The following is a 288,358-nucleotide window of genomic DNA, read 5'->3' as shown; positions in this document are numbered from 1 at the left end:
AGGAAAATACTAGCTACATCAAGGTAATCAGAGAACTGAAAGCTGGAATAGCTGAACTAAAAGGTCAATTAGCAAAACAAGCAAATAAATTGAACTGAAGAAAGAAGCTGAGGGAAGGGAAAGCAGACTAACAGAAGCAGAAAACAGAATTAGTCAGACCAAGTATAAGATACAGAAATCTAAGAAAGAGAAAAAAGAGTCCAAAAAGAGATTGATAAACACTGAAAACAACAACAGAGACATATGGGATGATCTCAAAAGAAGTAACATATCATTGGCCTACCAGTGGAAGAAAGAGAGGAAGGGGAAGTAAACATTCTAGAGGAAATAATAAAAGAAAACTTCCCAGACCTAAACAACAGAAAGGACATAAAGATTGAGAGGCCCAGAGAGTCCCAAACAGAATCAACCCAAACATGAAGACACCAAGAAACATCATAGTTATAATGAAAAGAAGTTAAGGATAAAGAAAGGATCCTATAGGCTGCAAGAGAAAAACAAAAGTCACATACAAGGGAAAACCCATAAGACTGTAAGCAGACTTCTCCACTCAGACTCTAAAAGCCAGAAGAGAATGGCAAGATATCTATCAAGCCCTGAATGAAAAAGAGTTTCGACCAAGCATAATATATCCTGCTAGACTTTCATCCAAAATAGATGGAGTCATCAAAACTTTCTCAGAGAAACAAAAGTTAAAGGATGAAATCATCACCAAACCTGCCCTGAAAGAGCTTCTAAAAGACTTCTTATAAACAAAAACATCACTGTAATACTTAGCATATATCAGAGCAAATTAAAAAATTGTTGAATAATAGCACTACAATACATTAAATCCATAATATCAACAAATGTCAATGGCTTAAACTCACCCATTAAAACACAGAGAGTGGGAGGATGGATCTGTAAACACAACCTAACCATATGCTGCTTGCAGGAATCCCACTTGACCCAACAAGACAAACACAGACTTAAAGTGAAAGGATGAAAAACTATCATACAGGCTAATGGACCACAAAAAAAGTCAGAAACAGCCATTCTCATCCCTGACACAATAGATTTTAAATTAAATAAAGTAATAAAAGATAGGCAAGGCCATTACATAATGATTAGAGGATAAATCAACCAAGAAGATTTAAAAAGTATTAACATGCACCCAATGAGGGACCACCTAAATACCTCAAACACCTACTGAAAGAACTTCAAAAATACATCAATAGTAATACAATAATAGTGGGAGATTATAACACCCCACTCTGACACTTAGACAGATCAACAAATCAGAGAATCAACAAAGAAACAAGAGAAATATATGAAGAGATGGACAGACTAGACCTCCTGGACATTTTCAGAGGTCTGCACCCCCCAAAACTCGAACACACATTCTTTTCAAATCCACACAACACAAACTCTAGACCACATGTTAGGCCACAAAGACAGCATCAACAAATTCAGGAGCATTGATATCATCCCAAGTACCTTCTCAGACCACAGTGGAGTAAAGCTAACATTTGACAACAAACAGAAAATTACTGAAGGACACATAATTTGGAAACTAAACAACATACTGCTTAAGAGCCACTGAGTAAGACAGACACTCAAGAAAGAAATTCAAACATACAGGAAATAAAATGAATATGAAGACACAAGCTATCAAAATATATGGGACACAGCTAAAGAAGTACTAAGAGGGAAACTCATAGCCATAGAGTCACATATTAAAACACAAGAAAAACCCAAAAAAATGACCTTACTGCATACCTCAAGGACTTAGAGGAAGAGGAACAAAGGAACCCTAAAGCAACCAGAAGGACAGAAATCACTAAAATTAGAGCAGAAATAAACAACATCGAAAATAGAATCATACGAAAGATCAATGAAGCCAAATGTTGGTTCTTTGAAAAATGAAACAAGATTGACAAACCCCTAGCCAGACTCACTAAACAAAAATTTCAGATTAATAGAATTGCAAATGATAGAGGAGATATCACAACTGACACCACAGTAATCTATAAAAGCATGAAAAACTTCTATGTAGAACTATACTCCACCAAGCTAGAGAGTCTGGAAGAAATGGAAGAATTTCTAGATACATGCACCTTTCCAAAACTGAATCAGGAAGAACACAGACAAATAATCAGTTATTAAGAATCTCCCCAACAACAGAAGTCCTGGACCAGATGGATTCACAAATTCTACAAAACTTTAAGGAAGTAGTTAATACCTATACTTCTGAAGCTCTTCCACAAGAGTGAAGAAACAGGAATACTCCATTCCACCTTCTATGAAGCCAACATCACCCTGATACCAAAAGCACATAGAGACACAACAAAAAAAGAAGGAAAACTACAAACCAATATCTCTGATGAACATAGATGCCAAAATATTAAACAAGATTCTGGCAAACCAGATACAGCAGTATATCAAAAAGATTGTTCATCACAACTAAGTGGTATTTATTCCAGGAATGCAAGGCTGGTTTAACATACTTAAGTCAATCAATGTCAATCACCACATCAAAAAAGCAAAACCAAAAACCACATGATTATCTCAATAGATGCAGAGAAAGCCTTTGACAAAATCCAACACCCATTCATGCTCAAAACACTACAAAAAATGGGAATAGGTGGGAAATAACTCAAGATAGTGGAGTCCATATATAGCAAAGCTACAGCCAACATCATACTCAATGGACAGAAGCTGAAAGCATTCCCCCTCAGATCGGGGACTAGACAGGGCTGTCCACTGTCACCATTACTTTTCAACATAGTATTGGAAGTTCTTGCCATAGCAAGAGAATAAAATCAAAGGAATACAGATTGTAAGGGAATAACTCAAGTTCTCACTATTTGCAGATGATAGGATAATATACATGCATAAACCTAAAGAATCCAGCAGAAAACTACTGGAAGTTATCAGGCAATATAGCAAGGTGTCATTCTACAAAATCAATGTAAAAAAATGTGTGGCTATGAACATAGGAGTACACACCTCTTTTTGGTTGGGTGTTATGGAGTCCTTGGGGTATAACCCCAGGAGAAGAATTACTGGATCATATGGAAGGTCCATGTCTAGCCTTTTGAGAGTTTTCTAGACTGCTCTCCACAGAGGCTGTACCAATTTACATTCCCACCAGCAATGTAAAAGGGTTCCTCTGTCCCCACATCCTTTCCAGCATTTGTTGCTGCTATCCTTTTTGATGTATGCCATTCTTACAGGAGTGAGGTGGTATCTTAGTGTTGTCTTGGCAAACGCTAGAAGAAGAAGTGTTGTCTTAATTTGCATTTCTCTGACAGTCAGTGACCTAGAGCAGTTTTTCATATGTTTGTTAGCCTTTTGGATCTCCTCTGAAGTGAATGTGGGGAGAGGGTGGGAAATGGAGATTGGGTGGTAGGAATTGTGTGGAATTGTACCCCTCCTACCCTATGGTTTTGTTAAATAATCCTTACTTAAATAAAAAATAAAATTAAAAAAAAATTGTGGCATTTCTCTATGCAAACACTAAATCTGAAGAAGAAGATATCCAGAAATCATTCTCATTCACTGTTGCAGCAAAATCAATAAGATATCTAGGAATAAAGCTGACTAAAGAAGTGAAAGACTTGTATATGGAAGACTGTGAGTCACTATTTAAGGAAATAGAAACTGATACTAAGAAATGGAAAGACATACCATGCTCATGGATTGGAAGAATAAATATCATCAAAATGAATATTCTCCCCAGTGCTATATATAAATTTAATGTGATACAAATCAAAGTTCCACCAATTAAGAGAATAGAACAAAAACTACAGTCATTTATCTAGAACCAGAAAACACCTAGAATTGCCAAAACTATCTTGAAGAAAAGAAACAGAAATGAAGGCATCACACTCCCAGATCTCAAACTATATTATAAGGCCATTATCAACAAAACAGCCTGGTACTGGAACAAAAATTGACACAAAGACCACGGGAACAGAATTGAAAGCCCAGAACTAAACCCCCACACCTATGGACATCTAATCTTTGATAATGGGGCTCAAAGTATTCAGTGGAGGAAAAAGGCTCTCTTCAATGGTGCTGGGAAATCTGGGTTGAAACATGCAGAAGAATGAAACTGAACCACCTTATCTCACTAGAAACAAAAATTAACTCCAAATGGATGAAGGACCTGGATGTTAGACTAGAAAAATAAAATACTTAGAGGAAAACATTGGTGGAATATTTTCCCACCTAAACCTCAAGGAAATCTTTGATGAAATAAACCCAACTGCAATGAAGAATAAAGCAGAAACACACTAGTGGGACTATCTCTTCCTGCAGTTGGCATGAGGGTTTGAACCTAGGACTTAGTCCATGGTAACTTGTGCACTCAACCAAGTATGCCATAGCCAGGCCCATAAACCACATTTCTCTTTAAAAATATTTATGTACATGCATATGCATGTGTTAATATGTACATGTTTGTATGCACTATGGAAATAGAGGTGACAGATCTGGAGTAAGGTGGTATTGGGTAATGAACTAGAAACCTTTGAGACTTCTGTCAGGCAAATTCTGTACACGAATAAGTTGAGCTGTCTTCCCTTCCCTAAAATACCTTTCTGAGGCAAATTTTGGGGTGAAGTGGGGAAGGTATATAAAATTACAACCAGACTTTGTTCTATCTAGTTCTAATTTCTCTTTCAGGCACTGATGCTTTTTTTTTTTTTTTCTCCCGTCAGGTTAGATTGTGGTGACTCAATTCACTTTCCTGTTATTTACACATTAATATCAGCACTTTACCTCTTTGGGTCTTCCACCAAACCATTTGGATTCCAAGATGTGGGACAGGAATGTAGTGAGCCACTTCTTTGCCGCGGGGCCCAAGTTAAGAATGAGTTCTGGGGTGATGTTATCATAGCCAGCAGCCATTCCTGGTTTGACCCTCTTCAAAGCGTCTTCCAGTTCAGACAGTGTAAAGGGGGAGAGTCTGGGAGACTTTTTCCCTCTTGGTTCACCTCTATGATGAGAGAGACTAAGAAGCAGGGTGTCTTTCCAGACCTCCATCCAAGGATGGGAGAGCTCCCTTAAGCTCTACCAAGCTTACACATAGTACCACAATTTGTACGATAGATATAGTCATATATCAAGAGGTAAGGGGGAGATTGAAAGGACTAGAGACAGAGAGACACCTGTATACCTGTTATACCAACTGTGAAGCTTTCTCTCTGCAAGTGGGGACTGGGGGCTTAAACCCACATCCTTACATATTTTAACATGTGTACAACTATGTACACCACTGTCTGGCCCCTAAGATACTGAGTTTGTTCCAGTTATCTCATGCACAATCTCGAGACCTTTAGGGAAGTAGCCAGACATTCAGATTTATGAGTGATCACAGTAGCAATCCAACCCTGTACTTAATGCCTGTGGACAGGAGTCTCTGAAATATCTAGATTTTGCCTTAGAGCAAGATTTTGTCATAATGGGACAGAGCCTGAAATACAGGCCTCATAGTTTATATTAGACAAAAGAATATAACTTGTGGACAGATAACAAGGTAAACATCTATTTTGCAAACATGGTTTCAAAGGCAACAATCAGTAAGTTTTCCAAAAACAAGTATCAGGAAGTCTAAGATCAGAAAACTTTTACAGCAAAGGACAGTTGGAAGCAGTAATAGGTGTAGATGAAACTTGGAAAGGAAATGAAAGCATGATGGTGGAAAAAAATGGGCAAAAAGTATAGGTAGATGATGATTATCTTTAGATATATAAATAGATAGATAATAGGTAGACAGGTAGATATAGACAGACAGATATAGATCTAGTCAATCCATATCTGTGATATTGGGAAAACTATTGCATTTTCTTCTGGAGGGGGATGGGGATACAAAACTCTGTTGGTGGGAATAGTGTGGAAGTATACTTCTATTATTCTATAATTTTGCAATTCACTATTAACTCAATAATACTTTTTTGAAAATTTATGCCTCTGTAGCAATCAAATTTGGTGCTAGTCACAGCCCAGCATAAGGATGATTGCTTAGGATATTCTTATACAAAGACTCTAGGCTTACATGATTGAATCAGTAAAAGGAAATCTAGGAAGTAAGTTTCAGATTCAGAGTCCTATCAACTGAGTTTCCAGAGGTTAAGAAAGTAGAGACTAACTCTTAGAGTTTCCCAAGTTACTGAATACATTTTTAAGACTTTTCCGTTTCTGGAGAGTCAGAGGTCAAGAACTGGTGAGGAGATGGGGTTTAGCCAAAAGAGCTAAATGTCCAGGAATGCAATGTCCTACATAGCAGATGACAGTTAAAAACACAGGAGACTCAAACTGGGTAGAGCATGAACAGAGACAAAAGCATTTGGTGTCAATATAACTGTAAAGAGTAGCATCAACAAACAGGTGCAGCCTCTTTGGAAGACAGCATGGAAAGTCCTTAAAGAAATAAAAATAGAATTAACTTATGACCCAGCAATATCAGTCATGGGCATTTATCCAGTAGACACTCAAGCACTAATTAAAAGGGACATACATATGTACCTTTATGTTCACAGCTGCATTATTCATAATAGGCAAAAGAGTAGAAGCAGCCTAAATGCCCATCAACAGATGACTGGCTAAAGACGTTATGGAATATATATTCCGTGGAATACTACTCTGTACTAAATATATATATATATATATTATGGTGTCCTTTGGGACAAAATGGATGGAACTGGAGGTGACTATGCTTAGTGTAATAAGTAAAGAGAAGACAAATACCAGATGGTTTCACTCATATGTGGAAATGCAGTTGCCACAAGTAAAATATTTTTTTATACTTCATCATTTATTTACTTAAAATTTTATTTTTAATTTTACCTTTGCAAGACCTAAAATCTTTGTATAGAAACCATTAATGCAGGTTATGACTGGTATTCTTTTATTTTTCCAGTTTTTAAAAACTTATTTATTTAAGAAAGGAGACATTAACAAAACCATAGGATAGGAGGGGTACAACTCCACACAATTCCCACCACCTGGTCTCCATATCCCATCTCCTCCCCTGATAGCTTTCCCATTCTCTATCCCTCTGGGAGCATGGACCCAGGGTCATTGTGGGTTGCAGAAGGTGGAAGGTCTGGCTTCTGTAACTGCTTCCCCGCTGAACATGGTGTGGACTGGTTGATCCATACTCCCAGTCTGCCTCTCTCTTTCCCCAGTAGGGTGGGGCTTTGGGGAAGCAGAGCTCCAGGACACATTGGTGGGGTCCTCAGTCCAGGGAATTCTGGTTGATATCATGCTGGCATCTGGAACCTGGTGGCTGAAAAGAGAGTAAACATACAAAGCCAAACAAATTGTTGAACAATCATGGACCTAAAGGCTGTAATAGTGAACATGAAATGTTGGGGTGTACTCTCTGAATTGTCTTGTGTACTTATGCTTTCAGGTATATATTTTTCCCTGGTTTATGGGCAGTGTGTACATATGGACACGTGTGAACATACCAAATAATGTGATGATAACAATAACTATCCATTGTCTTCTTGAATCCTAAGAGAGCAGGAACCTCACATTCCCACTATGAGCTATATTTCTCCCAGTTCTGGAACCTTAGGGTGGGTCCCACTTTCCTGTATGTTTCTCTCAATTCTTATCAAATAATATTGCACCCGCCAATCACAACCTAATCAAAGCAACGAGTGCCACCCAGCATGCTTCACTTCAGACTGTGTCCAGAAACTTCAGGAGTGAAATGACAACCCTTCAGCTTCATCACTCGGGTGAGACCTTTCCTTTCATAGTATTCTCTAATTCCATTCCAGGTGGTCCACTCCCAATAAAGTCCCCAAATGTAGATATAGACCAGGTACCCTGACATAGAGCAAAAGTAACATTTTTTAAAAAACTAAAACATAGTATCAATGAGTATCCTTGAAGACTGTTGATATCTATCTGTGTTTTTTATTACATCACACCAGGGCCCACTTTTTATTGACCCAATGGAGTAAACTCCTGCCCCTCACCAACTGAATCTCTGTTCCATGTGAAGAAACCTAAAACAAAATGTACTCTCCAAAACCCTCTGTGTCATGAATTTCCCCTCAACAATCTGACTTAAAGAGAGCTTTGTTTATAGCCTTATAAGATCTCTGCCCATTTGAACTTGTGTGAGTTTATATATTGTCAGAAGTGGACAAAACATAGAATGAGCAACTAGATCAACTGCCTTATTTAACACATAATGAAAAACAACAAGTTTGTGAAACTGTAAGAAAGATGTGATGTTGTGATCATCCAGGAGGTATGGGGAAATGCATCTAACCTGTTGTCAAAATACTTTCAGGGGATTCCTACCCACATCCTTCCTACATTATGGACTAATCTTTTTTCACATTCTTTCCATGTGGAATTGTGTAGCTGGAAGATCAAAGGAGATGATTATTGTGAAAGTTCTTTGCATGTTGTGAGTACAGTAGAAAACTACAGGGAGCGGGGCAGGCAGTGGCACACCAGATTAAGCACACAGTTTATAGTGCACAAGGACCCAGGTTCAGTCCTCTCATATCCACCTGCATGGATATGAGAGGACTTCATGAAAGTGAAGATATGAGGGAAAACTTCATGAGTGGTAAAGCAGGACTGTAGACATATCTCTGTCTCTCTTCTCCTTTTCCCCCTTTCCTCTCAATTTCTCTGCCTCTATTCAATAATAAATAATAATAAAAAGTAATAAAAGAAAGAAAATCACAGTTCAACATTTTGAGCAACAATACATATGTATTTAAAGGCACAGACTAGGAAGCCCCAGGAACCAGAAATGATAGACACTATAGGTACACATGAGCAAAAAGATATGACTGACAAGTAGTCATAATCTGGGGGGATAAAAATACAGACACCCAGCAATAATGGTAATATGTTTAATAAGCATCATGTCCTTCACTCTCAGCATAGCCTTTATATGATAATTTGTATAAATGAGGTAATGGAATCTAAGAAATTGGGCAAATTCTCCACAGCCAACAGGTGTATGGCACTGATACTGAGGTGTGGTTTCTTTCTTTCTTTCTTTTTTTGAGAGGTGGTTAAAGGGTCTCTCATATCTCTCATATACTTGATTCTATCACTCCTAACTTGATTTTTATCACTTTTCATTTAAGAAAGAGAGAAACTAGAGAAAGAGAGAGAGAGAGAGAGACCACAGCACTGTTCCATACTCAGTGGAGTGGAGTGCCTTCCTCTTTTGTACATGGTGCCCCGTAAGGTACTATCTCCCAAACCCCAAGGCTGGGTTGGAACACATCGGTTTGTCTGTCATCCTATGTATTTAACTGACCATAATGCCCTACCTCCCTACATATAAACATTATTTAAGTGTATTTGGACATAACTACGATCTTGGTGTTCAGCCTACTGCTCCTGAGTTGGCAACAGGGATGATTTGTAAGTCACCAAAGTATTTCTGAGAGGTGGGTTGGTACTTACCAAGGTGATGTCCTCAGTGAAAGGGAGTCTTTCAAAGAACAAAGAATGCTCTTTAGGGTAGATCTCAGTCCTGGAATTAAATAGGTCTCAAATTAATTACCTGCCATCCATACATTTAAGAGGAGAGAAAAAAGAAAGACTTCTTTTGACCTGCTATTGGAAAATAGGGTCTAAAGTTGCCTCATTAGAAAGGGACAGTGGAGTCTTCTATTTTACTAAAGGTGCTTTAATGAGGGCTGCAGAGGCACTGGCCCCAGAGTCAGCCAAGATAATTAATTAAGCCTGAAAATAACCTTTTTGGAATAGGAAAAAAAAAAAAAATCTCTTCTCCTTCCCAAACTCCTAACTCCTATGTAAGAATGTCTCCTTAGCATTAGCATTCTGGTTATGTAAGAATCAAGAATTTGCTGTCCAAGGAAATGGAGCTGCTATTTTGAAATGCCAGTGAGAATAGAAATAAGAAGAATAAAATTAAAAAAAAAAAGAAGAAAAAGGAATCTGTTTTTATGAACAAGTAGGTTTCAGCTCACTAAAAGCAATAACGAAAACCAACTGACTGACAAAAATTGTTTTTGGCCCTGCTGCCAGATTTACTAAAAAGAGTTTTAACTGAATCTTTTGGAGGCTAGGTTACTGCAGACACCTTGGGGGAGCTGTGAATATTCAGTAACTGAATACACTGAGGGCTATTTTGACCACCCCCAAGAGGATTATGGAAATGCTAGGAGAAATTATTTTATTTTCATATTTTTATTTCCAACTGGGCATGACTGGTATTAGAGCAAAGAAATTAGAGATACTGGGGCCAAGTGGTGGCACATCTGGTTGAGTACACACATTTTACAGTGCTCAAGGATCAGGGTTCAAGCCCTCAGCCCCCACCTGAAGAGGGAAAGCTTTGAGAGTGGTGAAGCAGAACTGCAGGGTGTCTATCTATCTATCATCTATCTATAATCTCCCCATCCTCTCAGTTTCTGGCTTTATTCAATAAAGAAAGATAATAAAAATAAAGCATACAATTCTAATAATAAAAAGAAATTAGAGATGTTGCAAAACACCTTATAAGACACAGGACAGAGTCCCTCTTAATATTCCATTACACATGCACAGAGCAAAAAATTGCTCAGTTTCAAGTCACCAGTGTTGAGACAGAATAACACAGATGCAGAGAGAAACTCTCAGGGCAGTGCCCGACACATAGTTAGCTCTCAGGAATAGAGAGTTATTTTATTACTATAGAGTCAGTCTATCACAGAACTGCTTTGGGGAGGAAACAACTCCCTAACAAGCTGTTGGCAACAAGCTGTGGAGGGTTCAGAAGTTCCAGGTATTTTACTAGGGACTCAAGTTGTCTGAAACTATTCCTGCTTCCAGATTTCTCCAAACTTCCTGATTTTCTAGAAGCATCAGCTCCTGAGTCAAAATCTTGTGTTGGGTGTATCTGATCAGAAACATGAACCACTGATTATGGCTGAGCTGCAAAGAAGAATGGAAAGGGAGATAAACTGTTTTTTTTTTTTTTTAATGTTTGTTTCTGTTTCTTTACCTGTAAACAGGACCTGCTTCCCACAAGCTTCTTAAAGTGAAGATTTTCCAAAGATAGGAGACATTCTATTAGAAACAAAAAAAAAAAAAACAAGCAATATCAATCACAGAGACATTGTAGTGGCGGCATTACAAGGAAATGGTCCTTATTATAAGAATTACAGAGAGGGGACAGCGAGCGCTCTGACCGCATCGTCGGCAACGGTAGGATTTTCTGCCTTTAGCAGGCCAGTTAATAAGGGATGACACCAAAAAGTGAGTACAATTTAATTTGGGTTAAGAATTAGAGTAAAGGTGACACGGACTAGCGGGGCTCCAGAATTCCCAGGGCGCCGGGCAAGGCGAGTGCGCCGGGCATTGTCCTCCGCCCGCCCAGGAAGGCGGCTCCTCCTCCGGCTGCAGAGCGCGGCAGGCAGAGGAACCGGAGAAAGCACTTTAGCTCGGGGGCTTTCTCTTGGGAGTCTGCAGGGTCCACCGCGGCCCTGAGAACAGATCCAAAGACTTCTTGAGTATAGCTCTCATTGGATCAAAGGATTTGGAGCTAGTTTTCATTTTTGAGAAATCCTTTTAAAAAGTCTGGAGGGAGGGGTTTCCCGGAAGATGGCGGACTGAGAAGTGGCTAGCCTTGGAGCTCCGGACACATCTCGTGTAAACAATAGGATTTTCTGCCTTTAGCAGGCCAGCCAATAAGGGGCCATAGCGGTCATACCAAGGATGTGTCTATAACTTAATTTGGGTTAAGAATTAGAATAGGGGAAAAAAATTCTTTTTTCTTCCTTTTAATTTTCAAGCATACATCCTTCTCGCCGCCCCCCCCCCCCACCCCCCCATAAGCAGTGCCTGGGACCAGCTACTAGCAGGATACCCCATACCACCAAACAGGGTTTTTTTTTTTTTTTTAAACTCACTGATACACATTTGGGAAGTTCCTCGCACTGCTCTTTAATTACAACCCTTCTTATCTTCTCCCTTTTCTCTCTCTTATCTCTCTCTATCTCTTTTTTTTATTATTATTATTATTTTTTATCTTGTCATACACTTCTTTCTTCTTTGCCTTTCTGAATTTGTGAATTACTTTGGGGAAGAAATCTGACCCAGAGTGGACTCTCTATGTGTGTATATCTTCTCTAGTTCCCTTTACACTCTTGTTACCCCTAGAATATACACTGGATAGTAGATTTGCATAACTGTCTATTCTTGCTATCCTCTCTTTCTTTTCTCTTTCTTCACTGGGATTTGGTTACTATTTTTTCACGGACTGGAGAAATTTTTTGGCTAACTGGTAACGATTAAACTCCTTCAATACTTACTTCAGTTGCTACTGTAATTTCGGAGGTTGGTGAGTACAATTGTCATAAAGGTATTTAGTACAGTGTTACTTGTGCTCAAATCACAACAACTGAGGAACAACAGAGCATTAAAAAAAAAGAGACAGAGAAACACATAAATAAAAAAAATGGGTAGATTAAAAACAAATAAAACTGCTACCCCAATGAATGAAGACAAGAGCCCAGAAGAAACCACAAATCAGTCAGAAGTAACCATAGATAAGAAAAGTATGCAAGCAATAATAAACTTATTAATCACAGAAATGAAAACAACATTGGAGGAAAGGAATGGCAGTATTAGGGAAACAACAGTTGAGACCCCCAAGGAAAATACTGATTATCTTGAGACAATTAGAGAACTGAAAGCTGAAATAGCTGTAATGAAGAAAGAAGCTGAGGCAAGGGAAAGCAGACTAAAAGAAGCAGAAAACAGAATTAGTCAGACAGAGGATGAGTTAGAGAAAACTAAGAAAGAGGTGAAAGAGCTTAAAAAGAGATTGAGAGACACTGAAAACAACAACAGAGACATATGGGATGATCTCAAAAGAAGTAACATTCGTATAATTGGCCTGCCAGAGGAAGAAAGAGAGGAAGGGGAAGCAAACATTCTAGAGGAAATAATACAAGAAAATTTCCCAGACCTGAATAACAGAAAGGATATCAAGGTGCAAGAGGCCCAGAGAGTACCAAACAGAATCAACCCAGACCTGAAAACACCAAGACACATCATAGTCACAATGAGAAGAAGTAAGGATAAAGAAAGGATCCTAAAGGCTGCAAGAGAGAAACAAAAAGTCACATACAGGGGAAAACCCATAAGACTTTCTGCAGATTTCTCAACTCAAACTCTAAAAGCCAGAAGGGAGTGGCAAGATATCTATCGAGCCCTGAATGAAAAAGGGTTTCAACCAAGGATAATATATCCTGCTAGACTTTCATTCAAGCTAGATGGAGGGATCAAAACCTTCTTAGACAAACAACAGTTAAAGGAGGCAACTATCACCAAGCCGGCCCTGAAAGAGGTACTAAAAGACCTCTTATAAACAAGAACATCACTATAATACTTGTAATATATCAGAGTAAACAAATCGTTTTTTAGAACAATGGCACTACAATACATTAAATCCATAATATCAATAAATGTCAATGGCTTAAACTCACCCATCAAAAGTCACAGGGTGGGGGGATAGATCAGAAAACATAACCCAACCATATGCTGCTTGCAAGAATCCCATCTGTCACAACAAGATAAACACAGACTTAAAGTGAAAGGATGGAAAACTAGCATACAGGCTAACGGTCCACAAAAAAGGGCAGGAACAGCCATTCTCATCTCAGACACGATAGATTTTAAATTAAATAAAGTAATAAAAGATAGGCAAGGACATTACGTAATCATTAGAGGATCAATCAGCCAAGAAGACTTAACAATTATTAACATCTATGCACCCAACGAGGGACCATCTAAATACATTAAACACCTATTGAAAGAATTTCAAAAATACATCAATAGTAATACAATAATAGTGGGAGACTTCAATACCCCACTCTCACACTTAGACAGATCAACAAAGCAGAGAACCAATAAAGATACAAGAGAATTGAATGAAGAGATTGACAGACTAGACCTCTTGGACATTTTCAGACTCCTCCACCCCAAAAAACTGGAATACACCTTCTTTTCAAATCCACACAACACATACTCAAGGATAGACCACATGTTAGGCCACAAAGACAGCGTCAATAAATTCAAGAGCATTGAAATCATCCCAAGTATCTTCTCAGACCACAGTGGAGTAAAACTAACTTTTAACAACAAACGGAAAATTATTAAAAGACATAGAATTTGGAAACTAAACAACATGCTCCTTAAGAACACTGGGTCAGAGACTCACTCAAACAGGAAATTCAAATGTTCCTGGAAACTAATGAAAATGAAGACACAACCTATCAAAATATTTGGGACACAACGAAAGCAGTACTGAGAGGGAAACTTATAGCTATACAATCACATATTAAACACCAAGAAGAAGCCCAAATGAACGACCTTACTACACACCTCAAGGACTTAGAGGAAGAGGAACAAAGGAACCCTAAAGCAACCAGAAGGACAGAAATCACTAAAGATAGAGCAGAAATAAACAACATCGAAAATAAAAGAACCATACAAAAGATCAATGAAGCCAAATGTTGGTTCTTTGAAAGATTAAACAAAATTGACAAACGCCTAGCCAGACTCACCAAACAAAAAAGAGAGAAGACTCAAATTAATAGAATTGTAAACGATGCAGGAGATATCACAACTGACACCAAAGAAATCCAGAGAATCCTGCGAAACTTCTATAAAGAACTATATGCCACCAAGCTAGAGAATCTGGAAGAAATGGAACAATTCCTAGAAACCTATGCACTTCCAAAACTGAACCAAGAAGAACTACAAAATCTAAATGCACCAATCACAGACAAAGAAATTGAAACCGTTATTAAGAATCTCCCCAACAAAAAAAGTCCTGGACCAGATGGCTTCACAAATGAATTCTACAAAACTTTCAGGAAACAGTTAATACCCATACTTCTTAAGCTATTCCATAAGATTGAAGAAACAGGAATACTCCCTTCCACCTTTTATGAAGCCAACATCACCCTGATACCAAAAGCTGATAGGGACAGAACAAAAAAGGAAAACTACAGACCAATATCTCTGATGAACATAGATGCCAAAATATTAAACAAGATCTTGGCCAACCGGATACAGCAACAAATCAAAAAGATTGTTCATCATGACCAAGTGGGATTCATACCAGGAATGCAAGGCTGGTTCAACATCCGTAAATCAATCAATGTCATTCATCACATCAATAAAAGCAAAGCCAAAAACCACATGATTATCTCAATAGATGCAGAGAAAGCCTTTGACAAAATCCAACACCCATTCATGCTCAAAACTCTACAGAAAATGGGAATAGATGGGACATTCCTCAAGATAGTGGAGTCTATATATAGCAAACCTACAGCCAACATCATACTCAATGGAGAGAAGCTGAAAGCATTCCCCCTCAGATCGGGGACTAGACAGGGCTATCCACTGTCACCGTTACTCTTCAACATAGTATTGGAAGTTCTTGCCATAGCAATCAGGCAAGAGAAAGAAATCAATGGGATACAGATTGGAAGGGAAGAAGTCAAGCTCTCACTATTTGCAGATGATATGATAGTATACATAGAAAGACCTAAAGAACCCAGTAGAAAATTACTGGAAGTTGTTAGGCAATATAGCAAGGTATCAGGCTACAAAATCAATGTACAAAAATCAGTGACATTTCTTTATGCAAACACTAAATCTGAAGAAGAAGACATCCAGAAATCACTCCCATTTACTGTTTCAGCAAAATCAATCAAATACCTAGGAATAAAGTTGACCAAAGAAGTGAAAGACTGTATACTGAAAACTATGAGTCGCTACTCAAGGAGATAGAAACTGATACCAAGAAATGGAAAGATATCCCATGTTCATGGATTGGAAAAATAAATATCATCAAAATGAATATTCTCCCCAGAGCCATATACAAATTTAATGCAATACCCATCAAAGTTCCACCAGGCTTTTTTAAGAGAATAGAACAAACACTACAATCATTTATCTGGAACCTGAAAACACCTAGAATTGCCAAAACCATCTTAAGGAATAGAAACAGAAATGGAGGCATCACACTCCCAGACCTTAAACTATATTATAAAGCCATCATCATCAAAACAGCATGGTACTGGAACAAAAATAGGCGTACAGACCAGTGGAACAGAATTGAAATCCCAGAAGTAAATCCCAACACCTATGGGCATCTAATCTTTGATAAGGGGGCCCAAAGGATTAAATGGAAAAAGGAGGCTCTCTTTAATAAATTGTGCTGGGAAAACTGGGTTGAAACATGCAGAAGAATGAAATTGAACCACTTTATCTCACCAGAAACAAAAATCAACTCCAAATGGATCAAAGACCTAGATGTCTGACCAGAAACAATCAAATACTTAGAGGAAAACATTGGTAAAACACTTTCCCACATACACACCAAGGACATCTTTGATGAATCAAACCCAATTGCAAGGAAGACCAAAGCAGAAACAAACCAATGGGACTACATCAAATTGAAAAGCTTCTGCACATCCAAAGAAACTATTAAACAAAGAGAGAGACCCCTCACAATGGGAGAAGATCTTCACATGCCAGACATCAGACAAGAAACTAATCACCAAAATATATAAAGAGCGCAGCAAACTTAGCCGCAAAAAAGCAAATGACCCCATCCAAAAATGGGCAGAGGAAATGAACAAAACATTCACCACAGAGGAGATCCAAAAGGCTAACAAACATATGAAAAACTGCTCTAGGTCACTGATTGTCAGAGAAATGCAAATTAAGACAACACTAAGATACCACCTCACTCCTGTAAGAATGGCATACATCAAAAAGCACAGCAGCAACAAATGCTGGAGAGGATGTGGGGACAGAGGAACCCTTTTACATTGCTGTGGGAATGTAAATTGGTCCAGCCTCTGTGGAGAGCAGTCTGGAAAACTCTCAGAAGGCTAGACATGGACCTTCCATATGACCCAATAATTCCTCTCCTGGGGTTATACCCCAAGGACTCCATAACACCCAACCAAAAAGAGGTGTGTACTCCTATGTTCATAGCAGCACAATTCATAATAGCTAAAACCTGGAAGCAACCCAGGTGCCCAACACCAGATGAGTGGCTGAGAAAGCAGTGGTATATATACACAATGGAATACTATGCAGCTATCAAGAACAATGAACCCACCTTCTCTGACCCATCTTGGACAGAGCTAGAAGGAATTATGTTAAGTGAACTAAGTCAGAAAGATAAAGATGAGTATGGGATGATCCCACTCATCAACAGAAGCTGACTAAGAAGATCTGAAAGGGAAACTAAAAGCAGGACCTGATCAAATTGTAAGTAGGGCACCAAAGTAAAAACCCAGTGGTGAGGGGTAGGCATGTAGCTTCCTGGGCCAGTGGGTGGTGGGAGTGGGCGGGAGGGATGGGTCACAGTCCTTTGGTGGTGGGAATGGTGTTTATGTACACTCCTAGCAAAATGTAGACATATAAATCAGGAGCTAATTAATATGAGAGGGGGAAATCAATTGTATGTCTCAAAGTTTCTCAAAAGACAAACTGAATCTTTTAAATATATAGGCTATGTATTTGATATGCAGACTCTCTCAAAAGCCTAGACCAAGTATATTAGAAGCTTCCAATAGCACAGCTATATAGAAGATACTGGGTACTGTCCAGCAAACCATAACAAAGGGACTTTTCAAAGTTAACCCAATTAACAAATAATGTGATGATAATATTAACTATTGATTGTCTTTTTGAACCCTAAGACAGCAGGAACCTCACATCTTCACTATAGAGCCCCTACTTCCCCCAGTCCTGGAACCCTTGTATAGGGTCCACTTTCCTGTATGCATCTCCCAATCCAAACCAAATAACATTGCATCTGCCGATCACAACCTAACCAAAGCAACGATTGCTACCTCAACATGCTTCACCTCAGAATGTATCCAGAGACTTCACTTGTGGAATGACAACCCTTCAGCTTCATTACTCGGGTGAGACCTTTCCTTTAATAGTACACTCTAATTTCATCTCAGGTAGTTCACTTTCTAACAAAGTCCCATAACCTAGATATACACCAATTTCTGTGAGAGAGAGCTTATGTGCACACGTATCCATAAACTACTGCAAAATATATACCTGAAAGCAGTAGTACACTAGAGTTTGCAGTGAGTACCTCCCTAACACTTCCTCTCCACTATTCCAAGCTTGGGATCCATGATTGCTCAACAAATTGTTTGGCTTCATATGTTAACTCTCTTTTCAATCACCAGGTTCCAGATGCCACCAGGATGCTGGCTAGGCTTCCCTGGATTGAAGACCCCACCAATGTGTCCTGGACCTCAGCTTCCCCAGAGTCACACCCTACTAGGGAAAGAGAGAGGCAGACTGGGGGTATGGACCGACCAGTCAACACCCATGTTCAGCGGGGAAGCAATTACAGAAGCCAGACCTTCTACCTTCTGCAACCCTCAACGACCCTGGGTCCATGCTCCCAGAGGGATAGAGAATGGGAAAGCTACCATGGGAGGGGGTGGGTTATGGGGAATGGGTGTTGGGAATTGTGTGGAGTTGTACCCCTCCTACCTTATGCTTTTGTTCACTAATCCTTTCTTAAATAAAAAATTAAAAAAATAAAATAAAATAAAATAAAATAAAAAGGGAAACTTTCATACCAAAAAAAAAAAAAAAGAATTACAGAGAGGGGCAGGGCAGTGATGCACCTACTTAAATACATAGGTTACCATGTGCATACACCTGGGTTCAAGTCCCTGGTCCCTACTTGTAGAGGGAAAGTGTCACAAGCAGTTAAACAGTGCTGCAGGTGTCTCTCTGTCTTTCTCCCTTTCTCCTCTAACCTCAATGTTACAATGCACAAGAACCCAGGTTCCAGCCTCCAGTCCCCACCTGCATGGGGAAAGCTTTAGAAGTGATGAAGCAATGCTGTGGGTGTCTCTCAGTCTCTCTCTTTTTCCGTTCTTTTCATTTCTGGCTGTCTCTATCCAATAAATAAGGATAATAAAATTGTTTTAAACATTATAAAAAAAACAACTAAATGTTTACTTCTAGCCTATGTCTTAGTAACTTCACCTTTGATGCTCTATTGTAAAAAACTCTTCAATGCTTTTATTTATACAAAACTATGAACTCTAGCTGGGTTCTTTTCTACTGCCTATTTCTTAAATTCTGAAGTTATCTAGGGCTTAATATGTGTCTTTTCTTCTTCCTCTGCAGTTTCTCTATGCTGTTTTTATCTCTACCTATGGTCTACGGATTCTACTGCTAGGTAAACCTGCATATTTACACTCAGTGTCTAGCTGCTGGCTTCTCTTCCAAACTCTAACATGTACAGGCAACTACCTACCAGTTAACCAGCTCCTTTTCTCTGTGCCAAAGTATGTAACATTCAATCTGTTTAGACTAGAGATTATTCTCTTTTGCATGTGTTCCATTCATTTTCTGCCATTTAATAATGTCATTAGCTCCTAAAATATTTAAGAATGAGTGAAGCATTCTGAATTTCTCCTTATTATCCATATCCATTCAACAACCATGTCCTTTAAATGTCAGGTCTGTAATATGTCATATCTACCCTTCCTCTCCAACCAAAATTACTTGTTTACATTTCTGGTTTCCCAATATTAGAGAGTAAATTCACTGAGATAAAGAAGATGCCTTTACCAGTTTTATCTCCACAGAACTGAGCATTGAGACCACCTGTATCAATAAGACTTAGCTGTGAAAGATGGAATTCTGAATGAACTAAAAAAAAAAAAAAAATCACTGCTTACTCTAGACAGTTCTGGCAAACCATGTTTAGTTTGTCCATTGGGGTAAATCTGTTATTAGACAACAACATCCTTCTCAATTAAGTAAACAGCTCATTTATCAAATAACTTTTTTTCATGATTATCCTTAAATGTATATGTTTGCCAACCTTAGACTATCATGTATTGAATTTTTCCCATTTCCAACAGTCTCCCTAACTTGAAAGACCTTCAAAGTACAGTCTCCAAAACTATACATGTCCTTCTGTAGCCTTTCCTTTGAGACAGTCTCAAGTTCATCAATGTAGGTTTTCCCCCCCTATATTGTAGTACTTACAATAAGTATAGCTTTGTCTGATCGACTGGTTTCTTTGGTGGGTATTCTAATATACTCACTTTTATATGAGAAGTATATTAAAGATTTTTTAAAATGAAGTGACCAGGCAAATATTTGTATAAGGTATTGTATAAGGAAATACACACAACATACACACACACACACACATACACACATTATAGATCTATTTGGTCTGGCAGAAATGCTTCATAATTCTCTTGTAATAAGGGAATAAAGGAAGGTTGATCTCATAATAACAACAATAATGAACTAAGGCACTTAAGGTGTCTAGTATTTCCTGTTCCTTGTTCAGAAATAATTCTAGGCATGTATACTCAGTTTTCCTTATTTTCATCATACCTATGCCAAGTAGGTAAAAGTAAAATGAGTCTTTGTGATTCTCTAAATTTGATTTTCTACTTAAAAAAAAAACTCTCTTCCTTCAATACCTCTACTTCTAAGAATCTAACATCTTAATCTAGAAATTGTTCAGGTATGATAATCTATATCTTTAATAGAAAATATTTGAACACTAAATAACCTTTATATTTGGAATGAATGTCTCAATCAGTAAACTTTATTGAATGAGCCAACAATGAGCTTTACAGAGTGTCAGGGAAAGGAAGAGGTTAAATTTTACTTAGCTGATCCTTGATATTCTGGATGGAACTGTGATGAGAACTTCAGTCTCTGAATTCATAAATGCTAACAGACCTCACTATTACCCTTATGGATTTTTTACAAGGTTTAAAAACTAATAATGGCAATGACTAAAGCATTAACCCCCAAAATAATAAAAATATTTAAATAGACAAAAAAATAGAGGATAAAGAAAATCCTCATTGAACTGCAGATGCTAAGATACTAAAAAGTCTGCCTAATTTACTAGCCAAATATTCCCTTTCCTATCCACTTTCCAGAGAGATCCAGAAATAATATGTGTCATAATATAAATCATTATCTCTTCAGAACTACAAATTATTCTGCTATAAATGTCTAACACATAGTGATTTAAAATTAGAATATTAAACTCAGAAATGACTAGGCTCTACTATGTAGGACATGCTATTCATTCAATTACTTAATGGTAATAATTTTCAAATGAAAAAATTTTAACTTAAAATACTTTTCTTTTCCCCTTGACAGGGGGCATGATGCTGAATAGAGTAGGAAATAAAGTGTTCACTGAATATAAATAATTTTCCTTTGGTTCATTGAAATAAGTTACTATAGGTGACACCAGTCAAAGTAAATGTAACTAACACAGTACCCACACCTGGAGTTCACTCAGAAGTGTATAAATTATCAACATATTTTTTATTTTGGCATAGGGGCTTTTTATATATTTCTAATTTATACTGAGATTATGGTTTAACCACATGGGTTAATAGATAATAAAAACTTATCCAATCATATATTCAGTAAGTATTTGATATTTTTTTGTATAAACTTGCACCAGTATCTTGTATATAGTTTTTATATACTTGCACCAGTATCTATCAGACACCGAGGTGCATAAAACAGAGTTGATTTTAAGCATCATTTGATATATGGTTGGGGCTGAAAAGGCAGGGTATTGTTTTCTTAAAGAAAAACAAATGTAATGAAATAATACCTTAGAACTATATAATTTTAAATGAGCTCATATTCATAATCTTTCAGATAATCCATGTTCACCCTTAAATGTACCTACAAAAGTGTGGGGGGAAAAAGCTGTTCCAGAAAGGATGTTCTTGTCTTTCTCTTTTCTCTTTTATTTTTTCTTTTTTATTGAGGGGCTTAATGCCATAGAGTGGGTTCACTGATTTATGCATACAATTTCTTTTTAAAAAATGTTTATTTCCTTTTTGTTGCCCTTTTTTATTGTAGTTATTATTATTGTTATTGTTCTTATTGATATTGTTGTTGTTGGATAGGACAGAGAAATGGAGACAGTAGGGGAAGACAGAGAGGGGGAGAGAAAGATAGACACCTGCAGGCCTGCTTCACTGCCTGTGAAGCGAGTCCCCTGCAGATGAGGAGTCGGGGGCTTGAACCAGGATCCTTATACCTGTCCTTGCACTTGTGGCACCTGTGCTTAACCCACTGTGCTACTGCCCAACTCCCTATGCATACAATTTCATTAAGTACCAGGCCCCCTAAGTTTTCTCCTTCTCCTCCCCCCACTTACTTTCCCAGAGTCTTGCTTTGGTGGAATACACCATGTCAAATCCATGTTTCATTTTATGTTCTCTTTCTCCATTTCTACTTTAAGTCTCCTAATAAGAGATCATTTGATATTCATATTTCTGTTTTTGGCTTATCTCACTCAACATGATGTCCTCAAGTTTTATCTAGGAGGATGGAAAGGATTATTTACCAAAGGAGAGATACAAAAGGTCAATCAATAGTCATATTAAAAAATTCTCCAAGTCACTGATGGCTAGAGAAATGCAAATAAAGACAACAATGAGATACCACTTTAATCTCATGAGAATGTCATAAATTAGAAAATGTAGAATCAAAAAATGCTGGAGATTATTGTGGGGACAAAGAAACCTTCCTGCACTGCTAGTAGGAATGTAAATTATTCCAACATCTGTGGAGAGCAGTCTATAGAACTCTCAGAAGGCTAGAAGTGGACCTACCCTATGACCCTGCAATTCCTCTCCTGGGGCTATATCCTTAGGAATTAAACACACCCCCACCCAAAAAGATTTCTGTTTACTATGTTCATTGCAGGACAATTTGTAATAACCACAAACTTGGAAGCAACTCAGGTATCCCTCAACAGATGTGTGGCTATTAAACATGGTGAATTACTTTCTTCACCTTATCTTGGATGGAGTTTGAAAGAATCATGTTAAGTGAGATAATACAGAAAAAGAAGGATAAATGTGGAATGACTTCACTTATGGGTAGCAGCTGAGAATAAGAACAGAAAGGGGAAACAAAGCAGAACTTGGACTGGGTTTGGTGTATTGAACCAAAGTAAAAGACTGGAGTTAAGAGTTAGAGGGGAGTATTCAGATCCTGGAACATGATGGCAGAGGAGCATGGGGTGGGCATGTGTACAAACTACTGTATTTTACTATTGACTGCAAACTGTTAATTCCAATTAAAGAAAAAAGAAAGGGAAGAGAAAGTGGTATAATTTCAAGTTATTGCTTTAGGTAAGGAACATACAATAAGTAAAAGGAGGGGTCAGGATTCAAAATAATGGAAAGAATGAAGCAGAGGAAGAAGTTGTGCAAAAAGCAAGGCCATGCAGGAAAGAAAAGAATTATAGGCAAAGCTTCATAAGAGGATGATTTTGGAAAGATTTTACTTCATCTGTTTCCACCAGAAGAGATGTCATGCTATCTAGAGGCATTTATTAAATAATTATTATAAAGTAGAAAATAGAAATGCATTGAAGATATACAGCCCAGTGAAATTAACTCTGTTATCATTTCCTTCTACTCACTAGTGATGCTGCAGCTGAGATGATTCCAGATCTATGTTGTTCAGTGTAATTTTTAGATGATTCCCATTTATCAGTGAAAGATCAGAGAACTGCTGTGACACATGTAGTGTCAAGGAAAAAAGACAGGGGCTCACACATGCAAGGTCTGTGCTCTACCTTCTAAACCCATCCCTTGACTGAAATTTTGGTAATTTTTAAAGTTTAGCTTCAATAGCATCTATATTATATGAATTTTAGAATTTAAAATAATAATCATTCTCTAAGTTAATCATAAAGATTTTAGTCCATCAACTACATTTTCCTTAGCTTTGTAAATCTAACAACACATATGTAGTTATATCCTTTAATAATTTCTAATCACTATTGTATATTATTGTTTATTGCTTTTCACATAATGATACTTTTCAACCATGTGCTTACTTAGTGGGGGACTACTGGGGAATGAACAAAACACACTTTATGATTAATAGACCTGAGTATTGGCTTTATTTCTGCCACCTACAGCCTGCAAACTTAGGCAATATATTTAACTTCTCTTAAGTCTTGGTTAAAAAAACACAAAGTGAATTATCTCTATGGTAATTTTGTAGCATGATTTTCATAATTAGAATTAATCATTATGAAGTGCCTGGAAAAGTTTATGGCATGTAGATGCTCAATAAATGATACTATTTATTGTTCCTATTAATCTTATCATTATTCAGCACTCCTTAGTGATAATGAGGAGTAAAGAGATCACTTTGCAGATAGGAAAGGGAAGCTTGTAAGAAAACATGAGAAATAAAATGAAATGGATGCTTATGGCGAAATATATTAGGATTTGAGTATGTAATACATAGTCTCTGGAAATGCCTCCTAATCATGAGCAACATAACAATAACAACAACAACAACAATAATAATAATAATAGATTTCCAGAGGCAGGACTATGGAGCAGCAGCAGCAGCAGCATGTTTCTCTTCTCTCCCAGGTCAACTAGGAATACCAAAGAAGATCACCTGGGACAACAAGACAGGACTAGAACAACTTTGGAAACCTACAAAATCACTGGTGACTACAAACACATGTGGCTCTGGACAAAAAGAAGCCTAAGGAGAGATTCCCTAGTGGTTGGTAACAGTCTGGCAGTTTACCAGCTGAGATACCACTTCCAGCCTATTTTAGGAACAGAAAGACTGCTGAAGGGAGGACACCCCTACCCCTAAACTCACCAGATGCAACTGCGAGTCTCCATTTCCCTCAGAGACTGGTGCAGCAGGGGGGAGGTCCTGTGCTGATATCAGGGGACAGAAAACTGACTAGGAAACTGTGAGCAAGAGCTCCCCATTTTGAGAGTTCCTCCATTTTAGAGACTTGCTTTACAAGTAAAAGACAGTAAAAATTGAGAAGCAAGCTGACCTCTCCTCCAGGAACACCTGAATCATCTGGGCAGGCACAGATGAGTCCTTTGAACTTACAAGAATGATGTTAAAAAGTGTTTTTGTGCCAGTTTGAATTTTTTAAATACCCTCTCAACTTTATCAGCTCATTTTCTTATGTATACCTGATCTGCTGAGATAAAAGACTGATGCCATAGATAGAGCTCAGAGTGTACTGTTTAGATAAAGATGTAATGTGTAATTTGTGCCCTTTGCTTTGCTCAAGGTATTGCTCAAAATGTAATACCACCCCCACCCCTGAACATTATAAAAATCTGCAGAGAACTCAGGGCTCTCAAGCTAAGGGCAATTTTGACATGACAGCTTGGGGGCCACTCAGCTGAGATGTGTGTGTCTTTGTCCGTGTAAGTCTTAAGTTTTGACCACTGGATTTGTGTGTGTGTGTGTGTGTGTGTGTGTGTGTGTTTCTTTCTGCCTAAATAAAACTCCCATCTCCACCAGTTCTCCATGTCAGAATCAGTTTGTAACAGGGCTCAGCCAGCAGCAATTTAACAGAAACTCAGAAGAAGATCTATACCCTGATGGTCTAGCAGTGGGGCTGTATAGTGAGAGCCTTTCCACACTGTTCTCCTGATGAGAACATGGTTAATAATTCCCTCAGAATCCACAGACTATAAATGGGAATTGTTTAGAAACTCACAGGGCCCAGCAGTGCTTCCTTGCTTGGCAGAGAAGCTGAACTGAGCCTGGGGTTTTGAGTGCTTGTAGTGTGAGAGTCTCTTTGAATAACCTCTGTATTATTTCTCCACCACCCTGATTTATTTCTTGTTCAGGAGTGAGTGATTAAGCTAAGAAGCCTACTTATAGTTAAAAAGCCCCCAAGCTCCCATAACCTATAGGGAAGAAAAAAAATGAGGTCAACATCCAAATAGTAGTTAAGGAAATAGTCACAGGCAGGAGTAACATGAAAGACATAGAGGTTCAAGAAGCCCAAAGGGTCCCAAACAGAATTAACACAGACTTAAAGACTACAAGAACATCATATTTAGAATGAAAAGAAACAAGGATAAAGAAAGCATCCTGAAGGCTGAAAGAGAAAAAACAGAGAGTCACCTACAGAGGAAAACCCTTAAGATTAGCAGCAGACTTCTCCACACAAACACTACAAGCCAGAAGGGAATGGCAAGATATCTATCTAGTGCTTAATAAGAAAGGCTTTCAACCAAGACTACTGTATCCTGCTAGACTGTCATTCAGACTAGATGGAGGCATAAAATCCATCTCAGACAAGCAACAGTTGAAAGAATCAACTATCACCAAGACTACCTTGAAAGAAGTTCTGGAAGATCTCCAATAAACAGTCAGACCACCATAAATATATCATATATCATAACACTCAAAATCTATTGTAATGATATTAAAATATCTTCAATTTTGATATCAATAAATGCCTATGGCCTGAATTCACCTATTAAAAGGCACAGAGTAGGAAGATGGATCAGAAAACAGAACCAAGCATATGCTGTCTACAGGAAATCCACCTAACTCAAAGACAATAACAGACTTTGTCAGTCAAAGTTCAGGATGCCAGTATGCCAGGCTAGCTTTGCAGGTGGGAGACAGAGACTGCCAGAAACTCATGGCTGAGCTGAGAATGCAGTTTAATCTTTATTCATGAGCAGGCAAGCAGTCCAACAACCTAATCATAACACAATCCTGTCTTGCCTTTTTCCCCTCCGGCTGAAGAGTCAGGAACCAAGGAAGTACGTAGGATAGGGGGCAGGGAGAAAGAAGCAGCACGAAAAGGCAAGGACTAAACCAAAATCTCCCGGAGGCAGGGGGAGTGAGACCAAACCAATGTAACAGAATGACCATATAAATAGACCACAACATCAAGCAATGTAACAGAAGGGATCCCAGAAGCAGAACTAGAAGCATACCAACAATTCCCCCTTTTCTTTTTAACTAATTGACCATACTACCAGGTGTGTGGGGTGAACAGAAACCTATATCATACAGGAATTTTCAAAGAAGAAATTGGCACAAACATGGAGGAACAAGTAAGTGAGCAACAAGAACCAGTGTGATGCCAAGAGAAGGTCTGAGGGGCCTGAGGAGTTTCTTGCCTCTGTGGGCAAGGCTTGTCAAGCTACAGGACATTTCCTTCCTCTGTGGGCTTCTCTTGCCTCTGGGGCATTTCTTGCATAGACGGGTGTTTCCTACCTCTGTGGGAATTACCTAGCAAGGAGGGGGGTATGGCCTATAGAGTCCCAAGGCAGCTGGCTGCAGTCAGTCTTTGAGAAACCCAGCAGCACAAAGGGAAGCTGCTGCAGAGTTGTGCAAAGTTTCCAAGAGGTGTACCAGTGAGTCTGATAGAAGTGCCAGTCCAAAGCAGATGTCCACGGAAAAATTGCCAGTGAGTTAAATGTTGCATGAGGAAGGTCAGCCACTGGAATTCCATTTTTCTGTAGAGAACTTGACAGCTAAAATTCACTTACTTGTGAAACAAAACTTGTAGCAGGTTAGAAGTTTATCACAATTAATAACTCTATTATAAATGGAAGTCCTTTCTAGTATGATTTAAAGGTTGCTTAAAAAGTTTAAACAAGGGAGCCAGGCTGTAGTGCAGCGGGTTAAGCGCAGGTGGCGCTAAGTGCAAGGACCAGCATGAGGATCCCAGTTCGAGCCACCGGCTCCCCACCTGCAGGGGAGTTGCTTCACAGGCAGTGAAGCAGATCTGCAGGTGTCTGTCTTTCCTCCTCTCTGTCTTCCCCTCCTCTCTCCATTTCTCTCTGTCCTATCCAACAACAACGACATCGACTACAACAACAATAAAAAAAAGACAACAAGGGCAACAAAAGGGAAGATAAATAAATAAAAAATTACAAAAAAAAAAAAGAAATTCAAAAAAAAAGTTTAAACAATAAAATGTGGAAAGGTAAACAGAAGAACCATGGTTAAGAGCCTCAAGCATAAGAATCATTAGTATGACCATTGTGCAATCTATCGTTCCTAATAGAGAAGGTATTTGAGAGCTATACATATCAATAATGTCTTTTTTAACCTTTTGTTACACCCATATAAGATGGAGACACATCCTAGGTGTGCACAGTTTTTTTAGACCAAATTAGTTAAAATATATTGATTTTTAACTAATTTTTACCTCAGACTTTAAATGTAAGTTAATTTTACCTTTATGAGAATTATGTTGAAAACCTTTTTCATTTAACTTTGCCTGGTAAGAATGTAGCCTTAAAGTTACATTTCTAACCTTAAAGTTGTTTACCAAACTTCAAACACACATAAACATGGTCTTTAATACACAAGGAGAAAAACTTTTGTTACAAAGACATGTCATTTTAAACACGAATTTAGATCTGTACTGTGTTCGGGGTGTGCATTGTCCAGCAGTGGCCTCTTGCCCAACTTCACCTCCAGGAAGTGCAGGGTGCTATAACTGCATGGATGTCTGCGTATTCTAGCTCCTCTGCTGTCAGAGCCGAGCTGGGGATCCTGGCCAGGGGGCCCAATCCCAGCAGGGAGCCTGAGGTCTCCGGATGGTCTGGGATCTGCCCAGACTTCATAGCAGGAAGGCAGGTGGGCCGGCTGTGCAGAAGGCACAGGCTGAGGTGCCCCAGGGTGGGGGCCAGAATGGGCTGCATCCCTGCCCGCCTTGCCTCCCTCGCCCGCCTTCCTGACCCCAGTGGCTGAGCAGCATGGAGGGAGCCCCCACCCAATGCCCTGTGTCCTGCAGCTGCGAGCAGGCTCTTGTGGGTGGACAGCAGGCGGAAACCAGAGTGTGGCTCAGAGCAAAATGTTCCAGAGACAGAGAAACAGTCTCATGAAGAAAGGGCAGAGGCCTTTGGAAACCTCTTCATAAGTAGAAGAAGCAGCCCATAGTGGATAGGTAAGCATCTTTACTTATCTGGGGGATGGGCAGGTTAGATTCCATGTTGTTGCACCATATGTCAGTCAATGTTCAGGGCACCAGTATGCCAGGCTAGCTTCGCACTCGGGAGACAGAGATGGCCAGAAACTCATGGCTGAGCTGAGAATGCAGTTTAATCTTTATTCACGAGCGGGCAAGCAGTCCAACAACCTAATCATAACACACTCCTGTCCTGCCTTTTTCTCCTCCAGCCAAAGAGTCAGGAACCAAGGATAGGGGGCGGGGAGAAGGAAGAAGCATGAAAAGGCAAGGACTAAACCAAAATCTCCCAGAGGCAGGGGGAGTGAGACCAAACCAATGTACCAGAATGACCATGTAAATAGACCACAACGTCAAGCAATGTAACAGAAGGGATCCTAGAAGCAGAACTAGAAGCATACCGACAAGACTCAAAGTGAAAAAATGGAAAAATATCATACAAGCCAATGGCCCACAAAAGGGGCAGAAATAGCTATTCTCATTTATGACATGCTAGACTTTAAAATAAATACAGTTTAAAATACAATTTAAATACAATTTAAAAATATAGGGATGGACATTATTTATTGCTCAGAGGATTTGTCAATCAAGAGGACTTCACAATTATTATCATCTATGTACCCAATAAGAAGCTATCTAAATACATCAAACGTCTATTGAAAGAGCTACAGAAATATATTAACAGCAACACAGTAAGAGTAGGGGCCTTCAAAACCCCACACTCTCAATGTAACAGATAATACAGGTAGAAAATCAATAAAGAAATGAGGGTGCTAAATGAACAGATAGATAAACTAGAACTATTGGACATTTTCAGAATCATTCATTTCAATAAACTAGAATACACATTCCATTCAAGTCCACATAGGTCATTCTCAAGGATATACCATATGTAAGGCTACAAAGACAGCATCAGCAAAATCAAGAGCATTGAAATCATCCCAAGCATCTTTTCAGACCAAAATGGAATTAAACTAATACTTAACAATCAACAAAAGATTAGTACTAGTCAGAAAAATGGAAGTTCAACAGTATAGTACTTAACAAATACTGGGTCAAAGAGGAAATAAAGGAGTAAATCAAAATGTTCCGAGAGTTCAATGAAAATGAAGACACAAGATATGAAAATATTGGGGACACAGTTAAGGCAGTACTGAGAGGGAAGTTCATAGCCATACAAGCACTCATTAGGAAACAAGATAAAGCACAAGCAAACAATCTTATTGCACATCTTAAATACCTAGAAGAAGAAGAACAAAGGAATCCTAAAGCAATCCAAAGGACAGAAATACTTAAAGTCAGGGCAGAAATAAATAACACTGAAAATAAGAAAACCATGGGAAAAAAAAATCAATGAAAGTAAATGTTGATTCTTTGAAAGAGTGAACAAAATTGACAAACCTTTAGCCAGATTCAAAAAACAAAAAAGGGAGATGACCCAAATAAATCAGATTATAAATGAATGAGGAGATATCACAACAGACACCACAGAAATTCAACATATTATGCAAAGCAGAAGCAACTATATGACATGAAGCTAGAGAACCTGGAAGAAATGCACAATTTCCTAGATACCTACAAACTTCCAAAATTAAATAAAGAGGAACTAGACAATAGGAACAGGCCAATCACACCCAACAATTATCAAAAACCTTCCCAAGAATAAAAGTCCTGGACCAGGTGGCTTTACAAATGAATTATAAATAGCCTTCAAGGAGGAACTAATAGCTCTACATTTAAAAACCTTCCAGAAGATTGAAGACACTGGAATACTCCCTTCCAGCTTCTTTGAAGCCAACATCACTCTGATACCAAAATCAGACAGGAACACAACCAAAAAGGAAAACTACACACCAATACCTCTGATGAACATAGATACTAAAATATTGAACAAAATTCTAGCCAACCTGATACAGCAATATATTAAAATGATATACTCAACTATTAAAAATAGTGATTTCACCATTTTCAGCCCATCTTGGATGGGGCTTGAAGAAGTCATGTTAAGTGAAACAAGACAGAAACAGAATAATTCTTTTATAGGCTTTTATTTTAAATGGACATTTTATCAATATCTTTCATGTGAATTTTCTTATGAGTAGACACAGATCAAAACAGTTTTCTCTCTCTTCATCATTATTTTTAATTTTTCTTATTTATTTATTTATTTATTCCCTTTTGTTGCCCTTGTTGTTTTATTGTTGTTTTTGATATTGTCATTGTTGGATAGAACAGAGAGGAGTGGAGAGAGGAGGAGAAGACAGAGAGGGAGAAAGATAGACATCTGTAGACCTGCTTCATCGCCTGTGAAGCAACTCCCCTACAAGTGGGTAGCCGGGGGCTCAAACTGGGATCCTTATGCTGGTCCTTGTGCTTTGCTCCACATGCGCTTTACCCACTGAACTACTGCCCGACTCCCCATAATTATTATTATTATTATTTGTATGGTTATCTCTGGGGCAGTGTTCCAGCACTATGAACCCACTGCTCCTAGAGGCCATTTCCCCCCCATTTTACTGGGTAGGACAGAGAGATCTTGAGAGAAAAGGAGGAGATAGAGAAGAAGAGAGAAAGATAGATAGCTGCAGACCTGCTTCACCACTTGTGAAGTGACCCCCGCTGCAGGTGGGGAGATTGGAACTGGATCTTTGCACGGGTCCTTGCACTTCATACTATGTGCGCTTAACTTGGTGCGTCACTGCTTGCCCTGCTCTTCTTCATTATTTGTATGCTTGTTCTACCAAATTAGGACTACACCTTTATGACATCATTTAGCTGGAGTAACCTTCTTATAGGACCAATCTCAAAATACAGTTTCATTGCCTACGATTGTTTTACCATATGAATTTGAAATGGTGGGGAGGTATCAAAATTCACTCTGTAACAGAAACAAAGACAGATATCCATAAAAAGAAGATAAAAAGAAGAGAACTTGTTGTAGGCACAAGAAGATTACCATCTGCAAGTCAAGGCAAATGCCTGGGAAATGTCAATTCCACACAATTCTAGGAAGTAACCAACTCTTCTAATACCTCAAATTCAGACTCCCAACCTCAAGAACTGAATTGTGAAACTAAGCATTTCTGAGTTTCTGGTACTTGGTTTATGGTTGCCATAGTAGACAAGCCTCTTATAGCCTCAAGGTTGACAGTCTATGTTAGCCTTGTGGTCACTACATTAGGGTCTAGCTCGGAGGAGTCAAAGAAAACAAAATTTTGAAACGTCTGAAAACTTCCAACATAATTCTCTGTCCATCACCCTGTATAAGGAAACATCACATTCAGACTTTGATGTTCCTGGGAGTTGTTATCCACCCTCAAGCTATTGGATAAATTTCTGGGAGAAGGCGGGAAGACTGTGCAACTTATACAGAAATGGTGTGTTAGTGTCCATGTAGGTAAAGAAGAAAAGATGGCACCAAGGATGAGAGATTAGAAACAAGGTAAATGGGGGTCTGGTGGTAGTGCAGCAGGTTAAGCGCACATGATGTCAAGCTCAAGGGCCCGAGTAAGGATCCTGGTTCCTTCCAGCTTCCCACCTTCAGGGGAGTCACCTCACAGGCAGTGAAGCAGGTCTGCAGGTGTACGTCTTACTCTCACCCTCTCTGTCTTCCCCTCCTCTCTCCATTTCTCTCTGTCCTATCCAACAACGACGTGAATAAGAACAACAACAATAATAACCACAACAATGATAAAACAACAAGGGCAACAAAAGGGAAAAAAAATAACCTCCAGGAATAGTGGATCCATGCGTGGCGCAGACATGGAGCCCAGCAATAACCCTGGAGGGGAAGAAGGAAGGAAAGAAAGAAAAAAAGAAAGAAAGAAAGACTAAAATATGGCAGTGAATATAAAGAATTGTAAGAGAGAAGAAATAAATAAGGGTCCTGAACAGTCATGAATAATCTGAAAGAGAGAAATAATAGGAAAATATACTAATATAGACTTTCCATAGAGCATAAGGATCTGATACTAAGGATTGGTCAGAGAATGGGAAATGAGACCAGCATGTGAAAGACACATAGAATGATCCTAGTAAAGAATGTTTACCTCATTCAAGAACAAAAGTCCCCAGGTGCTGAGGAGAACAACTGACTACATTTCTTGGTCTTGTTACAATAAAGTATGTTCTTTCTCAATTCAGAATACACTTTGCTTAAGAGATAAATTTTCTAATCAATCCTAAATCATGAAGTGAACAGTTTGTGTTAGTATAGAGACAATGGAAACTAATATAACATGGATGAGATGTGCTCAAATATTTGAAGATATAGTGAAATAACTTTACTTTTTTAATGCAAATTGGCATATACATATACATAGGTAGGGAGGTCAGATTTTAGAGATTTTATTTTAGAGAAACTCAAAGTCTGTTTTCCTATGGTAGAAACTTGTTTCCACATTATCGGAAAACTCACATTTTTGTCAAAAATCCAGATGTATCAGTTTGATTGTGTTGGACAGAATGCTTTATTTTTCTCACTGTTTTCACATGTTGATTTTTTAAAAATTATCTTTATTTATTGGATAGAGACAGCCAGAAATGGAGAGGGAAGGGGAAAGAGACACATACGGCACTGCTTCACCACTTGCAAAGCTTTCTGCCTTAAGGCAAATTCTCACCTTGTAGTCTCAATATTTCTTGTTCAAATTGACATGGATGTCAAAGAAGCTGAGAGCAAATTCAAGAGATGTGCATGCATCAGTAAAATAAAAAAACAAACAAAAAATCCTATGTATTTATTACATCATAATTATTTTCCAATTTTACGTTTTATTTCTTTTTGTAATTTACAAAAATACTACTAATAAATGAAATCAAGGAATACGTCTTCAAATTTATGTTCATATGAAACACCGATCTGCAGTAGAAAGGAACCTGATGAGTAGAAAATTTCAAAGTAAACATATACATTAATTTTTTTAATTTCTTTATTGGGAGATTAATGTTTTATATTTGACAGTAAAATACAATAGTTTGTACATGTATAACATTTCTCAGTTTTTCACATAACAATTCAACCTGATGTCAGAGAAGGACCTAGTGGGGGTTGAATTGTTTTGTGGAAAACTAGGAAATGTTGTACATTCATATTCTTGATATGTTTACTTGTTTCTTTTTTAGAACTAAAAGGAACATACAATAATTTGTATTTTCAATGACAGCAAATGCATTTTAGATAGAGCTGTTAATTTGACGAACCTTCAAAATATTGATTTTAGCAAAATATGAACAAGGAAATAAAATTAAAATAACCATTATAGTGGTACCCCAAAAGGGAATATGAAAATCAGCCAATGATAAACTTAATGATAAATTTATCTTAGTGTTGTGACTTAGACACCCCAAAATAAAGTTAGTCTTAAAAATAAAGTCATGGGCCCCTTGGAACATACATAAAGTAGACTTCTTACCCCACACAAATACCTCTAATTTTGTTTGTTCTAATTTTATTTTTACCTTTGGGTTCATGTTTATTAAACAATTTATCCTGCTTTATATCTTACCACTTTTCAGCCACCAAGTTGCAGATGTTACTATGATTCCATCCTGACTTCCCTGGGCAGACAGCCTCACAATGTTTTCCGAAGTCTCACTTATCCCAGAGAGCACTAGAAAAAAAACAGAAACAGGCTGGGAGTATAGATGACCTGCCAATGTCCATATCCAGCAGAGAAGCAAATTACAGAAACAGAGTTACCACTTTCTGCACCCCATAAAGAACTGGGGGGATGGGTAGCAGTAGAGTTAGAGCATCAGGTTAAATGCACATAGTACAAATATAAGAAAAAGAACAGTCATAAAAGAGCAGTGAAAGGAAAGAGTTATTTATTTATTTATTTTTAATTATTTAATTAGCTATGCGGGGTGAGGTAGGGGGGGTTGGCTACTTAGAAAGAAAAAAGGCCAGAGGTTTCAGAAGGCTATAGACTTAGAATGAGTCTGGTGGGACAGGAATTTGGTAAAGACAGAAGCTCAGCAGGGGATTCTGCTAGGAGCTGGTCCCCAGGGACTGGTTAGGGGAGTGCGGGGGGGTGGGGGGGGGAGGCGGTGTGCTTAATAATTAAAAGGAAAAAAAATTTTTGTTCCATTTTTTTCTACTCTAATTCTTAACCCAAATTAAGTTATAGTCACCTCCTTGGTGTCACCGCTAGGACCCCTTATTGACTGGCTTACTAAAGGCAAAAAATCCTACCATTTCCAGAAGATGTGATCAGAGCTCAAGCCACTAGCAGCTTCTCAGTCCGCCATCTTCCCTATTGATCGAATACAATTTTAATACAGCATACATTTCAATAAGATATTTTTAATGTCTGCAGTGTCCATTTTTTTAAAGATCTTAGTACCACACAGGTTATCAAATACTGGTTGAGTATACCATATTCTTCACATTTACAGTTATTAAGTGGAAAATTCTAAGGATAAATGTTTTATACAATTTATTTAAATACTTTCTTTGATGCCATCCATTGTCTTATTCATTTAATTATTTCTCAACTTTCAGTTTCTTTGTTCTCCAATTTTCCATCTGGGGTAAAGCTATTTTTTTCTTTATTCAAGTTCTCAGGTGGTTTTCTGGTATTTCTCACCTTCTATCTAGAGGAATTCAACAGATGAACAACAAAACTGTTAGGAGTGATTGAGTGATACTGGCACTCAGTTCCAAGGACAATCCTACTGGCAAAAAAAGTGTTTTCAATAAGTTACATGTGATCCAAGTCTTGTGGTTTGCCTTGTTCACTGTATACATTAAAATATTAACTAATTTGAGAGTGTTTAGTAATCTATCCTTCACTTGTAGTATCTTTTAATCCAGACTCACTCCATCTTGTCAGATGCTGTGTCTCAAACTTAGTACTCTCAGAAAGAATATTGTCAGTTATCTTTATCATGTGGTTTTGTCACACTACTGACATTCTATCTTTCTAAGTTATCAGATAAATGTTTGCCAGTGGCAGTGAATGATGTTGTTCCAATAAGAGAAATGTTTTGACAGCAACATCTAAAGTTGAGAAAAGATGAAAAATAACTGAACAGTTCAAAATATTGTTGATACAACACTGGATTGTAATATGTGGGATGCATTGGATCGATCTTCCCGTGGTGTATCTTGTGAGTACCCATTCATTGGGGAAACTGACGATCCTTCCTAGCCGACTGAATCCACATGGATCCCAGTCACTTTCAAAGCCAGCAACAAGCAGCTCCTGACAGCTTTCAAGCTGTTGGTCCTGCTCTTCGAGTCCTCCAACTTAATGATGAGGGGCTGTCCTTTGCCAAACGAGTTCTTATTGGTCAATTGGCGATACAGCACCAGGCAGATGTTATTTGCATACAAGAAACACATATAGCAGTTGATGAAGCTGCTCAATTCACATCAGTGGATTTGATTTAATATGCTATAATCTCCATCCTAAACATGGCCGAGCCATCTACGCTAAATCGTATCTTGCGGACGTTTACCATACGGGCTCTTTGACCTTCTATGACTCCATTACTATTGGAACTATTCAGCTCGTCAACGTATATAAGCCTCCCAGTGCCTCATGGGATAATAAGGTCCTGCCTAGCCCGAATCACCCAGCCATTTACATTGGAGACTTTAATAGTCATCACCAAGACTGGGGATATTCCTCCACTCATGCTGACAGCTCTATCTTAGCCGACTGGGCTTCAGCGAATTACCTCTCCCTATTATATGATCCCAAACAGCCAGGCTCTTTTCAGTGCTAGATGGAATAAAGACTCGTCACCCGACCTGTGCTGGATTAACACAGTCAACGGCCAAGCCTTTCCCGCTACGAGACAAGTTCTCAAGATCTTGCCGCAAAGTCATCACCACCCAGCTATCATTCACATTGGTCTCCAGCTCCCATTGATTCTGTGCTCGGAGAAACTAACATGGAACTTTCAGAAAGCAAACTGGCGTCTGTTCAGTGATCTTACCAACAAATCTATTCCTGCAATTCCAATTAACTCTATCCCCTCTGAAGATTCCTACAGGCGCTTCTGCCAAGCCATCTTCAAAGCAGCTTCCCAAGCTATTCCTCCTGGGAGACGTGCTAACTATATGCCTTGTCTTGATGCTGAATGCAAGCACCTACTAAAGCAGTATGATCAGTCAGGCGACCCAGATGTGGCCGACCATCTCATTGCCTCCCTGGATGCAGCACACCAAGCCCGCTGGCAAGAACTCACCCACTTCACCCACTTCATCCACTCAAGTAAGAAGGCCTGGAAGCTTCTTCATAGTCTGGGTGCCAGTAGCCAACCCTCTCCCATCTCCGATCCTCCTGTATCTCCAAACTCAGTGGCCAGTCACCTAACTTAAGTTGGACGTGCTAAGATCGACCTAGTCTGGAAAAGAGAAATTTCCCATGAGTGCTCATCCTACTTCCTTTTATCTTGTCCATCTCCAAAACTCTCTTCCTTTACACTGTCTGAACTGTAAGACGCTTTGAAGAGGGTCAAACCGGGAATGGCTGCTGGCCAGGATAACATCACCTCAGAACTCATTCTTAACTTGTGCCCCGTGGCAAAGAAGTGGCTCACTACATTCCTGTCCCACATCTTGGAATCCAAATCTATGCCCAAAATTTGGTGTCGTGCGAAGATAATAGCAGTTTTGAAACCAAAGAAAGACCCAACACTGGCCACCAGCTATAGACCAATTTCTCTCCTCTCCATGTGTTACAAACTCCTTGAGAGGCTGCTTCTGTCACATATTTCTCCTCTTACAGAGAAATTCCTATCACCTGCCCAAGCTGGTTTCCGCCCAGGAAGATCTACCTGCGAACAAGACCTGGCCCTCTCTACTTACATTAAAAATGGATTCCAGAAGACTTTAAAGATGGGTGCTGTCTTTGTTGATCTCACAGCAGCCTATGACATGGTCTGGCACCGTGGTCTCCTAGTCAAGATCTCAAGATGCCTGCCTCCATGGGTGGCCAACACTATATCATTTCTTCTCCAAAACAGAAGATTCCAGGTGCATCTGGGTGACAAGTCTAGCACATGGAGACTTGTCTCAAGTGGCCTCCCCCAGGGCTCTGTTCTGGCTCCTACGCTATTTAATATTTACATCAATGACCTTCCAGAAACTTCTTCAAGGAAGTTCATCTATGCCGATGACATCTGCTGTGCAACTCAGGCATCCAAGTTTGACGTCCTCGAGGAAACACTCACGAAAGACATGTCTCTGATATCTGATTACTGTAAAAAATGGCGACTAATCCCTAGCACTGCAAAAATGGTATCATCTGTTTTCCATCTACACCATGCCTCGGCCTCATGTGAGCTTAATGTGCAGCTTGACGATACAAGAATCCGACATGAAGCCCAGCCAGCCTATCTTGGCATTACTCTCGATTGCACCCTGTCATTTCACGAACATCTCATAAAAACTGCAGCAAATGTGGGCGCAAAGAATAACATCATTGCAAGACTGGCCAACTCCTCATGGGGCGTGAGCACTTCCATACTACAATCATCATCTCTGGCATTATGCTATTCCACTGCAGAATACTGTGCCCCAGTATGGTTCCATAGCCCCCATGTCCACTTGGTCGATTCCAAATTATACTCCTCCATGAGGATAATTTCTGGAACCATCTGTCCCACCCTGGTTCCATGGCTTCCAGTTCTTAGCAACAGCGCCCCGCCAGATATTCGTTGGGATGCGGCATCATCTAAGTTCATTTCCCACATCTACGCTCGACCGGACCTGCCAATATACGCGGATATCTTCACCCACCCTGTTCAGTGCTTGACGTCTTGTCATCCTATCTGGTCTCCTACGCCTATACTGTTCCAGACTCTTGGAAACAGAGTTGGCAGTCAGCTGAGGTCAAGAACAAACACCTCATCACAGACCCCTGCAAGCATCAACCTGGCTTTGACCTAGCACGTTATGATTGGGCCCTCCTCAATCGCTATTGAACAGGCCATGGCCAGTGTGCCGCTATGTTCCATCACTGGGGAGCCAGAGATGACCCAAACTGCCCCTGTGGCTACAGACAGACTATGACCCACATAGTCAATGACTGCCGACTCTCCAGATTCAAAGGAGGTCTCAAAACTTTACATCAGGCTCAACCTGACGCTTTTGACTGGCTACAGAAGAAGGGCAAATGCTAGAAGAAGTGACCTGGAGCACTTTTTCATGTGGTTGTTAGCCTTTTGGATCTCTTCTGTAGTGAATGTTCTGTTCACAACCTCTGCCCATTTTTGATGGGGTCATTTGCTTTTTTCTTGCTAAGTTTGCTGAGCTCTTTGTATATTTTTGTGATTAGTCACTTGTCTGATGTATGGCATGTGAAGATCTTATCCCATTCTGTGAGGGGTCTCTTTGTGTGATGGTTTCTTTGTCTGTGCAGAAGCTTTTCAATTTGATGTAGTCACACTTGTTTGTTTCTGCTTTAGTTTTTCTTTCAGTTGGATTTGAATCATCAATGGTGTCTTTGAGGTTTAGGTGGGGTTGTGTTTCACCACTGTTTTCCTTTAAGTATTTCATAGTTTTTGGTCTAACATCCAGGTCCTTGATCCATATGGACCTGACTTTTGTTTCTGGTGAGATAAGGTGGTTCAGTTTCATTCTTCTGCATGTTCAACCCAGTTTTCCCAGCACCATTTATTGAAGAGAGCTTCCTTTCTCCATTTAACACATTGGGCCCTGTTATCAAAGATTAGATGTCCATAGTTGTGGGACTTTTTTTTGTCTCCAAGTTTATCGCTGGGACTCATTGCCTGCACTACAAATCTGTTGCTACTGGAGGCCAGTTTTCCTATTTTTATTGCTCTGGTTGTTAGATAGAATAGAGAAAAATTGATACAAAAGGGGAAGGCAAAGAAGGATATAGAAAGACAGACACCTGCATACCTGTTTTATGGCTTGTGAAGCCACCATGCTGCAGTTGTAGAGCCAGGGGCTCAAATTGTGATCTTTATGCTGGTCCTTGCACTTGTGCCTTGCCTTGTGTACTTAATCTGCTTCTATACCACCTAGAACCCTGCTTTGAAAAACTTAAGCTGGGATAGAAATCCTGTAGGCTTTTATGTTTTTAAAATTGTTTTGAATGTTTAGCATTTCATGAAAAAGAAGCAAACAATGGAGATACTCCATTCAAGAAGACAAATCTAGTATACTCAGAAAAAAAGCTTTGTAATTCAGATTTAGCATCTTGTTAATTGTGCCTGCATTGCTGAATGGACTTCTTAGCTTATTCTAAAAACACTTCCCTGCAGACATTACAGACCACTTTACTTCTGGGCTGGAACCACTTTCAAGGCTATCTGACTTTATGGTGTTTAAACTAACTGAAATATTTGTGTATTATATTATTTCTTTAATTTTTGCCTTTTGTTGAATATAGAAAAATCATACATTTTGTGATTAAACTTTTCTTGAATATAGTGGTAAGTTAACTGTTTGGATTTCTCAATTTTTTTTCATTCAAAAAGAAATAATTAATGTTTAAAATCTAACATTTTAAGATTACATGTTAGATTATTAAAATATAACATGTTAAGATTACTGGGCAGGGCAGTGGTGCACTTAGTTAAGTGGACATGAGCATGAAGTGCAATGACCCATGCAAGGGTCTCAGTTCTAGTCCCTGGCTCCCCACCTGCAGGTTGAATGCTTCACAAGTGGTGAAGCATGTCTGCTGGTGTCTAACTTTCTTTCTTCTTCTCTATCACTCTCTCCCCTCTCAATTTTTCCCTGTCTTACCCAATAAAATGGAAAAAAAATGACTGCAACAAGCAGTGTATTTGTAGTACTGGCACTGAACCCCAGCAGTAACGCTGAAGTCAAAGAAAGAAGAAAAAAGAAAGAAAGAATGGAAGAAATAAAAGAAGGAAGGAAGGAAGGAAGGAAGGAAGGAAGGAAGGAAGGAAGGAAGGAAGAGAAAGGACAAAAGCAAGCTAAGATGTCTCAGTGAGTGCAATATCATAACAATCTTCCCAAACCAGCTCTCTAATGTTATCTAAATACCATTTCTGGAATTAAGAAAGATATGGTGTTATAACTTCGGTTGTTTACTTCTGTTACAGACGTAGTTACTGACTTGTCCATTTTTATTTTTCCACATAAAAGGTATACTTTGAAAAATATTTATAAAAGATTCTTATATTGCCACTGTCTGGAATATTCTCATCATGACATTAAATTTATCGGTAGCCTAAACTTCAACAGAGAATTATGTCAATTTGTACTTTGTTAAGTCACAATCACAAATTGTGATTTATTTTACATATTTCCCACCACCTTAGCCTGAAAATGACTTGCCGGAACTGAATGGACTCCAACCAGAACTGGTCAGGAAACAGTCTCTGCCTTGCTCAGATCCCTGAGAAGAAAACTAGAACATTTTAACTCCACTAGGGGTCAGCATAAGGTGAACTGTTAGCCCTCTTCCAGGGTTGTGTGTCCCCCATCTTGCACGAATCTCACAGCTACTGGAAGTTAAAGTCTAAGTTTGTTGTTGTCTAGGTTAGTTCAGTAATCTAGACCCCACTAATATGAGAGCAGTCATTCCCTTCTTTTAGACCTTCCAATTATTTCCTTTCTTATAGTGTCATCAAGTTCTCACCTGGAGAAGCAGGCTTACTTTCTATATCACTAATTTATTTCACATCTTCCCTCCTCCATATTGATCTCCCACCACAGTCAATAAGAATTACCTATCCCTAAAACTGATCTAAGTACAGAAATCTATTACTTTATTCTTGCATTTCTTCTGTAAGAAATTTTCTACTCACCTCTGACAGATCTTATTCATTCTCAAAACCCAATTTTAAATTATAAATTCAATATGAAACTATTTCTCATTGATTCCTGACAGAAGCTAATAATTCACTCCTGTTTACTGGATACAAGCTGATATTATTTCTTCTGTGTCATATTCATCTTCATATCCCAAATATCTGGTAAAGATTAGTTGCTTAATAAATATCGGCTAAATTAAACCAAATTGATTAACTGTGATTTTTCTCATAATTTATCTCATCTCTCTATTTACACACAAATTTATTGGAGTAAAATATTAGACATTAAAGTTTAGATAGAGGCTCTGGTTAAAAAATAAACATAAAGCAGCAGCTTTAAATCTCTCCTCTCCTATCCTGGGTCAACTAGGAATACCAAAGGAGATCATCTGGAACCACAACTAGACAAAACTAGAGCAACTTCAGAAACCCATCAAATCACCAGAGAGGAGCCTAGGGAGAGATTAAGTGGCTGGTAACAGTCCGGCAGTTTACCATTTGAGACACTGCCTCCAGTCTGTTTCAACAAAAAGGAGATGGCTGAAGGGAGGAAAGGACTCCCTTAAGACTTGCCAAATGCAACTGTGAGTCTGAATTGCTACTGCCCTCAGAACTGGAGCAGCAGCAGTGAGGCCCTGTGCTGACACCAGGGGCAGAAAACTAACCAGGAAACTCAAGAGAATATCTATACCTCTGTGGCCAAGCTTTGGGGATGTGAAAGTCTCTTTGCATAACCACTGTATTATCTCTGCCCCTCCATGCTTTATCTCTTAGAAGTGAGGGATTAAGCTAAGAAGCCTACTTACAATTTAAAAGCCCTCAGGCTCTCATAGCCTACAGGGAAGAAAAAGAATAAAAGAAGCTTTTAAAGCCACTGTGGTCCAACTCAAGGATAAAAATAATAATGAAACAATTGTCAATTTCCACAACTGTGAACCCTTTAAGTACCTTACTCAGACACAAGTCAATCCAGGGAAAGGGGATCAGTAATTTGAAAAGTACTGAGAGAGGGACCTCATAATATACTATTTTAAATGGTTAAACCAACAAGTAGAAATACTGGAGAAATGAACCAGTACAAGAGTACAGCTAAAAGCCCCCAAAGGTTGAAGCCCAAAATAATGATGTCAACATCCAAACATTAGTTAAGTAAATAATCACAGGAGTGAGTGAAGAGTTTGAAAGAATTATCATCAGAAATGCAGAAACAACAAATGAGATTCTGGAAGAAAACACGAATTATCTCAAGGTTATTAGAGAGCTGAAAGCTGAAATAACTGAGCTAAGAACTCAAATACCTGAAGGAGCTAAAAGAGTTTCAGAACAGGGTCACAAAGTAGATGAACTCCAGAAAACAGTAGAGGGGAGAGAGAATAGAATAAATGAGGCTGAAGACAGAATTAGCAGGGTAGGGAATGAATTAGAGACAACTAAAAATGAAGAGATCTCAAAAAGAGATTAACAGATACTGAAAACAAGAGACCTATGGGATGACTTCAAAACAAGTAATATACGTATCATTGGCTTACCAGAAGAAAAAAGAGAGGGAGGGGAAGAAAGTATTATTCAGGACATAATAGCTGAGAAGTTCTCTAGTGTAGACAACATAAAAGAAGCCCAGAGGGTGCCAAACAGAATTAACCCAGCTTTAAAGGCACCAAGACACATCCTATTTAGAATGAAAAGGAATAAGGATAAAGGATCCTGGAGGGATTCCAGAAGATGGCGGACTGAGAAGCTGCTAGTGGCTTGAATTCCGACAACATCTGCTGGAAACGGTAGGATTTTTTGCCTTTAGCAGGACAGTCAACAAGGGATCCTAGCGGTGACATCAAGGAGGTTACTATAACTCAATTTGGATTAGAAAATAGAGTAAAAAGAAAGAAAAAATTTAATTATTATTCCCAAAGCGCACCCCTGACACCCCCCCCCCCCATAACCAGTCCCTGGGGGCCAGAGAGCTGCTCCTAGCAGGCTCCCCTGCTGAGCTTCTTTCTTTACCAAGATTCCTTGGCCCACCAGGGGGTGTCATTCCAATTCCAATTCTGTTCCTTTCTGAAACCCTTGGTCCTTTTTCTTTCTTCTTCTTCTAGTGTTTGCCCTTCTTCTGTAGCCAGTTAACAGCATGTTGCTGGCTTTGAAAGTGACTGGGATCCATGTGGATTCAGGCGGCTAGCAAGTGGCCAATTCAAGCTACAAATATTCAACCAAGAAGAGCCTTACTCAGACAGGGAAAGACTGTCAGAGGAGGTTTTTTTCTTTCTTTGTTTGCTTTATTTTCTCAACAATCAGCTGCCTCTGCTCAGGGGGCCTGAGGCAATCCAAGCTGAGGAAAGGACAGGTTTTTTACTCTGTTCTATTTTATTATCAATACTAGATATACGCATATCCCCTTCCTCCCCTCCTTCAGGTTGACCAGAATTAACTCTTAGTGTATTTACCATTGCTAGGGGGACTTGGTGTCTTATCCATGGCTAGAGTAACTTGTTTAATTCTTCCTCCTTCCCCTACAGACTCTCCTCCTCTCCCCTCCACCTAACTAATTAAATAATAAATAAATAACTCATTTCACTGCTCTTTTATTACTGTTTTTTCTTGTCTTTTTTCTTTTCTCTCTCTCTCTATTATTTTTTTTTCTCATTATTGTCATACTTTCTTCCTTCCTCCATTGGCTTTCTGAATTCACTGTTACATGTTAGTGAATTATTTTGGGGAAGAAATATGACCAGAGTGGATTCTCACTGCGTGTATCTCTGCTCTACTTCCCTTTCTCCTCTAGCTACTCCTAGAATATACAGTGGATAGTAGATTTGCATAACTGTCTATTCTTGATATCCCTTTTTTCCTTTCTCTTTCTTCTTCACATGGATTTTGTTGCCAGTTTTTTTAAAATTTTTTTAAATTTAATTTTATTTTTATTTTATTTATTTATTCACTTTTGTTGCCCTTGTTGTTTATTGTTGTAGTTATTATTGATGTTGTTGTTGTGGGATAGGACAGAGAGAAATGGAGAGAGGAGGGGAAGACAGAGAGGGGGAGAGAAAGACAGAGCCCTGCAGACCTGCTTCACCACCTGTGAAGGGACCTGCCTGCAGGTGGGGAGCCGGGGGCTCGAACTGGGATCCTGACGCCGGTCCTTGAGCTTAGCGCCACCTGCGGTTAACCTGCTGCGCTACAGCCCAACTCCCTTGTTACCAGTTTTTATCGGCCTGGAGACATTGTTTGTCTAACTGATATCTATTAAACTGATTAAATCCTTGCTTCAGTTGCTATTCTAATTTCTGAGGTTGGTGATTGCATTTGTCATAAAGGTATCTAATATAGCATGGATTAAACTCAAAAACAACAACTGAGGAACAACAGAACATAAAAATAAAAAACACATTAATACAAAAAAATGGTTAGATCAAAAGCAAATAGAACTTCTACTACAAGGAATGAAGACAAAAGTCCAGAAGAAACTACAAATAAGCCAGAAGTAATCATAGATAAGAAAAGTATACAAGCAATAATGAACTTATAATCACAGAAATGAAAACGACTTTGGGTGAAAGAGCTAGCGATAGTAGGGAAACAACAGATGAGACCCTCAAGGAAAATACAAATTACCTTGAGGCAATTAGAGAACTGAAAGCTGAAATACCTGAACTAAAGAAAGCAGCTGAAGGAAGGGAAAGCAGACTAACAGAAGCAGAAAACAGAATTAGCCACACAGAGGATGAGCTAGAGAAAACTAAGAAAGAGGTGAAAGAGCTCAAAAGAGATTGAGAGACACTGAAAACAACAACAGAGACATATGGGATGATCTCAAAAGAAGTAACATTCATATAATTGGCCTGCCAGAGGAAGAAAGAGAGGAAGGGGAAGGAAACATTTTAGAGGAAACTATAGAAGAAAACTTCCCAGACCTGAACAACAGAAAGGACATCAAGATCCAAGAGGCCCAGAGAGTTCCAATCAGAATCAACCCAGACCTGAAGACACCAAGACACATCATAGTCACAATGAAGAGAAGTAAGGATAAATAAAGGATCCTAAAAGCTGCAAGAGATAAAACAAAAAGTCACATACAGGGGGAAATCCATAAGACTATCAGCAGACTTCTCCACTCAAACTCTAAAAGCCAGAAGAGAATGGCAAGATATCTATAGAGCCCTGAATGAAAATGGGTTTCAACCAACTATAATATAGCCTGCTAGACTTTCATTCAAACTAGATGGAGGGATCAAAACCTTCTTAGACAAACAACAGATAAAGGAGGCAAACTGGCCCTAAAAGAGGTTCTAAGAGACCTCTTATAAACAAGAACACCACTATAATACTTGCCATATATCAGATCAAATAAAAATTTTTGAACAATGGCACTACAATACATTAAATCCATAATATCAGTAAATGTCAATGGCTTAAACTCACCCATCAAAAGGCACAGAGTTGAAGAATGGATCAGAAAACATAACCCAACCATATGCTGTTTGCAAGAATCCCATCTGACACAACAAGATAAACACAGACTTAAAGTGAAAGGATGGAAAACTATCCTACAGGCTAATGGACCACAAAAAAGGGCAGGAACAGCCATTCTCATCTCTGACACAATAGATTTTAAATTAAATAAAGTAATAAAAGATAGGCAAGGACATTACATAATGATTAGAGGATCAATCAGCCAAGAAGACTTAACACTTATTAACATCTATGCACCCAATGAGGGACCATCTAAATACACCAAGCACCTACTGTAAGAACTTCAAAAATACATCAATAGTAATAAAATAATAGTGGGAGACTTTAACACCCCACTTTCACACTGAGACAGATCAACAAAGCAGAGAATCAACAAAGAAACAAGAGAATTAAATGAACAGATAGACAGACTAGACCTCCTGGATATTTTCAGAGACCTTCACCCCCAAAAACTGGAATATACATTCTTTCAAATCCACATAACACATACTCAAGGATATACCACATGTTAGGCCACAAAGGCAGAATCAGTAAATTCAAGAGCATTGAAATCATCCCAAGTATCTTCCCAGACCACAGTGGAGTAAAGCTAACATTTAACAACAAACAGAAAGTTATTAATTTGGAATTTGGAGACAAATTTGAATTTGGAAACAAAACAATATATTGATTAAGAACCACTGGGTCAGAGATATACTCATGCAAGAAATTCAAATGTTCCTGGAAACAAATGAAAATGAAGACACAACCTATCAAAATATTTGAGATACAGCTAAAGCAGTATTGAGATGGAAACTTATAGCCATACAGTCACATATTAAACAACAAGAAAAAGCTCAAATAAATGACCTTACTGCACAACTCAAGGACTTAGAGGAAGAGGAACAAAGGAACCCTAAAGCAACCAGAAGGACAGAAATCACTAAAATTAGAGCAGAAATAAACAGCATTCAAAAAAAGAGAACCATACAGAAGATCAATGAAGCCAAATGTTGGTTCTTTGAAAGATTAAACAAAATTGACAACCCCCTAGCCAGACTCACCAAAAAAAAAAAAAAAAAAAAAGAGAGAGAGAGAACACTCAAATTAATATTATTGTAAATGATAGAGGAGTTATCACAACTGAAACCACAGAAATCCAGAATATCATGCAAAACTTCTATGAAGAACTATACGCCACCAAGCTAGATAATCTGGAAGAAATGGAAGAATTCCTAGAAACATATGTCCTTGCAAAACTGGACCAAGAAGAACTACAAAACCTAAATGCACCAATGAGAGACAAAGAAATTGAAACTGTTATTAAGAATCTCCCCAACAACAAAAGTCCTGGGTCAGACGGCTTCACAAACGAATTCTACAAAACTTTCAGGAAACAGTACCCATACTTCTTAAGCTTTTCCATAAGATTGAAGAAACAAGAATACTCCCTTCCACCTTCTATGAAGTCAACATCACCTTGATACCAAAAGCAGATAGGGACACAACAAAAAAGGAAAACTAAAGACCAATATCTGATGAACATAAATGCCAAAATATTAAACAAGGTCTTGTCCAACCGGATACAGCAGCACATCAAAAAAATTGTTCATCTCAGCCAAGTGGGATTAATCCCAGGGATTCAAGGCTTGTTCAACCTACATAAGTCAAGCAATATCATTCACCACATCAATAAAAGCAAAGCCAAAAACCACATGATTATCAATAGATGCAGAGAAATCCTTTGACAAAATCCAACACCCATTCATGCTCAAAACTCTACGAAAAATGGGAATAGATGGGAAATTGCTCAGATAGTGGAATCCATATATAGCAATCCTACAGCCAACATCATACTCAATGGACAGAAGCTGAAAGCATTCCCCCTCAGATCGGGGACCAGACAGGGCTGTCCACTGTCACCATTACTCTTCAACATAGTATTGGAAGTTCTTGCTATAGCAATCAGGCAAGAGAAAGAAATCAAAGGAATGCAGATTGGAAGGGAAGAAGTCAAGCTCTCACTATTCGCAGATGATATGATCGTATACATAGAAAAACTTAAGAATCCAGGAGAAAACTACTGGAAGTTATTAGGCAATATAGCAAGGTATCAGGCTACAAAATCAATGTACAAAAATCAGTCGCATTTCTTTATGCAAACACTAAATCTGAAGAAGACATCCAGAAATCACTCCCATTCACTGTTGCAACAAAATCAATAAAATACCTACGAGTAAAGCTGACCAAAGAAGTGAGAGACTTGTAACTGAAAACGATGAGTCACTACTCAAAGAAAAAGAAAATGATACCAAGAAATTGAAAGACATTTCATGCTCATGGATTGGAAGAATAAATACTATCAAAATGAGTATTCTCCCCAGAGCAATATACAAATTTAATGTGATACCTATCAAAGTTCCAACAACCTTATTTAAGAGAATAGAATAAAAACTACAATCATTTATCTGGAACCAGAAAACACCTAGAATTGCCAAAAGCATCTTGAGGAAAAGAAACAGAAATGGAGGCATCACACTCCCAGATCTTAAACTATAAGGCCATCATCATCAAAACAGCCTGCTACTGGAACAAAAATGGGCACACAGACCAGTGGAACAGAACTGAAAGCCCAGATCTAAACCCCCACACCTATGGACATCTAATCTTTTGTAAGGGGGCCCAAAGTATTAAATAGAAGAAGGAGGCTCTCTTCAATAAATGGTGCTGGGGAAACTGGGTTGTCACATGCAGAAGAATGAAATTGAACCACCTTATCTCACCAGAAACAAAAATCAACTCCAAATGGATCAAGGACCTGGATGTTAGACCGGAAACTATCAAATACCTAGAGGAAAACTTTGGTGGAACACTTTCCCACCTAAACCTTAAGGGCATTTTTGATGAAACAAACCCAATTGCAAGGAAGACTAAAGCAGAAACAAACCAATGGGACTACGTCAAATTGATAAGCTTCTGCACAAGGAAACTATCACACAAACAAAGAGATCCCTCAAAGAATGGGAGATCTTTACATTCCATATATCAGACAAGGAAAAGATTTTTGTTGAGATAATAGAAAGACCATTACTTTTTCCCCAACTTCTATCTTTGTAACTGGCACAACAAAAATAAATAGCAGTAAACAAAGCAAACATAAAGCTCTCAAATGCAAAAGAAGAACAGGTTCAATTGAAGAGTCAAGGTGTGTGTGTGTGTGTGTGTGTGTGTGTGTGTGCGTGTGTGTGTGTGTTTGTGTGTATACTTTTATTCTAAAGCTTATCAAGAAATATACCTCTCCCCAAATTATCTATCTCCTACTTATAATGTGTCAGGTTTTTTTTTTTATTTTTGCAGTGAGAGATGCAGAGAAAATTGAAAATTAGAACTACAAAAAGCTAAAAAGCTGGGAAGGGAAATTAATATTTTCCCTTAAGGGTCATTCATAAACTCTGCTTCTTAGCAGAGTGATGAAACAATAAATAGAGCTTTATCTCAAGGAAAAGGGATCTAATATCAGCTTTTACTTAATGCTTTAGAAATAGCAAGAACAGCAAAAGGCATCCATCACATCCAACCCACAATAAAACATCTTGAAATAATAGGAAGGTTTTTTGCTCAACCAGTTATTAGTGAAACCTGGAAAGTGAATTTCTTTGAATTGACTGCTAAATAAATAAAACTCTTGGACATAAACTTTTTAAACAACCAAAATGTCATAAAAATCAAGTATCTGGAAAATTACTTGAGAATTAAAAACTGTTTATTCAACCAAAGAGGAAACCAGTTAGTGGAAAACCCAGACAAAGTGAAAATGGTTCAATCTTGACACAACAATAATGAAAAAAAAATCCAGAAAGTTGCACAAGAGGATGCCTAAGTCCGTTTATAACATCCCATTGTCTACCATGCAGTGTGCATCATACTGTGTTAACAATGCTTTTGGCAACACAATACTTCAATTTTTCTTATAGGAAATATGATAATACATAAAAGAAATAAAGACTTTGTGGCTTATCAAACAGCTTATAAATGACTCAGAAACCTATGAAATCACTCTTTCTTTACTCAGGTGTCATTCATAAAAGTGGTAAATTGGAAACAATCAAAATGTGCATGAAATATGAGGCTAAAAATTTACTGTATATCAACACACTGAAAGACTACAGCTGTGGATGCACATACAAATGAAGGTTGCTGTGTACAGGCAATGAAAGACCTCCACCCTATATTGTTAGAAGACAGAAAACAAGTAGAATTATATATGACATTTTATTTTTGTGAAAAAACATAGAAATGAAGTTTTACAGAAAGAAAAACTGAAAGTACAAAACCTAAATTAGTAGAAATGTTTACATATATGGAATAGGAATAAGTGCTGAGGTAATAAGAGACATTTATTTAAAATATATTTGTTTCAGGGTGAAGGTAGATAATGCAAAAAGACTGTCATGCCTGAGACTCCAAAGTCCCAGGTTGAATCCCCCATACCACAATAAACTAGAGCTAAGTAGTTCTCTGGTAAAACAAAACAAAATAAAACAAAACAAAAACTTATTTATTTCATGAAAGAGAAAGATTAAAGTACAACTCTAGTATGTATGTTACAATGAATTAAACCAATGACCATACTGAATAGGGAATGCCACACTGAATAGAGAAACTGCTTTAGTTTTATTGTAGTCATAATGTGAAGAAAAAAGATTACGAAGTCTTGAAGTATGACACACAAAAGTATATGTGTTATTTTCATCCTGAGTAAAACAAACTAATGATACACCTGACTCACCTGACAAAACAGCTCACCTGGATAATGAATCTGTTTGCTATGCACTATCCAGTTTAACTTTTGGTGCTTTGATCTCTCTCTCGCTCTCTCATCAACCTGGACCAAAATCACTGATGATGACCAAAAATACACAAAAGAGATTTCAAGTGTGTTAAAGAAATATGATTATGACATTGCTATAAAAAATTAACTTTTTTGTTTGACAATGGTAGGTCATGTTAAAAAATGTCCTGATAGACTCGGAAGTGTATATGGCTAAAACGTCATGAAATTTGTAATTTAAGTGAAACACTTTAACAAAGTAAAAAAAAGGGGGGGAGTGAGAAGGAAATAGATGAAGCAAATAGAGACAAATCTTTTTTTTAGTTTTGATTTAATAATAATAACAAGATTATCGGATAAGATGGGTACAATTCTATACAGCTTCCATCACCTGAGTTCTGTATTCCATCTCTTTCATTGGAAGTTTCCCTATTCTTTAGCCATCTAGGAGCAGGGACCCAGAATCATTATGAGGTGCAGAAAGTGGGAGGTCTGGCTTTTGTAAATTCTTCTCCACTGGACATGGACGTTGGCAGGTGGATCCATACTCCCAGCATGTTTCTGCCTTTCTCTAGTGGGGCACAGCTCTGGAGAGGTGAGGTTCCAGGATACCTTGGTGAGGTCCTCTGCCCAGGGAAGTCAGGTTGGTGTCATTGTAGCATCTGAAAAATTGGTGGCAGAGTAATGGAGCTGAAGGATTGACATTACAGGCCTGGTGTCTCTGGACACATTCTGAAGTGGAACATGTCTAGGTGGTACTGGTTGTATTGATTTGGTTGAGAGTAGTATCAAATGATATGGATCCAGAGAAGCATGAAGGAAAATGAGGCAAGCCCCAGAGGTTCCAGGACTGGAAGAAATGTGGGTTTTATTGAGAATGAGGAAAGTTCCCTGCTATCTTACAGTTTAAGAACACAATATATAATTATTATTATAAAGAAGTTATTTGGGAAATTGGTTTACTTTGAAAATCCTATCATTAGAATTTACTGTACCATATAAAACTTTACCATGATTTATGTCATTTAATGCTATTTACAAATAATTGTATCTTATATACCGGCAAAACCAGTTGCTTCTGTTCTCCCTGGTCTAAGACTATAGGTGATTTAATATTTCAAAGAAAAAGTCATTATTAGAAATGAATTAAAAATTTAAGCGCTGCTCTAAAATTCAGTCAGGCTACTAAGGTGAAACCTTAACTGCCTAGATTAAAGTAATATATACTCAGAACTGTCTACACATTAAAAGTTTCAAAACATTCAATTTTACCCCTCTCATATTAGTGATTTATAAGACTATAAGCTAATAGGAGTGCAATTAGCACCATTCTTGAAACCAAGGGTCTATGCCCTTACCCCATCCCTCTACAGTGGAGCTGAAAATCTACCCACACCCACCACCCAGATAATTTTATAATTTGCAATACTCCAATTTTAATTTCTGCTTTGCATTTCTTTTTCTGCCCTTCTTTCTCAATATCTGTTTATGAATGGGATCATCATCATTTACTAACTCCATGCAGTATGGGTTGCAGAAGGTGGGTTGATTTTTAATAGTTGAGTAGTATCCTATTGTGTATATATACCACAATTTTCTCCACCACTCATCTGTTGTTGGACATCTGGAGTGTTTCCAGGTTTTGGTTATTACAAATTGTTCTGCTATGAACAGAGGTGTACACATATCTATTTTTATGGGTGTGATTGACTCCATAGTGCATAGCCCTAGGAGAGAAATTATTGAGTCATAAGGAAGGTCCTTTTCAAGCCTTGTGAGATTTCTCCAGACTGCTCTCCACAGAGGTTGAACCTATTTACATCCCCACCAGTGTAGGAGAGTTCCTTTGTCCCCACAACCTTTCCAGCATTTGTTGTTGCTGGAGATAAATTTTTATAGTCATTGAATATGAGTGATTAATATACAAAAGACATAAGGAATATCAACTGTGCTCAGTTACTGAATCATTTATGTTTTTAGATACAATTAAAATAAAAGTGAGGTCTTATCTGTTGAGCAGATAAATCAGAGGGTGTTCTTTGAATTTCTAAGAAGCTACTAGAATATCAATCAAATATGTCAGTTCATCTGATATGTTAAATATTTACAAGAATAAATATGTAACAATGAACCACCTAAAAATTACATAAATGAAAATGTTTTCAAAAGCTTCACTTTTGAATAGCTTGCCTGATACCTATCTGAGAGAGGAGATACCAAGATAACACAAGTAGTTTGCCTTGTGGGCCAGGCAGTAGTGCACATGGTTAAGGACACACACTACAGTGTGCAAGAATCTGGATTCAAGCCCCTGGTCCTCACCTGCAGGGGGGATCTTCACAAGTGGTGAAACAGGGCTGCAGGTGTCTGTCTGTCTCTCTCCTTGTCTAGCTCCCCCTCTCTTTTCAATTTCTCTCTGTCTCTATTCAGTAATAAAGTAAAATAAAAAGTAATTTGCCTTTATTAATTGTAATCATTTAAATTTTTAATGTAGGAAATATGGATGCTGATACAATGTCAGCTACAGGAAGAGGATCATGGATTTCAGTAAAATATTTATTGGTATCTTCTGTGTTTTAGGTACTATTCTATTCTCGGTGTTAGAAATGTCTGCTGTAATAGTGCCTTCATAAAAACAGAAAGATGTCTTAATGTCTCCTTCTACTCCTCCTTCTTTCTCTCTTATCCTTTAACTGAAAGAAAAATAATGTCACCAAGAGCCATAGAGTCTTGCAGGTACAGAGTCCCAATATGATTTTCCAATGGCAACATCAAACAAAATTATACTATGCAACAGTGATAAGAAACACTCTGAATTCCTTGACCAAAAAAGTAAAATTGCAAAACACAACCTATATATTGGGGCAACAGCAATTTACTACTAAAGAAAACTAAAGGCAAGCTTAAGTTGAATTGCTTTTTACATTTTTCAATTTAAGTTCATGTATTATGTATGTAATGGTTTGTGTAGTTTTTTGGTATTAAAATATGTTTTATATAATACAATATGGAAAATAAGTACTCAGGAAAGGATAATGCCTAAGGGTTCACATGATGGAGGGAAAAATATTTTGATGTTAATTTAGTATTCCCTGAGCACCCATTTAATTAGTAATTTAACACCCTGTTTTGAAAAGCATGCTTTGGCTAGGGGGCAGAGCCAAGATGGCGACTTGGAGGCAGCTGCTGTGAGCTCCCACAACAGCTGCCAGATAGGTAGGATATTGCACTGTCAGCAGGATGGTGAAAAAGGGGTCCTAAGTGTGACACCAAGGAGGTGACTCTCAATCTTGGGTTAGAAAATGGAGGAAAAATAAAGGAAATCTTCTAATTTTTCCTGGAGCATATCCCTCCCAACCACCCCAAAACCAGACCCCAGGGGCTAGAGAGCTGCTACTAGCCGTCTCCCTGCTGAGCTTTTTTCATTACCAAGATTCCTGGCAGAACAGGGGGGCCATTCCTATTCTTTTCCTATTTGATTTCCTTCTCTCTCTCTCTCTCTCTCTTTTCTAAGTGGAAGGAGCTCTAGTTGAGTAACAAAATATCTGACCAATCAGAGCCTCACCCCTGCCTGGGAAAGACTACTTGGAGGCTTTTTTTTTTTTTTTTAATAATTGGTGGTCTTTGCTCAGGCTGCCTGAGCTAATCTTGAGCCTGCCAAATTGCAGACTGACTGTTAGGGTTTTTTTTACTCTATTTTATTTATTATTGCTATTATATATATGCGTGTCCCTCACCCCCCTCCTTCTTTAGGTTGACCATAATTAACTGTTATTGTTTTTTCCATTGCTAGGTGACTGGCTGTCCTGCCCATTGTGAGAGGAACTTGTCTCATTCTACCTCTTCCATCCACTCTCCCCTTTTTTCTTCCTCCTAGCTAATTAAACAAACAAACAAAATACTCTCCTTTCACTGCTCTTTTTTTTTCTTGTTTTTCTCTTCTTCCTTCCACCTGGTTCTGCTTTCTGAATTCACTGATACTTGCTTGTGAATTATTTTGGGGAAGAAATCTGACTCAAGGTGGACTCTCTGTATCTCTCTTCTCTACTTCCCTTTCTCCTCTTGCTATCCATGGAATTTATAATGGATTATTAATTTGCATAATTGTCTATTCTTGTTTTCCCTTTTTTCCTTTCTCTTCCTTATTCATTCAGATTTGGTTGCTATTTTTCTTGGACCTGAGGTATTATTTGGCTAACTGGTATGGGTTAAACTGCATCAATCCTTGCTTCAGTTACTATTGTTGTAATTTCTGAGGTTGGTGACTGCATTTGTCATAAAGGTGTTTAGCACAGTGTGGCTTGTATGCAAAAAAAAAAAAAAAAGCTGAAGAACGACAGAACAGAAAATTAAAAACACATCAATAAAAAAATGGTTAGATCAAGAGTAAATAAAACTGCAACCACAATGAATCAAGATAGGAGCCCAGAAAAAACTCCAAATCAGTCAGAAGTGACCATAGATAAGAAAACTAGTAAACTTAATAATCACAGAAATTAAGATAACTATGGAGGAAAGGGCTATCAGAATTAAGGAAACAACAGATGAGACCCTCAAGAAAAACACTAGCTACCTCAAGGTAATCAGACAACTGAAAGCTGAAATAGCTGAACTAAAAAGGTCAATTAGCAGAATAAGCTAATACTATAAGTGAACTGAAGAAAGAAGCTGAGGAGAAATACTATATCCTGCTAGACTGTCATTCAGACTAGATGAAAGCATCAAAACCTTCTCAGACAAGCAACAGTTGAAGGAAGCAACCATCACCAAGCCTGCCCTGAAAGAAGTTCTGAAAGGTCTCCTATAAACAACCAGACCACCACAAATAGGACATATATCAAAACACTCTAAAACTCTACAAGAATGGCATTAAAATATCTTCAATCTTTGATATCAATAAATGTCCATAGCCTGAATTCACCTATTAAAAGACACAGAGTAGGAAGATGGATCAGAAAACACAACCCAACAATATGTTGTCTACAGGAAACTCACCAAACTCAACAAGACAAACACAGACTTAAAGTGAAAGGATGGAAAACTATCATACAAGCCAAGGGCCCACAAAAAAGGGCAGGAACAGCTGTTCTCATATCTGACATGATAGACTTTAAAATAGATAAGATTTAAAAAGATAGGAATGGACACAACTTAATGCTCAGAGGATCAGTCAATCAAGAGGACTTAACAATTATTAATATCTATGCACACAATGAGAAGCCATCTAAATACATCAAACTTCTACTGAAAGAGCTACAGCAATATATTAACAGTAACACAATCATAGTAGGGGACTTCAACACCCAACTCTCTCAACTTGACAGATCATCCAGGAAGAAAATCAGTAAAGACATAAGGGAGCTAAATGAAGAGATAGATAAACTAAAACTATTGGACATTTTCAGAGTGATTCATCCCAAGAAACTGGAATACACATTTTACTCAAATCCACATGGCTCATTCTCAAGGATAGACCATATGTTAGGCCACAAAGACAGCATCAGCCAATTCAAGAGCACTGAAATCATCCCAAGCATCTTCTCAGACCACAGTGGAATTAAACTAACACTTAACAATCTACAAAAGATTAGTAACAGTCCCAAAATGTGGAAGCTCAACAGTACACTTCTTAACACCTTCTGGGTCAAAGAGGAAATCAAGGAAGAAATCAAAATGTTTTGAGAGTTCAATGAAAATGAAGACACAAAAATTGACTGAGTTTGGAGTATGGCACCAAAGTAAGAAAGCAGAAGTACACTAGAGTTTGCAGTGAGTACCTCCCTAATACTTCCTCTCCACTTTTCCAAGCTTTGGGTCCATGATTGCTCAACAAATTTGTTTGGCTTTGTATGTTAACTCTCTTTTCAGTCACCAGGTTCCATGTGTCATCAGGATGCCGGCCAGACTTCCCTGGATTGAAGACCCCACCAATATGTCCTGGAGCTCAGCTTCCCCAGAGACCCACCCTACTAGGGAAAGAGAGAGGCAGACTGGGAGTATGGACCGACCAGTCAACGCCCATGTTCAGCGGGGAAGCAATTACAGAAGCCAGACCTTCTACCTTCTGCAACCCTCAATGACCCTGGGTCCATGCTCCCAGAGGAATAGAGAATGGGAAAGCTATCAGGGGAGGGGGTGGGATATGGAGATTGGGTGGTGGGAATTGTGTGGAGTTGTACCCCTCCTACCCTATGGTTTTGTTAATTAATCCTTTCTTAAATAAAAAAAAAAATTAAAAAAAAAAAAAAGAAAATGAAGACACAAGCTATCAAAATATTTGGGACACAGCTAAAGCAGTCCTAAGAGGGAAGTTCATAGCTATACAAGCACACATTAGGAAACAAGAAAAGGCACAAATAAACAGCCTGATTGCACATCTTAAAGACCTAGAAGAACAACGACAAAGGAATCCTATAGCAACCAGAAGGACAGAAATCACTAAAGTTAGGGCAGAAATAAATAACATTGAGAATAGGAAAACCATACAAAAGATCAATGAAAGTAAATGTTGGTTCTTCGAAAGAGTAAACAAAATCGACAAACCTTTAGCCAGACTCACAAAACAAAAAAGGGAGAAGACCCAAATAAATCAGATAGTAAATGAAAGAGGAGATATCACAACAGACACTGCAGAAATTCAACATATCATGTGAGGCTTCTATGAACAACTATATGCCACCAAGCTAGAGAACCTGGAAGAAATGAATGATTTCCTAGATATCTACCAACTTCCAAAACTAAGTAAAGAGGAAGTGGATAACATGAACAGGCCCATCACAGCTAATGAAATTGAAACAGTTATCAAAAATCTTCCCAAAAATAAAAGTCCTGGACCAGATGGTTTTACAAATGAATTCTACAAAACTTTCAAAGAAGAACGAATACCTCTACTTTTAAAAGTCTTCCAGAAGATTGAAGACACTGTAATACTCCCTGCCAGCTTCTATGTGAAGCCAACATCACCCTGATACCAAAAGCAGACAGGAACACAACCAAAAAAGAAAATTACAGACCAATATCTCTGATGAACATAGATGCAAAAATATTGAACAAAATTGTAGCCAACCGGATACAGCAGTATATCAAAAAGATTGTTCATCATGACCAAGTGGGGTTTATCCCAGGCATGCAAGGTTGGTTTAATATATGTAAATCAATCAATGTGATCCACCACATCAACAAAAGCAAGACCAAAAACCACATGGTCATATCAATAGATGCAGAGAAAGCCTTTGACATAATACAACATCCCTTTATGTCAAAACACTACAAAAAATGGGAATAGATGGAAAATTCCTGAAGATAGTGGAGTCTATATATAGCAAACCTACAGCCAACATCATACTCAATGGTGAAAAACTGGAAGCATTTCCCCTCAGATCAGGTACTAGACAGGGCTGCCCACTATCACCATTACTATTCAACATAGTATTGGAAGTTCTTGCCATAGCAATCAGGCAGGAGCAAGGAATTAAAGGCATACATATTGGAAGAGAAGAAGTCAAACTCTCCTTATTTGCAGATGACATAATAGTATACATGGAAAAACATAAGGAATCCAGCAAGAAGCTTTTGGAACTCATGAGGCAATACAGTAAGGTGTCAGGCTATAAAATTAACCTTCAAAAGTCAGTGGCATTCCTCTATGCAAACACTAAGTTAGAAGAAATTGAAATCCAGAAATCAGTTCCTTTTTCTACAGCAACAAAAGCAATAAAATATCTAGGAGTAAACCTAACCAAAGAAGTGAAAGACTTGTATACTGAAAATTATGAGTCACTACTCAAAGAAATTGAAAAAGACACAAAGAAGTGGAAAGACATTCCAAGTTCATGGGTTGGAAGAATTAACATCATCAAAATGAATATATTACCCAGAGCCATCTACAAATTTAATGCTATCCCCATCAAGATCCCAAGCACATTTTTTAGGAGAATAGAAAAAATGCTACAAATGTTTATCTGGAACCAGAAAAGACCTAGAATTGCCAAAATAATCTTGAGAAAAAAGAACAGAACCAGAGGCATCACACTCCCAGATCTCAAACTGTATTATAGGGCCATTGTCATCAGAACTGCTTGGTACTGGAACATGAAAGACACACTGACCAGTGGAATAGAATTGAGAGCCCAGAAATGAGGCCCCACACATATGGACATCTAATCTTTGACAAGGGGGCCCAGACTATTACATGGGGAAAGCAGAGTCTCTTCAACAAATGGTGTTGGAAACAATGGGTTGAAACATGCAGAAGAATGAAACTGAATCACTGTATTTCACCAAATACAAAAGTAAATTCCAAGTGGATCAAGGACTTGGATGTTAGACCAGAAACTATCAGATACTTAGAGGAAAATATTGGCAGAACTTTTTTACGTATAATTTTTAAAGACATTTTCAATGAAACGAATCCAATTACAAGGAAGACTAAGGCAAGTATAAACCTATGGGACTACATCAAATTAAAAAGCTTCTTCACAGCAAAAGAAACCACTACCCAAATCAAGATACCCCTCACAGAATGGGAGAAGATCTTTACATGCCATACATCAGATAAGAGTTTAATAACCAATATATATAAAGAGCTTGCCAGACTCAACAACAAGACAACAAATAACCCCATCCAAAAATGGGGGGAGGACTTGGACAGAATATTCACCACAGAAGAGATCCAAAAGGCCGAGAAACACATGAAAAAATGCTCCAAGTATCTTATTGTCAGAGAAATGCAAGTCAAGACAACAATGAGATATCACTTCACTCCTGTGAGAATGTCATACATCAGAAAAGGTAACAGCAGCAAATGCTGGAGAGGGTGTGGGGTCAAAGGAACCCTCCTACACTGCTGGTGGGAATGTAAATTGGTCCAACCTCTGTGAAGAACAGTCTGCAGAACTCTCAGAAGGCTAGAAATGGACCTACCATATGACCCTGCCATTCCACTCCTGGAGATATATCCTAAGGAACCCAACACATCCATCCAAAAAGATCTGTATACACATATGTTCTTGGCAGCACAATTTGTAATAGCCAAAACCTGGAAACAACCCTGGTGTCCAACAACAGATGAGTGGCTGAGCAAGTTGTGGTATATATACACAATGGAATACTACTCAGCTGTAAAAAATGGTGACTTCACCGTTTTCAGCCGATCTTGGATGGACCTTGAAAAAATAATGTTGAGTGAAATAAGTCAGAAACAGAAAGATTAATATGGGATGATCTCACCCTCAGGCCGAAGTTGAAAAACAAGATTAGAAAAGAAAACACAAGTCGAACCTGAAATGGAATTGGAGTATTACACCAAAGTAAAAGACTCTGGGTTGGGTGGGTGGAGAGAATACAGGTCCATGAAAGATGATGAATGACATAGTGGGGGTTGTATTGTTAAATGGGAATCTGGGGAATGTTATGCATGTACAAACTATTGTATTTACTGTTGAATGTAAAGCATTAATTCCCCAATAAAGAAATAAATTATATATAAAACAAAAAAGAAGCTGAGAAAACTAACAGAAGCAGAAAACAGAATCAGCCAGACTGAGGATAAGCTACATAAAACTAAGAAAGAAGTCAAAGAGTTGAAAAAGAAATTGAGAGACACCGAAAAAAACAACAGATACATATGGGATTATCTCAAAAGAAGTAACATTCATATCATTGGCCTACCAGTGGAAGAAAGAGAGGAAGGGGAAATAAACATTGTAGAGGAAATTATAGAAGAAAATGTCCCAGACCTAAACAACAGAAAAAACATTAAGATTCAAGAGGCCCAGAGAGTGCCAAACAGATTCAACCCAGACCTGAAGACACCAAGACACATCATAGTTACAACAAAAAGAAGTAAGGATTAAGAAAGATACTACAGGCTGCAAAAAAAAAAAATCACATACAGGGGAAAACCCAGACTGTCAGCAGACTTCTCCACTCAAACTCTGAAAGCCAGAAAAGAATGTCAAGATATCTATAGAGCCCTGAATGCAAAAGATTTCAACCAAGGATAATATATCCTTCTAGACTTTCATTCAAACTAGATGGAGTCATCAAAATCTTCACAAAAAAAAGTTAAAGGAGGTAATCATCACCAAACCTGCCCTGTAAGAGCTTCTAAAAGACCTCTTATAAACAAAAACATCACTATAGTACTTAGCATATATCACAGCAAATAAAAATTATTGAATAATGGCACTATAATACATTAAATGCATAATATCAATAAATGTCAGTGGCTTAAACTTACCCATCAAAAGGGACAGAGTTGGAGGATGGATCAGAAAACACAACCCAAGCATATGCTGCTTACATGAATCCCATCTGACCCAACAAGACAAACACAGACTTAAAGTGAAAGAATGGAAAACTATAATACAGGCTAGTGGACCACAAATAAAGGCAGAAACAGCCATTCTCATCTCTGACACAATAGATTTTAAATTAAATGAAGTAATAAAAGATAGGCAAGGACATTACATAATGAATAGAGGATCAATAAACCAAGAAGATTTAACAAATATTAAATATTGAATATTAACACCCAAAGAGGGACCACCTAAATACATCAAACATCTACAGAAAGAACTACAAAAAGACATCAATATTAATACAATAATAGTGGGAGACTTTAACATCCCACTCTCACACTTAGACAGGTCAACAAATCAGAGAACAGACAAACAAATAGGAGAATTAAATGAAGATATGGACAGACTAGACCTCCTGGACATTTTTAGTTTTCACCCCAAAAAACTGGGATATACATTTTCAAATCCACACAATACATACTCAAGAACAGACCCCATATTAGGCCACAAAGACAGTATCAAAAAATTAAAGAGCATTGAAAATATCCCTAGTACCTTCTCCGACCACAGTCTGAACATAAAATTACTGAAAGACACAGAATCTGGAAACTAAACAACATACTGCTTAAGAACCACTGGGTCAGAAAGACACTCAAGCAAGAAATTCAAATATCCTGGAAACTAACGAATATGAAGACACAAGCTGTCAAAAATTTGGGACACAGCTAAAGCAGTACTGAGAGGGAAACTTATAGCCATAGAGTCACATATTAAAAAACAAAGCAAACAAACAAAAAGCCCAAATAAACGAATTTACTGCACACCTTAAGGACTTAGAGGACGAGGAACAAAGGAACCCTAAAGCAACCAGAAGGATATAAATCACTAAAATTTGAGCAGAAATAAACAAAATCGAAAATAAGAGAACCATGCAAAAGAACAATGAAGCCAAATGTTGTTTCTTTGAAAAATTAAACAAAATTGACAAACCCCTAACCAAAATCATGTGAAGCTTCTATGAAGAACGGTATGCCATGAAGCTAGAGAATCTGGTGAAATGGAAGAGTTCCTAGAAACATATGCCATTCCAAAACTGAACCAAGAAGAACTATAAAACCTAAATACACAAATCACAAACAAATAAATCAAACAGTTATTAAGAATCTCCCCAACAACAAAAGTCCTGGAACGGATGGCTTCACAAATGAATTCAACAAAACTTTCAGAGAGCAGTTAATACCTATACTTCTAAAGCTCTTCCACAAGATTGAAGAAACAGGAATACTCCCTTCCACCTTCTAAGAAGCAAACATCACCCTGATACCAAAAGCACATAGAGACACAACAAAAAAGGAAGGAAAACTATAAACCAATATATATGATGAACATAGAGGCCAAAATATTAAACAAGATCCTGGCCAACCAGATATAGCAGTATATCAAAATAATTATTTATCACGACCAAGTGGTATTTATCACAAGAATGCAAGGCTGGTTCAACCTCCATAAGTCAAGCAATGTCATTCACCATATCAGTAAAAGCAAAGCCAAAAACCACATGATTATCTCAATAGATGTAGAGAAAGCCTTTTGCAAGATCCAAAGCATGCTCAAAACACTACAAAAAATTGGAATAGATGGGAAATCCCTCAAGATAGTGGAGTCCATATAGAGCAAACCTACAGCCAACATCATACTCAATGGACAGAAGCTAAAAGCACTTCCCCTCAGATCAGGGACTAGACAGGGCTGTCTACTATCACCATTACTCTTCAACATAGTATTGGAAGTCCTTGCCACAGCAATCAGGCAAGAGAAAGAAATCAAAGGAATACAGATTGGAAAGGAAGAAGTCAAGCTCTCACTATTTTCAGGTGATATGATAGTATACATAGAAAAACCTAAAGAATCCAGTAGAAAACTACTAGGACGTTATTAGGCAATATAGCAAGGTGTCAGGCTACAAATCAATGTACAAAAATCAGTTGCATTTCTTTATGCAAACACCAAATCTAAAGAAGAAGACATCCAGAAATCACTCCCATTCAGTGCTGAAGCATAATCAATAAAATACCTAGGAATAAAGCTGACCAAAGAAGTGAAAGACATGTATACTGAAAACTATGAATCACTATTCAAGGAAATAGAAACTGATACCAAGAAATGGAAAGACATCCCATGCTCATGGATCAGAAGAATAAATATAATCAAAATGAATATTCTCCCCAGATCCATATACAAATTTAATGTGATACCTATCAAAGTACTCCTAAAGTTTCTTTAAGAGAATAGAACAAAAACTGCAATCATTTATCTGGAACCAGAAAACACGTTCAATTGCCAAAAGAATCGAGGAAAAGAAACAGAAATGGAGGCATCACACTCCCAGATTTCAAACTATATTATAAGACCATCATCATCAAAACATCCTGGTACTATAACAAAAATAGGCACAGAGAACACTGGAACAGAATTGAAAGCCCAGAACTAAACTTCCACACCTATGAACATCTAATCTTTGATAAGGAGGCCCAAAGTATTAAATGGAGGAAGGAGGCTCACTTCAATAAATGGTGATGGGGAAACTGGGTTGAAACATGCAAAAGAATGAAACTGAACCACCTTATCTCACCAGAAACAAAAATGAACTCCAAATGGATCAAGGACCTGGATGTTAGACCAGAAACTATCAAATACTTAGAGGATAACATTGGTGGAATACTTTCCCACCTAAGCCTTAAGGACATCTTTGATGAAACTAACCCAATTGCAAGGAAGACTAAAGCAGAAACAAACCAGTGGAACTATATCAATTTGAAAAGCTTCTGCACAGCCAAAGAAACTATCACACAAAGAGACCTCTCACAGAATGTGAGAAGATCTTCACATGTCATACATCAGACAGGAGACTAATATCCAAAATATACAAAGAGCTCAGCAAACTTAGCAACAAAAAAAAAATTGGCAGAGTATATGAACAAAACATTCACTTCAGAGGAGATCCAAAAGGCTGACAAACATACGAAAAATTGCTCCAGGTTCCTGACTTTCAGAGAAATGCAAATCCTGTGAGAATGGCATACATCCAAAAGGACAGCAGCAACAAATGCTGGAGAGACTGTGGGGACAGAGGAAACCTTCTGCACTGCTGTTGGGTATTTTAACTGGTCCAGCCTCTGTGGAGAGCAGTTGGAGAACTCTCAGAAGGCTAGACATGGACCTTCCATATGACCCAGTAATTCCTCTCCTGGGGGTATACCCCGAAGACTCCCTAACACCCAACCGAAAAGATATGTGCACACCTATGTTCATAGCAGCACAATTCATAATAGCTAAAACCTGGAAACAACCCAGATGCCCAACAACAGATGAGTGGCTGAGAAAGCTGTTGTATATATACACAATAGAATACTATGCAGCTACTAAGAACAATGAACCCACCTTCTCTGATCCATCGTGGATGGAGCTAGAAGAAATTATGTTAAGTGAGCTAAGTCAGAAAGGGAAAGATGAGTATGGGATGATCCCGCTCATAAACAGAAGTTGAGAAAGAAGAACAGAAAGGGAAATTCAAGGCAGGAGCTGACTGAATTTGGAGTAGGGCACTAAAGAAAAAACCATGGGTGGAAGGTAAGGGTGAATGTTCAGCTTCATGGGACAGACGGTGGGGGTGTGGGGGTTGGACACAGTCTTTTGGTGGTGGGAATGGTGTTTATGTACACTCCTATCAATTTTCAGTCATATAAATCACTATTTAATTAATATGAGAGGGGAAAATCCATTGATTATCTCATACTTTTTAAAGCACAGACTGAGTCAGTATAAAATTCCTAATGAAATAGTGTCTACTTATTCAACTTAGATACCCTCCTCACCTCCTTCCTATTAGAATTCTATCATTCACTCCAGGGTAACCTTAGCAAAGCACAGACTGCAAAAGCTGAATAAGGACAAGAGACTGGCATACTTTAATGATGACTCTTTAATCACTATCAGGCCATTCCACCAGCTGGGGCCCTAATAGGGGAGTCCTGAGTCTCCCAGACTTAAGGGGCCATACCTCAAATAAATCCATTGTTTCCAGTCATCTCTATCAGGAACAACAAAATAGACCCCTTTGTGGTACCCCATAGGACCTTGCCCTCAACCTGGATCAACAATGGTAGAGAATGTTCCATCCTCTTAAGGAAGGATGGACAACATACTCTATTATTACCTGAGGAAGATGGGTCGATACTGTGGGGCAGCATGGAATGTTCCTACTCATGACTATAGAATGTGAGCTCAGATCTAGAGGGATGTAGAGGTCACACAGGCTCCTAAGCTAATTATGGACCCCAGATCACATCAAATTGATGGGGTTTACAGTAATATTTATACTCCTGTCCCATATTAGGGAGCTACTCTCTTCCTTGATTTAGCTTTCTGGTCCTATCCCCCGCCAAGACATCATCTCCCCAGACAATAATTAGGATTCACCTGCATATCAGATTTCAGGCTCAGGCAAAACAAAAAAAAACAAAACAAACAAACAAAATCCACTAGTATAGCTACAATATAACTAAAATATGCCAATTATCTATCTACAAAATGGAGGAACCCCCCCACCCAATGCTTCACCTGCACTATTCCAGCCTTTAGGTCCATAATTGCCCAACAGTTTGTTTGGCTTTGTATATTAACTCTCTTTTCAGCCACCAGGTTCCATATGCTAGCAGGATGCCGACCAGACTTCCCTGGACAGACAACCCCACCAATGCGCCTTGGAGCTCCGCTTCCCCAGAGGCCTTCCCAACTAGGGAAAGAGAGACAGGATGGGAGTGTGGATTGACCTGTCAGTGCCCATATTCAGTGGGGAAATAATTACAGAAGCCATACTTTCAACCTTTTGTATCCCACAACGACCTTGGGTCCATACTCTCAGAGGATTAAAGAGTAGGAAAGCTATTGGGGAGGGGTTGTTATATGGAGTTCTGGTGGTGAGAATTGTGTGAAGCTGAACCCCTCTTATTCCATGGTTTTGTTATGGTTTTCCTTTTTACAAATTAGAAAAAAAGGAAAGAAAAAACATGCTTGGATTTACTGATATGGCTATAAAATTGATGGATAGATGTAACTTTTAAGTCATTATTAATAAAATATTTCTTTTCTTATGAAAGAGTAAGACCAGGGTTAAGTTTAGTTCTGGTATATGATGATGTGTGAAACTGAAGCTGAGTATTCAAGCACACATTCAAATCCTAATGAGTAATTTTAAAAAAAAATACCACAAATTGATTCATCTTCCCAACACACTAATAATCTATCATATTACTTATAATTTTTCTGCCACCATGGTTATCACCAGGATTCAATCCCAGGCTCCTGGTGACCTTTATTTTTAAAAAAAAATTATTTAGTATTTATTTATTTATTTATTACCTCCAGTTGTGGTGGTTCCATGCTGGTACTATGAGTCTCATTGGATTGGCATCAAACGCTGATAACAGCAATAAACAGAAAAAGATTTGGCTGAATATCTACAGAAAGATGTGGGGTAGGAAGATGAAGAAGCAAAATAATTGTACTAACATTGAGACACCAAGGATAAAATAAGTCTTATGTTTTCTTTGTCTCTGGTGAGAATATGTAGATTTGCCTTTAAACTTTGTAAACATTTTCAGTAAGGTTTTAGTGATTCAATATGGAAAGCCTATCATCAGGAGAAACCATGGTTTAATAATAAAACAGTGGGTTAATTTCCAGCTGACCCTCATCTTGAGTCTGAGAGAAGGCTTTGTTATATGTAGAGGCAACTGTAGGTAGCTGATACTGAACAACAGCTATGTGAAACATTGTTAATTGTATCATAAACTCACCTATAGCTTAATGGAAAAATTTCAAGTGAAATGGAGCAAGCTCACCAGGTGCAACAAAGTAATCTATGGATTGATGTTATTGTTGCTAAAAGGTATTATCAAATACTATATTTAAAGATGTCCAAAAAGAAAAATCAATATTCATTACACTCAGATATCAATGTCTGACAAAAGTACCTAATATACTCCTAATGATCAGTTAGTAAACTGATTTGTTAGTAAGTGACATGTCAAATTCTGCTAGTTTTGGTTGCCCTTATTGTAATACAGTGTCTTTTAACAAGTCGTATTTTCTTCAGTGTCAGTTTCTGCAATGTCACTGCAATTTTGATAGACATGTGATTAATATTTTCTCCCCTTCCCCCCTATGAAAATGATAAAATATGTAGCATTTCTAGTTTGCATCTGTAGAATTCCCATATTTTTTTAGAGGGAGGAGAATATACCTGTCTATGTGGTACTCTTTGGTGGTATATATGCAGTTCTTGCATTTCTAGGAAAAGCATTTTTAAAACTTGCACAAAAAGGAGGAAAGTAGATTCTTCTTAAAAGGACTTAATTTTTTTAAATGTAAAAGTTCTTTTAGGAGAACCTGGACTCTTTTTCCCACCTCTCTGGCCCAGACATCAGTGTCTTCTAACTTTCATTTTCTTCTTAAGCACTTCAAAATCATGTTTACTTTGCAGTCAGAGTTCTGAAAATACGTAATTTCTATCATGCACAGTTTGTTTATGTAAATGTAAATTTCGTATTTAAAATTAACAGAGGGAGATAATGCAGCTTACTGGAGCACCAACTAGTATGTCTAAGAGTTCATGGGCTGCAGGTTCAATCTTGAGTATGAACTTATTATGCTAGAATTGTCCAGTGTTCTTATCCTTTTTCTTTTACCATTCTCTCTCATTCTCCCTCTTACAAAAGGTAAGTAGTTTATTTTTTAATACTTTTTATTAGTGACTTACTATTGATTTAGAAAATTATAAGATAATGGGGATAAAATACCATTACCACCACCAGAGTTCTGTGTCCCCATCCCCTCCATTGGAAACTGCAATAGTTCTGCCAAGGTCACAGATATGGGTTGACTTTATATCTATATGTCTATACCTATGTATAGTTTTACCACAAAAAGTGGATTGTAAGTAAATCTTAAAAAAAAAAATGAGTAAATAAATGTTCCAGGGTATAGAGAGGTGGTTCTATGGTAAAACAAACATATGACATGCATATGTAAGGCTTTGGGTACTATTCACAGTATGACATATGACAGAGCAGTGCTCTACTCTCTACCTATCATTGAAACTAAACTAAAATTCATAATTATATTACTGAGAATAATATTTGTATAGTGTGTCTATATACTTATATATCAAAGCAACATGATGGAAACTTGAATATTACCATAAGTAATCCCATAATAAAGTTGAAAGAACATCTTAAAATTATATTTGATTATTTAAAAATTTAGAGAGTTTTCCATATGCCTTTCCCTATACATATTGATAAACTATACATTATATAGATATAGAAATGTTTATGTACCAACTACTACTTTAGTAAATATTGATGTTAAGTGAATTGTTTTTGGTACTTTTCCATAGAAATCCTTAAAAAGCATTTGATTGGGGACATAGTTGTTTATAGTACAGTTGTTGATACATGGGAACAATGTCTTATCTCATGACAGATATCTGTAACAAATTCTTAATTTAGGCCTTTTTCCATCATTGTGTACCAGGACCCGATACCCTCTCCAACCCCTTCCTGCCCTTCCAGAGTCCTTTGCTTTTTAGCAATACACCATACCCAGTCCAAGTTTCAATTTTAATTTTCCCCTTCTGTTTTTGTTTCTTATATTCTTAATCAAATCATAGTGACATCAACAAAAATCTACAAAACAACAAAAGCAACTTTTCAGGTGTTGTAAGGAGTAGGTAGGAGTTGAACCTCCTTATTACTGAGTTTTGTTTTGTTTTAAACAGCTTTCAGTTTAAAAGAATAACAATGGCAGAAGCACACATATATCTATGCATTCAGTGCAAATAAGAAGTATAGTGTCAGATTTCAAATTTACATTTAATCAGCAACCTCAGAAAATAAAATACTAAACATGACTTTGCTTCACAACATTTAATAATATAAATACCCACATAGAATCACAACAAAATGACAATGAAAGACATCTTCACTGATGAACATGCAGTGATCCTGTTTCATTCTCAAGCACTGTCTCCCCATTTGGATTTTATTTGGAGCTGGCATATGTGTAAGTCCTTGCCAGTCTTTCCTGGCTGAGATCATGCTCCTCTGACTTCAAATGGTCATCTAAAATGATTATATAATGAGCAGGCCGAATGACTTCAGGTATGAAAACTCAGTCAATTATAACCTAATTTTTGTTAATGGACTTTTCTGTCACTCAGTAGAAGCTGTATCTTCCTCCCACCCACCATTTTACACAGCGCTCTGCCCATCTCTGGCTCCTGACTCCTTGTCTTCAACACCAAATACATAAAGCAGTTATGATCCTGCTTGTAAGTACTTGTATTTAAATTTTGAGTAACACTCATATGGGCTATCTAGCAGCCTAACTTGGCTCTAGATAGTATCATACAATACAGCTAATAAGGAATTCCAATTTATTTTTTTCTAATTTGCTTTCATAGAAAAATGAGGAAAGGCTTTCAGCTTCTTAAATTATTCAGTGGTAGGATGAAATATCTAAATGGATTCCTCTTGGCCAACATAATTTTAAACAAAAAACAAATAAAGAATCCAAATGATATGTAATACTTAGGACTGTTTTATCCATAGTTGTTATGAAGAAGCTTCCACCTTCATAATTCACTGGCAGAGACTATCATCAAATCTATTTTGACAAAAATTTTTAACAAATAAAATAGGAAAAATGAAAATAGTGAAAATGGCATCCAGTACACTAATTTCAGGACTGTGTGGGGGCAAGCCATCACATATTTTTGGTTAATTGCTTCACACATATTTCTGTTTTTAACACTTCTGTAGTAAATTAGACAAGACTACTAAATGTGTTATGGGAGTTATGTCAAAGGTCACATATTAATCTACTTGGTTTCTGTACCATTATAGTTCATTAAAAAAAAAAAAAAAAGAAAAGCAAAAGTCATGAGAGTAGAATCCCATGTAAAATATCCCTTGATGAAGTTTAAAAAAAAAAAGAAAAAGAAAAATTGTTATTTGGCCATTGCCCTTACTCAGTTTTGAAATTATTATTTCAACAGCTAGAGAACACTTTCTGTTATATAATCTAACAGTTTCTTAACTTTCCAAATATTTTAAATCACTGTGTTTTCTGACAGCTGTCTCTCCATCTTGACGATTTCATTATGGATCACAGTACTAATGATAATGATGCAACAATAGTTATAACAAAATTACCAGCACCTGTTGAGAATTCACTAAGTATTAGACACTGTACTTAGAGTTGCACCTGAGTTACCTTTAATAAAATTTCTATAGCATCCTAAGATCCCTTTTGCCCCTTTATTGGGGGCTGGGAGATTAATGGTTTATAGTCAACATTTATTTATAAACATTTATTTATTTATAGTAAAATGCAGTAGTTGGTACATGTATAACATTTCTGTTTTCCACATAACACTCTAACCCCCCCCCCCAAGTCTTCCTCTACAGTCATGTGCCAGGACTTCAACACCACCCCCCACCCTAGATTCCTTTACTTTGGTGCAATACACCAAATCCAGTCCAAGTTCTGCCTGATAGTATCTCATAATTAGCTCTCTTCTATATATGATGAAGAAACTGAAGTATATAGTAGTTATGTAACCTGGCACATACACTTGTCATCCTAAGTTAAGAAAAAAGAAAAATATTAATAATGGAGGGGGGTGTTAGTACAATGGTTATGCAAAGAGACTCATGCCTGAGTCTCAGAAGACCCAAACTCAGTGCCCTGCTCTAACATAAGCCAGAGCTGAGCAGTGCTCTGTTAAAAAAAAGGGGGGGGGGAGTACCAATAATGATTTGGGGAAATTTTTTTCCTCAAAACACATAATGATTATGATAACTTGCACGTATATAATATATAATACCACATATGGTAAAAGTACAAAATACAAGCATTCTTGAGAATTGTTATTTATATAATTTCTTCTCCTTTGAATTTGATTGTGATTCTCTTCTAGGGTCATATATGTGCTAAGCTAGACATTTACTTGGAATTCATGGTACACAATCACTATTCGGTTGATTTTTAAGTGGTGCCCCAGATGGTTCACAGTGTGTCTTAAGATTCAGTTTGGCAAATTTTCAGAATTTTTATTAACCTAAACCGTCTGTCTAATACATAAAGCCAAATGGGAATAAATGATACTGTTTGTATTTTTCCATATTATCTTCTGTCTTTTTTTTCTTTTCTGTTCCCAGAATCCTTCAAGTTTACTCAAACTGTATTTGTTATGCCATAATAATTCTCTCAACTCCATCAACTGTCACTCCTAATCAATTACACAAATTGGCACCAAGTGGAAAATATACTTTCTCTGTTTACAAAACCTGAACTCTCCACTGCTTTCAGAATAAATCCACACTTATTTACTTTTTTTTTTTTTCAAGAGCACTGCTCAACTTTGGCTTATGGTGGTGAGGAGGACTGAACCCAGGATGTCAGGAGCCTCAGGCATGAGAGTCTGTTTGCATAACCATTATGCTATCTACCCCCATCCTCAATCCACACTTATGTAAGTTGCATTTAAAGTCTCTTAGTAGTCATATACCAGTAAACCTACTGAATGCATTTTCTTAATTTTATCAAAGAATAAGCAACTATCATCACTGCTTAGTATAACCTTCCAGAGAAATAAACACTTAGGTTATTCCTATGTAGCAAAGGTTGCCTCTTTCCCTCCCCCTACCCCTATTCCTTAGTGTGTTAACAAAAAATTTCAATTCATTTTTCATTTAGGTTATAGAGCCATCTTTCCATTACGAGTACACTCCATCATCTTCGCTCTGCAACACAGCTTTTTTGAAGTGTCTGAAAGATTTCAGAATGGGATGAGTCAAATGTATCTATCCTCAGTGGCAAGGGGAAGTATCAACCACCTTAGGAAAAAGCTATGAATGATTTGAAAAATAATAATACAATCTAGCCAAAGATAATGTTTTCTTTTAAAAGAAGAATATAAATGTGGTCAAAGAAAATTTGAACTTCTCAGATATATTGATATTGTACCTAAAAATTTTAAAACAAGAATTCTCAAAGAAGTCAAATCTTAGTATTTTCTCTAGCACACTGACTGTTCTTTCTACATCAACCCTATAGCATCAGTCTCAGTAATTTCTATATAGCACACATACTAAGGCGATGTCTTAACTGGAGTGACATTACATAATAATAAACAGTAAATTACTGCATTTGAAAATCTTTTGGTGGTGGTGGGGAGCAGGCAGTGGCTCACCTGGTTAAGCACACACATTGCAGTGCTCAAAGTTGCAAGTTCAAGCCTGTGGTCCCCACCTGCAGGGGGAAAGTTTCTCAAGCAGTAAAGTAGAGCTGCAGGTGTTTCTCTGTCTCTCTCTCTCTCTATCTCCCTTCCCCTCTCAACTCCTCTCTGTTTCTATCCAATAATAAATAAAAAAAATAAAATCTTTTTTTTAATGAGATCATTATTTTATTCTCATTTTTCTTTCTGCCTATGCCTATTTCTCTATCTTTATTATATATTTATTTCACCAGGAAAATAAAGCATTCTAAATAGCAATAAAGATTAAAAGGTACAAATAGTAAATTAAAAACAAACTAACAAACAAAAAACATGACTACTGAGTTAACTTTAAAACAAAGGGCCAGTAAGTTTATAAACTTGCACTAACTTCAATTCTTTATGAACAAATTAGAAACATTTTCTAACTTTAAAATTGCGCAATTAAAATAAGGGCTTATAAGCATGTGATAGGCACATATTAGGCAGGGATACCTTATAGAAGTGTATGATACTGGTGAAGAAATAAATTGCTACAGCAGTTTGCCAATAGGTACAAAACAATACATAGTCATGGTTAGTGACATAACTATAAAACGTAGTTGATATGTTATCCCAAAATGAGCATATATTCACTTTATAATTATGTGCAGCAAAAAAGAACCAAAGCAACTTAAATGTTATAAAACAGAAATCAGGAATTATCTAAATGACCGGCATTGGAGACATATCATATAATGGCAGGTTACACATTTGAACAATGCATAACATTATGTGCACATAGGTAAAAATTTCTATGGTATATTGAACTGAAAAATACACAAACATACACATATATGGTAACATATTTAATAATATTCTCAATGTACCATATATATATATATATTAATGACCAGTGGTTCATAATTAGTGAAGGATTATAGAGTAATTTGTGAAAAGGCTTTATTTATTTGATGAGACAAAGAGACTGAGAGGCTAGAGCAAGCATATATAATGCTGGGAATTAAGCTTATGACCTCACACAAGTATGCCCTGTACTCAGCCACCTTGACCTTCACATAATTTACTTTTTATTTGTATATTTCTGGCTTAAGGTGGTGCCAGGGACTGAACCTAGTATCTCAGAGCCTCAGGCATGAAGGTCGTTTTTCACAAATTGTTTGAATTGCAAATGCATTGATTTGGTCTAAAAATATGAGGGGCAAGTAGTGGCTAGTCCAGTGAAGTACATATTACCATGCACAAGGACCCAAGTTAAAGCCCCAGGTCCCCTCTGCAGGGAGAAAAGTTTATCAGCAAAGTAGCAATGAAGAAGTGATACAAATGTTTCTCTTATATTTCTCCCTCTCTTCTTTTCTCTTTCTCCTGCTTTTTATTTACAAAAAAAAGAAAGAAAAAAGGTAAGGTAAAATTAAAAAAGAAATGTATAGAAGAGAAGAGGAGAGGAGAGGAAAGAAGAGAAGAGAAGAGAAGAGAAGAGAAGAGAAGAGAAGAGAAGAGAAGAGAAGAGAAGAGAAGAGAAGAAGGATGGAAGGTCAGAAAGAAAGAAGGAAGGAAGGAAGAAATGATCACTGTGAGTAGTGGTGATGTGCAGGCACTCAGTCCCAGTGACAAAATTGGTAGCAAAAATAAATAACTAAGTAAATAAAATGAATAAGGATTAATTGTGGAATATTTACAGGATATTACAAAATTATTGTTGTTTTTTCTTGTATTTGAAATTTCAGTGCTATAAATAAAATTAAGCTTTCTCTGAAAAATATATTCTCCTATTTAATATTAAACAAGGCAACAGAATGAAAAGCTATGAACAAGGAAATAAAATTACCATAGAATCCTGATACTAAAACTAAAGCATTTTAAAATCAAACATGGACTGGCAAAAACATTCCCTGCTTTGCCACACACAAGACCCAGGTTGAGTCTGGATTCTTCCATATTCCAGGAAGATTTATTATTTTGGTGACTTGTCTTCTCTGTCTGAGAAAGTCCTGTGTGGGGAAGCACCAATAATCGCGCGCGCGCGCACACACACACACACACACACACACACACACACACACACACACACACACCTTCAATTGTAGTCCAATCCTCCAGTCCCCTAGTCCTGTTAAGTATAATGATCAGAAGTGATAATATTCATATTGGACTTCTGGTTTAGAAAGGTCCACAGGTGTCTTTCTCTCCCCCTCTCTGTCTTCCCCTCCTCTCTCCATTTCTCTCCGTCCTGTCAAACAACAACAATAATAACTACAACAATTAAACAACAAGAGCAACAAAAGAGAATAAATAAATATTAAAAAAAATAAATTTGATATGAGGTAGTGGCAAGGAATACAAGGCACTGATTTTATTTGTTTTTACATTATAATGCTTTCTGGGAATGTCAGGAAAAGGATCACAGCATTTCGTAATGAGACTTTTCTATGACTCATGTATGTACAAATCATCTCTTGATGTAACTGCAAATAAGCTTTGAAGGTTTGTTTTGCTCCAACATTTCCATTTATGAACAATCAATTCAGAAATTATTCACAGTTAATCTGAAGTTCCTCCAATTTAGTGTCGCATCCTGTGATTAACACCAATGATTCTGCTAAACTTCATATAGCTTCTAATGGGGAAGTATAGTCAACAGCTATCTGTTACTGGTGCCTAAGTGTAGATTTTATTTAAAAAGAAAACATTAAATAATAAATTTTAAAAACATGATGGTTATGCAAAAAAAAAAAAAGGTAAAGTTAAGGGCAGTGGTACATGCTCATGCAGAGAATAATTTGGGTACACTTTGGGTCACATTACTTTCATTTTTTGTTTTATTTTTCTTTGTATTTATTTATTAGGGGATTAATGTTTTACAGTTGACATTAAATACAATAGTGTGTACATGCATAACATTTCTCATTTTTCCACACAACAATACAACCCCCACTAGGTCCTCTGCCATCCTGTTTCAGGACAGGAGCTCTTCCCCCAATACACACACCCCAGAGTCCTTTACTTTGGTGCAATATAGGAAGTCAAGTCCAAGTTCTGCTTAGTGTTTTCTCTTCTGATCCTGTTTTTCAACTTCTTCCTGTGAATGAGATCATTCCATATTTATCCTTCTGATTCTGACTTAGTTCACTTAATATGACTTCTTCAATTCCATCCAAGATGGGCTGAAAATAGTGAAATCACCATTTTCACTCTGAAAATGTCCAATAGTTCTAGTTTATTTATCTCCTCACTTAACTCCTTTATTTCTTTATTGATTTTCTGCCTGGATGATCTGTCAAGTTGAGAGAGTGGTGGTGTTGAAGTTCCCTACTATTACTGAGTTACTGTTAATATATTGCTTTATCTCTTTTCAGTAGATGTTTGATGTTTTTAGATAGCACTACTATTACTGTGTTACTGTTAATATATTGCTTTAGCTCTTTCAGTAGATGTTTGATGTATTTAGATGGCCTCTTATTGGATGAATAGATGTTGATAATCATTAGGTCCTCTTGAATGATAGATCCTCTGAGCACTAAGTAATGTCTATCTTTGTATTTTTAAATTTTATTTATTTATGGTCTATCTTGTCTGATATGGGAATAGCTGGTCCTGCCCCCCCTTTTTTGTGGTCCATTGGATTGTATGGTAATTTTCCATCTGTTCCCTTTGAGTCTGTGTTTATATTGTTGAATTAGGTTGGATTCCTGCAGACAACATATGATTGAGATGTGTTGTCTGATCCATCTTCCTACTCTGTGCCTTTTAATAGGTGAATTAAGACCATGGAAATTTATTGATAATATAGATTGAAGATATTTTAATGTCATTATTGTAGATTTTTTAGAGTGTTCTGATATATAGAACATTTATGGTGATCTGGTTATTTATAGGAGATCTTTCAGAACTTCTTTGAGGGCAGGCTTGGTAATAGTTGATTCTTTCAACTATCGCTTGTCTGAGAAGGTTTTTATGCCTCCATCTAGTCTGAATGACAGCCCACCAGTATACCAGTCTTGAAAAGCCTTTCCAATATATCAGTAGAAAAGCCTACCAGTATACCAGTCTTGAAAAGCCTTTCCAGTCTTGAAAGCCTTTCTAATTGAACACTCGATAGATATCTTGCCATTCCCTTCTGGCCTTTAGTGTTTGTATAGAGAAATTTGCTGCTGATCCTATGTATTTTCCTCTGTAGGTGACTCTGTTTTTTCTCTTGCAGCCTTCAGGATGCATTCTTTATCCTTATTCCTTTTCATTCTCAATATGTTGTGTCTTTGTGTTTATAAGTCTGGGTTAATTCTGTTTGGGACCCTCTGAGCTTCTGTATGATCCTTTATGTATTTTTTGTTTTCTAGACTATGAAAGTTCTGATCTATTATGTTCTGTAGAATGCTTTCTTCCCCTCCCTCTCTTTCTTCCTCTGGTAGGCCTATAATGTGTATATTATTTCTTTTGAAGGTATCCCATATGTCTCTGTTGTTGTTTTCAGTATCTCTTAATCTCTTTTTGAGAAATATTACTTCTTAGTTTTTGCTACTTTATCCCCAATTGTGCCAGTCCCTGTTCAGGGCACCATTTGCTGGTCCCAGTTTGGGGCACCAGTTGCTGGTCTAGCTTCGCGGGTGGGAGACAGATGACCAGGGACTCATGGCTGAGCTGGGAACACAGTTCAATTTTTATTGACAAGCAGGGATGCAGTTCAACAATATAATCTCTTCTAATCTCTCTTCATTAGAAAGCCCTGTATTTTATAGCTCCTGAGGTGGAAGTATCAGGAAGATGAAGTACGTAGGCTAGGGGGTGGGGAGAAGGAAAATAGCGTGAACCAGTGGGGATTAAACCAATGAAAACAATGATTATTTAAATAGACCACAAAGTCAAGCAATGCAACAGAAGGGGTCTTAGAAGCAGAATTTAGAAGCATACCAACACAATTGTGCTAATTCTGTTTTCTGCCTCATTTATTCTATTCTATCTCTCCTCTGTCCTTTTCTGTAGCTCAGTTATTTTGTTACCCTGTTCTGATACTGTACTAGCTTTTTCAGCTAGTTGTGCTCTTAGCTCAGCTATTTCAGCTTTCAGCACTCTTTTCAGTTACCTCTAGATAGTGTTGTCTTGAAGAGTATCACTTGTTGTTTCCTCATTTATGATGAATTTGTTTGCAAACTCTTTCCTCACTCCTGTGACTAATTCCTCAATTAGTGTTTGGATTCTCAGTCTTCTGTGCTTCTATTTTTTGGGCCTTTTATCTGGGCTTTTGTCCTGGTTCACTTCTCCAATGTTTCTCCCTGGTTTAACCATTATATATACTATGTTATATGGTCCCTCTCTCTGTACTTTTCATTCTACTGATCACTCTTGCTTAGATTGACTTGTGTCTAAAGTTTAGAGTTGTGGAAGTTAACAGTTGTTTCAATGTTATCTCAGTCTCTGAGTTGAAGCACAGTAGCTGTTAAAGCCTCTTTTGTTCTTTTCCTTCCTTGTAGGTTATGGGCTTCTGAGGGCATGTTAACTATAAGTAGGCTTCTTAGCTTAATCACTCACTCTTGACTAAGAAATAAATCAGCGTGGGGGAGAGATATCATAGTGGTTATGCAAAGAGATTCCCATACCCCAAGGATTTAAAGCTCCAGGTTCAATTCAGCTTCTCTGCCAAGATGGGCAGCACTGCTGGGCCCTGTGAGTTTCTAAATAAGTCCTGTTTATAGTCTGTGGATTCTGAGGCAATTATTCACCATGTTTTCATCATGAGAAAGGCTCCTACTATACAGCCCCACTGCTACACCACTGGGGTGTAGATCTTCTCCTGAATTTTCTGTTAAGTTCTTAACCTCCCCCCCGCCCACATCAGCAGAAGACTTCCCCACTGCTGCACCAGTTCTTAAGAACAGTAGCAAATGGAGACTCACAGTTGCATTTAGTGAGTCTTAGGGGTGTCCTCTCCTCCCTTTGGCAGTATTTTTGTTGGTAAAACAGACTGGAGGTCACTCGTCAACTGGCACACTGCCAGACTGTTACCAGCCACTTGGAAGTAGATATGGGCTTTAGCCCCAGTAATCACTCTTTAGGCTCCTCTCTGTCCAGGAGCCACACATGTTTGCACTCATCCGTGATTTGATGGGTTCCCAAAGTAGTCCCAGTCTTGTCTTGTTGCAGTCTGATGTGATCTTTGATATTGTTTGTTATTCAGAGAAGTTTTCTCAACTGGGTAGATCTGAAAGTCTGTGCAGAGTTGTGGTCTCTGGATACTCTGGTGATTTGGTGGGTTCCCAAAGTAGTTCTAGTCCTGTATTGTTCCAGTCCCAGGTGGTCTCCTTTGATATTCCTAGCTGACCAGGGGGAGGGGAGAGGAGAGAAATGCAGCTGCTACTACTCTATAGCCCCACCTCTGGAAATCCTTACATTGCTTTCAGTTTTTTGCACTATTACAGATTATTTTTTCTTTCTGGCAAATTAACTCACCTTATTGTCCCTATGAATCATCTTTTTTGTTTCCCTTTATCACTTCCCTATTTTCATTAAGGTCCTTTTGTCTGAGCAACTAGAAGAGTAACTAGTACAATTGACTTTCATTTTAAAATGCTATATTATGCTGACAGTGAAGCCACTGAACAAGTCACTGTGCCAAGTAGAACTGATGGTTAAGAGAAACATACTGAATTAAGATTTGTGGGACTGAAGCCAGACCCACCTACCAAGTAAATGTGACCACCACCTGTAATCCAGAGACTTTCAATGAATAAAGATAATTGTGAATAATACTCCTCACCTTGGCAGGGTAGGAGCATATGGCTGTGGTTTCACATTGCTAAGAAGATAATGTTTCTGTCTGCACTTAGTCTGATGTTTCACTCAGAAGATTTACTACATGCCAAGCAAAGAAATCCAAGAAGTGCTTTTGCTGCACCATACTGACAGAATTCACTACAAAAGCTTATATGCTAAATGAAATCATCAGGAGTTGCAGAGAACTACATGCAAATCCAATGACAGCATTATAGAAGCAGTTCAATTACATACAGCTTTTCTAAAGACCTTGCTTGGTGTAGTCATAAATATGAAATGTTAGCACACAGCATGATTTAATTGGTTGAATGTTTTCCATGAAATAATGTGAGGTTTCTTCAAAAGTGTAAGAAAAACCTGCATTTATTTCTGATTATTATTAGTCAAGAATATGCTTTAGTTGTAGGCATGGATGTCTCTAGACTATTAAGAAGTGCATGTTTGGAGAATAAAATTAACTCTTTAATTTTTCCTATTCAAAAATAATGAAGTAGAATATGTACCTCTTCCTACCCCTTGAGGGGCTGTGCCCAAATAGCCTGCAATAAACTCCTTACTTGAGGGGCCAAATGGCCTTGAATTTCTCAACCCCTTAGGATCTTCAATTGGAAAAATAACACTGTAGTAGTGCCTCATGAACCCTAACCTTCCAAATCATTTTGATTATCAAAACATTAGTATTTTTTAAAAATTTTATTTATAAAAAGGAAACACTGACAAGACCATATGATAAGAGGGGTACAATTCCACACAATTCCCACCTCCAGAACTCCATATCCCATCCCCTCCCCTGATAGCTTTCCTATTCTTTATCCCTCTGGGAGTATGGACCCAGGGTCATTATGGGGTGCAGAAAGTGGAAGGTCTGGCTTCTGTAATTGTTTCCTGCTGACCATGGGTGTTGACAGGTTGATCCATACTCCCAGCCTGTCTCTCTCTTCTCCTAGTGGGGAAGAGATCTGGGGAAGGAGGGCTCAAGGACACATTTGTGGGGTCATCTGTTCAGGGAGGTCTGGTTGGCATCATGGTAGCATCTGGAACCTGGTGGCAGAAAAAATAGTTAAGATATAAAGCTGAAAAAATTGTTGACTAACCATGAACCTAAAGGCTGGAATATTGCAGATGAAGACTTGGTGTCTCCATTTTGGAAATAGCTAGTAGGTCTATTTTAGGTATATTCCAAGGGGCCCATGACTATACTACTTTTTGCCTGAGCCTGACATCTGATATGCAGGTAGACCCAAGTTAGTATTTTTTGTTGTTATTTGTTTAATTTTTTTAGTTATATTTATTTATTTATTTATTGGGTAGAAACAGTCAGAATGGAAAGGGAAGGAGGAGATAGAGAGCAAGAGAAATAGGAAGACACCTGCAGCACTGCTTCATCACTCACAAAGCTTTTACCCTGCAGGTGGGGACCAGGGGCTCAACCCTGGGTCCTTATGCCTTGTAACATGTGCACTCAACCAGGAACACCACCACCCACCTCCAAAACATTACTATTTTGTACCTCAACTACTTCAAACCCTCATAAAATAAACAGTTCATTTTTTACTCAGTACTAACAAAAGAACAAATAAAATATTTAGCTTAGTATTCCCCTACATCAGCTTGTTACTGTTGTCATAATGATGCAGTAGCAAACGGCTCCCTGGACCTATTTTATTATTTTTTTGACGAGCATACAAATAAACAAACAAACAAAAAAAGGTATTCTTCTGACAGAGCCTGTTATATGCTTTACATTGGGTTGTTCTAGTTCTCCCCCTCCAAGAAAATTGGATCAGTCCAGTTAGTTTCGCGGGCCTGCTTGGCCCCACCCCTAGGAACCCCAGGAGGGTTCCTGAGTTCCAGAGGAAGAGAGAGTGCTTGCGCTGCCGCAAAGAGACAGCAGAGTTCTGTTTAGTGATTAGTTTGTCTTAGTTTATGAATCGTTGTTCTTGAATAAAGAAATACAGCTTCCCTGCCCAACCGTATGTCTCTGGTTGTCTCTGTTACCTGCTCGTGAAGCTATCCCGGCCAGCTGGAGCCTCCAAATTTTAACAACAAATGGCGCCCACGTGGACCTGACCTGCGCATCTCTCAGATAAGTAAAAACAATTTGGCTACCTATGCACTATGGCCTTCTCTTCTGCTTGTGAAGAGATCTCCAAAGGCCTCTGCTCTTTCTTCACGAGACTGTTTTGCTGTTTCTGGAACATTTATCTCTGGAACACTCTGTGGTTTCCACTCGCTCGGGCGAACTCAGAACAGCCAGCGGGAATAGCCAGCGGGGGAGAGGCGAGGCGCGGAGCTGCTGTTTCCACCTGGTTAAACAGCCAGCCAGCCGGCTGCGCCCAGACAACCCCGCGCACCACGCCCGCAGCCCCGCAGCCCCACAGCCCGCAGGAGACTGAAGCCAGCACGCAGGAGCCCGATGCCACCACAAAGGAGCCCAATGCCAGCATGCAGGGCAGCCCACAGAAGCCGGCTCTCCACCGCGTGGCGCAGGGCACTGGACGTGTGATCCCTCCACACTGCTCGGCCGCTGCGAACAGGGCAGCAGACATGGCAGGACCATGGAACAGGGCCGCGGTGGCCTATTATGGCCGCCACCCCTGGGCACCTAGGCCCACGCCTTCTACAAGGCTGGCCTGCCCGCTCTCTTGCTATGAATTCTGGAATGATCCCAGACCTCCCGGACCCCCGGGCTCCCCGCCAAAACTGGGCACACAAGATCTCCAGCTGCCGGTCCGGTCTGAAGGCAGACAAGCTGGAGTACGCAGAGATTTGTGCAGAGATCGCAACCTGCAATTCCTTGAAGTGGAGCTGCACGGGAAGCCACCTCCGGATGGTGAACCCCCCCCCCCAACAACTAAGACAGTACATATCTAAATTCATGTTTGAAATGACATGTCTTCGTAACAAAGGTTTCTCTCCTTGTATATTAATGACCATGTTTATGTGTATGTTTAAAGTTTGGTAAACAGTAACTTTAAGGCTAAATTCTTACTAGTCAAAGTTAAATGAAAAAGGTTTTCAACGTAATTCTCATAAAGATAAAATTAACTTACATTTAAAGTCTGAGGTAAAAATTATTTAACAATCAATATATTTTAACTAAGTTGGTCTAAACAAAAGGTTAAATAGACTTGTTGATATGTAAAACTCTTCATTACCTTCTCTATTAGAAATGGTAGATCGCACAATGGCTATGCTAATTATTCTTATGCCTGAGGTTTCCTTTCCTGAGCACAACTAGGGTGTGTCTCCATCTTGATTGGGTGTAACAAAAGGTTAAAAAGACGTTGTTACTATGTAAAAGTCTCAAATTCCTTCTCTATTAGAACATTAGATTGTGCTGTAGATATGCTAATAACAAGTTTTGTTTCACAGTAAGTAAATTGCAGCCAGCTGCCTTTGGGACTCTAGGCCATTCCCCACCCCCATGCAAATGCCTGTCGAGACAAGTACGCCCCCCAGAGGAAAGAAATGTTTTTTTTAAGCTGATAAGTTTTGCCCACAGAGGCAAAAAAGGCCCCTTCAGGCCTTCCCTTGGCAGCACACTGGTTCTTGTTACTTGCTTACATGTTTCTCCATGTTTGTGCCAGTTTCTTTTTTTAAAAATGCCTGTACGATATAGGTTTCTGTTCACCTCATACCCTTGATACTGTAGTCATTTAGTTAAAAAGAAAAGGGGGAATTGTTGTATGCTTTACATTGGGTTGTTCTAGTTCTCCCCCGCCAAGAAAATTGGATCAGTCCAGTTAGTTTTGCGGGCCTGCTTGGCCCCGCCCCTAGGAACTCCAGGAGGGTTCCTGAGTTCCAGAGGAAGAGAGAGTGCTTGCGCTTCTGCAAAGAGACAGCAGAGTTCTGTTTGGTGATTAGTTTGTCTTAGTTTTTGAATCGTTGTTCTTGAATAAAGAAATACAGCTTCCCTGCCCAACCGTATGTCTCTGGTCATCTCTGTTACCCGCCCGTGAAGCTAGCCCGGCCAGCTGGAGCCTCCGAATTTTAACAACAGAGCCAATGGAGATATTCTGCCTTGGAGCTTCAAGTTCAGACTGGGTTGAGATCTGACCAAGTTCAGTCTGAATAAGAGAGTGAAATATACTCCTCCAAAAGGGAGTTCATTGAGAGGTCACATGGTAGAAAAGTGGTGGAGAAGTGAGATTCTGCATAGCATCCAAGGAAATGTATGAGTTCTTTAATGGAAAATCTCTAGGGATCATATAACTTAGATGGAAATGGAATTTGTATTAGTGCAAAAGGCTGGAAACTTTTTAAATTAGAGAGGCAGTTGAGAAAATGTAGAATCCTGTCTGGTGTTCTTCCTTTCTATCACATGAGGTAGAGACTAATATTTAATATGCACCAGAAACTTAAGTGCTTCACATAAGTCAGGCTGCTGTCTGTGAATAGCAATCAAAGATGTTGAAGAGTTTTGCCCTGCACTAGACTAAAGTTCAGGTCTGGTCCCCATTGCATTAGCAGCTGTAGATGGACAGGCATAGGGGCATGCTATAATAGTACTGGAACTTGGTACTCATTGTACACATATGTAGGTATGAAAATATATCCATAATATTTCATAATATTGGAAACCCATGTTAAAAGGGAAAAAAATGCCATCATGGTTTACACTGGGGTTTGCACAAGTAATCTGTATTTTACTTGACGCAGAGCTGCAGGTGTGTCTCTGCCTCCCTTTTCCTCTTGATTCCTGGCTGTCTCTATCCAATAAACAAAGATTTAAAAATTTAAAAAAAAGTATAACATAAAATAGTGATAGGAGCCAGGTGGTGGCACACCTGGTTGAGTGCTGGTCCCCACTTGCAGAGGGGAAGCTTCATGAGTGTTGAAGCAGGGCTTCAGGTGTCTCCTCCATCTCCTCTTCCTCTCAATTTCTCTCTATATTTATCCAATATAAAAATAAATAAATAAAATACTAAAAAATAAAATAAAAACAGTCGTAAATAAGTAAACTAATGAAAAAATCTGCATAAAAGATGAGGAGGAGTTATTATAAATGACTAGTTAATAAAGGAAAGGAGAAAATTTCAGTTATGGGACAATATAGCCTAATGCATAATTGCAGGAAGAGGGGGAGATGTGAACAGCAGCTCAGGCTAGTACCAAAAGATGGGTTTTTACACATAAAGAGTTCACGGGGAAATAGAGGCATTGATTTCTGTTATGCTTTCAGTATATATGAAGAATGTCTGACCTTTAGTGGAAGATCAAAGAGTAATGGAAAATAACACAAGTCTTTATTTTGAAACCCAAACTTCCAAATGACAATTCTACCATTTCCACTTTTAGGGGATGAGTTATCACAGCTAAATGCCATTTTTCTTCATATGTGATAATGCCTGTCCTTGTGACAACACGACATTTTATGAACAACATATTGTACCATTCTACAGGAAATATGCTTTCTGTCCATCCCATCTTTCTCAATACCTCATTGCCTTCCTCTTTCCATAAAGTAATGATGATTCTAGGAAATTACACTTGTAACTCTTTTTTTTTCTTTTCCAAAAATCAAATGCCATGAAATGGTAAGATCTGTCTAGTACTCCCTTAAGTTCCCAGTTATTTTTCCTGAAAAATCACGAGTTATTTCACAGCTCTTCCAACATTAAATGCCAGAATTTTTTTATGTCCCTGACATTTGTCTATACACTATCTATACCCTAGAATTATTACTTTTTGTCTTCCCTCCCAATCTTTATTTCTACTTTGGTTATGATATTTCTCATATTATGCATCTCTCAATCACTAATTCTAATACCTTTGTACATATTTATACTTAGTTCCTGTAGTTAATCTATTTCAGAAATGTAAATATCTATAAGTATTTTCATAGATATGACATATGACTATTAAAATGCTTCCAGGGGAAAAGTATGACAGAGGACTTAGTGGGGGTTGTAGTGTTATGTGGAAAACTGAAAAATGTTATGTATGTACACTGTTGTATTCACTGTCAAATGTAAAACATTAATCCCCCGATAAAAGGGAAAAATAAAATAATAAAATAAAAAGACACCAAAAATATGTTTCCAGGAAACAGAAAGAATACAGACATTCTGGTGGTTGGGCGGTAGTGCAGCGGGTTTAAGCTCACGTGAAGCAACGCACAAGGACTGGGGTAAGATCCCAGTTCAAGCCCCCGGCTCCCCATCTGCAGTGGGGTCCCTTCACAAGTGGTGAAGCAGGTTTGCAGATGTCAATCTTTCTCTCCCCCTCTCTATCTCCCCTCCTCTATCTATTTCTTTCTGTCCTATCCAACAACAACATCAATGGCAACAATAACAATAAGAAGGGCAACAAAATGAGGAAAAATGGCCTCCAGGAGCAGTGGATTTATAGTGCAGGCATCAAGCCCCAGCAATAACCCTGAAGATAAAAAAAAAAAGAAGAAGAATACAGACATTGGAGAATTAAATCTGAAAATGTTTTCTTCCTTTCCTATAACCAGTGGGACAGATTAGACTAAAGACATAATCTGAGTCTTGTTTGTTATAGTTTACTAAAAAAAAACAACAAACAAAACAAAACAAAAAAACAAAAGCCTCTCAGGCCTGTGCTGAATATATATTGTGAGGATGTGAAGGTTCAAAGTTAAAAAGGGTATTACTCATCTTTTAATGATTATTTATTTATGTGGTGGCAGAGAGACTAGATCACCACTCCTGACTCATAGAACTGTTAGGAATTGAATCTCAGTCCTTACAGCAGTACATTCAAACCAGGTATCTATTAACTTAACACTTAAGGCATACTTAATTCATAACTAAGTACCTAGAGAACCCTGTATTCACTGAGTTGCTTATAAGTTTCTCAAATATGGAAGGGCTCAAACAGAAATTGCTCTTGTGAACAACAGTTCCTGAACATAAAGTTTTGGCCCCTGGTATGAGAAAAGGAAACAGTAGCTTATTGAAGCACAGTGATCATTTAGATACTGGGATTAGATCTAGAATGTTTAGGACTCAATTCCTGCACACTTCTAGCCTAAGTTGCTTATTTATATCCCTGTTGTTTGTCTTCCTGCATGAAACTGCTTTGAAATTGGCAATTTTGATGTACTGTAAAACATGAATAAAAGGACTGAAGCCTTAAATTCAGAGCTTCACTAGCTGTTCTCACTCCTATAGGGATGCATGTTTAGTGTAGTCACCTTGGATCTCTCCTAGACAATTAAATTTAGTCTCTGAAAACATACTGTAATGATGGCTCTCTTGGTCATTACTAGGCCACCCCATCATCTGGGACCCAAGCCAGGGAATCCTGGGATTCCCACATAAGTATGAAGGATATAGACCTCTGGGAGATCCCTCTCTCTACCATTGTTGGTCATCTCCATCACAAACAGTATTTTGGACCCACTTGTGGTCCTCTCCAGGACCTTACCCTCAATGTGGAACAACAATGGTAGGGAATACTCACTCTGTGAAGGGTGACTGGGACAACATACTCTGCCACTTGAAGAAGACTGGTCCTGAAACAAGTGCAGCCTAGAATTTTCCTAGATATGACCATGGACTATGAGCTCAGACCTTCAGGGTAGCAGAAGTTACACAGGATCCTGCACTGAATATGGGTCCCAGATCAGATTGATGAGGATTATAGTTAATGGTATTAAAACACGTTTCCCATATTTGGGAGCTCCTCTCTTCTCTGATCCATCTCTTTAGTCCTATTTCCAGCTCTGACACCATCTTCCCAGACAATACTCCTAGCCCACCTGCATGTTAGCTGTTGGGCTCAGTCAAAAATTAGTAATGTCATGGGCCCCTGGGAATATCCCTAAAATAGACTTCCTAGCTTCTTCCAAAATGGAAACCCCAAATTTCATCTGCTCTATTCTTACCTTTAGGTCTCTTATTATTAAACAACTTGTTATGCTTCATATCTTAATGCTTTTCAGTCACCAAGTTGCAGATGCTGCCATAACACTAATGTGAATTCCCTGGGCAGATGACCTCACCAATGTGTCCTGGAATCTTACCTCTCCAGAGCCCTGCCCCACAAAGGAAAGATAGAAGCAGGCTGGGAGTACTGATCAACCTGCCAGTGCTCATGTCCAGGAGAGGCAATTAGAAAAGCCAAACATTTCACTTTCTGCACCCTATAACAATCCTGGGTCCATACTCCTAGAAGAATAAAGAATGCTTTAAAGAAAGCTTCCAATGGTGGGGATGGGATGCAGAACTCTGATGGTGGGAATTGTATGAAATCGTACCCCTCTTATCCAATAGACTTGTTGATCATAATTAAATCAATTAATTTTTTAGTATCTGGAGTCACTTGCCAACAACACAATACATTATCTGTCCATGCCTTTTACAACCAGAAACGTACAATCTAACAGAAATGATACACAATACACAAGAAAGTGATGGGTAGTATGAGAAAATCAGAGATAAAGGGCTGGGGAACTCAAAGAGAATAATTATTTCTCAGTAGTTAGTAATCAATAATGGTTTTTAGAAGAAAATGTAATATTTCATCACTGTATTAATGGTTGGGTAGAAAGCATGGTATAGTAAAATACAAATCAGCAGTACAAAATGATCTGCTTGATTAAATTAATTTCAAGATTTCATTTCTGCTCATTTTTCCCATAACCATTTCATTTGCTTGGAGAGCTATGGAAAAAATAACCTAAAATAACTAAATTCATAATTTCGTCAAAGTCCCTCTCCACTAAGACATTTTAGTTCTCTTGTTTTATTATAAATCTTAATTTTGCCTTACAAGTAGCAATATTTTAGTAAGAATGATACACAATTATAACTGTGGAGGTAACTGGAAAAGGAAACACCTGTTTATTAGATGTTACTCTAACATAGCAATACATAGTAAGGATGGGCAAAATCTTGTAAAATTCATCATCTATATGCCCAATCTTTCTTTTCTTTCATTACTTCTATGTATCACATTATATATCTATGTTAGAAAATATCCTGTATTTTTCTTACTTCAATTTTTTTTCTGATACAGGAATAGTGACACTGTAGTAGTTTCAGCTCTACATACTTAAACTATTATTTTTATTAACTATTTTAATTGGCTAGTATGCATTGGGATACTGACAATAAGAGACACAAGTTTAATTAAAATAGAATAATCTGCTTGGGGAGTGAGAACTGTCCAAGTCTGCAATGATTTTCTGTGTATGTACTGCTGATTGATTGTTACCTCTAGTCCACTTATTATGAATGCTTTCAACAAAAACATGTATATATATGTATATACAATAAAATAATTACCTAGTAGAAAAATTATTTTCTAGCTTTCTTCCATAGACAAATATATTGGGGTAGGAAGGTCGTGCACCTGGTAAAGCTCACACATTGCCATTGCAGGGCAAAAGGATCCAGGGTCAACTCCCCAGTTCCCATGTACAGTGCAGAAGTTTCACAAAGGAGGAAGATGTGCTGTAGTCATCTCTCTCTCACATACATGCCCTCCCTATCTTTCCCTCTCCTTTCAATTTCTCTTTATCCAATAAATAAATGAAATATTAAAAATATAAATTAAAAATACTTCATGGATTCTCTGGCATATCAATATATGTACAATTGACAAGTTATGAATATTTAAGATAAATAAAATGAATACCTTATTGCAAAACAGTGACCTCTATAATATTGTTAATACCTGTATGAAGTCATAGTTTTCATTTCTTTCTAGGGATAAAAAAATTTCAGATCCCATTTTGCAACTTTTCATTCTTCTTTGCTTCAAAATATTTTCAGTTGAATATTGAATTTATAATAATCACATTCTAATTTTATATCTCTTTTTGTTAAAGATTTTATGTTTTTTGATTTATTATTATTTTATTGGGGGATTAATAGTTTACAGTAAATACAGTTGTTGGTACTTGTGTAAAATTTCTCAACTTTTTGCAAAATACTTTCACCCTTAGGTTAGGTCCTCCTCTGCCATCATGTTTCAGGACCTGAAAAAATCTTCCCATTCTTCCACCCATCAGAATCCTTTACTTTGGTGCAATACATCAAACCCAACCAAAGTTCTGCATTTTGTTTTCCCTTTTGTTTTTAATTTCTCAATTTCTGCCCATGAGTGAGATAATCCCTTATTCATCCTTCTCTTTCTGGCTGATGTCTTTAAGCTCTATCCAAGATGAAGTGAAGAAGGTGAATTTATCATTCTTAATAGCTTAATAGCAGTGCTCAGCTCTGGTTTCTGGTGCTACTGGGGATTGAACTCAGTATCTCAGTATCTCAGAGTCAAGTCTTAGGCATGAATGTTATGCACAGAGAACCAGGGGAGGAATTAACAAATTAACAGAATTAACACACACACACACACACACACACACACACACACATACACACACACATATATGCTCATAGTTGAGGAGAGTGTTGGTTTGATGATTGTTTCAGTAGACAGATGTATCAGCATGTAAAATTGCTTGGGACTATCTGTAGCTCAGATACAGCCAGGCTAAGTCACACATATTCCCCTCCTCCCCCATTTTGACAAAAAGTCCAGTCCTTGACTCTTGCCTGAGGTGTTAAGTCCTTGGGGGGCTTCTTTCTTTCTGGTTACTCCAGCTTCTCAAGTAAGCTACCTCTGGTCTGGTGGATGGGGTTGGAGGTACAATGGGAGACTCGCTGTTCTGCTTTCCTTTGTCCTTATCAGCACTCTTTGCCAATTAATAAATGGGTTACAATATTCCATTATGTTTTCTCTTTGTCCTCTCCTCTATAGTTTCTCCTCAGGCTTGGAAATCTCATTTTCACTCAGTGATACTAGGATCTTATGAAGCAATCTTACCACTGCCCCCACTGCAGTAGTTATTTTAAATTTTTCCATTCTATTTGGTATCTTTTAAAATTGTGCCCTTGGTCTTGCTGTTTAGGTATGGTGTGGGGTAGCCTCTGGCCTCTTGGTTCCTGGGACTCTGAAACCAGTCACCTTGTGACCTGTCTCTGGAGTGGATGGAACTGCTGTTCTAGTGGTGACATCACTGCCTTTGGAAGATGAGAGATAGCATCTCTTGTGTTCCAATTGAAGAGAGAAACAGATTACTGGAACAGAAAAATGGTGCCCTCAGATGTTGAGCACAGCTTCTTAAGTCTTGGAAAGTCTCTCGTCACGCCTTTTCAATCCACTGACCATGCTTGTCTTTGCTATAATTTCAAAAACTCAACTTTATCATTTAGAGATCTTTTCAATTGTTCATAGCATGTTATCAGGAGATATTTTTCCATTGCTTGCTTTTTTATATAAATATCCAAAAAGCCAATATAAATATGAAAAAAATGCTCCAAGTCATCGGTGGTCAGAGAAATGCAAATAAAAACAATAATGAGATACTATTTCACTCCTGTGAGAATATTATACATCAGAAACGATAGCAACAACAAATGCTGGAGAGGATGTGGGGTCAAAAGAACCTTCCTGCACTGCTGGGAATGTAAATTAGCCCATTGACCCCCTGTGAAGAGCAAGCTGGAGAACTCTCAGAAGGCTAGAAGTAGGCCTACCTTATGACTCTGCAACTCCTCTCCTGGGGATATGTCTTAAAGAACCAAACACATATACCCAAAAAGAACTGTATATACCTATGTTGGAAGCACATTTATAATAGCCCAAATTTGTTAGTGATTAAGGTGTCCAACAGCAGATGAGTGGTTGAGAAATATGTGATATATAAGTGTGTGTGTGTGTGTGTGTGTGTGTGTGTGTGTGTGTGTGCGCGCGCGTGTCTGCGTAAGTGACTTAGGCCCAATTGGAGTGACAAATATCTGACCAAGCAAAGCCTCACCCCGCCAGGGAAAGACTGCCTGGAAGCTTTTTTTACAATCAGTTGTCTCGGCTCACAGTGCCTGAGCTAATTGGGAGCCATCCAAGCTGAAGACCCACAGTTAGGGCTTTTTACTCTGTTCTATTTTATTATTATTACTATATATACACATGGCCCTTTGCCCAACCTCCCTCAGGTTGAAAAAAATTAACTCTTATTGTATTTTCCATTGCTAGGCAACTGGGTGACTTATCTATTGTGAGAGGAACTTGTTTCACTCTTCCTATCTCCTCTATCCACTCTCCCTTCTCCCTCCTCCTAGATAATTAAAATAAATAAATAAATAAATAAACTCTACTCTCTTTTTAATTTTTTTTTTACTTTTTTCTCTTTTTTTCCCCTGTCTTCCTTTCTTCCTTCCTCCTTCCTCTGCTTTCTGAATTCACTGATACTCGTTTGTGAATTATTTTGGGGAAGAAATCTAACTCAGAGTGGACTCTCTTTGTGTGTGTCTCTGCTCTACTTCACTTTTCCCTCTGCTACCCCTAGAATTTACACTGTACAGTAGATTTGCATAATTGTCTGTTCTTGCTTTATCTTTTTTCGTTTCTCTTTCTTTTTCATTTGGATTTGGTTGCTATTTTGTCTTGGACTAGAGACATTGTTGGGATAACTGGTATTGGTTAAACTTCTTCTATCCTTGCTTAAGTTACTATTGTAATTTCTGAGGGTGGTAATTGCATTTGTCATAACGGTATTAAGTATAATGTGGCTTGTACTAAAAACACAACAACTGAGGAACAACAGAACATAAAAATAAAAATAAACATTAATAAAAAATGGTTGGATCAAGAGCAAATAAAACTATAAAACTGCTATTACAACAAATGAAGGCAAGAGCCCAGAAGAAACTACAAATCAGCCAGAAGTAACCATAGATAAAAAAGTATGCAAGCAATAATAAAATTATTAATCACATAAATGAAAACAACTTTGGAGGAAAAGGCTAGCAGTATTAGGGAAACAACAGATGAGACCCTCAAGGAAAATACTAACTACCTCAAGGTAGAGAACTGAAAGCTGAAATAGCTGAACTAAAGAAAGCAGCTGAGAGAAGGGAAAACAGGCTAACAGAAACAGAAAACAGAATATTAGCTAGACATAGGATGAGCTAGAGAAAACTAATAAAGAGGAAAAAGAGTTCAAAAAGAGATTGAGAGACACTGAAAACAACAACATAGACATATAGGATGATCTCAAAAGAAGTAACATTCATATAGTTGACCTGCCAGAGGAAGAAAGAGAGGAAGGGGAAGCAAGCATTCTAGAGGAAATTATATAATAAAACTTCCAGACCTGAACAACAGAAAGGACATTAAGATTCAAGAGGCCCAGAGAGTCCCAAACAGAATCAACCCAGACCTGAAGACACCAAGACACATCATAGTTACAATGAAAAGAAATAAGGATAAATAAAGGATCCTAAAGGCTGCAAGAGAAAAACAAAAAGTCACATACAGGGGAAAACCCATAAGAATATCTGAAAACTTCTTCACTCAAACTCAAAAGCCAGAAGAGAATGAAAAATGGTTTAAACCAAGGATAATATATCCTGCTATACATTCATTCAACTAGATGGAGGGATCCAAACCTACTTAGATAGATAACAGTTAAAGGAGACAACTATCACCAGCCTGCCTTGAAAGAGCTTCTAAAAGACCTCTTATAAAGAAGAATATCACCATAATATGTGGCATATATCAGAGAAATTAAAAAAATGTTGAATAATGGAACTACATTACATTAAATCCATAATATCAGTAAATATCAATGGCTTAAACCCACCCATCAAAAGGCACAGAGTGGGAGGATGACTCAGAAAACGTAACACAACCATATGCTGCTTGCAAGAATCCCAACAAGAATCCCAACTTGACCCAACAAGATAAACATAGACTTAAAATGAAAGAATGGAAAAATATCCTACAGGCTAATGGACCACAAAAAAAAGGCAGGAACAGCCATTCTCATCTCTGACACAATAGATTTTAAATTAAATAAAGTAATAAAAGATAGGCAAAGCCATTACAAAATGATTAGAGGATCAATCAGCCAACAAGATTTAACAATTATTAACATCTATGCACACAATGAGGGACCATCTAAATACATCAAACACCTACTGAAAGAACTACAAAAATACATCAATAGTAATACAATAATAGTGGGAAAGTTTAACACCTCATTCTCACACTTAGATCAACAAATCAGAGAATCAACAAAGACACAAGAAAATTAAATGAAGAGATGAACAGACTAGATCTCCTGGACACCTTCAGAGTTCTTCACCCTCAAAAAACTGGAATACACATTCTTTTCAAATCCACACAACACATACTCAAGGATAGACCAAATGTTAGGACACAAAGAGAGCATCAACAAATTCAAGAGCATTGAAAATATCCCTAGTATCTTCTCATACCACAGTGGAGTAAAGCTAACATTTAACAACAAACAGAAAAATTTTAAAAGACACAGAATTAGAAAACTAAAAAACATACTGGTTAAGAACCACTGTGTCAGAGACACACTCAAGCAAGAAATTCAAATGTTCCTGGAAACAAATGAAAATGAAGACACAACCTATCAAAATATTTGGGACACAGCTAAAGCAATATTGAAAGGGAAACACATAGCCATACAATGACATATTAAAGAACAAGAAAAAGCTCAAATAAACAACCTTACTGCACACCTCAAGGACTTAGAGGAATAGGAACAAAGGAACCCTAAAGCAACCAGAAGGACAGAAACCACTAAAATTAGAGCAGAAATAAACAACATGGAAAATAAGAGAACCATACAAAAGATCAATGAAGCCAAATGTCTGTTCTTTGAAAAATGAAACAAGACTGAAAAACCCCTAGCCAGACTCACTAAACAAAAAATGGAGAAGACTCAAATAAATAGAATTGTAAACGATAGAGGCGATATCACAACTGACACCACAGAAATCCAGAAAATCATGCAAAACTTCTGTGAAGAACTATATGCCACCAAGCAAGAAAATCTGGAAAAGGAGTCTGGCAGTGGTGGTACAGCAGGTTAAGTGCATTTGGTGCAAAGCACAAGGGCTGGCATAAGGATCCCAGTTCAAGTCTCCGGCTCCCCACCTGAAGGGGAGATGCTTCACAGGCAGTGAAGCAGGTCTGCAGGTGTATGTTTTTCTCTCCCCCTCTCTGTCTTCCCCTCCGCTCTCAATTTCTCTCTCTCCTATCCATCAATAATGACATCAATAACCATAACAATGTTAAACAACAAGGGCAATAAAAGGGAAAATAAATAAATATTAAAAAATTTTAAAAAAGAAAATCTGGAAGAAATGGAAGAATTCCTAGATATATATGCTCTTCCAAAACTGAACCAAGAAAAACTACAAAACATAAATACACCAATAACAGACAAAGAAATCAAAACAGTTATTAAGAATATCCCCAAAAACAAAAGTCTTGGACCAGATGGCTTCACAAACGAATTCTACAAAACCTTCAGGATACAGTTAATACCAATACTTCTAAAGCTTTTCCATAAGATCGAAGAAACAGGAACACTCCCTTCCACCTTCTATCAAGCCGACATCACCCTGATACCAAAAGCAGAGAGGGACACAACAAAAAAGGAAAACTACAGACTAATATCTCTGATGAACATAGATGCCAAAATATTAAACAAGATCCTGGCCACCTGGATACAGCAGTATATCAAAAAGATTATTCGTCATGACCAAGTGGGATTTATCCCAGGAATGCATGGCTGGTTCAACATACATAAGTCAAGCAATGTCATTCACCACATCAATAAAAGCAAAGCCAAAAACCACATGATTATCTGAATAGATGCTGAGAAAGCCTTTGACAAAATCCAACACCCATTCATGCTCAAAACTCTACGAAAAATGGGAATAGATGGGAAACTCCTCCAGATAGTGGAGTCTATATATAGCAAAGCTACAGCCAACATCATACTCAATGGACAGAAGCTGAAAGCATTCCCCCTCAGATTGGGGACTAGACAGGGCTGTCCACTGTCACCATTACTCTTCAACATAGTACTGGAAGTTCTTGCCATAGCAATCAGGCAAGAGAAAGAAATCAAAGGAATACAGATTGGAAGGGAAAAAGTCAAGCTCACACTAAAATATACAAAGAGCTCAGCAAACTTAGCACCAAAAAAGCAAATGAACCCATCCCAAAATGCGCAGAGGATATGAACAAAACATTCACCTCAGAGGAGATCCAAAAGGCTAACAAACATATGAAAAACTGCTCCAGGTCGCTGATTGTCAGAGAAATGGAAATAAAGATAACATTCAGATACCAACTCACTCCTGTGATAATGGCAAACATCAAAAAGGACAGCATTAAGAAATGTTGGAGAGGCTGTGGGGACAGAGGAACCTTTCTGCACTGCTGTTGGGAATTTTAACTGGTCCAGCCTCTGTGGAGAGCAGTCTGGAAAACTCTCAGAAGGCTAGATAAAGATCTTCCATATGACCCAGTAATTCCTCTCCTGGGGATATTCTCTAAGGATTCCATAATGCCCAATAAAAAAGATATGTGTACATCTATGTTCATAGCAGCACAATTCATAATAGCTAAAACTGGGAAGCAACCCAGGTACCCAACAACAGATGAGTGGCTGAGAAAGCTGTGGTATATATATACACAATGGTATAGTATGCAGCTACCAATAACAATGAACCTATCTTCTCTGACTCATCTTGGATGGAGCTAGAAGGAATTATGTTAAGTGAGCTAAGTCAGAAAGATAAAGATGATTATGGGATGATCCCACTCACCAACAGAAGTTGAGAAAGAAGAACAGAAAGGGAAACTAAAAGCAGAATTTGATTAAATCGAGAGCAGAGTACCAAAGAAAAAACCCTGTAGTGAGGGAGAGGGTGGACATGGACTTCCCCGGTTGGTGGGGGTGTGTGGAGGGGTTGGGGGGTGGGACACAATTTTTTTTGTTGGGAATGTTGTTTATGTACACTCCTATTAAAGTGTATAAACCACTATTTAATTAATATGGGAGAGGAAAAATTGATCATATGTCTCAAACTTTTTAAAACACAAACTGAGTCTTTTTAATACATAGTCTTTGATATCCTGACTCTCTCAAAAGTATAGACCAGGTAGAACAGAAGCAAACGGTGGCACAGTTATATACAAGATGCTGGGTATTATACAGCAAACCCTGACAAAGGGACTTTTCAAAGTTAACCCAATTACCAAATAATGTGATGATAACAATAACTATCCATTGTCTTCTTGTACCCCAAGACAGTAGGAACCTCACATTTCCACTATAGAGCCTATATTTTCCCCAGTCCTGGAACCTTAGGGTGGGGCTCACTTTCCATGCTTCTCTCAATTCATATCAAATAATATTGCAAGCGCCGATTGCAACCTAACCAACAAAACAAGTGCCACCCCAGCATGCTTCACTTCAGACTGTGTCCAGAGACTTCTGGTGTGGAATGACAACCCTTCAGCTTCATCACTCGGGTGAGACCTTTCCTTTCATAGTATTCTCTAATTCCACTCCAGGTGGTCCTCTCCCCAATAAAGTCCTCAAACTTACATATAGACCAAGTCCCCTGAGATAGATCTTATATTCACACGTGTCCATAAACCAGGGCAAAATATATACCTGAAAGCAGAAGTACACAAGAGTCTGCAGTGAGTATCCCCCAACACTTCATCTGCACTATTCCAGCCTTTAGGTCCATGATTGTTCAACAATTTGTTTGCCTTTGTATGTTAACTATCTTTTCAGCTACCAGGTTCCAGATGCCAGCAGGATGCCAACCAGACTTCCCTGGACTGACAACCCTACCAATGTGTCCTTGAGCCCTACTTCCCCAGAGACCCACCCTACTAGGGAAAGAGAGAGGCAGACTGGTAGTATAGATCGACCAGTCAATGTCCATGTTCCCATGTTCAGTGGGGAAGCAATTACAGAAGCCAGCCCTTCTACCTTCTGCAACCCACAAGGACCCTGGGTCCATACTCCCAGAGGGATAGAGAATGGAAATGTTATAAGGGGAGGCGATGGGATATGGAGATCTGTTGGTGGGAATTGTGTGAAGTTGTAAGCCTCCTATCCTACGGTTTTGTTAAAGTCTCCTTTCTTAAATAAATAAAATAAAGAAAAATAAAGAAAAATGCCTGACCTTCTTATTTTTTCACTTTATTTATCTACCTTGTATCTTTTATGCTTAGGATTCCCTTATATATCCTCTAATTGTTGAATGTCCTTCACAACTAGAATGGCACCAAAGCACTAAAACTTTGATTGGAAAGTATATGACAAGTATAAAAGAAATTTAGTGGCTAAGGATCAGTCAGAATCCTGGCATTTTACGGAGTAATCTCATGCATCAGAATGTATAATAAATCTCTCTGAAGTAACTATATTTGTTAAAATATGAATCTTTTCTTCTGTCTGTGCATGGGGCTGATTGTATTACTATAATTAAAAGAGAAATGGACATTACCACATCACTCATTGTAAATGACACAAGTATGTAGAGATCAGAAATCAACAGGAATTGTCATAAGGTGACTTGATAGAGCATGTTTCAGGTTTGTCAGTAGAGAGGTTGTAAATAAATCTGTAAAACTGCTAGAAAAGTGAGGAAACATCTCTAATGAACATATTCTTATAAAGGCAGGTGCTAGATTTTAGATGTGACCAGTGGCCTTATTTTATACATTTAAGAAGAGATGAGCAAGTTAGACTTGTGTTCTCTGCTTTGATTAAATTATGAAGAATATTGACATTATGATCATCTTTCAAGCTGTTTGATGTCAACAGACTAAAGAAAATATGTTAAATTGAGTTACTTATGTATTTATTATCAAACTAACATATACTAATTCTTATTTTTCCTTGGCTTGATTGAATATTGTGACAATCAATGCTAAAACTTATAAAATTCTTCTCTTCAGTTATCATTAGAGAAATGCAAGTTAAGACCACAATGAGATTCCACTTCACACCTGTGAGAATGTGCTATATCAACAAAACAGAATATGATAAGGGTTGGTGAGTATGTGGGAGAAAAGGAACACTGTTATAGTGTTGGTAGGAATGCAAACTGTTGCAGCACCTTAAAGAAACACTATTATAGTCATTAAACAAGCAAAAATGGTGGGGCTGGGTGGTGGTGCATGTGGTTATGCACACAGCTGCAATGTGCAAGGACCTGGGTTTATGCCCCAGTAACCCTTCTCCTGCTGCATCACAAGTACTGAGGCAGGTGTGCAGGTATTTCTGTCTCTCTCTCTCTCCCTCCCTATTCCTCCTTTTCTCTCAAATTGTTACTATCCAGAATAATAAATAGGGCATATGTACACATATATCCATAAATTAGAGGAAAATATATACCTCAAGGCAAAAGCGCACAAGTTTGCAGTGAGTCAATAATGCAGCAAGAAAGTAGAAAGACCTAAAAAAAGACACCATAAAGTACCTTATCAGATAGTTTCTACTTAGACCTAAATACCCTCCTCACCTGCTTCCTATTACACTTCCCTCAGTCATTCCAAAGCTAACCTTGTCAAACTACAAAAGCTGAATAAGGAAAGAGAGCAGCATTAACGACAACACTTTGGTCACTACAAGGCCACTAACCTGGGGCCCTAGTCAGGGAGCCCTGCAATTCCCACACAGACATGATGGGCCTAGACCTCTAACAGATCCCTCTCACCACTGTCACTGTTCATCTCCCATAAGGAACAACATAATGAGCCCCTTTTGTGGGCCCCTATAGGGCCTTCCCCTCAATGTGGATCCACAATGTTAGGAAATATTCCATTCTCTGAAGGTTGGGCAACATACTCTACCAATCAGGGAAGATGGGTCCTGAAATTAGTGCAGCCAGGAATGTTCCTAGCTGTGACCACAGAATGCAAACTCAGACCTACAGGGATGCAGAGGTTCCCGTGCTGAATTTGTGTCCCAGATCGAATTGATGGGGTTTACAGTTAACCAAGTTTTATATAATTTTCCCGTATTTGGAAGAAACTCTCTTCCCTTATCCAGCTTTCTAGTCCTTCCAACTATAACACTATCTCCCCAGACAATAACCTGGGTCCACCTTCATATTAAATGTCAAGCTCAGGCAAAAACTAGTGAAATCATGGACCCCTTGGAATATACCTAAAATAGACCTAATAGCTTTTTCCAAAATGGAGACACCAGTCTTCATCTACAATATTCTTGCCTTTAGGTTCATGACTAGTCAACAGTTTGTTCTGCTTTGTATCTTAACTCTTTTTCAGCCACCAGATACCAGATTCTACCATGATGTCAACCTGACTTCCCTGGGCAGATGACTTCACCAATATATCCTGGAGCCCTGCTTCCCCAGACCCTGCCCCACTAGGGAAAGAGAGGCTGAGAGTATGGATCAACCTGCCAATGCCCATGTTCAATGGGGAAGCAACTATAGAAGCCAGACCTTCCTTCTTCTTCACTCCATAATGACCCTGGTTCCATAGTCCCAGAGGAATAAAGAATAGAAAACCTTTCAAGGGAGGGGATGGGATATGGAGTTCTGTTGGTGGGAATTGTATGGAAATGAATTCCTCTTATCCTATGGCCTTGTCAATATTTCCATTTTGTAAATAAAAAATTTAAAAAATTGAAACACCTTATGATTCTGCAATAGCATCCCTAGTCATATATCCAAAAGGCATGCAAGCATATATCCAAAAAACTGCAGTCCTGTTTTCATCTATCCTTATTCACAGTTGTCAAGGAATGGAAACAACACAAATGTCCTTCAACAGAAGACAGGAAGAAGATATTATCAAATATATAGTCAATGGAATACTACTCTGCAATTAAAAAATATCATATTATGTGGAGGTTGTACAGTTATGTGGAGAACTGAGATATATTATGCATATGTACAAACTATCGTATTTAATGTCAAATGTAAAACATTAATATCCCAATAATTTTAAAAGTAGCATATTGTATCTTTTATGACAAATGAATGAAACTTATTATATTTAGTGAAGTATAAAGTGGAAGATAAATACAATATGGTTTTTCTCAGATGGGAAATATAGGCAACTGAAACACATGAATATATATATATATCCAAACCTTCTCTGAGAGTTTGTGAATACTGTGGTGGCTCTGGGGGAAGGTAATAATGTTACTTTGGTGGTGAGTATATTATGAAAATATAACCCTGTAATCATGTAGTCTTGTTAAATAATTATTTAATCATTATTAAGTCAATAATAAAAATAAATAAAGTGTTTTATTATTCATTAATATAAATACATTTTATAACCTGAATGATTTTACTGTTCATCAGTTCTTAAATAGCACAAAAACATATACACTAGTATTAAATAAGCATTCTGTTTTTATTTAAACCTCTGTCTTCATGCCAATAAAATTTTTGGCCATGGAAACTCTGATCCTTTTTGAAATACGGTCAGGTACAATAAAGGATAATTTACTAGGTTTACTTCCCATAAATAACTTTCCCAGATATGAGTGAACTAACTATGAGAAACTAAGTTGACATCCACTTTTTTGCTTTATTTATTTATTTACCAGAATAATAAGAAACATCTAATGGACATTTTGATAACTTTAATTAGATGGTGAATCTAAACTGTCCACATGATAATAATGCAGCCTAAAAATATACCTGGAATTTAATTTGTTAAATAATAAAAAAAATGTGTGTGTGTGTAAAGATACAAATTCACAGACAAAACTATCCCCAAGATGAGGTTGAAGCCTACGGTTATAAAATCAAAAGAAAAAGGAATTATTTCAACGAAGTTATTCATCCAGTGCAAGATAGAGCTGCTATAATTGCCGGTCCATTCATTATGAATAATCACTCAACAGTTATCTTTTTATTACTATCTTAAAATTTTATAGCACTTATACTTCCTACTATTATTGTTGCTATATTAAATAATCTAACTCACTTTTAAAGGATAGAATATCCTTTAGGTCAAAAGCAAAATTAAATTTCTAAATAAAAAGTATATATTACATTCAATTTAGTAATTATGAACAGTAGCAGGTTAACACCATGATATATTGCATTCATGTCATGCTTTAAATGTTCAAACAAATCTCTCTGATCTGTCAAAATTGTATAATATTAGAAGATAAAGGCTCTGTTACTATGGCAATTATCCCATCACCTAGGTGACAGTATCCAAATGACGTCACTGTTAAAGTAATCTAACTCAAGAAATACTTCTAGTTTTAGTATGGTTAGAGAGAAAAACTTAACTAGTGACACCAAATCAAGAGGGCCAGAAAAATGCTGATCTTCTCATAAGCCAGGTTCTCATAAATGGGAATTAGCAGCTGAATGCTGAACTGAAAGACTAATTTTCTGCTTTTAGTTGGGTCAATATCCTCAGCAACATTTTTCAAAGCTGACTGAAGAAAAATAATTATACGTGTAGGGAAACATTAAAAGAAAACAAGTTAGGGGCCAGGCAGTGGTGCACCTGATTAAGCTCTCACATCACAGTGGGCAATGACTCAGGTTCAAGCCCTTGGTCCCCACCAATGGAGGGAAAGCTTAATGAGTGTTGAAGCAGAGCTGCAGATGTCTCTCTGCCCTCTCCCTCTCTACCTACTCCTCCTCTCAATTTCTCTATCTCTATTCAATAATTAAATAATAAATAGTTTTTAAAGGAAAGCAAATTGTTGCAAGGGAAGAATGGAAAAATGACATCTATTTAAAAGATATTTCAGGGGGGGTCAGGCGCTAGCACAACGGGTTAAGGACACATGGTGCAATGTGCAAGGGCAGGCTAAGGATCCTGGTTAGAGCCCTAGCTCTCCAACTGCAGAGGAGTCGCTTCACAGGTGGTGAAGCAGGTCTGCAGGTGTCTATCTGTCTCTCTCCCCTCTGTCTTTCCATCCTCTCTCCATTTCTCTCTGTCCTATCCAATAACAACAATAATAACCACAACAACAAAACAAGGGCAACAAAAGGGAATAAATAAGTAAATATTTAAATAAAAGACATTTCTCCTTAACTATCTCTTCAGGAGAACTTCATGTCTGATATTTCTGCCACAGACTTTTATGGAAGTATCTTTTTTTAAATTTCTTTATTGGGGAATTAATGTATTACATTCAACAGTAAATACAATAGTTTGTACATGCGTAACATTCCCCAGTTTACCATATAACAATACAAGCCCCACTGTGTCCTCTATCATCCTTCATGGACCTGTATTCTCCCCACCCACAACCCCAGAGTCTTTTACATTGGGATATGCCAATTCCAATTCCATTTCAGGTTCTACTTGTATTTTCTTTTCTAATCTTGTTTTTCAACTTTGGCCTGAGAGTCAGATCATCCCATATTCATCCTTCTGTTTCTGACTTATTTCACTTAACATGAATTTTTCAAGGTGCATCCAAGATCAGCTGAAAATGGTGAAGTCAACATTTTTTACAGCTGAGTAGTATTCCATTGTGTATATATACCACAACTTGCTCAGCCACTCGTCTGTTGGACACCTGGGTTGCTTCCAGGTTTAGGCTTTTACAAATTGTGCTGCCAAGAACATATGTGTACACAGATCTTTTTGGATGGATGTGTTGGGTTCCTTAGGATATATCCCCAGAAGAGGAATTGCAGAATCATAGGGCAGGTCATTTCTAGCCTTCTGAGAGTTCTCCAGACTGTTCTCCACAAAGGTTGGACCAATTTACATTCCCACCAGCAGTGTAGGAGGGTTCCTTTGACCCCCACACCCTCCCCAGAATTTTCTGCTGTTACTTTTTATGATGTATGACATTCTCACAGGAGTGAAGTGGCATCTCATTGTTGTCTTGATTTGCATTTCTCTGACAATCAGAGACTTGGAGCATTTTTTCATGTGTTTCTCGCCCTTTTGGATCTCTTCTGTGGTGAATATTCTGTCCAAGTCCTCCCCCCATTTTTGGATGGGGCTATTTGTTATCTTGTTGTTGAGTCTGGCAAGCTCTTTATATATGTTGGTTATTAAACTCTTATCTGATGTATGGCATGTAAAGATCTTCTCCCATTCTGTGAGGGGTCTCTTGGTTTGGGTAGTGGTTTATTTTACTGTACAGAAGCTTTTTAATTTGATGTAGTCCCATAGGTTTATACTTGCCTTAGTCTTCTTTGTAATTGGATTCATTTCATTGAAAATGTCTTAAAAATTTATGCGGAAAAGAGTTCAGCCAATATTTTCCTCTAAGTACTTGATAGTTTCTGGTCTAACATCCAAGTCCTCGATCCACTTGGAATTTACTTTTGTATTTGGTGAAATACAGTGAGTCAGTTTCATTCTTTTGCATGTTTCAACCCACTGTTTCCAACACCATTTGTTGAAGAGATTCTGCTTTCCCCACTTAATAGTCTGGGCCCCTTTGTCAAAGATTAGATGTCCATAAGTGTGGGGGATCACTTCTGGGCTCTCAATTCTATTCCACTGGTCAGTGTGTCTATTCATGTTCCAATACCAAGCAGTTTTAATGACAATGGCCCTATAATACAGTTTGAAATCTGGGAGTGTGATGCCTCTGGTTCTGTTCTTTTTTCTCAAGATTGTTTTGGCAATTCTAGGTCTTTTCTGGTTCCAGACAAACATTTGTAGCATTTGTTCTATTTTCCTAAAAAATGCGCTTGTAACCTTGATGGGGATAGCATTAACTTTGTAGATGGCTCTGGGTAGTATATTCATTTTGATGATGTTAATTCTTCCAACCCGTGAACATGGAACATGGAATATCTTTCCACTTCTTTGTGTCTTTTTCAATTTATTTGAAAAAATAATTTCAATTTCTTTGAATCAATTTATTTGAAAATTTCTTTTTCAATTTCTTTGAATCAGTTTCTTTGAAAAATCTTTGAAAAATCATAATTTTAAGTATACAAGTCTTTCACTTCTTTGGTTAGATTTACTGTTAGATATTTTATTGTTTTTGTTGCTATAGTAATAGGAATTGATTTCTGGATTTCAATTTCTTCTAACTTAGTGTTTGCATAGAGGAATGCCACTGACTTTTGAATGTTAATTTTATAGCCTGACACCTTACTGTATTGCCTGATGAGTTCCAAAAGCTTCTTGCTGTATTCCTTAGGTTTTTCCATGTATGCTATCATGTCATCTGCAAATAGGGACAGTTTGACTTCTTCTCTTCCAATCTGTATCCCTTTAATTCCTTTCTCCTGCCTGATTGCTATGGCAAGAACTTCCAACACTATGTTGAATAGTAATGGTGATAGTGGGCATCCCTGTCTAGTACCTGATCTGAGTGGAAATGCTTCCAGTTTTTCACCATTCAGTATGATGTTGGCTGTAGTTTTGCTATATATAGACTCCACTATCTTCAGGAATTTTCCATCTATTCCCATTTTTTGTAGTGTTTTGATCATAAAGGGATATTGTATTTTGTCAAAGGCTTTCTCTGCATCTATTGATATGACCATGTGGTTTTTGGTCTTGCTTTTGTTGATGTGGTGGATCACATTGATTGATTTATGTATATTAAACCAACCTTGCATGCCTGGGATAAACCCTTCTTGGTCATGATGAGCAATCTTTTTGATATACTGCTGTATCTGGTTGGCTAGAATTTTGTTCAATATTTTCACATATATGTTCATCAGAGATATTGGTCTGTAGTTTTCTTTTTTGGTTGTATCCCTGTCTGCTTTTGGTATCAGAGTGATGTTGGCTTCATAGAAGCTGGCAGGGAGTATTCTAGTGTCTTTGATCTTCTGGAAGACTTTTAAAAGTAGAGGTATTCGTTCTTCTTTGAAAGTTTTGTAGAATTCATTTGTAAAACCATCTGGTCCAGGACTTTTATTTTTGGGGAGATTTTTGATAACTGTTTCAATTTTATTAGCTGTGATGGGCCTGTTCGTGTTATTTACTTCCTATTTATTTAGTTTTGGAAGTTGGTAGGTATCTAGGAAATTGTCCATTTCTTCCAGGTTCTTAGCTTGGTGGCATATAGTTGTTCATAGAAGTTTCGCATGATATGCTAAATTTCTGCAGTGTCTGTTGTGATAACTCCTTTTCCATTTAGTATCCAAGTATTTGGGGTCTTCTCCCCCTTTTTTTTTGGGAGTCTGGCTAAAGATTTGTCAATTTATTCACTCTTTCAAAGAACCAACATTTACTTTCACTGATCTTTTGTATGCTTTTCTTATTCTCAATGTTATTTATTTCTGCCCTAACTTTAGTGATTTCCGTCCTTCTGGTTGCTTTACTTTAGGGTTCCTTTGTTCTTCTTCTTCTAGGTCTTTAAGATGTGCAATCAGGCTGTTTATTTGTGCTTTTTCTTGTTTCCTAATGTGTGCTTGTATAGCTATGAACTTCCCTCTTAGTACTTCCTTAGCTGTGTCCCAAATATTTTGATAGCTTGTGTCTTCATTTTCATTGAATTCTCGAAACATTTTGATTTCTTCCTTTATTTTCTCTTTGACCCAGAAGTTTTTAAGAAGTGTACTGTTGAGCTTCCACATGTTGGGACTGTTACTAATCTTTTGTTGATTGTTAAGTGTTAGTTTAATTCCACTGTGGTCTGAGAAGATGCTTGGGATGATTTCAATGCTCTTGAATTTGCTGATGCTGTCTTTGTGACCTAACATATGGTCTATCCTTGAGAATGATCCATGTGGATTTGAGTAAAATGTGTATTCCAGTTTCTTGGGATGAATGACTCTGAAAATGTCCAATAGTTCTAGTTTATCTATCTCTTCATTTAGCTCCCTTATGTCTTTACTGATTTTCTCCCTGGATGATCTGTCAAGTTGGGATAGTGGGGTGTTGAAGTCCCCTACTATGATTGTGTTGCTGTTAATATATTGCTGTAGCTCTTTCAGTGGTAGTTTGATGTATTTAGATGGCTTTTGGTTGTGTGCATAGATGTTATTAATTGTTAAGTCCTCTTGATTGACTGATCCTCTGAGCATTAAGTAGTGTCCATTCCTATCTTTTTAAATCTTATCTATTTTAAAGTCTATTGTGTCAGATATGAGAATAACTGTTCCTGCCCTTTTTTATGGGCCATTGGCTTGTATGATAGTTTTCCATCCTTTCACTTTAAGTCTGTGTTTGTCGTGTTGAGTTAGGTGGGTTTCCTGTAGACAGCATATTGTTGGGTTGTATTTTCTGATCCATCTTCCTATTCTGTGTCTTTTAATAGGTGAATTCACGCCATTGACACTTATTGATATCAAAGACTGAAGATATTTTAACGCCATTCTTGTAGAGTTTTAGAGTGTTCTGATAGATGTCCTATTTGTGGTGGTCTGATTGTTTATAGGAGACCTTTCAGAACTTCTTTCAGGGCAGACTTGGTAATAGTTGATTCCTTCAACTGTTGCTTGTCTGAGAAGGTTTTGATGCCTCCATGTAGTCTGAATGACAGTCTAGCAGGATATAATATTCTTGGTTGAAAGCCTTTCTCATTGAGCACTCGATAGATATCTTGCCATTCTCTTCTGGCCTGTAGTGTTTGTATGGAGAAGTCTGCTGCTAATCTTATGGGTTTTCCTCTGTAGGTGACTCTTTGTTTTTCTCTTGCAGCCTTCAGGATCCTTTCTTTATCCTTATTCCTTTCCATTCTAAGTATGATATGTGTTTAGATCTGGGTTAATTCTGTTTGGGACCCTCTGGGCTTCTTGAATCTTTATGTCTTTGATATTGTATAGACTAGAGAAGTTTTCAGCTATTATGGCCTGGAAAATGCTTTCTTCTTCTCCTCTTTCTTTCTTTGGTATGCCAACAATGCATATAATGTTTCTTTGAAGTCATCCCATAGGACTCTGGTGTTGTTTTCAGCATCTCTTAATCTCTTTTTGAGATCTCTTACTTCTTTTTTAGTTGTCTCTAATTTGTCGTCGATCTTGCAAATTCTGTCTTCAGCCTCATTGGTTCTATTCTCTCTGCCTTCTGGAGTTCATCTATTTTGTTGCCCTGTTCTGATACTGTTTTAGCTCATTCTTAGCTCAGCAATTTCAGCTTTCAGCTCTCTAATAACCATGAGATAATTAGTATTTTCTTCCATAGTCTCATTTGTTGTTCCTGTATTTCTGATTACAATTATTTCAAATTCTTTACTCACTCTTGTGATTATTTCCTTAGATGTTGAACTCGTTATTTTGTGCTTCACCCTCTGGGGGACTTTTAGCTGGACTCTTGTCCTGTTTTGTTTCTCCAATATTTCTTCTTCTTGTTTTAACCATTTTATATATTATGTTATGAGTGCCCTCTCTCAGTACTTTTCAAATTACTGATAGTTATTGCCTGGATTGACTTGTGTCTAAGTAAGTTAATTAAAGGGTTCACAGTGGTGGAAGTTAACAGTTGTTTCAATAGTATTTTAATCCCTGAGTTGGAGCTCAGTGGTGTAAAAGCCTCTTTTTTTTTCTTCCCTTTAGGAGCCTGAGGGCTTTTAAACTATCAATAAGCTTCTTAGCTTAATCACTGACTCCTGACCAAGAGATAAAGCAGGGTGTGGCAGAGATAATCCAGTGGTTATGCAAAGAGACTTTCACAGCCCCTCAGCTATGCCACTGAGGTATAGGTCTTCTCCTGAGTTTCCTGGTTAGATCTCTGTCCCCTGGTGGCTCCCTGTAGCTGTTCCAGATTCTGAGGACAGTAGCAATGGAGACTCAGAGTTGCACTTGGTGAGTCTCTGGGCAGTCCTCCCTTCCCTTCAGCAGTCCCTTTGTTGGTGGAGCAGACTGATAAACTGATAAACTGCTGGACTGTTAAGCAGTCACTTAATCTCTCCCTATGCTCCTCTCTGTCACCAGCCACATGTGTTTGTACTCACCGGTGATTTAGTGGGTCATTCTAGCTCTGTGGTCATTCTAGCTCTGTCTTGTTTAGGTACCAGTGGTCTCCTTTGGTATTCCTAGTTGATTTCTTATTGAAGTATCTTAATCTACTGCTTAATCACATAGTTGTACACAAAGAGATCTGGGAAAGGCAGTTAAGATAAAAGTCATTCTGTGCAGAAAGTGGTAGGAAACATCAGGACACTGTCTCAGACAACTTTTAAGAATGTGATGAAAGATGAATGAGGTGAGAGCGAAAAAAGAAAGGATAAGTGTTAATCAAATTTCAGTATTGTGTAATATTGAAAAAAATTTGGGGCTTGGTGTTGGCACTACAAATCTACTGCTCCTGGCTGCCATTTTTTCCAGTTTACAGAATAGGACAGAGAGGCGTTGAGGAGGGGAAGATAGACAGGAAGAGAGAAAGAAAAAAATAAACACCTGCATACTTTTTTCACTGCTATGAAATCTCCTCCTTACAGGTGGGGAGCCTGGAACTCCTACCCTTTTGCTTCATGCCATGGCCTGGTCCCCCTTGTTCTTATGCTGCTGTGCATGATTTATCAAAAGGAATTTTAGAAGTTGGCAGATACATACAACATGCTCCCTTTCAACCTTACCAAAGGAAAGAACACATGTCTTAAGCTCAGGCTATTATAACAAATCATGGCAAAATAAAAGAAAAAAAATATGTGAACAACTATTGTAACCATAACTTGTATTATTGGGATTTCAATCTCTTGTCTGATACTTGATGTGTCAATACCTTCCCTTGCGTGGTGATTTATTTTGCTGTGTAAGGTCCCCCCCCAACCAGGTCTGATATTATGTGATCTGTTAGTTTTTGCTTTTATCTTTTTTTGCTTTTGGAACTGAGTACCTCAGCACTCTTCTGTGGCTGATGTCTGGGAGCATGTTTTCTTCTATGTATATCCTTCTAGATATTGATCAGTTTAGGCCTTATACTCACAACTTTATTCTGTCCTTAGATAATTTTTAATATGAAGTTTGTGTGTGGCAACTGCCATGATAAGAAACTGAAAGTGTTGGGAAGTAAAGAAGAACTCAAATATTTAGTTATTGAAAATCAACCAAGAGCATGAAATCCGCCAAGGTTTCTGGAACAAAGAATTTCTAGTAGGCATATGGCCTGGACTCTCTTTTTAGTCAAGTGACCAGTAAAGTGTTTATTCTAGGTAGCCCTCTTTGAAATCAAAAACTCAGTAATCAAAGCTTAAGTAGACGCTTGCATTACAGAGAAGGAAAACACCTGTCAGGGCTTATATTACATTTGAACAAAGTGGAATAAACTGCCTTGAGCTGTACTGAATTTCTCTCCACTGAAGTGTCAAATTAAGAGCTAGGAGGTATTAACTAAACTCCAGGATTTGAGCTGATATTAGATCAGTGAGTGGTGCACATTTTTTCTTCCAATTCTGAGTTTTTGACATTTCAGGTAACCAGGGACCACTTAGGATCATTTGCCTTATCTATAAAATAGATCTCAGAGCCAGATCATGGCACATCTTGTTGAGCGCACATGTTATAGTGAGCAAGGGCCCAAGTTTGCACCCCCAGTCCCCATCAGCAGGGGAAAAGCTTAGTGAGTGGTGAAGTAAGGCTGCAGGTGTCTCTCCGTCTCTTTCCCTCTATCTTCCCCTTGCCTCTAGATTTCTGGTTGTCTCTGTCAAATTAATAAAAAAATAAAAATCTCTAAGATTTTTTAATTTCCTTTGCTGCTTTCTTGTTGTGACTGGAACTTCACTGCCTTGAACAAAAAATTCAGATAGGAAGAGAGAAACAGAAAAACACAAGGATACCACAGCACCAATGCTTCCTGAAGTGATGTGGGATCTAGACTTGAACACCTGGGTTTTCTGCATGTTCAGAAGAGGTAACTTTTCAGATATTTTGTAATTTTCTTCAAGTCTTACTGTAGGAGAGAATAGGGAGGATATAAATTGGCGAAGCCTCTATGGTATTCCTTAGGGAAAAAAAGATACAGGAAAATATGAACCATTGATATCACTCTAAATGATTAGGTAAAGGGCCAAGTGGTGGCACACCTGGTTGAGCACACATGTTACAGTGTGGAAGGACCTAGGTTCAAGCCCCTAGTCCCTACCTGCAGGTGGGGGTAGCTTTGTGAGTGGTGAAGCAATGATGCAGATTGTCTCTCTCCCTCTCTCCCTCTCTATTACCCCCTTCCCTCTCAATTTCTGGATGCCTATACTCAATAAATACAATAAATTAAAAAAATAGGTGAAGAAAATGAGAATACTGGCTTGAAAGTCTCTCTGTATTTCTAGGCTCATAGTAAGATTATTCACCATAGCCAAGACAGGGAAGGAGCCAAATGTCCCTATAAAAAAAGAAGTAATGGTTGTGTCTTCAATACTATTTAAATACTATTCAGTTAGGAAAAAAAGGACATTTTGCCATCTGCAACAGATAGATGGAATCTAGAGTTATGCTAACCAAAATAAGTCAGAAAAAACATTAGGCTTCATTGAACAACCAATGCAACTACACTACAGCAAAGCAAAGCACAGCAAACCACCTCAAAGACTGAGAAAAAAACTGATAGTTATAAGAGATGGAGGGGAAATGAATAGAAAAGGAGGTGGTAGAATCAATCCATAATGGGAGTTGTACTAGAACTGCAGTGATGAGTACAGAGAGAGGTGTATAAATGTTAGGGTAAAGCCGCATTCTCATAGTAGTGCACTGTAAAGGTAAGCCAATGAAGTAGTAATAATAAATACATTTTAGCTTCATGTTTTAGATTCACCAGTAGTGAGCCCTTTGAAACACACTACCTTCATATTCAAGTTCCAATAAAAACAAGTTTCTTCCTCATTTGTTCTCCCCTACTTACCCCTTCTCATGACCTCATGTATGCCATGCAATTTCTAAGCCTTGTAAATAATAAACCTCTGCTTTTTGAAAGTTTCCTGATAATTGTTGCCTAAAGGAATACTCTCAATCATAACAAAACTATAGGTTCAACTCCATTACAACACTGGTAATTGATAGGCTACAACTGGTTCAAAACTCCAAGTTGACATAATTCACTCAGGACAGTAGAATCACATAAAACACTGAGAATTCAATATGTCAGTCTCTCCCACACTATTGAAAATTTTAATAGTAGCATAAAGGAGCAAATTTATGTTCAAAGTGTGAATAGCACAACTCCAGGCACCTGGGTACTTGGACTGGTGTTTATAGAGTAAATATTAAGTGAGGAACTACTTTTCAATACCTCAAAAATCACATCACCATTAGACCCCTCCTCTACTCTTGTGTAATGATAATCTAAGTTATTTAATTTTACTTGCATTATTCTTAGACAGTATGGACATAGAGACTGTCTGGCAACAGCATGAATTAAGAATAGGAACTAGTTTGTTTCTCTCCCTCTCTCTCTCTCTCTCTCTCTCTCTCTATATATATATATATATATATATATATATATATATATATTGTATGTATAATTTTTCTGTAATTTTATTTATTTATTTTCCCCTTTTGTTGCCCTTGTTTTTTATTGTCATTGCTATCATTGTTGGATAGGACAGAGAGAATATGAAAGAGGAGGGGAAGACAGAGGGAGAGAGAAAGATAGACCCCTTCAGGCCTGCTTCATTGCCTGTAAAACAAACCCCCTGCCAGTACGTAGTCCAGGGCTTGAATGGGATTCTTATGCTGGTCCTTGCACTTTGAGCCATGTGCACTTAACTCAATGTGCTACCACCCAGCTCTGTCTCTCTCTCTCTCTCTCTCTATCTCTATCTCTCATTGGAGCATACTTTCTGGTTTATGGTGGTGTCAGGAATTAAGCCTGGGACCTAGGACCTCAGGCAAAAAAGTCCTTTGTAGAACTATTATGCTATATTCTCAGCCCTAGAGAATAGAAACTGATGAATGGTCAAGAACTCACACAGGGAAGCAATACCTGCTGGGACAAAATCTCCTTTGTGAAAACTGCTTGTGGACCCATTAATTGTGGTATCTTAGGCTCTGGTGTACCCTGAGTTAACATGGAAAACATTCCCTGATGAAAAACAAATCCTTATTCATTGAAGACTTTTGTGTGTCTTGTTTTATTATTACTGATATTTATTTAATGTGTTGTTTTCACTGGGCCAGCTTCACGGGTGGGTAACAGATGACCAGAAACACACGGCTGAGCTGAGAACACAGTTTAATCTTTATTCATGAGCGGGCAAACAGTCCAACACCTAATCACCACACAATGTGCTCCTCCATTGTTGGTATGCATGAGACCCCTTCTGTTTCATTTGGTTTAAATCCCCCCTGCTTAACACTATTCTATTTACATAACCACTGTTAACAAGTACCACCTTCCCTCCAGGGCATTGGTGGTTCAGTGATAGGATTCTCGCCTGCTCTGCCCCCTCCTTGACACACTCTGATTTTCACCAGTCACATTCTCTCCACCCTCTCTATGTCACATCCTGTTTCCATCCTACTTGGCAAGTATATATAAAGACAGCATTGTGAGTTTTAGAGTACCTTTAGTTTAGCTTCGCTTGGTATAGATTGTGCTGCATCCTGCATGAATAAAGAGATATTGCCTACAGCTCAACCATGAGTCCCCGATCGTCTGTTACCCGCCTGTGAAGCTAGCCCGGTGAAAACAACATATGGCGCTACAACGTGGGACCAGACCTGTGCAACTCCCAGATAAGTGAAGACTTTGCCTACCTATGCACTATGGTCTTCTCTTCTACTTATGAAGAGGTTTGCCAAAGCCTCTACTGTTTCATTATGAGACAGTTTCTCTGTCTCTGGAACATTTTACTCTGGGCCACACTTCAGTTCCCTGACCAGGAACTTTGGTTTCTTATGACCAGGATCATAGAGCTTGGGAGATGCACAGAGATTTCTCCTTGGACTTTCTGGATTCCCTCTCCCATGTTTCCTGAGGAAAAGGACTACATTTTGCTCCGGGCCACAATTTGGTTCTTTATGACTGTGATCGTAGACCTTGGGATATGCATGGGGATTTCCACTGGGACTTTCTGGACTTCTTCTAGCATGTTTCCCATGGAGAAGGACTACTCTAATTTGAAGAACATTCTCGAGTACCCTGGCAGTTCCCAAGTATGGAGACACATGGTTAGTTCTACTCTCCTGATTGGATTCTTTCTTCGATGGGAAGACACTTTTAAAAATGGGTGCCTGAAGCAATCCAGCAGGAACAGTCAGAAGCACCCTAAATGGAATTTTGAGGAGCTTTTTGGACTAGGACGCCCTCTGGGGACTCTTAATCCTACATGGTGAGATCTTGATAATCTGGTTCAAGTTGCGTTTCATAAGAGAATGATTTGAATGACTGAATTTTTGCTTGACATTGACTTAAAAAAAAAAAGCTGGACACAGCCATGATTTCTAGAGACATCCAGAAACAATCCAAAAAATTGTTTTTTTCCTCCTTTGATTTCTCTTTTATGTCTTAACATGAATCTGAAACGTTTAATCCTGAAAACTGTATGAGTTATGAGTGGGGCAGATAGTGCAAAGATTATGTTAATTATTCTCATGCCTGAGGCTTTTAACCGTTCTTCTGTTTACCTTTCCACATGTTATTGAGTTTAAACTGTTTAAACAATCTTAAAATCATACTAGAAAGGACTTCTAATTATAATGGAGTTATCAATTATAGTAAATTTCTAATCTGCTACAAGTTTTGTTTGACAAGTGAATTTCAGCTGTCAAGTCTTCACATGAAAAAGCATCTACTCAAATGAAAATTTCTGGAAATCAATTTGGACCCCTGTTCTCTGACATTGCCCACAAGATGGAATGACTACAACACACCCCCGGAAACCAATGATGAGACCTGGCATGACCTGAAGAAACAGATTCACAGACTCCAAAGCTCACTCTCTACAGAAAAGCAGAATTCTGGTGGCCGACATTCCCCATCGAGACAGACATGCAGCGTTTTATCCCTTGGCATTTTCTTCTGTGGTCAGCTACTTTGGACTGACACCTCCATCGGACTTACTGGTACATGCTGCTGTGTTTCTCAAAGACTAACTTCAGCCAATTGCCTTGAGACTTTATAGACCATGTCCCCTTGCCTGCAGGCTCTTCCCCAGAGGCAGAAAAACTCCCCCTCCTTATTAGGTTATGCCCACAGAGGCATGAAGCGCCCCAAGAGGCAAGAGATGCCCACAGAGGCAAGAAACGTCCTTTGAGGCAAGAGATGCCCCCAGAGGCATGAAGCGTTCCCAGAGGCAAGAAATGCCCTTTCGCCTGCTAGGCCTTGCCCTTTGAGGCAAGAAATGTTCCCCTTGGCATCACACTGGTTATTGCTGCTCGCCTATTTTGTTTTCCATGTCTTATGCAGTTCTTTTGAAAACACCTGTACGATATAGGTTTCTGTTCACCCCACAATGGCCATTAGTTAAAAAGAAAGGGGGAATTGTTGGTATGCATGAGACCCCTTCTTTTTCATTTGGTTTAAATCCCCCCTGCTTAACACTATTCTATTTACATAACCACTTCATTCTATTTACATAACCACTGTTAACAAGTACCACCCTCCCTCCAGGGCATTGGTGGTTCAGTGATAGGATTCTCGCCTGCTCTGCCCCCTCTTTGTCACACTCTGATTTTCACCAGTCACTTTTCTCTCCACCCTCTCTATGTCACATCCTGTTTCCACCCTACTTGGCAAGTATATATAAAGACAACATTGTGAGTTTTAGGGTACTTTAACTTGAGTTTAGCTTAGCTCATCTTAGATTGTGCTGCGTCCTGCATGAATAAAGAGATACTGCGTACAACCCAGCCATGAATCCCTGGTCGTCTGTTACCCACCCGTGAAGCCAGCCCGGCGAAAACAACATAGCCCGTCAAAACCAACACTCCATCTTTCTCCTCCAGTGGCAGAGAGGAACTCAGGAAGTACGTAGGATAGGGGGCGGGGAGAAGGGAGAAGCGCAAAACTAGCAAGGGCTAAACCAAATCTCCCAGAGGTGGGGGGAGTGAGACCAAACCAATGTAACAGAAAAGACCATGTGAATAGACCACAATGTCAAGCAATGTAACAGAAGCAGAACTAGATCCCAGAAACAGAACTAGAAGCATACCAACATTAATGCATGAGTTGACATTATACTTTGAAGGTCATTTTTACAAGAAAAGTAGGAATGTGAAAAGTAGAAATATCCAATGCCTGTTGGTTTCAAATTCTATCAGGTTTCCTTTCTTCTCCCAAGGGAATCCAAGCATACCAAAAGCTGGAATCTCAATGCTTAAGACCCAACATAACTTGTCAGATTGAACCACCAGCATCATACATTAAGCTCATTAACAGCATTTGATAAAGGCTATGTGACTCATATCACCAGGGAGGCAATTGCTAGCAGGGCTTTTGCAGACAGACTTTTCAGAAGAAAGCATCGTTAGAATACAGTAAAATAGCCATCCACAGGAACAGCTTGCAGCAGACATTTCTGGATCATAATTACAGAAATAATTATAGCAGCAAATATTAAAAACAGCACAGTTATGCATAATTTCTACAACATGCAATCTAATTTACCAGTGGTAAAAACAGTAATAAAAGCATTGCCCAGTGATGAGACAAAGAAATTTTCAGTGAAGATGCCTAAAAATTACAGAAGTTTGCTTACTGCTGGATTCACTGTTAACATGGTTTGCTTAGTATTCTGCTTTAGGGAGTTTCATCAAGACCTGAGTTATAACCATCTATCCAATCCATGATACTAATGGACTTTTCATACAGAATAATATAACTTCTGATTTCCCTGACAAGCTACATCACTGGCAAAGGCTATCCATGGAGGATAATAATGTTTCAGAAGAAATAATCTACTTGTTTCTTCCAAAAACAGAAATATCCACTGTGTCAATGTGATCTAACTCCCACTCCTCTGAAGCCTGGCTCCTCAGCCCTGTATTTTACCTCCAATTTGGCTCTGAGCTCATCTCCACTTGCTATTCTACATAATTGCATAAATACAATACTCCCCAACCCATTCAAGTGTCAACTGGGATAAAAGAGACTATAACTGATTTGTATCCCTAGTCTCTCCCTCACCAGAGAACTAATCACTGTGTGCTAAGTGCAAAGTAAGTGCTATGAATGTTTGTCAAATTCAACTCATGAACCTGGGATGCAAGTTATACATTGTAAAACAAGCAGCACTTAGTAATGTCACGAGAGGGAGTTGGGCTTTAGTGCAGTGGGTTAAGCACAGGTGGCACAAAGCACAAGGACCAGCATAAGGATCCTGGTTCAAGCCCCCAACTCCCCACCTGTGGGGGTTTGCTTCACAGGCAGTGAAGCAGGTGTGCAGGTATCTATCTTTCTCTCCCCCTCTCTGTCTTCCCTTCCTCTCTCCATTTCTCTGTCCTACCCAACAATGACAACAATAATAGCTACAACAATAAAACAACAAGGACAACAAAAGGGAATAAATAAATAAATAAATATTTAAAGAAAAAAAAAGAAATGTCACAATAATGAAAACATAATCTGTAATATCTGAACCTTGATGGGATTGAGCTTGTTCACTGAAAGTAAAGATTCACAACCTTGGCTGTTCATTATAACACCTGGAAGGCTTTTAAAAAATTCTAGTTACACATATACCACTCTAAATTAAACTATTTAAGTATGAATTATAACAAGGAGAAAAGGAATTGGGTTTAAGAGATCTACAAAAGAATAAGGCTACATGAGTCACTGATTTTAAGGGGGTAAGTAGGAATAGGAAGACACCCCACCCTGTTAGAGCACAAACATGTAAGCCTAAGGCCCCAGAAATGGCAGGGTCAATCGAAAGTAGCAGTTTATTCCAGAGTTAAGCAGTATTCTGGTCTTTAGCTCTGTCTCTGTCTTCTCTCATACTCTTTATCCCCCTAAAAATAAATAAATATTTTAAAGCAGTTTTGTTGTTTATTATTTATTGGCTAAAAGCATAGAGGTACTAAGATGGAGGGGAGAGCGAGAGAGGGAGAGATAAAAACAGATGTCTGCAGTGCTATTTCACCATTGGTGAACTCCCTCCCACCTACCCTCACCTCCTCCTGGGCTAGGAACCAGGGAATTGAAGCCAGAGCCCTGCACATAGCAGCATGTGCATATATCTCTGTGTGCCACTGGCAGGAACCACTAATAAAACTTTTGAAAAGGGTGTGAACAGACACACATTCAAATCTAAACCTTGACAATATCTTATTTACTATTGGTAAGGAACAGTTTCCATTACTGTGTGTCTATGAGCATGGACTTAATTCTTTCAGCTTCATCTGGTTTCATTGGGAAATAAAGAGAATGCATACTCTCTATACTAATCCCTGAACTACTTTTCATAACAAAATTAGCACATTACATAACCATTCCAACCCCACAGTTATCAGGCAAAGAATAGGGAGCAAAGTCTATATAGTTTTTTAAAGCATTTACTCATAGGACTGGCCTTGGAACAAGAAGGATATGACTGGATGGCCTCAGTGATGTTATCTTAAGATATAAAAAATAGGCAAATATATACAAATGTAGAAAGATAGTTTTATAAATAATAGTTAATGCCTATCTTCAATTTTGAGAGAACTGCTGTAGAAGGTCAGGGGGTGGTGCACCAGGTTAAGCACACATAGTACAAAGTGCAAGGACCCAAGCAAGGATCTCCATTCCAGCCCCTGGTTCCCCACATTCAGGGGGTCCCTTCAGAGTGGCAAAGCTGGTGTCTCTCTGTCTTTCTGTCTCCCTCTTTTTGACTCCTCATACCCTCTCAATTTCTCTCTGTCCTATCAAAAAATGAAAAGAAGAAGAAGGAGGAAGAGGAGGAGGAGGAGAAGGAGAAGGAGGAGGAGAAGGGGAAGGAGGAGGAGGAGGAGGAGGAGGAGGAGGAGGAGAAGAAGAAGAAGGAGGAGGAGGAGGAGGAGGAGAAGAATGATCACAGGAGCAGTGGATTCATGGTGCAGGCACTGAGCCATAGCAATAAACCTTGAGGCAAAATAAACAAATAAATAAATAAATAAAAGATAGAACTTCTGTTGCTTACAATGGAGGGGTAAGAGATACAGAACTCTGCTAGTAGGAATGGTGCAGAGTTACAACCCTATTATCTTGTAATTTTGTGAGTCAATATTAAATAATTAATAGAAAAATAACATAAATAAAAATACACAATGAGAAGAAAAGTATTTTCAAAAGTGGTATAGTCCAGACATTGATTGATAAATATCTTTCCCTGATAAAAAAAGAATAAATGTACACTTAATTCTAGGTCAGGAGAAGAGATCATAAAAGATGAACTTAGAACAGCTTGTGGGACCAGAAAGTAAGGAGTTGTTCAGAAATCAAAACTATGCGGGCATTCCACATTGAAAAAGACTCAGGCTAAAAAAAAATCCCCAGTGACCATAGGTGGAACCATAGGCTTTGCAACATAATAACAGATTCATGAACTATCCCATGAAGTATAAAATAAATACTCCTAATTCCATCCTAATAAAATAGTTTGGATAAATGAATAGGGGACAAGGGACTTTCTCCTTTAGAGAATCCTTCTTAATAATGTATGTTGGGACACCCTCTTCTAGAAGGAAGAATTATATCTCCCTTCTTCTTGAGTGTGGGTTGCACTTAATGACACCCACCACAGAGCAGACTATGGAAAGGAAGAATCATCATTTCACAGAGATAATCAAGGCAGGGAATCCCTTAGTCAAGTAATTCCAGTTAACATTGTCCTAGATGAATCACATTGTACTATCCCTTGATAAGATGCCATGAGTAGGGCACTTAATAGTTTTGGTTTTTCTCCTCAGACCCACACTTTCAGCCTGATCACAAAAGAAATATTAGATAAATTTAAGTTGAATAAACTCCTTTTTTAATTTGTAAAAAAGGAAATACTGACCAAAACCATAGAAGAAACTTCTAAAGGGCCAGATAGTGCACCTGGTTGAGTGCACATGTTAAGATGTGCAATGACCCAGGTTTGAGCCCCCGTCCCCACATTCAGGGGGGAAGCTTTGCAAGTGGTGAAGCAGGTTTCCAGGAGTCTCTCTCCCTCTCTATTTCCCCATTCCCATCTCAATTTCTGGCTGTTTCTATACAACAAATAAAGATAGTAATAAAGACAAACAATATAAAAAAGAAAATTATAAAAATTCCTGACTAGCAATATTTTTGTTGTTGAGGTCATTAAAAATATGAGATATTAAGAAAAGATGATGATTACATACAACACAATATCCAGTACAATGTTCAGTATCAGAAAAAGGATATTTGTGAATAAATTGGTGAGACATGAATAAAATCTGGAAGCCAGATGATGACAGCGCACCTGGTTGAACACACATTACAATGTGCAAGGACCCAGGTTTGAATCCCTGGTCCCCACCTGCAGGGGGAAAGCTTTGGAAGTAGTGAAGCAGTGTTTCAGATGTCTTTCTGTCTCTCTCCCTCTTTATCACCCACATACCTCTTAATTTCTGGCTGTCTCGATCTAATAAATAAAGATTTCCACCCCCAGGAACATGCCCAAAAAGGATTTCCTAGCTTTCTTCTACCCTAAAATCCCTAATCTCATCTGCTCTAATCCTACTTTTTGGTTCCTGTTCATTAACCACTTTATTTAAACTTAGGTCATGTCACCTTCCAGACATCAAGTTACAGATCCTACCATGACTCCATCCTTGTCACTTGCAGTGGCAGCAGGAAACAGAAAAAGGAGGCTTGGAGCAGAAAGGGAACACAATCCTTTATTTTCACTGGCACCTCAGAGTTGGGTGAGAGAGCAACAGATTGGGCCACTTGGAGGTAGCAAAAATGGCCGCCTCATGCAGCAACCTTCCCTGCATCTAATCACCGAAATGAAGGGCTGGCAAGAGAGTGAGGTGCGGAAGAAGAAGGGATTTTATGGGAATAGCTCTTGTGATAATGAGAATGGGGAGGAGTAACCATAGCACTCCAGAGTAGGATAATAACTCTTGCAGGAATGGGAAGGGGGAGGAGTAACCAAAGCACTCCAACTATCACAGCTCTCCAAGAATGTCCCAACTCTCATGGGAACTAGCAATAGCCTGAGGGGGCAAAATGGCAGATGTGACTGCATCTGCACAATTTACCAGCACATCCTAACTTCTCTGGGCAGACAATCTCACCAATGTGTCCTGGACCCTCACATCTCTGGAGCTCTGGTCCACTAGGGAAAGATAGAAACAGTTCAGGGGAGTGGATTACCCTGTCAATGCCCATGCTTAGTGGAGAAGCAATTACAGAAGCCACAACTCCTACCTTCTGCTCCCTCAAAATAAGCTTGATCCATACTCCCAGGGCTGAACTCCCATTTCCATCAGCACCCAGAGAGAGAGAGAGAGAAAGAGAGAGATAAGGGAAAGGAGAGGGACATATAAAGGTAGTTATGCTGTCATAAGTGATTTGGAGAGAAAGAGGACAATCAGAAAAAAAGGGGGTAACTACATATAAATGTAGGCAGATAATTGTAGAGATGCTAATTGGCCATGTCTACAACCTTAGGGGAACTGTGGTTGATTGCTGTAGGGAGAATGAAGAATCAGAACTCCGGTATTGGGAATGGTATGGATTCAAAACCCTGTGAACATGTAATTCTGTAATATAAAAATTGAAAAAAGAGAAAGGTAGGTGGTAGTGCAGCAGGTTAAGCACAGATGGTGCAAAGCACAAGGACCAGCTTTGGGATCCTGGTTCCAGCCCTTGTATCCCCACCTGTAGGGAGGTCATTTTGCAAGTGGTGAAGCAGGTCTGCAGGTGTTTATCCTTCTCTCTGCCTCTCTGTCTTCCCCTCCTCTCTCCATTTCTCTCTGTCCTATCCAACAATGATGACATCAATAATAACAACAACAATAATAACTACAACAACAATAAAAAACAACAAGGGCAACAAAAGGGAATGAATAAATAAATATTAAAAATTAAAAAGAGAAATATTCAAGGCAAAAAAAAAAGATCATTTTGTATAAGGTCTGTATGTCACGTGTTGCATCCTGGTGGTGATATGTTCTGAGAAAAGCATTGTTAAATTATTTCACCACTAGGAGCATGAGAGGGATTTATGCTCTTATCCAAACAGTACTTCCCCATTTTACTGGCACACTGAGTCAGGAGGACTTTTTGGCATAGGCTTTGGTTCATGCCTAACTTTGTACTGCTCTGGCAGTGCACTGGCAGTGTCTTTACTCATTTTTGAAGTCCTTCAGGCTCTCACCACAGTAGTTCACAAGGATCTTTAACATGTTGAAAATTTTGAAACCTGCCATCACTCTGCATCTTTCTGAATGGAAGGTCTCCCAGGCATCCATTCTAGATTAAAGGACTTGTTTTTGACAAGTAATGCCCCCTGACCCACAGTCAACTTATCTAACATTTCCAAAAGGGTTTCTGCTGCTTTTACATCATTACTTGCACACATACAACTCACTTTCATGTTATATGTGAAAATTAATTCTGTTAATAATTTATTTATTAATGGGGGTAGAGACTATCAGAAATTGGGGGTCTGGCAGTAGCACAGCTGATTAAGCGCACATAACCTCAAGCACAAGGACCAGCATAAGGATCCTGGTTTGAGCCCCCTGGCTCCCCACCTGCAGGGGGGTAGCTTTACAAGCGATGAAGAAAGTCTGCAGGTGTCTATATCTTTATTTCCCCACTGTCTTTCCCTCCTCTCTCGATTTCTCTCTGTCCTATCCAACAACAAAGACATCAATAACAATGATAATAATAACCACAAAAATGATAAAACGACAAGGGCAACAAAAGGGGAAAAATAGCTTTCAAGAGAAGTCGGTTCATAGTGCAGGCACTGAGCCCCAGAAATAACCCTGGAGGCAAAAAAAAATCAGAAATCCAGAGGAGGAGAGATAGAAAAAGAAAGACACCATGGTCTGGGAGGTGGCACAGTGGATAAAGTATTGGACTCTCAAGCGTGAGTTCCTGATTTAGATGCCCAGCAACATATGTACCAGAGTGATGTTTGGTTCTTTCTGTCTTTCCTCCTATCTTTCTCATGAATAAGTAAATAAAATATTAGAGAGAGAGAGAGAAAGAGAGAGACCTGCAGCACTGTTTCACCACTGCTGAAGCTTTACCCTTATACTGAGGCCTAGAGCCTTGAACCTAGGTCCCTATGCATTGCAGCATGTGTGCTGTACCAGGTGAGCCACTACTTGGCCCCTGAATAATTACTGAATCATTGCGTTGCATTAACCTAAAGTTTGCTATGTGTGTGTGTGTGTGTGTGTGTGTGTGTGTGTGTGTGTGTGTGTGTGTGTGTGTGTGTGTATCCTCCAGCACTAAGTCCTATGCTTGTATTGGGGAAATAGAATGGTTATGCAAAAAGAACTTTTGTGCCTGAGGCACCAAAGTCTCAGGTTCATCTTTCAATCTCCAGCACTGCCATAAACCAGAGCTGAGCAGTGCTCTGGAAAACAAAAACAAACAGACACATAGTGGAGCTTGTGGAAAGGAAAGACAGAATGGTTATACAAAGAACTTTGTCTGCAGCTCCAAGATTCCAAGTTCAATTCCTAGCCCCATCAAATGCCAGAACTGAGCAGTGTTCTGTTCTTTCTGTCATTCTCTCAGTACTTCTCTCTCTAAAGACTTAATTAATTACTGGATAGAGTCAAAGAGAAATTGAAAGGCAAGGAAGAAGAGGTTGGGAAAGAAAGAGACATAGAGACACTCGCAGACCTGCTTCACCATTGGTAAAGCTTTCCCCTTGAAGACGGGGTCCTTGATCTCTGTAGTGGGTGTGCATGAAACCTGCCCCCCATTGGCATTTTCCTTTCTCTTTCTTCCTCATTGCAATAAAGTAAGTGAAGTATTTGAAATCCCTGTGTTCTAATACTGAGTTGCTTTCACTTCCCATTTTCTTTTTTTTTTTTTTTCTTTTTTAAATTTTTTATTTAAGAAAGGATTAGTGAACAAAAGCATAAGGTAGGAGGGGTACAACTCCACACAATTCCCACCACCCAATCCCCATAACCCACTCCCTCCCATGGTAGCTTTCCCATTCTCTATCCCTCTGGGAGCATGGACCCAGGGTCGTTGAGGGTTGCAGAAGGTAGAAGGTCTGGCTTCTGTAGTTGCTTCCCCGCTGAACATGGGCGTTGACTGGTCGGTCCATACCCCCAGTCTGCCTCTCTCTTTCCCTAGTAGGGTGTGTCTCTGGGGAAGCTGAGCTCCAGGACACATTGGTGGGGTCTTCAATCCAGGGAAGCCTAACCAGCATCCTGGTGGCATCTGGAACCTGGTGATTGAAAAGAGAGTTAACATATGAAGCCAAGCAATTTGTTGAGCAATCATGGATCCCAAGCTTGGAATAGTGGAGAGGAAGTGTTATGGAGGTACTCACTGCAAACTCTAGTGTACTTCTGCTTTCAGGTATATATTTTGCAGTAGTTTATGGATACGTGTGCACATAAGCTCTCTCTCACAGAAACTGGTGTATATATAGATTATGGGACTTTGTTAGAAAGTGAACTACCTGAGATGAAATTAGAGTGTACTATAAAAGGAAAGGTCTCACCTGAGTAATGAAGCTGAAGGGTTGTCATTCCACACGTGAAGTCTCTGGACACAGTCTGAGGTGAAGCATGTTGAGGTGGCAATCGTTGCGTTGGTTAGATTGTGATCAGCGGATGCAATATTATTTGGTTTGGATTGGGAGATGCATTCGGGAAAGTGGGCCCTATCCAAGGGTTCCAGGAATGGGGGAAGTAGAGGCTCTATAGTGGAGATGTGAGGTTCCTGCTGTCTTAGGGTTCAAAAAGACAATCAATAGTTAATATTATCATCACATTATTTGTTAATTGGGTTAACATTGAAAAGTCCCTTTGTTATGGTTTGCTGTATAGTACCCAGTATCTTGTATATAGCTGTGCTATTGGAAGCTTCTAATCTACTTGGTCTAGGCTTTTGAGAGAGTCCGTATATCAAATACATAGCCTATATATTAAAAAGATTCAGTTTGTGTTTTGAGAAACTTTGAGACATACAATTGATTTCCCCCTCTCATATTAATTAACTACTGATTTATATGTCTACATTTTGTTAGGAGTGTACATAAACACCATTCCCACCACCAAAGGACTGTGACCCATCCCTCCCACCCACTCCCACCCCCCACTGGCCCAGGAAGCTACATGTCTACCCCTCACCACTGGGTTTTTACTTTGGTGCCCTACTTACAATTTGATCAGGTCCTGCTTTTAGTTTCCCTTTCAGATCTTCTAAGTCAACTTCTGTTGATGAGTGGGATCATCCCATACTCATCTTTATCTTTCTGACTTAGTTCACTTAACATAATTCCTTCTAGCTCTGTCCAAGATGGGTCAGAGAAGGTGGGTTCATTGTTCTTGATAGCTGCATAGTATTCCATTGTGTATATATACCACAGCTTTCTCAGCCACTCATCTGTTGTTGGGCACTTGGGTTGCTTCCAGGTTTTAGCTATTATGAATTGTGCTGCTATGAACACAGGAGTACACACCTCTTTTTGGTTGGGTGTTATGGAGTCCTTGGGGTATAACCCCAGGAGAGGAATTATTGGGTCATATGGAAGGTCCATGTCTAGCCTTCTGAGAGTTTTCCAGACTGCTCTCCACAGAGGCTGTACCAATTTACATTCCCACCAGCAATGTAAAAGGGTTCCTCTGTCCCCACATCCTCTCCAGCATTTGTTGCTGCTGTCCTTTTTGATGTATGCCATTCTTACAGGAGTGAGGTGGTATCTTAGTGTTGTCTTAATTTGCATTTCTCTGACAATCAGTAACCTAGAGCAGTTTTTCATATGTTTGTTAGCCTTTTGGATCTCCTCTGTGGTGAATGTTTTGTTCATTTCCTCTGCCCATTTTTGGATGGGGTCATTTGCTTTGTTGTGGCTAAGTTTGCTGAGCTCTTTATATATTTTGGTTATTAGTTTCTTGTCTGATGTCTGGCATGTGAAGATCTTCTCCCATTCTGTGAGGGGTCTCTCTGTTTGTTTAATAGTTTCTTTGGATGTGCAGAAGCTTTTCAATTTGATGTAGTCCCATTGGTTTGTTTCTGCTTTGGTCTTCCTTGCAATTGGGTTTGATTCATCAAAGATGTCCTTGAGGTGTAGGTGGGAAAGTGTTTTACCAATGTTTTCCTCTAAGTATTTGATTGTTTCTGGTCTGACATCTAGGTCTTTGATCCATCTGGAGTTGATTTTTGTTTCTGGTGAGATAAAGTGGTTCAATTTCATTCTTCTGCATGTTTCAACCCAGTTTTCCCAGCAACATTTATTGAAGAGAGCCTCCTTTTTCCATTTAATACTTTGGGCCCACTTATCAAAGATTAGATGCCCATAGGTGTTGGGATTTACTTCTGGGCTTTCAATTCTGTTCCACTGGTCTGTGTGCCTATTTTTGTTCCAGTACCATGCTGTTTTGATGATGATGGCTTTATAATATAGTTTAAGGTCTGGGAGTGTGATGCCTCCATTTCTGTTTCTTTTCCTTAAGATGGTTTTGGCAATTCTAGGTGTTTTCAGGTTCCAGATAAATGATTGTAGTGTTTGTTCTATTCTCTTAAAGTAGCCTGGTGGAACTTTGATGGGTATTGCATTAAATTTGTATATGGCTCTGGGGAGAATATTCATTTTGATGATATTTATTCTTCCAATCCATGAGCATGGGATATCTTTCCATTTCTTGGTATCAGTTTCTATCTCCTTGAGTAGCGACTCATAGTTTTCAGTATACAAGTCTTTCACTTCTTTGGTCAACTTTATTCCTAGGTATTTGATTGATTTTGCTGAAACAGTAAATGGGAGTGATTTCTGGATGTCTTCTTCTTCAGATTTAGTGTTTGCATAAAGAAATGCCACTGATTTTTGTACATTAATTTTGTAGCCTGATACCTTGCTATATTGCCTAACAACTTCCAGTAATTTTCTACTGGATTCTTTAGGTCTTTCTATGTATACTATCATATCATCTGCAAATAGTGAGAGCTTGACTTCTTCCCTTCCAATCTGTATCCCTTTGATTTCTTTCTCTTGCCTGATTGCTATGGCAAGAACTTCCAATACTATGTTGAAGAGTAACGGAGACAGTGGACAGCCCTGTCTAGTCCCCGATATGAGGGGGAATGCTTTCAGCTTCTGTCCATTGAGTATGATGTTGGCTGTAGGTTTGCTATATATAGACTCCACTATCTTGAGGAATTTCCCATCTATTCCCATTTTTTGTAGAGTTTTGAGCATGAATGGGTGTTGGATTTTGTCAAAGGCTTTCTCTGCATCTATTGAGATAATCATGTGGTTTTTGGCTTTGCTTTTATTGATGTGATGAATGACATTGATTGATTTACGGATGTTGAACCAGCCTTGCATTCCTGGGATGAATCCCACTTGGTCATGATGAACAATCTTTTTGATGTGTTGCTGTATCCGGTTGGCCAAGATCTTGTTTAATATTTTGGCATCTATGTTCATCAGAGATATTGGTCTGTAGTTTTCCTTTTTTGTTCTGTCCCTATCAGCTTTTGGTATCAGGGTGATGTTGGCTTCATAAAAGGTGGTAGGGAGTATTCCTGTTTCTTCAATCTTATGGAATAGCTTAACAAGTATGGGTATTAACTGTTTCCTGAAAGTTTTGTAGAATTCGTTTGTGTAGCCATCTGGTCCAGGACTTTTGTTGTTGGGGAGATTCTTAATAACGGTTTCAATTTCTTTGTCTGTGATTGGTGCATTTAGATTATGTAGTTCTTCTTGGTTCAGTTTTGGAAGTGCATAGGTTTCTAGGAATTGTTCCATTTCTTCCAGATTCTCTAGCTTGGTGGCATATAGTTCTTTATAGAAGTTTCGCAGAATTCTCTGGATTTCTGTGGTGTCAGTTGTGATATCTCCTTTTGTTTACAATTCTACTAATTTGAGTCTTCTCTCTTTTTTGTTTGGTGAGTCTGGCTAGGGGCTTGTCAATTTTGTTTAATCTTTCAAAGAACCAACATTTGGCTTCATTGATCTTTTGTATGGTTCTTTTATTTTCGATGTTGTTTATTTCTGCTCTAACTTTAGTGATTTCTGTCCTTCTGGTTGCTTTAGGGTTCCTTTGTTCCTTTTCCTCTAAGTCCTTGACGTGTGTAGTAAGGTCGTTCATTTGGGCTTCTTCTTGGTGTTTAATATGTGATTGTATGGCTATAAGTTTCCCTCTCAGTACTGCTTTCGCTGTGTCCCAAATATTTTGATAGGTTGTGTCTTCATTTTCCTTAGTTTCCAGGAACATTTGAATTTCCTGTTTGAGTGAGTCTCTGACCCAGTGGTTCTTAAGGAGCATGTTGTTTAGTTTCCAAATTCTATGTCTTTTAATAATTTTCTGTTTGTTGTTAAAAGTTAGTTTTACTCCACTGTGGTCTGAGAAGGTACTTGGGATGATTTCAAAGCTCTTGAATTTATTGATGCTGTCTTTGTGGCCTAACATTTGGTCTATCCTTGAGTATGTGTTATGTGGATTTGAAAAGAAGGTGTATTCCAGTTTTTTGGGGTGGAGGAGTCTGAAAATGTCCAAGAGGTCTAGTCTGTCAATCTCTTCATTCAATTCTCTTGTATCTTTATTGGTTCTCTGCTTTGTTGTTCTGTCTAAGTGTGAGAGTGGGGTATTGAAGTCTCCCACTATTATTGTATTACTATTGATGTATTTTTGAAATTCTTTCAGTAGATGCTTAATGTATTTAGATGGTCCCTCGTTGGGTGCATAGATGTTAATAATTGTTAAGTCTTCTTGGTTGATTGATCCTCTAATCATTATGTAATGTCCTTGCCTATCTTTTATTACTTTATTTAATTTAAAATCTATCGTGTCTGAGATGAGAATGGCTGTTCCTGCCCTTTTTTGTGGACCGTTAGCCTGTATGATAGTTTTCCATCCTTTCACTTTAAGTCTGTGTTTATCTTGTTGTGACAGATGGGATTCTTGCAAGCAGCAAATGGTTGGGTTATGTTTTCTGATCCATCCCCCCACCCTGTGCCTTTTGATGGGTGAGTTTAAGCCATTGACATTTATTGATATTATGGATTTAATGTATTGTAGTGCCATTGTTCTAAAAAACAATTTGTTTACTCTGACATATTGCAAGTATTATAGTGGTGTTCTTGTTTATAAGAGGTCTTTTAGTACCTCTTTCAGGGCCGGCTTGGTTATAGTTGCCTCCGTTAACTGTTGTTTGTCTAAGAAGGTTTTGATCCCTCCATCTAGCTTGAATGAAAGTCTAGCAGGATATATTATCCTTGGTTGAAACCCTTTTTCATTCAGGGCTCGATAGATATCTTGCCACTCCCTTCTGGCTTTTAGAGTTTGAGTTGAGAAATCTGCAGATAGTCTTATGGGTTTTCCCCTGTATGTGACTTTTTGTTTCTCTCTTGCAGCCTTTAGGATCCTTTCTTTATCCTTACTTCTTCTCATTGTGACTATGATGTGTCTTGGTGTTTTCAGGTCTGGGTTGATTCTGTTTGGTACTCTCTGGGCCTCTTGCACCTTGATATCCTTTCTGTTATTCAGGTCTGGGAAGTTTTCTTCTATTATTTCCTCTAGAATGTTTGCTTCCCCTTCCTCTCTTTCTTCCTCTGGCAGGCCAATTATACGAATGTTACTTCTTTTGAGATCATCCCATATGTCTCTGTTGTTGTTTTCAGTGTCTCTCAATCTCTTTTTAAGCTCTTTCACCTCTTTCTTAGTTTTCTCTAACTCATCCTCTGTCTGACTAATTCTGTTTTCTGCTTCTGTTAGTCTGCTTTCCCTTGCCTCAGCTTCTTTCTTCATTACAGCTATTTCAGCTTTCAGTTCTCTAATTGTCTCAAGATAATCAGTATTTTCCTTGGGGGTCTCAACTGTTGTTTCCCTAATACTGCCATTCCTTTCCTCCAATGTTGTTTTCATTTCTGTGATTAATAAGTTTATTATTGCTTGCATACTTTTCTTATCTATGGTTACTTCTGACTGATTTGTGGTTTCTTCTGGGCTCTTGTCTTCATTCATTGGGGTAGCAGTTTTATTTGTTTTTAATCTACCCATTTTTTTTTATTTATGTGTTTCTCTCTCCTTTTTTTTATGCTCTGTTGTTCCTCAGTTGTTGTGTTTTGAGCTCAAGTAACACTGTACTAAATACCTTTATGACAATTGCACTCACCAACCTCCGGAATTACAGTAGCAACTGAAGTAAGTATTGAAGGAGTTTAATCGTTACCAGTTAGCCAAACAATTTCTCCAGTCCGTGAAAAATAGTAACCAAATCCCAGTGAAGAAAGAGAAAAGAAAGAGAGGATAGCAAGAATAGACAGTTATGCAAATCTACTATCCATTGTATATTCTAGGGGTAACAAGAGTGTAAAGGGAACTAGAGCAGAGATACACACATAGAGAGTCCATTCTGGGTCAGATTTCTTCCCCAAGGTAATTCACAAATTCAGAAAGGCAAAGAAGAAAGAAGTGTATGACAAGATAAAAAAAAAATAGAGATAGAGAGACATAAGAGAGAGAAAAGGGAGAAGATAAGAAGAAGGGTTGTAATTAAAGAGCAGTGCGAGGAACTTCCCAAATGTGTATCAGTGAATTAAAAAAAACAAAACAAACAAAAAAAAAAAACCCTGTTTGGTGGTATGGGGTATCCTGCTAGTAGCTGGTCCCAGGCACTGCTTAGGGGGGGGGGGGCGGCAGGAAGGATGTATGCTTGAAAATTAAAAGGAAGAAAAAATAATTTTTTTCCCCTATTCTAATTCTTAACCCACATTAAGTTATAGACACCTCCTTGGTATGACCGCTATGGCCCCTTATTGGCTGGCCTGCTAAAGGCAGAAAATCCTATTGTTTACACGAGATGTGTCCGGAGCTCAAAGGCTAGCCGCTTCTCCGTCCGCCATCTTCCGGGAGACCCCCCCCCCTCCAGACTTTTTAAGAGGATTTCTCAAAAATGAAAACTAGCTCCAAGTCCTTTGATCCAATGAGAGCTATACTCAAGAAGTCTTTGGATCCACCCACAGGATCGTGGTGGACCCTGGATTCTCCCAAGAGGAAGCCCCCGAGCTAAAGTGCTCTCTCCGGGTCCTCTGCCTGCTGAGCTCTGCAACCCGCGGAGGAGCCGCCTTCTTGGGCGGGCGGAGGACAATGCCCGGCGCACTCACCTTACTCGGCGCCACTGGGGAATTCTGGAGCCCCGCTAGTCCGTGTCACCTTTACTCTAATTCTTAACCCAAATTAAACTGTAATCACTTCTTTGGTGCCCCCCCCCCTTATTGACTGGCCTGCTAAAGGCAGAAAATCCTACCGTTGCCGATGATGCGATCAGAGCACTCGCTGTCAGCGACTTCTCAGGCCGCCATCTTCCTAACTCCCCCTCACTTCCCATTTTCTATTTCATTTCCAGATCAATCACTAGATAGGATGATTCACTAGCGATATCAGTGGTGAATTTTGTACAAATATGGGAACCATGATAAACAAAACAGCATGAGAGTAAATAAAATACTAGGGAAATGGCATTATCAAAAGACTTGACGATACAAAATGTATGCAACTCCTACTAGAGTAAACACTGGGGCATTAAGATGACCATGATGCCGGTGGAATCACAGTCAGACCATATGTTGTTGGCCAACATGCACTTATGTGGTTCGTGAATATAGTTTAGTGCATGGTAAGAAATCAGAACTCATTTCATTTGCACAACTGTATCACAGTTAACATAAGATTCACCATTGGGAAATTGAGTGATTAGAAATATAGGAACATTGTACTGTTGCTGGTTTTTTTTAATGGAAGAGTATTCCAAACAAATTTATCAAAACTTTACACAACTGTTTAATAAGAGTGCATCAACTTTTATTATAAAAATTTATTTAATATGTGGGGGCCAGGCTCTGGTGTATCTGGTAAAACATAGGCATTACCATGTGTGAACAATCAAGTTCAAGTCCCTAGTCCTCAACTGTAGGTGAAGTAGGGTTTTGTGTGTCTCCCTCCTCTCTCTCTCTCTCTCTCCTTTCTAGGTCTCTATAAAAATACCTACAGGGAGTGGTGGTAGAGTCATGCAGATAGCCTCAGTTATAACTCTGGTGGCAAATAATGTAATAAAATAAAATATTGGTGTCTGGGCAGTGGCATATTGGGTTAAGCACACATAGTACAAAGAACAAAGACTGGCATATGGATTACTGTTCAATTCCCAGCTCCCCACTTTCAGAGGGTCACTTCACAAGTGGTGAAGCAGATCTGCAGGTGTCTCTATGTCTTTCTCCCTCTCTATCTTCTGTTCCTCTCAATTTCTCTCTGTCCTATGCAATGGCCACAGAAGCACCAAGCCCCAGCAATAACCCTGGAGGCAAATAATAATAATAAAAAAAATAAAAAATAAAGAAAAGAAAAAGAAAAAATATTTTGGACATAAAGACTATACAATTGTTTGTTTGCTTGATGTATAATTAAATACATGTTGTATAACCATATATTACTATCTGCAAGCTGAATATCTTACTATTCATTCACTCTTTAATAGCATGCCCCTTTCATTAAATCTGTCTGGATTTATAATTGCGAAGCTGATATAGCAGAGTGTATGCTTTAAATGATGGGACACTAGCAATTTCCTGCAATGTATCCCAGCAGTGCACGTTTCCTCATTTTAAAAAATGCCAGGCTTATATAGTTAAAGACTTGCAGGAGGGTCAATTATGAATGAATTCACCCACTGCCTGATGGAAATGGTTATGAATGTTTGCAAAGATTTACAGGGTGTACTGTACATGAAGCCTAAATCCTATCCATGAGCAGTAGAGTGCCAGTGATTAATAACAAACGCATAGCTTCATTTTATTATGTTATTTAATTAAAAATTTTTTTCAAATGAAAAAGGAATGCTGTTAGCTAAAGATACAAGGCAGATATAAATTTAGAGATTACAGTTGTTGGCATTTGTTATTCTTACTTTTTTCATCATTTTTGGAAAAAGATACTAATCTCCCTTTGTATACATTTCTTTAAACTGCCCCCATCCTGTTCTGCTTTTTTTCCCCAGTCTCTGTCACTTACCCAGACTGGTTCCTCTAGAAGTTGTAACTATGCCATTTTCTTGCTTCAAGCTACTCCTGACCATATACCAACTGTTATGTTAAGTCCAAAGTTTTCATGAAGGACATTAATTTTCAATAATTTAAGCTCACTTAATCCTTTTAATGCCTATGAAATGAAAGGAGTGGTCACTTTCATCTCAAGTCATGCTTGAATGTCACTAAACACAATTACTTCCTACATAATCGATATGACCATAGTGTTTATATCATCCTTCATTCAGTTTTGTTTGCTTCAACTTTCTCTGTTGTATGTTTCATCTTGGTTTGGTCTCCTTCCCCCCACCTCTGGGAGAATTGGTTTGGCCCTTGCTAGTTTCACGCCTCAATTTCTCCCCGCCCCCTATGCTACATAGTGCGGGGGGGTTCTTGGCAGAGTGGCCAGGGGAGAAGGATGCAGGACAGATCTGTGTGGTGATTAGTTTGGGTTAGTTTATGAATTGCTGTTCGTGAATAAAGGAATACAGCTTCCCTGCCCAGCTGTGTGTCCACGAGTCTCTGTCTGCTGCCGCGAAGCTAGCCCAGCCTGCTGGATCCCCAAACATTAACGACACTTCTGTAGACAGTAAACTTGTAGTTCTATCTCAACAAAGATTGGAAATATCTACTGTCTACTTTTCCTCCTATTTCCTATCCTGCATTGTGCACAAACAAGCATTGCTTCTGTTTAGCTCTCTCTGTTATCATGCTTGGCTCTATCATTCCTGCAATGCCCCTGGTCCCCTTGCTTTTTACTCTAAAGTGTATATCATTCTTTCCACCAAACAACAAGTATCTTATTCATGTTTGTGTCCGCTTAGAAGAGCACAAGACCTGATACATAGATGTCAGACATTTTCGTAAAGAGCTACCCTAAACAGTAATTCCTAACTTAAATTAAAATAGATATTACATATCTTATCTCTCAAGAAATTCTCTAATTGTCAAGAGTTGTACTGTATCAGTAGTGCTAACTTTAAGCATTATGCCTCATTCATATCCTATCTGTAATCAACAATTGTTCAGATCTATATTACCGGTCAAGTTTTTCCACTTAACGCCAATCTCATATGATTTCTATCTGACTATCCAACAGGCATCTTAGAAAGAACCCATTTTTAGAATTTATTTATTTGTGATCATATGAGATCTTTATAGGTCCATAATTCAGACTCTATACTATGACTTGAGCCCCCCCCCCAAAAAAATATGTGAGGGCAACTCTTGATCTTAGCAGTAAGGGAGTTTATCATCTTATAGAGGGAGTGACATTTACTGTGGTGGAATTAAGTGCCACATGCTGCTGAGAAACAGGAGCAGAACTGAAAAATCACAGAAATTTTCCTGTGATGATATTCTGACACCTGAGCCAAAATAGCAAAGATTAATGAGCACTGCCTAGCTGAGAAAGAGGTGGCAGGCACTGTAGGGGAGGGAAAAACACCTGAGAAGAGACTGCAAGGGAAAGTGGTGGTGGCAGGGGGTAGTTTATATGTGTAGAGATCACAAAAGTATGGATATGGTTGGGATGAAGGATCCAGGTAAAATGGTGCAGGGAGATTAGGTAATATATAAGCCTGGTGACCCTTAGGAAAAGCTTTAGCATTTTGAATTTTAAGCTGAAAGCAATCAGGGTACTGAAGAATTTTCACTATATTTATGTATCAGAGGTTTTTATAAATTTTGAGACGAGGATGAAGAGCAAAGGAAGGAAACAGAGGTAAGAAAGACAGCCTATGTTGCATTTACAATTGTTCAGGCAAGAAGAGATTAGAGGGTGAGTAAGGAAGTAGCAATGAAGGGCCAGGTGATGGCACCTTTGGTTGAACCCACATGTTACAATGCAATGCGGAAGGACTAGGATTTGAGCCCCTGGTCCCCACCTGCTGGGAAAAAGCTTCACAAGAAGTGAAGCAGGTTCTCAGGAGTCTCTCCATTTTTCCCTTTTTATCACCCCTTCCCCTCTCAATGTCTGGCTGTCTCTATCAAATAAATAAAGATAATACAATTATTTTAAAAGGAAGTAGCAATGAGAAGAACTTATCTGAACTTTTTAGGCAAACTTTATCTATAATATGTTGGTTTGTAATGATACAAATATTAAAATGGTGTAATAATGTTATAAAGCAATGACGCTGCAATAAAAAATGAAGATAGAAATCAAAAGTGTGCAATGGACATCAAAAGTAGGGAAATCGGGCAACGGTTGAATTTGGAGCTTGTAGTATCTGGAGGTGAGTCCATGAATAATCTCAAGGTTGACTTCTAAGTTTCTGGTGGGCAGAAGGGACAATAGTAGTCCTATTTTAAAAGTCAGATAATTCATAATAAACAACTAGTTTGGGAAAAAGAAAGAGTTTGGTTTCTACATTTTGAATTTAGATCTCTCTAGGAATACAAGTGCAAAAGGTAATTAGATAGTTTTGAATGCTGGCTAAGTGGACTTTTTTGGAACTGTCTTGAGGAGCTATTCATATGAGTAAGAACATCAAAGGTGTAAGACATGCACATTTCATGAGATGATTCCCATGCTCTCATTTCAAATACCACATTTTGGGTTGAGTCAAGATGGCAACTTGAAAGCAGCAGTTGGCATGAGCTCCAACAAGCAGAAGCTTGTGACCTGGGATTCTCTGAATACGGTAGGATACTGGGCCATCAGCAGGAGGATAAATAAGGGGTCCTCAGGGTGACACCAAGGAGAGTCCTATAATTCACTCTTGAGTTGGAAAATGGAGGCCAGGTGGACAAAGACAGGTGAATTTTTTTATTATTACTAAGCTAATCCCTCCCCCCACCCCAGAACTAGCCCCCAGGAGCTGAACAGCCACTCATAGCAGGCTTCCTGTTGAGCTATTTTCTTTACTAAGATGCCTGGTAAACCTAACCAAAGAAGTGAAAGACTTGTACACTGAAAATTATGAGTCACTACTCAAAGAAATTGAAAAAGACACAAAGAAGTGGAAAGATATTCCATGTTCATGGGTTGGAAGAATTAACATCATCAAAATGAATATATTACCCAGAACCATCTACAAATTTAATGCTATCCCCATCAAGATCCCAAGCACATTTTTTAGGAGAATAGAAAAAATGCTACAAATGTTTATCTGGAACCAGAAAAGACCTAGAATTGCCAAAACAATCTTGAGAAAAAAGAACAGAACCGGAGGCATCACACTCCCAGATCTCAAACTGTATTATAGGGCCATTGTCATCAAAACTGCTTGGTACTGGAACATGAATAAACACACTGACCAGTGGAATAGAATTGAGAGCCCAGAAATGAGGCCCCACATGTATGGACATCTTATCTTTGACAAAGGGGCCCAGACTATTACATGGGGAAAGCAGAGTCTCTTCAACAAATGGTGTCGGAAACAATGGGTTGAAACATGCAGAAGAATGAAACTGAATCACTGTATTTCACCAAATACAAAAGTAAATTCCAAGTGGATCAAGGACTTGGATGTTAGACCAGAAACTATCAGATACTTAGAGGAAAATATTGGCAGAACTTTTTTCCGCATAAATTTTAAAGACATTTTCAATGAAACGAATCCAATTCAAGGAAGACTAAGGCAAGTATAAACCTATCGGACTACATCAAATTAAAAAGCTTCTACACAGCAAAAGAAACCACTACCCAAACCAAGAGACCCCTCACAGAATGGGAGAAGATCTTTACATGCCATACATCAGATAAGAGTTTAATAACCAACATATATAAAGAGCTTTCCAGACTCAACAATAAGACAACAACTAACCCCATCCAAAAATGGGGGGAGGACTTGGACAGAGTATTCACCACAGAAGAGATCCAAAAGGCGGAGAAACACATGAAAAAATGCTCCAAGTCTCAGATTGTCAGAGAAATGCAAATCAAGACAACAATGAGATATCACTTCACTCCTGTGAGAATGTCATACATCAGAAAAGGTAACAGCAGCAAATGCTGGAGAGGGTGTGGGGTCAATGGAACCCTCCTGCACTGCTGGTGAGAATGTCAATTGGTCTAACCTCTGTGGAGAACAGTCTGGAGAACTCTCCGAAGGCTAGAAATGGACCTACCCTATGACCCTGCAATTCCTCTCCTGGAGATATATCCTAAGGAACCCAACACATCCATCCAAAAAGATCTGTGTACAAATATGTTCTTGGCAGCACAATTTGTAATAGCCAAAACCTGGAAGCAACCCAGGTGTCCAACAACAGATGAGTGGCTGAGCAAGTTGTGGTATATATACATGATGGAATACTACTCAGCTGTAAAAAATAGTGACTTCACCGTTTTCAGCCGATCTTGGATAGACCTTGAAAAAATCATGTTGAGTGAAATAAGTCAGAAACAGAAGGATGAATATGGGATGATCTCACTCTCAGGCCAAAGTTGAAAAACAAGATTAGAAAAGAAAACCAAGTCGAACCTGAAATGGAATTGGAGTATTACACCAAAGTAAAAGACTCTGGGGTGGGTGGGTGGGTGGGGAGAAAGATGATGAAAGATGATGAAAGATGAAATATCATGAAAGATCATGAACGATCATGAAAGATGATGAATGACATAGTGGGGGTTGTATTGTTAAATGGGAATCTGGGGAATGTTATGCATGTACAAACTATTGTATTTACTGTTGAATGTAAAGCATTAGTTCCCCAATAAAGAAATAAATTATTAAAAGAAAAAAAGAAAAAAAAAAGAAAAGAAAAGATCCTAAAGGCTGCAAGAGAAAACAAAACTCACATACAGGGGAACACCTATAAGAATATCAGCAGACTTCTCTACTCAGACTCTAAAAGCCAGAAGAGAATGGCAAGACATCTGTTGAGCCCGGAACAAAAAAAAGGGTTTAAACCAGAAGTAATATGTCCTGCTAGACTTTAATTCAAACTAGATGGAGGGATCAAAACCTTCTCAGACAGACAACTGTTAAAGGAGGCAACCATCACCAAGCCTGCCCTGAAAGATGTTGTAGAAGACCTCTTATAAGTAAGAACATCACCATAATACTTGCCATATATCAGAAAAAAATTTAAAAATGTTGAATAATGGCACTATAATAGATAAAATACATAATATCAATAAAGTAAAAGGCTTAAAATTACCCATTTAAGGCACAGAGTGGGAGGATGGATCAGAAAACACATCACAACTATATGCTGCTTGCAAGATTTCCATCTGACCCAATAAGACAACACAGGCTTAAAGTGAAAGGATGGATCACAGAAAAGAAAAAAAAAAAAGGCAGAGACAGACATTCTCATCTCTGACACAATAGACTTTAAAATAAATAAAGTAACAAAAGATAGGCAAGGCCATTACATAATGATTAGAGGATCAACCAGCCAAGAAGACTTAATTATTAACATCTATGCACCCAATGAGGGACCATCTAAATACATCAAGCACCTACTGAAAAAAATACAAAAATACATCAATAGTGGGAGATTTTAACACCCCACTTTCACTCTTAGATGAACAAAGCAGAGAATCAACAAAGAAACAAGAGAATTAAATGAAGAGATGGACAGACTTGATATCCTGGGCATTTTCAGAGTTCTTCACCCTAATAAAATAGAATACACAATCTTCTCAAATCCACACAGCAATTCCTCAAGGATAGAACACATGTTAGGCCACAAAGACAGTATCAACAAATAAAAGAGCATTGCAATCATGCCAAGTATCTTCTCAGACCACAGTGGAGTAAAGCTAACATTTAACAACAAACAGAAACTTACTAAAAGTCACGGAATTTGGAAACTCAACAACACACTGTTTAAGAACCGCTGTGTCAGAGAGACATTCAAGCAAGTAATGCAAATGTCACTGGAAACAAATTAAAATGAAGACACGAGCTATCAAAATATTTGGGACACAACTAAAGAAGTACTGATAAGGAAACTCATACCAATACAATCACATATTAGAGAACAATAAAAAGCTCAAATTAATGACCCCACTGTACTCCTTAAGGACTTAGAGTAAGAGGAACAAAGGAACCCTAAAGCAACCAGAAGGATAGAAATCACTAAAATTAGAGCAGAAATAAACAACATAGAAAATAAGAAAACCATACAAAAGGTCAATGAAGCCAAATTTTGGTTCTTGAAATATTAAACAAGATTGAGAAATCCCTAGCCAGACTCACTAAAAAAAAAAATGGAGAAGACTCAATTAAGTAGAATTGTAAATGATAGAGGAGATATCTCAACTGACACCACAGAAATCCAGAAAATCCTATGAAACTTCTACAAGAACTATATGCAACCAAGCTAAAGAATCTGGAAGAAAAGGAAGAATTCCTAGAAATATATTCCCTTCCAAAACTGAACCAAGAAGAACTACAAAACCTAAATGCACTAATCAGAGACAAAGAAATCAAAACAGTTATTAAGAATCTTCCCAACAACAAAAGTTCTGGACCAGATGGCTTTACAAACGAATTCAAAAGTCTCAGGAAACAATTAATACACATATTTCTAAAGATTTATCACAAGATTGAAGAAACAGGAACACTCCCTTTCATCTATTACGAAACCAACATTACCCTGATACCAAAAGCAGATAGAGACACACCAAAAAAGGAAAACTACAGACCATTATCTATGATGAACATAGATGCCAAATTATTAAACAAGATTTTGGCCAAACTTATACATAAGTATATCAAAAAGATTGTTCATCAAGACCTAGTGGGATCCATCCCAGGAATGCAAGGATGGTTTGACATACTTAAGTGGATCAATGCCATTCACCACATCAATAAAAGCAAAACCGAAAACCACACAATTATCTCCATAGATGCAGAGAAAGCCTATGACAAAATCCAACATCCATTCATTTTCAAAACACTACAAAAATGGGAATAGATGGGAAACTCTCAATATAGGGGAGTCCATATATAGCAAATCTACAGGTGACATCATACTCAGTGGACAGAAGCTGAAAGCACTTCCCCTCAGATCAGGGACTAGACAGGGCTGTCTACTATCACCATTACTGTTCAACATAGTATTGGAATTTCTTGCCATAGCAATAAGGCAAGAGAAATAAATCAAAGGAATACAGATTGGAAAGGAAGAAGTCAAGCTCTCACTATTTGCAGGTGATATGATAGTATACATAGAAAAACCTAAAGAATCCAGTAGAAAACTACTAGGATGTTATTAGGCAATATAGCAAGGTGTCAGGCTACAAATCAATGTGCTACAAATTTCTTTATGCAAACACCAAATCTGAAGAAGACATCCAGAAATAACTCCCATTCACTGCTGAAGCATAATCAATAAAATACCTAGGAGTAATGCTGACCAAAGAAGTGAAAGACTTGACTACTGAAAACTAAGAGTCACTATTCAAGGAGATAAGAACTGATACCAAGAAATGGAAGGACATCCCATGCTCATGGATTGGAAGAATAAATATAATCAAAATGAATATTTTCCCAAGAGCCATATAAAATTTAAAGCAATCCATATCAATGTTCCACCAAGCTTCTTTAAGATAATAGAACAAAAGCTACAATTATTATCTGGAACCAGATAAGCCTAGAAATGTCAAAACAATCTTGAGGAAAATAAACAGAAATGGAGGCGTCACACTCCCAAATCTCAAACTATATTATAAGGTTATTATTATCAGAACACCCTGGTACTGGAAAAAATAGGCACACAGACCAGTGGAACAGAATTGAAAGCCCATAACTTACCCCCCACACCTATGGACATCTAATCTTTGATAAAGGGACCCAAAGTATTAAATAAAGAAAGGGAGCTCACTTTAATAAATGGTGATGGGAAAACTGGGTTGAAAAATTCACAAGAATGAAACTTAACCCTTTATACCACCAGAAACAAAAATCAACTGCAGATGGATCAAGGACATGGATGTTAGACCAGAAACTATCAAGTACTTAGAGGAAAACATTGGTGGAACACTTTCCCACCTAAACCTCAAGGACATCTTTGATGATACAAAAACCAATTGCAAGGAACACTAAAGCAGAAACAAACCAATGCCATTACATCAAACTGAAAATCATCTGCACAGCCAAATAAACCATCACACAAACAAAGAGACCCCTCACATAATGGGAGAATATTTTCACATTCCAGGCATCAGACACGAGACTAATCACGAAAATATAGAAAGAACTCAGCAAACTTAGCAACAAAAAAGCAAATGACCCCATGCAAAAATGGGCAGAGGATATGAACAGAACATTCACTACAGAAAAGATCCAAAAGGCTAACAAACATAAGAAAAACTGCTCCAGGTCCCTGATTGTCGGAGAAATGCAAATAAAGACAACACTGAGATACCACCTCACCCCTGTGAGAATGGAATACATCAAAAAGGACAGCAGCAACAAATACTGGAGAGGTTGTGCGTACAGAGGAACCCTTTTGCATTGTTGGTGGGAATGTAAATTGGCCCAGTCTCTGTGGAGAGCATTCTGGAGAACTCTCACAAGGCTAGACATGGACCTTCCATATGACCCAGTAATTCTTCTCCTAGTGATATACCCCAAGGACTATCTAACACCCAACCAAAAAGATATGTGTACACCTATGTTCATAGCAGCACAATTTGTGATACTTAACCTAGGTGCCCAACAACAGATGAGTGACTGAGAAAGTTGTAGTATATATACACAATGGAGTACTATGTACCTATAAAGAACAATAAACCCACCTTCTCTGACCCATCTTGGATGGAGCTAGAAGGAATTATGTTAAGTGAGCTAAATCAGAAATATAAAGATAAGTATAGGATGATCCCACTCATAAACAGAAGTTGAGAAAGGATAACTGAAACGAAAACTAAAAGCAGGATTTCACTAAATTAGGAGTAATGGCACCAAAGTAAAAACAGTGGGTTGAGAATGAGGGTGGAAATTCAGTTTCACTGGCTGGGAAGGGGGAAGTGGGATGAGATGAGACACAGTCTTTTGGTGTTGGAATGGTGTTTATGTACACTCTATTAATTTGTAGTCATATAAATCACTCTTTATTTAAAATGAGAGGGGGGAAATTGAATGTCTCAAACTTTTTAAAGCACAGACTGAATCTTTTTAATCCTTCAGCTGAATCTTTGATGTATTCTCTCTCTTAAAAGCTTAGACCAGGGAGAACAGAAGCAACTTGTGGCACAGTTATATACAAGTAATATCAAAGGACATAAATTGTGGTGAGGTTGTATATGAGACAGCAAATCCTAACAAAGGGATTTCCAAAGTTAACCCAATTGCCAAGTAATATGATTATACCAATAACTAACTCTTGCCTTCTTAAACCCTCAGACAACAGGAACCTCTCTAACTTCCTCTATAGATCCTATATTTTCCCAGTCCTGGAACCTCTAGGGTGGAGTTTACTTTCCTGCATGCTTCTCTCAATTCATACCAAATGATATTGAACCTGTTGATCCCAACCTAATCAACGCAATGAGAACCATCTCAGCCTGCTTCACTTTTAGGGGGTTCCCTTCCTAACAAAGTCCCAAAACCTAGATATAGACCAGGTCCCATGAGATAGAGTATATGTTCACATGTATCCCTTACTTAGAGAACAATATATATCTGTAAGCAAAAATATGCAATAGTCTGTGGTAAGTCAATATAAAGTTCATAATGAAATAGTGTCTATTTAGACATAGTTGCCCTCCTCACCTACTTCTTTTACAGTTCTCTCACTCACACCAAATCTAACCTCATCAAAGCAAGGACTAAAATATGAATAAGGGCAAGAGACTGGCATACTTTAACGATTACTCTTTAGTCACTAGCAGGTCACCCATTCAGCTGGGGCCCTAATCAGGAGTTCCGAGATTCCCAGACATGATGTGCCTAGACCTCGAATAGATTTCTCTCTCCATTATTACTGGTCAACACAATAGACCCCTTTGTAGGCCCCCATAGGACCTTTCCCTCAACTTGGATCAACCACAGTAGAGAGTTTTCATCCTCTGAAGGAAGGATGGACAACATACTCTATGCTACACCTGAGAAGAATGGATCCTGATATTGGAGAAGCCTGGTGTTCCTACTCATGACCACAGAATGTGAGCTCAGATCTACGGTGATGCAGAGGCCACATAGGTTCCTAAGTTGAATATTGGCCCTGGACAATATCAAATTTATGGGGTTTGCACTCAACAATATTTATACCCCTTTCCCATATTAGCGAGCTACTCTTTTCCTGATCCAACTTTCTGGTCCTCTTTTCCAGCCATGACATCATCTCCCAAGACAATAACTTGGTTCCACCTGCATATCAGATTTCAGGCTCAGGGAAAAAAAAAAAAAACTAGTATAGCCTTGGGCCCTTTGGAATATAACTAAAATATGCCTACTAACTATCTACAAAATAGAGGACCTTGCAACTCTTCTTCTGCACTATTCCAGCCTTTAGGTCCATGATTGGTCAACAATTGGTTAACTCTCTTTTCAACCACCAGGTTCCAGATTCTAGCATGAGGACAACCAGACTTCCCTGGACAGACAACCCCAACAATGTGTCCTAGATCTCTGCTTTCCCAGAGCCCTGCTCCACTAGGGAAAGAGGGAGCAGGTGGGAGTATGGATCAACCTGTCAGTGCCCATATTCAGCAAGGAAGCAATTACAGAAGGCAGACCTTCAACCTTCTGCATCCCACAATGACTCTGGGTCCATAATCCCAGATGGTTAGAGTAAGAAAGCTATCAGGGGAGGGAATGGGATACAGAGTTCTGGCAGTAGGAATTGTGTAGAGTTTGTACCCCTCTTATCCTACAGTTTAGTCAATGTTTCCTTTTATAAATAAAGTTAAAAAACAATAAAAAAACAACATACTAAGTGAAAGTATATTGTATGTATTTTCTTTTTTTAAAATTCTTTATTGGGGAATTAATGTTTTACATTCAACAGTAAATACAATAATTTATACATGCATAAAATTTCCCAATTTTCTGTTTAGCAATATAAACTCCACTAGGTCCTCTGTAATCTCTTTGTAATCTTTTTGTATTTGTATTCTACCCCCACCCACCCCAGAGTCTTTTACTTTCGTGCAATACACCAATTCCACTTCAGGTTCTATTTTTGTTTTCTCTTCTGATCTTCTTTTTCAACTTCTGCCCAGGAGTGAGATCATCCTATATTTATCCTTCTGTTTCTGACTTATTTCTCTCTTAACATGATTTTTTTCAAGGTCCATCCAAGATCGGCTGAAAATGGTGACGTCACCATTTTTTATAGCTGAGTAGTATTCCATTGTTTATATACACCACAACTTGAACAGTCACTCACTTGGGTTGCTTCCAGGTTTCAGCTATTACATATTGTGCTGCTAAAAACATATGTGTACACAGATCTTTTTGGAAGGATGTGTTGGGTTCCTTAGGATATATCCCCAGGAGAGGAATTGCAGGATCATAGGGTAGGTCCATTACTAGCCTTCTGAGAATTCTCCAGAATGTTCTCCACAGAGGTTGGACCAATCCACATTCCCAACAGCAGTGCAGGAAGGTTCCTTTGACCCCAAAACAGCTCTAGCAATTGTTGCTGCTACCTTTCCTGATGTATGACATTCTCACAGGAGTGAAGTGGTATCTCATTGTTGTCTTTATTTGCATTTCTCTGACAATCAAAGACTTGGAGCATTTTTTCATGTGTTTCTCAGGCTACTGGATATCTTCTGTGGTGAATATTGTGTCCATGACCTCCCCCCATTTTTGTATGTTGTTATTTGTCTTCTTGTTGTTGAGTTTTGCAAGATCTTTATATATATTGGTTATTAGTCTCTTATCTGATGTATGGCATGTAAAGATCTTCTCCCATTCTGTGAGGGGTCTCTGTTTGGGTAGTGGTTACTTTTGCTGTGCAGAAGCTTTTTAGTTTTATGTAGTCCCATAGGTTTATTGTAATTGAATTCATTTCATTGAAGATGTCTTTAAAATTTATGCGGTGGGAGTCAGGCGGTAGAGCAGCGGGTTAAGCGCAGGTGGCGCAAAGCACAAGGACCAGCATAAGGATCCCGGTTCAAACCCTGGCTCCCCACCTGCAGGGGAGTCGCTTCACAGGCGGTGAAGCGGGTCTGCAGGTGTCTGTCTTTCTCTCCCCCTCTCTGTCTTCCCCTCCTCTCTCCATTTCTCTCTGTCCTATCCAACAATGACAACAATAATAACTACAACAATAAAAAAACAACAAGGGCAACAAAAGGGAATAAATAAATAAAAATAAATATTAAAAAAAGGAAAATGTATGCGGAAAAGAGTTCTGCCAATATTTTCCTCTAAGTATCTGATAGTCTCTTATAAAACATCCAAGTCCTTGAAAGGCTTGGAATTTCTGGACTCTCAATTATATTCCACTGATTAGTGTGTCTATTCATGTTCTAGTACCAAGCAGTTTTGATGACAGCGGCTCTATAATACAATTTGAGATACGGGAGTGTGATACCTCCAGTTCTATTCTTTCTTCTCAAGATTGTTTTGGAAATTCTAGGTCTTTTGTGGTTCCAGTAAAACATTTGTAGCATTTGTTTTATTCTCCTAAAAAATTGTGGTTGGGATTTTGATGAGGATAGCATTAAATATGTATATGGCTCTGGGTAGTATATTCATTTTGATGATGATAATTCTTCCAACCCATGAACATGGAATATCTTTCCACTTCTTTATGTCTTTTTCAATTTACTTGAGTAGACACTCATAATTTTCAATATACAAGTCTTATACTTCTTTGGTTAGGTTTACTTCTAGATATTTTATTTATTTATTTATTTTTTTGCTATACTAAAAGGATTTTATTTCTGTATTTAAACTTCTATATTAGAGTTTGTATAGAAGAATGTCACTGACTTTTAATGTTAATTTTGTAGCCTGAAACTTTAGTTATTGTCTGATGACTTACAAAATTTTGTGCTGGATTCCTTAGGTTTTTCTATGTATACTATCATGTCATCTGCAATTAGGGAGGGTTTGACTTCTTCACTTCCAATCTGTATGCCTTCAATTCCTTGCTCCTTCCTGATTGCTATGGCAAGAAATTCCAAAACTATGTTGAATTATAATGGTGATAGTGGGTAGCCCTGTCTAGTACCCTATAGGTCATCCCATAGGTCTCTGTTGTTGTTTTCAGTATCTCTTAATCTCTTTTGAGATCTCTTAATTCTTTTTTAGTTGTCTCTAATTCATCCTCGATCTTGCTAATTCTGTCTTCAGCCTTACTGATTCTATTCTCTCTCCCCTCTAATTTTTTCTGGAGTTTATCTATTTTGTTACCCTGTTCTGATACTGTTTGGTCTTGTTCAGCTAGTTGTGTTCTTAGCTCAGCTATTTCAGCTTTCAGCTCTCTAATAACCTTGAGGTAAATGGTGTTTTCTTCCAGAGTCTCATTGGCTGTTTCTGCATTTATGATGACAATTCTTTCAAACACTTTACTCACTCCTGTGACTATTTCCTTAACTAGTGTTTGGATGTTGACCTCATTATTTTGTTCTTCAGCCTTTGGGGGCTTTTAGCTGGACTTTTTTTTTTTTAAGAAATCTTTTTTTAAATATTTATTTTATTTATTTATTCCCTTTTGTTGCCCTTGTTGTTTTATTGTTGTAGTTATTATTGTTGTCATTGTTGGATAGGACAGAGAGAAATGGAGAGAGGAGGGGAAAACAGAGAGGAGGAGAGAAAGATAGACACCTGCAGACCTGCTTCACCACCTGTGAAGCAACTCCCCTGCAGGTGGGGAGCCAGGGTTCGAACCGAGATCCTTATGCCAGTCCTTGTGCTTTGCGCCACCTGCACTTAACCCGTTAGCTGGACTCTTGTCCTGGTTCATTTCTCCAATATTTCTTCTTGTTGGTTTAAGCATTTTATATAGTATGTTATGAGGTCTCTCTCTTAGTACTTTTCAAATTACTGATGACTCTTGCCTGGATTGACTTGTGTCTAAGTAAATTAAAGGGTTCACTGTAATGGAAATTGATAGTTGTTTTAATATTATTTTAATCCCTGATTTGGAGCACAGTGGCTTAAAAGCTTCTTTTGTTCTTTTTCTTCCCTATAGGGTATGGGTGACTGAGGGTTTGAACTATAAGTAGGCTTCTTATTCTTATCTATGAAACAAAACTTGTAGCAGGTTAGAAATTTATCACAATTGATAACTCTATTACAATTGGAAGTCTTTCTTTTTTAGTATGATTTTAAGGTTGTTTAAAGTTTAAACAATAGAATGTAGAAGGGTAAACAGAAGAATCATGGAAAAAAAAGCCTCATGCATGAGGATCATTAGCATAACCATAGCGCAATTTAATGTTTCTAATTGAGAAGGAATTTGAGAGTTTTTACATATCAACAGCATCTTTTTAACCTTTTATTACACCCATTCAAGATGGAGACACACCCTAGGTGTGCACAGTTTTTTTTTTTTTTTTTTAGACTAACTTAGTTAAAATATATTGCTTTTCGCTAAGGATTCATCAGTGCCTTGGCAAAGAGAGTTAATGGGGACTGATGACTCTACTGTGGTTGGGGTTACCTTTCCCATGCTTGTGTTGCACAGATGCGTACCTGTTTAAAATAACCGGTTGGAAACTTGGCTTCTGCCTGCTGAGTTCCACATTCAAACTCTCCTGCTCCAAACAAAGCATCAAAATTCCATTCTATCTGTTTGTTACTATTTTCCTGCAATTGTCTAGAGCATGCCTTCCATTGCAGATAGAGGGGGTCTGGGAGTGCAGCACAAGCCAGGTCTTTCCAGTCCTGGGGGGTGTTAAGGTGCTGGTAAAAACTCCTTAAAATGGACTTGGTCCATGGAGCATGAATTCCATCATCCTCCATGGCTTCACCTCCTTCTGAGCTCTTTAGAGGAGTATGGATGCCACACCTGAGGGTTTTGTCTATTGGGGGCCACATTTACCGGGAAGGTGTGGACTTGGTTTGATGATGCGGGGGAGAGAGTCATAGAAGTGGAAGCTGCTGTAGTGGCCGTAGGGGAAACTGAACATGTATCTACAGGGATGGAGCTCTCAGGGTGGAGTGCAAATGGTTTAAGGTCTCTAAATGCTGAAAAGATATCCTTTAACTCTAGTATCTCAGCCACAAGGTTTCTTAATGATGAGGTATCAGCAGGGGGAGGAGTCGAAGAAGCGGAAGCCTCAGGGGAAGCCGAAACAGGGGCAGTGGGAGGAGGAGTCAGAGAAGCGGCCAAACACGTGTCTGCGGGGACAGCTGGGGGAGGGGTCAACGGAGTGGCCAAACACATGTCTGCAGGGACAGAAGTTTTGGGGCTAACTGCGGATCGCTTAGGGTGTTTAAGCTTTGAGCACATAATGCTTTAACTCTCGTATCTCAGCCTCAAGGTCACTTAACCTTTTGGCAGGAGGCCTTGAACATATCATGAAAGTTGCAAACATAGCCAAGAGAGCCCACGGTGTAGCAAAAATTAAAGTGTCTCTGTGATCGAGAAATTGTTCCAGGAGAGAAGGATATAATGTCTGGGACACCTCCTCATAAAACGGAAAAAATCCAATGGTGGGGGGAAACACGGGGCCACAGAGGTGGGCGGATGCCACTTACCTGTGTCTGGGCAACTTTTGGGGACCTCAGGCCAGGCCAGCCAGCGGGGCATGAGTGTGGGACACGTTGGGCGCGAGGTGTCGGGCTGCGCCAAGGAGAAGAAAGAGAGGAGGTCCGGAGCAAGTGGGGTACACAAATATTTATTATTGGATCAGGAGGGGGTGGCCCAGGCCATGTGGAGTCAGCTGAAAATGGCCATCCCCACTACCTCACCACCAGGCAAGGAGCAAGAGAGAGAGAGCAAGAGAGAGAGCATAGAGAGAGAGAGAGAGAGAGAGAGAGAGAGAGAACCCAGAGGGGGGTGGGAGAGCTTTTATTGGGCAACAACCAAGGGTGACATGTGGGGACAGGATTGGTTGAAAGGGGCACTGCTAGGATTTCACGGGGCATGGTAAAACCTGTGGGTGGAGACTGCATCAGAATAATTCCTCAGCATCAGGTGAGGAAGGTATCTAAGTCTAAGTAGACACTATTTCATTATGAATTTTATATTTATTCACTGCAGGCTATTGTGTACTTTTGCTTTCAGGTATTTATTTTGCTCTAATTTGTGGATACATGTGAACCTATGCTTTATCTCACAGGACCTGGTCTACATCTAGGCTTTCAGACTTTGTTAGGAATTAAACCTCCTGGAACAGAATTATAGAATTATATGAAAGGAAAGGTCTCAACCCAATAATGAGGCTGAATGGTGGGCATTCCACACCTGCCGTATCTGAATATAGTTTTAAGTGAAGCATGCTGAGGTGGTACTAGTTGTGTTGATTAGGTTGGGATCAGAAGATGCAATATCATTTGGTATGAATTGAGAGAGGCATGCAAGAAAGTGAGCCACACCCTATAGGTTCCAGGACTGGGTGAAAATATACACTCTACAGAGGAAGGGGGAGGTTCCTACTGTCTTAGAGTTTAAGAAAGCAATAGATAGTTATTGCTATAATCACCATAATTTGAAATTGGGTTAACCTTAATACTTACAGGAAAACATTGGTGGAACACTTTACCACCTAAACCTCAAAGGCATCATTGATGAAACAAACCCAATTGCAAGGAAGACTAAAGCAGAAAAAAAACCAATGGGACTACATCAAATTGAAAAGCTTCTACACAGCCGAAGAAATTATCACACAGACAGACCCCTCACAGAATGGGAGAAGATCTTCACATGCCTTACATCAGAAAATAAACTAACTACAAAAATATACAAAGAGCTCAGCCACTTAGCAACAAATAGACAAATGACCCCATGCAAAAATGGGCAGAGGATATGAACAGAACATTCACTACAGAAGAGACCCAAATTGCTAACAAACACATGAAAAGTTGCTCCAAGTCACTGACTGTCAGAGAAACGCAAATAAAGACAACATTGAGATACCACCTCACCCCTTTGATAATTGTATACTTCAAAAAGGACAGCAGCAACAAATGCTGGAGTGGCTGTGGGGACAGAGGAACCATTCTGCCCTGCTGGTGGGAAAGTAAATTGGTCCAGTCTCTGTGGATAGCAGTCTGGAGAACTCTCACTAGGCTATACATGGACCTTCCATATGACCCACCAAGTAATTCCTCTTCTGGGGATATAGCCTAAGGATTCCATAATGTCCAACCAAAAAGCTATATGTATACTTATGTTCATAGCAGCACAATTCATAATAGTTAAAACCTGGAGGAACCCAGGTGCCCAACAATAGATGAACGGCTGAGAAAGCTGTTGTATATATACACAATGGAATACAACTCAGCTATTAAGAACAATGAACTCACCTTCTCTGACCCATCTAGGATGGAGTTAAAAGAAATTATGTTGTGAGGTAAGTCAGAAAGACAAAGATGAGTATGGGATGATTCCACTCATAAACAAAAGTTGAGAAAGAAGAACATAAAGGTAAACTCAAACAGGATTTGACTTAATTTAGAGTAGGGCACCTAAGTAAAATCCCTAATGGGTTGAGGGTTGAGGGTGAGGGTGGATGTTTGGCTTCATTGGGCTGGGGGGTGGGGGGTGGGGAATGATAGGATGGGACACATTCTTTTGGTGGTGGGAATGGTGTTTATGTACACTACTATTAATTTGTAGTCATATAAGTCACTATTTAATAATAAAGGGGAAATTTATTGAATGTCTCAAACTTTTTAAAGATTTTTTATTTATAAAAAGGAAACATTGACTAAACCATAGGTTAAGAGGGGTACAACTCCCTCAACCAGAACTCTATATCCCATCCCCTCCCCTGATAGCTTTCCTATTCTTTAACCCTCTGGAAGTATGGACCCAAGGTCATTGTCGGATGCAGAAAGTGGAAGGTCTGGCTTCTGTAATTTCATCCCTGCTGAACATGAGTGTTGACAGGTCAATCCACACTCTCAGCCTGTCTCTCTCTTTCCCTAGTGTGGAACTCTGGGAAAGTGGGGCTCCAGGACACATTGGTGTGATTGTCTGTCCAGGGAAGTCTGACTGTCATCATGTTAGCATCTGGAACCTGGTAGTTGAAAAGAGAGTTAACATATAAAGCCAAACAAACTGTTGACCAATCATGGACCTAAAGGCTGGAATAGTGCAGATGAAGAGTTGGGGGGGGGGGTCCTCCATTTGAAGGTAGCTAGTAGACATATTTTAGTTATATTCCAAAGGGCCTGTGGCTATACTAGTTTTGTTTCTTTTTCTTTTTCTCCTGAGCCTGAAATCTGATATGCAGGTGGATCCAAGTTATTCTATGGGGAGATGATGTCATGGCTGGAAAAGGACCAGAAAACTGGATCAGGGAAGAGAGTAGCTCCCCATGGAAAGGGTTATAAATACTGTTGACTGCAAACCCCATCAATTTGATGTGATCTGGGGCCCATATGCAGCTTTGGAGCCTATGTGACCTCTGCATCCCTATAGATCTGAGCTCAGATTCTGTGGTCATGAGTAGGAACATTCCATTCTGCCCCGGTATCGACCCACCTTCTCCAGGTGTAGCACAGAGTATGTTATCCATGCTTCCTTTGGAGGATGGGACTGAATGTCTCAAACATTTTAATGCACAGACCATAGGCTGAGTCTTTGATATGTTGGCTCTCTTAAAATCTTAGACCAGGGAGAACAGAAGCAACCAGTGGCACAGCTATATACAATGTCACAAGATACAGATTATGGTGATGTTGTGTATGATACATCCATTCTTGAACCACTAATTCCTCAAAGAGGCAACTGACTATTGTCTGATAGGGATTTTATCATTTTGAAGAATATGTGCATCATTGTATAGTGAAACTTAGGAATTTCAAATTAAGAGATCAGGAGGTAGCACAGTGGGTTCATCACACGTGGCGTGAAGTTCAAAGACCATGGTAAGGAATGGGTTCTGTCCCCAGGATTCTCACCTGCAGGGAAGTCGCTTCACAAGTGGTGAAGCAGGTCTGCAGGTGTCTATTTTTCTTTCACCCTCAGTCTTCCCCTCCTCTATCTATTTCTCTCTGTCCTATTCAACAACAATGACATTTATAACAACAAAAACAATAACTACAACAACAATAAAAACATAGACAACAAAAGTGAAAATAAATAATAAAAAAATTAAAAAGAAAAAAGAATTTCAAATTATCCCGAAGTAAATTTCCATCTTTATAATCTGAAAGACAGATGAGCAATATCATCTGAGAAAAACAACTTCCAGAGGATGGGAAGTCAATGGTGGCCAGTACTCATTAACTCTTCTTTGAATTTAAGATCTAAAATATGGTGCATGACTAATACATTCAGGTGAAATTATAATAACCAGAGGATGGAACCTGGTGGTGGTACACCTGGTTGAACACATATATTACAATGTACAAAGACCTGGGTTCAAATCCCCATCCCTCATCTATGGGAAAAACTTTGCAAGTGGTGAATCAGTGCTGCAGGTATTTCTCTGCTGCTCTGTCCATATATATCTTCTTACTTCTCAGTTTCTGGCTGCATCTACCAATAAATAAAGATGAAAACAACAACAAAAATATTAACCCTTTAAAAATAATAACAATTATCAAAAGAAATAAAGCTAGAGAAATAGTTCACTTAGCTAGTGTACTGTTTTGCCATATGTGAGACTCAGGTTTGAGCTAAGTTCTCATGGTACTGAAGGAAGATTCAGTACTATCTCTGTGCCTCTTTGTCTCTACAGAAGGAAAAACATTATTTAAAAGTATCAGAACTTGCATATACATAGATCTGTTTGTCAATGAAGTGTTTAAAGAAAGAAAGAAGCATGTGAAAGATTTGTAATAAAAAATAAGGTAGTTTATATAGGATAAGTATTCTGGAGAAATTGGGTCTAACACAATAAATAAAAGATACCTTTAGATTGTACACGCTTTGTGTTTTCAGTGAAATATAGGTACAGTACAGCCTAATAAGATACAACGCAGATTAAGATACAGTTTTTAGATAAGAAAATAATATAACAAAATCAAAATTGTAAAAGGAGAATGTGCCTCCCCCCATACACATACACAATAAAACTTTCAAAAATGAAATTACCTTATGACTCAGTAATACCACTCCAAGGCATTCACCTGTATGTAGGACACACAAATAGTTATCCAAAAAGATATATGTATCCCCATATTCATAAATACATTATTTTTTATTGCCTCCAGGGTTATCACTTAGACTCAGTGCCTGCAAAATGAATCCACTGCTCCTGGTGGCCATTTTTTCTTCCTTTCTCCCTCCCATCCTCTCACCCTTCTTTCTTTCCTTCCTTAATTCTTTTTTCCCTCTCTTTTTCCCTCCTTCCCTCATTCCTTCTTCCTTCTTTCCTTCCTTTCTTCCTTTTTCTTTCTTTCAGGACAGATAGAAGTTGAGAGGAGGAGCAGGGATAGGGATATAGACAGACACCTACAGTACTTGCTTCACCACTCGAAAGCTCTCCCCGCTTCAGGTGGAAAAAGGGGCTCGAACATGTATCTTTTCTCATGACAAATTATGTGTTTAACACTGTGTGCCTCCCGACCCCTTTCATAGCTGCATTATTCACAATAGCCAAAGTTTGTGAGTAGTCTAAATATTCATCAACAGTTGATTGACAAGAGGAATTATTGGTTATATTCTCCATAGTATACTACTCTACAGTCATAAAAGATGCTATTGTGTCCTTTGGGACAAAATGGATAGAATTGAAGGTGATTATGCTTAGAAAATAAAGAGTTAAAAGACAACTACTAGGTGGTTTCACTCATGTGGAATCTAGATAGCTGATACATATAAATGTGCAGGCAAGCAGGTCAAGCAAACTGTAAGACTTGTGAGAACTCTGGTGGTTATCTCTGGGAGGTCGAAAGGTGGAAATACAGAAATCTGAAGGTGAGTGTGGTGTGGAACTATACACTTATAACCCACTAGAATGGGATATATAAAATTAAAAAATGAAATTAAAAATAATCTTAAAGTGAAGGCTGTTAAACTCAATATACTACTTAAACCAATCTATAGAGAATTAATGAAATATTTACCAAACCCCACTGGAATTTTTGCAGATGTATAAGAAATAGCTCTAAAACTGGCTAAGTAGCACAGAGTCTAGGGGGAAGTTAAAATAATCTTGAGAAAATATTAACACACTTTCAGGCCTCATACTTCCTTTTTTTGAATATTTATTTTATTTATTTATTCCCTTTTGTTGCCCTTGTTGTTTTATTGTTGTAGTTATTATTGTTGTTGTCGTTGTTGTTGGATAGGACAGAGAGAAATGGAGAGAGGAGGGGAAGACAGAGAGGAGGAGAGAAAGATAGACACCTGCAGACCTGCTTCACCGCCTGTGAAGCGACTCCCCTGCAGGTGGGGAGCCGGGGTTTGAACCGGGATCCTTATGCCGGTCCTTGTGCTTTGCGCCACCTGCGCTTAACCCGCTGCACTACAGCCCGACTCCCCAGGCCTCATACTTCTTGCTGCAAAACACAATGTAAATGTATAATAATTAAGACAACATGGTACAACCATAAAACACAAAAGAAAAGATAGTTCAGAAACAAATATATTCATCCATGTCAGTCAAATGCTTTCTGATTAGACTACACAAGGGAGAAAAAAATAGTCTCTTGGGGTCTCTCAGGTGGTGCTGCATCTGATTGAATATTCATGTTACTTCATGCAAGAACCCTGGTTCAAGCCCTTGGTCCCCTTCTACAGCAGGAAAGTTTTGCAAATGGTAAACATGGCTACAGGTGTCTCTCTGTCACTTTTCCTCTCTGTCTCCCCTTTCTGCCTCAATTTCTCACTGTATCTATCCAATAAATAAATAAAGATAATTTTAAAAAAAAATAGCAAAAGATAGTCATTTTAATCTATGGTATTAGATAAACTTGATACTACAAAGAAAAGAGAGAAAATGACCTATCTCATACTACATACACACACACACACACACAAAAAAAAAAAAAAAAAAAAAAACAACAACCACAAAGGGTGAGGGTAAATAGCACAATGTTTATGCAAAAAGACACTCATGCCTGATGCTCTAAAGTCCCAGGTTCAATCCTTTCATGCCACCATAAGCCAGAGTTGATCAGTGTTCTGGTAAAAAATAAAATAAAGTAAATCTCAAGATGAATCAAAGGTGGAGCTGGGTGATGGTCACCTGGTTGTAACATATGTTACAATGCACAATGACCCAGGTTAAGTCCCCTGGTTCCCACCTGCAGGGGGAAAGCTTCACAAGTGGTGAAGCAAGGCTACAGGTGTCTCTATCTCTCACTGTCTCTATTACCTCTTCCCTCTCAATTTCTTGCTATTTCTATCTAATAAATAAATAAAGATAATAATAATAAAAGAAAGTTAAAATGATGAATCAAAGGTTTACACTTTTTAACCCTAAAAATGTTATGATGAAAATATTATTGGTATAGACAAGGTTTCCTAGATATAAAGTACAAGTCCCAGGCAATGAAAATAACCAAATAGACTATACAAAACAAAAAAAAAAAACAAAAACAAAAAAAAACTTCTGCTAAGATAAAGAAAATAATAAAGACAATGAAAAGGGAAGCTAAAGAAAAGTAGAAAGTAACCATAAATCATACATCTCAATGTACTAACCTAAAAACATACATAATAAATCCCTCTCTCTATGATTACTGGTCATCTATACCAAGAATAATACAATAGACCCGTCTGGGGCCCCCATCGGACCTTGCCCTCAACTTGGATCAACAATGGTAAAGAATGTCCCATCCTTCGAAGGGAGTCTAGACAAGGAAGTCTATGTTACACCTGAGGAAGATGGGTCCTGAGATGGGGCAGCTTGGAATGTTCCTACTTATGACCATAGAATGTGAGCTCAGATCTACATATATATATATAGCAAACCTACAGCCATCATTAAACTCAATGGACAGAAACTGAAAGCATTCCCCCTCAGATCAAATACTAGACAGGTCTGTATATTATCACCATTACTTTTCAACATAGGCTCCTAAGTTGAATATGGTCCCCTGAGCACATCAATTGATGGGGTTTACAATCAACAATATTTATACATTTTTCCCATATTGGAAGCTACTCTCTTCCCTGATCCAGCTTTCTGGTCCTTCTGCGAGCCATGACATCATCTCCCCAAACAATAATTAGGATACACTTGCATATCAGATTTCAACCTCTGGCAAACAAACAAACAAAACCACTACTATAACCACAGACCCTTTGGAATATAACTAAAATATGCCTACTAGCTATCTACAAAACAGAGGACCCCGCCCCCTACCCCAACTCTTCACCTTTGCTATTTCAGCCTTTAGGTCCCTGATTAGTGAACAATCTGTTTGGCTTTGTATGTTACCTCTCTTTTCAACCACCAGGTTCCAGATGCTAGCAGGATGCTGACCAGACTTCCCTGGACAGACACCCCCACCAGTGTATCCTGGAGCTTTGCTTCCCCAGAGCCCTTCCTCAATAGGGAAAGAGAAAGACAGGCAGGGAGTATGGATCGACCTGTCAATGCCCATGTTCAGCTGGGAAGCAATTACAGAAGCCAGACCTTCCACCTTCTACATCCCACAAGGACCTTGGGTTCATACTCCCAGAGGGTTCAAGAATAGGAAAGCTATCAGGGGAGGGGATGGGATACAGAGCTCTAGTGGTGGAAATTGTGTGAAGTTGTACCCCTTCTTATCCTATCATTTAGTCAATGTTTCCTTTTTATAAATAAAAAATAAATATAAACAAACTAACAAATAAACGAGTAGGAAAGTTTCCAATGGAGGGAATGAGACAGGGAAGTCTGGTGGTGCAAAATGTGTGGAATTATACACCTGTTATCTTACAAGCATGTGTATCATTATTAAGTTGCTAATACATTATTTAAATAAAAAGACATGAAATTGCTACAACTGAAAATAATAAACAACTTGGATTCAGAAATGAGAAAAGATTAAAATAGACATGTCACCAAAGAAATGAAATAAAATTTTCCCTGTTAAATGAAAGTGATACTGTCACTAATCATGAAGGGAATGTAAATCAAAACTAAATTAAGATAATACTTTAGACATGTTAGGATAATTATTATTAAGACAAACATTATAAAAATTAGTTGTTGAGAAGGTATAGAAATCACAATTCTTGTGAACTATGGCAGTGATATAAAATGATGTAGTCACTATGAAGATAATCTGGCTATTCAAGTATGCAATTAAGAAAAATATAAAATATTAAAATTAAATTACTATGTGATCTGCAATCCTACTACCTGGTATTTATCAAAGATAGCTGTAATCAGGATCTTGAAAAGATAAGCATACATTTATTATTACAGAATTTTTTATAATAGCCTAGAAATGGAAACAACATTACTTGTCTGTCAAAGAATGAACAGATAAAGAAATGTGCTATATACATACCCAAAATAGACCTCCTAGCTTCCTTCCACTCTAAAGTCCCCACTTTCATCTGCTCTATTCCTACTTCTTGGTTTCTGTTTAACATTTTATCCTACTTTCCATCTGACTGCATTTCAACCACCAAGTTGCAGATGCTGCTATGATTCCATCCTGATCTCCCTGGACAGACAGCCTCACAAATGCTTCCTGGAGCCTCACCTCTCCAGAGCTCTACCCCACTAGTGAAAGACAGAAACAGGCTGGGGTTTGGATCCATCTTCCAATGTCCATGTCAGCTATAAATAATATGTAAATGAAACAACATGGTCATAGTTTTTATTTTATGGGTAATTTCCAGAATATATTATATGAGATTTTTGTTTGTTATTTGTTTCTTCTTTCAACGCAGGAACATTTCATCTTTAGATAAGTGAGACAAAGTCAGAGTACTCATCAATGAGCATGTTTTAGATGCACTCAGGAATGAATTGTAAGGTGTTTTTGCAGATTCACTGAGTAATGAATTTAGTCAATTCTGCTTAAATCCTGAACTTAAGTGCTGCCTCAGATGAGCAAACACAGAATTATCTCAATTTACCAAAGATCTCAATTCAGGATCAACAGCACGTCTTAGAAAAGTCCATTTCCATTTTCTTGGACACAGTCAGCAGGGCAAACTCCACATCCCTTAGCAGAGGGACAGAAAAACAATTACTGAGTGGATCTGTGACACCAAGGTCTGGCCTCCTCGTGGTCCACAGCATTCCAGGTAAATTAATTGACTCAAGTCATAGAATTGGACAAGGGAATAATGATTCTCTATAGTAGATGAAAACTGTTTTCCTTCATTGAGATTTTTGTAATTTTTGTTTATACAGATAACAAAAGCTGATATTTGTTAATGCTATGTCATTTGTCACTTATTATATAAACTTAATCTGATAAGTTATAATTTTCATATCTTGCTAATAGCTTTTTTTTTTCTTTTGCCTCCAAGTGCCAGCACTAAGAATCCATTGCTCCTGGCAGCCATTTTCTTTATTTGTTGGATAGGACAGAGAGAAAATGAGAAAGGAGGAAGAGATAGAGAGGCAGAGAAAAAGATACCTGCAGATCTGCTTCATAAAAGCTTGTGAAAAGTCCCCCCTGCAGGTGAGAAGCACAGGGGATAGTCTCAAACCTGGATCCTTGTGCTTGTCTTTCCACTTAGTACTATGTGTGCTTAGCCAGGTGTGCCACCACCTAGCCCTGTCAAGTGCTTTTTAAACTGAGTACTATGATAGAGAGAATAAGAATTAAAGGAGTGGTCTGGACAGAAAGAAAAAGATGAGAGGACTATTCATCTCTGGCATAAGCTGGTCCCAGAATGGACCAGAGCCCTCTGGGGCATCAGAAAAGTAGGTTGATGCTTTAAGAGACTGACTTAGTTTCTTGTCTCTTTGCAAACATCTTTAGAGTTGTTGCCATTTATATTCACAAGTGAAATTCACATTTCATTTTTATTTAGAAAATGTTATCAATTTTGGATAGAGACAGCCAGAAACTAAAAGGGAAGGGGGAGATGGAGAGGGAGAGACACCTGCACCACTGTTTCACCACTTGCAAAACTTTCCCCATGCAGGCAAGGACCAGGGGCTTGAACCTGAGCCCTGAGTGCATTGTAATATGTGTGCTGAACCAAGTGTGCATGCAGGCAGGGACCAGGGGCTTGAACCTGAGCCCTGAGTGCATTGTAACATGTGTGCTGAAACAAGTGTGCCACCACCCAGCCCCAACTTAATTTTTCTGCATAGCATTTTTTTCATAATGCATTATTACCTTTTTATTTTTTTTAATTTTTGTTTGTAAAAAAGAAACACTGACAAAAACCATAGGATAAGAGGGGTAGAGGTCCACACAATTCCCACCACCAGAACTCCATATCCTATCCCCTCCCCTGTTATTCTTTCTTATTCCCTTATTTTAAAAGGGGCATTATGCAGTGCAGAAGGTGGAAGGTCTGGCTTCTGTAATTGCTTGCCTGCTGAACATGGGCATTGCCAGGTCGACCCATACTCTCAGCATGTGTATCTTTTTCCCTAGTGGGGCAGGGCTGTGGGGAAGAGGGGTTCCAGGACACATTGATGTGGGGTCGTCAGTCCAGGGAAGTCCGCTTGGCATCATGTTAACATCTGGAACCTGGTGGCTGAAAAGCGAGTTGACAAATAGAGCAAAAAATATCATTGACTAATCATGAACTGAAAGGCTGGAAAAGTTCAATGAAGAGCTGGGCGGTCTCCATTTTATAGATAATTAGTAGGCCTGTTTTAATTATATTCCAAAAAGCCCATGACTATACTATATTTTTAATCATGAGCATGACATCTTATTACCTTTTAATCTAATATGCCTACATTTGAAATTCTGTCACTTAGTCATTTTGTCTTCTCTGTTGTATTTAATTTTACCACAGCTATTTTAATCAGAAACAACTTTTTACATTGCTGATCTGTTAGTGTTGCTTATATTTAATTTAATGCACACTTCTTTTTTTATTTATTTGGGAATTAATGTTTTATATTCAACAAATACAATAAATACAATAGTCTGTACATGCATAATATTTTCCAGTTTTTCATATAACAATACAAAATCCACTAGATGTTGGACCTGTATTCTCCCCCACACACACCCCAGAGTCTTTTACTTTGGTGCAATATGCCAATTCCAGTTCAGGTTCTACTTGTGTTTTCTCTTCTGATTTTCTTTTTCAACTTCTGCCAGAGAGTGAGATTATCCTATATTCATCCTTCTATTTCTGACTTACTTCACTTAACATGGATTTTTCAAGGTCCATCCAAGATCAGCTGAAAAATGGTGAAGTCACCATTTTTTTTAAAGCTGAGTAGTATTCCATTGTGTGTATATATACCACAACTTGCACAGCCACTCACCTGTTGTTGGACACCTGGGTTGCTTACAGGTTTTGGCTATTACAAATTGTGCTGCTAAGAACATGTGTACACAGATCTTTTTGGATGGGTGTGTTGGGTTCCTTAGGATATATCCCCAGGAGAGGAATTGCAGGATTATAGGGTAGGTTCATTTCTAGCCTTCAGAGAGTTCTCCAGACTGTTCTCCACAGAGGTTGGACCAATTTACATTCCCACCAGCAGTGCAGGTGGGATCCTTTGATCCCACAACCTCCCCAGCATTTGCTGCTGCTACCTTTTCTGATGTATGACATTCTCACTTTGTAAAGTGGTATCTCATTGTTGTCTTTATTTGCATTTCTCTGACAATCAAAGACTTGGAGCATTTTTTCTTGTGTTTCTCAGCCTTTTGGATCTCTTCTGTGGTGAATATTGTGTCCATGTCCTCTCCCAATTTTTGTATGGGATTATTTGTTTTCTTACTGTTGAGTTTGGCAAGCTTTCTATATATTCTGGTTATTAGCCTCTTGTCTGATATATGGCATATAAAGATCTTTTCCCATACTGTGAGGGGTCTCTTTGTTTGGGTAATAGTTACTCTTGCTGTGCAGAAGCTTTTTAATTTGATGTAGTACCATAGGTTTATTCTTGCCTTTATTCTAGTCTTCTTTATAATTGGATTTGTTTCACTGAAGATGTCTTTAAAATTTATGCGAAAAAGAGTTCTCCCAATATTTTCCTCTAAGTATCTAATAGTTTCTGGTCTGATATCCATGTCCTTGATCCACTTGGAGTTTATGTCCTTGATCCACTTGGAATTTACTTTTGTATTTGTTGAATTATAGTGGCTCAGTTTCACTATTCTGCATGTTTCAACCCATTTTTTTCCAACACCATTTGTTGAAGAGACTCTGTTTTCTTCCTTGAATAGTCTGGGCACCTTTGCCAAAGATTAGATGTCCATAGGTGTGGGAGCTTATTTCTGCTTCTCAATTATATTCCACTGGTCAGTGTGTCTATTCATGTTATACTACCAAGAAGTTTTGATGATAATGGCCCTATAATACAATTTGAGATATGGGAGTGTGATGCCTCCAGTTCTGTTCTTTCTTCTCAAGATTGCTTTGGCAATTCCAAGTCTTTACTGGTTCCAGATTAACATCTGTAGTATTTGTTCTATTCTCCTAAAAAATGTGCTTGAGATCTTGATGGGGATAGCATTAAGTTTGTAGATGGCTTACTCTGGGTACTATATTCATTTTGATGATGTTAATTCTTCCAATCCATGTCATGGATATCTTTCCACTTCTTTGTGTCTTTTTCAATTTCCTTCAGTAGTGACTCATACTTTTCAGTATACAAGTATTTCACAGACAGGCTGGGAGTATGGATCAACCTATCAATGTCCATGTTCAATAGGGAAGCAATTACAGAAGCCAGACCTTCAACCTTCTGCGTCTCACAAAGACCTTGGGTCCATACTCCCAGAGGTTAAGTTAAAGAATAGAAAAGCTATCAGGGGAGGTGATGGGATACAGAATTCTGGTGGTGGGAATTGTGTGAAGTTGTACCCCTCTTATCCTATCCTTTAGTCAATGTTTCCTTTTTATAAATAAAGAAATAAAAAAACAAATAAAAAACAAATATTTCACTTCTTTCGTTTGGTTTACTCCTTGATATTTTATTGTTTTTGTTGCTATAGTAAAAGGAATTGATTTCTGGATTTCAACTTCTAGCTTAGTGTTTGCATAGAGGAATGCCACTGACTTTTGAATGTTTATTTTGTAGCCTGAAACTTTACTTATTGCCTGATGATTTACAAAAGCTTCTTGCTGGATTCCTCAGGTTTTTCTATGTATACTATCATATCATCTGCAAATAGGGACAGTTTGACTTCTTCTTTTCTAATCTGTATGCCTTTAATTCCTTGCTACTGCTTTATTGCTATGGCAAGAACTTCCAACACTATGTTGAATAGTAATGGTGACAGTGGGCAGCTCTGTCTAGTACCTGATCTGAGGGGAAATGCTTCCAGTTTTTCACCATTGAGTATGATGTTGGCTATAGGTTTGCTATATATAGACTACACTATCTTCAGGAATTTTCCATCTATTCCCATTTTTTGTAGTGTTTTGATCATAAAGGGATGTTGGATTTTGTCAAAGGCTTTCTCTGCATCTATTGATATGACCATGTGGTTTTTGGTCTTGCTTTTATTGATGTGCTGGATCATGCTCATTGATTTATGTATATTAATCCAAACTTGCATCCCTTGGATAAATCCCACTTGGTCATGATGAACAATCTATTTAATATACTGCTGTATCTGGTTGGCTAGAATTTTGTTCAATATCTTAGCATCTATGTTCATCAGAGATACTGGTCTGTAGTTTTCTTTTTTTGTTGTGTCCTTGTCTGCTTTTGGTATCAAAGTGATATGGGCTTCATAGAAGCTGGAAGGGAATATTCATTGCCTTCAATCTTCTGGAAGATTTTTAAAAGTAGAGGTATTAGTTCTTCTTTGAAGGTTTTGTAGAATTCATTTGTAAAGCCATGTGGTCCAGGACTTTTATTTTTGGGAAGGTTCTTGATAACTGTTTCAATTTCATTAGCTGTGATGGGCCTGTTCATATTTTCTAGTCCCTCTTTACTTACTTTTGGAAGTTCATAGATACCTAGGAAATTGTCCATTTCTTCCAGGTTTTCTAGCTTGGTGGCATATAATTGTTCAGTTGTTCATAGAAGCCTCGCATGATGTATTGAATTTCTGTGGTGTTTGTTGTGTTATCTCCTCCTCATTTATGAACTGATTTATTTGAGTCTTCTCTCTCTTTTTTTTTGTGAGTCTCGCTGAAGGTTTGTAGATTTTGTTTGTAGAACCAACACTTACTTTTGTTGATCTTTTGTATGGTTTTCTTATTTCCAATGTTAATTATTTCTGACCTAACTTTTGTTATTTCCGTCCTTCTGGTTGCTTTAGGGTTCCTTTGTTCTTATCTTCTAGGTCTTTAAGTTGTGCAAACAGGTTGTTTATTTGTTCTTTTTCTTGTTTCCTAATGGCAAACTTTTTTTTTAATGGCTCCTGGAGACCATTTTTTTTTTCTTTTCCTTTTGATTTTTTTTTTAGTTAAGACAGAGAGAAATTGAGAATGAATGGAGAGGGAGAGACCTACTTCACTTCTCATGAAGCATCCCCCCTGCAGATGGGGAGCCAGGAACTTGAACCCACTCAGGTCCTTGTGCTTAGTAATATGTGTGCTAAACCATATGTGCCGCTGCCAGGCCCACTAATGCACACTTTTCTTTTCCTCCCTTTCTCTCTTTCTTTCTATCTATCTCTCCCCCCCCCTTACTATTCCTTTCTTCCTCACCTATAATCATTCTTTATGTCTGGGCAGTTTTTAAGGATGATATAAATCTCTCTATTTTTATTTCCTTTATTGCTAACATTTACACTTGTCATAATATAGATGGTATCTGAGAGGAAAATGCTGGCATAAGAAAACAATCTAAACAATGTGGCTCTCTCTCTGTGATTGCTTAGGTTATTCAGGGAAGCAGAAGAGTGGCAGTTACTTGTTATGCATTCAAATATTTCATTACATTGTTGTATAGATACCTTGGAGAGAAAACCTTCAATTAGAGCTTATATGTTTAGACTGAATTGGCTATAAGAAACTTAAAAATGCTGCTCTATGTGGTTTCTTTTTGTTTATTTTTATTTTTATTTTTTGTTTAAGTTCTATCAGTGATGGATGTGGTCGTACAATTTTAAGAGCTGATCACACTGTAGCCTCAAGTGTTTGCCAAGCAGTATCTATTAACAGTTTTCAACCAAACAATAAAAGCAAATTTGTTTTTCTGACTTAGATCACTTAACATAATTCCTTCTAGCTCCATCCAAGATGAATCAGAGAAGGTGGTTTCATTATTCTTAACAGCTGCACAGTATTCCACTGTGTATTTATACCACAACTTTCTCAGCCACTCATCTGTTGTTGGGCACCTGGGTTGCTTCCAGGTGTTAGGTATTACGAATTGTGCTGCTATGAATATTGGTGTACACATTTCTTTTTGGTTGGGTATCATGGAGTCCTTGGGGTATATACCTAGGAAAGGGAATACTGGGTCATATAAATGTCCATGCCTAGCCTTCTGAGAGTTCTTCAGACTGCTCTCCACAGACACTGGACCAGTTTACATTCCCACCAGCAGTGCAGAAGAGTTCCTCTGTCCCCACAGCCTCTCTAGCATTTGTTGCTTGTTGGTATGCTTTTAAAAACCCCTTCCGTTTCATTTGGTTTAAATCCCCCCTGCTTAACACTATTCTATTTACATAACCACTTCATTCTATTTACATAACCGCTTTTAACAAGCAGCACCCTCCCTCCAGGGCATTGGTTCAATCCCCACTGTTTCATGATATGTTTTTGCTCTGCCCCCTCTCCTTGTCACACTCTGATTTTCACCAGTCACTTTTCTCTCCACCCTCTCTATGTCACATCCTGTTCACGCCCTGCTTGGGAAGTATATATAAAGACAACATTGTTCGTTTTACTAGAGTTTAGCTTAGCTCGGCTTAGATTGTGCTGCATCCTGCATGAATAAAGAGATACTGCCTACAGCTCAACCATGAGTCCCTGGTCGTCTGTTACCCACCCGTGAAGCCAGCCCGGCGAAAACAACATAGCCTGGCAAAAACAACAGTTGCTGTTGTTCTTTTTGATGTATACCATTCTCACATAGGTGAGGTGGTATCTCAATGTTGTCTTAATTTGCATTTGTCTGACAATCAGTGACCTGGAGCAATTTTTCATGTGTTTGTTAGCAATTTGGGTTTCTTCTGTAGTGAATGTTCTGTTCATATCCTCTGCCCATTTTTGGATGGGGTCATTTGCTTTTTTGTTGCTAAGTTTGCTGAGATCTTTGTATATTTTGGTGATTAGTCTCTTGTCTGATGTCTGGCATGTGAAGATCTCCCATTCTGTGAGAGGTCTCTTTGTTTGTGCGATAGTTTCTTTGGCTGTGAAAAACCTTTTCAATTTGATGTAGTCCCATTGGTCAATTTGATGATTGGTCAATTTCAATTTGATGTAGTCCCATTCTGCTTTAGTCTTCCTTGCAACTGGGTTTGTATCATCAAAGATACCCTTGACGTTTAGGTGGGAAAGTGTTCCACCAATTTTTCTTCTAAGTATTTATTGTTTCTAGTCTCACATCCATGTCCTTGATCCATTTGGAGTTGATTTTTGTTTCTGGTGAGATAAAATTCAAGATGAAGACTTCGTAAACTAGCAGAAAAAAAACCATGAGTAAAAAAACAGTGAGCTCAATATAAAATGCCAGCTTTTAGTAGCATAATGATGATTTTCAAGAGTTTTTATCACATGGATACAATTTCTCATTTTTCTGATATATATATATATGTAGAGAGAGAAAGAAATCTGCATATTTCATTGAAATTTATCTTTATAACTACCCACAGTCAGATTGACTAGAAGACTAGCAAAATATTTTAAATAAATATACCTCCAAAGAAATACAATCAAAGAGCCTAGTGGTGGGACACCCATTTAATTACACATATTATCAAGCACAAGAACAAGGTTTGAGCCCCTGCTCCCCTCCTGTAGGGGGAATACTTCGTGAGCATGAAGCAGGTCTGAAGGTCTTTCTCTCTTTCTCTCTCTCTCCCTCCCTCTTTCTATCTCCGTCTTTTCTCAATTTCTTTCTGCCCTATCTAATAAATATTAGGGGGAAAAAAGGAAAAGTAAAATGAAAAATGGCCACTGGTAGTGATAGATTCATAGCAACAGCACCTAGTCTCACCAACAAGTGGTAATTAAAAAAATAAAATTATTGTTACATCTATTGACATTGTAATAATCAAGATATAGGGTAATATATGATCAGCACATTGGTTTATCAATACATTGTAAGGACCAATACATATACTGATAAATATGATAGATATACCAATATTGATAAAAATGTTGGTAGGTACATTCATTTATTAGGAGGTAGGGCAATCAGCATTAAGCTGCCAATTATAATGCAAACACCACTGAAGACAACTATTATAAAAACACTAAGGAAAAGCAAGAGCAGACAAAATCAGGTTGTTTCAAGAGACACTGCCTAAATTTAAATTAACAAGTTTTCCACATAATTTACCTCTGAAAGCAGTATAAATATAGACACTGAATCATGTCAATCTGAGATCCTTTGTGGATGAGGTGCTCTATGATTTGCAAGGCTCCATGTATTCTCAGTGAAGTATCAATCCCCTCTTTTCACAAAATTTTCTTTAAGTAACTCTCTGGGTCAAAGGACTCCCTGCCTCTCCAAGTCTCTCTCCTGAATCTCTTAAGTTCCATTTCATATCCCTTCTCCCTTATATTCGATTGAGCTCTATGCTTACATTTTTTATAATATGTATTCCCTCCCATAAATTATATTGTAATCATATGTGTGTGACTTGAGTTGCCTTCCCATCTGGATGGCTTTTGAGGTGCAAACCTCAAATGAAAATCACCTGAAAATTCTAAAATGCTTGCCATGTTTCTAAATTTAGAGCAAACATCTGGCTTCAGACCTGTATCATCATGATGTGGACAGCACAAGCTATTCAACCTCTGAAGAAAAAAAATGTTTTCCACTGAGAAATGTTATATATGTGCCAGCTACTATATTTTACTGTCCACTGTAAACCATTAATCCCTCAATAAATAAAAAATGCAAAGAATCTGATTTCCAATGGATATTTTGATTATTAAGGATAATAACAAGGAAAATCTCCTAAAGGACAAAGTCAGGAACCACAATAACTACCTGAAAGGTCATTATGATGAGCCCCCTTCAGGGTTAACAATGGAACCCAAGTGCCTAACCAGATTCATCACACTTTCCTGGTGGGGTATGAAAGTACAGTAACTATCATAATTTTCCCATGACTCCTTACAGAAGAGAATTTTTAATGCATTCATGCTTTTCTTATTCTACCATTTTATATCTGAGTAGGAGAGGGAGAAGATATTTCCTTATATGCTTAAACACCCTATGCTTGGTGAACCACATCAAGAGGAATTGTCTTCCTCAGTATTTTCACTTAACATAGAAGACAATTCCCAAACTGTATCCAGTTCAAAGACCACCTCTGTTTGATGTGTGGTCATCTCCATCAGGCTCTGATGTGACCATTGTGGTGTGGATTTTTCATGCATAGGAAGAAGGGATTTGAACAGACTGTGGTAAAGGCTGACAGTTGTCCCTCAGATATCCATTCTATTCTATTATAGGAGCAAACTCTATGAGAGCTGAGACTTAACAGTTGTGAAGGGAATGTCTGGTCTCTCTTTAGAATGTTCTATTTTTGTAGCATCTAACACTCCCTTTCCCTTTATTTTTCCATTCCCTTTCTCCTCTGGTTAGTTGAATGTGAATGTCTTAGTGGGTATTGAAGAAAAATAATCCAAGATTTACAGTTTTGTGTATGATTTATCAACAATTACAAAAAAAGATTCTTAACCCCTGATATATTGAGATTATTTTAAAATACTTAGGGTCAGAGTGGTGGCACATCTGTCTTGCCCCCTTATTTTAGTTGGCTGCCTTATTTCCTATTCTGTCTAAACTTCTTTCTTCACATTTTATCATGAAGTGGTATGCATACACTTTATAGCTTATCACATTTTCAATGTGTGTGCACAGAGTGAGTTCAAAGAACTGAAACGTAATGAGCATATCAATGTGAAATGCTGTAAAAGAGAAGAGACATAATGAGATTGTTCCTGACACTGATAAACCTGGATGTTTCCTTTGTAGCTGCAGACATTTCAGATGTCATGTAATAATAATTTAAAGGGGCTATTTATACATGATAAATGTGTAGCAAATTGAATGTGATACACTGCAATGAAGTATTCAATTCTATTTAAATTAAGGGAAAACTCATTTTATAGGCAATCACCTTGTTATGGAGTAGAGGATATTAAGACATCAATTCTTTTTTTACCCTGAGCATGTAGCAGCCCACCATCATTTCCTTTGCCATTGAACCTGTTCAGAATTTGACTATTCTGAAGAAGTGGCATGATGGCGGGCTTCTCCATTCTTTTTCTCCCTTGTCTAAGGTTCCTTGATGTCTTTATTTTTATTATGCTGCCTTTTTTATTATTATATGCCTTTATTGTTAAATATATGTGGGTAAACTGTCACATCAATGAAAATACACATGATTCTACAAAGACTTAATTCCTTCCTTTTTCTCATCGTACCAACAGTCAGCTCCTAACTCCATACTTCCCTCTAACCATCAGAACTTTTATACACCTAGTTCCGTCTCTAGCTTTTGATTTGACCCCAAAATATACATTTAACCTCTGATTATTTTTCCCATGCAAGTATTAGGCAGCAAAGTGATGTCTAAACACGTATGTCATCATGATATTAACCTGCTCAAACCAACTTTATGCTCAGTCCCTTTTCATAAGATCTTTCACCTTTAGGCCAAGTCCTGCCTTATTAGCCTCACTTATTGTGTTTTTATCATTTTATTTTATTTTTTTTATTGTGCACTATACTTCTGGGCATGCTTTTATGGAGTCCTTAGTAGCAGTGAGGAACCAAATGACCCACTACTTTGAGTCTTAAAAGAACAAAATGTCTCCCAATAATCAACATCCATGAAAATAAAATTAAAATAAGGAACATGCCAAGATTTAGGACATTGCAATACCATGAAGTTTACTGCTAGGAGTCAGGTGGTAGCGCAGTGGGTTAAGCGCATGTGGTGCAAAGCGCAAGGACCAGAGTAAGTATCCCAGTTTGAGCCATAGCTCCCCACCTGCAGGGGAGTTGCTTCACAGGCGGTGAAGCAGGTCTGAAGTTGTCTGTCTTTCTCACCCCCTCTGTCTTTCCCTCCTCTCTCCATTTCTCTCTGTCCTATCCAACGACAACATCAATAACAACAGCAAAACAAGGGCAATAAAAGGGAAAATAAATCAATATAATAAAAAAAAGTTTACTACTGCCAACTTGTCTAAATAAACTATTAAATAGCCCAACGAAATAATTCACTTGGATAGTGTGCAGCTTTGGCATGTATGTGACCCAGGTTAAAGACCTGTCCCCACGGCACTGAAGGCAAGTTCAGTGCTGTGGTCTCTTTCACTCTATCTCTATCTCTCAGTCTCTATCAGAAAACCAAACTAAATAAACTATTAAATATATACATAGATATATCTGTTTCCACTGTAAAATTGGGCTCAGCATGTTTCCTTAGTTTTTTGAGTTTTTGGAAAAGTCATGCCATAGTTTTTCTTTTTCTTCCTTTCTTTTTTTGCCTCCAAGGTTATCACTGGGGCTTGGGTGCTCACGCTACTAATCCACTGTTCATGGTGGCCATCTTTTTTTCTTCATTATTGTTGCTGTTGGATAGGACAAAGAGAAATTGAGAGAGGAGGGGAAGACAGAGGAGGGGAGAGAAAGATAGACACCTACAAACCTGCTTTTACCACTTGTGAAGTGACCTCGCTGCAAGTTGGGGAGCTAGGGACACGAACTGGGATCTTTAGTGGTCCTTGCTTCTCACTATGTGCATTTAACCCAGTGCACTACTGCCCAACCCCATGCCATAATTTTTCAATATTTTTTCTATGCATTTTTTATTACAGTGACTCTGTAGTATAGTTTGAAGTCAAGAAATTTAATGATGAGGCTGGGTGGTGGTACACCTGGTTGAGTGCACACGTTACAGTGCTCAAGAACCTCAGTTCTAGCCCCTGGTCCCCACCTACAGGGGGAAAGCTTTGTTACTGGTGAGGCAGTGTTGCAGGTGTCTCTCTCCCTCTCAATCTCCCTCTATCACTCTCTTGATTTCTGGCTCTCTTTATCCAATAAATAGATATGGATTAAAAAAATGTTGGCTCCCTCTGGAGAGCCACTTAAAACAAAGACGTTTAATGGCTCCAGTCTTGTTCTTTTTTTTCTCAAGATTGCTCTGGCAATCCTGGAGATTGTCTGGTTTCAAATACAGTTTTGTAGCTTTTGTTCTATTCCTGTAAAGAAATTTAGTGGTACCTAGAAGGGGGACAGTATTATATCAGCAATGGTCATTTAGATAATGTTAATTCTAATCAATGAGTAAAGAATATCTTTCCATTCCATTGTATTTCTTTCTGTTTCCTTGCATATTTGCTGATAAATGTCAGTATACAACTACCTGTGTTAACTTTATTAAAATTTACTAAGTTTTGTCAAGCATACATATTTGTCTTTGCTGCTACAGAAAAATAAATTAATTTCTGGATACCTTCTTCTAGCTTTGTATTTGCAGAAACTTGAGAAATTTTACACACATACCAACAACTGTATTTACTTTAAATCATTATTTCCCCAAATAAAAAAGGAAAAAAAAGATATTTGACTGTTACTGGTCTATTTATGTTTACCAGTTCCTTTCCTGATTTAGTCTCAAGGACTTGTATGCTTCTAAAAATGTATCCATCTTTCCCAGGTTCTCTAGTTTGGAAGCATAAAATTGTTCATAGAAGCCTCACATGATACTTTAGATTCTATGCTGTCTGCTGTGGTCTTTCCTCTTTCATTTACAATTTATTTGGAGTTTTCTCCCTTTATTTATTTATTTATTTATTTATTTATTTATTTTTGAGTCTGACGAGGACTTTTCTTTTTTTTTTTATGCTTTCAAAGCAGCTTTTAGCTTGATTGAAATTTTTATGGGTCTTTTGTTTTCAGTGTTGTTGATTTCAACTCTAATTTTTGTTATTTCACTAATTCTTCTTACTTTAGGTTTCTGTTGTTCTCCTTTTCCTAAATTCCTAAGGTGAGAAGTCAACTTGTTTATATTGTTTTTTTTTTCTCAAATAAACTGACTGTATGACTTTGAATTTCCTTCTTAATCCTGCATTAGTGATAGCTTGTATCTTCATTTTTATTTGCACCCAGAAATATTTTAATTCCCTCTTTCACTCAGTAGTTATTAAGAAATAGACTGCTGAGTGTCTGGATTTTGAGATTTTTCTTTATTTTTCTATTTCTTGCTGCATATTATTTCAATTTCACTGTGGTCTGAAAACATGCTTGCAATCATTTCAGCTTTTGAATTTATGCTTAATTTCAAAATTAAGCTGAATTTTTGACACGAGAATATCCCATATAGTTTCAAGATGAAGAAACCACAAGCTTTTCTTGGGATGATGAGCCTTGAAGATGTCTAATAAATATAGTCTACACATATTTTAGTACCATTTTTTATGCAGATCTTTATGTTCAAGTGTGTGTGTGTATGTGTGTGTGTGTGTGTGTGTGTATGTGTGTGTGTGTGTGTGTGTGTAAGAATCCAATTAGAACTTATTGTAAAACACCTGTGCTGGGACTATTGTCTCAATCAGAGTCCAGGTTCCAAGTATGGAAGAGCAACCTGATAGGCTGATGGCAAGGGTATGAGACTGTGAGCATTGCCCAGGGTAGGGTATCAAACACCTGCATAGAAGAACCAGGACCCAGCAGACTCTGGACTGTATTATGTGTAGAGAGGTAAGTGCTAGGACTAGGGTTGCAGATTGCCAGTGGAGTAAAGAGTAACGGTGCCCAGACAGACTCAGGCAGAGGTACTCAAGTGAGCTAGTGGCCAGGTTAGGACAATAGGCCCCAGCACCGAAGACTGGGTTCCTGACTGGCTGCAGAAAGGTGTGTGCAAGCAAATTAATGGCTGGGTTAGGGTGGTGGACCCCAGCACAGAGGAAGGGATCCCCAAGAGGCCATGGGCAGGAGCCTCAAGCAAGAAAATTGTTGGGTTATGGTGGCAGCTGCCAGGTAGATGTTCTCAAGCAACCTACTGGGCAAGCTAGATTAGTGGGCTCTATGCAAATGCTTCTAGGTACTATATTACTGAATCTTTATATAAAAATTTTGTGTGGCATGAACTTTTATAATATCTATATTTCAAGAACACACACACAGAGCTACAACTGAATTTTCTGTGATCATAAAACTAAAATGGAGATAGAAGTTTAAAAACAAGAACAGAAGGGGAAACACAAAGCAGAACTTGGACTTGGTTCATGTATGACACCAAAATAAAGCACTCTGCAGGGGTTGGGGTGGGGCAGTATTTAGGTTCTAAAACATGATGGCAGAGGAGGACCTAAGTGAGGGATTAGAATGTTATTTGAAACTGAGAAATGTTATACATGTATCAACTACTGTATTTTACTGTCAACTATAAACAATTATTTCCCTCAATAAATAAAATAAGATAAAAGTTAAAAGTAAAATAAAACTAAAATAGAGAGTTTTTCTTGACTGTGGCATCATTGGGATAATAGCACCAAATAACAAATGGAATAAAATACAACTATAGCAATAATTTCTAAATTATTTTGAATTAATTTCTAAATTATTCTAAATGGTTTTACATGACGGAGAATGTAAAGAACATAAATTCTATGTGTTAGACTTTTGGGAAGACTCAGGTCTCCCTGGTGAGCAGAAGGGAGCTAGAGGTTAGTTACAGTTGTCTTTTTCATTACAGTTGGCACCTTATCAGTCTTTGTTCCAAAAATGTTTTGAAGTTTTGATGTACTGAGCTAGATGCAGAATAATCTTGATAAATCTAATATGGCATTTGTTTGAAATTTCAAGTTAATTCTAGATAACTAAACAGGTAGAAAAAATACTGCTCCCTAGCATTGCAAAAGTTACTATATCATGTTTTGAAACAGTATCAGCATAAAAGATCATATTACTAATTGAGTCGATGCACAGAGATCTACTTTGATAACTGAACACTATTATGCATAAAAAACAGAGAATATATCCTAAGTTTTCATTACTGTGCTATTCAAATGAGAGTAGATTACTGAATGGTTATGCAAATTTCAAGAAACACATTCAAAATGCAGTTTAAAGGCAGTGTGCAAAACATGGAAAATGTCTAGTTTTTGTTTTCTTAACTGAGTTAAATCTACTTGTATTACAGAAATCTAATACTTAAGGAATAAAAAACTGGTAATTTAGCTGTCAGTGACACAAACATGAGAAATTTTTATAAGTATTTTTAGTCAATTAAGCTTGGCCAGAAAGTTTGAAAATTCATGATACAAGCAAAATGATTCATAGAGAAAAAGATAAACAAGTAAAACACATTTTCAAATCATGAAACAGTGTATGGACTATAGAGATAAAACAAAAGAAGATTAGATTCATTCATTATGCATTCATTCAATATTTTTTATCAAACATTTTACAGTGTCAGATACAAAAATAGACAATGACCTCTATCATCATTACATAACGTTTCTAGTTAGTACAGAAATTTTGAGAATAACAGTCTCCTTCTTTAACTACAGTTATGGCAAATGCCCAAAGGAGACATTAGAATGAACTGTGAATATAAGACTAGAACGTGAATTATAGCAGCAAATGCTAGAGAGGTCATGGGGACAAAGAAACCCTCCTGCACTGCTGGTGGAATGTAAATCAATCCAAGCCCCATGGAGAGCAGTTTGGAGAACTCTCAGATGGCTAGAAGTGGACTTACCCTATGACCCTGCAATTCCTCTCCTGCAGATATATCCTAAGTAAACAAACACACCAACCCCCAAAGATCTGTGTATACCTATGTTCATAGCATCACAATTAGAAATAGGCAAAACCTGGAAGCAACCCAGGTATCCCAACAACAGGTGAGTGGCTGAATAAGTTGTGGTAACTCAGCTATTAAAAATGGTGAATTCACCTTCTTCACCTCATCCTGGATGGGACTTGAAGGATTCATGTTAAGTGAGATAAGTCAGAAAGAGAAGGGTGAATATGGGATGATATCACTCATTGACAGAAGTTGAAAAATACTACCATGACATTAACCTGCCTTCCCTGGGCAGGCAAACTCATCAGTGTGTCCTGGAACGCCCACCTCCCCAGAGCCCTACCACTAGGGAATGTAGAGATAGATTGGAAGTATGGATCAACCTGTTAATGCCCATGTCCAGTTGACAGGCAATTACAGAAGTCAGACCTCTGACTTTTAGCACCCCATAAAAATCTTTGTTCCATACTCCCAGGAGGATAATGAATAGGGAAGCTTCCAGTGGAACTAATGGGATGTAGAACTCTGGTGCTGGGAAGTGTATGAACTGTATCCTTTTTATCCCACAATCTTGTCAATCATTACTAAATCACTAATAATAATAATTTAAAAAAGAAGTTCAAAATCAAGAACAGAAGGAGAAACACAATTCAGAACTTGGACTGGGTTTGGTGTATTGCACCAAAGTAAATCTCTCTGGGGAGTGGGGGAGGGCTATGGTCTTGGAACATGATGACAGAGGAGGACCTAGAAGAGGTTGAATTGTTTCATGGAAAGCTTAGAAATGTTACCTATGTACAAACCTCTGTATTTTACTGTTGACTGTAAACCATTAATCCCCCAATAAAGAGAAAAAAAAGAATTTAGATTAGTAGTGGAGGAGGACTCAAGAACAAAGGCAACATGGGAGACATGAATGATGAATGATTCATTAGTGAAGGAATGCTTGGACTGAAATCTAACAAAACAGGGTCCACCAGTAAACTGAGCAAAAGAAAGCCACATAAATTTTGTGCCATAAAATATAATAGTGGAAAAAGTATCAGGTGCATGAAATGAGATGGAATATATATATATGTATATATATAATGCCTATGATATACTTTGTAAGTGTACAGGTATCTATGCATTAGACATCATGTTCACATGTAGATATATATAACGTTGGCATCAAACCTGTCATGTGTATTTACTAACTCATTTCTTATAACAAAACTCTGAGGTCATTTTTATTTGTTTCATCTTTCTAAAAGGTCAGTTTACTTATGTGAAATGACAGATGTCAGGTAGGAGGGTGGGTATTCTTGCTTTGCTCTAGCATACAGTGATGCTGGTGATTAAACCTGGGACCTCTGAGGATTTATGCATGCAAATCTGATGCACAAGTCACTATACTATTTCCATGGTTCTATTATCAGCTCTGAAGGCTGAATATATATATATATATAATATATATATATATGTATAATTTTTAGCAGGAGCATGAAGTCAATGTAGTTTGGTTTGAATTCAGGCCTTCTTCTTCCAGAAACTTCCTCTTGATCAATGCCTAGATTAGACACCTAATTGTAAATGCTCAGCATGAGTTCTTGATGTCAAGATTTTTCAGAGTGTGGTGAGGTAGCTATTGTAACATTCAAGTATGATTTATGTTAGGGTAATATTCAAGAAAATAATATATTGATAAAAAATACTAAGGAGCCAGTGGTGGTTTACCTGGCAGAGCGCATATGTTACAATGCACAAGAACTGAGTTTTAAGCTTCTAGTCCCCACCTGAAGGAGGAAAACTTTGAAAGAGGTGAAGCAGTGCTGCATACGTCTCTCTATCCCTGTCCCTATCTATCTCCCCCTTCTTCTCAATTTCTGGAAGTCTCTATCTGATAAATAAGTAAACATAATAAAAATGTTAAAAGAAACAATACTATAAAATAGTTAAATTTGTGGTCTGGGAGGTGGCGCAGTGGATAAGGCATTGGCTTCTCAAGCATGAGGTTCTGAGTTCAATCCCTGGCAGCACATGTATCAGAGTGATGTCTAGTTCTTTCTCTTTCTCCTACCATTTCTCATGAATAAATAAATAAAATTAAAAAAATAAAATAGTTAAAATTTTACTTTGGAGCCAGAGGTTTCAGATCTTATTTCCTGTTCCAATCTTCTTTGCTTTCTGTGTAAAGTTGTGCAAGTTTCTTCAGTCTTCCAAATACCAATGAATAACTATAAAATTGAAATGATGATGATGATTCCTTTATTAAAAGTCCGACTTTCATGAAGTGAATGTTTAATATACTGTAGGTACAAAGTCACTGTTCAATATATGTTAGCTATTATTATTAGCAGCGGGAGAAAGGGCTGAATATGAATCTCAGGGAAGTCTTTGAATACCTTGCATAAAAGTCTAAATGTTCTTTTTTAAACAGCAGGAAGCCACTGATGTTTTCTGAAAAGGACTACTTAAACATATGCGATAAATTATTTGTGGTAGTCTATTCCTTAATCTTAGGGGAATGGTATTTTGATTTCCATTTCATGGATAGAAAAATCTTAAATAACTTGTCCAATAGCTCACAGAACTGAGAAAACTGTGATTTAGATTGAGGACTTAAAAGTCAAGAGGCTATATAATTTTCACCACGACATAGTTGACAGTTGATTTCAAAACACACTGAAAAGATTACATAAAAAAGAAAAGCTGGGAAGTCTATTTTAGGTATATTTTAAGGGCCCCATGACTTTACTTATTTTTGTCTGAGCGCTGCAGCTTTTCAGCCACCAAGCTGTAGATGCTACCATGAAGCCAAGCTGACTTCCCTGGACAGATGACCTCACCAATGTACCCTGAAAACCCACCTCCCCAGAGCCCTGCCTCATTAGGAAACGATAGAAGCAGACTGGGAGTATGTATTGACTTACCGATGCTAATGTCCAGTGGAGAAGCAATTGCAGAAGTCAGACATTCTACTTTCTGCAACCCATAGTGATCCTGGGTTCATGATCCCAGATAGTATAGTCCTGGGTCCTTTGGAATACAACTAAAATAGGCCTACTAACTATCTACAAATGGAGAGCCCCCCCAACTCATCATCTGAACTATTCCAGCCTTTAGATTCATGATTAGTCAACAATTTGTTTGGCTTTATTTGTTAACTCTTTTCTTCAGCCACCAGGTTCCAGTTGCTAACATGATGCCAACTGGACTTCCCTGGGAAGATGAACCCACCAATGTGTCCTAGAGCTCAGATTCCCCAGAGTTCTGCCCCACTAGGGAAAGAGAGAAACAGGTTGGGAGTATGGATAGATGTGCCAATGCCCATGTTCAGCGGGGAAGCAATTACAGAAGCCAGACCTTCCACCTTCTGCACCCCATAATGACCCTGAGTCCATACTCCCAGAGGGATAAAGAATAGGAAAGCTATCAGGGGAGGGGATGGGATACAGAGTTCTGGTGGTGGGAATTATGTGGAGTTGTACCCCTCTTATGCTATTGTTTTTGTCAGTGTTTCCTTTTTATAAATAAAAATTTAAAAAAGAATAGGGAATCTTCTAATGGAGGGGATGGACTATGAAACTCTAGTGGTGGGAGTTGTGTGGAATTGTACTGATCTTACAATCTTGTCAATAACTACTAAATTAAAAAAAAGAAAGGAAGGAAGGAAAATAAGGGAAGAAAAAAGAAAGTAAGAAAGAGAAAGAAAGAAAGAAAGAAAGAAAGAAAGAAAGAAAGAAAGAAAGGGAGAGAAAGGAAGGAAGGAAGGAAAATAAGGGAAGAAAGAAGAAAGAAAGAAAGAAAGAAAGAAAGAAAGAAAGAAAGAAAGAAAGAAAGAAAGAGAGAGAAAGGAAGGAAAGAAGGAAGGAAGGAAGGAGGAAACAATAGCTACATGGAAGGACTGTTTTGGGTTGTTCCAAATTTGAAGTGGAGTTTTTACATTTTAAAGAATATTTATAGAAGAAATGTAGGTAAAGATGTGAGACGTTGAAATACTGATCCTACTAGTTCTTGACTTTTGCCAACAAAAAAAAATAGAAAGACTATTTCGCCTTCACAGTTGTAGATTTACTCATTTCATAATAGAAAAATATAACCATATTTTGGAAGATTTTTCCAACATTATTTATGTTGCATAAAGCACCCTCTTTTCTATCACCTATCAAAAGTAACAACAAACAAAACAAAAAAATCCAGAGCAAGGTGATGGCTTGCCAGTAGCGCACACACTTCATCATGTGTAAGGATGAGGACTCAAGCCCCTAGTCCTCATATACTGGGGGGAAGTTTCACATATGATGGAACAGTGTTGGAAGTCTTTCTCTCTCTCTCTGTCTCTTTCTACTTGTCCTCTCTATCAGTAACAAAAGGGAAGAAATAAAAGAGCATATATATATATATACACATATACATATACATACACATACACATACACATACACATACACATACACATACATATATAACTTACTTTTAAAGCCAAAATGTTCTGTATCCAGACTTGCACCTAAAATTTTGTAGGAAAAATAAAAATGAAATAAACACCATGAGAGTGGAGAGGGATCTACAGAACTGTTTATATTGTTGTTATAGAATAAAAAAATTAACTCATTATGCTGAAAGCTTTCCTTCTTTTTAAATTGACTGATCCTACTCCCCTGAAAATTTGGGTCACCCCCTGTTGTATTGTAACGATGCCTGTCTTGGTTTGCTATCCACATCATATCATATGAACTGAGGAAAACACTTTCTAGCCTTCTTTCAGAGGCTACAGAACATTTGGTTTTATGGCTTTGCTTTCTGTATCTCATCATGTTTCAAGGGTAAATGACTAAGTTTCAGAGACAGTTTTTTTTTTGGAGTGTTTGTGTATGTGGAGAGGGGGAGAAGGTAGAACATTAGAACTTTACATCTTCTCTCTTCTTTCTCTATTTCAGCCTATAGCTTTTGCTATGAAAACCAGAAACTTCCACAGCAAAAATATCGTTGGAGGCAATAGTATGATGTTAAAATATGTATAGTACGACCTCACCAGTGCCTCCCGGATCCTCACTTCTCCAGTGCCCTACCCCACTAGGAAAGGGAAAGCTAGAAACAGTATGGGGGTGTGGATCAACCCGCCAATGCCAATAGAGAAACAATTAAATAAGCCAGAACTTCTGCTCCCAAAAAACAATTTTAGTCCATACTCCCAGAGGGGTAAACAATAAGGAAGTTTCCAGTGGAGGGGATGGGGCACAGAGCTCTGGTGGTGGGAACTATATGAAATTATACCCCTGTTATCTTAAACCTTTGTAAAACATTAATAAAAATTGAAGAAAAGTATGTATAGTACACATTTGTAAAACAACTACTTGAAAAAAAAATGGAGCTTGATCTTCAGAACTGTTTAAATACTTAGCATATTGGAAATAATTTAACTCTATATAATTTTACTGAGATTTCCCCTCCTTCACAACCCCCCTTGTCTAAATTAATGTGATAATTTGACATCTCCCTACACAAGGTCATAATGAAGCAATGTGAAAAGCTGCCCCTAAAAAGAGGATACAGAGAGTGGTGAGGTCACAGGTTGAGATATGTTAGGGCTTGTTTTTTTGAGAGTTAAAAATTGCTATTTTGGGGGTCAGGTGGTGGTGCACCTGATTGAGTGCACACATTACCTTGCGCAAGGACCTGGGTTTGAGTCCCCAGTCCCTGCCTGCAGGGGGGAAGCTTCACAAGTGGTGAAACAGGGCTACAGGTGTTTCTCTGTCTCTCTTTCTCTCTACCTCCCTCTTCCCTCTCAATTTCTCTATGTCTCTATCTAATAAATAAAGAAAATATTTTTAAAATTGCTACTTTTATATTATTTATTTAATTATTATTGCATAGAATCAGAGAAAAACTGAGAAGGGGAGACAGAGAGAGAGAGACCTGCAGACCTGCTTCACCACTCATGAAGCTTTTCCTCGGCAGTTGGGCACCCTGGGTTTGAACCTGAGTCCATGCTCTCTGTAATGTACGTGCTTAACCAGATATGTCATAGCCTGGCCCCTAAAAATGTTATGTTTTATACTTATGAGACAACTTGGTAATTAAATAATTACTGTAGAAAAGTATTCAGCATATGAAATAATTGTATAACCTATACAGGTAATTTTGATTTATAACAAATTAATATACTTTACATGATAGCAGCAACTTAGAAACCTAGAGAAGTCAGAGGATACTAAATATTTGAAACCATATAGTCCAGTAGCTTTATTTTCCACAACCAGATTCAAAAGAAAAGTGGCTAACTAAGGCCAAAGTGCTAGAAACCACTACTAGGACTCTGATACTGGTGTTTTAATCTTGGGCTAAGCTTTGGTTTCCACCTCGGTATCTTCCATATTTTGTTCACCTCAAGATAGAATAATCTGTCCTGTGGACTGTGTTTTCACCACATAGGTAAAAATAAAGCCTGAATCCACCCTCCTTCCCAACACGTGATTCAATTCTAACAAATTGATATATACCAAAAAATAGCACTTTTAAGGACAAGATGTTTTGCAGACCAAAGAAATGACCTTCACAGGTGGAAATACAACAGTGTGGTATACCCAGTAAGCTGGAGGAGCAAATGAATTATATATAAGGATAGTTCAAATTGATCATGGCAAGAAGAGACTCATCAAGGACATTCACAGACAACCTTATGGAAATATTTCTCCAAACTATCTTAAGGAAATATTCCAAATCTTTGACCTGGGGGAAAAAAATAAACATCCAAGTAAAAGTATTTGTAAAACATCCACACACTTTCAGAGCACAATAACTCCTAAAATGCCTCAGAATTGTAAACAGCTAAACAGCAGCTAAATATGCTAACTAGGTGTTTCTGTGACATTATTGTGAAGTACAGGCAACACAGAATTTGGATGCAGGGCTGGATTGCAGTCTGGAAATTTGCATAATGAAGGCTTCTTCATATTCACAGTCTAAGCAAAGGAAAAAGAAGAGTTGTGACAAAAAGAGAAAGGTTTTCCTGCAGAATGTAGAAGCGAAATATGCTGGGTGCAACTGCCAACTCTTCTCTAAGAGGCTGAAGTGTTCTGGGCAGTCACTCTGAATAAAGAGTGAAGTTCAGGTTTAGAATTTGCTCTCAGTGGAAAGAACTAGCTTCAGAAACATGGGGGGTTGTGTAGGAGGGAAACATTGACTGTGTTGTTAATACTGATGTGGGAATTTTTGAAATCAGTTCCCAAGAAGATACGGAATGATTGCCTTCAAGGATTCAATTTCTACTTTTCTCCTCAAAGTAAATGAGAATAAAGTACCATAAGACTGAGGAAACCATGTGGTATTATTAAAAAATCACTCTGATACCTCCCTGACCCCCCCCATACCCCTACTCATGTTGACTTTTTTTTTTTTGACAGGCAAGTTTTTTGTCCCTCTTGTTCATAGTCATCTGTGAATTCTGAAGCCTGCCTTGTATTTTTATCATGGTAAATAAGGTCGCTTAGTAAATAATGAAGGGAGAGGAAACAGGTGAAGAATAAAGACCACCTGTGATGACAGATGAGCAGTGAAATCACCAAAGCAACAGGAGGGAGTAATATTTAAGCCCTAAAAGAAGCCAAGAATAAAAGGGCTTTTAATTTCCACCAAAGAAGTACATGGACAGTTTTCCCTCTACCACCAAATTTTCAGTGGGGGTTTCAGAATTTGGGAAAGGACTGTAAATCCAATAAAATAAAAACAACTTTCCTGCTCATGCTATGTTCAGAAGCAAACAAGGCAGGAGGAATCACACTTTAAAAAAAAAAAAAAGAAGAAGAAAAGAAATCTAAGACAGCTATCTGGAAATCACTCATGTAGATGAAATTTATGAAGCTAAGAAGGACAAAGCTGATCTGCTGAGGCATTAAGATTTTTGTCTGGGCAGTAGCATACCAGATCAAGCACACATGGTGTGAAACATAGGGACCTGAACAATGATGGCAGTTTGGCTGGCTCCCCACCTGCATGGAGGTCACTTCACAAGCAGTGAAGCAGGTCTGCAACTGTCTATCTTTCTCTCCTCCTCTTTGTCTTCCCCTATCCAACAACAACAAAAGCATCAATAATAACAACAATGGGGGGAAAATGGCCACAAGAGCAGTGGATTCATAGATCAGACACTAAACCATACCAATAACCCTGGAGACAAAAAAAAATTACATAGAAGAAAATTATTCTGTGCTTTAATGGATTATCTAAGGCAGTCCATGCCTTCTATAGAGACTAGTAAATTAGGCTTTCTACCTATTCTATGAAATGTCTCCAAAAGTCTAACTCTAGCCTTAAAAAATAATCTTTCATGACTGGAATATATTTATCAGATGTTTTGGTGACTATTCCATTTAGACAAATTGTGCCAAATGTAGAGGAGGGAAGTTAAACAATTGCTCTTTCTATGAAATGAATGGCTTATTACACTTAGCTTTTTTTTTTTTACTGATTATTCATAGATAATGATATGACCCTTTTAGACAAAATAAAATTAATCTCTTACTCTGTTTAATAAAACATGTTCAGATTTTTTTAAAGTAATGTTGATTTTTTCTATTAGATTCCATAGGACAGAGAGGAGTTGAAAGGCAAAGAGTAGATAGATAGGGAGAGAGAGAGAGACATCTACAGCCCTGCTTCACCACTTGTGAAGTGTCCCTCCTGTAGGTGTGTGTGTGTGTGGGGGGGAAACCTGAGTCCTTGAGCATAGTAAGTACTATGCACACTTGACCACATGCTCTGTTGTCCAACCCTCAAACCAATAATGATTTTTTAATAGGAACACTAATTTAATACTGGACAACTGTGTGTGAAGACAATTTGACAGCAAATTCAAAGTTCCACCTGCCAAGTATTTCTTGGGGTTTGAATCCAGATGACTGCTCCTCTAAAGACCAAGTGGCCAGGTTAACCCAAAATGCAGAGAAAGCAGATTTAATTGTTTGTGTCAAATATTATTTAGAAAAAACAGGTAAGGGGCTGGGAACACAGCACAATGGTTATACAAAAAGGTTTTCATGCCTAAGACTCTGAAGTCCCAGGTTTAATCCCCACCCCCACCATCATCCAGATCTGAGCAATACTCTGGTTTCTCTCTGTGTCTTTCTCTCTGTATTTATCTCTCTCATTAAAATGATTTTTAAAAAAGTAGGCTGAAAAATAATAATCAATAGAAACAAAAAGAAGTTACTTTATTATGAGCTCTAAGGAATAATTACTTGATTTTTAGAGAGAGAGTTATAGGAAAAAATCTTTTTTTTTCCCTTCACCAAAATTGAAAATCAAATTTGATGATAGATGCAAGAGACAGAGAAGGATCTGAAGAAATTTTAATACTCCTCTCACCCCAGCTCCACTCCTACCCTCCCCCCCAAAAAATACTTTCTTATGGACCAAACTTGGAACAGAAGACAAAATCTTTACATGGAGCCCAAAGAAAGGTCTTGTTAAGATTTTATCCTTGAAGTAGGAAGATTTGCTTACAGAGCTCTAAGCTCTGGGGTCTGGACCACTACACATCACTCTGTTACAGGCGTCTTCTTGTTTCATGCTTGAAAGACCAGAATGAAGTCTCAGATAACTGGGCAGGAGCCGAGGTACATGATCAGAGTTCCTTCTGACAAATTCTCACTCTAGATAACTCATTTCTTTCTCTCAGAGGAGAGAAAATGCACTAGGCAGTGGAGTTGAGTGTGCAACAGAGACATGGGTGAAAACTACACAGTCCTCTCTATAGGACAGAGAATCAAAGGAGTCAGAAATGAGGGAACGGGGGGGGGGGAAGAAAGGAAAGAAATAAAAAGAAAAGGGAAGGAAAAGAAAAGAGGAAAAGGAAAGGAAAAGAAAAAAGGAAGGAAAGAAAAAAGAGAAAAGAAAAGAGGAGGAAAATAGAGACAGTGCTCTTAGCAGAATTATTCCTCGTGAAATCCAATGCACATAATTCTAGTATTGGGCTGGTATTGGCCTAAGGTTGCTTTTGTTTTCATCCTCAGACAAAGAATAGGAGATCAAATATTCAGGCCCGAGGGTTACCTATGTGTGTAGAAGAGATTTAGGCTTCCAGCACCATATGGGAGCAGTGTAGCACCACAAATGCTCTAGCTCTGTGGTGTTTCTTCTTTTCTCTCTGTCTCTCTTTATCTGAAAATAAATAAATAAATAAATAAATAAATAAATAAATAAATAAATAAATAACCGGGGACTCAGGAGTGCCTAAGGGCCTGGCATGTTCCTCAAACAAACACACAAACACCATGATAGCCACAGAATCCTGTAGTACAGGCTTGGCACTAATAAAACGCATAGCTATGTAACAGATATTTTAATCTTCATGTAGACAATTTTATACAGTTGGACAAACATCATCAGTTATTTGGTGGATAGGTAAGTAAGTTGATTAAAATATCAATTATCCTTCAAGTCTCCCTACTTCAACCATTTTGAATCAATGAGATGTACTTGAAGGAAAACTAAAGACACTGCCGGCTTGGGTGGTGGTACACCCAGTTAAGTGTAGGAGTGACTGTGTGTAGAACCGAGGTTGAAGCCCCTGGTTTACGCATGTTGGAGGAAGCTTCACAAATGGTGAAGCAGATCTAAAGGTTATTCTTTATTCCATTTTCTAAACGCTTCACTCAATTTCTCTCTGTCCTATCAAATAAAAGAAAAAGAAAGCGAAAGAGAAAGGAAGAGGGAGGAAGAAAGAAAGAGAAAGAAAGAAAGAAAAAAGGAAGGGAGGAAGGAAGGGAGGAAGAAAGGAAGGAAGGAAGGAAGGAAGGAAGGAAGGAAGGAAGGAAGGAAGGAAAGAAGGAAGGTAGACCACTGGGAATGGCGTATTTGTTCTGCAGGCACTGAGCCCCAGCAATGACCCTGGTGGGGGGAGAAAAATAAAAATAAATAAATAACACTTTTAAAAAAACTATTCCAATCACTGTCTTGATAACAAACATAGAGAAATGAATTATACAGGACTCCTTGCCTGAAAAGTCTCTATCATATAGAATTAGCAGATAAGTAGGTAATTACACATAATGGTAATTATGTGTATCTAATTATAACACAAGAATAATGCAATGATAGAAGGAGTACAGAAGTAACAAAAAACAAAAAAAGAAGAGAGAAAATACTAAAAGTTTGCCTGAACCTCTGTAAGAGGTAGAGTATGAAAAATAGGTGTGTTATCCTATGACTCCTGAAAATTCAATGATGCACACATCACGAGGTGGCCTGGATTAGCAGAAAATATTTTAAATTGCAACAGCAATTCTGACAGTAGTAGGACCCTTTCTTTGTGAAATCACTGTTCTTTTGAAAAGTAAAAGTTTATAGGAATATCGATGAGTTAAAGTTTAAGATAATGCTGAGTCAAACTCTTCAGTGGCTTTATGCCATGCTTGTGTTACTGCACTGCTATTATTGTTTAATTGCTGGATGTTTTGAGTTTTTATTATCTTCTTTAGTAGCAGGTGTTATGATTTTATATGAGTTAAAGACAAAATATTTCTCTTTATGTTCCCAAAGTGCAAGATTCTGATTCCTCAACTCATGGAGATAATAACAAGACATCCGAAATGCCAGATTATCATCATTTCTCTTCTTTTATTGGGGAAAATTAATGGTTTACAGTAGATATGCTTATTGGTATATGTGTAAAAATTTCTCGTTTTTCTGAGAAACACACTACCTCCTTTCTGTGATAGGCCCTTCCCACCTCATTATGTACCTATGAGTTGCTACTGAGCCTTGAGTGACCTAAGAAAGCACCACTAGGTCAGTCTAATTGCATATCTGTGGATGTGGTAAATGAGTGAGAGAGGCTCAATAGTATAAACTACTGTAGGGGAAGAAAAAAAAAATTCCCCTCTATTCTCCTGTGTTCTTACCATAATAAAAATGAGTCATCCATAATAAAAAAACAATTAAGTGGAGCAGGTGATTGCATGGCAGGAGACACAGAAGACCAATAAAGAAGCTGCACCAAATATCCAGGCCTCAGTTGAGAATAGTAGTAATAGGGCACCTGGTTGAGTGTACATGCGACAATGTACAAGGACCCAGGTTCAAGCTCCCTGTCCCCAGCTGCATGGCGAAAGCTTTGAAAGTGGTGAAGCAGTATTGCAGGTGTCTCTCTGTCTCTCTCCCTCTCTATCTCTCCCTCCTCTCAAGATATTCTCAAGAGAGGGAAAGAGAAAGAATAGCAGTAATTATAAAGAGAAGGAAAGGTACCAATCCAGTGGAGAAGCAATTACAGAAGCCAGAAATACCATCTTCTGCACCCTAAAAATAATTTTGATCCATAATTCCAGTGGGAGAGATGATAGGAGGGAGAGGACTGGAGGGCTCTGAACTCTGACTCCAGAAGGACAGAGAGAAGAAGAAAAAAAGAGGGACATTTGGATGCAGTAATAGGTGTAGATGTGACTTGGAAAGGAAGAGAAAATAGGACCACATAGAAAAAAATGGATACATATATACAAGTATATACAGAAATTTGTAGAACTAATAGTTAACCTATAGCATCAACATTAGGAGAACGGCTATAGCTTACAATGAAGGGGTTAGCAATCCAAAGATCTAGTGGTGGGAAAAGTGAGAAGTTGTATCCCTGTCATCTTGCAATTTTGTAAACCAATATTAAATCACTAAATATATGTTTTAAAGGAAAGATATCAAGATCTTTTCACTGCATATACCCATAGTTTTTTTTTGCTTTTTTTATATTTATTTTATTTATTTATTCCCTTTTGTTGCCCTTTTTATTGTTGTAGTTATTATTGTTGTTGTCGTTGTTGGATAGAACAGAGAGAAATGGAGAGAGGAGGGGAAGACAGAGAGGAGGAGAGAAAGATAGACACCTGCAGACCTGCTTCACCCCCTGTGAAGCGACTCCCCTGCAGGCGGGGAGCCGGGGTTCGAACCGGGATCCTTATGCCAGTCCTTGTGCTTTGCGCCACCTGCGCTTAACCCGCTGCGCTACAGCCCGACTCCCTACCCATACAGTTTTAACATGGGTTTCATTTTTAGAATTTGAGGCTTCAGGAAACATTTGGTATAGCACTCATACCACAAGCTGCATCAATGGATCACTTAGAAGAAATCATGTATCAGTTAAGATTTGTAAAACGTAAACCTTTTCCTAAGTTGTGCTCTTACAGAGTCATTTTTCTATGTGAATACCTTTCCTTTTCTTTATGTCCTCTTGCTTAGAGTCAAAAGAATTACTTGTTAAGACCAGAAAATACAATCACATATTTAAAAGTCTATCCCTATGGGCTGGTCAGTGGCACAATGTTACCATAGGTAAAGACCAGAGTGTAAGTTTCCACCCCCCACCTGCCAGGGGAAGCAGGTCTGCAGGTGCCTTTCTTTCTTTCTCCTTCTCTATCTCCATTTTCCCTCTCAATTTCTCTTTGTCCTATCAAATAAAATAAATATTTAAAAAATGAGTACTGCTTCTAGTATCATATTTACTAAAAATAATAATAAAAGTGGTGAAAAAGGTCTGCAGGTGTCTATGTTTCTCCCTCTCTGTCTTCTCCTCCTCTCTCCATTTCTCTCTGTTCTATCCAACGACAACAACAATAATAACTACAACAATAAAAAGGGCAACAACAGGGAATAAATAAAAAAAATAAAATAAAAGGTGATAAATATTGCAGAAATATATCAACTCACCCATTATCCATCACAATATTATTTATGATAGCTATGATTTAGAAACCTTAAAGAGATGAATGGATAAAAGATTAAAAATGGGCTGAGGAGACAACATAATTGTTTTCTGAAACGGTTTATCTGTCTGAGGCTCTGAGGTCTAAGGTTCAATCCTGAGGACCACCAGAACCCAGAGAAGAGAAGTTCTCTGGCCTCTTTCTCTATATATTTCTCTCTGTAACTCATTCTCATTAAACAATAAAAAATATTTGTAAAAATTCAAAGATGTCATTCTTAAAATTTCTCTCTCTCATCTCTCTCTCTCTCTCTCTCTCTCTCTCTCTGTCTATGCTACTCAACTATAAAAATGTGAAGCTTAGCCATTTGGAGCAACTTGGACAGATATATTTATTTATTTAATTTTAGATACAGAGAAAGCAGAGATAGAGAGAATGAAAGAGACCACAGTACTAAAACTTCCTTCAATGCAATGAGGGTGAGGCAAAGAGCGCACTGGCCAAGTGAACTATTGGGTTTTGCCAGGCTAGCTTCACGGGAGGGAAAGAGAGACGACCAGGCTGAGTGGTATGCAGTTCAGTCTTTATTCATGTGGTACGCAGTTCAGTCTTTATTCATGTGGAACGCAGCACAATCTAAGCTATCTCTAATCACAATATCTAATCACAATCCTGTCCTTATGTATCCTGAGGCGGAAGTGTCAGGTCTGGAGAGGATGTATGTAGGATAGGGGGTGGGGAGATGGAAAAAGCTTGCAAAACAGTGAGGATTAAACCAATGCCCTGGAGGCAGGGTGGTGCTTAGTTAACACTGGTTATGCAAATAGAATACAGTGGTAAGCAGGGAGGATTAAACCAATGAAACAGAAGGGGTCTTAGAAGCAGAATTTAGAAGCATACCAACAGGTTCAAGTGGGAAGGCAGGGATTGGAACCAGGATCCTTACACTGGTCACTGCACTTTGCACCACTTGCACTTAACCTGCTGCCTGACCCCCTATGATGCATTTTTGAAAAGTAAACATATAACTTTTCCAACAACTCAATATTTCACCAGTCCACAAATTAGATGGATTTAGAGGATATTATGCTCAATAAAATGTCAGATGGAGACAGAGAATGAAACACTACTTTAATTCATGCAGGGAATATAATTCAATAAAACCAATAAACTAAATAGAATAAAATGAAAATTTTAATTATATTTATTTTTACTAGAGAGATTAATAGTTTACAGTAAATGTAGTTGTTGGTACATGTGCAAAATTTCTCAGTTTTTTGCAAAATATCTCTCTCCCAGCCTAGGTCCCCCTCTACCAGGGACCCCTCTACCTGTACCAGGGACCTGAAAACCCCTCCACACCCCAGAGTCCTTTACTTTGGTTCAATACAACAAATCTAGTCCAAGTTCTACTTTGTGCTTCCCCTTTCTGTTATTATTTGTCAACTTATTCCATGAGTGAGATCATCCCAAATTCATCCTTCTCTTTCTGGCTTATCTCACTAAACATAATTCCTTCAAGCTCCATCCAAGATGAGGTGAAGAAAGTCAATTCATCATTCTTAATAGATAAGTAGTATTGCACTGTGTATGTACCACAACTTTCCCACTCCTCTGTTATTGGAAATGTGGTTTACTTCCATTAAAAATTATATATTCCAGTTTTTGGAATATATAATTCCAGTTTTTGGCTAATACAAATTATACTGTTATTAATATAGGAATCAAACATATCTATCCAAAGATATATACATGTATAATTACATTTCAAAAATGAAATCTAGGGTCCCTGTGGTAGTACACCAAGTTGAGCACATGTGTTATAATGTGCAAGGACCCTGGTTCAAGCCCCTGGTTCCCAGTTGCAGGGGGAAAGCTTTGTTGGGAGGTGAAACAGTGCTCCAGGTGTCTCTCTTTCTCTCTACCTCTTTATTTTCCTTTCCCCTCTCAGTTTCTGACTATTTCTATTCAGTAAATAAAGATAATAAAGAAAAATTTTAAAAACCAAAAAATGGTGAGCCAGGAGGTGGAGCAGCGGGTTAAGTGCACATGGCAGAAAGTGCACATACTGGTATCAGGATCCCAGTTCGAGCCCTTGGCTCCCCACCTGCAGGGGGGTCGCTTCACAGGTAGTGCAGCAGGTCTGCAGGTGTCTATCTTTCTCTCGATTTCTCTGTCTCCCCCTCCTCTCTCCATTTCTCTCTGTCCTATCCAACAACAACAATAACAATAACAACAACAACAACAACTGTGATAAACAAGAAGGGCAAGAAAAGGGGAAAAAATTAAAAAATAATAAAGTTTATTTAAAAAATTTTTAAAAAATCAAATTTAAACTACAACATCAAATTAATGTTTACCAGAAAGGGAGGTGGGAAAGCATAAATCAGGGAACAGTGTCCAACTGCATAAGAAAAGATGTAATTAGGCTTTTAATGGCAAATATAATGCAGAATGGATAGATAATAATAACTCACAACTGACAACTATAAAATGATATTAGCCAATACTACTTCAATACAAATAAAAATACAATACCCACAACCATATTTAAAATCACATTCCTTTTTCTATACCCCCACCTTCTACAAAACAACCTAACTTCCAAATGAAAGGAACAACTAGACTAAGCATAGTCAAGTCAGAAGGCTAATCATGTAAGGTAATGGAGGTGGCCTAGACAATCTGTCTTATGCTTTTGGAGTGATTGCATTTAGTCACTTCTTCTCCAAGTGTTTGAGACATAGAAAATGGACCTCACAACAGCTTAGAATTTAGGCTGTAACAGTATTCATTTATAATTGTGTATCATCCTCACTGTCTATCTTGTCCTGCCTAAATGTCCTGGGAAGGAAGCTACAAATAGGGAGTTGAGGGGACCTAAAAGAAAATAAGCAGAAGGGAGTCAGGCTGTAGTGCAGCGGGCTAAGCGCAGGTGGCGCAAAGCACAAGGACCGGCATAAGGATCCCGGTTCGAACCCCGGCTCCCCACCTGCAGGGGAGTCGCTTCACAGGCGGTGAAGCAGGTCTGCAGGTGTCTATCTTTCTCTCCTCCTCTCTGTCTTCCCCTCCCTCTCTCCATTTCTCTCTGTCCTATCCAACAACAACAACAATAATAACTACAACAATAAAACAACAAGGGCAACAAAAGGGAATAAATAAATAAAATAAATATTAAAAAAAAATTTTAAATAAAAAAAAATTTAAAAAAAAGAAAATAAGCAGAATTCTTATTCATGGAGAATAGCTGAATTTTCTTGGTAATCAAGGTTGAGCAGTAATTATATCTTCTATGTGACTCATAATATTCAAATAAAGCAAAACAGAAAAGTCATTGGTAAATGTGACCAGCTTCAAGTTTAACTCATGACTTAAAAGTCCAATGAGTTGTCATGACAAAATTAAAAATATACTATAAATTTCACTTATAATTATTGCTTTTTAGCCCTCTCTTCTTAGTGAAAACAAAAACAAGACTTATGAGATATAACCATTATTCACCTATGCTTAGATCTTTGTTGCTAATATTAATGAGCATTATACACTCCAATTAACAGAATTCTTATTTGTAAAGTGGAAATGATAGTATTATCTCATGTGATTATAGTGAGAATTGAATATATTAACACATTAGATATAAGATTAGTATAGAATTCAACATACACTAAGAGCTCAAAGAATGTTAGCCATCCACATACTTAATTAAACTTTTGTTAGAAATGTGAGTGGTATGATATAATGTAAATTTACAAATTAATGCTATTTGGTTATGAGTCAGAAGACTTAGGTTCTAAAACTGATTCTACTAGTAGGGAATTGAAAATCCTGAAGACAATCAGTTACCACCTACTTACTTACCTAGAAAAATTCTACATTAGAGCTAGATGACTATAATGCCATTTCAGCCCTAATATTCATTTATATTTGACATATCTATAGTAAACACTTCCTACAGTGTGACTATCTTTAGAAACCAGCTCTACACAAAACAGCATAGGGATATTTAGTTTTCTCATTTTAGAAATATACGAAACAGAAATGAAATTTTCATCGAGAAATTAGTTTGATATTCATCTTGTCATTTTCTTTTTTCTACTTATAAAGGATGTGAAAGACCTGCTGAACATTATGAGATACTACTTAAGAAAATGGAAAAAGAGACAAATAAGTGGAAAAAATAGTCTATGCTTTTGAACTGGAAGAATTATTACTGGTAAAATAACATCATTGCCCAGAGTAACATACAGACATGATGCAACCCTAATCAATGTTCCAATAAATTTCTTTAAGAAAAAGTTTATCAAGAACCAGAAAACACCCATAATGATCTGAGATGTCTCAAGGGAAAAAAACAAGAATGAAGGCATATTGCTGCATGAACTCAAATTACTAGAAGGCTATTATAATCAAAACAGCTTTTACTGGTACAAAAATATACACACAGACTAGAGGAATAGAAATAAGAGCCCAAACATAATCTCCCATATCTATAGAAAAGTGATTTTTGACAAGGAGGCCCAATACATTCTATGGAAAATGGAGATCCTTTTCAACAAATAGTGTTGGGGAAACTGGGTTGAAATATTAAAAAGAAAGAAATAAGAGCATCATACTTCACCACACACAAACACCAATTGCAAATGAACCAACGACTTGGACGTTAGACCAGAGATTGTCAAATATGTAGAATAAAACATTGGCAAAACATTGAAATCTTTTGGCTTTGAAAACTTCTTTAACATATCAATAAAATAATTATGAATCAATAAAATAATTATAAAGACAATAACTTCCAGGGGTCTTGGAAGAAATAAAATGGCAGCTAAGAAAACCAAAGTTTAAAACATTACATTTGCCACTTTGAAATTGTGATGGGCAGGGGTAGATAGCATAATGGTCATGCAAATAGACTTTCATGCCTGGGGCTCCAAAGTCCCAGGTTCAATCCTCTTCATTACCATAAGCCAGAGCTGAGCAGCTGAGTGGTGCTCTGGTAATAACATAAATAAATGAATAACCCAGATTAAAAAAAGTGGCCTTTCTCCCTATTCAACTAAGAATAATAAAGAAGATCACTTGAGAACACAACAAGACCTGGATTACTTTGGGAACCCACCAAGCCACGGGGGAGTAGTGTGGCTTGTGGACAGAGAGGGGCTTAAGGAGAGAATTCTGGGACTGAAAACCCATATCTACTCCTACCTGAGAGCAACTGATAAAGGTCTGACCGTTTGTCAGCTGAGGCACCATATCTAATCTGAGTTTTATCAACAAGCCTGCCCTGAAAGAAGTTCTGAAATGTCTCCTATAAACAATCACATCACCATAAACATACCTTATAACAGAACATTCTAAAAGTTTAGAATGACATTAAAATATCTTCAGTCTATAATATCAATAAATTTAAATGGCCAATATGACACCATATCCCCAGACAATAACCTGGGTCCACCTACACATTAGATTGCAGATACAGGCAAAAACTAGTAAAGTCATGGGCCACTTGGAATGTACCTAAAATAGACATTCAAACTTTTTCCAAAACAGAGACCCCAAATCTTCATCTGCAATATTCTAGCTTTTAGGTTCATGATTAATCAACAATTTTTTCTGCTTTATATCTTAACTTTTTTTCAGCCACTAGGTTCCAGATGATACCATGATGCCAATCTTACTTCCCTAGGCAGATGACTTCACTATATGTCTTGGATCCCCACCTCCCCAGATTCCTTCCCCACTAGGGAAAGAGAGAGACAGGCTGGCTGTATGACTCTACCTGCCAATGTCCATGTGCAGCAAAGAAGCTATTACAAAAGCCAAACATTCCACCTTCTGTACCCCATAATGATACAGGTTCCATACTCCCAGAAAGATAAATAGGAAAGCTATCAAGGGAGGGGTTGGATATGGAACTTTGGGGTGGGCATTATGTGGAAATGTACCCCTCTCATATAGTCTTGTCAATATTTCCATTTTTTAAATATAATTTTTTAAATGTATCTCTTCTGGCATGGCTGTGGCAGACCCAGATAGTATCATGCACAAGGACCTTGGTTCTAGTCCCCACGCCCCACAACTGGCGAGACAGTTCAGGAGCAGTAAAGTAGATCTGAAGGTGTTTTTTTCTCTTCCTCTCTATCTCCCTCTCCTCTCTTAACATTATGCTATCTATCCATTATGCTATCTATCCATGCCCCATTCTAAGAATAAAAGTTTATTTGCAGCATTCTTACAGTCAGCATGAATAGTTAACATTTTATGCAGTGAAAACTATGATGCTATCAGAATACTGACTGTTCAGTTCTTCTTCTTCTAGCGTTTGCCCTTCTTCCATAGCCAGTCAACAGCGTCAGGTTGAGCCTGATGTAAAGTTTCGAGACCTCCTTTGAATCTGGAGAGGTGGCAGTCGTTGACTATGTGGGTCATAGTCTGTCTGTAGCCGCAGGGGCTGTTCGGGCCCTCTCTGGCTCCCCAGCGATGGAACATAGCGGCACACCGGCCATGGCCTGTTCGATAGTGACTGAGGAGGGCCCAATCATAACGTGCTAGGTCAAAGCTGGGTTGACGCTTGCAGGGGTCTGTGATGATGTGTTTGTTCTTGACCTCAGCTGACTGCCAACTCTGTTTCCAAGAGTCTGGAACAAAGAAGTTCAGTGTAGGCATAGGGGACCAGATTGGGTGACGAGACGTCAAGCGTTGGACAGGGTGGGCTAAGATATCCGCGTATATTGGCAGGTCCGGTCGAGAGTAGAAGTGGGAAGTGAACTTAGATGATGCCGCATCCCGAAGAATATCTGGCGGGGCAATGTTGCTAAGAACTGGCAGCCATGGAACCGGGGTGGAACGGATGGTTCCAGAAATTATCCTCATGGAGGAATATAATTTGGAATCGACCAAGTGGACATGGGGGCTACGGAACCATACTGGGGCACAGTATTCTGCAGAGGAATAGCATAGTGCCAGAGATGATGATCGTAGTGTGGAAGCACTCACGCCCCATGAGGAGCTGGCCAGTCTTGCAATGATGTTATTCCTCGCGCCCACCTTTGCTGCAGTTTTTATGAGATGTTCGTGAAATGACAGAGTGCGATCGAGAGTAACGCCAAGATAGACTGGCTGGGCTTCATGCCGGATTCTTGTACCGCCAAGCTGCACATTAAGCTCACATGAGGCCGAGGCATGGTGTAGATGGAAAGCAGATGAAACTGTTTTTGCAGTGCTAGGGATTAGTCGCCATTTTTTACAGTAATCAGATATCAGAGACATGTCTTTCTTGAGTGTTTCCTCAAGGATGTCGAACTTGGATGCCTGAGTTGCACAGCAGATGTCATCGGTGTAGATGAACTTCCTTGAAGAAGTTTCTGGGAGGTCATTGATGTAAATATTAAATAGCGTAGGAGCCAGAACAGAGCCCTGGGGGAGGCCACTTGAGACAAGTCTCCAGATGCACCCGGAATCTTCTGTTTTGGAGAAGAAACGATATAGTGTTGGCCACCCATGGAGGCAGGCATCTTGAGATCTTGACTAGGAAACCACGGTGCCAGACTGTGTCATAGGCTGCTGTGAGATCAACAAAGACAGCACCCATCTTTAAATTCTTCTGGAATCCATTTTCAATGTAAGTTGAGAGGGCCAGGGCTTGTTTGCAGGTAGATCTTCCTGGGCGGAAACCAGCTTGGGTGGGTGATAGGAATTTCTCTGTAAGAGGAGAAATACGTTCAGTGCAATCAGTGATCAGAAGCTTATTTATATGAATTTGGGGAAAAATAATTCAAACATTGTCTTTGTACTTCTGTGACTTCCATTTACTTTCATACATTAAAAACTCTGTTATCATCATCTTATTTTACAGATGAGGAAATAAAGCCACATCAAAGTTTAATTATATCCTCAAGGTCTCACTGTAGAGAAACAACAGAAGTGGGTTTTACATACAGCTGGTCTGTTTTCTATAATATTTCCCAGTACACTTTATAAATTCCTAATATTTAAAAATATTTCCTCACTAGGGGTAATTAGCTTTTGAAAAAGACTTTTTAAAAGATTGCTGTAGTAAAACACCTTTTATCTCTAGTTCTTCTATCATATAAATGAATACTACTAGTGTGTATACCTGTAGTTGTGGTTACTTGAAGAGAAGAGGTTAAAATTCCAAATCTTTTTTCATCATTTATTGAAAGATTCATAATTTGCTGGTACAATTGACACATGTACAATTTCTCATGTCCTCATGATAGGTGTCTGCAAAGCACTCTCACCTTCAGCTTCACCCCAACATTCCCACCACCCTGCACCAGTATCCCAATACCCTGTCCACTCCATTCTTCTTATTCACACTAACCTTTTACTTGGCTACAATCTAGCATACCATCTGTGCTTACAGTTGCAGTATGCCATTAATAGTATAACAAAAACATATATAGTCCTAAGTTTTAATTCTCTTTTATTCAGTAAGTGAAAATTCCCAGAGTCAACAAACAATAATGATTAATGGTAATTTTTCTAAATTATATAGAATATTTTTTCAAATAAGTGAATGATTCAGAATAAAGTATACTGGTAAATGACTAAAGATAGTGGAATGTATTGGCATTTTTACCAAATACTATCCATAATATATTGGTTATCTAGTTAACTGACTATAGACCATTTTTATTTCACTTGTAGAATTACTAAATTTTTCTGCAGGTTAGTCTGAGACACTGACTAAGAAAAGACATGATAATTATGTAAGTAAAGAAATTCCAACATATTTAATTTCCTTCTGGAAACTTTATTAAACTCACTGCAAAGTGATGGCCCTTCTCTGATATTTGCACAGCAAGGAAATAAATAGTCCAGGAGCCATTTTGAAGTGGACAGCACCAAATCCTCCTCATGTCATATGCTACAATGTGTATAGCATGTGAACCCTTATGCTAAGAACTTCTCACCTGTCTTTCTTCCTCAACAAGGGGTATAAAAAGGAATAGATTAGAAGTAGAAGAAATTAAATACCTGGTGGTGGAAATTGAGTACACAGCAATTAATGTCAAAGGAAAATAAAGTAAAAATTAAAAAGGTGGTCAAAAGAGACAGATAGATGGCCCACTGATATATGAAAACTGTTCAATATCCCATTTTAGGAAAATGAAAATTACAACAACAATGGTGCACCACTCCCCTTTTGTGATAAAGGCCTACATCAAAAATATTGGAAAAACTAAGTGCTGGTGAGGATGTGGAGAAAAGGGATCTCTGTTAGTGGGGTTACAAACTGGTACAGCCCTATGGAAAATCATGGAAAAGAATAGGATAGCAAAGGAAAGGAGAGGAAGCCAAGGGAGGGTAGAGGAAAGGAGAGAAAGGAAGGAAGGTGTTGGGAGCAAGGAGAGTGCTGAGAGGGGAGCAGAGAGGAATAGAAGAGAAGGAAGGTGACAGAAAGGGAGGAGGAGGGAGGAGGATAAGGAAGGGGTAGGAAAGGAGAGAAGAGAGGAGAGGGCAAGGGCTATAGAGGAGAGGGGAAGGGAAAGGAAGGGAAGGGGAGAAGAAGGGAATGGTGGGCAAGGAGAAGGGGAGGAGAGGGAAGAGAAGGGAGAAGAGAGGAGAGATGGGGAGAGGAGAGGATACATCTTATCATCCTTCTTTATCACTCCTAACACTCATCCAAAAGATACAAAAACACTAAACACATGTCTCCATTCTTGGGGACTGCCAGGGTACTGGAGAATGCTCTTCAAGTTAGAGTAGTCCTTCTCAGCGGGAAACATGGGAGAGGAAGTCCAGAAGTCCCAGGGGAAATCTCCGTGCATCTTCCAAGCTCTACGATCACGGTCATAAGGAACCAAAATGTGTCCAAGGAGCAAAATGTAGTCCTTCTCCTCAGGAAACATGGGAGAGGGAGTCCAGAAAGTCCCAGTGGAAATCTCTGCGCATCTCCCAATCTCTATGATCACAGTCATAAGGAAACAAAGTTCCCGTTCAGGGAACCAAAGTGTGGCCCAGAGCAAAATGTTCGAGAGACAGAGAAACTGTCTCATGACGAAAGAGTAGAGGCTTTGGGAAACCTCTTCATTAGTAGAAAGGCAGCCCACAGTGGATAGGTAGCCAAACAGCTTTACTTATCTGGGGGATGGGAGGGTTAGGTCCCACGTTGGTGCCATATGCTGGTCCCTGTTTCAGGTGCCAGATGCTGGGCTAGCTTTGCGGGCATTAGGGAGATGACCAGGGACTCATGACTGAGCTGGGAATGCAGTTCAATCTTTACTGATGAGCAGATTTGCAGTTTGATCTAACTAGCTCTAATCACAATCCTGTCCTATATATATATATATATATATATATATATCCTGAGGCATAATGTCAGGTCAGAAGAGGATGTATATAGGATAGGGGGTGGGGAGAAGGAAAAAGTGTGCAAACCAGTGCAGATTAAAACAGTGCGAACAAAACAATGATTATGTAAATAGACCACAAGCAATGCAACAGAAGGGGTCTTAGAAGCAGAATTTAGAAGCAGACCAACACTAATTTGAAATGATTCACACACCCTTATATTCAAAGCTGCACAATTCACAATAGTAAGAGTACCTATCAAGCTGAATGGCCTTCAACAGATACTGGATAAAGAAGCTAAAGGATATATACTGTGGAATGCTACTTGTCAGCCACTTAAAAATGACTCTGGGAGAGAAGGGGGAATGAGAAAGTAAAGGGTATGCTGAGGGTCCTGGTTCATGATGGTGGAAAATAGATCTAAGTGGGGCAGGGGGTGGGGTCAGAGAATGTTTTGCAGATACCTATCATGGGGAGATGAATATTGTACTCATTTATTAAGGGCCATAGTGCAAACCATTATCCCTTCAATACAATGATTAAAAAAATTCAGGGCCAGGTGGTGGCACATCTAACATGTGCACAGTTGAGTGCACATGTTAGAATGAGCAAGGTCCTGGGTTCAAGCCCCCAGTCCCCACCTACAAGGGGAAAGCTTCATGAGTGCTGAAGCAGGGCTTCAGGTGTCTCTGTTTCACTCTCTATCCCCCTCCTCTAAACATTTATCTCTGTAACTATCCAATAATAAATAAATAAAATATTTTTTAAAATTCCAACATTAAGTTATTAGTGTTGTGCTTTTGGTCTGTTGACAAATGTTTTACTTTGTTTCTACTCATTAGGGCTACTGTAGCACTAAGTCCTAAAATCAACGCTGTTCATCATAACCATTAGTGAACCCCAATCAATGCCAGTAAATTTTAAAGGCAATTGGTATGTCACAAGCTTATTAATTTTTAAACAATCAAAAAGAATATAATATAATGCTAGATTCCCTAAGGCCACCATTGGCTGTATTCAGCTATGGTGCTGTGTTTAAAAAGAAATCATTACATTCCCTTAAACATGACTTTATTTTCATTAGAGATAAAAACTACTAAGTACACATCCCATCAATCAGCAAGTATTTATTGACTACTAGCTGTGCACAAGGTGAAGAACTAGTTGTATTGTGGGTACCTGAAAGTCTAAAAGGCAGGACAGAAAAGAACACAATGTTTTTCAAATAGAAAATATGATAATAAAAATTGACTTTATGAAATAGGTGACTATATGTGTGTATCCATATATGTGTGTGTTCATATATATTTTCATATATATGTATATATATATTCATATGAATACACAGAGTCAATGTGCATTATAGCATTTATAAGAGAGAAAGATTGATAGTGAAACAGAATGGTCAGAGAAAGATTCAACAGATAACACAACCTGAAACTTGTCTTGGAGGGTCTTCATTTTGAGAGCAGTGACAGCACAAGAGAAGACATCAAATGCAAAGGTAATGATATGAACAGAAACAGAAAGACAAGGAGGTAGTAAGGTTGATCATCAGAGAAGGGGTAGTCTGGAGTGGAAAGATCATGAAAAGGAGAAGATGCAAGTAAGCAATTACATATAATTTTAGAAGGGCTGATGACAATCTCCAACTTTATATAGTAAATGATCCAATTCATGTTTACTTTCTAACTCATGAACAATAATTATCATATAATTTTTCAGGGTTATAATTCCCAACAGTTCCCACCATTAGAGTTCCATGTCCCAACCCCTTCACTAGAAGCTTCTCTATTCTTTATCCCTCTAGAAGTATGGACCAAAGTCCTTTATGGGTTGCAGAAGATGGGAGTTCTGGCTCCTGTAATTGCTTCCCCTCTGGACATGGTTGTTGGCAGGTGGATCTATAGCCCTTAGCCAGTTTCTTTCTCTTTTTTTTTTTTTACGGTGTCATTTTTTAAATTTATTTTTTATTTAAGAAAGGATAAATTAACAAAACCATAGGGTAGGAGGGGTACAATTCCACACAGTTCTCACCACCCAATCTCCATATCCCATCCACTCCCCTGATAGCTTTCCCATTCTCTATCCCTCTGGGAGCATGGACCCAGGGTCCTTGTGGGTTGCAGAAGGTGGAAGGTCTGGCTTCTATAATTGCTTCTCCGCTGAACATGGACGTTTACTGGTCGGTCCATACTCCCAGTCTGCCTCTCTTTCCCTAGTAGGGTGGGTCTATGGGGAAGCGGAGCTCCAGGACACATTGGTGGGGTCTTTAGTCCAGGGAAGCCTGGCTGGCATCCTGATGGCATCTGGAACCTGGTGACTGAAAAGAGACTTAATATACAAATCCAAACAAATTGTTGAGCAATCATGGACCCAAAGGTTAGAATAGTGGGGTACTCACTGCAAACTCTAGTGTACTTCTGCTTTCAGGTATATATTTTGCACTAATTTATGGATACATGTGAACATATGCTCTCTCTCACAGAACCTGGTCTACATCTAGGTTTTGGGACTTTGTTAGAAAGTGATCCACCTGGGATGGAATTAGAGAATACTATGAAAGGAAAGGTCTCACCCGAGTAATGAAGCTGAAGGGTTGTCATTCCACACGTGAAGTCTCTGGACACAGTCTGAGCTGAAGCATGTTGAGGTGGCAATCGTTGGGTTGATTAGGTTGTGATTGGTAGATACAATATTATTTGATATGGATTGGGAGAACTCTCACAAGGCTAGACATGGACCTTCCATATGATCCAGTAAGTCCTCTCCTGGGGTTATACCCCAAGGACTCCATAAAACCCAACCAAAAAGAGGTGTGTACTCCTATGTTCATAGCAGCACAATTCATAATAGCTAAAACCTAGAAGCAACCCAGGTGCCCAACAACAGATGAGTGGCTGAGAAAGCCCAATGGAATACTATACAACTATCAAGAACAATGAACCCACCTTCTCTGACCCATCTTGGACAGAGCTAGAAGGAATTATGTTAAGTGAGCTAAGTCAGAAAGATAAAGAGTATGGGATGATCCCACTCATCAACAGAAGTTGAGAAAGAAGATCTGAAAGGGAAACTAAAAGCAGGATCTGACTAAATTGAAAGTAGGACACCAAAGTAAAAACCCTATGGTGAGGGGGAGGGTGGACATGTGGCTTCCTGGGCCGGTGGGGGGTGGGGGTGGGTGAGTGGGACAGTCTTTTGGTGTTGGGAATGGTGTTTGTGTACACTCCTAGTAAAGTGTAGTCATATAAATCACTAGTTAATTAATAATGAGAGGGGGAAAATTAATTGTATGTCTCGAAGTTTTTAAAACACAGACTGAGTCTTCTTAATATATAGGCTGTATATTTGATATGTGGACTCTCTTGAAAGCCTAGACCAAGTAGATCAGAAGCAACCAGTGGCACAGCTATATAAGATACTGGGTACTATACAGCAAACCCTAACAAAAGGACTTCTCAAAGTTAACCCAATTACCAAATAATGTGATGATAACATTAACTATCGATTGTCTTTTTGAACCCTAAGACAGCAGGAACCTCACATCTCCACTATAGAGCCTATATTTCCCCCAGTCCTGGAACCTTAGGATAGGGCCCACTTTCCTGCATGCCTCTCCCAATCCCTTAGCCAGTTTCTATCTTTCCCTAATAGGGTAGAGCTTTGGGGAGGGAAGTTCCAGGATACATTGGTGAGATTGGATTATGAGTATTTTAATGTTTGTGATTTGTCTGTAATCTATCCTTTTTTTTTTTTTTTCATCAATCAGTATAATAGTCACTTCTGCTATGTATACATTTAACACGTAATAAGTGAATTAGTTGTTCTGGATAAACCATTAACCTTCTGATTCAAATACTTTGGTTTGGGGAATAGGTGTTTTATTAAGGGTATAAGAATAATACCTGGACAAAGAAGCAAAAATTACAGTAGAGTACATTATGATATTTGTTTTGGTGAGAACTGAATTGGCTTTAGGCATTTAATTAACAGATAATTAAATGTAATCTATGAATGACTTACTTCTTTAAGTTCTTTTCTTTAGTTATTTCAAAGTTCAGGCTATTGTACTTAGTGCTCAAAGTGCCTAGCCTATTTTTCTTCTAAAAAATGCAGAGAATATTGGGATTTCATCTAAAATACCTTCCTGCTTCATCTTCATCAGAATATAGGCTTAACTCCTAAATCACCATTTCCAATAGACCTACACATTCAAAATCAAACTTTTGAAGAAAAAAGTAAATGATACAAAAAATGAGCCTGTATCATTTATTAATGGAATCAAACATAAACACACTACATTTTGGGTTTGATATATAATAAATTCACTCTCCTGTATCAGCTTTACTTATCATATTAATGATTAGAACTAAAGCTCAGAATGATGATTCTAATAACCTTATTGTCTTTATCATAAATCAACTATTCAGAGAATTGGAATGATTCTCTACAATGTATATTTTTCTCAAATAACTCACTTTTCATGGTTTTACTAATTTCTCCTGTGTAAATTACTTCTTTACTTATGTCCTATATCAAGTTTCATTACCACGCCCCTATTCCACTTCAACACCAGCCTATGACTATCTTTAAGCTTCTCTCACATCATGAGGGTTGAAATAGCTCAATTATCTATTCTCGTACAATTTCTTTGCAAATTAATTAAGAAAATTGGTTTTATTTGTTTTTTCTTTCTGTAACCTGGAGCCTCATACACAATATTTCACCACTCCAGAACCAATATTTTCATTCACAAAGAAAGAGATGGAGAGAGAGAGAGAAGAGAGAGACCACAACCCCAGAGATTCCTGTATCACAGTATTCCCATCCATGGGCCATACATACAGTAAGGTCTTCTATAAACAGTCAGACCACCATAAATATGCCATATATCTAAAAATATACAAGAATGGCATTAAAATATCATCAATATTTGATATCAATCAGTGTCGATGGCCTCAATCCACCTATTAAAATGCACAAAGTAGGAAGATGGATCAGAAATCACAACCCAACTATATGCTGTCTACAGGAAACCCACCTAACTCAACAAAACTGCTTCAGATTCTGAGGAGAATCATAGTTGCATTTAGTGAGTCTTATGGGATTCCTCTCCTCCCTTTAGCCAACTTTTTGTTGGAAAAATAGATTGGAAGTGGTGCCGTTTCTGGTAAACTGCCAGACTATTACCAGTCACTTAATCTCTCCCCAGGCTCCTCTCTGTCCATGAACCACATGTGTTTGCACTCAATGGTGATTTGTTGGGTTCCTGAAGTCGTTCTAGTCCTGCCTTGTTGTGGTACCAGGTGATTTCTTTTGGTATTCCTAGTTGACCCAGGAGAGGAGAGAACTCATCTATAATTTTAATGATTGTAATTTAACCCATCTTTCCCAAACATCAATAGATTAAAATAATCATTGATACACTTAAATAAAAATCTATTTACCTGGGTCCACCAGCCAACACTGATGTCCAGCAGAAGTCAGACATTTCACCTTCTGCACCCCATAAAGAATTCTGGTCAGTAGTCTAGGAGGTGGTGCAGTGGATAAGGCATTGGACTCTCTAGCATGAGGTCCTAAATTCAATCCCTGGCAGCACATGTACCATAATGATGTCTGGTTCTTTTTCTCTCTCCTATTATTTCTCATGAATTAATAAATAAAATCTCAAAAAAAATTGGTTATGGGATAGGTGGTAGAGCACCTGACTGAGCTCATATGTTGCAATGCTCAAGGACCAGGTTTAAGTGCCCCACCCCATCCCCAAATGCAGGCAGAAAGATTTCCCAGTGGTGAAACAAGGCTGAAGGCTCCTAAGCTGATTATGGGCCCTAGATCAGATCAAATTAATGGGGTTTATAGTCAACAATATTTGTACACCTTCCCCGTATTAGGGAGCTAGTCTCTTCCCTGATCCAGCTTTCTGGTCCTTTTTCCAGCCATGATATCATCTCCCCAGATAATAACTTGGATCCACCTGCATATTAGATTTCAGGCTCAGGGGAAAAAAGAATAATAATAATATTTAAAAAGCTAGTATGGCCACAGGCCCTTTGGAATATAACTAAAATATGCCTACTAGCTATCTACAAAACGGAGACACCCCCCCCCCCCCCGCGAACTCTTCATCTGCAATATTCCAGTCTTTAGGTCTATGATTGATCAACAATTTGTTTGACTTTGTATGTTAACCCTTTTTCAGCCACCAGGTTCCAGATGCTAGCATAATGCCGGCCAGACTTCCCTGGACAGACAACCCCACCAATGTGTCCTGGGACTTCACTTCCCCAGAGCCCTGCTCCACTAGGGAAAGAGAAAGGCAGGCTGGGAGTATGGATAGACCTGTCAATGCCCATGTTCAGTGGAGAAACAATTACAGAAGCCAGAAGTAGTAAAATAGAACCAGATAATCTCACTTAAGACACTAAGAGAGAAAGGCAAAACACAGTCCACAACTTGAAATAGATGTGATCTGTGGAAGCAAGGACAAAGGTATTGGAGTAGAGAACAGGGGTGGGGGGGTGGCAGGTGGCCACCTGGTTGAGCATACATGTTACAGTGTACAAGGACCCCAGTTGGAGTCCCTGTTTCCCACATTCAAGGGGAAAGATTTGCTAGTGGTAAAGAATAGCTACAAGTGACTTTTTGTCTCCCTCCCTATGTCCCTCTTCCCTCCTGATCTCTGTCAGTCTCTATCCAATAAATTAAAAAGATAATAATTTTTTTAAAAATAATTTTTTAAAAAAATGGGCATTGGTGCACAGATATTTTTACACAAATATAAGAAATTGTACCCATATTTCAACAACTATTTTGTAGATAATTATTTCCCTAACAAAAGAATAAAAGGAAGATTATCTCACTCATTACTAATAGATTTAAAATTCTTCTTTATCCTTGGATACTTTTAAAGAAGAACTCAGCCTTCCCAAGGTTAAATACAGAGAGATTCAATCACACCTTAAAATCATTGCTAACAGAGTACCTTATTATATAATATTAAAATGTTTCAAAACTAGCAATAAGAAAAACAAATCCTAATAAAAGAATGGGCAAAGTATCTGAACAGATTGCTTGCCACAGAAGATACACAGATGCTCACTAAGTACAATAGACAGTCAATGTCATATCATTATGAAAAATGTAAATTAAATTCACAGTGACATACCATTACATGCCTGTTGAATAGTTAAAACTAAATTGACTATCATGTAACATGTTGATGCGAATACAGAAGAAATAAACACTCATAAATCCTGGTGTTTGTACAAAAATGATAAACCATTTTTGAAAATATTGGGTTGTTGGAAAAGTCATAACATATCTTTTAATATTTTTCTATGCAAAAAAAGCATCATGGCTTGTCCAAAACCCCAATATTTTGGCAGCTTTCTAAAAAGTTAAGTGTATACTTATAATATTGCCATCCTACTCTGTGGCTTTTACTCAAATGAAAGCATATATCTACGTGAAAACTTACACACAAGTGCTCCTTTCTGATTTATTTGTAACATTGAAGACCAAAATGTCCAGCATTTATGTGTCTAAATAAATGCCAGTACACATACACATACATACATTGGGATATCATGAAGCAATTAAAGTATATTATACATGCATAATTTCATCAAAGCAGACTTATACATATCAAGAATACCTAGGCTACAACCATTTTTTCTCTACATTATAGTACTATAAAGTAAATAATTCTAGGAGGAATGTCACATATTTTAATTTTTAAATTTTTTTATTGTATAGATATAGAGAAGTCAAGAGTGATCAGGGAGGTGGGGGGGCAAGGCAGAGAGAGAGGCATACCTGAATAATTGCTTTATTGCTCACAAAGCTTCGACCCTGAAGGTGGGGAATGGGGGCTTGAACCTAGGTCCTTGCACATGGTAGCATGATCACTCAAATGGGTGCACCACTACCCAGACCCCAAATTTCACATATTTTTTATTGTGCACCAGAATTTTGTATATACACTGGAAATGTTTCAAAAGAAAACAATGCAAGTTATAATCATGTATTAAAGATAGCCTTTGCATCAAAGTATATCCTCTCAACTCTAGCCCTAGTAAGTACTTGTATCCTATAGGAATTCCAATGATTTTTCAGGTAATCTTACTACACATTTCTTATAGTAAAATACATTTATTTTTATATACCAATATAAATAAGCACATTTATATGTGTACTTATTTACACATATATCCATACCCTTAAATATACTTAATATATATTAAATAGTTTGCTTATACTTTTCATCAAATCATTATGCATAATTCACCATTCCTACCTTTGCAGCATATTAGTAACCAAATGTATTTCTAGTTTTTACATTTTATAGGTATGATTCAACTTTACTTTATATCTCACATCATGACTGAGCCCTAGAAGCATTTACTTGATACTTATAATATGCTCAGTTTTTTATGAAGTAACAAATCTTAATCCTTTAAGACAGAAATGTACATGGGACCAATGTTCATGAGTCACTTAATTGTTCTTTTCCCCACTGAAAATAATAACATTTATTTGGCTTACAGCCATGTGTATCTATATAGATTTGCATATATTCAAATTCACTCACAGTCCTCTCTATACACATTCAAATGCAGAAGGTCTGTAAACAATTGCATTCATTTAAAATGGAAAATAATTCTAATACAGTTATGCTACCTATAAATACGATAGATATTTTTCATTTTAGATTTTTTCTTATCAAAAAATTAAACAATAGAAATATTAGTATTTTCAGTGTAATGGGGTGGGGAGTACAATAAAAAAAATAAAGACTGAATAGAGATAAGCTCTCTTTACCACCTCTGGAGATCATGACACAGGTGTAAGAATTTGCATAAATCCAAGCCCAGAATAACCAGCAAACAGGATAAGGGGCTGTCCCACTGCAAGAGAAGAAGAGAGCTGTAATACAGGAGAGGAGGAAACACAGTAACACACCCCTCCACCAGTGAGATCTAGAAAGGAACAGCATATTCCTCTAGAGATCACTGGGAAGGGGTAATTTCTCCTGGGTTATAGGGAAAGTTTTAAGAATACTAAAACAGGACAAGGGAGTGGTAAATAAGTTGGGACACAGTGTCTTATAGTAGAGTTAGATGACATTTTGTTTGTTTATTTTCAGTAAAGTTATTGATGGGGCTGGGTGCCAGCAATATGAATCCACTGCTTCCAGTGGCCAAGTTTTCCTTCTCATTTCCCCTTCTTCTTCTTCTTCTCCTGTTGTCTATTTTATTTGACAGAGAGAAACTGAGAAGGGAGGAAGAGATATATATGGATGGAGAAAGGTATATACCTGCAGACCTGCTTCCCTACTTGTGAAACTTCTCTGGAGGTGATAAACAGGGGCTCAAATCTGAGTCCTTGCACATGGTAACATGTGAACCCAACTAGGGGCACCATCACCTGGCCCCTGATTATTTGGGGGAGATGTAAGAATGTAGCCTTGAGATAACAATACTCTAAATATAGTATTTCCCCATATGCATCTGTCACTCAGCTCTTAAAAGTGAAGTTCATTTTTAAGTTCATTTCATCCTTCACCTCATCTTGGATGGAGCTTGAAAGAATCATGTTAAGTGAGATAAGCAAAAATGAGAAGGATGAATACCTGATGATCTCACTCAGAGGTAGAACATAAGAAAGTGTAGACAGAGAAAATTCAAAGTAAGATACGGACTGAGTATGGTATATTGTACCAAAGCAAAGACTTCTGGGGAAGGAGGACAATGAGGAGTTTGGTGGGAAAGGGGTTTAGGGTACTTATCCATGATGGTGGGAAAGGAGCTAATTTGGGAGTGAGAGTGCTTTGCAAACACCTATCACTGGGAGGTGATAAATTGTACCCATTGTCAACAATGGCACTTTATTAGACCCCAAATAAAATGATTAAAAAACAGTATTCCTCATAATAATTTTTTTAAAAAAATTACCATCTGCTTTTGGTGAACATAATTTATATATTCTATAACAAAAGTCAAAGCCACCACACACACATACACTATATATATGGAGGGGCTTTATATTTTGTAAATTTAGAACAAGAGAAATTTGAGAGTATATTTGATGTATTCAAAATACTTAGGGGACTTTACAAACCTTATTTTATATAATTTACATAATACTAGAGATTTTTATATGCAAAAAAGACACTGTTTTTATAATGCCCTTTTGGGACTACAAATCATTAATACTATAATTTTATTATCAAACTATTTCTTCCAGCAAATGTTGATTTAACTCAGTAGCTTAATGTTCAATCTAAAAAATAGTATATAAAGTAGTCAAGTGTAGTAGTGGACATTTAAAATATATTATTGATGTGCAAGATTATAAAAGAATAGGAGTATAGTTCCATACCACTTGCACCACCAATATTCTCTGCTCCTATTCCGAGGATAACTACCATTGTTTTCCCAAGGTGTAATAAAAGACATTTTTAAAAGATTCTCATTTATATGTTTTATATGAGATATATAATGAGAGTTTCACTTGAGACAGAAATATGTCAAAGCACCACTCCAGTAGATGCTGTGCTAGGGATCAAACCAGGAGACTTAGGGATGTGAGTCTTGTATTCTACCACTGGAGCTATTTTCTGGTTACAAAAAAACAAAAAGACATTTTGATAAAAGCAAATTCCCTGTGTGCACACACACATAGATTATTACACATTTGGAAGTAGGTCAGCTTCAAGTCGGCATCTCAAATTTCTAGAAATAGATCTTTTAAAAATACAAATGAGCAATTTTATTTTGCTGGGAATAGATTAGATGGAATAACCCATTACGGGGACAGAAAAAAAGTGTTCTCAAAAGACATCATAAGCACATTCTCCAAGAATTACTTTTATTATACAGTCTTATAACAAATGGATTTTTTTCTTAAGCTAAATTGAAAGCACACTGTTATATAATAATATATTTCTGGCTTTTTCTTTTCCATTATCACCTGGACTTCACTACTCCAAGCCAACTTTTCTAGATAAAGGCAGAGACCAAGAGACAGAGGGAATGGAATCATTCCTTCAATCCAGTGTGGTGCAAGGTAGGCTAAAACCTGAGTCAGATACATGGAAATGTAGTCACACTCTACAGATGAGTCATCTTTTCAGCCCTCTTTCTGAGATTTTCATTCTAAGTAATAAAAAGTTTCTCTTTACAGTACAGAACTCTAAAACCTCTTAAATGTTCTAGATTTGTGATAATTTCAGATAAAATTATGCCTGCCACAGCTGACACTGAACACTTTTTAAAAATCAGCCTTTCCTCTCCATTTTTTAAAAGATTTTATTTATGTATGAGAAAGATAGGAGAAGAGAGAAAGAACCAGACATCACTCTGGCACATGTGCTGCCGGGGATCAAACTTGGGACCTTATGCTTGAGAGTCCAAAGCTTTATCACTGCACCACCTCCTGGACCACCTTTCCTCTCCTTTTATCTAAATACATTGTTACTTATTAAAATAAATCTAATAGCTGGTTTCATGTTTGTTATGGTAGAAGGCTTAGCAATATCACAGACTGATATTGTGATCATTTACTATCTATTATCATTGCTTATAAATCTGATATGCCCTGATAAGAACAAGCCACAAAATGGAAAAGATGAAATGTGGGAGCTTACATGGATTGGGAAGTGTCTACCAACCTTTATAGAGCTTCCCTGTAGAGTAGTAAAAATGTTCAGAAATTAGTTATGATGGTTTACATGAATACACTAAAACCACTGAATCATGTGTCTTACATGATAAGGTGAATTTTCAAGGCATTTTATTTGAAATATATTCCATTTTTTAAAAAAATGAACATACTATGAAAGAACTCTGATATAGGAACAGGTCACCATTTAGAGATTTCTGCAATATGAAGGTGAGCTTGAAGACATCAGAGATGATCATAAACTGTATTTACAATAATACTAGGGAGATCCAAAGATCCATGAGATAAAATGGAGATGGAGAGGTATGCTGAGGTGGCTGTCTGGGAGAACAAAGACAGAACAGGCATCTGCCCAAATAATCTAGGAAGAGGAACATAGAGACACTGAAGATGCCCATGCCTTTGGCGCAGGTAGCAATGTGGAGGAGCTGAGATGTTCCATACAGACAAAGACCCTAGGAAGGAAGGCAACAGAGAAATGCATTCTAGGAAACACTCCTGTACCCTTCCTTTCTGAATATATATGAGTACCATGAAGTGTGAAGACAGTCAATAGATATTTGAATTTTTTTGTTGCCTGTAGCACCTATTCCAGTTAACAGTAAGATAAATAAATAAATAAATAAATAAATAAATAAATAAATAAATAAAATGGAGTCAAGATGGCAGCACAAAGACAACATTAAGGCTTTTTCCTCACAAAATCTTTTCAGATCCTGCTGAGTGGAAGTGGGAATTCCAGGCCAGTAAAAGAGAAACTACAGAGGATGCAGCAAAAAGAAACCACTGTGGGAAATTATAACCCATTTATGAATTAGCAAAGGTGTGCTTGAAAGAACATAGACTAGTCAAGTGGTGAGTAACACACTGTACTCCAATCCCATCCCTCAGTCCAGAGGTGGTTTATTTGAGAATTAGTGAGACACAGACATATTATGTAAAGAAACCCATTTGAAAGATTACAGGACTGAACTTCACAGAGAGTACACCTTTTATCAGAACATGGGTGGATTCCTGTGACCTTTTTTGACTAGAATTGAACTGCAGAGAGCCCTGAGAAGCCTGGAAGGTTGATTGGTTTATCCACTGAAAAAATGAGGCAGCCACCCCTTCAACCTAGACCTGTCACAACTGCAGCAGAGAACTGGCAAAAGTGGGCACTTTAGGAACTCTGGGAAACTCCATCAGACCAACTTCCACCACAACTGTGAGCATATACATATTCTGTAAGTTTGTTAATTCCTTCTCTATCTTTCTGTGTATACCTTTTCTGTATGTTAGGTTGGTCATTTTTGTTTCTGTTTTTCTTCATGTGTGTTGGTTTCTGTTTTGTGAGGTTCTTTTGCTTGTTAATAGAGAAACAACAAAACTAAACAAAGAGATAAACTAAATCTACTGGAAATTTACAGAGTTGTTCAATACATGAAAACAGGATACACATTCTTTTTTGAGTACACATGAAACACCATGTCAGGCCACAAAAACAGTATCAACAGATTCAAGAGCATTCAAATCATCCCAAGCATCCTCTCAAACCACAGCAGAATTAAACTAACAATAACAAAAAGAAAATTAGTAAAAATCCCCAAACATCATATAAGCTAATAAAATAAACAAAGGGCAGGAACAGTTATTCTCACATCTGACACAATATAAAGCTCAACAATGCACTACTTAACAACTACTGGGACAAAGAGGAAATTAAGGAAGAAATTAAAATGTTCCTAGAATAAAATCAAAATGAAGACATGAGCTATTGAAATATTTGGGACATAGCTAAGGCATTACTAAAAGGAAAAATAATAGCCATAGAGGCACACATTAGGAAACAAGAAAAAGCTCAAACAAACCTGGCTGAACACCTTAAGGACTTAGAAGAAAAAGAGCAATGGTACCTAAAAACAACCAGAGAAACTGAAATAATGAGAACTAGAGCAGAAATAAACAACATTGAAAGTAAGAAAACATGCAAAAGATCAATAAAACTATATGTTGGTTCTTTGAAAGGGTAAAAAGTTGACAAATCCTTGACCAGACTCAATAATAAAAGAGACTCAAGTAAATAGGATTGTAAATAAAAGAGGAGATATAACAACAGACACCACAAAAATACAAAGTATCATGTGAGACTTCTATGAACATCTATATGGTACCAAGCTAGAGAACCTGGAAGAAATGGTAATGTCCTAGAAACATATAACCCTCCAAAAGTAAACCAGTAAGAACAAGGAAACATAAACCAATCAGAGTCAGTGAAACTGAAACAGTTATACTTTTTGATTATAAGTAGGCTTTTTAGCTTAATCACTCACTCCTGACCAAGAGATAAAGTGGAGTGGGGGAGAGATAGCACAGTGGTTATGCATAGAGAATCCAATGCCCTGAGGATCCAAAGCTGTGGGCTCAATTCAGCTATTATTACAGCAACCAGAACCAAGCTGGAAGTACTACTTGGCCCTGTGAGTTTCCAAACAAATCCCTTTTTTCTTTTTATTTTTTTAAATATTTATTTTCCCTTTTGTTGCCTTTGTTGTTTTATTGTTGTAGTTATTGTTGTTGTTGTTGATGTCATCGTTGTTGGATAGGACAGAGAGAAATGGAGAGAGGAGGGGAAGACAGAGATGGAGAGAGAAAGAGAGACACCTGCAAACCTGCTTCACTGCCTGTGAAGCAACTCCCCTGCAGGTGGGGAGCCGGGGTCTTGAACTTGGCGCCACCTGTGCTTAACCTGCTGCACTACCACCCAATTCCCAATAAATCCCATTTATACTCAGTGGGTTCTGTGGCAGTTATTCACTGTGTCTCCCAATTCATCAGGAGAACAATGTGGAAAGGCTCCCACTATACAGCCCCACCTCTAGCCCTTTGGGGTGTGTAGATCTTCTCTTGAGTTTCCCAGCCAGTTCTCTGCCCTCCAATGTCAGCACAGGGATTCTGGGCTGCTGCTCCAGCCTCTGAGGGGCAGTAGCACTGGAGATTCACAGTTGCCTTTGGTGAGCCTTAGGTGAGTCCTCTCCTCCCTTCAGCAGTCTTTTTGTTGGTAAAACAGACTGGTGGTGGCTCCTCAACTGAAAAACTGCTGGACTGTTACCAGCAGCTTGGGAGCAGATATGGGCTTCAGCCCTAGGAGTCTCTCCTTAGGGCTCCTCTCTGCCCATGAGCCACATATATCTGCACTCACCAGTGATTTGGTGAGTTCCCAAAGTAGTTCTAGTCCTGTCTTGCTGCGGTCCGAGGTGATCTCTTTGATATTCCTAGTTGACTAGGGATAGGAGGTCTTCACTTATTTTTCTAAACATAATCACTCCATTTTATCCATTTTGTCCCAAGGACACAATATCATTTTGCTTTTTATTGCTGAGTAGTATTCTATGACATATATATATCCCATTATAGATGGGATCCTGCAATGTTTTGCCTATATTTGTTCTATATATTTTAGAGTTTCTGATCTAATATCTAGATTTTGTTTCATTTTAATCTAATCTTTTTTGCATGGTGTTACATGATGAGATGGAATATCAGTGTAGTTTTGACTTGTATCACTCTAATGATAAGCGAGATGGAGCATTTCTTCATATGTCTGTGGGCTGTGTGTATCTGTACTTTGTCTTATTTTTTATGGGTTGTTGTTGAATTGTACTGGTGCTTTACAGATGTTTGATATCAATAATATGTCCATTGCGTGATGTGCAAATATCCTCTCCAAGTTCCTGAGTTGCCTGTAAATCCTTGAGTAGTTTATTGTTGATGTATAGAAGCTTTTAAGTTTGATATATTCCCATTTATTTACTTTTGTTTTCACATGCCATGGACTCAAGTCTTCAAATGTCTTTAGTGTTAAGATCCTGTAGTGTTTCACCTATATTTGTTCTATATATTTTTGAGTTTCTGCTCTAATATCTATATTTTGATTCATTTTAATCTGATTTTGGTGCATGGTGTTAAATGATGACCTAGTTTTATTTTTCTGCATGTGCCTATCAAATTATTATTTATGATACTATTACAATTATTATCCACTTGTTGTGGAGGTCTTCTTTTCCCCATTGAGTGCTTTTGGCCCCTTTGTCATATATTTGGTGATTCTATTTGTGTGGGCTTATTTCTGAGTTTTCAGTTGGGTCTGTGAGTGACATGACCTATTTTTTAGTGATAGAATGAAACCTACAGGAGGTCAACGTGGCAACTTCAAACAACCTTCCCTGAAATATGCCTCATGTTCCTGAATAAAACAGGCTTATTCTAAGGTCTGAGAAAGTAATCCCAAGCCATCTCCTGGTAAGAAAGCTTCACTGACAAGTAGCTGTAATCAATTATGCTCTTTGATGCATCATATTAACTATACTCAAAAGCAGAGATGTTTTTGAGTTACGAAGGAGGAGAGTTTGTTGCTGGGTCCTGTGGCATCCAAGATCTGCAACAACTACACTGTGTATAATGTCACACTAGTGAAGATAGATATGCTGTGGAGAGTCCTGTTCCTCAGTTAAGCCACCCTGTAGGTCTTATTCTCAGTTTTTAATACTCAGGTCTGATCCTCTAATTTATTTACTTTGACTGATAAGTTAATTTTTCTTCCTCCTGCCCCTCTTTCTCCCTCTCTAATACAATTGTAATGCTCTATGTAACACATTGAAATAAAGGCTGAAGAGTATTACAGTGATTCTCTGTCTGACCCACTGGATTGTGAGATGAGGAAGAAGGTACCACAGTCTGTCTCTGTATCAATAATGCATGTAACTCTATCTTGGCCCACTAACTAATCATACTGAGAAATGAAGTAATTAGCAAACTGTGTCCTTTAGTCTATAATAAAAAGGCAAGGGAATAAACAAATAGAGTAAAAGAAAATATATAACTTCAATAATAAACAGCACACTGGGCTGGAGGATAACTCAGCTAGTATAGCATGTATTACCATAAGTCAGGCCCAGGGTTCAAGCCCCAGCAACATATGAGTGTATTATGGGTAGCACCAAGAGGATCTCCATAAGTCATGGAGCAGGGCTATGGTGTCAGTCCATCCCTTTCTGCTCTCTCTTTATCTGACTATTCTCTTTATATCCTCCCCCCCACCTCTCTCCAATAAAAAAAATAAAAAAGATGCCCAGGTAGGTTCCCCAGTGGCACAAAATCAAACAGTACACTGAGGTAAACACTAGCTCTCTAATTATGGACTGCAGATGATCATCCTTCCCATGAAAGCAAAATGCCAGATGCACAGTAAACTTGCATTATCCATGATTAGGTATAGGAAAATGTCCCACCCCTTCAGTTTCTTCATGGAGTAGATAAATTATTTAAACATCATCATGCACTTTAGTCAAGAAAAAAAAAAGTTTAGGACCATTCATAAGGAGAGCTTACATTGTAGTAATTGCTATAGAAAAAAAAGGGGGTTCCCTTTGGAATTTTCATCCTTTGTTAAAGGTACTGGGATGTTAAGAAGAAGATACTGCACATAGAAGATAATGAATGTTTCTCAGACAGAGAAAGTACATGCTAACTGATTAACTCACAGATAGAGGCTGCCTGTCCACCTAGATTCTTCTATTCCTCCAGGTCACAGTGGTGGTAGGGGCAGGGAGGTGTCAGTGGTTGTTTTTTATGATTAAGGAAAGGACAAAGGACTGAGCTGTGGCAAGAAATTCAGCCTCTGAGGTCTTCAAAATTTATATCTTAAGCTAATCTGCATTCCTAAGTAATGGTAACAGTTTCTCTAGAGATCCACAGAGCCATAGTTACTCCCTGTTTTTAAAAAAGACTTACTGTTATTTGCCATTTAATAAAGAATTACAAACTCATAAGACTACTGGAATATAGTTCCAAACCAAACCTACCAACACAGTTCTGCACCCTCCCCTATTCCCAATCTCCCACTTCATCCAGAAAAACAAACAAACAATGCCATACTTTTCATAGACTTAAATACAGTTTGGCTTTTTTGTTTAAAAAAATCATGGGTTTCATTTATTTATATTGCATATCTAAGCAAAACCACCCAGTAATTGTATTTCAGAGAAATACAGGTCATATGGTAACAGACTTAAACTATAGTAACAATAGTCCTTGAAAACACACACACACACACACACACACACACAAAAACCACACACAGTGGGTAGGGTGGGTGGCGGTAATGGCACACCTGGTTGAGTGCACATGTTACAATGCTCAGGGACCCAGACTTGAACCCTCAGACCCCATCTGCAGGAAGAAAGCTTTGTATGTGATGAAACAGGGCTGCAGCCATCTCTTTGTTTCAGTCTCCCCTTTCTTATCAATTTCTGGCTGTCTCTATCAAATAAATAAAGATAATAAAAAATCAAAAATGCAAAGAGAGGGTGAACTGACCTCTTAAATACAGGATACTGCATAGCTGTCACAGGATCCCAAGTTATTGGATTTATTGCTATAAGGTGAAGGTGCTGAGAGACACCAGAGCACTACTTAGCCATTGAAGGAGCTCTGCTGGTGCCTTCCATGGTGGCCCCTTGTCGTGCCAGGCTTCAAACACAGACATTCACACACTAAAGCAGAGGCTGTACTTGTTAATCTGTCCTTTATCTCCCCCTTCCCTATTCCCCTCACCATCTCCCTCAGGTCATTATTATAATAGTTTGTCCCAGAAAGACTATCTCATCCAAATGTGAATGTTATAAAAGATGGATACGTACAAACCATGTCTTATAAGAAGAATAGCACTAATGTGTAGGTATAGGGAATACTAAAGAGTACCAGAGAGGAAATGAAATCACTTAAAAAAATATAGAGGACTAGGGGCACACCTGGTTGAGGGCACATGTTACGGTATGCAAGGACCCAAGTTTGAGCCCCTAGTCCCCACCTGCGGGGGGAAAGTTTCACGGGTGGTGAATCAATGTTGCAGGTGTCTCTCTGTCTCTCTCCCTATCACCCTCTTCCCTCTCAATTTCTGACTGTCTCTATCCAACAAATAAAGTTAAAAAATTTTAAAAAGATACAAAGGACTGTATGCCTATAAATGTGTTATACATAAAATATTATAATTTACATAGAAGTGTATTATATATAAGGATATCTAAGAGTCATTTCTAAACTGTTCTTATCTCACCACTTTTTGTTTAACAGCATCTACCTGTTTCTTCTTCCCCTTTCATACAAAAGCTGTCTCATACTTCTTTTTTTATAAATCTTTCATAAAATTATTGTTGATACTTATTTTATTTTATAGAATAGAGAGAAATTGAGAGATGGACAGAGAGATGCTGAGAAAGAGACACCTACATCCATGCTTCACCATTTGTTACCCCACCACCACCCCCCACCACAAGTGGAGACGGGGGACTTGAATCTGTGTCCTTGTATATGGTAGCCCGTACACTCAACTGAGTGAACCACTGCCTGGGCACCTTATCTCCTATTTCTATGACTTATGGTTCTAGGTTTGTTTTATTATGCATCACCTTGTTGAGAGTTCAGTGTTCCTAGTTTCTTTTCCTGTGGCACCCCTTTTAATGACTCTTGAAAGGCAAGCATGTAATGGAAAATACCTTTACTTTTTGTATATCTGGTACTGCTTTCATTGCACCTTCATGCTTTAATGATAATATTTCAGGGTAAAGTATGTGTGACCAGAAGTAACTGTCTCTTAACACTTCAACTATGTCATCACACTCTCTCCTGGTCTCCATGATTATTGCTGATAATTGATGTGAGCCTGACTATGCTTGCTTTTTAAAAAATTATTCATCAAATAAAAAATATTGACAAGACCATAGGAGATGAGGGGTAAAGTACAATTCCACACAATTCTCATTACCATAATTCTGTACACCATCCCCTACCCTGCTGGCTTTCCTATTCTTTAGTCCTCTGGGAGTATGGATCCAGGATCATTATGGGGTGCAGAAGGTGGAAGGTATGGCTTCTGTAATTGCTTCTGCACTGAATATGGGCATTGACAAGTCGATACATACTCTCAGCCTGTCTCTAACTTTTCCTATAAGCCACATTTTTCTTTTTCCTAACTAGCAGCTTACTAAATTTTTTTCTTTGGCCTTGACTTTTGGTAGCTTCACAATGATGTGTATTGGTGTAGATCTACTTAAGTTTAGGAATTTGGATGTTCTCTCTGCTTCTTGAACAACTAAATCCAGACCATATCCCAGATTTTGACAATTTTCTCTATTATTTCTTTGTCTCCTATCCTTCTGAGACCCTGCCATTCTGATATTTGCTTTTCTAATGGAATCTTCAGTCTCTCAAAGAGTTACTTCAGTTATTGCAGGTGTCTCTCTGTCTCTCTCCCTCTCTACTACTCTCTTCCCTCTACCAAAAGCAGATAGGGACACAACAAAAAAGGAAAACTACAGACCAGTATTTCATATGAATATAGATGCCAAAATATTAAACAAGATCCTGGCCAACTGGATACAGCAGTATATCAAAAAGATTGTTCATCCTGACCAAGTGGGATTTATCCAGGAATGCAAGTCTGGTTTAACATACCTCAGTCAATCAATGTCATTCACCACATCAATAAAAGCAAAGCCAAAAACTATGTGATTATCTCAATAGATGCAGAGAAAACCTTTTACAAAATCCAACATGCATTCAAGCTCAAAACACACACACACAAAAAAAAATGGGAATAGTTGGGAAATGTCTCAAGATAGTGGAATCCATATATAGCAAACCTACAGCCAACATCATACTCAATGGACAGAAGCTGAAAGCATTCCCCCTCAGATCGGCTGTCCACTATCACCATTACTCTTCAGCATAGTATTGGAAGTTTTTGCCATAGCAATCAGGCAAGAGAATGAAATCAAAGGAATATAGATTGGAAGGGAAGAAGTCAAGCTCTCACTATTTACAGATAATATGATAGTATACATAGAAAAACCTAAAGAATCCAGCAGAAAACTACTGAAAGTTATTAGGCAATACAGCAAGGTGTCAGGCTACAAAATCAATGTACAAAAACCAGTGGCATTTCTTTATGCAAACACTAAATCTGAAGAAGAAGACATCCAGAAATCACTCCCATTTACTGTTTCAGCAAAATCAATAAAATACCTAGGAATAAAGTTGACCAAAGAAGTGAATGACTTGTATACTGAAAGCTATGAGTCACTATTCAAAGAATTAGAAACTGATAACCAAGAAATGGAAAGACATCCCATGCTCATGGATTGGAAGAATAAATATCAAAATGAATATTCTCCCCAGAGCCATATAATTAGAATAGAATTGCCAAAACAATCTTGAGGAAAAGAAACAAAAATGGAGACATCACACTCCCAGATCTCACACTTTTTTCTTTTAATTTATTTATCCATGTTAAGTTCAGAGTATTGTATTCTTCAAATTTCCTGACACAACATTTACAAAAATTTTATCTGATATCTCCTCTGAATATGCATTATTAAGTGTCAAGTCATCATGGTGGTTTTCCATAAACAATACTTTTATCTACCTGCTTTGGTTTCTATTGTTGGTCAGCAGGTGACACTTGGTTTTGCTTTGCATGTGAGTTGGTGGAAAGGGAGGAATCTTGAAGAAGTAGCCTAATACAATGGCACCAGATGTCCCTTAATCTGAGCTCTAGTTAGGGGACAGTTATCCTAGATATCCTCTGTCTCTTCCCAGAATCCCTAAGCAACAATCCAAAGCTCATTTTCTTAAACACTTTGATTCCTGAGGGCCTTTAAATTCACTGCATGTCTTTGAAGCAACTGCAGATACATCCACAAACAATGCAGTGCTGTGCTTCTGCTTAAGTATTTCCCTCTTTTCCTAATCTAACTGCCTGCAATCACTGATATTTAGAACACAGTGGGTTTTTTCTTTACTAGAAATATTTTAATATTAATTTTCAGGAGGAGAACCATTTTCTCCAGACTAGGTCACCACTTAGATATGTTGCAGTGAATTCTTAATTATCTCTCTCAATTTCTTTCTCTCTTTTACTCTCTCTTTTAGCCTTAAAGCTTTATTCATTTTCTTTTAGAATTCATTTTATTCCACTCCCATCACCAAAGATCTATGCCACCTCCCATTCCCATAGATAACCACTATTGTTCTCCCACAGTCTTGGAACTAGGTTGATTTTTTTTTTCAATTCATATACTTGTCTATATGCTGCATATGAGTGAAACCATTCTGTAGTTGTCTTCTACCTCCTAACTTGCCTCACTAAGCATGATCTTCTCCAATTCCAGCCACTTTATCCCAAAGGACACAGTATCATCTTTTTTATTGCTGAATAAATTGTTAAGTATACGACCTTTAATTTTTTTTTTATCCAGTCATATGTCAAAGGGCATTTTGATTGTATACAGGTTTTGCTATTCTGAATGAAGTTGCTATAAACAGGGTGGGGGAAGGATGCAAATATCCCTTCAAATCAGTGTTATTGTATCTTTTGAGTACATGCCTAGTAGTAGAATTGCTGAATCATGTGGCATTTCCATTTGTGTTTGTTTAAGGATTATCCATACTGTTCTCCACAGTATTTTTACCATTTTACATTCCCACAAGCAATGTAGTAAAGCTCCTCTCTCTCTCTCTCTCTCTCTCTCTCTCTCTCTCCCTTCTCCCTCTTTCTCTCCCTCCCTCCCTCTCTCTCTCTTTCTCATTTTTTAAAATAAATCTTTCATGTTTAATTTATTTATTGGAGAGAAAAAGAGAGAAATTGAGGGAGAGAGACACCTGAAACACTGCTTCACCACTCATGAAGCTTTCCCTTGCAGATAGGGACCGGGGTCTTGATCCCAGGTTGTTGCACACTGCAACATGTACGCTCAACTAAGTGCACCACCACCTGACCTCCCCCACATCCCTCTTCACTGATTATGGACAATGAAATTAGGAGCAAATTCAGACCCATCTGAATTTATCAGTCTTCACCTACTTGATGTAATTATTGAAGTGTAATTTATGAACTTACGTCAATTTTTGATACTGCATTCCAAGCCAAATCGTACAGAGCTTTGAACAATACCTTATTAGGTCTGATAATATTTAAGTATGTGCTTTCCAAGTTAGCAAACCTTATTTAGCTCACTGGGTTAGCAATTTGGCTTTCTTTTCTCTTATTAGAGCTCCAAAATGACCTTGTTCCTTACCTAGCCCCAACCCACTATTCACTCTGTTACTTTCATTCAGGCATTCATTGATTCTTAATTAAATTTTATTAGTGATTTAATAGTTGTTTACAAGATTATAAAATCACTTAACCTCATGTGGCTCTGTAGCCCTCAGCTGTTTATGAAAAGGCAACAGCTATGGTTATTTTGGACATATGCTTACTTCCTCACTGACCATACTTCTTCAAATCTTAGCAAGACATCCTTATTTCATGGTTATCTTTATTATTAATAATCTCATAGGAATGAGTATTATGTTTCCTTATTTCTATTTCCCAGTGGGAAGCCCACTCTGGTGTTATAGTTAGTGACAAAAAAAGTGCTTATTCACAGATGAATGCAGTTAGTATTTACCCCCAAATTTTTTCAGATAGCTTCTGTTTCTTATAATTTACATAATCATTTTTCACTTTCTACAGTACACATGCAATAAAAATGACTAAAGTATTGAAAAAAATCTGCATTTTCAAGAAACTCAAGGGATTGGGCTATGGCATGCCTAGTAAAGCACACATGTTATGTGCAAGGTCCAAGTTCAAGCCTCTGATCCCTTCCTGCAGGGGAAAACTTCCTCATGAGAGAAGCATTGCTGCAGGTGTATTTCTTTTCCTCTACCTAACCCTCCATTCCCTCTCAATTGCTGTCTTTACAAACAGTTAAAAATAAATAAATAAAATTTAAAAAGTTTCTGGGTGCTGTGAATTTGTTGTGGAGGCACCCAGCTACAGCTTAATCCTGGTGATAATTTTTAAAATGTACTGAAAGTCACAATATCATATTAGAAAGTTGTTAATAACCCAAGTGTTTTCTTCAACTTAGAAGATGCGTATTTAGAAATAGAACTGAGAACACGTGGGCCCCAAAACAGTAGACAGCCTTGGTTCTGGTCTAAGAGAGAAATTCATATAAGGAAAGGGAATATGTATTGAGACAGTCAAAATAAGAACTAGAGAAGTGGGGGGTTCCCGAAGATGGTGGATTGAGAAGCTGCTAGTGGCTTGAGCTCTGACCACATCTTCTGGATACGGTAGGATTTTCTGCCTTTAGTAGGCCAGTCAATAAAGGGTCCTAGCGGTGACACCAAGGAGGTGACAATAACTTAATTTGGGTTAAGAAATAGAGTAGAAAAAAAGGGAATACATTTTTTTCCTTTTAATTATTAAGCACACCGCCTCCCCCTCCCCCACCCCCACCCCACCCTATAACCAGTCCCTGGGGACCAACTCCTAGCAGGCTCCCCTGCTGAGCTTCTGTCTTTACCAAATTCCTGTCCCACCAGGGAGTATCATTCATTCTAAGTCTATACCCTTCTGAAACCTCTGGCCTTTTTTCTTTCTAAGTAGCCAACCCCCCCACCTCACTGCGCATAGCTAATTAAATAATTAAAAATAAATAAACAAATAAAACCTCATTCCTTTCACCGCTCTTTTATGACTGTTCTTTTTCTTATCTTTTTCATTTTTCTCTCTCTCTTTCTTTTTTTTTTCTTTTTCTCATTCTTGTCATACTTTCTTCCTTAACCCTACAGCTTCCAAAGCCACAGGCCCCAGCCCCCACACCACCAAACAGTGTGCTTTTTTGAATTCACTGATACACATTTGGGAATTATTTTGGGGAAGAATTCTGACTCAGTGTGGACTCCCACTGCGAGTGTCTCTGCTCAACTTCCCTTCCTCCTTTAGTCACCCCTAGAACATACAGTGGATAATAGATTTGCATAATTGTCTATTTCAGCTATCCTTGTCTAGTACTGAGTTTTTGTTTTTTTTTTTTCTCATTCTTAAGAATCAGCTGCCTCTCATCACGAGGTTTGAGGTAATCTGGGACAGGGTTTTTTTTTTTTTTACCCTGCTCTATTTTATTATTAATATTATATAAAGGCATATATCTTCCCCCCCTTTAGGTTCAGCAGAATTAACTCTTAGGGTATCTTTCATTGCTAGGGTAGTGTGAATCTTATCTATTGTGGGAGGAACTTATCTCCTTATTTCTACCTCAACTACAGACTCTCCCTTCCCTCCTCCTCCTAGCTAATTAAAAAAATTAAATTAAATTAAAAATAAAGTAATAAAAAAAACCTTTCCTTTCACTGTTCTTTACTTACAGCTCTTTTTCTTATCTTTTCCCTTTTCTCTCACTTGTCTCTTTTTTCTTTTTTTTTCTTGTATCTTGTCATACACTTCTTCCTTCTTCTTTGCCTTTATGACTTTGTGCATTATTTTGGGGAAGAAATCTGACTCAGAGTGGACTCTCTATGTGTGTATCTCTGCTCTAGTTCCCTTTCCCCTCTTGTTACCCCTAGAATATACAGTGGATAGTAGATTTGCATAAATGTAGATTCTTGCTATCCTCTCTTTCTTTTCTCTTTCTTCACTGGGATTTGGTTACTATTTTTTCACAGACTGGAGAAATTGTTTGGCTAACTGGTAATGATTAAACTACTTCAATACTTACTTCAGTGGCTACTGTAATTCCGGAGGTTGGTGAGTGCAATTGTCATAAAGGTATTTAGTACAGTGTTACTTGTACTCAAGACACAACAACTGAGGAAAAACAGACCATAAAAAAAAAAGAAACACATAAATCAAAAAAAAGGGTAGATCAAAAACAAATAAAACTGCTACTCCAATGAATGAAGACAAGAGCCCAGAAGAAACTACAAATCAGCCAGAAGTAACCATAGATAAGAAAAGTATGGAAGCAATAATAAACTTATTAATCACAGAAATGAAAACAACATTGGAGGAAAGGAATGGCAGTATTAGGGAAACAACAGTTGAGACCCCCAAGGAAAATACTGATTATCTTGAGGCAATTAGAGAACTGAAAGCTGAATTAGCTGTAATGAAGAAAGAAGCTGAGGCAAGGGAAAGCAGACTAACAGAAGCAGAAAACAGAATTAGTCAGACAGAGGATGAATTAGAGAAAACAAAGAAAGAGGTGAAAGAGCTTAAAAAGAGATTGAGAGACACTGAAAACAACAACAGAGACATATGGGATTATCTCAAAAGAAGTAACATTCGTGTAATTGGCCTGCCAGAGGAAGAAAGAGAGGAAGGGGAAGCAAACATTCTAGAGAAAATAATAGAAGAAAACTTCCCAGACCTGAATAACAGAAAGGATATCAAGGTTCAAGAGGCCCAGAGAGTGCCAAACAGAATCAACCCAGACCTAAAGACACCAAGACACATCATAGTCACAATGAGAAGAAGTAAGGATAAAGAAAGGATCCTAAAGGCTGCAAGAGAGAAACAAAAAGTCACATACAAGGGAAAACCCATAAAACTATCTGCAGACTTCTCCACTCAAACTCCAAAAGCCAGAAAGAAGTGGAAAGATATCTATCGAGTCCTGAATGAAAAAGGGTTTCAACCAAGGATAATATATCCTGCTAGACTTTCATTCAAACTAGGTGGAGGGATCAAAACCTTCTTAGAGAAACAACAGTTAAAGGGGGTAACCATCACCAAGCCGGCCCTGAAAGAGGTACTAAAAGACCTCTTATAACCAAGAACATCACTATAATACTTGCAATACATCATAGCAAACAAATTTTTTTTAGAACAATGGCACTACAATACATTAAATCCATAATATCAATAAATGTCAATGGCTTAAACTCACCCATCAAAAGGCACAGGGTGGGGGGATGGATCAGAAAACATAACCCAACCATATGCTGCTTGTAAGAATCCCATCTGTCACAACAAGATAAACACAGACTTAAAGTGAAAGGATGGAAAACTAGCATACAGGCTAACGGACCACAAAAAAGGGCAGGAACAGCCATTCTCATCTCAGACACGGTAGATTTTAAATTAAATAAAGTAATAAAAGATAGGCAAGGACATTACATAATGATTAGAAGATCAATCAGCCAAGAAGACTTAACAATTATTAACATCTATGCACCCAATGAGGGACCATCTAAATACATTAAGCATCTACTGAAAGAATTTCAAAACATCAATAGTAATACAATAATAGTGGAAGACTTCAATACCCCCACTCTCATACTTAGACAGATCAACAAAGCAGAGAACCAATAAAGATACAAGAGAATTGAATGAAGAGATCGACAGACTAGACCTCTTGGACATTTTCAGACTCCTCCACCCCAAAAAACTGGAATACACCTTCTTTTCAAATCCACAGAACACATACTCAAGGATAGACCACATGTTAGGCCACAAAGACAGCATCAATAAATTCAACAGCATTGAAATCATTCCAAGTATCTTCTCAGACCACAGTGGAGTAAAACTAACATTTAACAACAAACAGAAAATTATTAAAAGACACAGAATTTGGAAACTAAACAACATGCTCCTTAAGAACCACTGGGTCAGAGACTCATTCAAGCAGGAAATTCAAATGTTCCTGGAAACTAATGAAAATGAAGACACAACCTATTAATATATTTGGGACACAGCTAAAGCAGTACCGAGAGGGAAACTTATAGCCATACAATCACATATTAAACACCAAGAAGAAGCCCAAATGAATGACCTTACAGCACACCTCAAGGACTTAGAGGAAGAGGAACAAAGGAACCCTAAAGCAACCAGAAGGACAGAAATCACTAAAGTTAGAGCAGAAATAAAGAACATCAAAAATAAAAGAACCATACAAAAGATCAATGAAGCCAAATGTTGGTTCTTTGAAAGATTAAACAAAATTGACAAACCCCTAGCCAGACTCATCAAACAAAAAAGAGAGAAGACGCAAGTTAACAGAATTGTAAATGATGGAGGAGATATCACAACTGACACCACAGAACTCCAGAGAATCCTGCAAAACTTCTATAAAGAAGTATACGCCAAAAGCTAGAGAATCTGGAAGAAATGGAACAATTCCTAGAAGCATATGCCCTTCCAAAACTGAACCAAGAAAAACTACAAAATCTACATGCACCAATCACAGACAAAGAAATTGAAACCGTTATTAAGAACCTCCCCAACAACAAAATTCCTGGACCACATGGCTTCACAAACGAATTCTACAAAACTATCAGGAAACAATTAGTACCCATACTTCTTAAGCTTTTCCATAAGACTGAAGAAACAGGAATACTCCCTTCCACCTTTTATGAAGCCAACATCACCCTGATACCAAAAGCTGATAGGGACAGAACAAAAAAGGAAAACTACATACCAATATCTCTGATGAACATAGATGCCAAAATATTCAACAAGATCTTGGCCAACAGGATACAGCAACATATCAAAAAGATTGTTCATCACGACCAAGTGGAATTCATCGCAGGAATGCAAGGCTGGTTCAACATCTATAAGTCAATCAATGTCATTCACCACATCAATAAAAGAAAAAGCCAAAAACCACATCATTATTTCAATAGATGCAGAGAGCGCCTATGACAAAATCCAACACACATTCATGCTCAAAACTCTACAAAAAATGGGAATAGATGGGAAATTCCTCAAGATAGTGGAGTCTATATATAGCAAACCTACAGCCAACATCATACTCAATGGACAGAAGCTGAAAGCATTCCCCCTTAGATCAGGGACTAGACAGGGCTGTCCACTGTCACCATTACTCTTCAACATAGTACTGGAAGTTCTTACCATAGCAATCAGGCAAAGGAAAGGAATCAAAGGAATACAGATTGGAAGGGAAGAAGTCAAACTCTCACTATTTGCAGATGATATGATACTATACATAGAAAAACCTAAAGAATCCAGCAGAAAACTACTGGAAGTTATTAGGCAATATAGCAAGGTATCAGGCTACAAAATAAATGTACAAAAATCAGTGGCATTTCTTTATGCAAACACTAAATCTGAAAAAGAAGACACCCAGAAATCACTCCCATTTACTGTTTCAGCAAAATCAATCAAATACCTAGGAATAAAGTTGACCAAAGTAATGAAATACTTATATACTGAAAACTATGAGTCACTACACAAGGAAATAGAAACTGATACCAAGAAATGGAAAGATATCCCATGCTCATGGATTGGAAGAATAAATATCATCAAAATGAATATTCTCCCCAGAGCCATATACAAATTTAATGCAATACCCATCAAAGTTCCACCAAGCTTCTTTAAGAGAATAGAACAAACACTACAATCATTTATCTGGAACCTGAAAACACCTAGAATTGCCAAAACCATCTTAAGGAAAAGAAACAGAAATGGAGGCATCATACTCCCAGACCTTAAACTATATTATAAAGCCATCATCATCAAAACAGCATGGTACTGGAACAAAAATAGGCACACAGACCAGTGGAACAGAATTGAAAGCCCAGAAATAAATCCCCACACCTATGGACATCTAATCTTTGATATGGGGGCCCCAAGGGTTAAATGGAAGAAGGCGGCTCTCTTCAATAAATGGTGCTGGGAAAACTGGGTTGTAACATGCAGAAGAATGAAACTGAACCACCTTATCTCACCAGAAACAAAAATCAACTTCAAATGGATCAAAGACCTAGATGTCAGACCAGAAACAATCAAATACTTAGAGGAAAATATTTGTAAATCACTTTCCCACCTACACCTCAAGGATATATTTGATGAATCAAACCCAATTGCAAGGAAGACTAAAACAGAAACAAATCAATGGGACTACATCAAATTGAAAAGCTTCTACACATCCAAAGAAACTATTAAACAAACAAAGAGACCCCTCACAGAATGGGAGAAGATCTTCACATGCCATACATCAGACAAGAAACTAATCAACAAAATATATAAAAAGCTCAGCAAACTTAGCATCAAAAAAGCAAATGACCCCATCCAAAAATGGGCAGAGGATATGAACAAATCCTTCACCTCTGAGGAGATCCAAAAGACATATGAAAACCTGCTCTAGGTCACTGATTGTCAGAGAAATGTAAATTAAGACAACACTAAGATACCACTTCACTCCTGTAAGACTGACATGCATCAAAAAGGACAGCAGCAACAAATGCTGGAGAGGTTGTGGGGACAGAGGAACCCTTTTACATTGCTGGTGGGAATGTAAATTGGTACAGCCTCTGTGGAGAGCAGTCTGGAAAACTCTCAGAAGGCTAGACATGGACCTTCCATATGATCCAGTAATTCCTCTCCTGGGGTTATACCCCAAGGACTCCATAACACCCAACCAAAAAGAGGTGTGTACTCCTATGTTCATAGCAGCACAATTCATAATAGCTAAAACCTGGAAGCAACCCAGGTGCCCAACAACAGATGAGTGGCTGAGAAAGCGTTGCTATTTATACACAATGGAATACTATGCAGTTATCAAGAACAATGAACAATGAACCCTTCTCTGACCCATCTTGGACAGAGCTAGAAGGAATTATGTTAAGTGAGCTAAGTCAGAAAGATAAAAATGTGTATGGGATGATCCCACTCATCAACAGAAGTTGAGTAAGAAGAGCTGAAAGGGAAATTAAAAGCAGGACCTGACCAAATTGTAAGTAGGGCACCAAAGTAGAAACCCTGTGGTGAGGGGTAGACATGCAGCTTCCTGAGACAGTGGGCGGTGGGAGTGGGTGGGAGGGATGGGTCACAGTCTTTTGGTGGTGGGAATGGTGTTTATGTATACTCCTAGCAAAATGTAGTCATATAAATCACTAGTTAATTAATATGAGAGGGGGAAAATTAATTATATGTCTCGAAGTTTTTCAAAACATAAACTGAATCTTTTCAATATATAGGCTATGTAATTGATATGCAGACTCTCTCAAAAGCCTAGACCAAGTAGATCAGAAGCAACCAATAGCACAGCTATATACAAGATAATGGGTACTATACAGCAAACCCTAGCGAAAGGAATTTTCAAAGTTAACCCAGTTACCAAATAATGTGATGATAACGTTAACTATTGATTGTCTTTTTGAACCCTAAGACAGCAGGAACCTCACATCTCCACTATAGAGCCTCTACTTCCCCCAGTCCTGGAACCCTTGGATAGGGCTCACTTCCCGTATGCCTCTCCCAATCCATATCAAATAATATTGCATCTGCCGATCACAACCTAAACAACACAACGATTGCCACTTCAACATGCTTCACTTCAGACTGTGTCCAGAGACTTCATGTGTGGAATGACAACCCTTCAGCTTCATTACTCGGGTGAGACCTTTCCTTTCATAGTATAGTCTAATTCCATCATAGGTGGTTCACTTTCTAACAAAGTCCCCAAACCTAGTTATACACCAGTTTCTGTGAGAGAGATCATATGTTCACACGTATCGGTAAACTACTGCAAAATATATACCTGAAAGCAGAAGTACACTAGAGTTTACCCCCTAACACTTCCTCTCCTCTATTCGAAGCTTTGGGTCCATGATTGCTCAACAATTTGTTTGGCTTCGTATGTTAACTCTCTTTTCAGTCACCAGGTCCAGATGTCATCAGGATGCCGGCCAGGCTTCCCTAGACTGAAGACCCCACCAATGTGTCTTGGAGCTCTGCTTTCCCAGAGACCCACCCTACTTGGGAAAGAGAGAGGCAGACTGGGAGTATGGACCGACCAGTCAACGCCCATGTTCAGTGAGGAAGCAGTTACAGAAGCCAGACCTTCTACCTTCTGCAACCCACAAGGACCCTGGGTCCATGCTCCCAGAGGGATAGAGAATGGGAAAGCTATCAGGGGAGGGGGTGGCATATGGAGATTGGGTGGTGGGAATTGTGTGGAGTTGTACCCCTCCTACCCTATGGTTTTGTTAATTAATAATTTCTTAAATAAAAAAAAAGAACTAGAGAAATTCAAAATATCTACTGGATGTGAAGTACACTGTCATGATTTTACATGCAAACCATCCTCAAAAGTAGTGTACGCAGGTGTCAAATGCTGTTCTCTAAACCATTAACTACTCCCTATAAAATGTGGGCTCACCCATCTCAACATGCTTCACCTCAGAGTATATCCAGTGACTTCACGTGTGGAATGACAACCCTTCAGCTTCATTACTCGGGTGAGACCTTTCCTTTTATAGTACACTCTAATTTCATCTCAGGTAGCTCACTTTCTAACAAAGTCCCATAACCTAGACATACACCAGTTTCTGTGAGAGAGAGCGTATGTGCACACGTATCTATAAACTACTGCAAAATATATACCTGAAAGCAGGGTTACACTAGAGTTTGCAGTGAGTACCTCCCTAACACTTCCTCTCCACTATTCCAAGCTTGGGATCCATGATTGCTCAACAAATTGTTTGGCTTTGTATGTTAACTCTCTTTTCAATCACCAGGTTCCAGATGCCACCAGGATGCTGGCTAGGCTTCCCTGGATTGAAAACCCCACCAATGTGTCCTGGAGCTCAGCTTCCCCAGAGACACACCTTACTAGGGAAAGAGAGAGGCAGACTGGGAGTATGGACCGACCAGTCAACGCCCATGTTCAGCGGGGAAGCAATTACAGAAGCCAGACCCTCTACCTTCTGCAACCCTCAACGACCCTGGGTCCATGCTCCCAGAGGGTTAGAGAATGGGAAGGCTATCATGGGAGGGGGTGGGTTATGGGGATTGGGTGGTGGGAATTGTGTGGAGTTGTACCCCTCCTACCTTATGCTTTTGTTCACTAATCCTTTCTTAAATAAAAAATTAAAAAAAAAAATGTGGGCTCACCTTGTGAGTTAGAATATATGGCATGTTTTGTTTATATATTCTATGGCCATGAAGGGGGTGCCATAGAAAATGCATTGGAGTGGTCTGAGAGTGTTGCAGTGGATAATGAATTGAACTCTCAAGTGAAGTCCTGAGTTCCATCCTCAGCAGCACATGTGTCAGGGAAATATCTAGTTCTTCTTTCTCCCTTCCTATTCCTCTCATTTATAAATAAATAAAATATTTAAAAAGAAAGAAAAAGCACAGGACTCTCAAGAACAAGGTCCTAAGTCAATACCTGGCATTGAATGTGACAGAATAATACCCCGTTCTCTAAAATGCAGGGTGTCACTCACTGCTTCTGGCAGTCACTTCTTCTTCTCCTTCTCCCTCTCCCTCTCCCTCTCCCTCTCCCTCTCCCTCTCCCTCTCCCTCTCCCTCTCCCTCTCCCTCTCCCTCTTCCTCTCCCTCTCCCTCTCCCTCCCCCTCCTCCTCCTCCTCCTCCTTCTCCTCCTTCTCCTTCTCCTCCTCCTTCCTTCTTCTCCTTCTTCTCTTTCTCCTCCTTCTCCCTCCTCCTCCTTCTCCCTCCTCCCTCTTCCCTCCTGCTCCTCCTCCCCCCTTCTCCCCCCCTCCTTCTCTTCTCCAGGGTTATTGCTGTGGCTCAGTGCCTACACTACAAATCCATTGCTCCTGGAGGCCATTTTCCCATTTTGTTGCCCTTGTTGTTATCTTTATTTTTGCCATTATTATTATTGTTGTCAATAATAATAACTGTTGTCAGATAGGACAGAAAGAAATCGAGAGAGGAGGGGATACAGAGAAGGGGAGAGAAAGATACCTACAGACCTGCTTTACTGTTTGTGAGGTGACTCCCCAGCAGGTGGGGAGCTGGGAGCTGGAACCATGATCTTTTTTGTTTGTTTGTTTTTCCTTTATTGTTTTTTGTTATTTTTTGTCAAAACCATAGGATAGGAGGAGTACAACTCCACACAATTCCCACCACCCAGTCTCCATATCCCATCCCCTCCCCTGATAGCTTTCCCATTCTCTATCCCTCTGGGAGTATGGACACAGGGTCCTTGTGGGTTGCAGAAGGTGGAAGGTCTGGCTTCTGTAATTGCTTCCCTGCTGAACATGGGCATTGACTGATCCATACTCCCAGTCTGCCTCTCTCTTTTCTTAGTAGGGTGGGTCTCTGGGAAAGTGGAGCTCAAGGACACATTGATGGGGTAGTCAGTCTAGGGAAGTCTGGTCTGCATCATGCTGGCATCCAGAACCTGGTGGCTGAACAGAGAGTTAACATACAAAGCCAAACAAATTATTGAACAATCATGGATCTAAAGGCTGGAATAGTGCAGATGAGTGTGTGGGGGGGGCACTCTCTGCAGACTTTTGTGTACTTCTGATTTCAGGTATATATTTTTCCCTGGTTTATGGACACGTGTGAACATATGCTCTATCTCAGGGGATCTGGTCTATATCTAGGTTTGGGAACTTTATTGGGGAGTGGAACACCTGAGATGGAATTAGAGGAAAGGAATTATGAAAGGAAAGGTTCACCCAAGTGATGAAGCTGAAGGGTTGTCATTCCACAATTGAAGTCTCTGGACATAGTCTGAAGTGAAGCATTCTGGGGTGGCACTCCTTGCGTTGATTAGGTTGCAATTCCGCAGATGCAATATTATTTGATATGAATTGAGAGAAGCATGCAGGAAAATGGGCCTCACCCTAAGGCTCCAGGACTGGGGGAAATATAGTGGAAATATGAGGTTCCCACTCACTGTCTTAGGGTTCAAGAAGACAATGGATAGTTATTGTTATCATCACATTATTTGGTAATTGGGTTAATTTTGAAAAGTCCCTTAGTTAGGGTTTGCTGTATAATACCCAGCATCTTGTATATAGTGTTGTCATCAGTTGCTTCTGTTCTCCCAGATCTAGGCTTTTGAGAGAGTCAACATTTTGAAGACTCAGCCTATGTATTAAAAAGACTCAGACTGTGTTTTAAAAAGTTCTAGACATATGATCAATTTTTCCCCTCTCATGTTAATTGAATAGTGATTTATATGACTACACTTTAATAGGAGTGTACATAAACACCATTCCCAACACCAAAAGACTGTGTCCTATACCACCCACTCACCCCCAACCCCCTACCTCCCACTGCCCCGGGAAGCCAAATGTCTATTCTCCCCCTCACCACAGGGTTTTTACTTTGTTGCCCTACTCTGGATTTAATCAGATCCTGTTTTAAAAAGTTTCCTTTTCTGTTCTTCTTTCTCAACTTCTGTTGATGAATGGGATCATCCCATACTCATCTTTGTCTTTCTGACTTAGTTCACTTAACATAATTACTTCTAGCTCCGTCCAAGATGGGTCAGAGAAGGTGGGTTCATTGTTCTTGATAGCTGCATAGTATTCCATTGTGTATATATACCACAGCTTTCTCAGCCACTCATCTGTTGTTGGCCACCTGGGTTGCTTCCAGGTTTTCGCTATTATGAATTGTGGTGCTACTAACATAGCTGTGCACATTTCTTTTTGTTTGGGTGTTATGGAGTCCTTGGGATATAACCTCGAGAGAGGTTTTACTGGGTCATATGGAAGGTCTATGACTAGCCTTGTGAGAGTTATTGCTGCTGTCCTTTCTGATGTATGCCATTCTCAAAGGAGTGAGGTGGTATCTCAATGTTGTCTTTATTTGCATCTCTCTGACAATCAGAGATCTGGAGCAGGATCTTTAAGCAGCTCCTTGTGCTTAGTGCCATGTGAGCTTAATCCCTTTGCTGCTGCCTGACCACAAACCATTTTGTTTTTCTTCTTTTCTTCCTTCTCCTTCTCCTTCCCCTTCTCCGTCCCTGTCTTCTTCTTCTTCCTCTCCTTCTCCTTCTTCTTCTTTTCCTTCTTTTTTTCTTCTCCTTCTCCTTCTTCTCCTTCTCCTTCCCCTTCCCCTTCTCCATCCCCTTCTTCTTCTTCTTCTCCGTCCCCTTCTTCTTCTTCTTCTTCTCCTTCTTCTCCTTCTTCTTCTTCTTCTTCTTCTTCTTCTTCTTCTTCTTCTTCTTCTTCTTCTTCTTCTTCTTCTTCTCCTTCTTCTCCTTCTTCTCCTTCTTCTCCTTCTTCTTCTTCTTCTTCTTCTTCTCCTCCTTCTTCTCCTCCTCCTCCTCCTCCTCCTCCTCCTCCTCCTCCTCCTCCTCCTCCTCCTCCTCCTTCTTCTTCTTCTTCTTCTTCTTCTTCTTCTTCTTCTTCTTCTTCTTCTTCTTCTTCTCTTCTCCTTCTCCTCCTCCTTCTTCTTCTTCTCCTTTTTTCTTCTCCTTCTCCTTCTTCTCCTTCTTCCCCTTCCCCTTCTCTGTCCCTATCATCTTCTTCTTCTCCTTCTTCCTCTTCTTCTTCTTCTTCTTCTTCTTCTTCTTCTCCTTCTCCTTCTCCTTCTCCTTCTCCTTCTCCTCCTCCTCCTCCTCCTTGTTCTTCTTCTTTTCCTTCTTTTTTTCTTCTCCTTCTCCTTCTTCTCCTTCTCCTTCCCCTTCTCTGTCCTCATCTTCTTCTTCTTCTTCTTCTTCTTCTTCTTCTTCTTCTTCTTCTCCTTCTCCTTCTCCTTCTCCTTCTCCTTCTTCTCCTCCTCCTCCTCCTCCTCCTCCTCCTCCTCCTCCTCCTCCTTCTTCTTCCAGATACAGACAGAAATAGGGAAGGAGAATGGGAGGGGGGAGATAAAGGGGGGACCTGCACCACTGTTTCACCACTCATTACACCTGCCCCAGCAAATATGTACCAGGGGCTTGAGTAAGAGTTCTTGAGCATAATAATATTTGGTCTATATAGTACACTGTCACCAAACCACATAAATCTTTTTTTATTATTATCTTTATTTATTTATTGGATAGAGACTGCCAGAAATCAAGAGGGAATGAGACAGAGAGACACCTGCAGCCCTGCTTTACCACTTGTGAAGCTTTGCCCATGCAGGTAAGTACTGGGGTCTAGAACCCAGGTCCTTGCACATTGTAATATGTGCATTCAACCAGGTGCACCACCACCAGGCCCCCACATCTTTTCTTTTTAAATAAAAATAATTTCTCAAGGTAAAGAATACCTTATGTCTAGATGTATATTGTGGTGAGTAAAGGGTTATATTTCAGTCAAGAATTTTCTCTCAGTTGCTCATTTCACAGCCTGCATAAGCTGTGAAATGGATGCTAGATATGAATAGAGTCAGGCATAGGATGTTCATTTTACAGTGGAGGATGAGGTTATACTAGATCACGTGTTTGTTTGTATGTTTTATTATCACCAGAGCTTTACCCCTCTGGGCTGATCTCTTTGAATAAAAGGAAAGAAAAACAGATAGAAGGAAAGACCTCATACTGTTTAAGCTTACCCCAGTGAAGTGAGGGCTGGGTTAGAACCTGTATAACACACATATAGGTTATGAAACTAAATTCGTAGAATTTTGCACTGTAACCTAACATTAAATTAAGGAAAAGTAGAAATGTACAGGTTATTTTACTTTCCTAAGTGAGTTTTCTCACTGCCCCTAGGTAGAAACTAATTCAGGCCACTTTTATAAAAACAAAGACTATGATCTCAATATTTTCCACATGGCTACTCACCTCAGTGTAGAAGGTCAGCAGAATAATCAGTTACTATTCAAATATATATATATATATATATATATCTCATATATATCATATATATATTTCATATATATATTATATATATGACATCTTGCCACTTACAATAGATAACATGGATGAAAATAAAGATGCCTTTACTAAATGAAATAAGTTGAGAAGAAAAAGGCAAATAGTTGATGATTTCACTTATCTATATAATAGAAAGATACAAAGTATGGTCACACAAAACCAACCTCTTGTCTTTTGACAACACAGTGGTGGTTACCATATGGCACAAGGACTGAGGGGTGGGAAGAAATGATATCAGGGGTCTCTTGGATGTTAGTGAAAGGTTACTAGAACTTTTAGAACTTTGACTATTGGTAGGGAAATATATATCTAAAGAGGTACAAGGTGATACTGAAAAAATGTGTACAGTATTGTAAACTACAATATTTTGGGATAGAAAGAGAAATGTATATGGGAAGATAAAGAGGGAGAGAGACAGAGAGACACCTATAACACTGTTTCACCATTTGTAAAATATTCTCCTTGCATGTGGAGCCCAGGGACTTGAACCTGGGTACTTGTGCACTGTATTGTGTGTGCTCAACCAGGTGTACCATCACCTGATCCTCTAAAGTTACTACAATTTACAAATAGTAATGAAGGTATAATATGTTACTCCCAACAAATAATAGTGGGTATTGCTTCTTTTTTTTTTTTTTTTTTTCCTCCTCCAGGGTTATTGCTGGGCTCGGTGCCTGCACCATGAATCCACCGCTCCTGGAGGCCATTTTTTCCCCCCTTTTGTTGCCCTTGTTGTAGCTTCGTTGTGGTTATTATTATTGCCCTTGTTGACGCAATTCGTTGTTGGATAGGACAGAGAGAAATGGAGAGAGGAGGGGAAGACAGAGAAGGGGAGAGAAAGATAGACACCTGCAGACCTGCTTCACTGCCTGTGAAGCGACTCCCCTGCAGGTGGGGAGCCGGGGGCTCGAACCGGGATCCTTACGCCGGTCCCTGCGCTTTGCGCCACATGCGCTTAACCCACTGCGCCACCGCCCGACCCCCGGTATTGCTTCTTTTTAAAATATTTTTTATTCTTTTTTAACTTTATTTATTATTGGAGACAGAGAGAAATTGAGGAGAAGGGGAAATAGAGATGGAGAAAGACAGATAGACACATGCAGCCCTGCTTCACCACTCGTGAAGCTTCCCCCTGCAGATGGGGACCAGAAGCTTGAACCCGGGTCCTTGCACACTGTAGTGTGTGCTCTTAACCAGGTGTGCCACTGCCAGGCCCCAGTATTGTTTCTTTTATCCTTAGCTTTTTCACATTTAAAAAAAAAATGTTTATAAAAAGGAAACATTGGCAAAACCATAGGATAAGAGGGGTACAACTTCACACAGTTCCTACCATCAGACTTACTCATGACCACAGAATGTGAGCTCAGATCCAGAGGGATGCAGAGGTCACACAGGCTCCTAAGCTAATTATGGGCCTCAAACCACATCAAATTGATGGGGTTTACAGTCAACAATATTTATATACCTTTCCCATATTAGGGAGCTACTCTCTTCCCTGATCCAGCTTTCTGGTCCTTTTCCCAGCCATGATATCATCTCCCCATACAATAACTTGGATCCACTTGCATATCAGATTTCAGGCTCAGACAAAAACAAACAAACAAAAAACACTAGTATAGCTTTTTCACAATTTTTATCTGTAGATAGGATACAGGAAGTGCAGGAAAGGTAGAAATACAAAACAATTTCCCTTCCAAAGTAATGGAAATAAATGCCACCACACAGCTTCCAAAATAAGTTTACATAAGGTTTAAAATTCCCACTTCTTCCAAAATTAATCTAAATTCAATTTGAACATGAGGAGTTAATTCAGTTGATTTAAACATTACCTGATAAATCAGATATGCTTTGCAGAGAAATTTGTGCTTTTAAATTTGTAGAACAAATTTCATGCCTTAGAATAATTATTTACCAAACACTAGAGGCCTGAAACAGACAGCAATACTAAAAGCTTCTAATATAATATATAGTTTGTGAAAAATCATCAACCAACCAGTAGCCAAGTGTCTTTTGATCCAATATTGTGCATGGTATTTACACTGTGAAAAAGACGATTGAGTGAGATTAACTTTTCTCTACCAATAGTCTGTAATCAAAGAGTAAAATAATAACTGCTTTATCTAGAGCACGACACTCACTTTCAGGAGCTAACTAGACCCAAGCGTGAAATGCAGATACCCAGTTATCAAATTGGGAAAGGAAGCAGCAACTTGATCTCAGGAGTAAGACAAAAAAAAAAAAGTGCTGTTAAATTGGGAAAAACTAGAAGTAGAAAAGAGAAATATGGAAGGATATAGATAATATCTGGTCCACATCCAGGCTGGGTGGACCTGGCAGGGAATTGCAGGGGAAGAGAGATGAAGATTAGGCCAACCAGATGAATAAAGAACTGGTCACATTTGTAGGAAAATGAGACACATATACAAGTAATTGTTTTGCTTAAACAAGTGTGCCTACCAGTACTTTGCAGAATGCAATGCACATATAGATTTCTGTGGGTTTACCAAATCTAAGATTCTGATCCAATGGGCAAGAGGTGGCATCAGACTCTTCAGATCTAATAATATATTTCCCCCCGTTTATTAGAGTATTGCATAAAAGACTGTTTCATAAACCACTGTACTTTATCTCTACACATCCTAAACATCTGTCTTTCTAACCATCTCTGCTGATGATTGATGCTTAAAGTCTACAAAGAAGAGGTTATGAATAGCAGAAAATGAGGAAAGTTGCATGGAGATAGACAGTAAATAATGCCACCATGGAAAAATTCTAAGGAGGAGCTCTGAGGAAAATGAAAAATGAAAGCAACTTCAACTTCATAAAGCTAAATAATCTGATGATGAAAGTTAGATTTCTTTCATTCACTCAGTGTTTACTGAGACACAAGACATTTCATGATAAGATACCCATTATTGGAAGATTTAAAAATTTTTTTTATTTAGTTTCCCTTTTGTTGCCCTTGTTTTTTTATTTTTTATTGTTGCTGCAGTTATTATTGTTGTTATTGATGCTGTTGTTGTTAGATAGGACAGAGATAGTAGGGGAAGACAGAGAGGGAGACACCTGCAGACCTACTTCACCGCCTGTGAAGGGACTCCCTTGCAGGTGGAGAGCCAGGGGCTCAAACCGGGATCCTTAAATTGGTCCTTGCACTTCGCACCACGTGCGCTTAACCTGCTGTGCTACTGCCTGACTCCTTATTGGAAGATTTTGTATCAGTTTGACTACAAGTAAAAATGAAAGAGCAGCAGCAACAATGAAAAATAAAAAGCTATGGTTATATCTATTTTGGAATGTCATATTAGTATATTAGCAATGTCTTACCTTTGAAACTGAAGTGCATTTTGTTTTCTCATAATCTGAATATTTGTGATGTTAACCCCAAAATATTTGTAGGCATATACACCTGTTTTTTAATTGGGTAAGTCATGGTAGGAGTGAGGGAGGGCTATGTGTTTATTTCTGCTGGTTTTACATTTTGCTTTCCTTTTATGGAAGACAAATTAAGTACAAAGACCTTTGTGCTATTGGCCTAAATACCAAATAGACTATTTGAAGGTTAGCATAAACAGCAATCAGATAGACTGCATTTAACTGGGAAGCAGGTGTTAACACCTGTATCTAGTTAATTCCAGGCAAAATCACCCTTCATTCATGGTATCTGGTTCATGTCAAGCATTGTCTCCCATCACTATCTGAAGTTATTATATAATGACTTTCCTTCAGATGATGTAAAGAAAAAAGAATGGGATGCCAAGGGAACCATTATGATCAGTAGAATATGTCACACCCAGTTGTACTCTGGCATTTGAGCATGACATAGCACCTACACAGTGGGGCCCTGAGTCTAAAATTAGCCTACAAGAGCACCCTCTGCCAAAGGCTATATCTACAACTGCTGGAGAAGGGCTGGAAGGGGTGAGGGGGAGATAAAGTATCCAGAGATAAGATATGGTAGCATCAGTAGAATTCCCAGCTTAATTCAGCTATAATCAATTTAACCCTGTCTATGGATAAATGTATTCTTATTTAGACTATAAAGTAAATGTACTCAGTCCCAAACATATATGGGTAAGGTACTCATGATGTAAAGGTACAACCTTCCCTCTCACCACCACCACACACATTTAGCTCTTCCAGGTTGTAATGACTACAAATAGGTCCACAATTACACTAGAGATTAGCAGTTGTTCATTATCATTTATCAAATGAGGCAGAAGGAGAGCAAAGTACTAGGGCATTAGCTCTCCCTAATGATACCACTGTGCCCTCATGCTTTGGAAACACTGCCCTGACTCTTGCATATTTCAGAAAACTCTGTATTTTAATCTTTATTCTGAGTCTTCACACCAAAACCTTTACATTAAGGCTTGTGTTTTTAAGAGACATTTTAAACCGAATTTTAAATAAGTTAACAATTCAATAATATTCAATCACAAGGGCTAAATGTTGGAATGAATTCTTGGAGGTCAACTGTTTCTGCTAAATGTAAAGTAAGAGGGTATCTAAATAATCCAGAAAGTTGAGTACTCATTATATTTTTAAAGGTCTCCAGGGAGAGAAATCTGCCTTCCACTTAGTAGTATTATTCTAATATATTTTCTGAAATGTCAGAGTCCATTTATTTAAAATATTTCAACCATTTTTAGTGGAGCCTATACTGATTAATAGGCTCAGTTTAGAAATTCAATAACTTGAGATTATAATACTGTCAAAACTGTTATATTTTTAAAAAACTTATTAGTTTCCTTATGTTACATATAAATTTACTAGTAGAAAAGTTATCAGCAATCCATGTACAAATAGTTAAAGTTTCCCTTATGATGTTCTGAGAATTTCCTCAGTTAGTTATACCAAAGGAATGATCCCAGAAAATGTCAAAACATCATTAAAAACTCTTTCACTACAATAGCTCTTCTAGATACTTTAAATTTTCATTTCTCCCTTATGTCATGGGCTACAAGGTAGATTTAGAGATGGCATACTTGGAACAGGAAGTTGGGCAAATGAAATTTTCCATGTTCTCTGTAAAGCATGGAGGAGGCAAATTTCCTTTCAAGATTACCATTTAGTAGTATCTCTGTATCATGCAAGATATTTTTAAAATACAAGTTATGGATAAAAAATTGGGCCAGTAGTTCAGCCCTTACTGTTATGACTTGGTTTTTTATTTTTATTGGGGTCATTACTGGTTTACTACAATAAATAGTAAATAAAATTGTTGGTGCATGTGTAAAACTTCTCATTGTTTTGCAAGACATTCTAACCCCCAACCTAGGTCCTTCTCCAGTATCATGCACCAGGACCTTGAGCCACCCCCACCCCCCTGCTGCAGAGTCCTTTAAGTGTGGAGATTTATCTCTAGGCTCTCAATTATATTCCACTGGTCAGTATGTCTATTTTTGTTCCAGTACCATGGAGGTTTTATTACAATGTACCTATAATATAGTTTGAGATCTGGGAGTGCGATGCCTCCAGTTCTGTTCTTGTCTTCAAGATTGCTTTGATGATTCTCAGTGTTTCCTGGTTCCAGATAAACTTCTCTAGCCCTTGTTCCATTCTTTAAAAAAAAAATGGTGGCATTTGTACATATCCTTGGGCATTTTGATGATCTTAATTCTTTTAATCCATGAATATGGAATACCTTTTTATGCCTACATCTATTTATCTCTTTCCATTTCCTTAAATAATGACCCATAATTTTTAGTATGCAAGTCTTTCACCTTTTTGTTAGGTCTATTATTAGATATTTTATTGTGTTTGCTGCTATAGAGAATGGAACTGATTTCTGGATTTCTTCTTGTAAGTTTTTGCAAAAAGGGATGCCACTGATCTTTTTTATATAAATTCTGTAGCCTGAAACATTAATATATTGCTTAATAATTTCCAGGAGCATCTTGTTGAATGTTTTATGTTTTTCAATGTGTTCTATCTTATCCTCTGTACATAGTGACAGTTTGACTTCTCTTCCTATCTGTATCCCTTTAATTCCCTGCTCTTACCTAACTGCTGTGGCAAGAACTTCTAACACTATGTTGAATAGTAATAGTATTAGTGGGCAGCCTTGTCTAGTACATGATCTGAGTGTGAATGTGTTCAGCTTCTCACCATTGAGTATAATGTTGGCTGTTGGTTTGCTGTATATGGACTCTACTAGGTTAAGGAATTTTCCATATATTCCAATTTTTGTAGTATTTTAATTATGAAAGGACATTGGATTTTGTCAAGGGCTTTCTCTGCATCTATTAAGATATTCATAGTTTTTGGCTTTTATTTTACTGATGTGATTTGGAACACAGCTAAGACAATACTAAAAGAGAAATTCATAGCTATACAGGCACAAATTAGAAAACAAGAAAAAAACTTAAATAAACAACTTTACTATACACTTTAAGGACTTAGAAGAAGGAGCACAAAGAAAACTTAAAGCAACAGGTTCAGAAATAAGGTTGAAGTAATCATTAATCTATACACAATGCATAGTTACATCTTGACCTACCAAGTATTTGATTACAACTGGAAAATTATCGTATAAGGTCTGGTCATGAGCTCACAATGCCTAGGTAGGCTTTTTTCTCTAAGGGTAAATTACAAGCACCTCAGGGCAGGGCTGGGGGGAGCAGTTTGAGCAAAGCCAGAATATTTGTGGTGGGTTTCAGGTTGGCCATACACAGTAATTCATGGTCTTTGTTCAAAGGGGATGGGGAGCATGTACAGGAAGGCACCCTGTCTGGAAAAGCCCATCCATCATAAGTTCATGAGGTTAGGAGGACCTTCCTACCCCCGCTCCCCCAGAAAAGGGGGGACTCAGGGTCAACTCGCTCAGACTGTCACGGAAATAAAGGTTTGGACTTCCCCGACAGTGGGTCCTTTCCCCACACCTTCCCAACAATAAAAGTCCAAGACAATATGGTTTTGAAAATAATTCTATAAAACCTTCAAGAAAGAGTTAATACCTATACTTTTTTAAAGCTCTTTCAAACGATTGAAGACACAGGAATACCCCCCTTTGACCTGCTATGAAGCCAATATCACCCTCATAGCAAAAACAGACAGGAACACAACAACAAAAACAAAAACTACAGACCAATATCTCTGATGAACACAGATGCTAAAATACTGAACAAACTTCTAGTCAACCACAAACAGCAGTATAGTAAAAAGGTTGTTCAGTGGGATTTACTCCAGGGATGCAAAGTTGGTTCAATATACATAAATTGATAGGACCATGCGAGAAGAAATTATAACTGCCAGCCAAAGCCATATAAAGTTCAATAAACAATACATTTAAGTTTCCTATCATGATCCCATAGAGTTTCCAAAGTCCCAGATCTGTTGTGCCAATGGACAGCTGTTCATTAATGTGTCTCCACAACAATTTGAGAATATCTAATGATGAAGTTATTCACCCACCTGATAAGATCTCATATATATATGTATATGTGAATAATAAATAACATTTATAGTAATTGAATTTATAGCTGAGAAACGAGGCTGCATGGATATTTAGAAGCATCCCCCAGGGTCACAGGGTCACACTTCTTTAAGTAAGGCCTCTTGAGTCCCAACTGAGACTAGTTGGAGTTTATTTCTCAAGAACATCCAAAACTCAAGACTAACATTAACATATTTAAATATATATATAAAATTTAGCTGAAAGAAATTTGGTCATGAGTCAAAATCAGACAATACTGTTTTTGCAGATTAGATCATACTGCTTATCTTGTGCCATTCTCCTAATGAAGGAATGTTAATGCTTTGTCACTATTTGCTAGTGACAAAGTGTATGCACTTCACATGTGGTCTTTGTACAGATTTATCTACTCATTTTGATCATCTTTTGCCACACTGAGCCACATGGTTAACTTCTGTTTTGGAAATCCTATCTGTTAAATTTTCAGAGATATATAGCCACAATGTGTATGTGTATTTTTTCCTGTCAAAACTGAGTGTAGTTTGAATTCTGGTAGCATTTTATATAAATGCCACACACACCGAATATAACATTACATGCCATCTTTGGACTCAAGTCTTAGTTCTGCCACAAAATAGAATAGAACATGGGGCAAGTCACTTTTCTTATCTTTTTAAAAGTATATCTTTGATATTTTTAATTTGATAAGACAGAAAAACTAAGAGAGGGAGGGGAGGTAGAGAGGGAGAGAAAAAGAAAGACACTGGCAACACTTCTTTGCCACTTGTGAGGCTTTCTCCCTTCAGGTGATGTCCAGGGATTTGAACCGGGGGTCCTTGCACATAGTAACATGTGCATTCCACCAACTGTGCCATCACCTAGCCCTCATTTTTCTTATCTTGAAAGTTAGAAGATGAAACCTCACAAATAGTGAAGTGTCTCTCTCCCTATCTCCCCTTCATCTTTTAACTTTTCTGTCTCTACCCAACAATAAATAAATAAATAAACAAGTAAATGTTTAAAAATATTTTAAAAGGGGGTCGGGTGGTAGCACCCTGGGTTAAGCGCACATGGTGCAAAGCGCAAGGATCTCCACCTGCAGGGGAGTCACTTCACAAGCAGTGAAGCTGGTCTGCAAGTGTCTCTCTTTCTCTCCCCTTCTCTGTCTTCCTCTCCCCTCTCCATTTCTTTTTTTTAATTTTTAATCATCTTTATTTATTTATTGGATAGAAACAGGTAGAAATCGAGAGGGAAGGGGGTGATAGGGAGGGGGAGAGAGACAGAGAGACATCTGAAACCCTGCTTCACCACTTGTGAAGCTATCTCCCTGCAGGTGGGAACTAGGGGATTGAACCTGGGTTCTTGCCCATTGTAACATGTACACTCAACCATGTGTGTCACCAACTGGACCCTCCACTCTCCATTTCTCTCTGTCCTATCCAACAATGACAACAACAACATCAATAATAACTACAACAACAACAACAACAAAGGGCAACAAAAGAGAAAATAAATAATAAAAATATTATTTAACATATGCTTCAGAAATGATTAGACATTTCCAAAATTTCTGGTAGTTCAGCGGTAAGAGAAATCTGAGTTTTGGAAGATCTCTTCCCCTTTTGAGTAATAACTAATTTTAACCCTATTTTAATACTTTACTTCACTGTATTTACTATCAGTGCAGCATAATATCACTCACAGTACTTTTCTAAACTCTTTAGTTCTTTGTTTCTTGTGCTGCTAAGTATTAGACTTCCTTTAACTACATATTTTTACCTTTTCCTTATTTTGTTTTATTTATTATTTCATCAACTCTTAAACTTTTCACCATAAATCATACACATTTGATTTAGCATCTCCATATTTTAATGATGAATTATTGTCAATTATGCTTCAGATATGTCTTTTAAATAACTTCCTTTTCCCCATTCTCACTTAATTTTTTAATTATATTTATTTATTCATTGTATAGAAACAACCAGAAATTAAGAGGGAAGTGGGTGGTAGAGAGGGAGAAAGACAAAGACCTGCAGCACTGCTTCACCACTTGCAAAGCTTATCCCCTACAGGTAGGAACCAGGGGCTCAGACCTGGCTCCTTATGCTTTATAACATGAGATCTAAACCAAGTGCACCACCATCAGGCCCCTCATTCTCACTCTATAACATCAGAAAAAAATATGTTGGTATCTTTAGAAAAAAATGTCCTCATAGTCCCAAACACTTGGTAACATTATTTTCTTTTTAATTCCCTCAAATATTTCTCCTATTGATCCTTTTTAGCTAATGAGTTATTTCAACATGGATCCTACTCATTTCTCATTTTACATAATCTAATTCAGCACTCAGATTTCTGTTGCCTCTGAGTTAACAGAAGTTTTGGAAAGTTTCTAGAACAATCTTCTATGTTTTATTTATGCATTGTGTTCACACAGATTTGCACAGATTCACACATTTGCTCTTACCTAAACATACTAAATTTTCCCTGCATCACAACTCATGTCTAAATGATTCACCAAAAGACTACAAAGTCAAACAGGGCACAGGCTATATCTTAGTAATTTTCTCGTGTCCAGAACAACAGAAACTCAATAAATGCTCATTGGATGCGTTGACTTAGTCTCAGGGACAATGAACATGAAAAGTTATCTTGAAGGCATTTTTTAATTAATGATTTAATAATGATTGACAAGATTTTGGTCTAAGAGGGATAAAATTCCATATAATTTCCACTACCAGATTTTCATATTCTTTGGTGACCAAGGTCTATACTCCCATGGGGTACATTTCCACACAATTCCCACTACCAGAACTCCATATCCCATCCCTTCCATTGGAAAATTTCCTATTATTTATCCTTCTGAGAGTATAGACCAAAGATCTTTATGGGGTGCAGAAGGCGAAAGGTCTGCCTTAATTGCTTCTTCAATGGGCATGAGCATTGACCAGTTGATCCCTCCAGCCTGTTTCTTCCTTTCCCTGAAGACTGGTCCTGAAATTAGTAAAGCCTAGAAAGTTCCTACCAATAACCATGGAATGTGAGCTCAAACTGACAGGACTGCAGAGGTTACACTGGCTCCTGTTCTTAACATGAATAGATATGGGCTCTAGATTAGATAGATGGGGTTTACAGTTAATAGTATTTGTATGCTTTTCCCATTTTGAGAGCTTCTCTCTGCCTGAAACCAGTTTTCTAGGTCTATCCTCAACTCTGATACCATCTCTGCAGGCAACACCTGTATCCCATCTGCATGATAGCTGTAAGGCTCAGTCAAAAAATTAGTAAAGCTGTGGGCTTCTTGAAATATACCTAAATTAGATATACTAGCTTTTTCCAAATGGAGACACTAAATCTCATCTTCAGTATTCTTTCCTTTAGGTTCCCAACTATTTAACAAATTGTTCTGCTTTATATCTTAATGCTTTTCGGCCACCAAATTGCAGATGCTACCATAATGCCAACCTGACTTACCTGGGCATATGACCTCACCAATATGTCCTAGAACCCCACCTCCCAGAGCAGGCATTTATTACAGTGTTTAACACTAAGAATGGAAACTACAAACTCATTTTTGAATGTTTGGTATTCATTAATTATTCTGTTGACTGGCTGTGCTATCTGTTGAACTATAAATATAGATCTTTGATTCACTGACTTATGCACTCTCCTATCCTAAAATAAAGCAGAAAAATAATTTTCCACAGGAAGACATCAATTCAGTTAAGCTGAACTCTTAGTGCTAGGCCAGAATGAATCTCTCTATGTATTAGTAGTCTGAGATTATAAATCCTACTATGGTTCTTAATTATTTAGGTATCAAGGGATTCGTGCATTACTTCTGCAATATAATGTGTTAATTCAAGGTCAATTTAGCATTTTTATTTTGCATGTGTTCCCTCTCTTAAAGGATTTGAAACATTTAAAAAAATCTTTAGAAAGTTGTATGTTTTCAATACCTTTAAAGGTGTTGATGTTGATTTGGTTGTTATTTAACATTCCTGGTTAGCCCTTATTCAATTCTGTGGACATATGGACTGCATATTTGAGGTAGCAAATTATATACCATCTGGTTTGGGTACTTACGATATCTTAGAAATGAGCTATATTTGCAAGCTAGCTTTGCAATACAAGAGCTTCCAAGGCTATTGCTAGCATTACATTAAAGTAATTTGGTACTTACTTCTTAACTCTGATAGTGTGCTTCAGGAAAATCATCTATGCATGAGAAGTTTCATTTGGGGGATTTCTGCATTATTTTCTTATTCTTATTATCTCACAGTTAAATGTATAACTTGCTCAAGTAGAAAATAATATTTAAACTGTTTTTTCTAAATTTCTTCTACTCTGTCACTTATAGCATGAAGGTAGATACATAATTAGAAATTAATCACAGTCCCTTAAGCTATCCTTGTAAGGTCAGCAAGATAGTTCAGTGGATAGTGTGCTTGCTTTGTCTTGCATATAAGCCAAGTTGCAGGTTTCAGAGTTTCAGAGCAGTGGTATCTTTCTCTGTGTTTCTGTATCTGGAAAAGTTTGCCTGGAGTAGTGAAGCCCAAATAACAACAACCACCAAAAAGTTAATCCTTGTGGATACTACTTTATTTGTTCTGCAAAATGAACTCAGTAGGTGGATTCATGACTGATAGAATCATCTTCAAAGATGATCGCTCATTTTTGGATGGGTTCATTTGCTTTTTTGGTGCTAAGTTTTCTGAGCTCTTTATATATTTTGGTGATTAGTTTCTTGTCTCATGTATGCCATGTGAAGATCTTCTCCCATTCAGTGAGGGGTCTCTCTGTTAGTTTAATAGTTTCTTTGAATGTGCAGAAGCTTTTCAATTTGATGTAGTCCCATTGGTTTGTTTCTGCTTTAGTCTTCCTTGCAATTGGGTTGGATTCATCAAAGATGTCCTTGAGTTGTAGGTGGGAAAGTGTTTTACCAATGTTTTCCTCTAAGTATTTGATTGTTTCTGGTCTGGCATCCAGGTCTTTGATCCATTTGGAGTTGATTTTGTTTCTGGTGAGATAAAGTGGTCCAATTTCATTCTTCTGCATGTTACAACCCAGTTTTCCCAGCACCATTTATTAAAGAGAGCCTCCTCCCATTTAATCCTTTGGGCCCCCTTATCAAAGATAAGATGTCCATAGGTGTTGGGGGATATGAACAAAACATTCACCTCAGAGGAGATCCAAAAGGCTAACAAACAAATGAAAAACTGCTCTAGGTCACTGATTGTCAGAGAAATGCAAATTAAGACAACACTAAGATACCACCTCACTCCTGTAAGAATGGCATACATCAAAAAGGAGAGCAGCAACAAATGCTGGAGAGGCTCTGGGGACAGAGGAACCCTTTTGCATTGCTGGTGGGAATGTAAATTGGTTCAGCCTCTGTGGAGAGCAGTCTGGAAAACTCTCACAAGGCTAGACATGGACCTTCCATATAATCCAGTAATTCCTCTTCTGGGATTATAACCCAAGGAGTCCATAACACCCAACCAAAAAAGAGGTGTGTACTCCTATGTTCGTAGCAGCACAATTCGTAATAGCTAAAACCTGGAAGCAACCCAGGTGGCCAACAACAGATGAGTGGCTGAGAAAGCTGTGGTATATATAAACAATGGAATACTATGCAGTTATCAAGAACAATGAACCCACCTTCTCTGACCCATCGTGGACAGAGCTAGAAGGAATTATGTTAAATGAGCTAAGTCAGAAAGATAAAGATGAGTATGGGATGACCCCACTCATCAAATGAAGTTAAGAAGATCTGAAAGGGAAACTAAAAGCAGGACCTGACTAAATTGTAAGTAGGGCACCAAAGTAAAAACCCTGTGGTGAGGGGTAGACATGCAGCTTCCTGGGACAGTGGGTGGTGGGAGTGGGTGGGAGGGATGGGTCACAGTCTTTTGGTGGTGGGAATGATCGATTGTCTTTTTGAACCCTAAGACAGCAGGAACCTCACATCCCCACTATAGAGCCTCTACTTCCCCCAGTCCTGGAACCCTTGGATAGGGCCCACATTCCTGTATGCCTCTCCCAATCCATATCAAATAATATTGCACCCTTTCTAACAAAGTCCCATAACCTAGATATACACCAGTTTCTGTGAGAGAGAGCTTTTGTTCACACATATCCATCAACTACTACAAAATATATACCTGAAAGCAGAAGTACACTAGAGTTTGCAGTGAGTACCTCCCTAACACTTCCACTCCACTATTCCAAGCTTTGGGTCCATGATTGCTCAACAATTTGTTTGGCTTCGTATGTTAACTCTCTTTTCAGTCACCAGGTTCCAGATGCCATCAGGATGCTAGCCAGGCTTCCCTGGATTGAAGACCCCACCAATGTGTCTTGGAGCTCTGCTTCCCCAGAGACCCACCCTACTAGGGAAAGAGAGAGGCAGACTGGGAGTATGGACCGACCAGTCAACGCCCATGTTCAGCGGGGAAGCAATTACAGAAACCAGACCTTCTACCTTCTGCAACCCACAATGACCCTGGATCCATGCTCCCAGAGGGATAGAGAATGGGAAAGCTATCAGGGGAGGGGGTGGGATATGGAGATTGGGTGGTGGGAATTGTGTGGAGCTGTACCCCTCCTACCCTATGGTTTTATTAATTAATCCTTTCTTAAATAAAAAATAAAATAAAACAAAAGATGATTGCTAATGAAGTTTAAATCATTTTAGAAAGTTTCTTCTGAGTTTCCTTAGTTCTCTTATAGAATTCTGTCTCATAGATTTGCTCTGAAATCCCTGATGAAGACACCAGGTTCCATCCATTAGCTCATTTATACAATATAAGGGATCCTATGTGCTCATTCCCCTGCTAGACTTTGAAAGTAGGATACTAGTCAAAACACATATATCTTCAACTTACTTTAAAAAATAAATATGAGCTTAATGCTTTACGGCACAGTCATTAACATATTGGTACAATTTCTCATCTCCTGGTAATATCTGCAATACTTTCACCCCCATTGTACTCATTTCTTTATTCTAGATTAAACCTTTTAGAGTTGTTCTTACAAATAACCAGAGGCCTTTTAGCAACTAATGGTAATGAAGGCTCATCTGACACATTTCCTGTGCTAAATTTATACTTATCTCTTCTTTCCTTGCCTCTTTTTCTCTTAGGGTTCTCATTTTAAAAGAGAAAATACCAGTTTTCTGTCTGACTAACTTCTAGTTACAAAGAATCAGAGACAAGGGGGTTAGATAACATAATGGTGGGAGTCTGGCGGTAACGCAGTGGGTTAAGCACAAGTGGTGCAAAGTGCAATGACCAGTGAAGCAGGTCTGCAGGTGTCTATCTTTCTCACTTTGTGTCTTCCCTTCTCTCCATTTCTCTCTGTCCTACCCAACAACACCAACATCAACATCAACAACAATAATAATTACAACAATCAAACAATAAGGACAACAAAAGGGAATAAATAAATAAATAAATAAATAAGATAGCATAATGGTTGTGCAAAAAAAACCTCTCATGTCTGAGGCTCTGTAGTTCCAGATTCCATTCCCCTACCACCATACACACACACATGACACCATAAACCAGAACTGAGCAGTGCTCTGGTAAATATATTTAAATAGATAAAAGAAGCTCTTAGCCCTTTCCTGAAGACTGTTCTTTGTCTGAGTGTCAAATGATTCTGTGCTACATCTCATTCAGGAGCACTCTAATACCCAACAGCACACCAAGCTGGATCCCGCTTTTCGAGCTTAATAACAAAATGAAATATAAGATCCAGATTCCTTAGCTTCCCTAGAGCAAGACAATATTGTTTTTACAGGTTAGAACACACTGATTTTCTCCTAATGCCATTCTCCTAATGAAGGAATGGGAATGCCTTTTCACTACTTTCTAGATCATTTCCAAGTGTATCCACTCCACATATGGAGCCTTTGTACAACTTTATCTACTCTGCCCATTCTGCTAATCTTTTGCCACACTGAACCATGTGGGTAATTTCTGCTTTGGAAATTTTATTTGCTTCATTTTTCAGAGATATGTAGCTACAATTTGTATCTGTATTTTTTCCTGTCAAAACTGAATGTAGGAATTCATTCCTGTAGCATTATATGTAAATGCCACACACTGAGTGTAAAATTATATAGCATCTTTGAACTATGAAAAGAATCCACCAGAATTTTTTAAATGTTTTCCCTAGGTTTGACTAAATGATCCGACTAATCATGTTTTTTTACTTTGACACAGTAATAACACATTGATGTATACATGAAATGAAGTCAGTAATAAATGAGATATGTACATGGGCATTCATTGCAGTTGCAGGTGGGACCCGGAGCTAACTTTACAAAATTAGAATTCTGGACATTTAAATTACAGTGTGTCAGTTCCAGGGTATATTGTGCTGACATTAAAATTATGAAGTTTAACAACATGGAAAGTTAAAAATATCTAACAATAAATGAAATAATCAGCAGAGAAAATGTGATGCCTGCTACTACATAAGCTATAGGTTTATTTGTGGTAGAGAAATGGAGGAGAGTTAATGATAATGAGAGAGAAATGAAAGGAAAAAAAAGGAAGGAAGGAATGAAGGAAGGAAAGAAGGAAGGAAGGAAAGGAGGGGAGAAGAAAGAAAGGAAGGAAAGAAAGGAAGAAGGAAAGCAAGAAGGAAGGAAAACATTCATATGTTTCTTTGAGGACAGGGATATTTATTTATTATAAGTTGCTGTAATAAAGTACTATAGACTAGAAGTTCATAGACAGTTCATTTAGTGTTGTATTTCTGAAACCTAGACTAATGTCGGCATATAAAAGATGTTTAATAATTATTTTGCTTAATCAGTGAACAAGTACACACTACTGTGGTAAGTGGATTATTACATTTTATTGTTTTCTTTTCTATTATAATAATCTTTGAAAAATAAAAATGAAGGGAAACAACAAAGAAATACATATATTTGCAACTGAAATATGTTCTTGATTCTTATAAGAACACTTGTGGAGTCATCAAAAGTGAGGAAAATTGATATGGCTCAATTAGTCATATTTTCTTAATTTTTAAATTTTTTTTTTATTTAAGAAAGGATTAATTAACAAAACCATAGGATAGGAGGGGTACAACTCCACACAATTCCCACCACCCAATCTCCATATCCCACCCCCTCTCCCGATAGCTTTCCCACTCTCTATCCTTCTGGGAGCATGGACCAAGGGTCATTGAGGGTTGCAGAAGGTAGAAGGTCTGGCTTCTGTAATTGTTTCCCCGCTCGCTGAACATGGGCATCGACTGGTTGGTCCATTCTCCCAGTCTGCCTCTCTCTTTCCCTAGTAGGGTGTGTCTCTGGGGAAGCGGAGCTCCAGGACACATTGGTGGGGTCTTCAATGCAGGGAAGCCTGGCTAGCATCCTGATGGCATCTGGAACCTGGTGATTGAAAAGAGAGTTAACATACAAAGCCAAACAAATTGTTGAGCAATCATGGACCCAAAGCTTGGAATAGTGGAGAGGAAGTGTTAGGGAGGTACTCACTGCAAACTCTAGTGTACTTCTGCTTTTTGCAGTAGTTTATGGATACGTGTGAACATAAGCTCTCTCTCACAGAAACTGGTGTATATCTAGGTTTTCGTACTTTGTTAGAAAGTGAACCACCTGAGATGAAATTAGAGTGTACTATAAAAGGAAAGGTCTCACCCGAGTAATGAAGCTGAAGGGTTGTCATTCCACATGTGAAGTCTCTGGACACAGTCTGAGGTGAAGCATACAAGATACTGGGTACTGTACAGCAAACCATAACAAAAGGACTTTTCAAAGTTAACCCAATTACCAAATAATGTGATGATAACATTAACTATGAATGGTCTTTTTGAACCCTAAGACAGCAGGAACCTCACATCTCCACTATAGAGCCCCTACTTCCCCCAGTCCTGGAACCCTTGGATAGGGCCCACTTTCCCGTATGCCTCTCCCAATCCATATCAAATAATATTGCATCCGCCGATCACAACCTAACCAACGCAACTATTGCCACCTCAACATGCTTCACCTCAGATATTTTCTTATTTTATCTTATAATTTCCCATTGATATGGGTGCTTTATAAATTTTTAATGAAAAGACTTTGGCTAAGAGAAGTTACTTAAGACATTCATGAGCGTTATTTCAATCACACTACTACATATGACTGACTATTGGAGTATATCTACTTAAATAAGTTTTTGCATCCTTTCTAGACTTGCTAGAAGTATAGTTAATAAAACACAATTAAAAATTACATTAAAAAGCATAGTTTCTTGAATAGTTTTTAAGTATCATTCCTTCCCCAAAACTTGGGGATATGACTGCCATAACTGATAGGAAATGCAGTGTGGAGGCATTAAATTATGTTGTCTCAACTTATTAAATTGTATCCTTCCATGTATTGAATGCTGGTGGGTTGGGCTAAGTGATTGGATTTCAAGTGAGCCAAGAAAAGTAGTCAGCATTACAATTTCATATCAGGATGGCTGTAGGGAATTGTGAGGATACGGTAGAGCTTGGTGGGTCTCCCCATTGACAAGTGAGGGCCTGTGGGGCATGGCTAATCCTATCAGTCTCTCTCTACTAAGAGGTCAAGCAAGGAATGACATGGCCTCCAGGGTCTGCCCCACCTATCAGCCTCCCTGCCTCACAATAGCCCACTTCCTTATTATCTACATAATCATTGTTTTGCCTGAAAGTCCCCCTCCTACTTCTCCACCCATTCCATTCCTTTGATCATATCTGATCTACCTTCTCTCTGTCCTCAGGATTCTGCTCTGGCAGTTGGTTACTGATAACCTTGCTTTCTCATTCCTTTAACCAATTAAACCTCTTGCTCAACAATTACTGGAAAATTCCTGACCCTACCCCAGACCCTTTGCCTTCCTACCATATATGGTATACACATGTCACTTCCTCCTGCGACCCCTTATAAACCCTGCTTTGCTGTTCAATAAAGGGATTTTTGTGCACAGCACATGCCCCAGTAATCCTTGGTGCAAATGCCTCTTGCTACTTACACAGGGAAAGACCGGGCCACCCACTCCTGCTGCCCTGGAACATTCCTTTTAGGCTCCTCACATCTGGTGAACAACAGAGCAGGTAAGCTCTAAAATTTTTGCCTGGGAAGAGTCGGACAGATGGCCTTTTTTATTTATAAAAAGGAAACATTGACTAAACCATAGGATAAGAGGGGTACAACTCCACACAGTTCCCATCACCAGAACTCTGTATCCCCTCCCTTCCCCTGATAGCTTTCTTATTCTTTAACACTCTGGGGGTTAAATGTCATTGTGGTTTCTGTAATTGCTTCCCCATTTAACATGCACGTTGACAGGTCAATCCGTACTCCCAGCCTGCCTCTCTCTTTCCCTAGTGGAGAAGGGCTCTGGGGAAGTGGAGCTGTACATTGATGTGGTTGTCTGTCCAGGGAAGTCTGGTTGTCATCATACTAGCATCTGGAACCTGGTGGTTGAAAAGAGAGTTAACATACAAGGCCAAACAAATTGTTGACCAATCATGGATCTAAAGGCAAAAAAGTGCAGAAGAAGAGTTGCTGGGTCCTCCATTTTCTAGATAGCTAGTAGGCATATTTTAGTTATATTCCAAAGGGCCTGTGTCAATACTAGTTTTTTTCTTCTTTCCCCTGAGCCTGAAATCTTATACACAGGTTAATCTTTATATGCATGAATTAAATCACAGTAATGCAATGTCTTTATTACATAGTTCACCTAAGTGTTCAATATCAGATTTATATCAAAGAAAGAAAAAGTATTAATTTGTACAGAAAGACAATCAGTAAAATTCATTAGTAGCTTTAACATCAACTGTTTTCATACAAAGATCATAGGTTGCTTATGTTTGAAATGCTGTGGGAGGATGTAGTTTTCACAGGAATTGCCTAGACTTGCTTATGTTCAAAGACTAACTGTACAGGCACGAGTAGTGGGAACTGACCTTCTCAATCCAATCTTCTAACAAAGCTTGATGAGTTCCAGGTGCTTTGGCAACTATAGAGACTCTGGGTGAAAACTACTGAACATTTTGCTATCAATTGATTGTATCCTCCTATCACATTCTGCAATGAAATTTAATCTCCAAAGCGATAATATCTGAAAGAGGGTAATTTGAGAGATAATTCATCCATAGTAACAGAACCTTAGGATTTAGAAAAAGAACTAAGAAACCCTAAAGCAAGTAGAAGGAATAAAATAAAGTTAGGGCACAAATAAATAACATGAAAAAAAAACATACAAAAGATTAACAAAGCTATATGTTGATTTTTTTTAAAAAAGTAAAGAAAATTTACAAACTTTTGACCAGACTCACAAAAAGGAGGTATGAGACTCCAATAAATACGATTGCAAATGAAAAACTATATATCCCAGCAGACAAGAGAGAAATACAAAATCTCATGTGAGATTTTCATGAACTATATGTCACCAAACTAGAGAACCTAGAAGAAATGGAAATATTCCTAGAAACATATAACCTTCAAAAATTGAACTAAGAGGAACAAGAAAATTTGAATAAGACAATCAAAGCCAAAGAAAATGAAATATATTAAGAACTTTCCCAACAATAAAAGTCCAAGGCAAGATGGCTTTACAAATGATTCTATAAGGTTTTAAAGGAGTATTTATACCTATACTTTTTAAACTCTTCCAAATATTGAAGACACAGGAATACTCTCTTTCAGCTACTATAAAGCCAACATTACCCTGACACCAAAATTGATAGGGACAACAAAAACATCAACAACAATAAATTATATATATATATATATATTAAAATTCTACCCAACTGGATATAGAAGTATATTAAAAATATTGTATATCACAACCAAGTGAGATTTATCCCAGGGATGCATGACTGGTTCAATATATATAAATCAATAAATGTGATCCAACACATTAATTAAAAAGCAAAAACCAGGTAATTATATCTATAGATACAGAGAAAGCCTTTGATAAAATACAACATCTGCTCATGATCAAAACAGTACAACAAAATGGGAATAAATGGAAAATTCCTTAAGTTAGTGGAGTCCATATACAGCAAATTTACAGTCAACATCATACTCAATGGTAAAAAACTGGAAGTATTCCCCCTCAGATCAGGTACTAAACAGGGCTTCCTACTATAACCATTACTATTCAACATAATGTTAAAAGTTCTTCTCATAGCAATTAGGTAAGAGCAGGGAATTAAAGGAATACAGATTGGAAAAGAAGAAGTCAAACTGTCACTATTTGCAGAGGATAAGATAGTATATCTAGAGAAACCTAAAGAACTCAACAGGAAGCTCCTGGTCAAGCAATATATTAAAATCTTACATAATAAAATTAACATACAAAAGTTGCTGGTATCCCTTTATGTAAACACTAAGTCAGAAGGAGAAATCTAGAGATTAGCCCCAGTATAGCAGTAAAAAAACAATAAAATATCCAGGAATAAAAGGAATAAACCTAACAAAATAATTGAAAGGTTGTATAGTAAAAAATGTAAGTCACTATTTAAGGAAATGGGAAAAAAATACAAAGAAGTAAAAATATTCCCCATGTTCATGGATTGAAAAAATTATCATCATAAAAATATTGTTCTACCCAGAGGTAGGTACACATTTAACATTTAACGTGATACCCATCAAGATGCCAACATTTTTTTTAAAGATTAGAACAAGGGCTACATAAATTTTATCTTGAACCAGAAAACATGAATAATCACCAAAGCAATCTTGAGGGGAAAAAATGGACAAAATTGGAGGCACTACTACTCCAGGTGTTAAATTATATTATAGGACCATTGTAATCAACCCTCCATGGTGCTGGGAAAAAAATGGAGACACTGACCAGTGGAAAAGAACTGATAGCCCAGAGATAAATCCTTACACCTATAAACATCTAGTTTTTGACATGGGAGCCCAAACTATTAGGTGGAGAAAAAAGGAGAGTCTCTTCATTAAATGATGTTGGGAAAATAGGGTAGAAACTTGGGGAAGAGTGAAGCAGAACCACTGTGTTTCACCACACACAAAAGTAAAATCTAGATGAGTCAATGAATTGGATGGTAGACCAGAAATGATCAAATACTTACAGAAAAAAATTTGCCAGAAAATTTTCCATCTAAATTTTATAGGCACCTTCAATGACACAAGTTCAATTTGCAAAGAAGACAAAAACAAATATAAACCAATGGGACCACATCAAATGGAAAATCTTCTACACAGCAAAAGAAACTACCACCCATCAATGTAGATCAACAGTGGTAGGAAATTTTCCATTCCCTGAAGGGAGGTTGGACAACATATTAACACCCAAGGAAAATGGGTCCTGAAATTAGTGCAGCCCGAAATGTTCCTAGCTGTGACCACAGAATGTGAGCTCATACCTACAGGGATACAGAGGCTTCTATGCTAAATATGGGCCCTGATCAAATCAATGGGGTTTACAGTCAACAATATTTAGATACTTTCTCCATATTTGGGAGCTACTCTCTGCCATGATGCAGCTTTCTAGTCCTTCTTCCAACTATGACACTAGCTCCCCAGAAAAAACCTTGGGTATTGTTATTCATCAAACTCAGGAAAAAACTAGTAAAGTCATGCTCCCCTTGGAATATACCTAAAATAGATCTATTAGCTTTTTCCACAAAAGCAACCCCCCAATATTCATCTGCGATATTTTTGCCTTTAGGTTCATGATTGTCAACAGTTTGTTCTGCATTATAGCTTAACTCTTTTTCAGCCACCAGGTTTAAGATGTGACCATGATTCCAATATGACTTCCCTGGGCAGATGACTCCACCAATGTCCCTGAAGCCCCACCTCACCAAAGTGCTGCCCCATTAGAGAAAAAGAGAGACAGGCTGGAGGTATGGATCAACCTACCATTGCCCAGTTCAGCAGGGAAGCAATTACAGAAGCCAGACCTTCCACCTTCTGCACCCCATAATGAACTTGGGTCCATAATCCCAGAGGGATAGAGAATAGGAAAAGCTTTCAAGAGATGGATGGGATACAGAGTTCTGGTGGTTGGAACTGTGTAGAACTGTACCCCTATTATCCTACGGTCTTGTCACTATTTCCATTTTATAAATTAAAAAAAAAAAAATAAAGGCAGAAACCACCCAAACAGACTCCTCACAGAATGGGGACAATCTTTACAAGCCATACATCAGAGAAAAGGCTAAGAACCAAAATATATAAAGATCTCACCAAACTCAGCAAGAGGGAGAGAGAGAGAGAGAGAGAGAGAGAGAGAGAGAGAGAGAAATGACCTTATCCAAAAGTGGGGAGAAGATATAAATAGAATATGTATGCACCAAAGGAGAGATCAAAAATGTCAACACACATATGAAAAAGTGCTCCGAGTCATTGATTGTCAGAGATATGCAAATAGAGACAAAAATGAAATGTCATTTCACTCTTGTGAGAATGTCATACATCAGAAAGTATAGTAACAACAAGTTATGGAGGGGCTGCAGGGTCAAGGGAAACCTCCTGTACTGCTAGTGGAATGTACATAGGTCCAACCCCTGTGGAGAACAGTCTAGAGAACTCTCAGAAGGCTAGAAATGAACCTACCTGCAATTGATCCTGCAATTCCTCTCCTAGGGATATATCCTAAGAAACCAAACACATTCATCTCAAATATGTGTGTATACTCATGTTCATAACAGAACATTTTTTTCCTTTATTGGGGGAATTAATGGTTTACAGTTGAGATTGAAATGCAATAGTTTGTATATGTGTAACATTTCTCAGTTTTCCATATAACAATTCATACCCTTTAGATCCTCATCTGCCATCATGTTCCAGTACCTGAACCACCCACTCCCCACCCGAGTCTTTTACTTTGGTGCAATACACCAAACCCAATCCAAGTTCTGCTTTGTGTTTTCTTATTTTTCAACTTCTTCTTCTTAGTAGTAATTTAATAATGATCAACAAGACTGTGGGATAAGAGTGGTACAATTTGTACATCTCCCACAACCAAAGTGCCATATCTCATTCCCTTCATTGGAAGGTTCCCTATTCCTTATTTTGGTCTATATTCACTCTGGGAATATAGACCAAAGATCTCTATGGGGTACAGAATGTGGGAGGTCTGACTTCTGTAATTACTTCTCCATAGTTGACAGGTGGATCTATACCCCCAGCCTTCTTTACCTAGTGGGGCAGGGTTCTGTGGAGGTGAGGTTCTAGGATACCCTGGTGAGGTTGTCTGCTCAGGGAAGTCACGTTGGCATCATGGTAGTATCTTTCAAATTCTGTGAGTGAAATCACCCCATATTCATCCTTCTCTTTCTGATTTATCTCATTTAACATGATTCCTTCAAGCTCCATCCAAGATGAGGTTAAGAATGTGAAATCACCAGGATTTAGCACACCTGACAGGTTACAGTGCACAAGGACCCAGGTTTGCCCCCACCTGCAGGGAGAAAGCTTCATGAGTGGAGAAGTAGGGATGCATGTGTCTCTCTTTTTCTTTCCCTATCACTCCCTTACCTCTAAATGTCTGACTGCCTTGATTCAATAAATAAATTTTTAAAATCACACATTTCTTTTAAAAAAAAAAGAATGTGAAATCACCTATTGTAGTATTCTGGGTACAACATTGGGTACATAGACCATAACTTTCTCAGCCACTCATCTGTTGTTGGATACTTGGGCTGCTTCAATAGCTAAAACGTGGAAGCAACCTAGGTGTCCTACATAGATAAGTGGCTGATAAATGTGTGATGTATATGCACAATGGAATACTACTTAGCTGTTGTAAATGATAAATTCATCTTCTTTACCTCATCTTGGATGGAGCTGAAGGAGTCATACTTAAGTGAGATAAGCCAGAAAGATAAGGGCAGATATGAGATGATGTCACTCATGGACAGAATTTAAGAAATGGGGATGGAAGTGGGAAACAGAAAGTAGAACTTGGACTGGGTTTGGTGTGTTGCATCAAAGTAAAATACTGAGGAATGGTAGGCTAGTTGAGGGGGGGATCAGTCCTGGAGCATGATGGTGGAGGAGCACCTAGGCTGTGGTTGAGAGTGCTTTGCAGAGAATTGAGAGATTTTACATATGTATCAGAATCTCTGTTTAATGTAAACCATTAATCCACTGAATAAAAATACGTTAATTAAAAAAGAAAAAATGTTGAAACTATTCAAACTGTTATTTTTCAGCATTCTATTTCATAATGGTTTAGTATTAAGTATTAAACTCTGATGTGAATTATGAATTTTTTGCAGAGTGTTATTAGGATAAGAAATCTTGGATCGGGGGTCGGGCGGTGGCGCAGTGGGTTAAGCACACGTGGCGCAAAGCGCAGGGACCGGTGTAAGGATCCCGGTTGGAGCCCCGGCTCCCCACCTGCAGGGGAGTCGCTTCACGGGCGGTGAAGCAGGTCTGCAGGTGTCTTTCTCTCCCCCTCTCTCTCTGTCTTCCCCTCCTCTCTCCATTTCTCTCTGTCCTATCCAACAACAAAGCAACGTCAACAATGGCAATAACAACAGCAACGAGGCTGCAACAACTAGGGCAACAAAAAGGGGGGAAAATGGCCTCCAGGAGCGGTGGATTCATGGTGCAGGCACCGAGCCCAGCAATAACCCTGGAGGAAAAAAAAAAAAAAAGAAATCTTGATTCTCAGTGCTCTTGTTTTTATTCCTTAGGTCTCCTATTATTATTTTTTTTTTGTCTTAACAACAACTATTATTTTGTATGCTGTGTCACAACTTCTAACAATTCATCTCACTATCATATATACACTTACCCAATACATTTCTATCTTCATATATTTTGGACTAATTTTAAAGAATTTATGTTTAATGCTATATAAACACTGAATGAGGATATGAGAACCACTTATATGAGATGGCAAGTTGGGTGACAACATGGTGTGCCTTACTGACTATTCTTGTTCTTAATTGTGTGTCTCATAGGTGACACTCAGCCTAATAAAGGGTAAGATGTTACTATCACCTGGTACAAGTGGCATAGTAAAATGGTCTATGAAAAAATCCTGAATAATTTATTTGAATTGTATCTATGTAGCCCACCTGGTTAATTCACATAGAAATGAATACTTGACTACTTGATTGGTATGCCCATAGTTACAAGGATGAACTTAAGAGTTTTTCCATCATTTTCGAAACTTCCATTCTGTCCTTAGGGGTATGTGTGTGTGTGTGTGTGGGGGGGGGGGGGTTAGCCATCTAAGTGTGAGAACTGAGTTCTTTCATGACGGAAACTACTAAAATGACAACCCTAACCATTTTGCTTTCTGGTTCCTGGTCTCCCATCTGGGAGATAATTCCTAAAATCTTTCAGTGCCTGAATTCCACAGCATATTGTTGCTGCATTCAAGGCAGGGTTCTGGTCCTACCCAGTAGAGGAGGGTGTTATCTACAGTAGATCTCAGCACACTTCCAGGACAGATGGAGTTGATGGGAGCAGAATTTAGAATATAGGATGAATAACTCCCTACCTTTCTCAGCCCTGACTCACCAGACCACAAATGCTTCACTACAAAATAGCAAGCAAGTGTAGAAATGCACTCCTCCTCAATCATTTGCCATGACTCCCAAAATGGACACATTACTCATCCACACTGGAACATGAACAGGATTTTAAACTCAGGAAATCTGGGTTGTTTTATAAAATTTAAACTTTGTTCTATGAATACATTCATTTATATAAAATACAGCAGCTTGTCTATACATATTGAGTATTTAAAAATTACAGTTGAAAGTAGCAGATTTTTCCTCATGCAAAAATATTTAAGAATTATTTATAAAGTTTGATTGTGTTCAGTAACATGCCAAGAAAGGAAACTTTACTCATGCTTTTAACTTACAAATAACAAGCCATTGGGTTGTCACAAACAGATCAATTTGAAGTTCTAAGTGTCTAATCTATGGTTATTATACTGGATGAAAATCTGAATCTCAGTTACCTTGCAAAATTAACAAAGCATCTCAGAATAGTCTCCATGTAAACCATGAACATTGTCTAAGAAGATATTCACAAGTAGCAAGAGGCATTTGATAGGGCAAGACTGAAATAGGTAAAATAACCTAGTAGTAAATTTAGATTGTTCAAATTTTTGTCTGAGGCTGAGGGTATGGATCAACCTGCCAACGCACATGTCCAGTGGAGAAGCATTTACAGAAGCCAGAGCTCCCACCTTCTGTACCCCAAAAATAATTTTGGTCCATACTCCCAGTGGGGGAGAAATGATAGAGGGAAGATGACCATAGAGTTCTGAACTCCAACTCCATCAGAACCTGGAGAGGATGAGGGGGGTGGTGATGGTGGCTGGCAGTGGTGTGCCAGGTTAAACACACATAGTACAAAATGCAAGAATCCTAGTTCGAACCCCAAGCTCCCCAAATGGAGGGGTATCACTTCACAAGCACTGAAGTAGCTCTGCAGGTGGCTATATTTCTCTCTCCCCCTCTGCCTTCTCCTCCCCTCTCAATTTCTCTCTGTTCTATCCAAAAATAGTAGTAAAAAATAGCCACAGGAGCAGTGGATTCATAGTGCAGGCATAGATGCCCCAGCTATACCCTGAAGGAGAAAAAAAAAAAAAGAAGAGAAAAGAAAAGAAAAGAGAAAAAGTATATAGTATTAAGATATAGTATTAGGTGTTTGTGTGATATATTAGGATATAGTATTAGGTGTATATAGTATTAGTATATAGTATTAGGATATAGTATTAGGTGTTTGTGTGACTTGGAAAGGAAGAGAAGATGGAATCCTAGGGAAAAATATTGACAGATATGTATAAAAACAGACAGATAGTTGTAGAAATAATAGTTAGCCCATATCTGTAATTTAAGAGAATAACTGTAGCTTACCAAGGAGGGAATGGGGAGACGGAAGTATGAGGAGAGGAATGATATGGAGTTGTAATGCTGTTATCTTATAATTTTGTAAATCAATATTAAAACTTTTTTTTAATGTTTATTGTTCAAGACAAATAATCACTTAGTGGGAAGCATTTGTTGAAAAACTGATAAAATAGGTGAATTATGACATCAGAACAGAATTATGTCATTATGGAGAAGTATTCACAGAGAACTTTTTAAAAAAAGGAAAAGAAAAATTAGATAATACATGTACAAAAATCACTTAAAGGACAAAGGTACCATGGTCATGCAAAATGCCATCATTCTCACAACTTTAGAATTCATGGTCACCTTGATACCTGTTCTTGGTGACCTTAGAAAGGAATTTTGGTAAAGCCTTCCTAACTTTGTTTCCTTTTAGATCATCACTACAGATAGAGAGTACTCCTTTCTTGGGGGCCAGGTGCACATATTGTACAAGACACAAGGATATGCACAAGGATTGGGGTTTGAGCCCCTTGCCCCCACTTGCAGCAGGGATGCTTCACAAGCAGCAAAACACTTCTGAAGGTGTTTACCTTTCTCTTTCTACCTCCCCTTTCCCTCTCAATTTCTCATTGTCTTATAGAATAGAGAGAGAGCGAGAGAGAGAGACAGAGACAGAGACAGTCACAGTCTGGGAAGTAGCAATCTCACTTTCATCCCATGGACCACATATGCTATTCCTGGCCATGAAGCTGTTTCCTTTTATTGAGAGTTAAATGTTTCCCAGATCACAGAAAGCTTGGCTACTTGAGAGAAAATAAAATAATGTTTCTCAGCCACCCCACCCCCACCCCTTGCCTGCAGCAACATTAGTGCAATAAAATGTGAAAGTCAGAACAAATTGCTATGGCAACAAAGTGTGCTCTGATAATGAGGATGGCATCTAACAAGCAGGAATAGCAAGAACTTTCAGGGAGACAAAAAGGAAGAGCAGCCTGAAGATGGGAGATGGAAAAAAATTAAAACTCTAAAGCTGGGGTCTGCAGATGGTTAATTGGGCTGAGTGCCACATTCCTACTATGCTCAAGTACCTGGGTGTGGTGTGGGCTGCCCATCATCATGCGGGAGTACCCTGCAAAGAGAAATGGCAGAGCAGTGCTATGATTTCTCTCCCTATGTCTTGCTTTCTGTCTGGAAGCAGGGGTGGGGTGGGGGGTGAGTCCCAGGAGTCATGGAATCACTCAGGCACAAAGCCCCAGCAAACCCCTGCCAGACAAATAAACAAAAAGTAAAGTTTTCTATTCTCTAATCTCTAGCCTACATATATTTAGTTAAAGTTCCTTGACTGATTTCCACACCAAGAGACATTGTAACAAACTAACTTCTCTGTCTCTTTATTTTTTTAAATCTTTATTTAGTGGACAGAGACAACCAGAAATCAAGATAGAAGGGAGAAATAGAGAGGCAGAGAGACCGAGAGAAACCTGCTTTACCACTTGCAAAACTTCCCCCCTTGCATGTGGGGACCAGGGGCTCAAAAACCAGGTCCTTGCACATTGTAATATGGGAAAGCTCAACCACTACCTGATCTCTTTCCCTCTCCCTCTCCCTCTCCCTCTCCCTCTCCCTCTCCCTCTCCCTCTCCCTCTCCCTCTCCCTCTCCCTCTCCCTCTCCCTCTCTCCCCCTCCCCCTCCCCCTTCCCCTCTCCCTCTCCTTCTCTTTGTGTGTGTATGTGTGTTTCTAATACTTCCTAAAAGCAGAAAGAAGAAGAGGTCAGGTCCTATGGTCTGGAAACATGGACAATGTGCTGTCATCTATAGGATCCGCAGAGCTCTATATCAGGCTTTCTACTTTCAGATACTTTCATGTTCTGGCTTCACAGAGCTTGGTCCAACAATTTTAACATGATAACTCCATGCACTATAGAATCTTTTTTCTACAAAATCAATGTCCTCCAAACTGTATATGGGCTTGGAAAGAATACATTCCCATCATGAACAGAGTAAGAATGGAATCAAAGAGCTTAATGATAGAAAAGAAAAAAAGTGATGAAAATCAGAAAGTAGATTGAAGTAAAGTTATTACTGGATTCTCAAGCAGAGAAAGGAGCACAATGCAATTAGCAGGAAGTGGTGTTACTGACATTACTGACTCAGTGAACTCAGGTCCAAAATAATCTGAGCCCAGATTGCAGTGGTCTTGTCCTTCCATATATCTATCAACTTTTATGGTAACCCATAGATACAAGATTATTATTTTTTTCTTTTCTGTATAGAAAGTACAATTTGTTTGGATTATCAGTGGAGTTTTAGGCAGAAGTAGCAGATTCTAAGGCCGCTGACCAAGGTCCCTTTGATGACAGCAGCAGGAAGTTCTCTTTATGATGAGAAGAGGGGGAAGGGTGTAACCAACTGTATCTTTTTTAGTTGACCAAATTGACTCTTGTTTCTCTGCCCTAATCTAGCTTTCTAGTCCATTCTCAACTCTGGCACCATGTTCCCAGACAATGTTTTTAGTCCACCTGTATGTTGGCTATTAAGATCAGGCAAAAATTACTAAAGTCATGGGCCCCCTGAAACATATCTTATATAGATTTCCTATCCCACACAAAGATCTCCATTTTAACCTGCTCTATTTCTACATATGGATCCCTACTTATTGAACAATTGGCTTTATATATTACCTCCTTTCAGACACAAAGTTGCAAATGCTACTATGATTACATTCTGACTTCCTTGGGCAGACAACCTCACCAATGTGTACTAGAACCGCCCCTCCCCAAAGCCTTTCCCCACTAGGGAAAGATAGAAACAGGCTGGGGGTATGGATCTACCTGCCAACACCTACGTCCAGTGGAGAAGCAATTGCAAAAGCCAGTCTTTCCACCTTCTGCACCCCATAAAGAATCTTGGTCCATACTTCCAGAAAAGAATAAAGAATAAGGAAGCTTCCAGTGATAGAGATGAGACACAGAATCCTAATGGTGGATACCGTGTGGAGTTGTACCCATGTTATCTTACACTCTTGTTAATCATTATTAAATCACTAATAAAAAATTTAAAAAGAAAAAAGAAGTAGGCAAAGAAGTGGGCAAAGAAGTCCAAAGACAGGCTGGTAATGGAAAAAATAACAATAATAAATCATCACTGGAAAACTTTAACTATACTGTTTAGTCATCAACTTCACCTCCAAAGAGCAGGTATACCTAGGTAGAATATGGAATAAAAAAGAAAAAGAAAAGATAAAACTAAATAGCAGTACAGTTCCTCAAGACTGTGTCAGCACACTTCACAAACCACTACCAAATACCTCCCTTAGTGCACTGAGCTTCCAACCCCACTTAAGTTTCCTGTAACAATCTTGTCATACAACACAAGTATATAAAATGACTTCTTGTAATAAAAAGAAATTATTTTTGGCAAGGTCATTTAAATAAAAAGTGGCTTTTTCACTCATATGTGGATCTAGAGGTCTGATTACATGAACCTGCCAAAAAAAAATTCAAACGAAACATAGGGGAACAGACTATAAGATTTATGAGGATTATGAAGCTTATCTCTGGGAGGGTAGGGATACAGAACTTTGATGGTGGATGTGGCATGGAATTATACATTGTAATCTTACAATTTTGTAACAAAATATTAATAACAAATACAAAATGAAAAGATAAAATGTTTAATAACACAAGACTAAAAACCAAGCCAAAAACAAAACAAAACTTTTTTTTGTTTGTTTTCACCAGACTTTTACTATTTGGAGCTTCTATTTTCTTAGAGAAACAAAGACAAAGAAAGAGAAGGAAAGAAACAACAGCCAACAAAGATGTTCCCCCCAGTACAGTGGAGGACCAGCTCAAACTTGAATCCTATACTTAGCAAAGCAAACACCCTCCCAGTCTGACTTTCTCATTGCCCCCTACCAAAAACAAAACAAAGTGAAAAAACAAACCTGAAAGATTTGAGACTCTAATTGCTGGCAAGAGGCTAGTGGCAAACTTTCACAAGGTTGTCAGTTGAGAAGTTATCCACACACAAGCAGAAAGATCTAAGGACATGGCTTCTCGAAACTAGAAAGCTTCCAGAATGTCACAGAAGCTGTGAGCAGGCTGGTTTCCTCTGCCAAATATTGTTAAAGGTGATCCCCAACTTAAAACAAAGCTTCTGATTCCTGAGCCAAGATGGAGACTCCAAAGCAGCTGCTGGCTTGAGCTCTGAGGACAACTGCTACAAAGCAACGGTTCCTGGCCTTCAGCAGGACTGTGAACAAGACGCTTTAAGCATGATATCAAGGGGGTGGCTATAACTGAATTTGGGTTAGAAATTAGAGCAAAAAGAAAGGAAATTTTTAAATTATTTTTCTCCCACCCTCCCCCCATAGCCAGACCCCAGGAGTAGAGAGCTGCTGCTAGCAGGCTTCCCACTGACATTTTTTGTTTGCCAAGATCCCTGGCTCACCAGGGGTGCCATTACAACCCTGTTCCTTTCTGAATACCTTGGCTATCTTTTTTTTTTTTTTTTTTTCTCTGAGTAAGGGACTTAGACCCAATTGAAGTGACAAATATCTGACAAAAAACTGGGAAAGACTGCCTGGAATTTTTTTTTCTGTTTTTTTCTTTTTTCTTTTTCAACCAGTTGTCTAGACTCAATGTGCCTGAGCTAACAGGGAGCTGTTCAAGCTGCAGACCCACTGCTAGGGATTTTTACTCTTCAACAGTTCTTGCCATAGCAATCAGGCAAGAGAAAGAAATTAAAGGAATACAGATTGGAAGGGAAGAAGTCAAGCTCTCACTATTTGCAGATGATATCATAGTATACATAGAAAAACCTAAAGAATCCAGCAGAAAACTACTGGAAGTTATTAGGCAATACAGCAAGGTGTCAGGCTACAAAATCAATGTACAAAAATCAGTGGCATTTACCTATGCAAACACTAAAACTGAAGAAGACATCCAGAAATCACTCCCATTCACTGTTGCAGCAAAATCAATAAAGTACGTAGGAGTAAAACTGACCAAAGAAGTGAAAGACTTGTATACTGAAAACTATGAGTCACTAGTCAAGGAAATAGAAACTGACACCAAGAAATGGAAAGACTTCCATGCTCATGGACAGCAGCAACATATGTTGGAGAGACTGTGGAGACAGAAGAATCCTTCTGCATTGCTAGTGGGAATGTAAATTGGTCCAGCCTCTGTGGAGAGCAGTCTGGAGAACTCCCACAAGGCTAGACATAGACCTTCCATATGACCCAGTTATTCCTCTCCTGGGGATATGCCCCAAGTACTCCATAATGCCCAATCAAAATATATGTGTACATGTATGTTCATAGCAATCCAGGTGCTCAACAACAGATGAGTGGCTGAGAAACCTGTGACATATATACACAATGGAATACTATGCAGCTATTAAGAACAATGAACCCACCTTATCTGACCCATCTTAGACCAAGCTAGAAGTAATTATGTTAAGTGAACTAAGTCAGAAAGACAAAGATGAGTATGGGATGATCCCACTCATCAACAGAAGTTGAGAAAGAAGAACATAAAGGGAAACTAAAACAGGAACTGATGAAATCGAGAGTAGGGCACCAATGTAAAAACCCTGTGTTGTGGGGAGGGTGGACATTCGGCTTCTCAGGGTGGTGGTGGGGGCTGGGAGGGTTGGGGGTGGGAATGGGGGTGGGTGGAATGGGATAGTCTTTTGGTGGCGGGAATGGTGTTTATGTACACTCCTATTAAAGTGTGGTCATATAAATCACTATTCAATTAATATGAGAGGGGAAAAATTGATCATATGTCTTGAACTTTTTAAAACACAGACTGAGTCATTTTAATACATAGGCTGAGTCTTTGATATATTGACTCTCTCAAAAGCCTAGAATAGGGGCAACAGAAGGAACCAATGACACCGCTATATACAAGATTCTGGGTATTATATAGCAAACCCTCACAAAGGGACTTTTCAAAGTTAACCCAATTACCAAATAATGTGATGATAACAACAACTATCCATTGTCTTCTTGAACCCTAAGACAGTGAGTGGGAACCTCACATTTCCACTATAGAGCCTATATTTCCCCCAGTCCTACAACCTTAGGGTGGGGCCCACTTTCCTGCATGCTTCTCTCAATTCATATCAAATAATATTGCATCCACAGATCACAACTTAATCAAAGCAATGAGTGCCACCACAGCATGCTTCCCTTCAGACTGTGTCCAGAGACTTCAGGTGTGAAACGACAACCCTTCAGCTTCATCACTTGGGTGAGACCTTTCCTTTCATAGTATTCTCTAATTCCATTCCTGGTGTTCCACTCCCCAATAAAGTCCCCAAACCTAGATATAGACCAGGTCCCCTGAGATAGAGCATAAGTTCACATGTGTCCATAAACCAGGGAAAAATATATACCTGAAGTCAGAAGTACACAAAAGTCTGCAGAGAGTACCCCCCCAACACTTCATCTGCACTATTCCAGCCTTTAGGTCCATGATTGTTCAATAATTTGTTTGGCTTTGTATGTTAACTCTCTTTTCAGCCACCAGATTCCAGATGCCAGCATGATGCTGACCAGACTTCCCAGGACTGATGACAATGTGTCCTGAGCTCTGCTTTCCCAGAGCCCCACCTAACTAGGGAAAGAGAGAGGCAGACTGGTAGTATGGATGGACCAGTCAACACCCATATTCAGCGGGGAAGCAATTACAGAAGCCAGACCCTCCGCCTTCTGCTACCCACAGTGATCCTGGGTCCATACTCCCAGAGGACTAGAGAATGGGAAAGCTATCAGGGGAGGGGATGGAATGTGGAGACTGGGTGGTGGGAATTTTGTGGAGTTGTACCCCTCCTATCCTATGGTTTTGTTAATGTCTCCTTTCTTAAATAAAAAAAAAAATAGAAATAAAGAAAAAAGCTTGCTTTCTCCTACCTCATAACTTGAGTTCATAAACTTAGCTCAGTTTGTTTCTGTCCATGCTATTCTTTTAATACCAAGTGCCCTCATACTGAGTATACATTTTTTTTCATTTATTTATAAAATGGGAATATTGGCATTACTATAGGATAAGAGCAGTACAATTCCACAAAATTCCCACCACTAAAACTCCATACCCAATCCCCTCCCTTGGTATCTCTCCTCTTCTTTATCCATATAGGAGTATGAACCCAAGATCATTATGGAGTGCAGAAGGTGGAAGGTCTGGCTTCTATAATTGCTTCCCTGCTGAACATGGGCATTGGCAGGTCGATCCATACTCCCAGCCTGTCTCTCTCCCTAGTGTGGCAGGGGTCTGGGGTTGTGGGCCTCCAGGACACATTGATGAGGTTTTCTGCCCAGGGAAGTCAGTTTGGCATAATGTTAGCATCTGGAACCTGGTGGCTGAAAAAATAGTTAACATATAGAGCCAAAAAAATTATTGACTAACCATGGACCTAAAGACCAGAATAGTGCAGATGAAGATTTGGGGTCTCCATGTTGGAAAAAAAAAACTGGTAGATCTATTTTAAATCTTTAAAAAGTAAAGAAAGAAAGAATCAACTATCACCAAACTTGTCCTGAAAGAAGTTCTGAAAGGTCTCCTATAAATAGTTCGACCACCATAAATATGCAATCTATCAGAACACTCTAAAATTCTAGAAGAATAGTGTTAAAATATCTTTATTCTTTGTTATCAATAAATAGCAATAGCCTGAATTCACCTATTAAAAGGCATAGAGTAGGAAGATAGATCAGTAAACACAACCCAACAATATGCTGCCTGTAGGAAATTCACCTAACTCAACAAGACAAACACACACTCAAAGTGAAAGGATGGAAACTATCATATAAGCCAGTGGCCCACAAAAAAGGGAAGGAACAGCTATTCTCATATATGACATATTAGACTTAAAAATAAATAAAATTTTAAAAGATAGGGATAGATACTACTTAATGCTCAGTGGATCAGTCAATCAAGAGGACTTAAAACAATTATTTGTATCTATGCCCCGACTGAGAAGCCATCTAAATACATCAAGCATCTACTGAAAGAGCTACAGCAATATATTAACAGCAACACAGTCATAGTAGGGGACTTCAATACCCCACTCTCTCAACTTGACAGAGCATCCAAGCAGAACACCAATAAAAAAATGAGGGAGCAAAATGAGGAGGTAGATAAAGAAGAACTAATGAACTTTTACAAAGTCATTCATCCCAAGAAACTGGAATACACATTTTACTCGACTCCACTTGGGTCATTCTCAAGGACAGACCATATGTTAGGCCACAAAGACAGCATCAGCAAATTCAAGAACACTGACATCATCCCATGTACTTTCTCAGACCACAGTAGAATTAAACTAACAATTAACAATCAACAAAAGATTAGTAATAGTCCCAAAATGTGGAAGCTCAACAATACACTATTTAACAACTACTGGGTCAGAGAGTAAATAAAGGAAGAAATCAAAATGTTTGAGTGTTCAATGAAAATGAAGACACAAGCTATCAAAATATTTGGGACACAGATAAGGCAGTACTGAGAGGGAAGTTCATTGTCATACAAGCACACATTAGGAAATAAGAAAGCGCAAATAAACAGCCTGATTACACATCTCAAAGACCTAGAAGAAGAAGAAAAGGAACCCTAAAGCACCAGAAGGAGAGAAATCACTAAAGTTAGGACAGAAATAAATAACATTGAGAATAAAAAAACCATACAAAAGATCAGTGAAAGTAAATGTTGGTTCTTTGAAAGAGTGAAAAAAATAGAGAAACCTTTAGCCAGATTCACAAAACAAAAAAGGGAGAAGACCCAAATAAATCAGATCATAAATGGAAGAGGAGATATCACAACAGACACCACAGAAATTCAACATATGCGAAGCTTCTATGAACAATTATATGCCACCGAGCTAGAGAACCTGCAAGAAATGGATGATTTCCTAGATACCTACAACTTCCAAAATTAAGTAAAGAGAAACTAGATAACATGAACTGGGCCATAACAGCTAATGGAATTGAAACAGAACCTTCCCAGACTCTTCCCCGCAGCCCCGGGTCATGGCTTCATGATTTTTTGCCGTTTCTTGGCAAAAACGGCAACTAACGATGCTGTTCTGAAGAGACTGGAGCAGAAGGGTGCAGAGGCAGATCAAATTATTGAATATCTCAAGAAGCAAGTTGCTCTTCTTAAAGAGAAAGCGGTTTTACAGGCAACTTTAAGAGAAGAGAAGAAACTCCAAGTTGAAAAAGGAGATAGAAGAACTGAAACAAGAGCTAATTCAGGCAGAAATTCAGAATGGAGTGAAGCAGATACCTGTCCCATCTGTTCCTCCACTGCAAGTTAATTCTCCACTTTCTGGAAGTGTGACAGAATCCATACCAGTAACATCTAAACCATCTGGTGCAAAGGATCAAGTGAAAGAAGGAGGCAAAGGAGAAGAGAAGAAGGTGAAAGAGAAAAGTGAAAAGAAAGGAGAGAAAAAAGAAAAAAAGCAGCCACCAGCAGCAGGAAGTGCTGATTCTAAACCAGTAGATGTTTCTCACCTGGACCTCCGAATTGGTTGTATCCTTAATGCCAAAAGACACCCAGATGCAGACTCTCTATATGTTGAAGAAATAGATGTGGGAGAAACTGCCCCAAGGACGGTGGTCAGTGGCCTGGTCAATCATGTTCCTCTTGAACAGTTGCAGAATCGGATGGTGGTCTTACTTTGTAACCTGAAACCTGCAAAAATGAGGGGCATGCTGTCCCAGGCCATGGTGATGTGTGCCAGCTCCCCAGAGAAGGTGGAGATCTTGGCACCTCCGGATGGGTCTGTCCCTGGGGACAGAATCACTTTTGACACTTTCCCTGGAGAGCCCGCCAAGGAGCTGAATCCCAAGAAGAAGATCTGGGAGCAGATCCAGCCCGACCTGCACAGGAATGCGGAGTGTGTGGCCACATACAGAGGGGAGCCCTTTGAGGTGAAGGGGAAGGGCATGTGCAGGGCCCAGACCATGGCCAACAGTGGGATCAAATAAAGTCCCCCAGCTCCCACCACAGCAATAAAAAGAAGCACAGTTGTCACTTGCTCTCCAAAAAAAAAGAACCTTCCCCAAAATAAAAGTCCTGGACATTGTTGACATAGCAATCAGGCAAGAGCAAGGAATTAAAGGCATACAGATTGGAAGAGAAGAAGTCAAACTCTCCCTATGTGTAGATGACATGATAGTATATATAGAAAAACCTAAGGAATCCAGCAAGAAGCTTTTGGAACTCATCAGGCAATACAGTAAGGTGTCAGGCTACAAAATTAACATTCAAAAGTCAGTGGCATTCCTCTATGCCATCACTAAGTTAGAAGAAATTGAAATCCAGATTTCAGTTCCTTTTACTATAGTAACAAAAACAATAAAATGTCTAGGAATAAACCTAACCAAAGAAGTGAAAGACTTGTGTAATGAAAACTATGAGTCACTCCTCAAGGAAATTGAAAAGGACAAAAAGAAGTGTAAAGATAGTCCATGTTCATGGGTTGGAAGAAATAACATCATCAAATTAATATACTACCCAGAGCCATCTGGAAATTTAATGCTATCCCTATAAATATCCCAACTACATGCTTAAGGAGAATAGAACAAATGCTGTAAATGTTTATCTGGAACCAGAAAAAGACATAGAATTGCCAAAACAATCTTGAGAAGAAAGAACAGAACTGGAGGCATCACACTCCCAGATCTCAAATTGTATTATAAGGCCATTGTAATCCAAACTGCTTGGTACTGGAACATGATTAGACTCACTGACCAATAGATTAGAATTGATGGCCCGGAAGTAAGACCCCATACCTACAGAAATCTAATCTTTGACAAAGGTACCCAGACTATTAAATGGGGAAAACAGTGTCTCTTCAACAAATGGTGTTAGAAAAAATGGGTTGAAACATGCAGAAGAATGAAACCAATACAAAGTTAATTCCAAGGGGATCAAGGACTTGGATGTTACACCGCAAACTATCAGATACTTAGAGGAAAATATTGGCAGAACTCTTTTCCGCATAAATATTAAAGACATCTTCAATGAAACAAATCCAGTTACAAAGAAGACGAATGCAAACACAAACCTATGGGACTACATCAAATTGAAAAGTTTCTGCACAGCAAATGAAACCACTACCCAAATCAAGAGACCCCTCACAGAATGGGAGAAGATCTTTCCATGCCATACATCAGACAAGATGCTAATAACCAGAATATATAAAGAGCTTGCCAAACTCAACAACAAGTAAACAAATAACCCCATCCAAAATGGGGGAAGGTCATGGACAGAATATTCACCACAGAAGATATCCAAAAGGTTGATAAACACATGAAAATATGCTCCAAGTCTTTGATTGTCAGATAAATGCACATAAAGGCAACAATGAGATATCACTTCACTCCTGTGAGAATGTCATACATCAGAAAAGTTAACGGCAGCAAATTCTGGAGAGTTTGTGGGGTCAAAGGAACCCTACTGCTCTGCTGGTGGGAATGTAAATTGGTCCAACCTCTGTGGAGAACGTTCTAGAGAACTCTCTGAAGGCTAGAAATTGACCTACCCTATGATCCTACAACTCCTCCTGGGGATATATCCTAAGGAACTCAACACACCAATCCAAAAAGATCTGTGTACACATATGTTCTTAGCAGAATAATTTGTAATAGCCAAAACTGGAAGCAGTCCAGGTGTCCAACAGCAAATGAGTTTCTGAGCAAGTTGTCTTATATAAACACAATGGAATACTACTCAGCTATAAAAAAAAAATGGTGACTTCACCGTTTTCAGCTGATCCTGGATGGACCTTGATAAATTCATTTTAAGTGAAATAAGTCAGAAACAGAAGGATGAATATGGGATGATCTCACTCTCAGGCAGAAGTTGAAAAACAAGATCAGAAGAGAAAACAAAGTAGAACCTGAACTGGAATTGTCATTGCACCAAAGTAAAAGACGCTGGGGTGTGGGGGGGATTGAGGGGGAGAGAATGCAGGTCCAAGAAGGATGAAAGAGTACCTAGTGGGGGTTGTATTGTTATATGGAAAACTGAGAAATGTTATGCATGTACAAACTACTGTATTTACTGTCGAATGTAAAACATCAATTCCCCAATAAAGAAATTTTATAAATAAATAAAAGATAGAAAGTAATAATAAATATGAGAGCTCATTATACCCATACAAACAAAAGAAATCTGAGACTTTCAAAATCCTTTAACACAATTTAAAGGTTACGTTATTAAAAGAAACCTAACTGGTGTCTAATATCTTTTGTGTCATTGGATCAACCTCAGGAAGGTTAGGGCTTGTGTGCTAAAACCCTGAGAACACATGTTCTAACTCTTTGAAAGCTTTGTATCTAATCAGCACAAGATCCTGTTGTTAATTGCAGGGGGTTTCTCCCTGGGTAACCAGTTCAGTTTGTAAAGTGTTATATTTATAACTTACTGGAGCCTCTGTCCCTCTCAGAATTCCAGGAAGTAAGTGTGTGATCTGATTGTGACTGTAGATTGCAGGTTGATATTGCCAGGCTGGTGGTGATTTCTAACAAAAGCAAAACAGCAGGCAGGTATCACTGAGAGAAGGGCACTAAAGCTTTCTACATCTCTAAGAGGTTCTGCTGCTTCCCTCTCCTCTCCCCTTCCTCCTATCTGAAAGGGAAAGGAATATGGCTGAAGCTAGAATAAGCTCACTCTTTTTTATATTTATTGATTGATTGATTGATTGGTTTTTGCCTCCAGGGTTATAGCTGGGGCTCAGTGCTGGCACTACGAATCCACTGTTCCTGGCCGCCACTTCCCCCCATTTTTTTTGGAAAGTGCAGAGAGAAATTGAAAGAGAAGGGAAAATAGAGAGGGAGAGAGAAAGACAAACATCTGCAGCACTGCTTCACTGCTTCTGAAGAGTTCACCATGCAGGTGGGGAACTCTAACCCAGATTTTGGTATCTGTCCTTGCACTATGTGCACTTAACTGGGTGCACCATTGCCTGGCCCCCTAAACTCACTCTGAGAACTGGATAGATAGGTTACTTGGTGCTCTGCAAGGATAGAGGCAATTACCAATGGCAAGAGAAGCTCAAATGGATAGGGAATAAGGATAATCCCTCATGAATCACAGGAATTCTGTATAGGAGCAATGCTGATGTAAGCATGACAGTCCATCCTGCAAGGGAGCTGTTCTAGTGGGGAATAGAAGAGATATAATACCGGTGCGAAGGAAGGCAGCCTGGGTTGAATTATAGTGATCAGCGCATCAGATTCTTCATAATCGTGGTATGTCCCCTGCCAGGTAAGTATTGGTGCATCAGATTCTTAACTCTATTAGCTGCTTCTCTGATCTTTAGTTTCTTCATCTGAATAATGGCAAAATAGGAGCAAAGGCAAAACTATTTTAAAGTTTTGGTGTAAACATTAAATGAGACTGCTTATGAAATTACTTTTGAATAACAGTACCCCTCCTCTAGTTTTCTAATAATGAAAAGGCCTTATATAAACAGTCTGTACCTCCTCAAGAGATCTTGCCAGTATTGATTATAAACTATTGTTACATAGATGGAAGTAAACAGGGGCCAGGCCATAGTGCCCCTGGTTAATCACACAAATTATAGTGTGCAAGGACCCCAGTTCAAGCCCCTGGTCCCCACCTGCAAAAGCAAAGCTTCACAACTGGTGAAGCAGGCATGCAGATGTCTCTCTGTGTCTACCTCTGTGTCTCTTCCATCCCTCTCAATTTCTCTCTGTCTTTATGCAATGATAAATAAACAAAATTTAAAACCTAAAAGTAAAGAAGCAAGTAAACAGAAGTATAAAGAAGCAAAACTGACATCTAACATCAAGAATATAGTGCAGTTAGAGAGCTCCAAGACAAAAGAGCAGATTCTGAGTCCTGACTGTATCCAGAAAATCTGGGACAGTGGTGAAGAGGATATTCGGCAAGTGAAATTGTGGACCTGCGGGGATATCCACATTCTGATCCTTAGAACATGTGACTATTCTATCTTGCATTCTATGACAAAGGATTATGGATGGGATTAAAGTTGTAAATCCTGTAAACCAGTTGATAAGATTAGAGAAACTCACATTAAAACCACAAAGAGAGGGAGTCTGGCTGTAGTGCAGGTTAAGCACACATGGTGCAAAGTGCAAGGACCTGCATAAGGATCCTGGTTGGAGCCCCTGCTTCCCACCTGCAGGGGAGACACTTCACAAGTGGTGAAGTAGGCCTTCAGGTGTCTGTCTTTCTCTCCCCCTCTCTGTCTTCCCCTCCCCTCTCCATTTCTCTCCGTCCTTTCCAACAATGAAGACAGACAACAATAATAACTACAATAATAAAACAAGAGCAACAAAAAGGGAATAAATAAATAAATAATGTAATATAATATTAAAAAAATGAAGACAGGGGGCCAGGCCCTGGATCACCTGGTTAGGTTAAGTGCATGCTTTACCATGTGCAAGGACATGGGGTCAAGCCCCTGGTCCCCATCTGCAGGGGGAAATCTTCACTAGAGTTGAGCAGGGCTGTGGGTGTCTCTATGTCTCTCTCCCTATCTCCCTCACTCAAACTCTCTCTGTCTCTATCCAGTAATAAATAAAATTTATTACACAGAATTTTGGTCCATATTCCCAGAGTGGGGACAGGTTTCAGGGTAAGATAACAAGAGGGATCTAAATCCCAAATCCCACTGGGACTGAAAACATTTTGTCAGCTGTTTGTTTTGTATACCATCACTGAAAGGGAAGAGAATCTGAAAAACACCAGTGAAAGTCAGGCACAGTTTTTCTAATTTGAGAGGGAAGTGGAAAAGGAGGGTGAGTCAGAAGCAGCAGTAGTAGCTAAAGCTGTGGCTTAGAAGAGAAGTGAAGCAGGGTCATAGCATTGAATAAAAATTAAACATAATATCACCATTTGGTCCAGCACTCCCATTTCTCTATATTTACTTAGTTGCCAAGGTTTAACTGTAATTAACAACTTTAAAAGAAGGCACTCTGACGCAACATATAACGGTTGACTGCACACTTCATACTACATTCTGATTTTATCATGTCTAGTATTTTATGGATACTATACACTTTCTAGTCCATTCTGTTTTCACAATATATGCCTTTGATTTTTCAGGCCCTACTTTAACCATGTATATTCAACCAAATTAAACACCAAAGACATTTCATCATCTCCAGAGAAATAGACCTCCTAATTATGGAAAATATGCCTTGCAAAATAAGTAAGAAAAGGGACCAAGAGGTTGTTAGTATGCTTCTAAGACCATTTGTTTTGATCATCACATTAGGTTCCCTTGTATTACTTACAATGTGGTCAATTTACAAAATCACTGTTTTACCTGGGTCCCGCCCTGCCTGCAGGGTATGGGTTTAATCCCCACTGGTTAGATGGAAGATTTCTATGTTGTTTTTTTTGTGCTCTTTTTTGCTCCACCACCTCTCCTAGTTATTTCCTTTCTCTTACCACTTCCGGTGAAGAGATGCATAAAAGGCGATGTATCTGATTAATAAATGAGATACTGCTTCCCAGCTCAGCCATGAGTCCCTGGTCATCTGTCTCCCACCCTCTAAGCTAGACCGGCAACTGGTGCCCCGAACTGAGACTGGCAAATGGCGCCCAACCAACGTGGGACCTAACCCGGCCATCCCCCAGATAAATAAACTTGGCTACCCATCTGTCATGGGTTGCCTTTCTACTTTTGAAGAGGTTTCCCAAAGCCTCTACTCTTTCATCATGAGACAGTTTCTCTGTCTTTGGAACATTTTGCTCTGGGCCACACTTTGGTTCCCTGACAGGGAACTTTGGTACCTTATGACTGTGATCGTAGAGCTTGGAAGATGCACGGAGATTTCCCCTGGGACTTTCTGGACTCCCTCTCCCATGTTTCCTGAGGAGAAGGACTGCATTTTGCTCCAGGCTACACTTTGGTTTCTTATGACTGTGATCGTAGAGCTTGGGAGATGCACAGAGATTTCTCCTTGGACTTTCTGGACTTCCTCTCACATGTTTCCCATGAAGAAGGACTACTCTAACTTGAAGAGCATTCTCCAGTACCCTGGCAATCCCCAAGAATGGAGAAACATTGTTAGTTCTACCCTCCTGATTCGATTCTTTCTTCGATGGGAAGATACTTTTAAAAATGGGTGCCTGCAGCAATCCAGCAGGAACCGTCAGAAGCACCCTAAATGGAATTTCGAGGAGCTTTTTGGACTAGGACCCCCTCCGGGGACTCATGATGCTACATGGTGAGATCTGGATAATTTGGTTCAAGGTGAAAGAAGCAAAAACTACTTACTGCTTTTCTCTCAATTCCCCCGTTGTTCTATCTGAATATCTTAAGTTTACTGTCTGCTTTCAGTTGCATTTCATAAGAGAGTGATTTGAATGACTGAATTTTTGTATGACATTGACTAAAAAAAAAAAATGCTGGACACAGCCATGATTTCTAGAGACATCCAGAAACAGTACAAAAATTTTTTTTTCTCTTTTGATTTTTTACTACTAATCCTGAAAACTTTATGAGTATGGGCAAGGTAGATAAAGCACTGGTTATGTTAATGATTCTCATGCTTGAGGCTTCTAACCATGGTTCTTCTGTTTACCTTTCCACAATTTATCGAGTTTAAACTGTTTAAACAACCTTAAAATCATACTAAAAAAGACTCCCAATTATAATAGAGTTATCAATTATAGTAAACTTCTAATGTGCTACAAGTTTTGTTTGACAAGTAAGTGAATTACAGCTGTCAAGTCTTCACATGAAAAAGCATCGGCTGAAATGAAATCCCTGAAAATCCATTTGGACCCCTGTTCTCTGACACCACCCACAAAATGGCATGACTACAACACACCTCCCAAAACCAATGATGTGACCTCGCACAACCTGAAGAAACTGATTCACAGACTCCAAAGCTCACTTTCTACAGAAAAGCGGAATTACAGTGGTTGACCTTCCCCATCGAGGCAGACGTGCACCATTTCATCCCCTGGCATTTCATCTGTGGTCATCTGCTTTGGACTGACACTTCTACTGGACTTACTGGTACACCTCTTGGACACTTTACACAACTTTATAGCAGTTTCTCTTTATGCTGCTGGGTTTCTCAAAGACTGACAGCAGCAGTCCATGGACTTTGCAACCATAGCCTTGGAACTCTATAGGCCACGCCCCATCACCTGCAGGCTCTGCCCACAGAGGTAGGAAACCCCCTCCTCCTTACTAGGTCCTGCCCTTTGAGGCATGAAATGCCCCCAGAGGCAAGAGATACCCACAGAGGCAGGAAAATCCCTTTGAGGCATGAAACACCCCCAGAAGCAAGAAACACCCTTTCGCCTGCTAGACACTTCCCTTTGAGGTCCCTCCGGCCTCCCCATGGCATCACACTGGTTCTTGCTGCTCTCTTACTTGTTCCTCCATGTCATGTGCCAGTTCTTTTGAAAATGCCTGTATGATATAGGTTTCTGTTCAGCCCACACTCCTGATACTATGACCATTAGTTAAATAGAAAGGGGGAAATGTTGGTATGCTTCTAAATTCTGCTTCTAAGACCCCTTCTATTACATTGCTTGAGGCTGTGGTCTATTTACATAATCATTGTTTTCATTGGTTTAATCCTTACTGGTTCATGCACTATTTTCCTTCTCCCCACCCCCTATCCTAAGTACTTCCTCTTCCTGACACTTCTGCCTCAGGAGACATAAAAGACAGGGCTTTCGAATGAAGAAAGATTATTAGAAGAGATTAGATTGTTGAACTGCATCCCCACTTGTCAATAAAGATTGAATGTGTTCCCAGCTCAGCAATGAGTCCCTGTTCATCTGTCTCCTGCCCGCAAAGCTAGCCCGGCAAATAGCGCCCTGAACAGGGACTGGCAAGAGGTGGCACATCCAGTTAACTACATGCATTACAGTGAGAAAAGATCCAAGTTCAAGACCCTGGTTCCCACCTGCAGTGGGAATAGCTTCATGAGTGGTGAAGCAGGGCTGTATGTGTCTCTTTGTCTCTCTTCTCCCTTATTTTTAATTATTTTTAAATTTATTTATTTTATTCATTGGATAGAGACAGCCAGAAATTAAGAACGGAAGGGGTCAGAGAGAGAGAGAGAGTGACCTGCAACACTACCTCACCACTTTCAAAGTTTTCCTCTTGCAGGTGGAGACCAGGGGCTTGAACTTGTGTCCTTGTGCACTGTAACATGTGCACTCAACCAAGTGTGCCACCACCTCACCCCCCTTTTTCCCTAACTCCCCCTCTCAGTTTATCTCTGTCTCTATCCAATAATAAATAAATATTAAAATAAATTAAAAAGCATAGATGAAAACATGAGAAATATCATTGTAAGTCATTAATAAGATTTACAATGTAAATACCTCTTTACAACTGGCTTCTCTCTGCCTTCTACTAGACCTCTCTCATCATGTATTTCCAGTAAATCTCCCTTGCCCCCTTTTAAGAAAAATATTTATAAAATGGAAATATTGACAAGACCATAGGATAAAAGGGGTACAGTTCCACACAATTCCCACCATCAGAACTCCATGCCCAATCCCCTCCCTGGATAGTTTTCCTATTCTTTGTCTATCTGGGAGTATGAATCCAAGGATGCAGAAGGTGGAAGGTCTGACTTCTACAATTGTTTTCCCACTGATCATGGGCTTTGGCAGGCAGATCTATATTCCCAGCCTGTCTCTCTCTTTCCCTATTGGGGCACCGCTCTGGGGAAGAGGGGCTTCAGGAACATTGGTGTAGTCTTCTGCCCAGAAAAGTCAGGCTGGCATCATGGTAGCACCTGGTACCTAGTGGCTGAAAACGAGTTAATCTATAAAGTGGAATAAAGTGTTGATTAATCATGAACAAAAAAGCAAGAATATTGCAGATAAATAATTGAAGTCTCCATTTTAGAAAAAGCTAGTAGGTCTATTTTAGGTATATTACAAGAGACTTTACTAATTTTTGCTGGAGCCTGGCATCTAATATGTAGATTTATCCAGGTTATTGTGTGGGGAGATAGTGTCATAGTTGGAAAAAGGACTAGAAAGCTGGATCAGGGATGAGGGTAGCTCACAAATATGGGAAAAGAATATGAATATTGTTAACTGTAAATCCCATCTATTTGATCTGGGGCCCATATTCAGCACAGGAGCCTATGTAACCTCTGTATCCCTGTAGGTCTGAGCTGGAATTCTATGGTCATGGCTAGAGGCATTCCAGCATTGCCCCTTTCTAATACTTTATTTGTGAATTTCTTCACAAGACCCAATCCATTGGCCATATCCTTGGCCCCTATATACATCAATAATGTAACAATTCTAATTTTAAAATGATGGCTGCACTCTCGGTTCATTGCAGCACTAATTGTCAATACAAGAGCCAAGGTGAGTATCCACTGACATAAGATTAGATAAAGAAGAGGTGATATATATATATATATATATATATATATATATATATATATATATATATAATTATGTAATTATGGTGTATTTCTCTCTCTCTCCCTCTCTCTCATATATATATGTTGGGTAGTATGCCACCTCCCCCTGGCTTCTGCTTAACCATAAGCCTATATAGGGATTTACTGATCCAAAGCTTTGACTCCACCCCCACGGTAGTGGGGGCATTGTGGCAGAAACATGGCGTTCTCGAATGGCTTCATACGCCAGTAGGCGGAGCTCCAAGACTCCTTACCGAGATTGATGCCTTAGCATTTATGGTTTGCCAAGGAAGAAACAGATTGGTTCAGGTCTTAGGAAGGGAACCAGATTCAATCATTCTTCCCTTTTCTCTCACAGATACAGAATGGCTCATACGCCACCATTCTCGTTTTGCCATAAGTTTAATGGGTTTTCCAGGACAATTAGATAATCATTTTCCCTCTAATAACTTGATAGCTTCTTTACCTCTGTTGCCTCTACCTAAACTTTTCTCTCGAGATCCCATCCCCTCTGCTCCTACAGTGTTCACTGATGGTGGAAAAAAGGGAGCTGCTGCCCTTATATATTATCCAGACCAGCAATACCCCAAACCTCTCTTTACTGAACTTCCTGATAATTCCCCTCAATACAAAGAACTTTATGCTGTTTTCCTTGCATTAAAAGCTGTACCAGAATCCTTCAACCTTTTTTCCGACAGTGTATATACTGTTAACTTACTTCCATGGCTTGCTCGATCTTATGTAAGAATTGATGACAACCCACTTTCTCCTCTTTTAATTCAAATTGCCTCTATGCTCTGTTCTCGAACCCATCCACTGTATGTTCAGCACCTACGTTCCCACAGCCCTCTTCCTGGTCCCCTGTCTGAAGGGAATGCTGCAGCTGACCGCCTTGCCTCCACAGGAATTCTCCTAGCCTCTGTCTCTAATCCTGCTGACTTTCATTCCCTAACCCATGTTAATCTTAAAGGTCTTCGAGCTCGATTTCCTGATATTCCTCTGCCACAGTTAAAACGTATTCTTGCTACATGTTCCTCCTGTGCAGATCTAATCAAAACACCTGCTATTCAGACTCTGGGGGTTAATCCTCGAGGTTTAAAAGCCAATGCTCTTTGGCAAATTGATGTTACCCACATACCTAACTTTGGCAAACAAAAATATGTGTTCGTCTCAATTGATACCTTCTCTAAGTTTATGTGGGCTACAGCTCAGACTGGAGAAAACTCAAAAAAAGCTTATAAGCCATATGCTCTCCTGTTTTGATGTAAATCTTCAACTTAAAACGGATAATTGACCTGCTTTTACCAGCAAACAATTTAAAGATTTTTTGTTCCCTCTGGAACATTACTCATACTACAGGCATTCCGTATAATCCACAGGGACAAGGCATTGTTGAGAGGGCCCATCAAACTCTTAAGGCTCAATTAAATAAAGAAAAAGGGGAAATGTACCCCCCTAATATCCAGCTGGCAAAAGCCTTAACTACATTAAATCTCTTTAATATTTACAAAAACTCAGACCAACCTCCTATAATTCTTCATTGGCAAACACCACCCACCCTCCCAGCTATTAAAGTCAAATGGAAAGACCCACTTGATAAAATTTGGAAAGGACCTGACCCCCTGTTGACTATGGGGAGGGGTTTCGCATGTATTTTTCCACAAAATTACTCCAAGCCTGTTTGGGTTCCTGCCCGCCATGTTCGGCAATACCCACATGATGGTGCTGATATCCCTGAAGAACAAGAAACACTTCAAGAAGACTGGCTGCAAGAGGACTGGCTACAGGATGCACCCCAGGATCCATAATACAGCATGGCAGAATAAAAAAAAAAAATCTGATTCACAGAACTCTCCCCCCCCCCTGAATGAATGTCTTATGCTATGACTGGCCAGTTGTGTTTTGTGAGTGAGTGAGTGAAAAAAAAAAAAAAATGAGTGAGTTGAGTGACCAAAATTTTTGTATGACCCATTGTGCTCAGAGTACTCTGAAAGTTAACTGACTTTATATAAAACGGCTGGACGCAGCCATGGTTTCTGGAGACGTCCAGAAACAGTCCAAAAATTGTTCATTCCCCCTTTTGATTTCTTTTTTAAGTCTTGATATCAATATGAAATGTTTAGTCTTAAACTGTGTGAGTAAAGATGGTTCAACTATGACAGTAGATCTAAATTCACATTTGAAATGATATATCTTATTTACAAGTTTTTCTCCTCCTGTGTGTTATAAACTATATGTTTAATATGCGTGTTTCAAGTTTGGTAAACATTAACTTAACAGTTAAATTGTAACTTCGAAGCTACATTTTTACAAGAAGAGGTAAAATCAATTCATTTAAGTAACTGAGTGTTTAAGGTAAAACTCTAAATATTCAATGTGACAATTCATCATCTCCTAAGTTAAAATACAAATTGTCCTGTCCCAAAAATGTCCTGTAAGCTATCTTGTGGAAATTAATCCACAACAAATTTGGCATCAATCCGATATTGTAAATGTACCAAAAAAAAAAATTGTCACTAAAATGTGTTAACTCTAGTAACCTGAGTTTGCTTAAAAACCCAATGTAAAAATAGTTAAGAATCAATATATGTGACTTAAATTCGGTATGAAAACTTTGCTATATAAAGACTGCTACATGAGGTCACGTAAGATGACCTTTACACGAAATTATAAAGATACCTAAACCAATTATAATCATTGAGTTATCAATTGTAGTAAACTTCTAATTTATTACAAAGTTTTTTCATAAGTAATTGACTACAGCTATGACAAGCCTTCGCATAAAGATGCATCTGCTCATATAGAATCCCCAGAAATCCATCTTGGACCCCTGACCTCTGACATCACCCACAATTACAGCCATCCCCCGAAACCCATGATGTGACCTGACACGATCTGGAGAACCTGATTCACAGACTCCAAAGGACAAGACTTTCCTACTGCCTTTCTCTCAACCATCGGTGTCTGCTCTTCCTGCTTCTGTTTCGCCCACCATGTTTTGGCGGTTCCAGGTCACTCTCTGTAGAGAAGAAAAGTTCCAGTGGCCATCCTCCTCCATCAAGATAGACGTGTGGCATTTATTTCCTGGCCTTTGACATTGGACTGATGCTTCATTAGAACTTGCTGGACACTCCTTTTATACTGCTGGACTTCTTGAAGAATGACTGTAGCAGTTCATAGAACTTACCACCAGCTGACTCGGGATTTTGCAATGCCAGATCACCCCTCTAGCCCCTCAGCTTATCAGGCCCCCACTCCTCCACCCATCAGGCTCACTCTGTCTCTTGCTACTCTTACTTATCCCTCCCTATCTTGTGCTAGTTCTTTTTGAAGACACTTACACACTATCATTCTGCTTTCTTCCCAACAGGTTTCCGTTCACCCCTACACTGCTATTCCCCTGACAGAGATGAAGCCTTTTACAGACATTGACCCAGTTATATATGGCCATTAAGTAAGAGGAAGATGTTGGGGAATTGTGAGGATATGGTTGAGCTTGGAAGGGCTTGAGCCTGAGGGGTGTGTCAATCCTGTTAGTCTCTCTCTCCACGGAGAGAGAGACTAACAGGATTGAGCAAGGAGGGACAGTAGAACCCCAAAAAAGGTGTGCCTCTTATCAGTCTCCCTGCCTCACAAAGTGCCCCGCACTCCTGATACTATGGCAAATAGTTAAAAAGAAAGGGGAAGATGTTGGGTAGTATGCCACCTCCCCCTGGCTTCTGCTTAACCATATGCCTATATAGGGATTTACTGATCCAAAACTTTGGTCTATTTACATAAATCACTTTTACATAAAGCACTCCAGGGCGTTGGTGGTTCAGTGATAGGATTCTCGCCTGTTCCACCCCCTCCTTGTCACTCTGATTTTCACCAGTCACTTTTCTCTCCACCCTCTCTATATCACATCCTGTTTCCACCCTACTTGGAGAGTATAAAAACAGCTTCTCTTCTGATTAAAGACACTTGGAAATTGCTTTCCGGCTCCGAGAGTTCCAGAGTGTATCTCCTGTGGAAGTTGGTGCAGCACGAGTTCCTGATCCCTCTCCCACACAGCAGCCTAGATCAGCTCCAGTTGAGTTCTCTCCAACCCAGAGAGCACTAGCTCGGGAAGAAGTACCCTCAGGCTATCCCGGCATATATATATATATATATATATATATATATATATATATATATATATATATGAAGCCTTACCATTTCTAACAATACGAATGCAATGTGAAGAGATTGTGATAAGTGAAATTAAACAGAATGAGTAAAAATATTAGATGATTGCATTCATATGTGAAGAATAAAGAAAAAAAGCAATGGACAAGCAAGACAAAAGATAAGCTAAAGTTTAGATGCTAAAACAGAACTGAGGTTACCAGAGTAGGGGTAAGAGAGGACAAGGGATGTAATAGGCTGTAGTTGAGGGTCACTGGTACAGTGGGTTATGGTATACATTTGAAAAAATACTTGACCTGTACTTATAAAACATACAGTGTTACAAATATATTTTTAAATCAAAACAAACAAGCAGAAAACTCAAATAAAATAAGAAGATCATGCTAGAACAGATAAATCTGACATAATCAAAAAGGAATTATAAAATGGAAAGAAGTCAGAGGAACAAAATGACAGGAGTAGAGTCAAAATGATGCAATTATAAAGCAAAACAGAAAAAAGAGCCCCTCCCAGATGGTGGTACACCTAGTGAAGTGCTCACACGAGAGTGTACAAGGACTCAGGTTCAATCCACTGGTCCCCACTTATAGGGGAAAAGCTTCAAGTGGTGAAGCAGGGCTGCAGGCACCTCTCTGTCTCTCTCCTTATCTTGCCCCCCACCTCAATTTCTCTGTCTCTATCCAACACTTAATAAATAAAATAAAATTTTAAAACAGAGCTCTGACACACTAAATTTTGCATCAAGAGACAACTCTGCTTTATTGTGCAATCTGATGCTGGAGTCTATTATTTTTTAAGTTTTTAAAAAATATTTATTTATTCCCTTTCCTTGCCCTTGTCATTTTATTGCTGTAGTTATTATTAATGTCGTTGTTGTTGGATAAAACAGAGACAAATGGAGAGAGGAGGGGAAGACAGAGAGAGGGAGAGAAAGATAGATACCTACAAACCTGCTTCACCACCTGTGAAGTGACTCCCCTGCAGGTGGGGAGCCGGGCTGGGATGAGGAACTTTAAGCAGGTCCTTGTGCTGGTGCCATGTGCGCTTAACCTGCTGCTCTACCTCATGAATCCCCAGAGTTTATTTAACTCAGATTAAGCCCTCCTCATCCAATTCATGCCCTCCTTACATTTGGTGGCAGTGAGAGAGGTGAAAAGGCTGAGAGCTGAATTTTCTTGCCTCCAACTTTTCCTCTCCCACATCCTGTCCCAGGACCATTACTCCTCCCCTGGAACAAATCTTCAGTTATTCTCCATAACAAAGGGTAATAAATTCCTATTTCAGATATTGATGTAGTTAAATTTGGTCTCTGCATGTTTCCTATACCCCACAGTTACACCAGAAAATCCAAATTCAGTCCTTTGGGGACTTAATTTCAAATGAGAAAATAAATAAATAAATAAGTCTGACTTTGTAAAAAGGGCTATGAAGCTTGGGCTGTAACAGGCTTCTAGAAGCTGGGAAGTTCAAGGACATAGATTTTCCACTGGGTCCTCTAGAAGGAGCTCAGTCTACTGACTTTAGTCTGATTAGACCACTGTCATATCTTTTGGCTATTAGAACTATGAGATACTGTATTTGTATCATTTTAAACAAAACTGCCTGTGTACAACAGTCACTGCTAACTAAAGTCTTTTGAGTATTATTTTAAGAATTTTTCATTTCAGGGGAGCAGGGTCTATCTAACCATATACAGTAAGCACTTCACCATGCAGGATGACCCAGATGTTAGGCCCAGGACCCAGGCCACCATGAGAGAAACTTCATAAGCAGTGAAACAGACCTGCGGTACCTTTATATATCTGTAAATAAATAAATAAATAAGGAGTCTGATGGGACCAGAGGAGTCATGCAGGTGAGTAACATCAGCAACAACCTTGCAGACAAAAAAAGAAAAGAAGAAAAGGAAAGAAAGAAAGAAAGAAAGAAAGAAAGAAAGAAAGAAAGAAAGAAAGAAGGGAGGAGAGAAAGAAAGAAGAAATAAATTTAAAAATTTTTGGATATCTGGTGAGTTTTACAAAGCTAAGGATATAAAAAGTTAATGCAAATCAAAAAAATAGATGTGAGTGGTCCAGGAGATGATGCAGTGAATAAAGCATTGGATTCTCAAGCCTGAAGTCCCGAGTTCAAGTCCTGGCAGCACATGGGGTGATGTTCAGTTATTAATCTCTCATGTTTTTCTTATAAATAAATAAAGAAGTAAAATCTTTTTTAAAAGTAGATGTGAAGTTACATTAAGTATTTGTCCCACTGTCTAAAGAGAAAGGTGAAATCTGAGAAAGCCACCTAAATTCATCTCCTTCATCAAATCCCAAGAATTTTTAGATAATATTCTTCTGATCTGACAATCACTAGCTCACTGTTATTTTTGGACTTCACATTGTGAACACACCACATTTAAGTTTTGGTGACTGTGAACTAGCATTTTATTTTTTTGACTTCATGTCTGGTTGTTCCACATGCATATTATAATCTAGCCACAGAATGTTTTTCTGTTCTTGGTAGTGCTAGGCTTTCCATGATCCTGAATGTTATTCTTCATTTCCTGTAATTTGCAAACTTTAGCTTATCTTTTCAGTTTTTAAGATACTGCTTGGAAACACATTTATTTTACTTTTCTTCTATCCCCAGCTTGACTAAGAATCTGTAAGAAGGAATTTATCAGTTTTCTGCCTGACCAACATCCAATCCTAGTAGTTTTCTATTAATTCTTGTTCTTCCATTGAGAACCAAACCACTGTGCATATTATTTTTGGAAAAGAAATGGTCAGAACACACATCTCACTACTGGTTCTCATCCCTCAAAGTTGAAAGAACAAGCAAAATTCTCCTTGATTCAAAGATTCACTGCCCAAGACTGAGTGTGTGATATAGATTTGATGAAAATCTTAGTTCTCTAGACCAGTGCTATGAATTTGAGTGAGTGATGCACAGAAAATCACAGGAGAATTTTGTGATGGATACAATTGTCGGTAGACTAGAGATTGTTCTGTAGGATGGTCTTTGTTTACTTGATTCTTGTTCAATTTCGTGGCTAGTTCTTTGGCTGCTCTATTTTACCTTGTTAACTTTACTACATTTTCCCCTGTGTGGTAAGGAAAGCAAGCCAGGGTTAAATTCTGGTTTTAAAATCAAGAGTCCTCATTGATAAAGGCTTCACAGCACACTGATTATGCATATATTGTAAAATACTTATTGTAACTACTCAGTCTTACGATGGGTTTGAAATTGTTCTGACCACTTCATGGTCACACTGGGTATAGCAAAGCAATGATCTGATCAACAAAGTTAGAATTTTCTTTCTTTCTTTTTAAAATTTATTTATTTAAGAAAGGAGATATTAACAAAACCATAGAATGAGGTGGGTACAATTCCACACAATTCCCATAACCCGATCTCCACATGCCACCCCCTCCCCTGATAGCCTTCCCATTCTCTATCTC

At 38.4% G+C, this 288,358-nt stretch overlaps 1 pseudogene; it reads left to right on the top strand.

Moving 5' to 3' along the window:
- Window positions 1-270,343: 270,343 nt before the first annotated feature.
- LOC103126848 (aminoacyl tRNA synthase complex-interacting multifunctional protein 1-like) lies at window positions 270,344-271,384 on the top strand (annotated as a pseudogene).
- The last annotated feature ends 16,974 nt before the right edge of the window (window positions 271,385-288,358 follow it).

This window comes from Erinaceus europaeus, chromosome 3, assembly GCF_950295315.1.
Source record: "Erinaceus europaeus chromosome 3, mEriEur2.1, whole genome shotgun sequence".
Classification (NCBI taxonomy): Eukaryota; Metazoa; Chordata; class Mammalia; order Eulipotyphla; family Erinaceidae; genus Erinaceus; species Erinaceus europaeus.
This window is presented reverse-complemented; position numbering and strand designations above follow the sequence as displayed.